We start from the raw sequence: 288,358 nt of genomic DNA, 5'->3' as shown, positions 1-288,358 counted from the left end.
TGGCAGAGAGGGAGGGGCAGGGGCTCCTGGGTTACGGGCCCTGAATGCAACACAATATTTTAACTTATTTGGACTGTTATTTCCCAGCCTTTCCAGCATGCCATGTGCCTACCTTGAGTCACCCTCACTAGGGATGGGAGTAACTCACATGGATGTGTTTACAGAATCTTGTTAAAAATATAGTACAAACTCCGCAACCCTGGCTTTCGAGTCAGCGGCACCTCACTCAGCTATCTGAACCTCTGGCTCCTCCTGGGAATTTTCCATTTTCTCCTGCCATTTTCCAGACCAGACAACTTCTCGGGAGACACAGGCAAGGGCTCTGAGCTTAGATGACAAAGTCGATCAGCTTCTCTCAACGATCAGCCCCATACCACGCGTGCTTCGGTTTTGGCGTTCCTGTTCCGCGGCCTGCGACTCGGGCACTCGCAGCCGCTGCTCTGTGGCCTCCAGCGAGCCGCACGTGCGCATGGCAGGACCCCTCCGCAGAGCACTCCAGAGAGAAGGGAGGTTGTTCCTCTCCCGTCATCCCTTAGCCAGTGGTTCTCAACCTTCCGAATGCCGCGACCCTTTAATACAGTTCCTCATGTTGTGGTGACCCCCAACCATACAATTATTTTCGTTGCTGCTTCATAACTGTAATGTTGCTACTGTTATGAATCGTAATGTAAATATCTGACACGCAGGATGTATTTAGGCGACCCCTGTGAAAGGGTCGTTCGACCCCCAAAGGGGTCGCGACCCACAGGTTGAGAACCACTGCCTTAGACACAAGAAGGGCTGATTTCAATGTTGCCAGTCCTATCATGAGCCTCTTCTGAAAACCCGAATGACCTTGGACCTTATGTTCGCTTCATTTCAGGGACATTCATCCCAGTATCTCCAGCACCCGGAGCAGCGCCTAAACATGTTAAGTGCTCAGTAAATAACTGCTGAATGAATGAACCCGAGGATGCTTTGTTGTCTTTCATTTATATATCGGTCCCCTCGGTCTAGTTCCGTGGTCGGCAAACTGCGGCTCGCGAGCCACATGCGGCTCTTTGGCCCCTTGAGTGTGGCTCTTCCTAAGCCTTAGGAGTACCCTAATTAAGTTAATAACAATGTACCTACCTATATAGTTTAAGTTTAAAAAATTTGGCTCTCAAAAGAAATTTCAATCGTTGTACTGTTGATATTTGGCTCTGTTGACTAATGAGTTTGCAGACCACTGCCAGTTCTTCCATCACCAGCCAGTTGTTTGGAGCAGGCAGCTCTGGTCTCACTTAATTAGAAAGCAGACCGTGGTGACCAGGAAGGACAGAGAGAGGAGAGAGCTGAGGGCTGGTGCCGGTGACCTGCCCCTTCAGAGTAACTAGGGCAGTGATGGCGAACCTATGACACGCGTGTCAGAGGTGACACGCAAACTCATTTTTTTGGTTGATTTTTCTTTGTTAAATGGCATTTAAATATATAAAATAAATATCAAAAATATAAGTCTTCGTTTTACTATGGTTGCAAATATCAAAAAATTTCTACATGTGACACAGCACCAGAGTAAAGTTAGGGTTTTTCAAAATGCTGACACGCTGAGCTCAAAAGGTTTGCCATCACTGGTCTAGGGTGTGTGCTCTGTGAGTGGCCAGAGTCCCTCATGCCTCCTGGGGTGTGAGAAGCATTTGGGAGATGACCTGTGGGCACTCAAGTATTGGCATGTCCAGGTTGATGGGGTCAGTGAGATGGAAGCCTGGGAACTGGGCGGGAGGAGCAGCCAGCATGCCGCTCCGGGCTGGACCTGTGCACACAAGCGCAGGCGGATGTCAGCTCACGCAAGGACGCTCTTCCCACTCTCCAGGCCTGGCCCACTGGGGATTGTTGAACCCTGTGCGCCATTTCCAGGAGACAAGACGGATCTCATGGCACCAACCAAACTCCCACCCACACCGTCATGTGGCCAAAGGAATAATGAGCGTCTACAGAACACCTACTGCGTGCAAGCCCTGGGCGCGGTCACCCCATCGTTCCGTTGTCTCACTTAATGCCCACCACAAACCAGCAAGGCATGCTTGGCCCCATTTTACACAGGATGGGCCTGAGGCTCAGAGAAGTTGAGTGCCCAGCCCAAGGTCACACAGCTCTTTAGCAGAGGCAAGGTTCAAGAGCTACTTCCCCTTTACACTTAGGTGCCTTTTCTTGGACTGAATCCAAGACCTTGTCCCTTGAGGCAACAGGGACTTGGTTTGTGAAATCAGTTTCATTCTGGGACAAACAAGAGGACCTAGGTGACTCATTGCTGCACAGCTGCCTGGAACTCTATTCCTAGGGGGATCCTGAAGCCCCCCACTTGGCCCAGACATCCCCCAGAAGCAGCGGCTCCAAACTCCACATCTAAGACAGGCGTCTGGGAAATCTTGAGCCTTGGGGCCTCTTTCTACCCAGGCTCTGGCCAGGAAGGGGCCTGGAGCCGGGCTGCTTCTCTCAAACTGATTTTAAATAAGACGCAGCCCCCGGAGAGCCATCCATCTGAGGAAGAAGGAGCCTGTGACATTCCTGAGGCGGCCCAGGCAGCTCCGGCAGAACCCAGAGCAGGCCAGAGGCAGCCGGCCCTGCAGCTCCGTGCCCCAAGGGGCTGCCCAGTGGCACCAGCTCTGGCCTTGTATGGGCAAAACTGTCCTACCAAGCCTGGCTTTGCAGGCAGCTTTCTCTCTATTTTAGGCCCAGGGTAGTGTCGATGTCTCCCCTCAGCTCTCATTGGCTCAAGCATTAGCCAGGCCTGCCAGACCCTTGATGCAGCCTGGGGTGTGGGATGGGTTAGCTTGAGTCCCCAGCCTCAGGGAGGAGATCACCAAAAATAATAACAACAATAATAGCAACAACTAGCTATTATTTCTGCCAAGCATCATGCTAACAGCTTTCCATGCAGTGTCTCTTTAAGACCTTAAAGACAGACGTGGGTCACATCGTTATCCCCTCTCTACCAACCACCTTCCTAGAAGTTGGGTAGCTTGCCTAAGGTCACAGTCAGCGAGGGGCTGCGAAGCCAGGCACACTGGCGCAGGATGAGCAGCATTCAGCTGGCACCCAGCACTGCAGGGCCTCCACCTGCCGCATCCAAGCCAACCCTCCACCCCACCAGGGAGCCAGAACCTCCCGTGCTGCTCTTTGGTGGCAGGTTCAGGCCTAGATCACTCAGACTCCAAGGCCCGAGCTCTGCCCCCTCCCCCGAGCACCTGCTCCTAAGGGTCTAGCCACCCCGACTGAGCCTGGTCCAGTTCTGGGATCCAGGAAAGACAGTCTGCACAGGGAAGGGCCTGGTAACCCCGTGGGCAGCCAGGGGCGGGGTGGGGGCCATGGGGCTCACAGACCACCCTCCCCTGCACTTTGGCATTTGCGTAGATAACTTGTACTATGGACTTTGGAACCAGATAGACCGGGTCCAAACCCAACTTCTGCCGCTTAACAGCTGTTGACCCTGGGCAAAACCTTCAACCCATCTGCGCTCTGGTTTCCCCATCTGTCGAATGGGTTAATTCAGCTGTTGAGAGAATTCCACGGACAGTGGTCCAGAGATTGGCCTGGGGGTTCTGGGTACATGCTGAAACTGGGAATGTCCTGTGAGACCCAGTATGCAGAGCACGGAGCACGGAAGAGCACAGCGCCTGGCCCGGCGCAGACGCACGCACGCACGAACAGTGGGTCTGCATGGGGGCCCACTCCTCAGCGGCAGCTCCCTCCCTCGCTGCCTCGGAGATTTGCCTCAGAGCCCCCAGCCCAGGAGCAGAACAAAGCCCGGTGCTGCCCCCAGGAGTCCCCTCCTCAAAGTAAATCCCTTTGTCCTCGGAACCCTCCCCACCCCCACCAGAGGCAGGCTGCGTGCCAGCAGTAATCACAGAACCACTTATTCACAGAGGCCTGCACGTGCAGCCCCATCAGCAGTAATTAGGCAGCAAGGGGGTTTGAAAGCCTGTCAGCCACTGGGGGGACAGGGGGGAGGGTGCTGAATGGGACAATCAGCAGCACCAGGCAGGGGGCCAGGGGACTGGGAAAGATGGGGAGTCTCAAGGAGGCAGGCATTGAGACAGCCACCCCACGCCCTCCAGCTGCCGCAGAATGAAGGGGTGGGGTGCTTGCTGGAGAAGCACAGGGCAGACCGACCGCCACGGCAGAAGACAAGCTCTCCCTCAGCTCTCCCTCATCACCACACTGTGCCCCGTAATGAGACCTGCAATGCCCTGTCCTTCCCTGGGGCTCCGCCCTTTCGCAGTCGGAGAGGGAAAGAACTTCTCTAGAGCCCGCTTCTCCAGATACCTGGCCATGGCTAAAGAGGCTGGGGGGAGGGGGGGCAGGGAAGGCCCTGGCGTTCTGCATTGCCAGCCACCATCCAGATGCTGCCCAGGTCCTCATCTGGGACCACACTTTGAGAACCGAGGTTTTACTGCACTGGGGACGGGGTGGGCAGAAGGCAGGTGAAATCCTTGCTCTGTGACATTGGGCAAGCCCCCCCCCCCCCACACACACACACACTCAATCCTCAGAGCTTCATTATTCTTACACAGAGAAGAGAGGCGTCATGCCTGTGCCACCAGGCTGTACTGAGAATGAAACGGGACATTTGTGACCACACCCTGGTGAGGTGCAGAATGGCTTTATGGGTCGGGAACGGGGCCCATCAAGCTTTCTTGGCTCAGCTGGGCCCAGAAAGTTCCAATGGGGAAAGGGATCAGACCGAGCTCCAATTGTGGAGCCGGTGAAACTGCTTCTCTCACTTCTGGCTCTGCGGGTCTGTGGGTGGTTTGGGGTCCCCACAGGGGGCACATGGTGGGCAGACACTAAGAAGAAGAGCTTGGCCCAGGACCACCCCATCCGTGCCCCTTCCCCAACTTGCAGTCTGATGGCCCTTCTGCTCTGGTTCCCTCAGCTCCACGCCTGTGTGCAGCGGCTCTAACTGCCTGAGACTCCTACCTCCCTTCACCTGACTGACTGCTGGGAGCTGTTTGGCTTCACTTTACCCCTCCAACCTGTAGGCTCAGCCCCACCCCTGGTCCTCAGGACCAATCAGAACTAGAGGTTGCAAGCCCCTAGGAGAGTCTTTGCTCAGGGACCTGATGCCTGTCCTGGTGACCTTGACCCCAGTATCTCCCAGGACAGAGGCCTGGCTTTGGTTGGCCTGCAGCAACCTCTCCCCGGGACCCTCACCTTTCTCCAGCCTGGGTGAGGACCTTGGGTGTGGTTCTTACAGGGTAAGGTACAAACCATCTCCTGGGTAACGGGTGGCCCCTGGCAGAACCCAGACCCATCTGAGGGTGCACGTTCTTCCTAAGAATGAGTCATTCCTCGGGGTCCTGTGGATTCTACTGGGGTGCAACCAGGCCAGCTGGGGGGGCCAGGGGAGGATCTGAAGGGATGAGTCAGGCTCCAACAAAGCCCGGAGCAGTGTGGGGAGGCTCAGTCCTAGCCCCACTCCTGCCTCTACCAGAATGCCCCCTCAGGTGGTCTGGGGCCACACAACACAGGAGGGACGAGGGCCTGTGTCATCTGGCCCAGGAACAGGGACAAAGAGTCAGGGACAAGGCTTCCCTCCTTGCCTGCACGTAAAGAAAACCGACAAAACAAAGGCTATAATTGCAAACCAATTTCCTTCTCTTGGATTGCCTGCCACCAAGGCCCCCTCCCTGAGCCATTAATACTGGGAACAAGCCGTTCTGGCTCTGAGAGGACTGTCACCAGAGTGCAGGGGGGTGAGGAGCTGGGGGAAATGGGACTCTGAGGCCCTTTCAACACTGTGGGGGTCGGCGGGAGGGGCGGGGGGCGGGGAAGCAGGGCTGGCCTCCTTACACACATGCACATGCCCACACTCATGCTCACCCCTTTGCCTCCTCCTGCCCTCCAACTCCAGCCATAATTCTAAGGCAAAGGCTGAGCCTCCTTTTCTATAATCCCCCCGGTCCACTTACAGTTTATCTTTTTAATTCAGCTCTGAAGGTGGATGGGTAGGATCCCTTTCATATTTTCTTGAGTGAATACAGGAAAGCATAAACGAATCTCCATTTAACAGATGGACAAACTGAGGCTAGACTTTGCCCCTGGCAAGTCACCAGCAGAGATGCTGACTCCCATTCCTTTTCCTACATTCTTGACCCAAAATCTTGTACAATTTCTCAATTGTAATAATTTTGATTTTTCTCCTTTTCTATTTTATTTACTTATTTATTTATTTAGAACCGTGGATACCTATTGCTGTTGTCTGCTAGCAAAGGACTGAAGAGAAACAGTCAGAAAAAAACTCGTGGGGACACTTGGGGACAAGCCACCACCCAGAGCCGGGCAGCTTGCTTTGCTCCTGAATGCAAGCACAAGTCCTGGTTGTGGTTGCATTTTGCATACAAATAATGAGTCTTATTCGCCAGTTTCTGCTGGTGACTTGTTCTGGGTTTTCACGTTGTTTAGTATCATGTGTCTGTTTGTTTCTGTCCCCACAAGACCGGGAGCGCTGTGAGAGTAGGGACTATATCTTCTGCATCCCTGTGACTTCCACACCCCAGGCCCAGGACTGGACCGGCACAAAATGGATGCTGAATGTTTGAATAATAGTAATGGCCACCATATCTCAGGGAGGCAGCTAGCGTAAAGTTATAAGGATGAGGTCAGAATCACACCGCCTGGGTTTGAATCCAGGCTCAATTTTCTTAACTTCTCTGTGCCTCAGGCTCCTCATCTGTGAAATGGGCTGACAGTAGTTACTGCAGAGGGTCGATGGGGGATTAAATGACTGTGGCACACCAACTCTACCTTGGCTAAGATTTGTACATGACGGTAAAGATGACTAGGGCACTGCATTTATTAGTTCCTACCATGTGACAGGCCCTGGTTACACCGTTACACGTTACACACCTTATCTCATTCAACCGTCACAACCCCCTGTTCAGTGAGGTCTGCTGCCATCTCTTCCTCACAGATGGGGAATTGAGGCCCAAAGCAGTTAAGAAACTGCAGAGCTGGGATTTGAACCAAGGTTTGCCTAACTCTAAATGTCATAATGTCATGCTTTTAACCATGCAACGCTGGTGGTGATCCGGTGACCTAGAAAGATTATTGGGTGGCTAACCAGCACCCATTCCCCACCCCTTCTCCCTTGCCTGCTCCCCCACAGAAGCTGGAGGAGAGAGACATTCTTCCCAGGAGGCAAAGCCAAGGGGACTGTAGAGTGGCAGCCACCAGCACAACTGAGCCCTGGAACCAAAGTGTCCAGCTGCTAATTCCAGCTCTTGTGTGGGATAAACACGGCACGTTTATTTAGCAGCTGCTCTTTCTACGACATGCAGGTCCCGCGTGCCTCAGGTGTTCACCCGCGTTTCTTGGCTGGATGGAGCTTAAACATGTCCAACTACTTTTGATTCTTCCATAAACCTCACTGAAGCAATAGTTAAGAGATGTCTTTTTAAAGCACAAAACTACAAGGAGAGGGAGAATAGGATGGGAAAACAACACGAGAAAGTTTGTCCCAAACAGGCTGCAGTGGGCTCCTCAGACCCCAGAAAGCTGAATCCTAAGCCAGCACTTGGGAAAAAGGGACTTCCCCTGATTTGCACTAGGGTATTTGACCCTCCCAGGGTATCTGGAAGGGCGGGGGGCGGGGGGGGGCGGAGTAAGGGGTAGGGGGTGCGGTCAAGATGAAAAGTTTTTAGAGAAACAGCTAGAGGCCCAGATCTCCTTTTCTATTCCTTGCACTTGGCAACCCCCTTCACCCCTGCCTGACCTCCCGCCCAAGGAGAAGATGGAAGGAAATTGGGAGAACCTTTCCTGGGACAGAGAAGCCCAAAAGAAGCTGGTTTTCATGAGCCAGTCAGACCACACCAGAGGGAAGCAGCAACTTGGTGCCCTCTGTTTAGCTAAACAAACAAACAAAAACAAAAACCACCCTGATGCCCGGGTTCCACCCCCAAAGATTCCCGTTTAACTGATCTGGGACGCTGGGTCTTTTTAAACTCCCCCATGAGTGTGACGGGAAGCTAAGGTGGAAAACTTCTGTGGAGGAAGATGAGTCCCCCCACCGAGCCTCATCCTAGAGGCCCCCCTGGCCAGGTCCCCAAGGCAGAGGCTCCGGGAACACCTGGGATAAAGGCCCGTACTTGATCTCTAGTCCAAAGTTTGCTGAGGGACAGACCCTGCAGGTCCGCTGGCTGCCTTAAAAGCACCTCAGGTTCAGACACAAACTCATGATCTTCACCATCAAGCCTGGCGTGTCATCCCCACCCCAGGGTCTGGCACTGCCATCCACTCCTTAGCAGAAGCCACCATCCTAGGAGTCATCCTTGATCTGCCCTATAAACTGCCTTCGAAACAGCTCCCAGATCCATCCACTTCTGTCCACCTCCATCTGCCCCAGCCGTGCCTGGCTACCATCCGCTCTCACCAGAGTGTGACAGTCTCCGGACAGGTCTCCCTATAGCGACTTATGTCCCCCTGGTCCATTCCTTTTTTTAAAATATACTTTTATTGATTTCAGAGAGGAAGGGAGAGGGAAAGGGAGAAAACATCAATGATGAGAGAGAATCATTGATCGTCTGCCTCCTGCACGCCCCCTACTGGGGACTGAGCCCACAACCCAGACATGTGCCTGGACCAGAAATTAAACCGTGACCTCCTGGTTCATAGGTCAACGTTCAACCACAGAGCCACACCTGGTCTATTCTTTACACCACATCAAGCCAGACCATCTCAAAACACCAAATCTAGTCATGTTATTCCTCTGCTAAAAGCCATCCTGTTGTAGGGCATCCTGGGGCTGCTATAACAAAGTACCACAAAAAGGGGGGCTGAAACAACACACACGTGTTGTCTCACCAGTCCAGAGGCCATAAGTCTGAGGTCAAGGTTCAGCAGGACTGGCTCCCTGAGGGCCGCGAGGGAGCATCTGTCCCATGCCTCTCCAGGCTTCCGGTGGCCTCAGACACTCCTTGTTTGTAGACGGCACTCCCTGTGTCTTCACACAGTGTTCCCTGTTTGTGTCTGCCTCTGCGTCCACATTTCTGCTTTTTATAAGAATATCAGCATCATTGGGACCCACCCTAATGACCTCATCTTGACTCGATCATCTGCAAAGACCCCATTTCCCAATCAGGTCACAGTCACAGGTACTAGGCGCTAAGACTTAACATCGTTTTTTTGCGAGGGGACACAATTCACCCCAAACGCATGGCTTCTTATTGCTTTTAGGGTAAAGACCAAACTGTTCTCATGACCATCCTGTTCCTGGGGGGTCATGCCCGGCCGCCTCTCCAGCTTTATTCTCTATCTTGCTCTCTGAGCTCCAAACTCACTAGCCACCTTCCTCTTAAATGCACTAGGTTCCTTGCAACTTCCCTACCACTGTCTCCTTGGGCACAGAACTCTCTCCGTCCGTCTCCTCACCCCAGCTCCTCCCTCTCCCCATCCCAGCCGTCCTGCCCTCACTCCCAGGCCAGGTCATATTCTCCAGGACACGCAACTCTTGTCCTCTCCACCTTATTACAACATCTGTGTTGCAATGAACTATTTACGCTCTGTCTTCTCCATCGGAATGTAAGCTCCTTCAAAACAGACAGTAGATCAACTCTGCTGACAGCTGTGCCCTAGGGTCTCATGCGTGTCCTCAATGTGTGCTGACTGGCAGCTGCTTGGTAGGCAGAGCAGTCGCTGAAGATGCCTCCTTCACGGCGGGGGCAGAGCAGGCTTCTCAGTGGCTGCAGATTCCTAACACCTTAACAGCTGTGTCTACTGGGCAGGTCACCCAAACTGCCTGAGCACAGAGTCCTCATAAAAAAAATGGGTCAAATAACACCACTTCCCTCCCCCTCCCCTCCCCCTCCACACACACACAGCCTGCACAGAGCCCAGCATGCAGCAGGCTCTCATGGAGTTCATTCTTCTCTGCCCAGAAAGAGTAGGAAACTAGGAGTCAGGCTGGGGGCGGGGGCTCCCTGGGTCTCTGTGCTCGTCACTCCTGTCTGATGAGGGACTAACTCAGGGGTCTGAACCGTGACAGACGCAATGACCCCTTTGTTATAGTAAACATTTAGTCACACCCTCTTTACCTCCCAAAATGAGATTCTTAGGAACAAGAAACTACCCAACCACTAAAATCTCTCTCTCTCTCTCTCTCTCTCTCTCTCTCTCTCTCTCTCTCTCTCACACACACACACACACACACACACACACACACCCTGCAATGCTCTAACTCTAATATAAGGGAGCAATAACAGGAAAATAATGTAGACTAAAATCCTTCCCACACTATCTGATCTGAATAATGTTATGACTACACTGAAGGCCAGGGAAGTAGTCAGAGACAGGCCAGCATTGGCGAGGTCACCGTGGACGTGGCAACTGCCACTCAGACCCTCCAGGGGCACCACCGGGAAGGACTCTGTTTTCTGAAATGAAAACTCCTGGTAAAGTTCTGAACAGAACAAAAGAGACTGCTCTACACAGTAGGTGCAATTCAGAAAATTAAGTGATTACACACATGCACAAACTACTTAGTAATTAGATGTAAAACAGAATTACAGGCTAGGCTCAGATGCTTCCAAACAGGTTTCTCCCTGAAGTGCGGGTCCTCAAAGTGTGGTCCCAGGGCCATCAGCACCAGCACCACCCAGGAGCTGTCAGGACCCTCATGCTCCTGCCGCTGCAGACCGGATGGCTCAGGGCTCAGTGTGCAGCGCGCCATCTGGGTTTCCAGGCCCTGCATGCTGAGTGAGAGAAGCACCGCCCTGCAGGATCTGAGTGGGGCATGTCAAGGCCATGCAGGATGCAGGACTGTTCTTCCCGTCCCAGGATCTGTAGCAACCTTGGCCAGTGCGCGCCCACCAGGCACTGCTGCACTCCCAGATGCCCCTCTAACGTTCCAAACATCTCCACGGAGGACCACGGGGCATGGTGGTCGATGAGGAGCCTCCCCGCTCGGTTGTCGGAGGTTCTTGGCCTTGATGTAGGACTGGCTGAGAGGGGGCAGGAGGCTGGGGAGCTGGGGTGCCAGGCATTCCGGCTGAGCGATGCAGCTCACCCCAAGCAGGGCTGGTGTCTGCTTCCAGTGGCCGGAAGTGTTGGGGGAAAGAGAGGCTCGGCTTTCAAAGAGCCTTTGAAACTGCAGCTGAGAGCACTTGGCCATGGAAACAGACCTGGCCTCAGCTCACTGGAGGGCGCTGGGCTGCAGATATTTCTCCTTGAAGCAGCTGTGACCATCTGAGAGGCCAGACATTACTCAGGACACAGCCCAGTCACCCTACCCCCCCCACCCCCACCCCTGACAAGGAAAGAAGAGCTGCAGCCTATAGGGGTTTGGGCTCCTCCAGCTGCAAAAGTCTGTCCCAGACCCTGAGGGCCTCAGGCCTCAAGAAGAGTGTTTGACCTAGTGACCCTCCAACCACCAATGGGCTTCCTTGAGCTACCCCATCCTCAATGGTCAGCCTCTCTAGCTCTGTCTGCCCAACAGACCAGGTGGGGCTGGAGCCCATGGATTTCTCAAGTTGTTTCAACCCAGCACGGTGTGGCAAGTGGGGGCACCAGGGCAGCAGCTCAACCCCATCACTGTGACCTGGGGGTCTGCCCTACAGTCTCCATAGACACAAAAGCTAGAAAAACAGTCAGAGAGGTGACCGCATTGGCAGAGATATTCACCAAAGGCCACATTCTCCCCTTGTTCCAGGCACACGGCCAGCCTCCATCTCCCACTACGATGCTCTCAGATGTGGCCGCGTGGCAGAGCTCCGGGCAATGGCACATGCGTAGAAGCAACTTGTACTAATTGTGAGCCAAGGCTTTTAAGAGCAGCTGTACCTCCACATTCGCACTTTCCCTTCCTGCCAGTTGGATGTAGATGACAAAGACCTAAATAATGGCGAGACCTCAAGATGAAAAGCCAGGATCCCCAAACACCGCACAGACGAAAGCCACACGCAGACCAGGAACGTTCATCTTGGATTCATGAGAGTGAGAAATAAACTTCTGTGGTGTCCACACCATTATATACATTCCGTGGCCTACTTGTCACTGCAGCCTACGTTAGCTAACCCATTCCACGACACTAGCATGTAGTGACACTCGGGTCACATCTGCTGCAGCTGGCAGTGGGGATGGCATTTGTCTAAGCCAGTGGTCGGCAAACGGCGGCTCGTGAACCACATGTGGCTCTTTGGCCCCTTGAGTGTGGCTCTTCCACAAAATACCACGTGCGAACCGCACGTACAGTGCAATTGAAACTTCGTGGCCCATGTGCAGAAGTCGGTTTTTGGCCTGGGCGAGTCTATTTTGAAGAAGTGGCGTTAGAAGAACTGGGGGGTGTCGGTCGGTCGGGCGATGGGAGACGCGGTGCAGGCGGGCCGCGGGATATGCAGCTCGGGGTAGGCACGCACGATTCATGCACCAGTTGAGTGAGCCAGTCAGTCAGCAGTCTCATGTGCAGTGGTTAGTGCTAGTCGCGTTCGCAAATCGCGCTCAGGTGACAAAAGTACCTACTCGAAGCATAAAGTTACCTGTATTTTTCTAACCAGCTGCAAATCCTACAGGTATTTTTGTCATCAATTTAAGAATTGTAATTCTTTTGTGTTGGTGGCTTTATCATTATAATATGAAACATTTTTTTAGGTGCCCTGTTTGTCATGGCTACAAAGAAGAAGCAAAGAAAAACGGAAGACGAAAACCGTGAATTTTAAGTCGAATGGACCGAGACTTTCGCGTTTATTCAAAACTTAAATGGCCTTCCGACCTGTCTTATTTGTCAGGAAAAATTGGCGAATAACAAGAAATCAAATTTGGAGAGACACTTTACAACTAAACACGTGTCATTTAGTACTAAATATCCTGTCGGTGATGCAAGGAAGAAAGCAGTTGAGGAACTTCAGAAGAGTCAAGAAAAATCAAGTTCTGTATTTAATTACTGGATGCAATCTTCAAACAATGTTAATATTGCAAGTTTTGTGGTTAGTCAAGAGATTGCTAAGAGAGGAAAACCATATACAGACGACGAATACATAAAAAGTTGTTTTATAAGTGCATCCAAAGAGCTATTTCGGGATTTTAAGAACAAAGCAGATATTCTAAAAAAAATTAAAGAGTTACCATTGTCTGCTAAAACAGTGAAAGATAGAACAGTCAAAATGTCTTCTAATATAACCAACCAGCAAGTCGAAGATCTTAAATTGATTTCAGCTTTATCAATAGCAGTTGATGAGTCTTGTGACATAAATGATATGGCGCAAGTTTCACTTTTTGTACGATTTATTTCATCTACAGGTCCTAAAGAACTTTTAGGATTATGGCCACTCAAAGGTCAAACACGTGGAGAGGATATAGCAAATGCTGTAATTGAGTGCATCTTCAACATCATATTCCACTCAATAAAATTGGCTCAATTTCAACAGATGGGTCGAAAAGTATGACCAGTGTAAGAAACGGGTTTGTTGCTATTTTGAAAGAAAAAATTAATCACGAGATACTTACTTACCATTGCATCATTCATCAAAAGCGCTTTGTGCGCAGACATTTCCAGAAGAAATTTGCAAAGTTATGGAATTGCGATTAAGATTACCAACTCCATTATAGCTAGAGCTCTTAATCATCGCCAATTTAAAGAATTTTAAGTTGAAATGGAGAGTGAGTATGCAGATCTTCTATTGCATAACAAGGTACGTTGGTTATCAAGAGGAAACGTTTTGAAATGTTTCGCTTCCTTATTAACAGTAATTAAAGCATTCCTCCTTGAGAAGGGTGTTCACTATCCAGAACTAATGAACGATCAGTGGATCCAAAAATTTTATTTCATGGTAGACATTATGTCTCATCTAAATCAGCTTAATTGTAAACTACAGGGGAAAGGAAACACAGTTTTTTCGATGTTAGAAGAAGTTATTTCATTTGAAAACAATTTATCTGTTTTTGCTCAAGATTTTGAAAGAGAAACTTTGATACACTTTCCAAGCCTGTTGAAACATCGCCAAGAAAATAATTCTGATATTGACATTTGCTATTTCAAAACAACACTTTTAAATATGAAGGAAGCTTTTCTCAACAGGTTTCAGGAATTCAGAAACAGCAAAGCGACGTTGGCCTTTGTTAAAAAACCTCTCAATGCTACTGTAACAGAATTAAATTTTTCTCCCTTTAATATTGACATTGGCAACTTTGAAATGCAATTGCTGGATTTAAAAAACAAAGAACTGTGGAGCTCAAAATTTGAACGTCTTTGTGCTGATATAGAAATATTGGAGAAAAATAAATGTGAACTTAGTTCACAGCACAAGTGTTCTGCTTTGAAAGACCTGGAGAAGGAAGATATGTTGATTTTTAACACCTGGAATCGTATTCCTGACTCATATAATCAACTGAAACAACTAGTGTTTGCTGTTCTTTCCTTATTCGGGTCTACATATTTATGGGAACAATCATTTTCAAGCATGAACCTTATCAAGAGTAAATTGAGAAGTTGTCTTATTGATGAGAACCTGGAATCGTGCCTAAAATTAAAAACAACAACATACAACGCTGACTTACCCAAACTGTCCAAGGAGATGCAAGGCCCTTGTTCACATTAGTGTTTGTCAGTCATTGTCATGATTTAAATTTATGGATATTGTAAGGTAAATTGTAAGGAATTTAATTTTATCAATAAATAATATCGTTATTATGATACCAAGTTTTATTCAACGTACCTATACTTTAACTAAGACTTAAAACTTTAAGTAAAGTTTGTTAATTTTAGGGAACATTGTGGAGTGAAAGAAGATGTAGTGTCGAGAATTGAGAAAGGTATGTTGAGATGGTTTGGACATATAGAGAGGATGAACGAAAGGAGATAGATGAAACCAGTATACAAGATGAGTGTGGATGGGAGAGTTGGAAGGGGTCGACCTCAGCAAACATACCTCAATCAAATTAAGGATGTTTTTAGCAAAGGCCAGCTTAGGAGTACCCTAATTAAGTTAATAACAATGTACATACCTATATAGTTTAAGTTTAAAAAATTTGGCTCTCAAAAGAAATTTCAATAGTTGTACTGTTGATATTTGGCTCTGTTGACTAATGAGTTTGCCGACCACTGGGCTAGGATGATTGAATGTGGGAAAGACATAAATGCACAGACCCTGTGATGGGAGGTACTATAAACAGTACAAGGAATGGACAGAGGGGGTGTGTGGCTACAGAGAAGCGGTCCATTGAGAGAATAAACCAAACTGATCGCCAAGGTTTGGACTATGTGGGGTTTTCAGCCATGGTCCAGTGAGTCACTCTCTCCCAAGGGAAACAGGTGAATATAGAGAGATTTACACCGGACAATGGCAACAGCTGAACATTTTAATTCTCTAGGGTGCTATCTATCAGAAGAGCATAGGACAGGAATTCTTGTTCCAACCAGAGTCTGGGTCTCACTTCGAGGAAAAGTACCCAATAGCTATGAGAAGAAAGTACACAGGTGACACAGTAACTTAGCTATGTGACTCTGAGCAAGTCATGTCCCCCTTCTGAACCCCGTCTCCTCCTCTAGCCACCAAGAATTTGGGCCCAATACTTCATAAGAATTTGTTGAATGTTTGGAGATAAACAGACTCACTTTACAGCCATGAGCTTTGTCTAGAGTGGAGCTATTATATTTCCCCTTTAAAAGGTCTCCTGAAATACAAGAACATCATTTAAAAGTGAGAGTGAGATCTTGCTGTAGATGGATATGTTCCAGTACTAGATGAGAAGGGGAATTAAACCACATCCATTTAAAATCTGACAGAGGACCAAGGAGAATAAAACCCTCTTGGTTTAATGACAGGACTAAATTGGGTTGTTTCAAGTTGCCACTGAGTTTCTGAGTTCTTTAGAAGGAAGATAAAACAATCTCAAAAAGAATGATGTATATAACGGATTAATTTCCAGAGCATTCACAGATGCCATTTATGTTGCAAGTCTTTCTTCCTGAATTGTTTTCAATTTTCAATTGAGGGGTTATTTTAAAGCAAATAGATGAACCTGGTGAAAGGGAGAAAGAGAGTGAGGAGGGAGTGTGGGAAAGAGAGGCTTTGTAATGACTTCCATGTAAGGACAGCCTGGGACCCCTTTCTCCAGCCTCATCTCCTTCCATCCTTTCTTTCACTTTATGGTTGGAACACATCATTATTCCCCAACTTGTACACTATTTCAAGCCTCTGGGGTCTACTTGGACTGCTCTGTGTCCAAGTAGAGTTGTTTATCCCTCCTTTTGGTATGGATTCCAAACCTTCTGCCTTTCCACTTTCCTTCTTCCAAGGAAAAAGTAGAGGAGAGGAGCACAGATTGGTTTGGCTGAGTGGATAGAGCGTTGGCCTGCAGACTGAAGGGTCTCAGGTTCGGTTGAGAGAGAGAGAGAGAGAGAAGAAGAAGAAGAAGAAGAAGAAGAAGAAGAAGAAGAAGAAGAAGGAGGAGGAGGAGGAGCAGGAGGAGGAGGAGGAGGAGGAGGAGGAGGAGGAGGAGGAGGAGGAGGAGGAGGAGGGGAGGAGGAGGAGGAGGAGGAGGAGGAGGAGGAGGAGGAGGAGGAGGAGGAAGAAGAAGAAGAAGAAGAAGAAGAAGAAGAAGAAGAAGAGGGAGGAGGGGAGGAGGGGAGGAGGAGGAGGAGGAGGAGGAGGAGGAGGAGGAGGAGGAGGAGGAGGAGGAGGGCATTTTCCATCTGCCACTTGGAGAATGCTGTCCGCTCTATGAACAATACCTCACTTCATCCTCACAGCTCGCCCACCAGGCAAGTTCTCTATGAGCCCATTTTGCAGATGACAAAGTTGAAGGTCCGAGAGGTTAGGAACTTTCCCAACACCACCCAGCAGCTGGGCTGGGACTTGAACAAACTGCAAAGAAAGCTTCCTACTCTGTTTATGTTATTCTGTAGCATATAGTAAGCCACTAATTAGACTCTTTATTTAGAAAGATGCCCCTGGCTTTAGCAGGGTGGAGAACAGAGGTGGCGAAGCCAGTGAGAAGGGTTGGGAGGCACTCTGGGAAAGGTTGGACTAGGACACATTAGAGGAAACGAAGTGGCGTAAAAGAAATGGAGTGGGCAGACTTTGTTGACTAATTAGATAATAAGATCTAATACTTATTGAGCAATTACTATGCGCCAGGCACTGTCCTAAGCACTTTACCAGTATTAATGCAATATCTCTTCCCTGCAGGCCCACAAAGCAGGGACTCTCCTTATCTCTGTTTCACAGATGAGTAAACCAAGGCACAGAGAGGTAAAAGGTCACAGACCTAGTAAATGAGGGATGTGGAATTCAAAGCCGGCACCCGGGGTCCAAGCTCTGTGCAGAGAAAAATAAGGGAGAGAGAGGGAGCAAGGGTGGCTCCCAGGTTTCTGGCGTGGTGACTGAGGAATGTAGGGCCTCTGCTTCCCCCACTGGCCTGGAATTCAGATGAGCCAGGCCCCAAGCCAGGGGACTGCCTATCCCCCTGCCCTCCTGCCCTCCTGCCCTCCTGCTGGGCCAGCATTCTGGTGGCCGTGTCTTTCTGCAGGAGCCCGAGGTGGCTGAGAAGGGAGCCGTGTGTGGAATACAGACGACTCCACCCAACCCTCAACCTCAGTGCTCGGAGAGCAAGACGGCAGCAGCGGGGTCTGAGCTGGAAGGGCCGGCTCCAGCGCCCCACTTTCTCAGTATTTCAGACGCATGACCACTCACACCCGAAGGCCCTCTGGGTGCCTGACCTCCTCCCCTGCCTGGTAGAGGCCGGGGTACCTGAGCTGGGAGCAGGATGTGGGGGCTCACAGGGCCCCGGCCAGAAGGAAGGGAGGGCTGGGAGTGAGCAGCAGAGGAAGGAGAGGTCCTGCCCGGAGCCCATCCTGCCAGTGGAGACCCGCAGCCACCACATGGCCCCAGGCAGGAAAGGAAGCAGGAGGCTTCTCAAAATAGACCAGGAGCTGCAGCTCTGCGGCATTTCCCTGCTCCCACCATCTGCCAACCCTCCGGAAGAGAGGCGGGGGAGGGGAGGGCCCAGTGTGGCTGCCAAGCTGGCGCCCACCACTCACCCAGCACCTCTCCCTGCCAAGCTCCCTGTTCTCCTTCTGTGACCCTTACAGGGGCAGGGCAAGGCCAAGATTATTGTCACTGAAATAGGAGGAAACCGAGATTCAGGGAAGTAAAGTGACTTGTCCAAGGCCACACAGCGGGGCCGCCCCACCGCCAGGAGGCTGGACAGCAGGGCCTGCAGCTGAAGGCAGAGGTGGCCCAAGTCCTTCAGGGAACTCAGTGGGAGTAGGGGACGGAAATAGAGGGGAGGGAGAAAGAAGAAATGAGACAAGAAGGAAAAAAGAAGAAAAGAGAGGGAGAAGGAAAGATAAGGGAGGGTCTATGTGTGAGAAAGAGGGAAGTGAGAAGGGGAGAGGCACTGATCTCGAACTGGCAGCTCCATTCTGAACCCTAAAGAAGCCAAGTCTTTTTCCCTATTCTTCTCCCCAGAGCAGGAGAGCGCAGGGTGTGGCTGCCCAGAGCCTTGGAGGAACTGCAGAAGCAATGCCCGTGGGTGGGGCTCACCACGGAGGGCTTCTTGGAGGAGGAGAGCCAGGGCCCAGGTGATGGAGATGGAATGAGGGTGGGAGCCTGTGGCTCACACACCCTATGGCTGTGTCTCTTTCAAGGAGAGGTCCAGGTGACCACCATCCCAGTGATGACTTTCTTCCCAGCTTCTGGGACCCAGAGAGGTTGGAATCAGGAGAGGCAGCTGGGCTCCATGGCCAGCTTCCCAAATTGCTGCCATTTTCTGAAGACCTACTGTGCACCCAGCCCTGTGCCTGTGCCTGTGGACCCTTGGATAAACCAGACAGAGCCTGATCTTGTGGGACACACCGTCCCATGTGGGAGACAGACAAGACATGTGTGAACATCCTGTGCTGAATGATCCCAAGGAAGCTACCGGGCCACGAGGAGGGACAATGGGGGGCCTCCTGAAAATGGGGGCTTAGAGCAAACCCATCCTTCAGCAAAGGCTTGGCTTCCCTGAGCCTTTCCCAGGGCCCAGCGCGCAGCTGGGCATTCTAGGGCCCCTGTATGTTCCAGCAGTCAGCAGGGAGAAGGAGGAAGGGTGGGAAGGAGAACTGGCCTCTTTCTGGCCCTCTCCTGAATCACTGCAAGCATGGTCTGGGGACTTGCTGGAAGAAACCCCCACCCCCACTCATGGAAGCCTATGAACATGCCTAAAATTCCACCACTGGAGACACATTTTTGGGGGGATGAAGTATTCTCTTATAAAAAAAAAAATAACTTTAGAGAGAGCCTAATGAATCTTGGTCTGAGCTTATCCAGCTTGTCGGGTAAGAGGTGGAGGCAGATTGCCTTGTTTTAAGCCCTGGCTGCACCACTGTGAGATTCTGGGTAAGTCACTGAACCCCCATGAGCCTCGGTTTCCTTCTCTGTAAAATCGGAATGAGAATATTACCTCCCTCGTGGGAGAAGGTAACATAAAGCCCTTATCAGAGAGTGTGCCATTTAGAAGACACTGTGGAATGGTTGGCTGTCATCGTTGTTATTATTATTGCTGTCATGATTGTCATCATCATTATTATCCCAGAACACTAACTTTGTACTTGGTCCTGTGCTTGCCACTGAAGCAACAAAGAGGAATAAAACAGGGACCCTGGCTCCAGAATTTTACAGTCAAATGCCTAGAGCAGGGGAAAGCCTGAAGGGCATCGTTCACACCTTAGTATAAATTAGTTTCATAAACTACTGAGCCCTTAAGTAGGGGAGGGCACTTTCTAGTGAGAAGACCAGAGTCCACAGGAGAAAGAGCAGCAGGGGAATTCATCCATCCTGTTTTGACTTGTTGGGATAGGGTGGGGTCACAGATCTGACCCCTGGGACAAAAACCAGGGAAACCAGATTCTTCCAGGGGTGGCTGGTCCTTGGCCCGAGGAAATTCCCTTCAAGAGGTGGGGGAGAAGCATCCGCTTGAAGTGCACGGGAGGAAAAATCTTTTCTGCCTGCCAAAGCACATGATTGTTCCAGCCACCTCCCAGTCTCAGACCACTTCTGCCAGGGCCTCTGCCTTGGCCTTGAACTTCAGAATGCTGGGTTATTTTCCTTCTGTTCACTTGGGAAGAGATTTGGGCCTATTTTGGGAAGTTGGCTGGACCTCCTGCTCTGGCCTCTCCCTTCTCCCCCTCCCCCCCACCCCCACCCCGGGGTGGGACAGTTACTGTGTGAGGCCTGGGTGACCTCCACGGCCTGGAGAAAGCTCGGCTCAGAGGGAGGCAGAGCAAGCCTGGGAACGTGGGTGGTGGAGTGAAGGAGGCTTGGTGGGCCCGTGACCAAGATTTTGCTCCCTGTCCTGCTTCCCTCCATTCCCAGACACTAGCCGGGGCTGGACACGGACTGCAGGCCAGCAGGAAACCAACTATTGTCTCCTTGCTGTGAGTGAGGCCAAGGCTCAAGCTTCACTCTGGCTCTGAGCCGGGCATCCTGCGGCCCACATGGTCCCACTTGGGCCACGTACCCAGCACTTTCTAATGGAGGGCAGGGAGCTAGTCCATCAGATCCAGCCCCCACCTCCTTGACACAGAAACAAATAGCCCACAACAGGGCAGAGACCTGACCAAAGCTACACAACAGATGGTGACCTAGGCCTGGGTTTTCTGAGCAGGCTCTCAAGAAGTTCTGAATGAATGTGTGAATGAATACAGGAATGAATGAAAATTCTGGTGCATGTGCCCCTACATCAGTGATAAGAGAGTCAAGAATCCATTAAACAGCTGTTCTTAAAGACACCAGGGAGAGGGAGCAGGGTCCAGGCCTGCAGTGCCCACACCATGCCAGGGTTGGGTCTGCAGTGCCCACACCATGCCAGAGCCCGGGTCTGCAGTGCCCACACCATGCCAGGGCCCGGGTCTGCAGTGCCCATACCATGCCAGGGCTCAGGTCTGCAGTGCCCACACCATGCCAGAGCCCGGGTCTGCAGTGCCCACTCCATGCCAGGGCCCGGGTCTGCAGTGCCCATACCATGCCAGGGCCCGGGTCTGCAGTGCCCACACCATGCCAGGGTTGGGTCTGCAGGGCCCACACCATGCCAGAGCCAGGGTCTGCAGTGCCCACTCCATGCCAGGGCCCAGGTCTGCAGTGCCCACACCATGCCAGGGCCCGGGTCTGCAGTGCCCACTCCATGCCAGGGTTGGGTCTGCAGGGCCCACTCCATGCCAGGGTTGGGTCTGCAGTGCCTACTCCATGCCAGGGCCCGGGTCTGCAGTGCCCACTCCATGCCAGGGTTGGGTCTGCAGTGCCCACTCCATGCCAGGGCCCGGGTCTGCAGTGCCCACTCCATGCCAGGGTTGGGTCTGCAGTGCCCACACCATGCCAGGGTTGGGTCTGCAGTGCCCACTCCATGCCAGGACCCGGGTCTGCAGCGCCCACACCTTGCCAGGGCCCGGTCTGCTGTGCCCACACCGTGCCAGGGCCCGGGTCTGCAGTGCCCACTCCATGCCAGTACTTGTGTGAAGGCATTGTTAGAACTTCCTCTCCTGAGTTGGGGAACCACACTTTCCCAGGCTTTCTAAGGAGATGTTGCTTTCACCTCTTCTGCGATGGGGGTGGTGAGGGAACACAGTTAGTGAACAAAAGTTTACTGCAGCACATCGCACGCTGACCACGGATTCGCACTGCAAGCCAACCAGACAAGGTGGGGAGACAACCAACCACCGAGCACACCAAGGAAGGCAGGACGACCGCCTGGGACTCCGTGTGACCAATGCGAGCAGTGTTGGGCTGCATCTGGTGGGGAGCAGGGCCAGGTGCGGGTCTACGCTGCCTCTCCGAGGAGGTGGCATCTAGGCTGAGCCCATGGAATGAGAAGGAACCAGCCTGGTGAAGCTCTAGGAAAAGGGTCTGTCCACGCAGAGGACACAGCCAGGGGCCACGGCCCTGAGATGAACAAGTGCTCAGCCTTGTCCCCAATAGAAGGCCCCAAGCGAGGTCTGTGCGGCTGGCCAGGGCCTGGTCACACAGGGCTTTCCCACCAGGCTGTGGCGCTTGGGTCTTCTGATAGCACCAGGCAGCCAGGGAAGACAAGAGGGTTGGTGGGATCACTTGCTATTTTAAGACCATATTTTGCCCTGAATGAAGGGCGGATGAGGATGAGAAAGAGAGGCCGTGGGGAGACTGGCTAGGAAGCTGAATGGTCAGGATGAGAGGTGGTGTCACCTGAATGGGGCACCGTTGGCGGCGAAAGAAGCGAATGTTCGAAGGGAGCTTTAGGTGGTAGAAATGACGCGGCTCGCTGATGGAGTCGGTGACCGTGAAGGAGAAACAAGGAGGGCCCCAGGGTCCTGGCTTTGTAACCCAGTGGATGTAATGAGGCTGGGGAGGGTGGAATGAAATGCTCCGCTTCCGCTGAGCTGAGTCAGAGGTGCCTTTGGACACCCCAGGGGAGATGGTCAGGAGGCAGCTGGACATGAGCGGCAATGGCGATGATGGTGAGGATCATATGCGATTTGTGCTTCTGTTCTCGTGTGTGCCTGGGCCTCCCCCCAGGCTGTGCCTCTTGAGGGCAGAGGCTGAGCTTGGTTTTGTTCCTAACTCTGTTCTCAGCATTGAGTCCAGGGCTGCGCTGGGGCCTGGTGAGTGGGGAGGTGGGGGAGGGCTCAGTAAGTCTTTGTCAAATAAGCAACTGACAAGACAGAGGCTGCCTGGTGTGTGGATGGAGCTGGAAATCCAGGCACCAGCGATGGACCTTTCCTAAGAAAATGGCCAGGCCCTGGCCTGGCTTTCCCAGCTCTCCCTCTGGTCTCCTTCCCTCCTCCCAGCTTCCTGCCAGGAAACACAGCCCCCAGGCAAAGTCATGAACCAGAACCACCTCCTACAGGGGAGCTGCAAAAACACCTCTCCTTCCATTATCTTGGATGATCCTTGAAACCACCTGGGCAGAGGCAGTGCCCGCCCACCAGCCACCCACCAGGAAACAGGAAGGCAGCATTCAGGGGGTGCTGGCATCATCAGGATGGGAATACTGGTCTCCTGTCACCCTGCTTTGACAAGAATTCTCACAGAGTCTGGGAGTGTTCTGTTCCCCAAGGACATGGCGTTTAAAGCAGAAGAGCAGAGATCCCTACGAAGGAGGAATGTTAGGGGTGGCGTTCCGGGGAAAGCCCTGGGCACACTGGGCTGAGCAGGGAACTCACTGAGCTGCTCTGGCCAACTCCTTTCCTCTCCCTGGCCTCAGTTTCCCCATCTGACAAATGGGTCAGCCCTGCAGATCTCTGAGTCTCTGCAGATCTCTGAGTCTCTCTCCGACTGAAAGTCCCTGGACCCCAGCTCTGGAGGATCCAAAGACTGACCTGCAGGCCCTCTTCCCACCCCCACCACACCACCCCTCCGGTGGCCACAGCAGCCCCTGGCCATTTCCCAGCAGCCTCTGCTCAGCCCAGCAGACGCACACCACCTGCTCTGGCGTGGAGCAGTTTTCCTGTTGGGCAAGGCGGTGACAGGAAAGGGACAGAACCTGACCTCTGCTTGGAAAGCCAATTGTGCAACACGGTCTGCGGGGGGAGGCATGTGGCCGACGGGAAAGACGCCTGAAGGAGCCAGGGACTTCTTTGAAATGAATATCTTGGCCAGACCTACAGAGAAATGTCCTTTTGGACACCACTAACTCTGGGTCGGACCAGACTGCAGCCGTGTCCGGCTGTGTCGCTGAATACAGTCTTGCTGGGTCACTGTCCAGGAGGCATAGAGTTGCAGGGCAGTGGATAAGATAACCTAACCTTCTGGTTTCTGCAACCCAAACCTCTGGCTTGTACTTAGAGGCAGCCTAGGTACAGTCATCTGGGCGTCCTCTCCCAAGGCAAGAAAGGAATGTATTTTTAGTAACAAGGAAAAGTCACTTTGCATCAAGTCTAAGAGTAAAGCCGATCATGTTAGGGACTAGTAGGGACAGACGAAGGTGGAGAGATTCAGTGGCTAGAGCTATGCGGATCATTTTTTCTTATAAAGAAGGATGGTTCCGAGGATCATGAAATCTTCACATTGCTGTTTGGAATAAGTGCATCACGATGGCGTGTGTATTGGACACCTACCATGTGCCAAAGACAGGGCTGGGAAATCTGTACATGTGATCGCTCATTCTCAGCTTTTCTGCAAGGTGGATTAAACAAAATTTCTATTGCTTTAAGGCCGTGGTTGGCAAACCGAGGCTCGAGAACCACATGCGGCTCTTTGGCCCCTTGAGTGTGGCTCTTCCACAAAATACCACGTGCGGGCGCGCACGTACAGTGCGATTGAAACTTTGTGGCCCATGCGCAGAAGTCGGTATTTTGTTTAAAGAAGTCGGTATAAAGTTTAAGGCAATTCAAGTTTTCTATCTCTTCTTGAATCCATCTTTTGCAATTTATGTCTTTCAAAGAATTTTTTGTAGCTAAAATTTCACATGTCCTGGCATCAAATGGTTCATTATATTCCCTCCTCATTTCATGTCTGTAGGGTCTCTAGTTATGTCCATGCTTCCATTCCTGATATTGCTAATCTGTGTTCTTATCACAGATGAGGAAACCGAGGCTGCCTCAGGCCTCCAAAGCCACAGACTGACCAAGACGCAACAATAGCCCTCCCCTTCCAGCACCTATGCAGGGAGGAGGTTTTGACGGAGGTGGAAGAAGACCGTGAAGGTGCCCCGGGCAGGGAGAGTGGCTGGCGGAGGAAAGCCAGCCTCACCTCCCTCAATATCGTGCCCCAAACTGACTGCAGGCACAGGCGCCCGGTGACACCCATCCCAGCCCGGCCTCTGTGGAATCTCCCGGGGAGGCTGCTGAGCAAAGGGTCCCAGAGCTTAGCTCAGAAGGCAAGCCTGCCAGAGAGAACAAGATGCATTCCTCCCCATGTAACACTCCTGGGTGGTGGGAATGTGGAGCTGGTTAAAAGCGGGAGGGGTACATATAATGTTGCATTGGAAGAAAGGCGTTTTTCTTTACTGGATAAGCATTGATTAAAAAAAAAAAATGTCCCTATTTAAAAAATAAACTTGGCTACGGTGGCAGATCTCATCCTCTCCTGCCCGTATCCCATACACCCTGGCTTTGGACTTGGGGCTTCCCACGGCAGTCTCTGTGGTTCTCTGTCGGGGTTCCTGTGGCCACAGGAAAGCACTCATCCAGTCTGGGGCAGGTCAGAAGTGCCAGGGAGTTAATGCCCTGGAGAAGCCCACCTCAGTCAGCGATACAGGGAATGGATGCCAAATGCTGGCTTGTCGTCCATCCTGTGGGTTGACATGAAGGCACTGGCCACCCAGTCTCCCAGGAGATGGAAGCCTGCTGCCCATAGGGTGGCCTGCTCGTTCATGCAGCCAGCCCTGTTTCCTTCGGCCCATCTCACTTCCCCACCCGCTTACCCTTTCCTGGGACACATCCCAAATAACTGCACCAAATCCTTGCCTCAGGGTTCACTTTGGGGGAACCTAAAATAACCACGTAAAGGAGGCCATGTCCTGGGGCCTGTCCTATCGAGGTGACGAGGTGACGTCACCTTCCTCCCCTGCCTGATGGGGGTGAGAACAGCACCTCTCTCAGCAGTTCGTTGTAAGGACTGAATGAGACAATTCATGAAAAGCAATTTTCACAGTCCAGTGGGGCCTTGTCTTCCGAGTGTCCCGACTAACGAGTGTTTTGAGATACCAGCTGTCTCTTCACCAATTTTTTGCATTGAGTTGACAGAGTAATTTGAGTTAATGAGCTCCTTAACGAGCTCGGTCTCAGAACGAATTAAACTCATAAGTCAAGGCCCCACTGTACCTGGTACTTGGTAAGTTCTCAAAAACGACTAGCTATAATTAATAGATGGCCTACAGCAGAGCCAAATAGACTTGGGAATAGCAGCATGGGGAGCAATATCAACAAGTGACAAGCGAAGGATTGTTACCCTGAATATACAAAAAAAGACTAGCCCGGCGGGTATAGTTGAGCATCGACCTATGAACCAGGAGGTCATTGTTCAATTCCCGGGTCAGGGCACATGCCTGGGTTGGGGGCTTGATCCTCAGTGGGAGGCGTGCAATGATTCTCTCTCATCATTGATGTTTCTATCCCCCCTCCCTCTCCCTTCCTCTCTGAAATCAATATATACATGGACTACACTACCCTGCAGAACAGCAGCCAAGGACATGCATAGGCGATTCACCAAAGAACAAATAAGGGAACCCAGTAAACATATTAAAAGATGTTCAACCTAACTTCTCAAATAATTAAAAAAATGCTGAGAAAACCATAATAATTCATTCACTCATGCAAAAATTGTGCAACTGGCAACATTTTAAAAAAATTGATAATATTCTATGGTGAAAAGGATGCAGCAAAAACAGATGGCTCATGACAACGGGAACTGTCCAACCTTCCCGCAGGGTAGTTCGGCAGTTCTTAGTTAAATCCCACATTCACAACCCCCTGTGAGACTTCCTCCTATGGAAATCCCACACTCATGCAAAGAGGCTTAGGAGCAAGAACAGTCACTACACCACCGCATGAAGAGAAAGTTGTGAACACCCAAGTGACGGTCGATAGGGGAGTAAATGAACATGGAATATCCAAACAGAGAATGCCAGGCAGCTGTTAGAAAGAATGAGAGGTTTACTCGTACATGTGCCCTGGAGATGAGAGCCAGTATGAGGTGGAAAAAGAAGCCGCACACGTCTACAGAGAGCATGAGTGTGCTCCTGGTTAAATAACACTTGCATATATCCTTGTGCATAAAATGATGCGTGCACCATATAAAACTCTTAGTGTCAAGAAAAACTAGAAGAAAAAGAACAATGTCGTAACAGGAGTGCTAGGTACCTTGGTGGCTTTGTTTTTTTTGTTCTTTCTCATTTTAACAAATGTTGGTATTTCCCACATTTTCTACAATGAGCAAATATTTCTTTTAGAATTAGAAACAAAGCACATGAGTTTGAATAGAGGTGTGATCAAATGGGGTGGCCTCAACTCGCCTGGCAGAGGCTTGCCTTTCAGAGGATACAGCGAGAATGTTCTGGAAGATGACCTCTTTCTACCAAGATATAGAGCAAACAGATTAGGTGGGTCTACAGCTTCTCTGAGCTCCTACAGCTTTTCCCCTGGCGATCGAAGACCAGCACTGCCCCACACAGTCAGGCCGCGTCCCCTGGGAGACAGCACTCGTCTCCTGAAGCTTCTGTCTGGATGGGGCTTGGGTGAAATGGAAACCATGAGCAATTTCTCTTGGGCCAGATGTAAACCACCAGCACCTGTTCACGAGGTGCTGGCCCCTCACCCAGATTTCCGGGAGAACAACTGAAAACATCCCTTCCTCCCAGATAACAATAACAACAATAATTAGTACCAAAGGCTTTCCCCGTTCAACCCCGAGGCCCAGTCTCCTCACTGGGGTTGAAGTTGGGCTGGGTAGCTAGAGGAATAAAACTTCTTACCTGACCAGATCACGCTGGAGAGCAGGAGGCGCACTGAGCCAGGAGGAGAGCAGCCTCCCTTTTATAGGTAAAAACCCCACCCATCTTCTCCATCAGGAAGTTTCATCTACAGCATGTGGGTTTTGAGGCACCAAGTAGATGAGATGGTTCATCAACCCCTGTGACCTTTATCTCATGCAGGGAGAGAAAAACAAGTTTCCCCACCTCAGAAGGAGAGGGTGTTGGAACCTCAGGTGCCTCCTGCTCAGGCGGGAACCAAGCCCACCTGCAGGCACAGGCAGCAGGGCCCTTGGCAGTGGGGAGGCTGAGGAGGGGGCTCTGGGCCCCTTGCTCTCGCCTTTGCCAGGATCTCAGAGGAGCCTCTTACTCATGCAATGACCTGTGTGAACTTGTAGTACATTGGGTTGAGATTTATGTCTTCTCACCACATTTCACGAATGCCTCACAAAACATTAGACAAATGGCTTGAGGTGGAGCTCCCTAGAGGCAAGACTCCCAAGGAGGGAGTCTTCTCACCTGGTGTCACATGTGTTTATGATCTATGGAGCATACCTACATGTCATACCAAACCTGGGTCATTTGTTACGCACAATAACACCAAGAACGTTATCATCTCCATCTTACAGATAAGAAGAATGAGGCACAGAGAGATGAAGTGACTGCTTAAAGTGAGATCAAGATTCCTACCCAGGCCAATCTGACGCTACCACCTGAGACTACCGTTAGATTCGGGGGGAGATATTTCCAAACAGTCCTGCTGGATTCCTCAGGCAGGATGCTCAGTATATTCATCCTATTGGTGGTTACAAATTACCACCAATCTAGTGGCTGGAAAAAAACACAAATGTATTGCTTTAGAGTTCAATAGGAGGTCAGAAATCTGAACCAGACCTCACCAGACTAAAGTCCACATGTTGGCTGAGCTGCATTTTTTTTCTGGAGGCTCTAGAGCAGCGGTTCTCAACCAGTGGGTCGCGACCCCTTTGGGGGTCGAATGACCCTTTCACAGGGGTTGTCTAAGACCATCCTGCATATCAGATATTTACATTATGATTCATAACAGTAGCAACATTACAGTTATGAAGTAGCAACGAAAATAATTTTATGGTTGGGGGTCACAACATGAAGAACTGTATTTAAAGGGCCAGAAGGTTGAGAACCACTGCTCTAGAGGAAATCCATTTCCTTGTACTTTGCAGAGACCCTCCCACCATCTTCAAAGCCGGCAATGGCCAATTGAGTCTCTCAAGGCCATATCTTTGGTCTCACTCTTCTGCCTCCCTCTTCCCCATGTCAGTACCTTCATGATTAAATTGGGGACACCTACATAATCCAGGATAATCTCATTTAAAAAAAAAAAAAATATATATATATATATATATATATATATATATATATATATATATTTTTTTTTTTTTTTTTTGAGAGAGGAAGGGAGAGGGACAGAAAGACAGAACCATCAATGATGAAAGAGAATCATTGATCAGCTGCCTCCTGCATGTCCCACTGGGGATCAAGCCTGCAACCGGGGCATGTGCCCTGACTAGGAATCAACCCATGACCTCCTGGTTCATAGGTCAGTGCTCAACCACTGAGCCATGCTGGCTGGACAGGATAATCTCATGTTAAAGCTAGTTAAATAGCAACCTTAATTCCTTCTGTAACCTTAATTTCCTCTTGCCGTGCAATGTAACGTATTATTCACAGGTTTTGGGGGATTAGGATGTGGACACCGTGGTGGGGGACTATACACTCAGAGAGACAACAAACTCATGTAGTCACCAAACCCATCATCTGGTTTCCCCTTCACATGAGGTTTAAAAACCTGATTCACCCCGAGGCTGACTTCTAGGTTAGGAACATAGGTGACTTATCATAGTGGGAAGCACCCTCATCCTGGTCCTGATGGGGTCAGAAAGACCCAGTATGAGGATTATTTACCCAGTCTTATCTATGTTTACTATTACAAGAGTCATGTCTGCTCATGCAACATATTCAAACGTTGCAGACTGTGCGACTGCAGGACACTATACTGTGTCCATCAGAACCTGCCTCCCACACTCCCAGGGCACACAGCTGGCCCTGTCCTCCCAGCCTTCCCTGCAGCCTGGTGTGGTCTCCGGCATCCTGGTTCTACATCATCCTAGTTCTTTGGTTGAAGGTCAGCAAACCGACTGGAGCTGAAATGACTGGAGGTTGGAGTCTGTATCTTCTGAAGTTAGCTCCTAGAATTCTTATACAAACATACTGTTTATCTACAAGCCACATACGAGTCAGTGTCAGCACATACAGAAACAATGTCAAAAGAATGGTGGGGTGAGCTACAACCTCCACTGTTACAACCCCCTTTAAGAAATAATTATTATATGCCTACTATGTCCCAAACCCTGGCTATTCACTGGGGATACAGAGGAGACTAAGAAAGAGCCATTCCTTCACTCCCTCCTTGCTAAACGAACGTGACTTTGTTCACCCAGCACTGTGCTGGGCCCTTCCCCATCCAACCTGGGGGCAAGTCCTAGTGTGGTCTGAGTATTCAGCATGATCTCATTCCCTAGGCCATGTAACTAGCTGGGACACAGGCAGGGGACATAACTCTGGCCAATGAAATGTCCGGGGATATCTGATAGGAGGTTTCTGAGAAAGTCTTCTTTGTGCCTAAAAAGCGACACAAGGCTAGATTCTGCCTGGCTATTGCAACTGTCCTGGCAGCGAGAGGGGAGCCAGGCAAAAAGGACAAGTGGATTGCCTGAGGATGGTGGAGAGGCAAGATGGAGGCTCCCTGGAGCCGGGGACCACCCCTGAGCCAGGGGGTTCACCATCTGCATGGTGTCCTTTCTGATCAACCCCGGTGTACAGAATCTGCTGTACCTTGAAACTGAAAATATACTTTATACCACTCAGGCCTCACCTAGCGGGGCAAGGGTTCAAAAGCAGATGTAGACTCTGAAGGACGAATAGGTGTCAGCCCTCAGGGTGCTCCAGGCAGACAGAGCTGCCAGCATCTGTACATGATATGCTTTATGACTTAGGAGGAGCTGAATTCAGCTGGTTGAGGAGCGCTAAGAGAGGGGAATGGAGATGGGATGGGGCTGGCATGAAGGATTTTGTGGACCATCATAAAAAGATTGCACTTGAGTCTGAGGGTATTAGGGAGCCGTTGAATTATCTGAAATGGATGGGCATGATCATCTTTGCATTAGCTGCAGTTGGAAGGAGGGACTGGAGGGCTAAGAGTAGAGGCAGTGGGGCAAGTTGAAGAGCTGCTCTCACCCACTTCCTTTGGCGGGGGGCGGGGGGGGGGGGTTGGCCTCTCTCACCTTCCAGGCTCAAGTTTCAAGAGACTGTCTCTGCAACTCTGAAAGACTGATATGACCTACGGTGTGCCAGCCTCTGCCAGGGACCTGACCTCAAAGTCTAATAGGGGCAAACCAAATGTCCCCTGACATGAATGGATAAGCATTATATATACGTGCAATGGGACATTATTTAGCCTTAAAAAGAAAATTTTGACACCTGCTACAACATGGAGAAACCTTGAAGACACGGTGCTAAGTGAAATAAGCCCGTCACAAAGGATAAATATTGTACGATTGCACTTACAGAAGGTTCCTAGAGTAGTCAAGTTCATGGAAACAGAAAGCAGAATGGCGGTCTCCAGGGGCTGTGGTGGGTGGGGGGAAGGGGATGCTGAAAGTTATTGTTTAATGGGTGCTGAGCGTCAGTTTGAGAAGATGAACAAATTCTGGAGGTAGGTGATGCTAATAAGTGCACAGCAGTGTGGATGCACTTAATGCTACTGGACCATACATTTGAAATGGCTAAAATGATAATTTTTATATAATGTATAGTTTACCACAATAAAAAATTTAAGGCTAATAGGACTAAATCTAGTACAGATGGCTACAACATAAAAGATGGCAGAGAAGAAAGTTTCTAATGAGAAAAACACCAACAAGAAAAAGGGAAGAATGAGAGAGGTTAAGCGGTAGGTCAGCAGAAAGTAGGGGAGGTGAACTCATGATTGAACAACTATACACCCCGCATGTCACCCCATGGAATCCTCACCAAGACATTAAAGTTCTATTTCACTCCCATTTTACAGATGGGGAAACAGTGGCTCAGAGACTTGAAGTGGCTCTCCCAAGATCCCACAGTGAATAGACCGTGGGCATGGCACTGGAACGCAGGGGTGCCTGACGCAGAAGGCGCGCCTCAACGCCTGGCCTCTGGGGAGCTGGTGGTCCAGCTAGGTTGGCACAGAGCTGAGGCAGGAGGTAGTGGAAAGAAGGCTGGAAAGGTATGTTGGGAGCCTTGAATGCCAAGGTAGGTGTCCGTCCTGAATTCATTAGGCAACTTAGGAAAGACTGAAGGTTTGGATCTAGAATGCGGCATAAAATTAACCAGGACTCACTCATTCCTTTGTGTTAGCACTGATCTTCCCTGTTAAATGGCCGAAAAGGTTGCCTTTTTAGAAAGTAGCGCCTGCCAACCTGTTGCTCTGAATGCACTTCCTTGCCAGGCCATAGATGAGAGTGGTACCTGAGGGGCATGGCCAGAGGCTGCTTCAAGTTTTACCTGCAGCATGGGTCCCCCTCCTCTCCCAACACCACCACATCCCTCCTCCCTTGTCTTTCTTGGGGAGCACAGTGAAGCATCTGGCGATGGGCCAGGGTGAGTGAGGCTTGGCCCGAGTCGCTCAAGAACCATAGGGCTGTAAGGGAAGGAGGAAGTTGAGAGGTGTAGCATCCAGCTCGGCTTAAGACACTAAGGCCCGGCTTGAGTTAGAACAGGTCAGAACAACCTCTCGGGCCAACAGCCCCTGCCCTCTGCCAACGCCTGCTGAGACAAGTTCGCTTTGAACAAGGGACTTCCAAACATCATCATCTGTAGTTTAGTCAGGACTGAAACACATGAATGGCATTTCAGTGCTGTCCCTGCAATCCATGCTACCTTCTCGCCCAGACACACACCTGGTGTGCCTGACAGTAGCTGGTGGCCTGGGAATGACTCCCTGGAGAGGTAATACCCCTCTTTTGGTGGTAAGAGAGCCAGAGATGACATGTTCAAATTAAAAACAAATGGAGATCCGGCCTTGAGAAGTACCTGAATAGACCGAACCAGTTTAGTCACCCAAGCAAAGCTTAATTTATTTTATTTTGTACATCTCACTTATCTGGGGCATTTCTCACTTACGCCTCTGGAAATCATACCAAAGCAAAACTTGAACTGCTTCCCAAGGCTGATGTGAGATAACCACTGACTAATTCCCTATCATTTAGGAACACTCTAATAGTATAACTAATTACTGTGAAGAATAAAGTCACTGCTCTCTCGCTGTATAAACAGCTTTCTAACAACGTAGCCCAAGCCTCAGTCCGTGTTTTGGTTTGAGGGCTCTCAGTCTGCAAACTGTCTTTTTGGTGCGTGCACAATAAAGCTGGAGTGATGATTCCGAATGTCTCGCTGGCTTTACTGCAGCTATTTCTGAGGCTTTGAGAGACACCAAGTGCCACCTCTGAACTAGAACAGCATCCGGGCGTGTAGGACCTGCCACGCCATTTCCTTCCTTTTAAAAAGTTACTTCTTACTCTTGATTTTGATTCATTTCAAATATGTAGAAAATGTGCAAGCAGCTTCCTCGATAGCCCATCACCTGGATTAACTAGATTTAACATTGTATCTGGTTGGCTTCTCCTTATTTGTTCTTCTTCCGAAGAAAGCAGCATAAATACAGCTGAACTCTCACCTGAACTCACCTCTCCCACCTTCACCAGAGGCAACACAATGACATGCACTCAGTCACGTGTTAATCTTTCACTTCCAGTATACGTGTATATATGCATATTGATAAATAGCATATTCTATGGTTTTGAGTAGCTAAGTTTTATGGTAAGCATCCACGTGTAACTTGCCTGAATCACTCAATATAATGTACTAGGGGCCCAGTGCACAAATTCGTGCACCTTGAAAGGAACTGTGGGTTCCTTTGAGGCTGCAGTGGGCACAGGGGTGGGTTTTGGCCCATCCTCTGCACCCACGCTGAGCCTCTCCCACTGCGGCCCCCAGTCCCCTGTCTGCCGGCAGCCCCACTGCCGCTCCCACGCACTGACAGCACGGAGCAATTGGAGCTAGCGCCATCAGTGGGTGCAAGCGGTGGCTGCTGCCCCAATCGTCCCTCAGGAGCAGGGGGAGGTGGAGAAGCCTTGAGGGGCGATCAGGGCTGGCGCTGGGCGCTGGCAGCAGGTGCAAGTGGTGGCTCTGGCGCTGGCAGCGGGTGCAAGTAGGGCCGGCGCTGGTGCAAGCACTGGGCAGGACCACAGCACACAGGAGCAAAGAATTTTCAGTAACCACCAGAGGCTCGCCCCAATGACAGAGACCAGTGCCCCGCCTTGGTCTGGTGCCCCGGCTCACCTGCACCATCCCACCGCGGCCAACACCTGTCATGTTCCGTGCTCTGCTGCCTACTGCTGACGCCCGCCATGTTCTGTGCGCCCTATGGTGGTCAGCGCATGTCATAGCGACCGGTTGTTCAGCTGTTCCGTTCGGTCTATTTGCATATTAGCCTTTTATTATATAGGATTTGTCATTTATCCATGTTGAAATGTACAGCTCTAGTTCACTCACTTTTTTTACTGATTCTTATTTAATTAATTTATTATTTTTTCACAGATTATTATTAACTAATTAACTAATTAATTAATAATGTTTTTGTTTTTTTAAAATCTTTATTGTTGAAAATATTACATAGGTCCTCCTTTTCCCCCCATTGACCTCTTCCCACTCACTTTTTAACTGTTGTTTAGCTTTTGGTTATATGATTATGTTGACAAAATTATATTTCAGGATCAAATCACAAAAGTTAGATCTATTGAGGAACAGTTGGGCTGACTTCATCTTTGCTGTTGTTGTTTTGTTTTCTTTGCATAGTGTGCAATTCATATCCTTGTCCATAATTCATATCCTTTATGCAAGAATAAGGACGTTTCTTACCTAGAAGTGTAACTGTTGGCCTGAGTGGAATCGTCAACTTTGGTAGGTATTGCAAAAGTCTCTCATTTACACACCCACAGGCAAATATTGTTAGACTTGACCAATTTTCGCTAAACTGATGAAGGTAACATTTTATTGTTGTAATTTGTTTTCATTGTTCTAATTTGTATGTTCGGATTTCTAGTGAGGTTGAGCATTTTTTCAGTAAAGTACCAGGTTAAAACACAGGAGGCCCAGCACATACATATACTAAGCACATGGGAAACACAGGGCATACTTACAGTAGAAAAATTATCTGTTGTTTATATACCTTGTTTTTTTATTTGTTAAATTCTGTGCATTGCCAACTCAAAAGCTTGGCTTGTTTTTCTACTGATTTTTTCTTATTAAGTGGGAGAGGGCCTTTGTATATTCTGGACGTAAGAGGTCAGTTTTATGATTCCAAACATTTCCTCCTTATCTGTGGTGTTTCTTTTTACTTGGTATATGCTGTCTTTTTTTTTTTTTCCCCAGTGTAGTTATAAACACATTTTTCCTATGTTTTCTTCTAAAAAAAAATCTTAAAATCTGTCTGTAATTTATAACTACATGTGCTCTGAGTTAGCAACTTACTTTTATGTTTTTCCATATGCATAGCCATTTTCCCTACAGAATGTAATCAATTGTGCACATTTTCCTCACTGATCTGTAACACTTGCCTGTTTAGTCTACATTCCCTTACTTATGTGTCTGTTTCCAGTTCCCAGTTCTAATCCACAGGCCCTTTTGCCTACCCCTGCCCCTCAAACACAATGCTGAATTGTTATTGCTTTAATGAATCTTATAGGATTTCTCCTTTTTCTCCAAACTTGTCTGCTCTTCTAGGCAAATTGCTCTTCAATATTAACTGCCCCCGCGCCCCCATCCCCACCCCCCGCCAATCTGATAGCAGACAGAGGTGTTTTTTCAGGGAAACACAAAGTAAAGCGGAGATAGACTTAGAGATGAAAATAGTGTCTGAACACCATGAAAGCCTTTCTTCTGTATCACAGTGTTGGGATGAAGGTGAAATGGTCCCATAGCAGAGTGGTCAGCAGGGACTCAGGGACTGGACCGCAGGGTTTGATTCCTGGCTCCCTTCCTTTCTGACCTTGAACTTAACTCATTTATGCCTCAGTTTCAGATCTTAAAATGGGGATGAAAAATAGAATCTACCTCATAGGGTCATTAGGAGGGTCAAAACATAATGTGCCTGAAGAGCTTTACCTAGTATTAGGCAAACACAGAATAAATGTGATTAAGGGCTTACGTTTTAAAGTCAGAATAGAACTGCCCACATCATTCAGTCATTAAGGAAACAAAACCAACTCCTTTGTGAAATATGACACAGAAGAAGACAGAAAGCAAGGTATCAGTACACCCTATATCAATTGTAAAGCAAACACCTTTATAATCACCACCCCACAAAGAACTTGACCACTGGTGGTATTCCTAAGTCCTCCTTGTCCTTGCCTGTGTACAGCCCCTTCCCCAATGTGACTGACTGTAATAAATATGTTGATTCTTCTTAAGGATTCTCTTTATCTCTATTAATATTTTTTCTTCAAACCCTACTTTGCCTAATAGTAATATAACTATACCTATTACCTGTTTAGTATTTACATGGCATATTTTTTTCATTCCTTCATTTTCAATGTATCCTTATGTTTTAGATCCAGCTCTTGTAAACAGCACATAGTTTGATTTTTTTTTAAATCCAGTCTGATATCCTTATTTTTTAACCACTTAGTCTATTAATTTTTAATAAGTTTACCAAGGTAGTTGGGTTTAAATATATCATCTTATCTTGTGCTTTCTATTAACCCCACCTGTTACATTTCTTTTTAATTTTTCTTCTTTTCTGCATTTGGATGAATTGAGCAATGTTATTATTCCATTTTCCTTCCCCACAATTACTATCTGGCCTTATGCACTCTTCATATGCTCTGAGTTGTTATCCTAGAAACTATAACATGCGTCCAAAACTTGCCAGAACACACAGCACAACACAATGCCAGGTCCTCTTTCAGACCAGGTGAGAACCGCGGAGCACTTGAACTCCGTTCACTCAATTACATGCTACTTTTGTGGAGTGCGTCTCACTCCGGAATTTAAGAGTGCACAGGGCATTGTTATTATTGTTTATAGAGCCCATGTTCATCCTGATTTACCTCTTCTCTGCCAGGTTCTTTCTCTTCCATTCCCGGTTGCATTTGTAACCTTCCAGCTATAATCATCTCCCTTCTGCCTGAAATTCCTTTTGAATTTCCTTGACTACAAAGTTCTTTTTTCCTGGAAAAAAAAAAATCTTTCTTTTGACTTTATTCTTTTAACACTTTTTATTATGAAAAACTTAGGCATAAGCAAAACAAAAGAAACTAGTATAATGAGCCCCACCTACCCATCACAGGCTTCAGCAATTACCAACTCACGGACAATCCTGTTTTCCTGGTCTCTCCATCCACATCCCCTCTCCCTAAGTTACTTAGCAGCAAACATCATGCCATTTCACCTGTAAATATTTTAGTATGAATATCTTATAAGAAGGGGGCTCCCTTTTAAACACTTCCACATCATCCACCAAAAATATATCAGTGATGGATGTTAACTAAACTTATTGTGGTGATCATCTTGCAATGTCTACATCTATCAAATCATTATGTTGTACACCTTAAACTAATACAATGTTATATGTCAACTTGAAGCCTGGAGCAGGAAATTTGTGCGCGAGTACAGTCCCTAGGCCTAGCCTGTGATCAGGGCCATCTTCCTGGCTGCCGGCAGCTGGCCCCACCACCCGCTGCCACCCACCCAGGTTCCCAGTTTGCCATCGGACCCTGACAGCCTGGGGGGGAGGGACCGAGAAGTCGGCCATTCCTGCCTGCTTGCTGGCCCCACCCCCGTCATGGGTCGCCCTCTGTGTGTGGGGCAACCGGCAGAGTGGGGGGCTTGGCCTGGTGCTGCCCACATCCCCCACCACCCACCTCCGGGTCCCCGTTTGCCATCGGGCAATGGGAGCCTGCCGGTCTGGGAAAGGGACCGAGAGGTTGTCAGTGCACTTCATAGTGACTGGCCGAGCAGTCATTCTGGTCATTCTGCCGTTATGGGTGCTGGGCTTTTATTATATAGGATTACACCTCAATAAAACCAGAAAAAGAAAACAGTCAGGAGAAAAAAACAGCAATAACTCCTTATACCATCGTATATCTTATTGGTGTTCACATTTCCCCAATTGTCCTATTAATTTTTGTTCTTACAATTTACTTATTTGGACTGGAATGCAAATGAATTCTTTACATTGTTATTGATTACTTTGTCATTTAAATTTCTCCCATTCCTATAGATTTTCCCTCCACCTATTCTCTTTCTTGCATTTTATTGCTGTTATTAATGAAGAAACAGTCTGATTTTTGCTGATTGTATCACTTTATGTCACTTAATACACCACTCGGTTTCCTGTACTTCTTTTAAATTCATAATTGGATTTGGAGACTTCAAGTTCAGGTTCAATTATTTGATAAGACTACTTCATAGGTAAGGTGGCACTCCTCCATCAGGAAGCATACAATGTCTTCATTTCTCTCAGGGGATGTAAATAGAGACTGATAATTAAGGTCTAGATCCACGAATTCATTAGAGGTTGGAAAATGGTGACATTCTAATGCTGGCAGTCTTCATTAATTAGCTGGAAAACTTCTGCGAAGAGAAACTGCCTTCATTGATCATTTGGTAATCCTGAAGCACAGTTTATATAGTAAAGGTAGCATAATTAATTCTTTCCCCATGTTTATCATTTCCAAAGATTTTTGAAATCATTATAGATTTATGCAATTAAACATATTTAATGTGTTTTTAGCTACTGTAGTTATCTTTATTGATGTTCCAATTGTTCCAAATGTGAGCAATGACAGCTTATTCAAGTTGGCGCCTGAGTCCTTCTGACTGAGCCTCGCAGTATTTAAGAGCTTCTTTGCTTTCTGGTGAGAAAAAATAACCCAGGTTCACCCTGTGCATTTCTTCAAAGATCCATGGAAACTTGTAGTGGCAAGTGGTCTATAAAGACCCCAATGTGGGCACCAGAGGAGCTCCTTACTACCGGGTTAGTCATTGTTTCTGGACTCTTCAGTGGACAGAACTAGGAACTTTGTTCTTATTTTTAAGATAAAATATATCACAAGAAGAAAAACATTATGAATTGATGCTGATACTGACAATTCAAATTCAGGAGTACAGGGTTTTCATTTAGTTTCATCAAACACTCTCATGCCAAAAATCATAGTTCTTAGTGATATTAATATGTTTATTTATTTGCTTTATCCTACAGAACCAGGACTAGGGTGAGGCCAGTGAGACACATATTGTGCAAATGTAAGGAGGCATACTCTCAGGGTGGTGCAGGTGCATGAGTACCTCCTTAAATTCTCTGCCTTACGGGTCCCACTCACCTCTCCCATAGTTCTGACCCTAGTCCCACCCTGTACACTCAACAGTATTAGAATAACAATACCAACACTAGCACCAACAATGTGATTACTAAAAGCAGCCTAATGTGGTGGTGTTCTGGCAGTTCTCTATTCCTTGTCTGTAGTCTACTAATGATGTGCAAGAAATTGCTATGTTTTAAATACTTGGAATAATTCCTTTCTATATTATTATGACACCAATTTGATACACAATTGGGCTCATTTGTTTTATTTTACTTTCAATTTTAGGGATTAGTTCTTACATTTAATTCTGTTTTTTATAATTATGTAAGAGATTTACATGATTCCAAAGTCAAATCTATAAAATAAAATTATTCAAAGATGACTAGCTTCCATTCATATCTTTGTTCTCTCCCACTGTGTCCCTCTATGTAATCTTTTTTTCTCCTCTGTGTGGATGTGTCATGGTTCATTCAACCAGCCACCCATCAAGGGATTTGGGTTATTTCCAGTTTTTTTTTTCTATTACAAATAGTATTGCAATGAATAACCTAGTGCTTTTATCTTTTTGTATTTTTTATTTTGCTCAAAGGATATTGCTTCAATGTTCTTGAAGGATATTTTCATTGGGGATGTAATTCTAGGTTGACATTTATTTCCTTTCATCCCACTGAAGAGGTAATTAAAATATCTTCTGGTATTATTACTGTCAACAAGTCAACTCTCAGTCTGACTGAGGCTTCTTTGAAAGTAATCTCTCTTTTCTCCCTTGCTGTTTTTTAATAAACTATTCTCTTTTTCAATGGTTTTCTGTAGTTTCACCATGATATGTCTAGCAGGTATATATTTTTATCTTGCTTGAGATTATTTAGACTTTTGGTATCTGTAGATTAGTATCTTTCACCATTTCTGAAAAAATCCCCAGCCATTCTCTCTTCAAATATTGCCTCTTACTCTTTCTCTCTTTTCTATCCTCTGTGGGTAGATCTTCTAACTACCTTTTATATTTCTTATGACTACTTCTATATTTTTCTTCTTTCCTTGTTAAATTCTGGATATTTATTCTGACTTGAGTTCACAAATGCCCTATTCTGATGTGTCTGATCTATAATTAAACTCCTCATTGAGTTACTCAAGTTTAGTTACTATATTTTTTCTTTCTCAAAATTATATTTGTTTTTATAATAGTCAATAATACTTTTTATAGTTTCTTAATTATTGCAGATAGTTTCAACCCCCTAGTTCATTTCTGTAAACATATTAAGCATCAGTATTTTCTTCTCTGGGCCTAATGATTTTAACATCTTGAGTTTTTGAGGGGTCTGTTTCTGTTGGTTCTCACTTATGGTTTTACAATTCCTTATGCATGCCAAAGATTGTATACGAAAAGTTAGTTGTAGGAGTAATTCAAGACCAGTTTAACAGTAATTTTCTTCATAAAAGATTCTTTTTCAGAAAATATTTTTGTTTACTTCTACTGAGCACCTTGATGTACTAACACTTTGAAACTATATTAATTGTGTTCAAGGCTTGAGATTCCCTGGGTTACCATGTGAAGCAAACTGGAGTTGCAAGTCTGCTCAAAGGCTGACTTGCTTCCTATTTACTTTTATCCTGAAGTTATAGATATTTGAGGTTCCAACTTAAAGGGGAAGAGTTATCAGTTCTGTAACTGATTCTGCTGGATTAGCAAAGGTCCTCATGGCAAAGGTAATTTTGAGTGCTGGGCTTTCTTCTCTGAGTTTTCACCTTCTAGATTTTGGCCCACAATCCCTAACTATCTTGCCTATCTGTTTACTCTTTTTTACTTTTAACAAAATAATATTTCACCCAGCCTTGGAAGGTGTCACTAGTAGGGGGATCTGTCCAAAGGATTTAGCTTTCCATTTAGAGAAAAACAAGCTTATTCGCATCCTCATGAATTTTAGAGTTAGGCGTCAGGAACTCCAAGGCTTGCTGGAAACCACCAGAAGCTAGGAGAGAGGCATGGTATCTGCCTCCAAAAGGAACCAGCCCGTCCAGCACCTGGCTTTATGGCAGCCGGAGGACACTAATACAGCTGGCTACCATAAGGAGTCAGACCATCAGTGTGACCCCTGCTCTAAATGCAAACATGTATATTTTGCGATGGAAGACTCCTCCAGTCTTTGCCTTTGGAGTCTCATAATGGCCATTCCTCAAATACGTATTGAACACCTCCCATTTGCCAGGTACTGTTCTCAGTGCTGAGGACAAAACTTTCTGAGACAAAGAGACAAAACTTTCTGCCTTAGTGGAGCTTTCATTCCGGTGAGTATCAGTTCAATAGTTGGATTCTTCGGCTCCTCTCATACTCCCCATATTATGATCTTATACATGCGCTGGAGGAAAACTAAGATGAAAAGTTATGCGGTGGGAAGTGCCACTTACTAAATGAAGAAACACAACAAGAGAAACATGGGGAGTGAACTATCCTTAAGACCTCATTCTTTAAGTGAGGATTCAAGAGCAGCTCCCTCAACACTCATTAAAACCACCTCAATGCTCCTCCACCATTTCCCTTTCAAAGATGCTGCTCTTTTCTTTCCTGATCTGGGAGCCCCTTCTACATCAAACTGCAATCCAACTGCCCTCTCCTACCCCACCACTGGGGTTGAGGGCAGACCAAAGTAAAATTTTTGGACTATTAATAACATGGGGATGGTATTTAATTAAGCATTATTACCTTGCCAACTTTGGCCACATATACCGAGGTTTCTTTTCCAGCATATATAAAATCAACCAAAGAACAAGGCATCTGCATTTTTTTTAAAGACCACTCCTGGTATTGGCGTGATGTATATGCAGATGGAGTCCGTCTACAGAACACTTGCATATTAAAACTACCATTCAGAATCATTTTGTGCGCAGAGCATACACAACCGTTGCTTAGCTGCCTGGGATAAACAGTGCTGGATTATCTCACAAAATATGTGTCCTCACCTGTATTTTTGCTACTGAACATATCTCACATTCTGCAGTCTTTTTTCTGAGACACGGGATCACTTAAGTCCAGTGCATGTCGGTACCATTTTGGGTGGATGCGTACTTGTAAAAGATAAAAAATTCTCTAAGGTGTGATTTAGCATGATTGAGGGTCCAAGTGTCTGCATTTAACCAGCTTCCAGGAGATGCTGGTGTATGGAAACCCTGGTCCTGGTGTTACCCCCTGGTCTTGGCTCATTGCTTGGGTTACACGTGACCTTTTCCCTTTCATTGAGATCCATCCTTTACTTGGCTCTGTTGGCAAATCTGAAACAGAAACTCCCTTCTTGTGCCTGTCAGTGACAGCTTGTCACCTGTGCCCTAGTGTATATCTCCTAATCTGCTGGGTTTAGCGCTGTCACCAGCTATTACCAGATGGATCCATACTTCCTGGGAGGCATGAGACTGTCTGGTCACCAACAGGACTGCACAGTCAAGCACAGCTATCAGTTTCAGATGGGTTAGAAGGCCACTCCTGGTATTGGCATGAATCACCAAAAACATTTCAAACATATAAAACACAAAATCAAGTATTAGAATATCAATGATTTTATTTTCCTGAGATTTAGTTACTACACAGAGTCCATATGCATGGGTTTCTAGAAGCCCAGAGCTACTTTCATGGGGCTGGGGATCTGAAGACCGATGTGAAGGGCAGGTGGGGACACAACTCATAAAGGTCAAATGAGTCCGGGTTCTAGCTCTGCTCTTTGCCTGGGATGGGATTTTAGACCTAGGCCCTCTCCTTCTTGGAACCATCAGAGTACCCTCATCCTTTACAGCTCAGGACACTCTTGCAGGACTGTGGGGACAAGTCAATGAAAGAGTGGATGAGAAGGTAAAGAATTATAGTCATTCATATAGTCAACAAGTATTTATCAAGTTGGACCAGGAGATACAATGGCAACAACAGCAGATATGATGTCTGAATCTATCAGGGTAGACAGACAGGAATTGAATAATAAAATAAGTAACTATGAGCTTGCAATTTCAGTGCTAAGAAGTAGGGGGTCAATGATCAAAGTCATGGCCCAGAGACAGGGAGCTGCCAACAAGCACTGGTGAGGGCTATTCCCAGAGTTGCTGGCAGAGCAAAGCACGGCCTGGTTGAGGGGACGCAGTGGGAGCAGGATTGGTAGAAGGCAGCACAGAAGTTGGAAGGGTGAGGCCAGAAAAGGACAGTTTGGGTCAATAGCTGATGCCCAGAAAGCTGGGTGTGGAGGACTATTCATGGGTCGGGACTTCCGTGTGTTGCACTTTGTCATCTGCGTGATATCCCTCAGGCTGGTCCCCTGGGTGTCTTTCCATCCTCAATCTACCAAAACCCTTTCCATCGTATACTCATCTATTTATCTGTCTCACTCTCATGACATGTATAAGGCGACAACATGACACAGTGGTCAGAATGCAGGCTCTGGATGTTGCCTGTGTGACCTTGGGCAAGATGTTTCATCTCTCTCAGCCTCCGTTTCCTCTTTCAAGAATAAGGAAAGATTGTTACTTATCTCACAGGATCAGTCTAATGAATTAATACATGTCAAAGTTTTAGAACAGGACCTGGCACATAGTAAGTGGGAAATAAGTATTAGCTATTAATATTACTGGTGTTCTAAACACTTTAACATAATGGCTCATTTACTTCTTGTAGAACCTTATGGCAGTTACTATTATTACTGACACTTTATAGGTAAGAGTTCTATCATCCATTTAAAAATATATTAGGATCTAGGATTGACAATGAGCAAAACAAACCCAGGCCCTGCTCTTAGATGCAGGAAGAACAGTTAATGCTATTGGGTTTCCGGTGACCAAGTTGGGGACAATTCGAGCCTCCATACAAATCATGATAGTAACAATCACAAGGTGTTAAATAAAACAGGAATTCATGACTCCATACTGATATAAATAAATGAATAAATAAATAAATAAATAAGGGAATTCTTTGTTTTATGTTAGAATGCCAACTAAAGAGTCCTGTTCAGGTGGCTCTGTTGGTTGGAGTGTCATCCCTGTACACCAAAAGGTTGCATGTTCAATTCCCAGTCAGGGCATATACCTAGGTTACAGGTTCAATCCCTGGTCAGGCACTTACAGGAGGCGACCAACCAATGTTTCTCTCTCACATAGAACTTTCTCTCTTTTTCTCCTTTCCTCTCTCTCTAAGTAAAATTTTTAAAAAAACATATTCTCAGGTGAGGATTAAAGAAAGAAAAAAGAATTCCAACTAATGAATGTCGAGGAAATGGAGTTTTGTTGTTTTTTTAAATATATTTTATTGATTTTTTACAGAGAGGAAGGGAGAGAGACAGAGAGTTAGAAACATTGATCAGCTGCCTCCTGCACATCTCCCACTGGGGATGTGCCCGCAACCCAGGCACATGCCCTTGACCGGAATCGAACCCGGGACCCTTGAGTCCACAGGCCGACGCTCTATCCACTGAGCCAAACCGGTTTCGGCTGGAGTTTAAAAAAAAAAAAAAATCACCAACTAGCAAATATCACAGTAGTAAATGACTCAGGCAAGAATTTTCAATGGATGCTAAAACCATGGGGTGAAAATCTGATGAAGAATGGTATATTTACATCTTTTCAAAATACTTATTAATTCCAATGAGAAAATCATGTCTTTATAGAAGAGCCTGGTGGATACCGCCTTAACCAAGTGTCTAAAGCAGTGATGGCGAACGTTTTGAGCTCGGCGTGTCAGCATTTTGAAAAACCCTAACTTAACTCTGGTGCCGTGTCACATAAAGAAATTTTTTGATATTTGCAACCATAGCAAAACAAAGACTTATATTTTTGACATTTATTTTATATATTTAAATGCCATTTAACAAAGAAAAATTAACCAAAAAAATGAGTTCGCGTGTCACCTCTGACACGCGTGTCATAGGTTCTCCATCACTGGTCTAAAGTCACCATCTCAGGGATGGGACAAACTGAATCACGTGCCTCCCGAGGCACTGAGGACACAACAGTGCTTCCGTGGCACTCCTGCCACATGTGCAGAGCCTGAATTGAATCACAGAGGAACAGCAGACAGACTCCAAAGTAAGGACATTCTACAAAGTAACTAATGAGTACTCTTCAAAGATGTTAAGATCATAAGAGACAAAAGCAGCCTGAGGGACTCTTCCAGATCAGAAACCTAACAACTAAGTGCAACATGAGATGCTGGACAGAACCCTGGACCAGAAAAAACATGATATATAAAGGTCATCATTGGAACAACTGAAAAAATATGAATGTCTCTAGTTTACATCAAAGTATATTATATTCATATTAATTTCCTGAATTCGATAAGTGCACTATGGATATGAAAGGCAATATCCCTGTTTTTAAGAAAATATTGTGGAGGGGTACTGAGGAGCAAAGGAGCTCCTTATTTGCAAGGATCTCTCATATGGTCCAGACAATAATAATAATGACTTAGTGTGTGTGTGTGTGTGTGTGTGTGTGTGTGTGTGTAGACAGGTAGATAAATCAACAGATAAAATAATAAAGCAAATGATGCAAAACGAAAACACTTGGGGAATCTGGGTTAAGGACATTCAGAAGTTCTTTGTGCTATTTTTGTATCATTGTCCCCTGAAATTAGTTAAAAATTAAAAGCTATCCAAAAAATCAAGAGAAACTTACACCCTCCCTCCAAGCCTGTTTTGGGGGGATGGGATGGGATGGGATGGGAGGAGTGAGGCATTGAGACAGCTGAGGGCGGATCTGTCTGTAGAATCTGCAGACCCACCAGGTGGCTGTGTCTCTCTGCAGACTAGCTGCTTCCGGCTGCTGGGAAAGGGTGCTGACAGCCAGAAACATCATTTCTGGCCCCTTTCCAGCGAAGGAGGAAACAGTGAAAGCTCTGTGAGGCGGAGGAGCTGGTCCCTGAGGACCGGCGCCAGGAAGCGGAGGTGTGGGCTGGAGGTGGGGTCCTGGCAGGGTCTGCCGGTCAGCAGAGCTTGCTGGGGACAGGGATTCACTGCCCCTGGGCTCCCTCCCACCGCAGGGAAAGGGGAAGGAGGGCCTGGAAGGAGACCGAACATTTGCTAGGCGCCTGCTATCTGCCAAACACTCTTTTGAGTGGCTTGCATATGTCACCTCACTAATCCTCACAGAGTTTTGAGATACCCTCTGTTCTTATGCCCATTTTAGAGATGAGGATACAGAGGTTTAGAGAGGCAAGGACAGAGACTCTGTTTGGGCAGAACAGTGGGATGCATGTGCCAACTGACTTTTATGCTAAAAGCAACTTTAAAAGCTGGTTAAGAGAATTTTTTTAAAAATTAGTCAATGATCTGGCAAGAAAATAGGGAATACTCAGAAGTCCCAAAATAAGAGAAATCAGGAACCCAGAGAGGTGGGCAGGGCAGGAGGCAGCCTTTCACCTTGAGGGCATTGCCAAGTCATGGGGACCTTGACCTTGGTACTCGTGGGATGACAGAGATGAGAAGTGTAAGAGTCAACCCAGAGCCCATCCCAAATGGGAGATTAATGGAGCACCCAGCCCTGCACAAAGCTGCGTCTCCAGTCTGCCCCCACCCCTGCCCCACATCAGGTTAGGGAAAAACTAGGAGCGAAAGCCACCACTCACCATCCCCACTAAAACCTACAAGGAAATCCTAGCATTTTCCCTGAGAATCCATAGCCGCAAATGGGCTGTCAGTGGGTTTTGAAGCCTGGCTTCACACTCCCTGGTTAAGCTACAACAGCTCAAGCTGAAGTTCAGATGCATATCTGTGCAGCAGATAACCAGCAGCTCCCTTCAGCAGGACTAGTTACAGCAGCGCAGGAAACAAGAGCATGAGCAGGACACGGAACCTCTCTCCTGAGGGATCTCAGGGACAGAAAAGCAAGGAGGGTGTGCAAGGTAACTTCCCTGCTGCGGCACAAGACCCACCCACAGTCCCCGAAAGAAGAAACAACCGCATTTTTCTTTCCTGTAACAGGCCAGGTCGGCCAATAGCTCTGCTCACTCAGTTGTTCAGGGCCCCAAGTTCCTTCCCACCGCCCCAAGCCGTAGCTTCATCAATCCCTGAGACCATGTCATCATCTGCTTGGTAGAAGCCAAGTTACCATCATTTCCAGGTTGCCCCTGGTCGGAGGGAAGGGAAAGTGTGGAGCTGGCCTACTCCTAATCTCAGGTCTGGGTCCAGGAGAGGCAAACATGACTTGCACTCACATTGGCTGGGAGGAAACTTGGCACTGGATAAGCTTAAATCCAAGGCCTGGGGTGGGCTGGGACTGGTCGGGCTTCCTGCCTAGGAAAATAGATAGAACAGATCCTAGGGAATCACGAACAGTCTCTGACACAGCCCATCCCTCTGGCTGCTAGCTACGTGAGAGACACACCCAAGTCCACCCAGTTACAGCACCCTGATCTCTGAGTGACGCCCAGGCCTCGCTCAGATGTGGTTCAGGTGTGGGCCCTGAGGCCACGGGACTGGTAAGCTAAGGGGCGGTTTGTTCCACCCCCGGACCAGTAGGCTATGATAAAACAGGGAAGTGAGACCAGAGAAACCTGCCCATTCACAGGAGAGCCGGGAGCCAGCATGCAGTAGTCCCGGGGCAGGAACTGAGGACCCCTGCCCTGCCTGGCCCTGGAGGTCCTGACTGCACGGGTCTTGCCCTCTGGAAGATTCTCCCTTGTCGACTGTCCTCATCTGACCTGGATGTCAGAAAATATGTCTTCCTTGAGGGCTATTTTGGGGCTTTTATAGTTTCTTTGGAAAAAACAATTCCTTGGAAGATTCATTAGGGATCAAACTCTATTTGCTTAGTGTCATCTCATGAACAAGTAATGAGGCTTTGCTGTTTTCTCACAGATTCTCAAGCCTGCTTCATGCCTTTGCTCCCTCGCTCTGGCTCCCAAGCCTGTCCCCCGACAGTGCTATACCGGCGACTTTGAGACCTCCTGAAAGAACAGGCTTAAGAGAGAAGCAACCCCCGTGGTCTGACCTTTGCCTTGGCGCTGGCTCCCTTGTATGAATGTTTTGCGTGCTGGATAGTCTCTGAGAAAGGCTCTCAGCCACAACCATCTGATCTCCTATGTTTGGGTGACAGGAGCAGATGGCTGCTCCCTACATTTCCGGATCCTTGCTATTCCCTTTCACCTCTGCTGGAAATCCGGTTAATGTTTGCGGTGCTCACAACTTTTCTTTGAATGTCACTACAACTAACAAGGAGCAGCCGGTGCTCACTAACCTCCTGGCTTTTCCCAACTTCTCTTGAGTTAGAGCCTTCGAAGGCAAAGACCTGCCTTTCAAGCTATCGAGGGAGACAATTTCACCTATTACTTGGCCCAGAGTCCCCACATGCCCAGCCTACAATATCAGTGTTCCTGCTGCCTGCCCACTAGGATCAGCTATGGCAGGGCCCCATTCTCATGCCCATTTTTATATTCACCAGGGTAAGGATTATTGGGTGTGTGTGTGAGTGTGCATGTGTGTGTGTGTGTGTGTGTGTGTGTGTGTGTCTGGGCGCGCATGCCCCACAGTGCACAGGGCATGGCTCAGCAGGTCCTAGCCCTCACACAGACCACTCATTGATGATGCAAAGCAGATTTCGTGTGCCCAGCAGCTTTTTATGGGGTGGCATTGTACAGCAGACCAAAGAACAGCTCATTTTAAAACCTCAGAACAGATATAACAGCCAATACGGTGGGTTTTATGAGGCCTGGATCTGAGGGTCGCAGGCTCAGAAGGTCTGGCCTCTCCGGGAACGTCCTGCACATTCTGGAAAATGTGGGAAGGGGGAGTTCTGTCAGAATCCTCCCCGGAAGACCAGAGGGAAGGTCGGAGGCTACCTGAAGGCCAGCCTGGCGGGTCAGAGAGGCAGAACGGGGCCAAGGGCAATGACACATTGCTGAGGTCTCGAGCCGGCAGCAGGGTGGCACTCATGTGGTTATTTTGGATTTGGAAGGAATTGTTCAGCACAGACAGACCAGCCCAGAGTTGCTGGGACTCTCCTCAGGGCTGGGAAAGGGGGGTGGGATGAAGGCCTCCATCTCCCCATCGTGCATGAAGGAGCTGGGTGCCGAGTCTGTATGAACGCTGCCTCTGCCCGGCCACCAGGGCCAGGACCCTACAGCTGTACGGTGCTGTATGATAGCCCGGGGCCTTTACAAACTTCAGAACATAAAGGTAAGAGAGCCATCAGGGAAAGAGAGGAGAAGTGATTTGCTCAAGGCCACATGCAAGGGAGGAGCAGAGCGGGGCTGGAGTCCGGCACGTCCCGCTTCCCACTAAGCACTCTTACAGAACCACTGCCATCTTCCCCGTCCCCACAGCTGGAACACATCGGGGTGGGAGTCGCATGTCCCCACCCTGGTGCGGGGAACAGGACATGGCCCTGTCATGAGGAAACCTGCTCTGGGTCAGAATGGCCGAGGGAGGACTCTTAGGCTGCTACCAAGAGACCCAGCAGGAATGCAGCAGGTTCGGGAAGGCAGGAGTCCACATTCCACAGCCACCACAGGCAGCTCAGTGTCACCAGACGCCCGGGCACTGCAGTCATGCTCGGTCAATGGCAGCCGCAGGTAGGCCCCTGGTCTGTCTTTAGGGGAAAATAAGAATGACCTGCCCACGTCTTCCGGCCCTGGCCCAGTGTGGCAGGCGCGCTTGCTCGCTCTTCCCTTCGCAGAGAGCTTCAGCGCGTGCCATGCTCTCACAGAAGAGACAGAGATCGGCGACCCTGTGCCCAGGAAGATGCAGAAAACAGACTCCAGGGGAGCATTTGCAGTCTGCACTGTGGGCTGCCCGGCTGGCGGCCAGGTGTCAGGGTCATCTTCCCACAACAGAACACGCTCCGCCCCCTCCGAGGAAGTGGATCCCAAACTCCACCTAGTTACACTTCCAGATTCAAGTGCAGGATGTCTGGGGAAGGACGTCCTCTCCGCCACATAGGGTTCCGCATGGTCTAGTGACATGCAAACTGCAAGGCAAGTCATGCGTACCCCGCAGCTCCGGGCACCTGCTGGGAGGTGGAAGAGGGTGCCAGGCAGGGTTCTCTGAGCGGTGGATTGACGATAGGATTAAGCGTGCAAGGATTTCAGTAGGAGACATGCCTGTGTGGAATGAAACAGAGAGGGAGCCAGCAGGCTACGAGGCAAGAGACCCTGAGAGGAGAGCGGGAGAGGTGTCTATGGACAGCCCTGCAGTCTAAGAAAGCTCCTGCAGAGCCATCGGGAAAGCCTTGAGCCCAAGTCCACCAACAAAGGAATCTCAGGCCTCCCAGGACAGTTCTGCCTTAGTTTCCAAGCCATGCACACAGGCATTGGTGGGGAGCAGCCTGTGGGGAGCATGGGATGGATTTCAAAGCCAGAGCTGCTCTGGAAGAGTCTCCTGTAACAGGAGGCCTGCAAGGCCCATTCTCATGGCTACCACAGGGTGTGACAGTAAGAAGTTGGGGTTCGTATCCTTGAAAGAACACAGGCTTTGAAATTTAAAAAAAATATACTGGGTTGCAACCCAGCTCACCACTAGCTGTGTGGCACTGGGCAAGAAACCTAACCCTAACCCCGTTGTAGGTTTGTCATCTGTACAACGCCTGGGACCGGTTATCGGGAAGTGGAGTACCCCTCTGAGGTGCTCACTCAACGGCAGCCTTTATCTCCTCCTATTTTGCCAGGGCCCAGTGGACCTAGGGTCCACCGCAAATGTGCTCCCTAAGAGAGGATGCCTAAGTCCACGGCGACCCATTCCCTGGAATCACACACAGCCCATCCCTCTCACCCCCACACCAAGCGGGCCCAGAAATGGCACACAGTGAGCTGCAGAGGCCAAGCTGGCCTTCAAAATGGTCCAAGAAACACCCTGATAAATAACTCCCCTGAGCCAAAGAGAAATATTTAGAAGAGGCTGCCAGCTGGAGCTGGGATGGCCACTTGTTACCTCCTCTGGGATCCAGCTTGTTTGAAAACTGGTCACCCAGGCCAGGGCTATGGGCTGAGGCCCAGACGGGGACGGGAAGGAAGGAGGTGTCTCCTTGGACAAGCCTGCAAATCCCAAGGGCTGTAAATCCAGACGGCTGGGCGGGCTCCCACCCACCCCAGCTCCGAAAGCGAAGCAACTCCCTGAGAGGAACCCTCTCTCCTCCGATGCCCATTCTCCAGAGCACTTCTCTCTCTTCTTCCCTCCCTCCTACTCTCTCTGGGTCCCTTTCCCCACCTCCCACCCCCCTCATTTCTGTCCATCTTTTGAAAATTTCTGGCTCCTGACTCTCTCTGTGTTTCCCCCTCTCTCCATATATATCTCCGAGTTTCCCGTCTCTCCGAGGGCCTTCGTCCTCCCCATCTTTCTGGTTCTCATGCTCTCTTGCTCTCTCAGCCCATGTCTCTCCCTCTCTTTCCTCTTCTCCCACCATTTGGCCTCCAGGCCCAGCTTAGCCGCCTCTGTGGAGCTGTGTGCTGCCTTGGAATGCCTTCAAGCTACTGGGAGGAGCCAAGCCCCAGCAGTTCCATAGGGACCTCATAGGAGCCCCTCCCGCCCCCTCCTTTCTCTGCTGTGCAGGGAAGAGATGCCCAGTAGAGAGCATCCTAGACCAGCCTGCTGCCTCTAACACGGGGCATCCCAACCTCCCCCTCCCTTGCCCCTCTGTCCATGTCACTGCCTCTTCCAAACGTCTTTCTATATCCAACCCTGGGAACTAATTGCCAGTTGTAGGCAAAACAAAGAAACTGGGACAAATTGGACTCACTTTTATACCAGAGAGTGGGGAATTAGCTTGATTAAATGCGGAACATTTATTCAGTAGAATAACTTAAAGACAAATCAGGAAGCAGGCAAGATGAGCATCAATCTTCCTCACTGCCTCCTTACTCATCTTAACCCGACAAACACTGCGGAAGCACTGACTGAGTAGCTGAGCAGGAGCTGGTGATGGGACGTGGTCCCCACAACAACCCCCGGATGCTGGCCAGGGTGACCCACGCAGGCCTTCAGCTGGGGAAGGAGGCTTTCCAACAGGAAGAGGGGTATTGTGGTGCCCACAGGGGAGACGCCCAAGCCAGGATCTCTGGCCTACAGGGTGTGACAGCCACTGGGAAGGTTTGGGGCACTAGCCTCTGATGAGTAAAAAGAGGAACTACTGCTGAAGCTATAAGATAAGAGAGGGTGGGGGACAAGTTGAGGGAAGAGAAGGGGCGTAAGGGGATTCAGAGTTCAGCAACCCTCCTCCCTCCCCGAGGTGCTCAAACCAGCCTAGCCATGGCAGCTGCTAGACATCAGGATCAAAGCCTCACTCACAGCTGCCTCCCAGGCTGAGGCGTGTGCAAGGAAGGGCCTTCTGTCAGGAGCCCTGGCCACAGTGGAACTGGCTGCCACTGCGGAATGCCATGGCCAGTGTGTTCCCTGGGGCTAGGACAGCGCCACAGACCCCAGTCCCCTCTGAGCCAGTGAGGGGAACAGTCAGGCCCTGTGGGTCCTATTTTTCTTTCTTCCTTTCTTTCTTTCTTTCTTTCTTTCTTTCTTTCTTTCTTCTTTCTTTCTCTCTCTCTCTCTCTCTCTCTCTCTCTCTCTCTCTCTCCTCTCTCTCTCTCCCTCTCTCTCTCTCTCTCTCTCTCTCTCTCTCTCAAGATCTAATTGGCCTCCCTAGCCTGTTTGGCTCAGTGGATAGAGCGTCGGCCGGTGGACTGAAGGGTCCTGGGTTCAATTCCAGTCAAGGGCACATGCCCAGGTTGCGGGCTCAGTCCCCAGTGCGGGGCGTGCAGGAGGCAGCCAATCAATGATTCCCTCTCATCATTGATGTTTCTATCTCTCTCTCTCCCTCTCCCTTCCTCTCTGAAATCAATGAAAATAAATAATTTTTAAAAAGATCTAATTGGCCTTATTTAACAATTCAGTACATAAAAAGCTGCTCCTATTTTTGTATCTTTGTTTCATTTCCTCTGCTGCCTGGTTTTCTGCAGAGCCTGGGCCCACAAGAGGTGCGGTGTGAAGAGTAAAAGTCGGTTCAGCCCCCACCACCAGAGGGCGCCCAAGCACAGAAGCTGGGAAACCTGGAGAAAGAAGTCGGAAAAGCACCCAAGCTCCCAGCCTGGAATGGTGGGTCAACCCTGAAGTAATCGTGGAGGGGTGGGATGGTAGGGGCTCCACGTGGGGATCCTGCCCTCCTCGACCGAATGTCGTTTATTACCCCATCACCACCGCTGCCAAGTGGCCCTGTTACGCTGCCAACCCCGAGGGCTTAGGGCGGAGACAGGGGTGCGGGGCAGCTGCTGTAAAGCACTGGAAAGACAGGCTCCGGTGATGTTAGGAGCCCTGGACGCGGAGTCGGGGGAGCTGGCTGCGACTCCTAGCTACTCTACACGTGACCTTTCCTTCGCTGCTTGCGAAGGTTTGTTTTCTCATCTGTAAACAAAAGGGGGAGGGGAGACTCGGTGGTACCCAAGCGCCCTTCAGGCTCCGACCTAAGACATGCCCCACCCTCCTCGCGGAACCCTGGAGAGGGCCAGGTGAAGGGCTGCCCGGAGGAAGCGAAGAACTGAAAACACCGCTGTTTGCTCCCGCGGCGCAGGGTCGCGGGCACTCCTCTGCGTCAGGGCGCAGCAGGGGGTGTGGGGGGGGGCACCCACTCTCGCCCACTCGGACGGGCTCCCAGCCCCCCTCGAGCCCCACTACCCACCCAAATGTCCCGCCCGAGTCTTCCACTGCCGGCTCAGGCATCTCCCCACCCGCCACCAGGAAGGGCACGGAGTGGGTGGGTCCTCCGGGGCGGGTGGAGGGCGACGACCCTGACCGCAGCCTCCCGGAGGACTCAGCCGCAGGAGAAGGGCTCCCTCCATCCTCACAGCGCCGACTGCCGCCTCACCAGCAGCTTCAACTCCACCCCGGACGCCGGCGATGGGGAGCAGCCCAGGGAGGCAGGTGTGGATCCACCTGGGAGGCGAGCAATGGACCCGGGCAGGGGACGCGACCTCGTCCCAGTAAGCGAAGCCCGTGGAGTTGCCTCCACTCGGGGATCCTGGCCTCCCATTCCAGCCACACCCAACCCCCCCCCCCCCGCCCCCAACCTCCCAGTCTGGTGAGCCTGGGCCCTGAAGGTTCAGGAGGTCAAGAACCTGGAGAAATGCACTGTGCAAATATATTGACTTTATTTGTCTCCGTTCGGGAGCCTCATAGACATATCCAGGTAAAAAGACCGTTAAATAAACGCCGCCAGCCATCGCAATGCAAAAATAAATACCCCTCCTCCGGCCACAGCAGCGGCTGCGCTGCACCAAGTCCCATCGGCCGCGCCTAACGATTATAAAAGTGTTCAGCGAGCGTATGTTGGCGTGAGTGTGCACTGGGGGCGCTGGGGGGCGCGGCGGTGGAGCGGTGTACAAGATCGGAGTTGCAACCCCTCGGGCAAGGGCGTGGAGCGGCTCTCCGGGGAGCCCTGGCGACCCGGCGCGGGTGCGCTCCCCGCACACACTCACAGCAGAGTTCGTACTGGGCAGAGTTTAAAAATAAACATGTACAAGGGCAGAGAAGCGGCCCCCTTCCTGGCGCCCCCGGCGCGCTCGGACCCAGGACCAGCGCAGCACAAGGCGCACCGACCAGTTCTGTTTGGCGGGAGTCCCAGCGAGCGCGAGGGGCGGTCGTCCCGGGTCCTCGGGGGTCCCCGGGGCGCGGGCCCTACCGGGGTTCGCACGCTAGTCCCCGGCGGGCCCGGGAGGCGTGCGTCCCCGCTGCCGGCGGCGCCCTCACAGGGCCGAGTCGGAGTCGCTGGAGTCCAGGCTGTTCCTCAGTTTGCAGCTGCTGAGCTGCTCCCGCTGCAGCGACAGGCTCTGCGTGCTGCGGCGCAGGCACTCCAGGCTCTGCAGGAAGGACTTCTTGGCCTTCTCCTCCTCCATGGGCGACACCCCCTCCTCCTCCACCTCCTGGATCTCGTCGAAGGTCACCGGCTGCGTCTTGAAGCGGGACTGGCGCGGCCGCCGCAGCCGGCCCTTGCCCTTGGTCAGCTTGGCGGGCCGCACGGGCTGCGGGAACGCGTCGGCCAGGCACACGAAGTGAGGCATCACCGCCTGGTAGCTGGAGCAGATGCCCATCAGCTCGCTGGGCTTGGCGGCCGCCATGGCGCTGCCGGCGTCTTCGGGGCCGGGCGGCGGGGCGGCGGGGCTGTCGGGGAGCGGCCGCTGCGCCGGGGCCCCCCGGGAGGCAGCAGCCTGGGGCTCGCCGGGCGGGGGATCCAAATCTGCTGTGGGGCGGCGGCGGCCCTCGCGGGCCCGGCTCGGCGCTCCTCGGGAGGGCGGGCGAGGGCCCGTCGGGGATACACGGCGCGGGGGGCGCCGCTCCGCTGCGATCCGAGGCGCTGGCCGCTTCCGCGCGTCTGCCCCGCGGCGTCCGCCGCCGCTTATATAGCTGCTCCTACCCACACGGCCGGGCTCGGATGACAGCGAATGCCATTTAAAGCGTGCGCCCCGCGCCCTCCCGCCTGACGTCGCCCGCCGCTCTGGGAAAGTAACGGCCCCTTTCCCGGAGCCCCCCGCCCCCACCGGCCCGCTCCGGAAGGCAGGCCCCGCCCGCGGGGATGCCGGGAGCCTCCCGAGCCGCGGGGCACGCGGCTGGCCCAGGGCGGCAGGGAGCAGGGGTCCTGGGATGGTACTATTGGTGCTGGGACCCCCAAGTCTGTAGGAACCGCGGCGGCCGCGGGACGCAGGTCCCCCTTCCCGGCGCCTAATCTCAGAGGCACACACTCGGCCGGTTGTTCTCCCTCGGGTTCTGCGCGTGGTGGTGGCCGCTCCTGTCCTTACAGTGGGCAGAGCCAGGGCACGGCTCCCCAGAACTGAGTTCGGAGGGAGAGCTGTTTCTTCTCTGGATCCTTGTTCTTCTCCCTAACCCCCCCCCCCCCCCCCACACACACACACACACAGAGGCACGCATGAATACAGTCACAACCTATTATTCCATTCTGGTTCTCCTGTTCCCTATGTCTTCTCCATGTTTATCTCCTCACTACCCCACCCTCTTCAAGTCCCTCAGGCACACACACCCCCCTCCTTCATGCGTAGAAGAATGACACTTGGATATGCCACTAACAACAACAACAACACAACAACTACCATCTGGAGAGTTGTACTGCAAGCCAGCCAGTGAGCTCTGTGTTACGTATTCAATCTTCGTAACAGTGAGGTCATCGGTATTCTCCCAATTTTACATATGAGGTGTCGGAGGCACCGTGGGGCCAACTCCAGAGTCCGCGCTCTGTAGTAGCCAGCTGAGGGTGATGCCCACCAGTGCCCAGGGGTCCCCTGTCAGGTGTCCCAACTCCCAGCGCAAACCAGCGGAGCTGAGGGCCTTTGGGCCAGAGCAGTGCCCCCTACCGGCTCCCAGAAAGGAAACTGTAAACCCGGGGAATCAATGGGATTTGGCCTCTATTCCTTCCATAGCCATTCAAGGAAGATGTACTGAGAACCTACTGAGTACCTGCTCAGGAATGTCCTGCCCTCTGGAAGTTACACTGGGGGCAGGGAGGGTGGTGGAGGGGAGATACAGACAGTAAACAGGAAACAAGAACATGCACTGGGGGTAGGGTGGTGGGGGTGCAGATCCAGCCACGTGCATGGGCAGTGCCTGAGCGGAGGGGTGGCCAGGAAAGGCTTCTCAGAGTGGGTGACAGTTCAGGTGACACCTGAAGGCCTGCAGGACAATAATAACACTACCAAGTCCTTGGTGTGTGCCATGCTCTGGAGCACTTCTGATGCATGAACTCGTCTGACGTGTTAACTCCTGTACTTATCCTCACAGCAACCCTGGGAACAAGTCCTTGTAGTGTCGCCATTTACAGACAGGAAAACCGAGGCATAGAGAGGCTAAGCCACGTGCCCCAGCCCACATAGCTGGTAACCAGCGGAGCTGAGGTTCCAACCCAGGCCCCTTGGCTCCTAAGCTGCTTCGTATCCACTGCACTGAGTCCGTGTGCCCTGTGGAGGGCAAAGAAGAACCCAGCGTGTGCCCACTGTGGGGGGAAGCATTAGGGCAGAGGGGCCCAACCCTAGTGCAAAGGCCCTACGGAAGGATTGAGCTTGGCTTCTTCAGGAACTTCAGGAGAGCTGCGAAGGGCTGAGAGCATTTTATTCTAGGGGCAGTGGTGAGGCACTGAGGTTTTGAGCAGGGGAGCTGCACACTCCAGTGTATGTTTTTAAGAGTTCACTGTGGCTGCCATGTGGAGAGCAGACTGGAAAGGGACAGGGGGCGGGGGAGGGGTGGAGAAGCAGGGAGTGTGCTGAGAAGATCATCCCTCCCTCACTCTACCCCCCTTTCCTTCCTATCATGCTTAACTACGATCTACAAGGCCTTCTCATCTGCTTGTTCCCATCGGTGTTGTCTGCCTTCCCCACAGGATCACAGTAACAGCCACTGCCTTTGCAAGCAGGAGTCAGGGGTCCTGTGGAGTGTACCACCTCCACCCTGCCCCCCGAGCCTGCTCCCACAGCGCCTGGCTCCACCACAGCTTTCTTTCCAACCCATGCAGCTCCTCTGGACCCCAAACTCCCAGGCTGGGGACTGGGGTCCCTAGGCCAGCGGTGGCCCGTGCGGTTCGAAAGGTTGGCGACTGCTGGTTTAAAGAAACCTTTGGAGCAGCGGACCATTGGTGGTCTGTGAGGTCTGAAAGGTTGGCGACCACTGCCCTCAGCCACTCCTGTCGGCTTCCCTGTCCAGATTCTTGGTCCCACTGCTGACCCTTCCCATCCGTGGCTTCTCCCCTTCAGGATGCCTCATGGACCAGCCCCATACTTAGTGGCCTTTCACACTGTTCTGTGCCCTCTGGAAGGGCTGCTATCGGGTTAGAACACAGACCAGATTCTAACCCTGATCTGCCACAGGCTCATTCCATGACTCTGGGCAGGTCGTACTCCCTGAGACTCAGTGGCTGCACCTCAGAGCACAAGTAATGCCCCAGGAGCCAGCGATCACTGTAGGGGAAGCTCCTGGCATAGTGCCCAGCATGTTTTAGGCATGAGGCACACCTTCCTTTTGTTTTCATTGTCTCACACCCCATCCTGCCCAGCCCCCAACGTGGCTGAGAAGATGTCCGGGGAAAGTGCTCCTGAGGGCATCTGGCTCTGGTGGCTTATCCCTCTGCCTGAATCCGTGTAAGGGAGGAAGCCAGACAGAGCAATGTTTCCAGGCATGGAATTCCCGGGGAACCAGTGCCCAGAGGTGGTCCTAGGCAGCTTCAGGGGATATCAGCCTCTTTCAACAGACCGCCCCTCACATGTGTGATGAGGATGGCAGATCTAGGCCCACAGCCTAACCAGGTATCGGGTTCTGTTGACCTCTGGCCTTGCTGATTCGCAGGGTCAGTGTTGGGTTTTCCAGGACAGGCTAAGTGGCCTTTCTTGGCCACCTTGGGGCAGGGGATGGCTATTAAAGGGGATGAAGGACAGTCCCTCTTCTCACCAGGCCCGTGTCCCTGGGACGACCAAGGAGAGACACAGAAATGTCATCTGTTGAGCACCTATGTGCCCGGCACTGTGCCAATGATGCTTGGCACGTGCTTCACCTAATCATCCTCATGGCATCCTTTGAGGGGTAGCATCAGCTCTATTTTAGAAATGAGGACTCTGGGTGCTTTGTAGCTCAGCAAGGCCCCCCTCAGTGCCAGTGCTGACACAGCTGTCTGCCTGACCCCAATCCAACACCCATGCTCTGTGCCCGCACCCGTCACGCCATCCCTCTGAAGTGACGGAAACAGCACGGACTAGATAGAGGTCAGACCCCCAGGTTCCATCACCCGCATATGCTGTGGCCTCGGACCAGATGCTTCCCATCTCTGAGCCAGTTTCTTCATCTGTGAAGTAAGGAGACTATGCTCTGATTTACTGGGGGCCCCTCCAGCTCTGACATTCTAGAATCCTCAGAAGGATGCAGGGATGGGGGGACCCATTCACAGGAAGTTTCAGGCTTGGGCCAGAGAGTGGCAAGCAGCCCCGATGAGGCTGCGGGGGCGGCTCGCCTCTGTGGAGGGGCTGCTGGGGGAGCAGATGGGGCAGGAAGATGGCAGCTGGCCAAGGAGGCCTGTGCCTCCACCTCCTCCACCGTCCCCACCCACACTTTGGCTTTGGGGCAGAGCCAGGGTTTAAAAAAAGCAACTCCAGTTCTTCAGCTATTAGCAGGGCTTTGTTTCCAAGGGAGCCTGCAGTGCCCAGGCCAGGCAGGCAGAGCAGGGATGCCCAGTCTGTCTGGGACGCAGATGGGCGGTGAGCCACAGAGCCAGGTGGGAAGAGCCCGCCGGGCAGTGCTCCCTTGCTTTTCTGGGGTGGTGGTGGGGGGCGCGGGGGAAGCAGGGTAGGCCCCTTCCTGTGGCTGCTCTGCCACCCTGGCACTGACCGACACCTTGGTCAGCTGTCTGTCCCCTCACACTCTCCCAAAAGCTTCTCCAGAGGGCTGCCAGGCCTCTGAGTGCTGAGTGAGGTGGTGGTTACTCTAGACCAGCCATGGGCAAACTACGGCCCGCGGGCCGGATCCGGCCCGTTTGAAATGAATAAAACTAAAAAAAAAAAAGACCGTACCCTTTTATGTAATGATGTTTACTTTGAATTTATATTAGTTCACACAAACACTCCACCCATGCTTTTGTTCCGGCCCTCCGGTCCAGCTTAAGAACCCATGGTGGCCCTCGAGTCAAAAAGTTTGCCCACCCCTGCTCTAGAACTTGCTGTTCTGGTCAGTATGCACATGTGTGCATTCAGGTGTGTGGGGTGAAAGGAGAACGTGAGTGTGGCATCAGGGGCGGGGAACGGTCATTGGCAAACAAGGTCCATGGCAGGCAAGCAACAAGGCCTCTCTGGGCATCCTGCCTGCTGGCTCCACCCTCACCCCCGCGGGAGCCCAGCCCACCCCTCGGCGGGCTTTCCGCACAAAGCCAGTGATTTCAGCGTCCTACCAACTGCTTCTGTCTCACTCAGAATTACCACTTCGTCTGGTATGATTGCGAACAAAAGTGTTTTGATAATTTTGCTGGAGGGTTGCCATGACAATCTCCAGCGAGCTCCAAGAGGGGTGTCAGTGTGTGCATGGGAGGTAGACAGAGGAAGAGAGTCCCAGAGACTCAGGCAGGGAGAGACAGCGGAAGGGAGAGGATCAGGAAGAGCCCCCAGTGACATTTCCAAGTTAGACCTTCAGCCTTTCTGGCCCCCCACCCCGGGGGGCCCCATTCATGCTGCAATGAGCTCATGGTCTAATCTGGGCCTCACTGTAGGCCCTGTAATGGAATACCAGCTGCTAGGGCAAGCTGCCATAGCTGCCATGGCAGGGCTGGCCCCGCAGGGGAGGCTCCTCGGCACCCCCCACTCCCAGGATGAGCCCCAGGAACACCAGACTGGAGTGGGGGCAGGGAGGTTCTTAGGGACTCAGAGGGAGCCAGAGCCCAGGGGAGCCTCCTAAGAATCACCCCAGCCTGTGGGCCTGGCTATGCTGCTGGGAATAATGGGAGCACATTTCCCGCCATGGCTGCTTCCTGGCACAGCTTCCGCAGCCTGGGTCTGTGCTCGGTCTTCCCAGCATGCTTTCTCGCAGGCCGGAGGGTCTCTCTCCTGGGACGACCGGTCTGAGAATCACTAAGGATAAGGCTAAAACCCTGCACAGTCTGTGGCCCCAGAGCTTTGCAAAGCAGTTTCCCTCTCTGTGACTTCAGCAAAGCAGGACTATCTGCTGTCTTTTGAGATGAGGACAGAAAGGCCCGGAGAGAGGTGGGAACTAGACCAAGGTCACACAGCAAGGCAGGGGAGAGTCAGGATGAAACCCCGTCCTGGACTCTCCCCCAGCCTCACCGCCCTCGGGGAGGACAGGTTCTGTGGAATGGCCCATCTGGCACTACCCCCTCACGTGGACAGGGAAGCGGAGGCCCAGAGACATGCCCCAGCTAGTACACAGAAAGCCCGAACTCGCAGCCTCGGGTCCTAAGACGTTTCACTGCCTCTACTGAACCACAGCCCCATGCGTTCCATAAACAAGCCCAGGAAATCTCTTGTTCATGCCCCAGTGTACAGCGTCCGCCTCTGCCTCGGAAGGAGAATCTTCTGGTTATTGGCAAACAGAGCAGAGGGCAGCGGGCTGGCCAGGAACCCAGAGGCCGGGCCAGAGGCTCGCCGAGTTCCAGCTGCAGAAGGCGGCCTGCCAGCGGCCTCTCGGCCTGACCCGCGCTCCTGGAGCTGTGAGGCCCTGGGCCAGTCACGCTGGCTGTCGGAGCCCAGTGTCCTGAGCTGCTGAGAGCCGTGCATAGGAGCCCCCGGGGAAACTGCTTTCCAAGTGCCGGGAGCGCCTGCCAGGAGCAGCAGCCCCTGGTGAGAGAGGGGCGCTCAGCCTGTCTCCAGCTCTGCTCAGATCTACCTTTCAATTATTTACCATCATGGGGGGTGGGGGAGGGAGAACCACAAAGAAAGTGCCGTGGGCTCTGAAGACAGCCGCAAAGATGACTTCCCTGCAGTCTTGGTAATGAGTAACAGCATGAGCATGAGCAAGCAGCGCCCCAAGACTGCCTGCTGGAGTCCCCTGGTTCCAGTGAAAGTTCTCACGAGCTGTGACTGTGGAAGCCTTGTGTCTGCCCCATCCTCCTCCCAGGTGGTGTTTATAAGGCTCAAACCAGATGATTTATAAGAGCACTGTGAGGTAAAGCCCTGTGGGAGGGTGAATTTTAAATGGATTCCAAGGAATCAGGGTTAAAAGATGCCATTCTCTGAGCCCTGCCTCAAGACAAGACACATTGTCAGCCTTGTAAATAGCTACTGGCTCATTTTGGGGGTCCAGAGAGTCTGCTCTCCCCAAGACCTGCCTGTCTTCCTTCTTGGACACTGTCTCAGGCTGCCCAGCAGACAGGCGGTGCCTGCTGTGCCCCAGTCTCTGCACGTTTTGGACATGTTGGGGTGGGGGCTTACTCTCAGGCCCCCAACCTCAGGCAGCCTCTCTCTCATGTTGCTGTGCCTGTCACTGGCCAGGGAGGCATCTCCTCCATCTTTCTCCAGCCGTCCCCTCACAGGGACAACAGGAGGGGACTCAAGGAGAATGAGTTTATCCTGAGCATCTTTGTCACGCCAGTCACCAGCACACAGCACTGTGAGCCTATCTTCGCACCCGTAAGTTCATCCTCTGAGACAGGTGTTATTATCCTCAAGCTTTAGCAGAGGAATAGGCCCAGAGATGTCAGGGAACTTGCCCAAGGCCACCCAGCCAGGCAGAGATGCAGCTGGGAGTTGATCCCAAGCCCACCAGTTGCCAAAGCTCTTCTCACCCATCAGCTGCTCCCACAATGGTGATCCTGGAGCTGCCCAGGCAGGTTCAGTGGGAGGATGGGCACGGCGAAGAGTCTGGAATTCTAACTGGGAGCCAGGTCCCACTTCCCAACAACCTTTGCAGGGAGAAGACTGCTGTCCTCCGGCCCACGCAGCAGTCAGCGCGCCGAGGGGAGGGGAGCGTGGATGACATCCAAACCCAGTCCTTCTCCCAGGGTGGTGGCAGGAGGGGGTGTGGGGGCCGCTCCCCACTCCCAGGCCCCAGCACTTGAGACCCAGACAGGGGCAGCGCCAGGGCCTCACACCTTGAACTGAACTGGGGCTGGGGGGCATCAGAGCACACACGCCAGCAACTCAGCCACAGGCCTCGGGACCACGCCTCCAGCCAAGTCTCAGCATCTGAGATGGGAAACCACTGTCTGCAGGTACAAGAATTAACGTACAAAGGCTCCGCTGGCCGATGGCGTCCGGAGGACCGCCGGCTGTCGGAGCAGGGAGGAACACGCAGGCGAGCCGGGCCAGTGTTTTCACACCAAGAAGTGGGACTCAGTCGGTTAGGACAGAGATGTTCAACCCATGTGCCCCCAGAATTTTTAAAACATGTAACACCTGACCACTTAGTCCAGGGCACTGACCCCTTTCCCCTCAGATGGCCAAATGAAAAATGACAACAGCCAACACAGTAGCCGTCCGGTGTGAATGAATCAAAATTATACCCCTTTTTTGGTCAGATTGGCAAAATATGTTATTTCTTGGTGTGCCACAGAATATAGGTAATTAGTCTATGTGTGCCATGAAATGAAAAAAGTTAAAGGTCGCTGGGTTACGACGCCATGACTGGCATTTTAAAATAATGTGCAACAAAACAAAATATCAGAGTAAATATTGTTTCACAAAGCTTTAGTTGTAGTTTAATGTGTCTCTGTAAAAAAATTTTTTTAAGTCTTGGGCTGTGGTCAATAAAGCTACAAAAGCCATTAAATTGGCTCGACCCCTGTATTTTGCAGGTGGAAAAACTGGGGCCAAGGTCAGGAAAAGGCTTTGCTCAGGGGCCACAGGCAGTGGATGCGGACCAGGCAGTCCCCCGATGCTGGGACACTGCGTGCGCCTCGCCCCAGGCTGCCTTCCAGGGGCCCCACGTCTCACCGTCTCACCGTCTTCTAACCTTAGCCGCCATCAGCCTTGCATCGTATCTGCTGTTCCCAGGCCAGAGTGGGAAGGACCCAGTGCTTCATGGGGCGGGGTGATGGGGGTGCCGCGACAGAACAGACCCAGGCCTCCTTCCTCAGCTGTCCCTTCTCTGCCTCCTTTCCCCCTCCCACGCCCTCTGAGGGAACAGTCCATCATCAGGTCCCTCCACACCCCTCCCACCTGCCTCCACAGTGGCCACTGTGCAGCCGCCTCCCCCTCTCTCTTGGCCATACTGGGCCCTCTCTCCCCCAAGGCCTGTCCTAGGCCTGTCCTAGACCCGTCCACGCACAAGTCACTCCATCTCCATTGCGAGATTTGGCCAAAGCCCCTGTGAGCCCTGCCCTGCCCCCAGGTCGGGGGCCTTTCCTTCACATCTACACACTATTGGATAAGAACAGCTGCCAATACTAAGAAGATAGGCGCACTCACACTCAATTCTTAAACTCTGTTTTAAAGAGAAACTCAGGCTAAGAAATTGGCCTAAGGTCACACAGTGGTAAGTGGAGGGGCCGGATCTAGAACCAGGTCTATATGGCACCAAAACTGAAAGCTGGGCGATCAACACCTCGGCAGTTGACACCTGCCTGCCATTCCTGGCAGCCTCTGCTCCAAAGCAGCGTGGTCCAGGGGCGGACGCCATGTGGGGAGGGGACAGGCATCTCCTACTCTAAGCTGCAATTAGGAAGAGACCACTCCAACCCCCAGGAGGGACAAACATAGGAAAAACAACATCTACCCTTCTCCCAACCCTCCCTGCTCTCTCTCCCAGGAGAGGAGGGCTGACTTCTCCGATAAGGGAGCTTGGGACAGGGGATCCCTCTCCTGCTCACTGTCAGTCCTGCCTCCCCGCAGAGAGTGTGCATGCAGCTCGGCTCCTGAGTCCCCCACCTGGGAAGGGCCAGTGTGCACCTGCTGGAAGCAAGCCTGGAGGTCCGCCTCCTCCGCTCCCCACTTGCACGCAGGCTTGGGGGGCGGTGGCAGGAACCTCCTGGCTGCTGTCAGGGCGGGGCCTGCTGTGCTGCTTCCTTGAACATGCCCCACAGCCTCAACAAGGTGCAGGAATGTCAGGAAGTCTGACTGTGGTCATGGATGTGAGCCAAGGTCTCCCGTCCAGCTTTGTCAGTAATAACACTGGTATTTTTGACTTAATAGCTAAGTCCTGCATTTGTTTTTCTTTTGCTTCAGCACTTGTGGGAAGGAGGGGTGTTACTTGCGCCAGGAAACCCAACATCTTTTCTCTTCACCACTCCCAGGCCTCAGGTATCTCTGCTTGGGCTCCTATCATGGTCTCTTACAGGTCTTCTCACCTCCACCCCATCCCCTCACTCCCACCTACTAAATACATTTTCCTAAAAGTTGCCCTCTCAGCTCTCAGTGGCATCCCACCACCAGAGCCCTCTGCGTGAGAGGCCTCCCAGGCCTGATCGGCGCCTGACTTCCTCTCTCACTATCTTTCCCCCAGCTCAGCACCCCCTACACAAGCCCTGGAAACAAGCCACCCAGGGCCCTCAATGCTCAGGAGTCTTCAGATGTCACTTTGCAAGGTCTCCTCCCCAGTCCCCAAGTGCCTCCTCCACCATGCAGCCTTCCCTGACCACCACCCTAAGTTACATCTCCTGTTCCTCCAACTCCTGTAGCATTCATTGTCGGGACCCCTCATTTTACATTCCCTTTATTGAGGCACATCAAATGTGTGTCTTGTTTTCTCAACAAATGACACAAAATATAACAACAATGCAGCTGCTGGCTAAGATGTGCTTGCTTTGTGCAGGGCACCGGACGGCTTCTCCTTCAAGGGGAAAAGCGTCATAAGATACAGAGCACAGAGCCTGGCCCACCATTGGTGCTCCCGCCACAGCATGAGCTTTGCAGATATGCTCCAACACTTTTGGTAGAAGAATCAGTTGGCACAAACTTTCTGGAAAGCCATTTACATTACGTATTCAAGGCCTTAAATAACATACACAGCCTTTGGAGTCTGGGCCAGCACCCCCCCACCCCCTTTTAGAAATGTGCTTGAAGACACAGCCGTAGAGTGCACGAAGGCCCCGGTACCGGCAGCTGCAGGAGTTGGGGGCTGTGCTCCCTCTCCCTCAGTTGTAAAATGGGATAAAAATAGAACCCAGCCCATGGCCGTTGTGAAGATTAATAAACCGTGAATTAATATATATATAAGGCATTTAACACTGCCTGGCACTGTATTCAGACTCTATAAAAATGTTACCTCTTCCTTTTACTACTTAAATTGAGATCGGAATGAGGCCAAATCCTGGACTCACAGCTATAACACCACCCTGCCTCCCACGTCCACTCCCATGACTTCCGAAATCAACAGAACAGTTAGTTACTGATAACAAAACAACACCAACATCAACACTGGTCCAGAGATCCAACACAAGGGGGCGGGTTACATAAGCGCAGACAACGCTATGCAGCCTCTCAAAAGCCTGTTATGGCACAATAATCGATGCCACGCACCAATGTACAAAGGAAGCGGAGAAAGGCTACAAGAGGTGAGTGCAGTATGAAGTTACTTTCCTCCCAGTTATACAAACGTTTAGAAAAAAAGACACTGCAAAAGGTAAAAACTCATCATCCCAGGGCTGTAAGTTACAGATGACTTTCCGTTTCCTTTCTATCTTCCTGACTTCTTGCGTAGGACACATAACTCCTTTTGTAGCTAGGAATAAAAACTAATTTTGAAAAAGAAAATAGAAGCCACGCTGGTTCACTTCTGTCTGTGAAAGCAGGGGTCGTGTCTTCCTTTCAAATATCCCCACTGCATCTAGCACGCCATCGCTGGACACAAAAGCCCTGGGCTCGGACAGAATCTTGCTTAATCTTCCAGGCCAAGGCGCTCTGTACAGAACTTAGAAATGGCCTGCAAGGACAAGAAAACAATGACTGGCGGGGATGCGTCTCCGCCTGGTTGGTGACCCACTGCTGGGAGACGTCAAGAACTGACCTGAGGGGGAGGGGTGGCATCGGGCCAGGGCGGGTGCATTAGGAGACCAGTTATCTGGGGAGCATGTGGTGGGGCTGCCAAGAGTGCGCTGGGCCTCGACGCGAGGCCACTTTGGCACCTGGGAGCTCTCTTCGGTTGTTTTTAAAAGCTTCCCAGGAGACGCTTAAGTGCAGCTGAATCTTAATATGATCAGCCTCACTGGTGAACCATTTTCATTTTGCCCAAAGCCTCCGGGGGTACCCCTGCTAAATGCAATTGAGGTATGGGCACCGGGGGAGCCTACCAAGGGGAAGGGCAGGGTCACAGGGCCATCGGGCAGCCACAGAGGGATCACCCACCTGACATGACATTAGGGCTGGGGGTGGCAGGGCATGTGCAATGTTCTACTTACAACAATTACATGACTAAGCACATTACCATCAGGCACGTTACATTCATGCTCTCAACCCTCACAAGACCCCGGAGAGGTGGCTGCTTCTTTGTCCATTTCACAGCTGAGGAAACTGAGGCTTGCGGGCTGCCTGACTGGTCCCCGGTGGCTCAGTGAGGAAGGGCAGAGTGGGACTAAGCCAGGTCTGCCTGACTCCAGGTGAGGCTGCTCCCCCAGGGCCCCAGCAGTAATTCTGATAGACATGGAGGCTGGGGCAGGGGTGGGGGTATCGTAGCTGCTCCCTAATTTCAGCCCTACAGGCACCACTGTGACTGTAAGAGGCCCCTACCCGGCCCTGGGCCGGGCTTGCCTGAAGTTGGCACAGAACTCGGCTTGCACTATTTTCGGCAGGAGGATGCTACCTCCAGCTGCAGCAGGGACCTTTGCCATATATCGAGCTGCCCGCTGGTGCGGCAGGAAGACCGTCAATACCGCTCCCTGGAGGGCCGCCCCGGTGGGCACCGTGACCTTCTGGGGCTGTCTGTGCCCGTGTTCCCTCTTGCCACCGGGTTCTGCTTTAGCTGGGGGTCTCAGAGGCCACAGAGCCTCAGAGGGGCAAGAACACTGGCCTAGGCACCCGAGGAAGGTCTTCCTGGTGGTTCTGCCTCATGCCCTGGGTGGCCCTCAGAGGAGCCTTACCTGCTCCGGGCCTGTTTTCTCATCTGTCCAATGGGGAAGGTAGCCCCTAACCTACACCCTGACAGGACTTTGGGGAGACAAAGGGCAAGGTGTGCCCAAGAATTCACTAGCTCTCCTCTCTGCCCACCCTGCCCAACACAGGGAAGACCGGGGAGCCGAGGGCCCTGGGAAGGAAGCCACACATTCAGACTTCCTCTGGACTTTCACCTCCAGGCCAGCGGCCATCCTTCCCTTCACTCTGGGTGAAGAGGCCAAAGGTAATGTCGGGTGGGGAGGAGGATGAAGGGAAGAATTGGGTGGCTAATCACTTGATACATTTTCAGAGGAAACATTGCAGAAAAGTTTTCTCTAATCAGTGGGGCCTCCATTCCTCTTGAACTCTCCTGCCTGAGTGCTCCCTGCAGCCTGAGTACCCCTGGGCCAGAGGTTGGGAAGCCAAGCCCTTCATCCACCCATCCCACCACGATTCTTTAGGTAGAAGGATCTGCCCTCAACCAGAGTCCCTGCTGGAGGGTGTGGATTCCCTTCCTGGTGGGTCTCACCCTTGCCCCTTCCCCAGGATCTGCCCCTCCTTCAGGACCTGCCCCTCCTCCAGGCGCTGCCCCTCCTCCAGGCGCTGCCCCTCCTCCAGGACCTGCCCCTTCCCCAGGACCTGCCCCTTCCCCAGGCCCTGCCCCTTCCCCAGGATCTGCCCCTCCTCCAGGCGCTGCCCCTCCTCCAGGCGCTGCCCCTTCCCCAGGCCCTGCCCCTTCCCCAGGATCTGCCCCTCCTCCAGGCCCTGCCCCTTCCCCAGGCCCTGCCCCTCCTCCAGGCCCTGCCCCTTCCCCAGGACCTGCCCCTTCCCCAGGACCTGCCCCTCCTCCAGGACCTGCCCCTGCTCCAGGCCCTGCCCCTCCTCCAGGCCCTGCCCCTTCCCCAGGCCCTGCCCCTTCCCCAGGCCCTGCCCCTTCCCCAGGACCTGCCCCTTCCCCAGGACCTGCCCCTCCTCCAGGACCTGCCCCTGCTCCAGGCCCTGCCCCTCCTCCAGGCCCTGCCCCTTCCCCAGGACCTGCCCATTCTCTAGGACCTGCCCCTCCTCCAGGACCTGCCCCTTCCCCAGGACCGATAAGGAGGGCAGGGAGGAGAGGCCTGAGGAGCACCTTCCCGGGCAGCCTCTTGAAAGGACCAGGCAGCCCTCCGTCTCCACCACTAACTGCAGCAGGAAAGGTTTTGATCGGATCTGGTGGTGAGGCATCTGGGTCCTCACAGTCCCTGCATGGCAGGTGACTGTCACCAACCCCTCTGGGCACCCTCCATGATCACAGGGCCCTTCCTCCAGACTCCTCCCCATGGGGAGGAGCTCCCAGATAAGGACCAGTCTCCACCTTTGCTTCCCTGATGGAGCCAAGAGAACACTCCCTCCAGCCCCAGGCGACTCCGGCTGCTGCTGCCCCACAGCCTGGGGCTGGGGTTGGAGGAGGCCCAGGGAGCACAGAATGCCTGCTGACAAGTGACCACACAGGGCTCTCCCCGCCCAGCCAGGATCTCAGGATCTGACCAGTCCCCTAGGAACCTCAGTATCATCATCCACTATAAACAAACCCCAACCACCTCCTAGGTTGCTCTTAGGGATGAATCAGACAATAGATGTACCTGCTCCGGGCCTGTTTTCTCACCTGTCCAGTGGGGAAGGTAGCCCCTAACCTACACCCTGACAGGACTTTGGGGAGACAAAGGGCAAGGTGTGCCCAAGAATTCACTAGCTCTTCCTCCTGGCTTTCCTTTATTTTCCTTTCAGAAACACAGAATCTGTGCCCAGAGTTAACAGCTCGCGGGGTTGGAGGCCAGGATTCTGCCTGAGCACGTCCACAGGCTGGAGGCCACAGGAGAGGGACTTTCCCCGGAACCCAGGGGGTGTGACTTCACCATTGCACTGAGGAGAGTGAGAGCACAGAAATAACAGTAGGGACAGCGCATCACACAGACCTCGCCAGCTCCAAGTTGGCTCATTTGAGAAAATAATCTTTTAGGTCATGCTGGCGACAAAGCTACTACCTAATTTTCCTGTTTTCCTACTCTGCTCTTGGCCCCCGTGCCCAGCCCAGCCCAGCCTGGCCCAGCCGGGGCTCTGTGTGTGGCTGGGGAAGCTTCCATAGCTCAGCACTTAGCAGGCGCAGCAGTAAAAGGCTCAGCTGGAAAGGCACCATGAGTCAGGGTGCCACTCTAATACGCAAACATCAAAGCCTCCCCCCCTCACCCCAATAGCTGACCCCAGGCACAGAAATCATATCCAAGAATGGGTTCCACAGCACAAAACTGACAGGGGCCTCCTGTGGCGGTTCCTTCCAGAGAAACCAGGAGGGAGGAGGGGACAGCTGTAGACTAGGTCCCTGCGAGGGGGCATGTGGATGGAACCATGTGTAAGTAAAGATTTAAACAAACAATGCATCGCTATGAAAACATTTGGCTTTTTTGAAGGCATTGTTAAGAATAATAATCAAGAATTTAGATTCAGCCTTAACTGGTGTGGCTCCATGGATAGAGCATCGGCCTGCAGCCCAAAGGGTCCCAGGTTCAATTGTGGTCAAGGGTAGGTACTGAGGTTGCAGGCTCCTCCCCAGCCTGGGCCCTGGTCAAGGCATGTGCAAGAGACAACCTATCAATGCGTGTCTCTTACATGGATATTTCTGTCTTCCCCTCTCTCTAAAAATCAATGGAAAAATATCCTCAGGGGAGGATTTAAAAAAATAATAATTCAGATTCAACACTACGAGTGTTTACTTCCAGAAAGGGCAAAGTGAGTCTCAGATATTTTGCAGCCAAATAGAAGTCGCCAGAACTCAAGGAGACATTCCCCACAGGGCAGGGACCCATCATGTCAGGCTTTCTCTTAATTAAGCCCTCGAACTGGGGCATTCCGCTCATCTCGGCGCCCACTCAACTCTTCTGGGGTTGCCGTGACACAAATCAAGAGAAGGTGCCAGTTGCTGGCAGGGTCCCATCAGCCATGGAGGCAGCAGGAGGGAGTGCCATGAGGACATGGCAGGCTTACGGGCTGTGTCCCACACTTATTAGGAATCTCAGAGGCCGCCTGAGCCAGTGGGCCCTATTTCCACACTGCGGATACACTCTGATGCCAGGCACACGTTCCGACCCGCGCTTCGAGGCAAGCATTTCTCTGGGCTGTCTGCTGGCTGGCACTGTGAAGTGTTGTGAAGAAGCCTGATGCTGAGTTTGGGCATCATTCAGTCTCCAAATGTACTCCCAGGTAAGAATAAAGGGAGGAAGGACCACTCATCTACCTCTGAAAGTTTCTTAGACATGGTCAGGAAACACTACCAGGAGGGCTGGATGAGAACTTGTCTAACTTGCCAGAAACTGGATTCTTTCCCCGCAAATGGGCTTCCCCAGTAAAATGGCCAATGACTAGTCCATTTGGCACATGGTCTCTGCCGAGGAGATGCCAGGTTGAATGGGAGGAGTTACAGATGCTGCCCTTATGCACAGGAAAGCCAGGGGACAAACAAGGTGGCCTCGTCGTCAGCTCTACCACAGCTACGGGGCTGCTGGGCCACCAGCCTTGCCAGAGGTATGGGGAGGCTAGGTTACCAGCTCTGCATGAGCAAGCCCTGAGCTCAGGGCCCAGGGGTGCTGAGCAGACCACTCTGCCTAAATTCAGGAAGGCAGAGGCAAAAGCACGGTTTAGGGACTAGCCTGTGCTTTGAATTCTGGTTCTGCCACTTATAAGTCCTGTTAAATTTCTTAAGCTCTTGGAGACTCAGCTGCTTGCTTGGTCTCTGTCAGGGAAACAGCATCTTTCTCGCAGGGCTATGAAGAATACAAGGGACTCTGCATAAAACGCTCCTAGGACAGTGTGTGGCAGGATATTAAAGCTCAAATAAAGGGCAGCTAAAAAACGAAACCTGTGTTTTCCATCATGCTACAGCCACATATTTGCTTCCTCTGCTTTACCAGGAATGTTAGAATAGCTTCATTCCTAATCCCAGGGAAGATCTACCACCAGCAAAGCCCAGCAGCAGGCGATGCAGTCACTGAGTGGGGCTGCCCCCGCCAGGGTCTGAATTCCTGTCTCGTCCTAAACCCTGTCCTATGACTCTACGGCGAGTCCCTCCTGCAAGGTTCAGGAGGGACACTATTTTCGTGGTGGGGAAATGGCAGTTCTGGCACCGGGCAGCAGAAAACAAAACCTCCGGTGGCGCTCAGCTGAAGAAAGCCAGCACTCGCCTCCCTGGCAGACGGGGCTGCGATGAGTGAAGAGGTCGGATCTGCAGCTGACGCAGGGGAGGTCAGGCCCTACATTAGGAGGGATGCTGTAAGACGTGGGACCATCTGCCAGTCCTTTCATGTCTGGGAATGGAAGAGGAATTTCCCTGTGTCAGGTGTCAAACTCATAACTGAAGCAGACTCTACCACCCTGGCCAGGTTTTTTGTTTGTTTGTTTTAATAGGAGAAAAGCTGGGGATTAAAAAGAGGCTTTGTTTTTATGGTGATTTGTACCTCCCTCGCAGGAAGGCTTAGTATGATGGTCAGGTTTTATGAGGCATTTAGAATTTCTCAGAGAAAGGAGCTGTACTCAGGTAACAGCATTAACAGAAAAGGTGGAGGGACTCCAATGCAAGAAGCCGAGAGCTTGTGGAGAGCCCGTCAGAGCAGAGCCTGGCTAGGCGTGGTGCTACACTGGGGCTAGGAGCTCGGGGCAGACCCCGCCCAGCCTCCGGCACTTCGCCCTCATCATGGGACCCTCAGCCTTACAGCACTGGATGGAAACAAGATCAAAAGCAAGGAGGCTCTGTGAATTTTCCCCACAGGCAGCTAGGGAAACTAACGCTCCTGGCCTATTTTCATCCATTTTCTTTCCCTCTGCTTTTTCTTATCTTGGTTTGGAATTAATCTGGCACACTGCCTAACTCACGAGGTCAAGACCACATGGTTTGATGGTGCAATAGGGGCCGCTACGCTGTTGTGTTTTGGGAACCTCGGTGACATCATGGACTAGGCCCCGAGTCCCGGGAACTTGGGTCTTAAGGGAACAGAGTCAGAAGGCAGCCTTAGTCACGGGCCACTGGAATCTCAGTGGAGAGAACCATTAGGTAACCGAGTCTGCTCTCTGCGGGGCTGCTCCGGCTTCCGTCTGGTTTGGGTTTAAATGACTCAAGTCATTCTCCAGGGGAAACTAATTTATGTGGAACAGCTGCCACGAGCAGAGCATTTGCTGCTCCTGAGCCCAAATTTCTCATGACATCAGGCAAGTATTCCTCCCTCTGAGGGGACAGTTTTCTCTTGTAGTAAGCAGTCTGGGTGGCGGCTTGAAGATGGCGGCCTAGTGAACACTGCCTTCACCTTTATTCCCAGCTGTAACCTGTCTGGGGTGTCCCGGGAGGACTGGCAGTTACATACAGTGCCCCCAGAACGCGCGGCTTTCCATTACAATAGCACACACCGCTAAGGAGTCAAGGCCGACTTCAGCTAGGCTCTGTGAGCCACGTCTGTTTGGGTTTTTGCAGCTGTCTGCCTACGGACGGCTCCAGAGTCCCTGACGCACATTTATATCTCCACTAAATTTAGTCACGAGGAGCAAACACGTGTGCATTTACACCAGCGCAAAGGCCATTCACGTTTTTTCAAATGGAGCAAGGGAGGGCAGCAGAAAAACTGTTTATGGACAGACTCATCCGTGAGCACAGCCGTAGGGGTTTTTAATTTGCCTAAACAAAATATGTGCTTTCAAGATGTGATTAGGGATTACTGTTCCCACAGTAAACATTTTATGGATGTGAACTGCTGGCTGGTAGTTAATAGGGCTCTGAGCTGGGAAGTCAGTCCACCCTTGTCTTCCAAACAGCCATCCGGAGAGATCAGCTGGACCAGCCTCTAGAAGTTTCTTCACGGTGGAAGGGTTGCTCAGTCTCGGCACGGCTTCTCTCTCAAAGATTTCACATCACTGGTGCGCCCCTCTCGGGTCTGGATAGACTGTCCGAAAGGTCAGGTTTATTCTCTGTGCTCTAGAGTGGTACTCTTTGGGCACCCGATGCTAAATGGAAATAGAAATAACTTTGACATAAACACACACACATTTTTATTTCAAAGCCATTTGAAACTTATTTATGAGTATATAGACACATTTCGATTTTATGCGCCCTTAAGTAGGCAGCGTTAGATGTTTAGAGTCTTGTGGAGAATGGTCTCCTCCTCTGAACCCCCCCCCCCCACCCTCTACGAGATGCCAGCACCCTCACAGTGCAACAGTTTTGTCTTTTCTAACACTTGCTCTTCCTCTCAGCCTCCTGCCATGTTTCTGAATCTCATAAGAAAACAAGTAAATGGTTGAAACCAAAGAAAGATGTGGGATTCTGCTCTTACGCTAAGTGTTCTCACATTAATTTGCACAACATAAAGATGCCCTGCCCTGCTGGTGTGCTTAGTGGTTGAGCATTGTCTATGCACCAGGTCTCCAGTTCAATTCCGGGTCAGGGCACATGCCAGAGTTGCAAGCTCAACCCCTAGTAAGGGGTGTGCAGGAGGCAGCAGATAGATGTTTATCTCTCATCAATGTTTCTCTCTCTCCTTCCCTCTCCCTTACTTTCCTTGAAATCAAGACAGACATTTTTTTTTAAAAATGAACTCCCCTTAAGATGGCCTGGCCTAAGCTGTGGACCTACACAGCTCAATATGCTGGTCACTAGATATCTGAAGCTACTTCATTTATTTAAATTAAAGCTTAGTTCTTCTGCATACTAGCCATATTTCAGGAGACCCACAGTCACATGTGTCCAGTGGCCAGAACACTGGGCTGCACAGATATAGGACATTTCCCTCACTGCGGAAGGTTCTATGGACGCCGTCGCTATAGAGGTCCGGTTCGACTATCAGTAGCATCAAAACTCCTGGGCAATTATAAAAGCAACTTGCTCTGCACCATGTTTACAAAAATGGATTATTGTAAGCCAGGCAGACGCTGCCTCCACATGAGCGAATCCACATTACTTGCGCGTTCTCACCTGCCAGTCCGCTTGTGTAGCTCCTTCCATGATTAGCAAGGTCCCGTGATCCAAGGGTATCTTCACTCTTTCCACATATGTGTAGTCTCCATTCTCTTCCTAGAAAACAGCATTCACTGCACTGAAGTTTGTGCTCGTGTGATCAAGATGCAACAGAACACAACTCTGGTCAAAGAAACGGGCGCCTCCCCAGTCAGACTGCAGGGGTCAGTGAATGGCTGTCACTTGGCAGCAGCTTGGCCTTTGGCCAGGCAGTTCACCTCTCTGTACTGTGGGGATGATGACAGCACCTGCCACACTAGTCACAGGACCATCAGGAGCCTCCAGTGATGCAGTGTGTGGCAATCACCTGGAGACCAGCACAAAGTGAGTCATTGTAAAGGCTAGCTATTGTTATTATTATCAGCATCCAAAACGCAGAAGAGCCCATTCTGGCCCATGAAGGAATTACAATTCATCTATCCAAGAACTCTTTACGCCTGCTTTATGCTGTGCGCTGTTTAACATAGCGTGGGAGGATGGCTTTCTAAACAAGACATGGTATGATGAGTTCTGATCATCGTCCACAATTTATGCCAATTCACTGATCAGTACCTATGTTAAAACTAGTCCTTCGATGTTCTGGCGACATATTCCTGTTTCTTCCCAGAACAGTCAACAGTGACATTTGCTCAGAGAAGTGAGCTCTGGCTCGACCAGAAAGCATAGCAAACTGAGATTTGCTGTTTAAGCCTTGGAAAGTGGGCCACGATTCCTGAACACTCGGGACACAGACGCCTGGCATTTTACATTGCCCTGTCTTCCAGAAAGTGCATGCATGGCCGGTATCGCAATGAAGCTCCAGGGCACAGTCTGCGAAGCAGCCGACAGGTGGTGTTGCTCCTCCTGCACAGCTGATGGGGGGCATTGCACAACTTCCCTGCTCGCAGAGTTGAGACTGGGACTGACCCACACTTCCTGATTTCTTCATCTCTGTTCTGAGCTGATCCACCCAATCCTCTGGTGCACGGGACTACCTCTGGGTTAGTGCAGGATTCACTTCGCTGCAATACCGTGTTTATGCTCATTATTGCAGGGGTGCTTCTGAGAACATAACAGTTTACAATGACTTCCCCCAGGAAAATCAAAATCAAAACAATAATGAACTGGAATAAACAGTCTAAGTTCCAGGCCCCAACCGCTGGCGGAGACTGTGCAAGCAAACTCATAATTTTTACAGACAGAATATAAGAAACAATGTTTGAAATAACTTTCAGTGATTGATTTTAATGGTGTCTGCCACCTCTTTTCTTCCAGTAGTATGTATGCACCAAAGCATTTACCTCTGACCCCCTCAGCTAACCAGAGAGCAGTGGGAAGGTGACCTTGTCCTTCTCAGAAAGGCGCCATCTCAGAAGAGCAAAAGGTCTCTCTGAAATAGGTGTTCCAGACGGAGGACATGATGTCCTACTAGAGAGAAGATATCAGGAGGGAGTGCGCTGTCCATGAGATTTGAAGGCTCCAGGCCCTGTGACTTAGGCTGGAGAGTCAGTTACCAGACCAAGGTTTGCACAGTGAGAGGCAGACCTGCTGCCCTCTTCATAATCTGGCAACGCCATGGGTCTTAATCTACCAAGCATAGACACGAGGACAGGAAAGGGAAATGAAGCAGAGAGGAAAGACGCTCAACCACAACATGAAGGCAATCCTGAGATGAAGATCTCGTAGAACATTTAAAACAATATAGGGAGGAGGGGTGCCAGGCCAGTGGAAGAGAAGAGGTGAGCACTGTAATTCTACCTGGAAACATGAAGCAGGAATAAGCCTAGCAAGTGAAAGAGAATTCCAACTGCAAGAGGGAAATACCAGCACTAATGAAAAGTGATGCTCAACTGATCTTCATTTCCCTTAATGCTCCTAAGAGCTGAACTTTTCAAATGAGAGAAGGCCGCAGGTTGGTATGAATAAATTTCATCCAGTGTAACCATTAGTTGGGCCTAAAAGTGGACAGGGGTGAGCCTGCACTTGGGAGGGAGCTACTCTAATCAGTCCCCAAAGGAAACAGCAACACACCTCGCACCCACCATGAAAGGTGACACCAATACCTCAGGGTTTGTTATGTGTTCCTTCCAATACCTCTGGCTTAGAAAATGTGTTCCTGGTTTGCAAGAGATAGAAAAGGGGGCAAAGGATTCTACCAGGGCAACACAGAGCTCACAAATGCTTCCTTCTCCTACGGCCAGAGGCAACAGACCGCCGTGCCACCGCCGAACTTAACCAACACGCACAGAGACTTTCCACTTCGGAAGCAGGTAACAGGCCAGAGGAGCCCATGTGGCTGTGCTGAAGGCTGCGCTGATAAATGGGTAAGAGCCGTAGTGGAAGCACAAGCCAGACTGCTGAGAGGAGCACATTCACAGGCATTAAGCATGGTTACTTTACCAAAACACATCTCTGTAACCGTTTCAATTTAATCAGGTCTTTCTTCAAAACAAAACAAAACACAGCCCTAAAAAAACATGGCTTAGGATAAAATTTTCCATCCCCGATCCCAGTTAAAAGAAGTTTTTAGGGCCACAATCAGTCTACAGGGTAGGTTTTATTGGTCCTGGTCTCGGTTTTCCACGCATGTGAAACCTCACAAGTAGATGGGAAAAGGAAAAATATATATTTTATATTAGTGGAGATCAACATTCTCCCTCCTTCCCAACGACAGTCAGTTCATTTGAATGTTGAACCATAATTTCCAAGGGAAGTAGGGCTTCCCAAAATTCCACAACTCTCATGTCCACCTCACCAAGATATGAGCCTTTTTAGTTTCCTTTAGAACAGTGGTTCTCAACCTTCTGGCTCTTTAAATACAGTTCCTCATGTTGTGAACCAACCATAAAATTATTTTCGTTGCTACTTCATAACTGTAATGTTGCTACTGTTATAAATCGTAATATAAATATCTGATATGCAGGATGGTCTTAGGCGACTCCTGTGAAAGGGTCATTCGACCGCCAAAGGGGTCGCAACCCACAGGTTGAGAACCGCTGCTTTAGAAAAATGCTATTTAGGAAAAAAAATTCTGGATGTATTTATTATGTCATTACTAACCACCCAACAGACAGGAAATCTAAACATTATTCTCTTCATTGGAAAGGTAACTTCACACTGTATGAGCTCTGTGTTGATTTTTTCACATAATTATTCCTTCCTTGTCCTAAAAAAGTGTCTTAGAGATTACAACCATCAATGCCTGAAAAATCACCTGTTGGTATAGATTTTCTTTTTACTATAAAATCAACATAAGCTTGCCAAAGTAAATGATGCACTTGTAATTTGCCTGTTCAATGTCTGCCTTCCTACTCTGATAAACTCCATGAGGGGAGGTCAGTGTTGTCTTGCCTTTCAAAATATGCTCAGTGCCAATCATCACCTACATCAACAAATAAGTGCTGAATGACTGAGGAAAACCACCAAGAAATATAAAAATCACCTTTAATCCTACCATCCAGAACTCATAAAACACATGTACAGGAATAGTCTATAGATTATTCTACATTATTCCACAACCGTGTTCTCTACATTTTAACACTATGTTGTGAGCATCTTCCTATGTCTTAAATATATGTATTTCAAAAATATGGCCATATGATATTCCTTTGTCTGAACATATCCTTCCTTCTTTAATCTCACAAATGTATTTTATCACCTGTTTATGTTAGGCGCTGTGCTTATGGTAAGGATATAGCAGTGAGGTACACATGTTTGGAGATTGAGATTTTCATTTACAAGTACTGCTAAAAAGGAAAGAGAAAGAAAAAACTACTGCAAAACATTTCTGAGTCTATTTCTAGAATATATTCTTAAAATGGAATTGCTGGATCCAAGGGCATGAACTTGAAGCAATTTGAGTTATACCACAAGGCTGCCTTCTTAAGAAGGTTGTGGTAACGAATGATTCCATCAAGAAAGTATGATAGTGTCTGTCTTCTGGCCATATCATTAATACTGAACATTATCAACTATCTACGATAAAAAAAACTTAGAGTTATTCTCAGAGCCCTTTAATTAATAACCCAGATCAACAATTTCTCACAAGCCTATTTGCTGTTTGCACCTCTGCTGTGAACTCTCTGCTCATGTTTTTGTGCATTGTTCCACAAGATGTTAACATTTTTCTTATTGATCTGTAAGCGCAGATAGATATTTTGACTTTGTCTGTCATACTCATTTGCTACTTGCCTTCTGTTTTATCATATTTAACACAGAGTAGCCCCAAAACTTTTAGAGCCAACTCTAATGACCTTTCTTTGGCTCTCCTCCACAGTTTTTGTGCTTAGAAAGTCTTCTCCTATTATGAGGAAAATTAAATATACAACTGCATTTCCTTTTAGCTTAAAAAAAAAAGAGGGTGTTTATATCTTTTAGATTTAATTCTAATCCACTTGGAGTTGAGTTTTTTTCTCTCAGGCTTCTTTTTATAACTATTTCCAGGTATTTAAACCGAGGGACCTGCTGGACTTTTTGGACAGGATTAACCATGGTGTGTGCTGCTCAGGTGCCAGGCATGCTAACATACTATAAATACATTATTTCTAATCCTCACTACAATCCTCTAAGGGAGGTTATATTATCCATTTTTCTTAAGCCAAGGGAGCTGGAGGGAAAGTACGTTTCTAAGGCAGGAGGTGGGCAGGGCTAGAACTCAAGCTTATATTTGCCTAGCTCTAAAGCCTCTATACTTTCCATTATTCTGTGCTCTCCAAAGTGACCTCTGTTCCTTCTGAAATCCTGCAATGTTTCCTGTCCTGTCCTAATTATGTGGCACCCTGACTGCACTGTAAAGATCACAAACACCAGCAAGTAGCATGAACAAGGGGTGTGGGCCGAGCACAAAACAGCAGGGAGTGGGGACCACGGAGAACCAGGGAGCATGGGGCCTGCACAAGGATGGCTGCTCTGCAATGCCAGCTCAATGTCCCCCCATGTTGCCAAATCTGGGAAGCTGATAAGTGAAATTTTTATGTAAAAGCTCTTGAGTTATCAATTTTGGCAACTAATGCAGTTTCTTTAAAAATACTGGGTAGTATAAACAAAACAAGTCTGAGGACCAGATTCAGCTCAAGAGCTGCCCAGCTGTGCTGCCAATGGACCCATCACATGACTCCTCCTTTTAGGCCCATGTCTCCGTCCTCCTGCCTGACTGGTAAGCTCCTAAGCAAAGCCATCATCTGCTGGGCTTCTTGATGGCCCTTTGCTATTCCACATAGTAGCGCCTGATAGGAAGCTCAGGACACACACGCTATTTCATCTTCAAGAGTCCTATTCTTAATCTCAGGTACATCAACTCAAACGGAAAAGGCCGTTGAAAACACACAGGAACGAACACACACACACACACACACACACACACGCACGCACGCACACACACACACACACACAGATTACTAAGTGCTGGGGACATAATAATGAATAGGACAGAAATGGACCTAGGCCATATGGCGTTTGCAATCTATTGCCAGTTTATGATCTCCTAAAAATAATGTAGACAAAGATAGCAGAATCAAAGATAATCTTGAACATCCAAATTTAGGGGGTTGAGGCAAAAGAAGATACCTCAAAGGAGACAGAGAAGTAGCAATGAGAAAAGTATGAGAATAACAAAGGTAATATAGTATCTCAGAAGCCAAAAGGAGAAAGTAAAAGCAGCTAATAGATGGCTGAGTTTCCAGCAGAGAGGTGATGGATACTGGTGACCAACATTACAAGGAAGAAGAGAATAATGACGGAGAAGAGGCAATGTGTTTGCTCTTTCTGTCAATGGCGTCGTATACACCACAGTGGTGGGGATGTATCTAGACAGCAGGTGTTTCCAGAGTGAGGTAGGTTGTGAGGAAAGGGAAACTGCAGATATAGACAACTTATTGCAGAATGTGTGCTTCAATACCAAGAAAAAAAGCAAGATGTTACTGTGAATGTCTGGAGCGTCAAGCAAAGTGTTTCCTCAAGATGGCAACAGATACAATAGGGACTTCCCTGGCTCTATGATCCAGGATCAGACATATGCGGAGCTGCTTGAGAAGTATGGCCCAGGCTTTTGTTGCAGACTGAAATACTTCAAAATCTAAATGTTAGCTTGTGCTACAGCTGCTTAACCTGCTGAGGGCCAACTGTCCCTTGACCTGCCCTGGCTCCCAATTTATGACTATGCCAAAATCATTTTTTTGCCCCCCCCCCCCACCCCTTGCAAATTGTGGTGTTGACTGGCTTTGAGAACCTCGCTGGCTTCTAGGCTGCTTCCTGGATCATCTACTCTGGCAGCTATATTTAGACTGCAGCGTTGTTTCTACAGCACCAACACAAGAGCACAGCTGGACGTCTTGTCCACAGTGGTAATATATTTTTAAAATCTGACAAAAACAAGCATATTAGCTATGAAAATTATGGAAAGACAACAGAGCTAGGGCCCTGCAAAGCCATCTCTACAGTGTTCTGCTGACTCAAGCCACACTTTAATAGTAAATGACATCCTCAGCATCGATCTGAAATACATTAATTTCAAAACAGAAGCAGCTGTTTCTGAAATAAGATCTGCTTAAGTGTGGCTAGCTGAAAAGCATAGATTTGAAGTCCCTGAGGTTATCTGTTCAAAAAGGTTTTAAACTCACTTGCCAAAACAAATCTTTGGGTTTTTACCAAACTCTTTCCTGATTTTTTAAAAATATATATTTTTATTTATTTCAGAAAGGAAGAGAGAGGGAGAGATAGAAACATTGATGATGAAAATCATTGATTGGCTGCCTCCTGCACGCCCCCTTACTGGGGACCCAGCCCGCAACCAGGGCATGTGCCCCTGACCAGACTCAAACCCGGGACCCTAGAGTCTACAAGCCAATGCTCCATCTGCTGAGCCAAATAGCTAGGGCATCCTGATTTTTGGCACTGATCTGGCATGGAGGGTTCTGGTGAGGTAAGTGAGAATAGTAAGCACAAGGACTGGCACATGCACTCAATCATTCTACCCTGGCACACCGTAAACTGTGCCTCACCAATGCCACACTCACTCACTTATGGAAGAGGGCTTGCGAGGTCGGGGCAATCACTCACTGCAGAGGCTCTCTCCGCAGGCATCCAGAACTTAGCACTGCACACAACACTAGTACGGAGATGCCCGTCTTTCCTTCCAGACTGGACAGGTTAAAGGCAAAGGCAGCTGAGTATGACATACTTGCTGATAGTGTTTGCTGTTCAGATTTGTTGTTGATATAGTACTGGGGTAGGACAGGGACAAGAAGTTACTAAATTTAAGCAGAAGCAAACTTCTTTACACTTACTGTCACGGTTATTTCAGCTACACAAATGTGCATTTGAAATTAGAGGAGTTCGTGAGATGAAGATTCCATTCTTGGTAATATAATATTTCCAAGAAATGCACCTTAAAGGAACTGTTATCTCAAAGAGCTTTCACCTCAGACTGTTGCACCAAACACAAATGCTCTCTTTCCTCTAAGGTTTAATGAAAACATGTTCCACCATTCCTGACATCCGGCTGATCCCAGTCCCCAGCAAAAGTGCAAACTTCTCGTCACCTGTCAACAGCAGGGCATTCAGCCACACACCATTCCTGGCACAGCCTGACCAGACAGAATCACACCCCACCCTCTCCTTCCTGCACCTTCCACTGTGTCTTTTGAAATTCCCATTCGGTGATAAGCAAATACCCCGATATCCTCTCAACCTTGTGTGCTCTGAGGAGTCCCTCTACATTTCCTTGTCCCAACTGAAACCTAGCTCTCACCAGAAGACTCCAAATTCCCTGAAACTTCCTCATGTGGAAGGTGACTGTGTCTCTCCCATCCAGTAGAGCTGAGAAACAAGTGGCAGGCCTCCGAACTTTCAGACCATTATTCCCATGCCCCTCTTCAACACCCTGCACCTTGAGTTTCATCCATGTGTCCCTCCTTCTCTGCCTCGATCCCACACATATTCAAGGTCTAACAACCTCCTAACTGGTCTACTGGCTTCTACTCTTGCTCCTTTCTAGTCCAGGCTCTCACAGTAGCAACAGACCCTGTAAAATTGTCAGTCAGAGCATGTTGCTCTTCTGCTTAACATACTTCAATGGCGTCTTGATGTGCTTAAAATAAAATCTACTCCTTCCTGAGGTTCATGAGTCTCTGCGTAGCCTGGTCCTGCCCACTCGCCCCATCCCATTACCCGCTACTCTCATTTGATCACTTCCTCCAGCATGGGGCATCCTTCTTCTTCAAATTCACTAAGCTCCTTCCTGCCTCAGCTATGCAATCATCCACCATGAAAATGTGGCTTGTGAATAAGAAATCACCACAAGGCTTAGGATTAGTTCCTATGAGTAAAGAGAAGGGAAAACCCCTACCATTGGGAAAGGTCTAAAAAAGCTGAGTTTGGAAGCAGACCCCATACCCAATAACAACAAATCTCGTTGGTTGTTCTCCTAAGACTAAATGCACTATTACCGGAAGCACGAAAGTGGAGGGCTCTTTGCAAAAATTAATCATACCCAGTGGCCACCAGAGCCTGGATTCTAGCCTGACATAAAGCCCCAAGGAAGCAAAGGATGATTCCAACTCCCAAAGGATGTCAAGTCTGAAGATAATTCAAGTCCCCCCAGGACTACCTGCTTACACATGCACCCATGCATTTACCCACTCACTCCCTCCCACTCTCCAAACCCCTTATAAATGACCCTAGAGATAGAAGCTCAAAAACTCAATCACCATGCCTGATGCACAGGCCCCTTCATCCTCCCCGAGCCTCCCTCTACTCCTTCAGTGAATGCCATTTCATGGGCCCAGGGGATCTTGGAGTTCAGCTTCACTGCTAGTCATTTCCTTTTTCAATTCCCACATCTACAAAGTCACCACGACATCTAGCATTTATAACAGCTTAAAAAAATTCACTGATTACTGCAACAACTTTCATAGTGCCTTTCCTGGGAAAACTTTCTATTACTCCTATCAAGTGGCTGCCAATTACCATATCCACCTACAAAAAAAAGGAGTAAGTATAAATGAGGCAGATGAGTGCTTTTTACCAACATCATTTCAGAAATAGGAAACAAAACTTGATATTCTAAATTTCATTAGGGTATGTATTAAAAAAACGATGATAATCAAGGATTTCTTTCAAGTATTTCTTATAATTTCTCAGGACAGATGCTGTAAGAAGGGAACAGACTAATAAGTATGGATAACTGGAACAGCATGAGGGGGTGCTAGCTAAGGGGGAGGTTGTTACTACTCTATGAAATACTACACACGGTTTATCTAGTTTTCAAATTGAAGCTAGTCACTATATTATTTTGGATTCCAACATCATCATTTCTTCTAAAGTCCTGGAAAAACGTCAGTATTTATGATCAAACTGACCTTTTTATACTCTGCTCTTAGCAAGGGAGGCACTGGGAACTCCAGTTCATTGGGCACTCTCAGAGCCTCTGCCATTAGAAGTGGTTTTACAACCATCTCTCCTGGTGACACACACAGGGTTCACATCCCTCAGAAGGTGCTAGAGGGAGGAGTGGTAAGAGAAATATCTAATTTGCCTCAACTCAATCACCTTATAGTAGATAAGAAGCCCCTCACCTTTTCAGGATCCAGCTGATGGACAGAACTTATCCAAGAGTAATTTGCTACCAAAAAAAAAAGGCTTTTGGCATCTAAATCTCCAGTGTATCACAAACTTCCTGTTATTACCTAATAACAACCCCCAACTCAGCCATCACTGTTTCCATGGTAACTGACGGAGAAATAGCAGCCTGCCAAATGGCTTTTGTAGTTCCCCATCCAGCTTGTTTTTCAGTATAGAATTAAAGCTAGCTGGGCGAAGGACCAGACTAATCTTTACAACAGGGACACGATGCAGTTTGAAAAGTACAACTGCATTTGGGACAAGGAGTGCAGAAAAGCTTTAACAAACAGCTTGCTAGAATAAAAAAGGTTCTTGGTTTCTAAACAATGTCTACTGAGGTATATTTGGTAAAGTTTACTTTTGTCTTAAGACGGTATATCCTGACATTGGCAAGTAAGTAGATAGATAAAGTGTGCTATTCACTCAATCTTTAACTGAATTAACAAAAGGGATGGGGTGAATGGAAGAGCAAGATCTGGCTAGTTTACTATGCCCCAAGCACCTTATTATCACTAAAGGAAACAATAACCTACTCTACAATCACAATGAATGGGCAGGACAGTGAAAAAGGATGGGCATCTTGGAGGAGAGAAATGTGTAATCCCGGGGATGATGCAAGCATGAAACTGACTGAGCCAACTGCATGAATTAGAGGGGCACTGATGCTTAGGAAACAAAGATCTCCTTACCATCTCAGCACAGGGAGAGATTGTTAGGACTACAATGTGAGGAACTGGAACAGCTTTCAGAAGATCAGCAGCTACAGAGATCTGCTTAAGGTGTCAGACCAAAACAAACAGCTGCTGCAGGGGTGGAGGAGTGTGAATGTAAAAAAGAAAGACTATTTCTCTTTGAAAGTACTCCATAATTTAAATAGATGCCTCTCTGTCTTAACATTGCATATTTGAATGAAGTGCAGGAAATCTCATGATTCTTCTATGTCAGTTTCAAATGAGAAACTGACTCAAGTCAAACAGCTATTAGCTTCCCTTCTGATAGGCTAAAACAAACTGGATTTTGAAAGAGATTCCTCTGACAGCTTCCAGCACACTCTGAATGTCTTGGTGACAGGCAGGAAAATTACAACCTATAGTGCCATACAAAGACAGGTGCCTAAGAGCTACAGAAAGTCAGGCTCCTACAAATTCCAAACAGCAGACTCACCCAATTTATGCTTTTGAATTTATGTTTTACCTGAGGTTGTATGAGTCATGAGTCACGTTCTCAGCACTATCACTGGAGTGTGGAAAGAAAGTAGACAAAGACTTGCAATAACCATTTCCTTTCGATCCTTCAGAAAGCTATCATTTTAATAGGATGAAGACAATGTGCTCTAGATGCATTGCAGGCTGTCAACTAAAGAAAGGCTTTTGCACTTCTAGTTTTGCTGGATTTGCGGAGCCCTAGATTTTTATTTGTTAAAGAAACTGGCAGGAGTTTTTGAAAAAGTTTAAACGTGGGTCCTCTTTACCCAAGAATGGGACCTATAGGTTGGGGGAGGGGGGGGGAAATTCATTTATAAACAGTATACACTTATGCATGATCATAATTTAAATATATTAACATTTAACTTCCCCATCTTAAACAAAAGCCAGAACTGAAGGAATATACAATTGCATCAAGTTCAATCATAGCTAAGACTATGTAGGAGGAAGCCAAACTTATTAGAGTCAATAACCTGAGGTACTGACACACTTAAATTTCTTCCCAAATCTGTTTCCTTTGCCAACATTATTTCAAGATCTCAGGCAAATTTTCTTACTTATTAGATCTGTATTTTTATCAACTCAGCTACCATCGTTACAGTGCAGATTCCCTTGCTACTGGCAAACAACTAAAGGGCCTTCACCGCATAGTGTTTCATGGCCTATACTTTCCCCCATGTTCATCAGATAGACTCCAAATGCCTTGAGGAGAGAGGGCTTCAGTGTGAGCAGCCTCTCTCTTTAACAGGTGTTGTTCCAAGTGGTTGCCCTGAGAAACAGTGCTCTGTGACAGTTACATTCCCCACCCCCGCATTAACCTATAACATAACTGAAGTATGTTACCAAGAAACAGCTCTTGAACACCATGAATGTTTTCTATCAGTAAATGAAGACCTTCAGCTTCCTGGAGGCGAAAAGGAATGGGGATATTCTGGGCACAAGAACATTATTAATGCTTAATAGTAGCTGGAGACTGCTTATACAGTAAAACTAATTATCCAGAAGTAATGCTTTGGGAACTCTAAAACTTCAATCTATAAAGAGGCAAAAACGTTTTTAAAAGAGGATGATGGTAAACGTACGGGTGTAAAGAAACAGTCACTGAATACGTAGATAGTTGGGAACAAAGAAAATAACTGTGAAGAACCAGACACTAGGATTACAGTGAAGGTTATGTTGGACACATTACAGCTTTTTGCCAATTGGAAGGAAGGAGGGATGACCCGGGGGGAAGGCACAGCACGAGTGTGTGCTGGATCATGACCTCCAAGGGGGAGGATCACTTCATCTTTTTCGTAGCGACAGCCCTGCGCCCAGGACCACACTCAGCACATGGCTGGTGTTCCACATGACTGGCCTGAGAAGAGGGTCTGAATTAACAAATGAGACGTGGTGTTTCTCTGCCACTCATGTAACAGGAGTCTTACTAAGGGCAGGATGGATTCTTCACATGTGTGCACCTGGGATGTAGCTGAGTGGAAGCCGCTGTAGAGAAGCATAAGCAGACATAAAAGGAATACGGCAAAGGCCGGGCACTCTGCTTCTCGAATGGTGTTCCCTGGTGCAAGAGAAGGCCGACTGCCAATGAGAGTGTGAAGGCTACTCAAAGTGCTCAGGGAGCAGGTTCACCCAATAACTAACGCAATGGCAACTGACAATCCCCTGCTAACATCGATCGGTTTCTGTGTAAACAAAGTAAAGAAAACCTAAATCAATGGGAATTATACATACAAAAGGTACTTAATGGCATAAATGTAAAATAACACCTTATGCTTCAAAATACTGTGCTGGGAAACCCAAACACATGTCAGGAAACAGTCCAGTCCATTAACTGCATTCTCAGAGAAGATGTCTGATGAAGGACAGACACAAGCACTGCTTGATTAACAGTAACTATGAGGTCTGGATCAAGTCATATTCAGGACAGCCTTCCAGGCCCTTCCACACTGCCTGGGTCTGGTTCAATGTTGTAAAAGGAATGATCGGGAACCTTGCTTAGAAAAAGACACAAACTCTGGAAATAAGATAATTTGGTAGAGATTTGTTTTTTTCTCAGAGTTTCTACTATCTTTCTATCTACCCTAGTCCTAAGCTTCTATACTTAAAAAAAAAAAAAAATTAACAGCCTTGTATTACTCTACGTTATATAATACAAGAGCTGGGATGGAAAAATGAAATTACTGAATAGTCAGTTTAGTCACTGCTTTTCTATCTGAACTTGGACAGACCACCACCACCACCAATATCTGGCTTGAACTTCCTCTCTGAAGGAATGGCAGGTGCATCCATATTACGGGAGAAGGCTAAGGAGGCAATGCGGATGCACGTGATGCTTCCTCACAGGGAAGAGGCAACAGTGCCATGAAGAACACTCCTTCCTTTCCCTTCTCACCCCCTCTAGCTTGGGCCATCTCTTTATAAGTCCTCCTTTACAGCATTCACCATCATTGTAATTATGTGGGTAATTAGTAATATCTGTCTATCCCGTCTCCAGGAGGACAGGGGCTGTGCCTGTCCTTTCCACCAAGGACAAATTTTCTTACTTATTAGATGTGTATTTTTATCAAATTAGTTCCCATAGTTACAGTGCAGATCCCTTTGCTACTGGCAGACAACTAAAGGGACTTTACCAGCACCTGGCACATGGCAGGCAGTGGCGGGTAGAAAAGTAAATGAGCGAATGGGCACTTCAGAAGTCAAAAGTTAACCATGGGGTAAGCAATCAGTTCAAAATGTTTCACCAGCAAATCACACACTTCTATCCTCTAAATCTGAAAACAGGAGCACTCTTTTTTTCACAGAATAACTGGAGGCAGGAAGAACATAAAAGTTAAAAAACAAAAAAGAGCACTCACTGGCGGCGGCTTCTTTCTCATCTCAAAAGTGCGCGTGGCACCGAAACTGAGAGAGGCAATGACCGGGCACCTCCCTAGTGAGGGTTCATCATCGCTGTGCCAGTCCACACTGTCCTTCTCATTGCGGTAAAGGTTGCAGAGCAAGGAGTTGAAGGTGTGGCCCGTGTTCTCCTCAATTTGGTTCTTAAGTGTGCGTAGCACAGGGTGCCACTGCAGTCACCAGGCCAAGGAAAGGAGCAGAGAGCCACATGGAAAAACAGAAAGAAAATGCAAAATCAGTCGCATTTTATACACAGGAGCATGGAATAAGCAAACCACTTGGAATGAAATAGAAGGCGGGAAGAGTAGTTTAATTCCCATCCGTTATTTCTATTTTGAAGCAAGTTAACCTCTGCAATTTTATTAAGGTACTAAACTTAGTATAACAACTCTATGAGGACCAGGCCTATCTACCCATCTCATCCTTTCCATGTTAAATACATGACCCTTGGAAAGAAGAACTGTCCATTCAAGGCAGTCACTTTGGTTGTCAATAAGGTGGGAAGTGGAGCAGTGAGTCTGGTTTGCACCACAGTTGATGGGCTGCCAGGTAGATAGCAAACACAGACTGAAGTGTGAGGAGCGAAACAACTTTCTTGCTGGGTGGCCCTCTGTCCATCCTATTCCTATTTTATTGTGAATGGCAGAATTGCTTTAAAAAATATTTAATATTTCCAGAGTGGCTAGTTTTCTAGAAACTCAACCTAATGGGGGAAAATACTCTTTTCTACAGGATGAAATTATGACATAGCCTTGATAAGTGTATAGTCTGTGAACTAGAGAAGATTTAAGCAGATCCACAGCCCTGCCTGCTGAGCACCAAGTTCATTATGTAGTTTATACTTTAGAAATCACAATCTACACTACAGGAAGCTATGACCCCTGACCTTAGGTTGTACTTTGTAGCTATAAGCAGCATAGCTTGTATTGATTCTTATGTTAAAATCCTATGTCTTCCTCCAAGAAAACGCAATGCTTTACAGAACTTCTTTTAGGACAGTGGTCGCACTATCAAAACCTACTGAGGACCCCATAGACCTTCTGTTTATATGGGTTACGGCTATGAGATTTGCCATGTTAAAAATTACAGCTGAAAATTTTTTTTAGCTATTGGTTAATTCATTTAAAAAATAGCAAACTCTGTTAAAGACACTATAGCCGTAACCGGTTTGGCTCAGTGGATAGAGCGTTGGCCTGCGGACTGAAGGGTCCCAGGTTTGATTCCGGTCAAGGGCATGTACCTTGGTTGTGGGCACATCCCCAGTAGGAGGTGTGCAGGAGGCAGCTGATCAATGTTTCTCTCTCATCGATGTTTCTAACTCTCTATCTCTCTCCCTTCCTCTCTGTAAAAAAATCAATAAAATATTTTTTTAAATAAGAAAAAATAGCAAACTCATTACATGTTAACAAAATAATGTTTTATGAAAAATAACTATATTTTCTAATAAAACAATGGGGGAGAAGAGCAGAACTACTTTGCAAGTCTCTTTAATGTCTGGCTTAACTGAAGCCAGCTGACTGTCAGATCTGCTTCTGTATTCAATCTGTTACAGTATGTTGTTTTTGCTGAAGTACATGAAGAAAATTGCCTTCACACAGATATGGGGTCAGAAAATAGTCTTTTATAGCCTTTTCAAATAATTACAGATAGTCTTTGATATCACACCAAAATTCAACAAGCCCTGATTTCTAAAGGTTAGTTGCAATGTGGAATCTGAAACTGTATGAACAAACTTTTCATATTGTTATATTTAAATCATTGGTCCATGCTGCATTTCGAATGGATCTTTTAATCCTGTATACTTCTGTAACATCTAGGAAATACTGGTTCACTGAGTTACACAGATCTTCTAACTGTTGACACATTTCATTATATAATATCAAAAAAATCACATCCATTAACTTTACCATGGATCTCATCAGAAAAGGCAAAGTAATAAGAAGAGGTCAGGCTCAAGGTGGTGGTTATGAGTTTTTCCAAAATGCTAATTTTTGCTTGAAAATGCAACCTTTATCATTAGTAATAAATCCTGTTGTTTTTCCTGAAGTGACACTTCATTCATTTTTTGAAATATGTCTGCCAAATACTCAAGTGTGAATAACTATAGTTTGTCTGCTAGTTGATATTTCAAAGAAAAAATGGTCCATAAAAAAGTAGCCAGTTCAGCTTATGGCTTACACAATAATCACACACTTGTTTTTTCTTGATAACCACCATCCTGGGCCTGTATCAGGATGCTTTGCACATACTTTCCATTTCCTCAAACTATTAAAAAGATTGAGATTTCATAAAACTAATGTTTACTGCTTCATCCAGGGATGTTCTTAAAGGAAACCAGCATTTTTTTTAAAAACTGGAAGTGCACAAATGTGAATACAATGGTTATTAGTACAGTTTGATGACAATGCCTGGTTCAAACTAAGTTATATCCACCATTACTTTTTTTATTCACCTTCAGTGCAAATTCAACATAGTAAAAATGTCACCCAGTCTTAGTATTACTATAAAAATAGTTAGACCTTGTGGATTTCCAAAGAGGATTTCGTGGCCCTCCTCCAGGGTCCATAGATTGTACTGTAAGAACTGATACGTTACAGAAACCCTTCAAAGTCCATGTTTGAGTTTTGGTAACGAAGGAATGAATGTTCAGCAAAGGAAAGCATAATAATAATGTTATATTATTATTATTATTATTATTATGTATATCCCATGGCTACTGTCAGGTAAAACTGCCAGAGAAGCATATGGGGGAATCATTCAGCTTTGCTGTGATAGGGAAACCATAGCAAAAGCTGGGAATCCTTGTTATGAATGTTAGCATTGCATTCTAACAGAGGATTTTTAAAGATAAACAGCGATAAGAACAAAACTTAGATAAATAAAACAGAAATCTTATTAAATTACCCTATATTCAAGAGAATAATTTTCAAAGTGAAATTCCATAACAATGTTAGCAAGCCATATTTCCTATTTATTTTATAGCTTTAAGCTTAACTTCATGGAGATAAAGATCAGATGCTAGAATTATACTCAACAAGAAAAACCAGAATGTAATGAAGGAAGATAGCTTTTCTGCCATGCGACTGAGATACCAATTAGCACTTCCCTGACTTGCTTCAGGACTGAGCACTGTAATAACACCAGGTTTGCATTATGTTTCTAAGTGGCTATGTATTTTTTCTTGGTTATTTTTGGTGGTGAAGTAAGGAGAAAAGGAGAAAAAGGGGGATAATGAACTAGAGGATTAATTTAGACTCTCCACCCAATACTCTATATACAGATCCCTCAGAGCTGAATGTCTAAATTAAAATTCAGCGTCATCTCACTGTGCAGTGAAGCCATGCTATCCTTAAAAGACATTTGAGGAAAAGAGTCTGAGAAAATATGAATCGCAGAAGTGAAAGGACCCATTCAGTGGATTCCAAACAGTGTTTTGTACAGTCTTAGGTACCTCAGAGGTGCCCCTGGGATTACCACAGGGGAAAGGAGAGGCAAAGTGGTGGGACTCCAGGCAGCTAAGGCACTCTGCTACTTCCATATGTTGGGTTCATATGAGATTTAGTTTGAGCAAAGACTAAAAGAAGTTTAATAACCTATGATTGAATCTGCTCCTGTGTTACACGATATTAAGCTTGAGATAATTATTTTAAAATCAAACAAGTATCCCCAATACACACATATATACACATTAGTGAATCCCCCTTAAAAAATATGAGAAATGCCCTGGTCTAGTGGTTCAGTTGGTTGGAGCACTGTCTCATACACCAAAAGGTTATGGGTTTGATAAGGACACATATGTAATACCTTAATCAATTAAAAAAAAAAGGTTATGGGTTTGATTCCTGGTTGGGACACACACCTAGGTTTTGGGTTTGATCCCCAGTAGGGGTGCGTATAGGAAGCAACCAATGGATGTTTATCTCTTATATCTGTGTTTCTCTCTCTCTCCTTTCCTCTCTCTGAAATCAATAAAAGCATTTTTTTAAAGCAACAATGAATGCATAAATGAGTGGAACAACAAATCGATGTTTCTCTGTCTCTCTCTCTAAAATCAATTTTAAAAAAAAGAATAAAATCTTACCATTTGCAATAGAATGAATGGACCTAGAGGGTATTATGCTGAGTGAAATAAGTCAGTCAGAAAAAGTCAAATACCATATGATTCCACTTACATGTGGAATCTAAAGAACAAACTAAACAATAAAAATAGAAACAGACTCACAGATACAGGGAAAAGACTGATGGATGGTTGCCAGAGGGACAGGGGTTAGAGGACTGAGTAAAAAAGGTGAAGGGATTAAGAACTATAAATTTGTAGTCACAAAACAGTCTCAGGGATGCAAGGTACAACTTAGGGTATATAGTCAAACAGTGTTGTAGTAACTATATATGGTGCCAGGTGGGTACTTGAAATATTGGGGTATAACCTTATAAAGTACATGACTATCTGACCACAATGCTGTGTAGCTGAAAATAATACAAAATAAGTAATACTGAATGTAAACTGTAACTAAAAAACAAAATTTAAATTATAAGAAAGAAATGAAGTATACATAATTTATTGTATTCTTTTCATATATTTGCCTAAAATGAAATAAAGAGACTGGAACTAAAACATCAGGTGGAAGAATTACCCAAAATTTTGGTATTCTTCATGTTTATCTGCAGTTTCTAAATTTTCAATAATACATACTTATTACTTACATTATAATAAAAGGATTGTCATTAAAAGAAATACCTTCAAGAGTTGTCAAAATGTCCTCCAAGCATAAAAGACTACTCTATTCAGCAGATCTTATGTGCCTTATGTTTATTCTAAAGCAGTGGTTCTCAACCAGGGGCAGTTTTGCCCCTCAGCAGATGTTTGGGCAAGTCTGGAGTCATTTTTGGTTGTCATGGCGTGGTGACAGTGCTTCTGGCATTCAGTGAGCAGAAGTCAGATTAACTGCTAAACATCCTACAATGCCCAGCACAGCCCCAACAACGAAGAATTAACCAGCCCCAAAGCAGTAATACTAAGGTTGAGGAATCCTGTTCTAAAGGATTAACTGGAATAAATGAGGAGCTTCTCCTCCACAGCCTGCTGAATCCTCAGCTTCTCTGCTGTGACTGCTGACAAAAAGGTACATTAATTCGGACAGGAACATGCAGCAGTCTATGTTGGGTTGGCCTAGTTCCATTCTCTTGTTTCCAAACCAACCTCAGATATAAGGTCTCAACACCTCCCTGGATCACATTCTAGATGCAGCCCAGAAACAAAGCGCAGAGCTCTCTCCTTACGTAAAAAGCCACGACCCCACACCAATGTTTTACCCACGAACATTTTAGCACAGGGATAGTTTATAATTATAAATTATGGGAAGCTCTGAAGTGTGTCATGTCACATTTCTGTTTATCCCAATGCCGTAAGCAAACTCCACTTTCTTCAAAGTCTCTTTCCATAAAGCATAACATTATCTACCAAAGGCAAGATTCCAGGGACTAAACAAGGAGCTGTTTCTTGGATCTCAACTCCATCCTCTGGACAAGCTTAATTTATATACTAGCATCTCTTTGTCTGTCATGGAAATTTTTAGAAACAAGCCAAAGCAATAAGTTGAGGTCTAAGAAGAAATCCAAAGTCAACAAGAAAAACACCAATGTTTTCCACAAATGACAACACAGCCTGAAAAATGAAGAGATGTTCTGACCTCGTTGGCCAGCCATAAGGACTCTGGGCTCACAGCAAATGTGTCCCAGGGTATGCACAGAGGGCTGCAGCCAGATAGGCTTGGGGAACGGGGAGACAGGAGAAGAAGTGGTTCATTTTCCTGAAATCCAGGAGTCTGATCCCATTTTACTTCAGTTCCACATTTTCTCACCAATGACGGTGCACACACAGACTCAGTGTTTGAACCCAGAGGGTTTTTGAACTAGGAACCATCATGCAGCTCTGTAAGGTGTTTTATTGATCTTTTCTAGTACTCTACAGTTATGTAAAGAAATACAACAGCAATGTTCCAACATACGTGAGGATTTGGTTCCATAGTGATTCTGGAGTAAGTGTAAGGAAGTTCTCCATACCATGCTGTGAGTCTTGGTTGCTGGTAAGTTACATCTGAGAAAGAAAATACAGGGCCTTTGAAATGGTTTAATGCTATTTAAGGTGTACCTACTGAGTGCTAACCACAATGTGCAAAAAGCTATGAGAAATACAAAGGCAGAGCAAGGATGGGCTCTGACCCAGGCTCCACCTTCATAGAGAACATGCGATTTCAAGATGAGAAGAGGTGTTGGCAGAAACAATCTGAGCAAACTATGAGGTGAGAAGGTGTGACTTAGTTGTGTCAGACACAAATAAGAATGAAGAAGTCAACAAGAGATAAGGAGGATCTAAAAAGCAGAACCCAGAGTCTGAAGCCTTGTAGGTAGGAATTTGTGGCACCAAAATCCCTACAAAAAAAAACAGGACAGGCCCTGGCTGGGGTGGCTCAGTTGGTTGAGCATTGTCCTGTGCACCAAAAAAGTCACCAGTTCAATTTCCAGTCAGGGCACAAGCCCAGGTTGTGGATTCAGTCCCCAGTATGGGTGCCTCTAGGAGGCAACCAATTGCTGTTTCTTTCTCCCTCTCCCTTCCTCTCTCTCTCAAATCAATAAAAATATGTATTTTTTAAAAGAAACAAGACAAACCATTTACCTATGTGCCATCACCATACAAGCCCCTTTGATTCTGAACAAAGAAAAATGTACTCCGACCAACTACACAGCATGCAGCTGGTTTTACAAGTTTTTTTTATGTCCAATTTATTTAGAAAGGGAGTTATTCATAGATTTATTTCCCCCTGCAATTGGTATCAACTACTACAACAGTAAGAACAATAATAGTAAAAGCAGCTAACATTCATTGAAGGCTTACTATGTACCAGCCATTCTGGTAAGTACTTACCATGCATTATCTCATTTAATTATCACAACAACCTTATAAGGTAGGTATTATTATTATTAGCTCCATTTCACAGATCTGAAAACTCAGGACTAGAAAATTACTGTATTTTGCTTAAAATTAACAATTACTTTGAATAACAAGTCTGTAATCAAAGGCAAGTCTGTCACCAAAAGCCCTGCTATAGAAACTGCTGGGAGTGAGGAGAAAGAGATGAGTTGTTCTGATGCTTGAGTCAAATGAAGCCAGTATACTTCGCCTTTTTTTTACAGAAAATTTAAATTCACTTGATTTGCCAGAAAGAAATTGTATGAGAGCACAGATGCCCCTCAGTGGCCCACTCTGGTACTACAGGTGCTTTAGTAGCTTGTGGTTGACCACAGAGCAGGCTCCAAGGCAGGTCATCTTGACAAGCTCAGGAGAGAACAGCTGAAGCTACAGGATACGGGACTCTTCCAGTGAAACAAGAGACTAAAACGCCGGTAAGGAGGATTGTGAAAAAACGTATGCCGAGTAGAATCAGAAAAAAATAGAAAGCCCTGGAAGTTTCTATGAAGAAAGAGGGACACTGCACCATGTGATGTAATAAAGGTAGTGAACAAACGCAAAGGGAGGTGAGTGTGTCAGCCACAGTTCGGCCAGCCCAAACGCTCTGGTTCCTTGAACTCCCGCCCACCCCATTCTCCTGCCATGTTCTGAGTACCACTGTTACTCCTCTGTCCCCTCTCTCTGACTGGCTAATTTCTACGCGTCCTTGAGGCCTGGTAGGCTTCGAATCTCTGTTTAAGATAGCTGTGGAGAAAAGAGGCAACGGTGCTGGAAAACACTCCAGAAAGTGAGGCAGGCGGCAACAGCTGCGATCTCAGAGATCCGCTCACCCTCTCTGATGCCTGTTCTCTGTTTCCAGGGAACGTCCCGACAAAGCTGCTCCAATACCCAGTCGGCTTCTCTTAAGTCAACAAAGCCAGGATACAAACGCACCCTTGAAGCAGAAAGAACCATCAGTAAGTAAACAACACAAAAAAGACGGGTTGCAGACTCTGTCAGCAGAGTGAACTAAGCTGGATGATGCCTCCTTTCATGGGGAGATGACATCATCTCACCACACCTCCCATAGCAAGCAGAGCCCAACATCACCCAGGTCACGATGCTCAGATGTAAAATAAACTTGTGTTAAGACAAATAAAAGCAGCATAAAGGATAAAAGGATTCATAAGGGCTCTTATAGACATGGCTCAAATCTTGCTCCAGCACTGCTTAGCTGTGAAACCTTGGGCAAGTTATTTAATCTCTGAACCTTGGTTTTTGTAACCTGTAACGTGAAGTTCATATCCACCTCAGAGGGTTGCTGAAAAGTAAAGCAAGCCTGGCCCTGTGTCATTTTAACAACTGGTATTCTTCTGATACTATGCCAATTGTAGGGGAAACAATAACTTATGATTACATTGAAATTAAAATATCCAAATGATGGTTCTTTCTCTCACGTACATACACTTATTTCAACACTGCTAAGTCAGTTCAAATCATTTTGGAGATCCTTCTTAAGGAGTATTCTGAAAGCCCTTGGGACATTTTCTTGAACTTTTTTACTCTTTGAAGATGCATTTGATATTTTGAAAGAGCCAAAGCTCACCTTAAGCCATACCTGGTTAACAATGAGATGTGACCAAAATAATGCAACTGGTTTCCTTGTGTGACTGTTAAACTTGCTTTAAAAGGGAGGTTCCAGAAAGTGTTATAACAATGGCAGTGCCACTGAGTAATTACAGAGACTTCTAAGCAATTAATTTAGATATGTAAGGTCTGATATATTTTGCTTTAAATGCCTCATTATTTTATAGTGACAATTAGTACACTTATGCATTGATTAATGTCACTTACCGAGATATGCCTGTGGGTGACTGGCTAATTTCATATACACCCTCTTTGCTAAAGAAACAAAGAAACAAAGAAACAAAGAAGACAGACTTGTTAGTATCAAACAAAACAATACCCTCCACCCAGTGGAAGGGCTGTCCTTCGGATTCTCAAAGTCCTGGCTCACCAAAGTCATTTAACAATGAGGGCAAGAACAGCTTCACCTTCTTCTACCACTGAGATAATGGCATTGGGAACAGATCCGGCAAGATCAGACCACGAGATGAAGGGTGTAATAACATAAACTCTGATCCTACCCCTTTCTATTCACCCATAATTTAGGCCGAAATAGTGCCAAATAGAGTGCTCCTTTGGAAACTCTGGAAAAGAGACGCATCTAACAGGTAGCAAGGGCTGTGTGCATCTGTTGCTTTCAGATACATGTCTAATGAGGTTCCTCCTCTGATTAAAGTCCTTCAAGGCTCCCATCCACTTGTCAGCATTGCATTTAACGTCCCTGTGACCTGACTCCACCTCTTGATAGCTCGACCAACTTTATTGCCTGGACTCTCCTGACTACACCACCACGTTTCAGCTCAGCATCACCTTCCTGACCTTTAATCCACCCAAATGTTAACATCTCGTCCTCTGTGCTACTGTAAGACCTTACATACAAATCTACTGTTTCATGATACACAGGATTACCATGTACCTGGTCACATGTGCATTTCATTTACTAGACTGTGGGCTACTGAGAGGCAAGAAATGGGTTATTACTCTGTTTCCCAGCACCTAGCACATAGTAGTTGAGCAATAAAAGCTAATTGAATTTAATCAAGTTTACAACAGTACAAAACTGCTGCATATGTGCAGGGTGGCGAGGTCCACGTAAGAGAAGTGTTCCCGACTGGATAGGTGCCTCTATCCAGATAACTGTGTCAGATCCTTCTCGGAAAGGTACATTACTGAGCATAATGTAAAGGGACAGTTTTCACACACCCCTCTGCCATGCGAGTGAGTAGTTCACAATCTCTGAGCAGGTTCTTAGGTAGATGTGTGAGTTCCTCTGAACCAAAATGTAGCAGAACTATTGTTACATATACAGTATTGATCACATTTCTAAACGCGTTGTGTGTGAATTCCCAGAGGTGACTACACTGTTGCTATGTGATATATTTTGGGCCACATTTAGAAGCTGGCTCACTTTAAATGTGAGCCACACTTCTGGCTATTAAAAAAATCCAGCACAGCGAACTTTAGATAACCAAAATTAACAAGCCCTAGGGTTAAATAGCAAGCAGTTCTGTCACTTTGCTCCTGACTTCCAAACTCACAATTGCCCATTTTGTAACAGGTTTCATGGTTTTATTTATTCTCTTTATCACCAATGGAGACAATATCACACTGGCATTTGTAAAACAATCAAAGACTGTCAGAGCTACTAGACTGGGCCTTACGAGATTAAGTAGTCAAAACACTTAATATTACAGACAAGGAGACTAAAGCCTAGAGAGATGACAATAACTTACCTAAGGACTAGTTACATAGCTAACTAGTGTCAAGCCCACAAAAACATACCCTTTCAGAAAGGGTGATGACATTTGTGTTAGTTTAAAATATTTCTAAGATATATAAGTCAACCTTTAACAGCCAAACAGCTTAACAGACTGCTCATGAGCAATAACATAAGCATAATGCTAAACTGCTAAAATAAAAGGATCCTTTGACTGACAATTTAAGTACATCAGATGGAAATTGAAAAGCAGGAAAAGAGGAGTCAAAGCATCTTTAACAATTTTTTAAAAGAACATTTTAGACACATTAATATAAGAGGAATGGAATGTTTACTATCATTTACTTGCTCTGAAACAATTATGTGGTTTTAAGAAATAGACTGTAGGGTCATCTAGATTTCTAGCAGCTTTCATAAGCATTGCTAGTAAAATGGTACTTAAAGGCTTCTCCAAGAGCCATGTTTCAATGACTCAGGGAAAATACTCCCCCACACCCCGTCTTAACCTAGGAGATATTTTAGCTCACTGTCTGCAGTCATATTAGTGAAGGAGGGTCAGGAAATCTACACCAGTCAGAATTTAACGTAGACTATCTGGTTGCATTTTCCACACCATCAGTAAATCCAGAAAGGCTTCTCAAAAGACCCAGCTTAAAGACATCTGAGATAGGAATATCCCAGCCTAAAATTAAGACACTAACTGAGCTGTTATCTCTTCCAGACGGAAAAACCAGGGTGAGGGAACAATCCTAGGCTCTCCATTTCAGTGCGGCAATAGTTAGAGCAGTGGTTCTCAATCTTCTGGCCCTTTAAATACAGTTCCTCATATTGTGACCCAACCATAAAATTATTTTCGTTGCTACTTCATAACTATAATGTTGCTACTGTTATGAATCATAATGTAAATATCTGATATGAAGGATGGTCTTAGGCAACTCTTGTGAAAGGGTTGTTCGACCCCCAAAGGGGTCGCGACCCACAGGTTGAGAACCGCTGAGCTAGAGGAAGGCAGCAAATTACTTACTCAATCACTCGCGGCTCTAGGGCTGTGCGCACCACCTGCAAGGAAACAGGCAGATCTTACTGTGGCATGGCTCCTCACCTTCAGCGAGGCTGAACTAGCAGGATTACCATATCCTTTCATTCTAGTCAAAATAAATCAGGTTCAAAACTATCCTTTTTTTATTCCAAACTCTTACTAACCCACCAGAAACCCTTGTTTCTGCTCTTCGTAGTTACTAGTGAGCGTTAAAAGGCAATGCAATCACCCTAACCGGTTTGGCTCAGTGGATAGAGCATCTGCCTGCAGACTGAAAGGTCTCAGGTTCGATTCCGGTCAAGGGCATGTACCTTGGTTGTGGGCACATCCCCAGTAGGGGGTATGTAGGAGGCAGCTGATCGATGTTTCTAACTCTCTATACCTCTCCTGTCCTCTCTGTAAAAAATCAATAAAATATATTTTTTTTAAAAAAAAAAAGGCGATGCGATTGGAATTAATCCATTTTCCTAATAGCCAGCATTAGGAAAACCTTTCTAGGAGATTTTTTAAAACAGAAGATATTCTATAAAGTAAGGGGTTTTAATCATTTATAAAATCATTACTAGAACACCGCAATTTTCAATCGATGTGCCACAGAATTTTTAAAACACGCAATACCTGACTCTTTAGTCAGGGGCACTGACCTCTTTTGTCTTAGATTGTCAAATAAGAAAATGACAACAGCCAACACAACAACAGCTGTCCAGTGTGAATGCCCTGTCTGAACCATAAATATATAGGTCATATAACAGGGTTGCATCTTATTGGTTATGTCGCATAATCAGGTTGAGTCTGATTGGTTAATTCTTGGTACCAGAACTCCTATATACAAGTATAGGCAACTGATTCTTTAAAAAGTCACATTGGAGAAAAAAGGATGGATGAAAACTTTCTTTTTGGTAAACCAATCAAAATTATACCTTTCTAAATGTCAGATTGGCAAAAGTTATACTTTTTGGTGTGCTAAAGAATTTTAGTAATTAGTTTACATGTGCCATCAGATATAAAAGGTTGAAAATCACTGCTACAGCATGATGCCTGATATTTAGCTTTCTCCCTTATTATTAAAAACAGTCAATCTTCACTGTTTCATACATTTTTCCTATGGAAAAAAAGCTAAACTATCAAGCATTGTAGTTGCTGAAATTTCAATCCAATTCCAGAGACATTTGCTGCATGAGCACCGAAGACAGCATGGTTTTAGGACTGTTAGAACTTAGATAATCAAAGAAGGCTCTAGCCATGATGCAACCTCTAACCTCTAATCATGTATAGCCTACGTGTCAAAAAAAAGGGACTTATACGTCCCATAATTTGGGGGAAGACGACAAAGAATTCTCAGACATAATAAGAAGTTGATATTCTCCATTTCATTATTATAGTCCTTTAACTCTCCTTTTATTAGTGAATTTATTCAGTCACTACTTATTTGAGTGTCTACCACATGAATATAACTTATAAACAATCTGTTACTGTTGAAGGAGAAACAGGAATTTACCTGCTGGGGTTCTTTGAATACAAACTGTTTGTCTGACAAATGATGCTCCTTGTTCATCCAGGTCTGACCAGGGCTCTGGTGGAGATGGCTCTTAGGAGTGGTAGCTGAAGCAAGAGAGAGAAAAGTCTGCTCTCATCACCTCCTACTAAGCAAGGACCAATGAAATCCACTTAGAGGTGACCTCCGTGACATCTACAAAGTAATTAGTAACATCTACTGAAGACCTCAACACACGCACTGAAAGGTCTGAGTGTAGTGACTAAACGGTAGAAACACTAAAGATCAACCCTTAGCTCACCGTCAACAAATTCAGAGAAAATACCAGCTACATTTCAAATAATTCTTTAACATCGAAATGGGAGTCCATTATAAGCCAGAGGGATATAAAGAAAAGAGGATGACAGCTGTCCACGTTCACACGCAAGGGTCCCCACTGGTTCTTGCCTGGCTGAGCAACGGCCTGGCTCTTGGCTGAGCTGGCCCAGGCTCCCTGCACGCGGGCTCGCCGTCTCTTGTCCTCCATGTTGACCAAAAAGGCTTCTGCTCTTAGCTTTCAGAAGATTTCATTGCTGATATGAACCGCACAATGGTTACCTGTTTAAAAAACACACACACACATGCTTTTAATAGGGGCTGTGAGAACTTACACTGCTAAAGGGTTAACTACAGTCCTTTCAGGCAGAAGAGATTGCTCAGCAGCAATCAGAGCCTCTATATAAAACCAACTTCTGGCATCACAACATCTCAATCAAAGAGCCTCCTAAATCACTTAGGGCTGCTGGTGCCAAGGTCTACCTTTTATAGCGACTTAATCTTATAATAAGATTACCTCTTGCAATCTTATTATAGTGCCTTCCCTTCATTCACAAGTGCACATCAAGAAATTCTAAAACTAGGATTATAAACGACATTACTCTTATCAGTCCCCAGAGCAGAAGTTAAGGAAACTAATACTCCACCTTACCTGGAAACTGAGAAATAGGCTAAGACTCAGTTTCCGAACACATTTCCATATCCTATAACACTGGTTGCATCAGACTTCCCTCGAAGGTCGTTACAAACATCCACGGCCTTGCCCTGGCCAGATGTCTCAGGTGGCTGGAGCGTCATCCCCTCCACCAAAAGGATGCAGGTTTGATTCTCAGTCGGGCACATACCTAGGTTGCAAGTTCAATCCCCAGTCAGGGCACATATGGGTGGCAACTGATTGATGTTTCTCTCTCGCATCGATGTTTCCCTTTCTCTTTCTCCCTTCCTGTCTCTCTAAAAAAAAACATTAAAAAAATTTAAAAAAAAAAACAGTGACCTGTTAGAAGATTTGATGCAGGATGGATACAAGTGTAATAAGCCTTGTAGGAGACATGTAGGAGGACCACAAGGGTAAGTGCCTCACTAACGTCACTCAAGAAGTCAATAGCAGATGTATTACTATTCAAATTGTATTGTTCCAGTCTCCAGCTAATTGAAGACTCCACCTCATAATGGCCAGTAATGTCATATTACTTTGGCATTTTCACCAATAAAGTTTTAGTTCACAGCACATACAGGAGCATGCAGACCTACCAACACCAGGGAGGCTTGGGCGTGTTTTGAAACTATGATCTATTTCTTTATGAGCCTATCTAAAAAGCTTCTCACCGCAGGTTCTCGAAGGTAACAAGCTCATTTCATAGCCTGTTTAGCCTACGGATTACCAGGACCCCCCCCCCCCACCCCCACCCCCATATACACCTTCTGATTCAGGACAGCTGGGCTGGGCGCCCAGAAATCCGAATGTTTAACAAATTCCCCAGGTAACAAATATGTAATTCTTCTCATTTAATACGTGGGGAGATGATAGAGGCTGTCATTTGCCCCAAAATACCAACTCTCCAGTCCCACAAGACGGGTAGAGGAAGCTCTCATTTGACATTTTCTCTCAACTGAGGCCTTAAAAGCTTAACACGACAATTAGCTACAGTTCTTGCTCGGCTCTCGGGGCAGCAATCTGCTATTACGTGTCAGGGGACCGATGCTGAAAATACAGATTCCGGGGCCCCTCGCAGATCTAGCGAATTTGTGATGCTGCAGAAACTGTTACCTCACCCCACCCCCACGCCCACCCCGGGACTCCCACCCCAGGTCAAGCCGGCGGACCCCGCAGCGGGGCGAAGAGCTGCGGCGTCGGCCACGACTCGCTCTGAATCCGGAGCTGCCACTTCGCAGCTGCACAACCTGGGGCAAATGATTTCACCTTTGGGGGCCTGTTTCCTCCTCTGTGAACAGGACGCCAATCTCTCCCTCACGACTAAGATGCAGATTAAACGTCTTGGAGGGTGAACGCCCGGCCCTCTCAACAAGGGTTAGCAACTTTCTCTAACAGACGCTTCTCTTCCAGGAGGCTCGGCGAGGTCCCGGAGGCCGCCGAGGAAAGGGCCTCAGAGGCGGTCCCCGCCCCACCAGCCCGGGAACCCACAGGCCGCACCTGCCGGCGGAGCCGGGCGCACTCCGCCTGGAAGCAACGCTCAGCCCGGAACTGCTCCGCCGCCGGCAGCCCGGGGAACCTTAAGAGTGCAGCACCGACCTCAGCAACTCCCAATCACAGGCCGTGGGTCAGGCACTTCCTCTTACGTCACGCGCCGCCGCCGCTTCCGGCGCCAGCACCCGGCGTCCGGGCTGCTCCGCGTTCCTGGCTCCGGGAGGGCCGCGTATGTGAAGGTGCCGAAGGGAGGGCCGGGTTGGAGGGGAACACGGGGTTGGAGGGTTAGCGGGATCCCCGCGAGGTGCCCGGATGTGGCGAAGGTGGGAATGAGGACGTGTTTCCGAGGCCAAGGCCCCTCTGGAGACCACCCCCCAGCTCCGCCTGTTGGAGGCGTCCAAGCCCCTTTTCCCGCCCAGCTAGAGGAAAGGCGAGGGAGTTGGGGGACAGGTGCTAAGCAAGAGGATTTGAATTTTGCCCAGCCCGCCTTGCGCGGTGCTTGAGCCTCGATCTGTGAACCAGGTTGGGTTCCGGTTAGGGAACATGCCGGGGTTGCGGGCTCCATCTCCAGTGGGGGGCGTGCCGGAGGCAGCCGATCAGTGAATGATTCTCGCACCACCTCCTGTGCGTCCAGACCAGGGATGGAACCGGAAACCTAGGCGTGAGCCCTGACTGGGAATCAACCGATAGCCTTTGGGTTCACGGGAGGACGCTCCAGCCAACGGGGCCACACCGGCCAGGGCAAGTGATCCTTTAAGATCTACCGAAGCGGAGTCACTGTAAGTCTTCAGAATAAGCCTCCCGCTGCTTACCTGCCGGAAGTGCAGTATACCCTATCAATGTACCTGATTTTCACAGCATCCACTATCTGTTATAACTTGTAACACTGAAGGAGAAACAATTTAGCCTGGAGCTGAAAGGAGAGGAAATTTTTAGACCACACCCCCATCAACTAGTAATTTGTCAGTGTCTGCTTCTGGCTCAGGAACCTTGGCTGTATCTTCCAAAGGATGTCATCTCTTTCTTTTTGATGGTTAATAGTTTTGGAACAGAAACAAAGAAGTCTGGATTGAGGAGTCCCTAGAAGTAGTGCTCTCCGAGTAGAACACTTCTCAAAAATGAATGCATAGCCCGCTTGCATCTACAATAACTGCATCTTTAACAGAATCGCTTGTATTTTTACCAAGTGCCCAAGGTGATTCTGATACACAGAACATTTGGAAACCTTTTGGACACATGTAGGGTGACCAATTGTTCTAGTTTATCTGGGACTGGGGTTTTTTTTTTCCAGGATGCAGGGCTTCATAAGTGCTAAAGCCAGGGCAGTCCTGCGCAAAGTGGTGCTCATCCTAGAATCAGATCCATGTGAGTATGTACTCTTAGAAAGATGATCTTGATGCAGTCTGGCATCCTGGGTGGCCTCATTTCTATTTGCAGGATTTGTTTCTCTTAGGGGTGGCCGTGGAGAACGGATGAAAGTGAGCTGCGTCGCCAATTCTTACTGATTCTTCGCTGACCTGCTCGCAGTCCTGGAACATGTCCCCTTTTCCGTCCGGCCTGGTGTTCAGTTTCATCAGTAGAGGGCGCTGGAGGGACATAGAGGAGGAAAGGGCTCTTCCTGATTGCAGAGTGCGGTCTCAGCTGGCTTTGCAATGCCTGGTGGCTAGCCGTGTTTGGCAGCTCTCTGTGGGCCGAATTTCAGTGTCAGTTGAATTTAGAGCCTTGTTAAGTTTCTCTTGTGAGGTTAAGGCATTGACTGGGAAGGAATGGGATCCCAAAACTTGAAGCAGGCACTTCTGCTTGGGCCCAGATGAAAGTGACGACCTTGAACACCCAAGTCACCCTGAGCCTCCCTTGGTGGTGGAAGTAGCTTGCCCTTCTTTATCTGAGGACACTTGGAAACCCTGTGCAGCCCTCACCTGGAGCAGATGACTTGAAAAATACAGTCTTGGTCTGTGCTTCCTGGCAGGTGAGGGTGCTTCCGGCTTTGTGCGTTCCCTGGTATTCTGCCTTGACCTAGAAGTAGACCAACCTAGAGGTACTTTTAAGTGGCTGCTCTCTCTATCTACTATGTCGGTATTTTTGGAGTTTCCCTTTTCCCCTGTAGGTAGTTTCTTATGATGGTAAATAATTCTTTATTTTATTCCTGTTCGAGTTACTATGTAGTTTCTGTCTCTTTGAGTCCTGACGGTTTCAGTATGATCATGACATCAGGGCTAGCAAGTGACTGCCCCCGGGTTGGCCTTAAACTGCAAGTAACTGGTTTGCCTCTGATTTGGGCCCTTTTCCCTAGCGCCACTCTCGGGTTTCCTTCGCTGAGACCTCCCTCCTGAAGTCCCAGTAGGTTTTGCTGGCCCAGTTGCCGTGTTCCTCAGCACATGGTGGGAAGACCATCTGCAGAGCCACTGGGGGAATGCGTATAAAAACGGAAGATTTTAGGCCCCATCAAGATTCTGAGTCAGCAGGTGTGGGGCAGAACCCTGCATTTGGCATTTTTAACAGTGCCTGGTTTCAACTTGCAAGAACCTTCAAGAGTTCTGCCTTTTCCGGCTGCCTGCCTTCTCCAGGTGATCCCTTTTCCACTCAGCAGTTATCTCATCCCCTGGATGGCAAAACTGATCGATATTTTACGTGTCGGAAGCTCTTAGACGTGACTCTGGGCGAGTCACACGCTGCAGCCTACTTTCAGCTGCCTATTTTCACAGCAGCCTCTTGCCCGGTGTTCCCTGTCTGAATCATGTGCCACTGTGGAGCGCCTGCTGCTGAATTCCTGAGAAAACCCAATCCAAGGAAAATAGTGGCACATCAAGCTAATAGCTCTCTGCGAAGGTGTTGCAGAGGGAAGTCCCCAGCCCGCGTCTCGCGGCCCGAGGCTCGGCGGTTCCCAGCTCGAGGAGGGAGGGTGGGACGGGAACCTGCCAACTCCGCGGCGTGTTTGTGTGGAGCCTTTCAAGTCTTTAAAGAACGCAGAGAGGATGCTTCCCAGACTCCACTCAGGAGCTCCTCCTGCTCCCTGCCCAGCACGACTGCAGATGCTGCCAGAGATAAAGTCTTCCAGAAACCGCAGTGTAAACCACGTGAGGCTCAATTAAAGAACAGCCTACTTGGGTGTGGAATTGTGGAGAGCAGACAAAAATCTGGGACGGGAGAGGTCAGAGGTTACAGTCATCAACGAAGGCTTTATGGCGAACAGAGAGCTATGCCAAGGCTCTAGAGTATTTGGCATTCAGAAGGCCCAAAGGTATTCTGATGGTTACATTACCCCTGAAAAAGGGCAGGCAACATTTATCGACTCATTCTTAATGATAAAAAAATGGCAAATAAAACACTACTTAACATTTATTGAAAGTGTCTTGCTTGCCAAATGCTATGCTAATTACTTACATGCTGATCAGATTTTCAGAATGACCTTATGATGTAGGTGTATAAATATTAGCCCTCGGTTTACAAAGGGATAAACTGAACCATGATGCCATCATCCCACTGCAAATGCAAATACATGGCAGAGTGAGAGCTCATTAGGGAAGACAGGACTATTCCTGGAATGATATATGGAGCCATCTCCTGGGACCACATAGCTGGTGTTTGTTTGTTGTTTTTCAATGACTTCAAAAGTGAAGGGTTGGCAGCAATATAATACAGTATGGAATATGGGAATTCTCTGTACTTTCTGCTCAATTTTCCTGTAAATCTAAAACAGAAGTTAAATATACAATCTATTAAGAAAGACAATTAATAGAAAATATCCAAACACAGAGAGAAAAAACGATGGAAAACTTAATGGAGGCTCCTGGCAGTACGGCTGAATATACAACTCAATTCTGGCTAAATTAGAACAAACATAAAGAGTGGCCACAAAGTCCCTGTGAATGCTAGCTTGAAGTTGTGTGTATGGCTCCTCTGCTCTCTGCAGAAATTAAAAATTTTCCCTTTGTTCTATCATATATCGATTAGCTTACATGATACTGAATTCCTACCTAGAAGAAATGTAAAACAAGTACCCAAACTCCCACAAAATGAATCTGTAACTACTCTATAAAATTTAATGCAAGGCTAGAGTCATAAAAAATAATATCTCCAAGGGCAAAACAATAAACCAAACCAAAGGTGTGAAAAAAGTGTAAGAAAATGAAATCAGAGCTAGGAGCAGTTAGCGGTAAGAAAATAAGAAATCAGTGGTTGCTCCTTGGGGGAAATACAGGACCAGCGTTTGGAGCAGGAGAGTGACTCGGAATCATTACAAGGTGTGAGAACTGAGCTGGGACTCCTGCATGGAGTCAGGTACCTCCAGTGGAGTGAGAGTGGTGCCAGGCTGGTAAAGTTCCCAGGCTGCCAACAGACAGAAGCAAAAAATTTATCTCTGAAGAGGAACATCCCATTTTAGCCCTCAGGACTCTCTCCAGATTAAAATCAATCAAATAGGATTTCAAAATAAAAATGCCAACACAATGCCCTGACCAGAACTGGCTCAGTGGATAGAGCATCGGCCTGTGGACTGAAGGGTCCCAGGTTCGGTTCCAGTCAAGGGCATGTACCTTGGTTGTGGGCACATCCTCAGTGGGGAGTGTGCGGGAGGCAGCTGATCGATGTTTCTCTCTAATCGATGTTTCTAACTCTATCCCTCTCCCCTCCTCTCTGTAAAAAATCAATAAAATGTATTTTTTTAAAAAATACCAACACAAAAGAAAATAAACCACTTTGAATGAAAGTCTGGAGAAATACAAGCAATAGATTTAGACTCCTAAGAATTTTAGATTATGAGAATCACCAGACATGGACTATAAAATGCCCACATGTGCAATACCTCCATAAAATTTTAAAACTGAATTTGAAAAATGAGCAAGCATTATGAAACTATCAAGAATGACCAGGCAGATTGAAACAAGAACCCAACTAAAACAGCGGTCGCCAACCTTTCGGACCTCACGCACCACCAGTGGTCCACGGACCACCGGTTGGTGACCGCTGGACTAAAACATGTGAAAATGAAAACAGCAGTGACTTGCTTTAACAGGAGATAAAAATATATGAAGAGAGAATTAAGGAACTAGAATATATATGTAAACAAATTGCACAATATGCAGCTTGGGAAACGAGAGGTGGAAAATGTGAGAAAGGTTATGAGACAGAATGAAGATAGGACATTTATAACTAGAGACTCGAAGGCAATGAGAATTTTTCAGAAAAGACCAAACACATGTATTCTTACGCACAGAAAGCATAGTATAAACCAAGTAGGATAGATTTTTTAAATTCTTAAATTTAAACACTTAAATACACTGTCATGATACCAAGGAACACAAAGCCAAAGAAATCTGAAATGTGGCCAGAGTTATTTCTACCTATAAAAGAATGCCATACTGACACTGACTTCTGAACACCAACAACGGAAGCCAGAAGTCAATGACTGAGGAGGTATTTCATTACCCGTTAGATGCCATCAGTTCTAAATCACACCTTTCTTTACTCATTCAATATAGCACCAACAGAGAAAAAGTAACGGTTTCAATTAAACTGTGACATGCATCAGAAGGAAGATCTGACATGCAAGAGAGGTATATAAACAAATTGGTAAATGTATAATTTATTTTAAACCAACATGATGGTATAAAATAATGAAAACAGGGAATTTATGGGGTTTAAAAACAAAATCCTAGGCCACAAAAACATAGAAATCAGGAAATTAGGCCGGGGGGATTGGGCCTAAAGCCGGCAGGTGGACATCCGGACTGTGAGAGGGCGCAGGCTGGGCTGAGGGGACCCCCCCCCCATTTCAGGAATTTTGTGCACTGGGCCTCTAACAGAAATATTTTCTAAACACGTATGGTACACTTAGAATTTTGTCTATACCTGGCCATAAAGTAAGTCTCATAAAATTTCTAAAACTAAGGAGTAATAAAAAAAACAACAAAAACTTTTTTTCCTCAACCCAAGATCATTATTTACTTTTCAGATTTCTTTAGTTTTCTTTAATTTGAAATGTTTGATAAGTATAGGCTGTTTATTCTGTGAAATATCCCTCAATTTAGTTTTTTCTGACATTTTGTCTTGGTTAGGTTCAGGTTATATATTGTGGCAGGAATACCACATAAATGATGTATCTTCAGTCCATCCCATCAGAATGCACATAGTGTGAAGTTCTTATTAATGGAAATACCAATACAAATTTTGTTTAAAATACATTTGTAAAATTTAAATTCGTGCTTTTAAAAACTTAATTTGTGCTGCTAAAAACCATTTCTAAATAATTCATAGTTCAAGGAAATCATAATGTAAATTTTAATTAGCCCTGAAAAAGAATGTGTGTATGTGCTTTTTTTGTGTGCACACACACAATTGTGGGATATAGCAAAAGATCATCAAATAAATTTAGAGTCTTAGACATCAATGTAAAAATAGGAAAAAAATTGAGCATGAATGAATTACATGCCCAAATTATGAATAAGAAAAATAACAGAAAGCAGGACATAAAAAGAAAAGAGCAGAGGGGATCAACAAAGCCAAAAGTTGGTTCTTTAAACAAACAAACAAACAAACAAACAAACAAACAAAAACACTAATAAGTAGCCCAGCCAGTGTGGTTCAGTGTTTGAGTGTAGACCTATGAACCAGGAGATCATGGTTTGATTTTGGTTAAATTCCCAGTCAGGGCACATGCACAGGTTGTGGGCTCGATCCCCAGTAGGGGGCGTATAGGAGGCAGCCAATAGATGATTCTCTCTCATCATTGATGTTTCTATCTTTCCCTCTCCCTGCCTCTCTGAAATCAATATGTATATTTAAAAAACAACAAGAGACAAACTTCTGACAAAATGGTAAGGAAAAGAAAGTGAGGAGCACAAACAATATTAGAAAAGGAAATATAAGTACATATCCAGCAAAGGCTTAAAAACAATATTTCTTGAGTTACTTTATGCTAATAAATTTGGAAAGAAATAACTAAATGCTTAGAAAAAACTTTTGTTTTCTAAATTGACTGAAAGAATAGAAACCCTGAGTATTCTTATTATCATTAAGACAATCAGTAATTAAAAATTTTCCCATGAATAAATAGTAGGGCCAGATTGTTCTTATTTACTTTCAAGGAAAAGATTGTTCCGCTCTTTTACAGAACCTTCCAGAGAATAGTGAAGTAGGCAACACTTCCCAGCTCATTTAATGAAGTTATAATCTTCCAAATGAAATACCAACAAACTGCATCCCACAGTGTGCAAAGATGGTGAAACATGACCAAGAATGGAAAGGTGATTTAATTCTGGAAAGTCATAATTAAACTAAAGCAAGCTCTCTGAAATCTCCAGGAGACACATCACCGAATATATACTTCAATATGTACATACGCCTAGCCCTTCTTGGAACATACCAGGCACGCTCTCCTTCCTGAAACGCCCTTCCCTCAGGTCCCTGAATGGCTTGCTCAAGACTACTCAGAGGCCACCCCTCACTGAAACCTGCTCCGAGTACGTTATAATCACAAGCCTCTCACCCCAACACATACCGGTTCCCCATCCTCCTAGCCCTGCTTCATGTGGCACTCGGGCTACATTAATATTATTCTTTCTGCTTATCCTCTGTTTCCCTCCTTTGCTCCCTCCCCTTCTCCCAGCTCAAATGTAAGCAGTGTCCAGGCAAGAAGTTTTGTCTGCTGTGCTTGCTGCAGTTTCTCCGGGATCCAGAAGAGTCCATGGCACGTGACTGACACTCCCATCAACACACACATGGTACGCCTGGAAGCTTTTGTAACAAGGAAGACAAGCTTGCTTATATCCTTTCAGGATCACCTTTGGTAGGACCCAGGTTGCTTATTTTTCAATGACACGCATACAAGGAGAGTAGACAACATTGTAATATGTGTTCATGTTAGACACGTGTCCCACTTCTAGATGTCTTCATCCACATCTCAGTAGAAAGAACATCTACGTTTCCACAGGGAATTTAAAGTCTGTCTATATGTATGTGCTTTGCAGCATGAGTGACATAAACATGCCAATCTAGAAATATTAGAATGTCACAAAGTTATGAGTCCTTAAAATTTAGTTTCCAACATATTCAATAAAAAAAGCTTCAATACTTTGTTTTGACCCTGGAAAACTACAGAGCAAAGTAGCAGAATCTAGAATCACCTAAATCTCAGGTAATTTTTTATGTCAACAGACTGAGGGAATTATAGTACCACTTAAGATCATTTCATTCTCATCAGGTATTATCACAATAAATCTTTTCCTCCACATTGAATCAGCACCATATGTATTGGTATCGGGATTAATGTTCACTCTGTATGAAGTTCAGTTCTATTATATTCCAATGCAATAAATATCAAATGAGAAATCAGAATTCATCTCTTTAGGGCAGGACCACATTTGAGGAAAAGGAGACTAATAATATCACCCGAAGCATTTACTTATTTATTCCCAGTGTACGTGGGACTGACACAAGGACAGGTCAGAACGGCACACACCATTATGTGTGCAGGATAATTCCCCCCACGGTATTCCACTGAAAGGGCAACAAGAGAACAATAAATTGAAATTTGCTTCCTATGTTGTAAGGAGAGCGTACTCTACATAAATAACCAATACTGTCTCCTACTCGGTGCATTTTGGGTTCAAAGCTTACCCAGCACATATCAGATAATCAAGTCAATAGAGAATAAGTCTCAAATTTATGCTTTACCATGTTGAAGGTTTTGAGAATATTTGTTTCTCTTTTAGTACAATTTTTCTTTCATGTGTCTGGAAACATAGATTTTCATTTCATCCTCTTCAACCTTGAGTGTCAAATACACGAGGAATTTCGCCAAGTTGAAGAAATCAAAGCCGTAGCTCAGAAGTTTTGAGATTGCTAAGGGATTTCCTAGCCAGAAAATAACAATTTTCCAACTGGGGAAAAAGGAAAAATGTTTTGTATACCTGTAACCCAATCCCTCCCCTCTCTGCCAACTTTCCAGCAATAACTACATGATAACCATCAACCAACCAACCAGCGTGTGAAGGCAAATGAACTATTGTCCAGGTCATTGTGGTGTCAAAAAAAATGAAAGAAAAAGACAATGTTTTTCAAAAAAGCTGCCTTTATTCCATTTAAATGAGTATTCCTTATTCTGAGATTATGTTCTTTCCACTTTTTGTATGCTATTAAATGTCTTTTATATAACGACGGTAATTTGGTTTTCTGTTTTTATATCCTTAGCTGATAAAATTAAAATCTAGAAACACTTAAATACCCCAATTAAAAATTTTTGTGCTAATTTATTGGTGCTTAAAACTCAGCCTTGGAATCACAGCCTAGGAAAAGGTCTACCTTTTTAGATGACATGTCTCACAACATTGAATTATTGCTTAGCAATTTCCCCAAACAAGTTACATAGCAGGATAAAAGTAAGCCTTAATTTATATTAAGCCAGTGTAACAATGGCCTTAATTTCAAGCACCAAAGAAATATACTGTTAATCAACACCACAGTTCTATTACCTTTCATTAAGACTAGTTATATCAGTATTTATAGGGTATTAATCTCAAAGTGCAAGGCCACTTCTCTGATGTCACTGCTGTTCTAGGAACAGCCTCTGTCACATATGTAAGCAGTATTACTGAAGCACAGAAACCAGGCCTCGGGTCCACCAGGCCACTTTCCTGGGCAGGTTTTAGTGGCACCACAGGTGGCTGGCTGGCTCAGTGTACATTTTGGCCCATTTACCTTTGTAAATCATACCATACACCTTGAAGTAGCTACATACATTTAAACTGAGAAGAAATATTAGAGGAAAGCATATTTTTATAGGTTTCACATGTAAAACTCCAAATTATTTTTGTCATTAGCTGCTTGGAAAAAGATAGTTCCATATAACATACAAACGGGGACAGGCCTTTAGAAAAGCTTACAAAGAACTATGCAAACTGCAGTGTGTCCTCCCCGTGGAAATCCATTCATCTCCAGGCCCTCAAACTGTTAAAAACAAGAACGAGGAGCTGGCCATGACTTTTTAAAGTATGTTTCAGAGAAGATACAAGAGTCGTCATTGACACTTTGGGCCAGAAACTGTTGGGCCTTATGCCTGACTCTACCCTGTGATTTGCTGAACTTGTGCTCCTTCACATTAAGTTGTTCTTGTTAATATTAGTTCTACATCCAATTGATAGGAGCATTTATATTAAACTACACAATAACTGCTGCTGGTAGCATCCAGAATATATGTCAGGAGCTCCTGCTTCCTTCCTGATTATGGCCACATTCAGCCTTGTTAGTAACTATTAAAACGCCTGAAGACTTGGGAGCTGGGTGGGTGGCCCGCGAGGAGCGTGTAGAGGCTGGAGCATCTGGCCGAGCTACGCAGAGCAGTTATCAACGCTTAGTTCTTCTTGGCTTTCTTCAGATAGCGAGCCCGCACGGACTTGCCCCTATACATGGTCAGTTTCAAAAATAATGAAGGAGGCAGCATGCAGACAATTGTACCCTAGGAAAAGAAATGGGGAGATATGTAATTACAGCCTACAGTTTGAGCTAAATTAAAACACGTGATCTTATGTTTTACTATAATTTTGTTTTTTAACTTATAGGTAGATTTTAGAGTTCTTGGGTTTTAAAATAAAACACGGATGACTCATTAGTAAGTCTAGCCTATATATATATATATATATATATATATATATATATATATATATGTTAATTTAGCACATTATTTTGGGACTCAATGGAGGGAAAAAAAAAACCGAAGTGCTGATTTGGGACTTAGAAATCTACCTACCATAAGAGAATGGATCGGGTATCCATTGGTTCGGGTTTTCAACCCCACTGTTTTCATCGCCGACTTCACATATGCCTCTGACGTGGGTACGGTCAAAGATGGTTTCCGGATTTTAGACATTTTCGTAGCTACAAAGAAGGGCAGGACACTCTAGAAAGGCACACCCCCCAGAAAAAAACATGCCATTGATTAGGAAGGCCACAAACTCCGAATTCACAGTGATGCTTGACTGCTCTGGGACAGAAACATTCTGATGAAATATAAAGTTAGCACCGTTAGAGAGAGAAAAAGAGAAGCCTCTCTCTAAAGGCAGCTTGACAGACACACAGCAGCACAAAGCAAACGAACAAGTCAATCTCTCAATGAAGCAGAATTTGAGACAGAATTTGAGTCTTAAAAACAGCACAAGTGTACCTTTTTGAACATTAAAAATAAGGCATCACAGAAGCCTAAAGAGCAGAGATTCTGCTCCGATTAAACATTTAGAGAACCACTGAGGAAGAGATTTTTGACATTTTACCCTTATAAAGAGATAACACTTTTCCCTATAATTTATAGTCAGTTGAGCTTGTCCTATCAGCTTTGGTCCCTCTACAATAAACATTTCTCGTTCTCAGCCTTTGGCTACCACCACTTTTCTTCCTTAGTTTTTTACCATTTTGCTTCTGAGTTTTAATTTATTGGGGTAACACTGATTAATAACATAAATTTCAGGTGTACAACTGCTTCTGAGTTCTACAAACTTTGCTATTAATAAGTAGGAGAATGTAAGCAAACCATTCACAGTGCTATGCCTCAGGCTTCCTGGTTACAAAAAGAGTGAGGATTAAAAAACTGTTTGCATATATAGACCACAAGCTTCTAAAGTGTTCAGCTTCTCAAGACAAAGATGATCTTGTATTTCCCAATTACTTAGTTATATTATAACAACCCCACCCCCTTTATATATCAGTACCTGCATAAATTGGACTATTTAGATCAGAATTAAGTCACACTGCCTGGCCAAACCACTTGATGGCGCCACAAGTTAACTCCTCACTCAGCTAACCCATCTGGAGGTGGAGAAGAGGAGACAGAGGCATGCCCAGAAATTCCAAGTCACATTTTCCCAGCTAAGAAGTACACATTCTCTTCTGGAAAGGGCATTCATTTATCTCCACAATGGTTTCAAATCAAGGCGCTTAACATGGCCTGGTAGAGGAAGGAGGGAGTCAGAGATGAAATAACTTTTGAGCTGAGTCTTAAACGAAGTGGAAGAGTTTGCCAGGTAAACAAACAGGGAAGACCATTTTGGGAACAGCAAGGGCACAGGGAAGTGCAATGTCCTCAGAGAAGCGTAAGTAGTTCAGGATGGTCCATATATCAGGTGTGTGTGAAGCAGTGGCAGGAGGAAGGCTGAGCAGCACAGGAGACGAAATCCAATCACCGGACAGTACTGACTGCCAGAGTATAAGCTCTAAGAACACATGGTCTTACTCGCCACTATACTGCCAACACTTAGAATGGTGCCTAGAACAGAGTAGAAACACAAAGAGGAGCTACTAAAGGAATCAGCAGCAGAACACTCCGCTATGCAGCACTGAAGGAGAGCCTGGGCCCTTCCCCTGCTGCAGTCCAGGAAGTCATCTACATCAGAAGGCTGACAATGTAATATGAGAGCTTAAGCCACAATTTTAGATATGCCTGAGCTTAAGCAAGATCACCCATCTAAACGAAGGCACACTGCCTGCCCAGAATTTCAAAAGGAACATTTCAAATTATATAAAAATAAATATCTTACATGTCAAAATGTCATCTAGCTACATCCTTCGGTTAAAAAACCCAATAGACAACAATTAATCCATCTTTCCTGCTTACTCAGGGAAACATTACAGTGACCAGGTCAAGAAGATACTTATACTTTCATAGGAAGTATGTCGGGCAGAGCAAATGTTAAACGTTGCTTAAGCGCAACAATTTGCCATTTTAAATACTGCCAACTGCAACAGCCTAGATCTTGACAGCTACAGATTTGGGCAAGTGCCCTGGTCTTCAAATTCAGAATCCCGAACTGAAAATAATTAACTCAGCCACAAAGCAAAGCTGAAGTGTGATCCTTGCTCATCCCATTTAAAAAAAAAATAAAAAAATCCCTGGAGACAACTTGGTCTTTTTTTCTCACACACTGGAGCAGCTGGCATAGGTATCTGGTTTTATTTTATTTATTTTTATTTTTTTTATTATTAGTTAAGGTATTACAAATGTGCAAAAAGCTACTACAACTCAATATCATGGGGCAGTGGAAGGATGGACGTCCCATGCTGCACGGCGGGCATTCAAGAATTCAACACTGGATCTCATAATTTCACATGGGAGAACAGCTTTCCTGCAGCCATGAGTACTACACACGCCTTCTCGCATTTAAAAGTAACCAGAACAATTCACAACCATGCTTGAAACACACGGACCCAGGCTCATCTATTTGCATGATATGGAATTTAGACATGGTGCTTAATCTGTCTTTTATGAGCATTAAATCCACCAGTCTAGCAGGCACATATTCTTAAGGCAGAGGCTGCAGCTTCTATGAGGCATCTGAGGGAAGTTTTTGTCCTCAACTCTGTGTATTTATTTTCCATTTCAGGATCTGTTCAGTTAAAACAAGCAGAAGGAGTACTATACTCGTCAAAAATACCAATGTCATAAAAGACAAAGGCTGTGGGTGTATTCCAGATTAAAAGACAGTAAAGAGGCAGGACAACTATATAATACTTGGTCCTAGACTGAATTCTTTACTAAGAGGATAAAAGATGCTATAAAAATATTATGGAGATTATAAATTGGAGTGTAAATGGCAAACTAGATACAAATATTATATCCAGTGTTAACTCTAAAGTTGGTAATTGTGGTTATATAAGAGAATCTCCTTATTTTTGGAAATATACACTCAAGCATTCAGAGGTAAAGAACCATGATGTATGCACCTCATTTACCAATGATAAAATAAATGCAGTAAATGTTAACAGTGACTGAATCTGAGGAAAGGGCATTTGGATATTCCTTGTATTATTCTTATTCTTGCAATTTTTCTGTAGATTTGAAATTATTTCCAAATAAAACATTTTTTAAAAAACAAGGCTTGTGAAAGTTTTATGGAATGAATTCAATAAGTAAAGTTTTAGGATGTCATCCTAGTGTCAGCTCTTTCTTACCTGCTCAGCATGAATAACTGGTCAGTGCAGGGCACAGAGAGGCCCAGTACTGGGGCCCACCAACTAGCCAGCCAGGCTATACTTCTGATTGTGCTCTTTCAACGAGTTAAACATAATTTGGACTGTACTTTAATTACAGGGCAATACCGAGAACAGATAGTTCTCACCAACAGAGCACACTTTTGATGAGGTTTATGAAAAGATACTTCTTACCCTCTATTGAAAAATCATTAGACAGGGTTTATCAGGCCCAAACTTCGCTCAAGGGCCTTGATATCATTCGGTCACTATAGTTTATTTGCATTTCCAGGAAATGCTCCCATAATAGCAAATCTGAATTCATGAAGGAAATTTTAAATGCCCTTATGGAATTATAGGAAAGAAGTTGAGGGGAGTTTCAGTTCAATGCAAAACATGTTGGGCAGCCACTGGAAGACCACCAAGGAAAGTAACATTATCTGTGTTGTATTTTAACAAGATCACCAGGAAATAGCACGTGGGATGGAGTGGACAGGAAAGACTCCTAGTCCAAAAAATGTGCCGACAGAAACCACCACCAGAGAAAGCCAATCATGTTTAACTCTGAGTAATACATAGAGAGCAGATTGTTTTGTTCCTCCGGTCAGAACTAACATGAGACTTCAGCGTTCTGATATGTTCACACAGAAATGACACCTGTACTTCCTTCTCCTCACCAACATCTGAATTTTTATATTTTCAACAAATTCATTCCAAGTTTAAACCCTGAATGAATTCATATGAAGGAAGACAAGGATCAATGAAATTACATAATTCATCATTCATTATTAGGGAAAAATAAAAATAAAGTCAGGTGAATAGATAAACATGATGTGGTACATCCATACAATGGAATATTATCCAGCTTTAAAAAGAAAGGAAATTCTGATACCTGCTGCAACACGGATGAACCTGAAAGACACTATGCTAAGTGAAAAAAGCCAGTCCCAAAAGGACAAATACTGTATGATTCTACTCATATGAAGTACGTAGCGTAGTCAAATTCAGAGAGACAGAAAGTAGAATGGTGCCTGGCAAGGGCAGGGGGGAGGAGGGAACGGGGAGTACATGTTTAATGGGTACAGTTTCAGTTTGGGAAGATGAAAAAAATTCTGGAAATGGATGGTGGTGATGCTTACCCAATGATGCAAATGTATTTAATGCCACTAAACTAAATACTTATAAATTGGTAAATGGTGTTTTCTGTTATGTATATTTTACCATCATTTTTAAACTGTTGAAAATCACTACTGTATCTACATCACCCTGGTGTTTGCTGTCATCCTTGCTCTAGTAAAAGTCAATTTTGTTCAGTTCTTGACCCTCTCTGTGGTTAGTACACAGGAGGACTGGAACAGTCACGGCACACCTTATATACCTGGCAGCTAAGAGATATTAATAGTCTAATTCTCTCTAAATAAAATCTTAAGAACTTACAATAATTATGCTTCAACTGTTTACACTACATGTAGTTCTACTCCAGGCATCCTGACTTAAAAATTCTAAGGAATAATTTTTTAAAATCTAGACTTGAAGTACATAAAGAAAAACAAAACAAACACATGTCTTTAATTGTATGCTACCCTCATATTCACTTACTTAGGAATGTGATTTTCTTTCGTTACCAAGACAGCAACAGTTGCTGTGGAAACCACACAAAAACAGGAACACTTAACTGAAACAAACTCTACTCACCTGCACAAAGATGCCCTTGCTCTTATATTCCTCATGGATGCACCGAGAGAAGAAATCTACAAAACCCTGGGAGGGGGTGGGAGTGAGAAGAAAACACACACACACATCACATCAATCTGTCTGATTTGTAGCCACCAACACAAAAATAATAAACTATCCCAGTTAGCACTATAGCTTCTAATCATTCTTTTTATTTCAAAAAGAATGCAGAAGAGACCTCAGACAAACACCTCAAGCCCTCAAGTCATTTTTATCTGCCACTAAATTATTCTCTCACCAAATATCATATCTAGATGAAATTTTGATTTAACTGGAAAAGGCTCTTTTCTTTTTTGAGAAAGAAGAAATGTTTAATTATACAACAAAGGATGCAGTCCTCCTCCGTACTTGCCATTCAAACAGAAACACAATATAAATTCTGTTCAACTCTGTTCTATGGGGATTTTGTCAATAAAGAGAAGAAAAGAACAAGCATCCTCTTGGCCCTGTGGGGTCCAGGAAGTGTAGAGATGAACCTGACAGCCCATCTTCTTGTAACAGCACGACTTCCTATCTGCCTGTGAAATACAATGCACAGGACCGTTTTTTCAAATGTGAACTCAGCCTCAGGCTTAAAATGCAAAGTCTCAGTAATGACTCTTCTAGGACCCCAATAATTAGTCTTGTGTCCATGGAGCAGAACAGGTAAGCAGTTGGAGTTCACCGATCACTTCCAAACACCTGGCGCTCGCCATACACATGCCCACTGTGTGTTTCAGAGCCATAGAAAGCAAGCAGGTTGCACAGAAAACAGTTAGTTGCTGTTTACATTTTCCCAGTGGACACAAAGCCAAGTAAAAAGGAAGGAAGGTGTATTGCTCTTTTCCTTCCCTGATCTATGGCGAGTTCTTATTCTTTTTTTATGGCGAGTTCTTATTATGTATTATATTTTGCTCATTTCCCCCTAAAAGTTTACTTAATTTCAGCACCTCAGCAGGCATTCCCATTTCAGAGATGTATTCTTTTGCCTCAACAATGTATATGCAGATGGTGCTATTGACCTGCAGGCAACAGGAAATGCATTCTAAATTATCTTCCTAGTAGTAACATGAAGAGGTGAATGGTGGAATATAAAATTATGATATCTTACACAGAGTTCTGGAAAATTCTCTCATTCCAGAAGTGACAAGAAATGTCTGTGAATTCTGAATAATGTGTCAAAATACTCACAGTCTATCTTGTGCCTACCATGTGTATTTAAGTGTTGACTGGCTGCAATCCTTCTACTCAGCTCTGCTTACTTGAACTGATGCTGTATGAAAGTGACTTACTCATGAATCAAATCCCCGATCTTAGATTCATTAACATTATGTTCTGATCGACTGAGCTAGGCCAACTTTCTCTGGAAAGTTCAAACTCAATTTTAAGAGCAGTAATTTAGTGGGAGGAAAAATACCATCTGTGGATCTGAGATCTTGGTGTCCTGTTTATAAAGTTTATACCAATCAGTTCTCATTGGCTCTGGCTCCCCTGAAACCAGTGGAGGGTATTTTACTTCTCTTCTCTGAGATTGAACTGAGATTAAAAATAATTCCTCATTCTCATTCCAACAAGATTTACTGAAAAATTGTTCACCTTGGTTGCAGAGTAGATGGTCAGCAGTGGAAATGGGTTCATGCCACTGGCAGAGGAGATGTTCAGAATCACGCCTTTAGATCTAAAAAGGAAAATGTTCCATAAACAGAACGAAATCATTCGCACAACTCTTTGTAAATTACAGATGGAGATCCAGGTTTGAAACAGAATGACCTCGCTGTTTTTCTAACACACGTCTTTCCTTGCCTGTCATCAGCATGTGATATGCTTGGTCAGTGAATGAGGCATAACTCAACCAACTAAAAATAGCTCTTGTTTGCAATTAGCTCATTTCTCAGTCTTTGTAATCTGGGGCATGACCGGATCAGATCTACAGTGTCCTGGAGTTGATCTCCACCCTCTGAGGCCTTCTCTGCCCACAGCACCAAGAATTCTCACTTATAGAAACACTCTTATACTCCTTGCATGATTTTATTTTGGCATCCCATCACATACTACCTTGCTGTAGTATTTAATCATTTTATGTACACACATATTTCTCTCCTTCAACAAAACCATAAGCTCCTAAATATCATAGCCTTTGTCCTCACTTTTCCTCAAAACACTCAGCACAGTCTGAGCATATAACCCAGCCGTGGGCAAACTACGGCCCGCGGGCCGGATCTGGCCCGTTTGAAATGAATAAAACTAAAAAAAAAAAAAGACCGTAACCTTTTATGTAATGATGTTTACTTTGAATTTATATTAGTTCACACAAACACTCCATCCATGCTTTTGTTCCGGCCCTCCGGTCCAGTTTAAGAACCCATTGTGACCCTCGAGTCAAAAAGTTTGCCCACCCCTGAATAACCAGTACTTAATAAAACCTGGAAATGAGTGACAGGTCCTGCCCTCTTACTTCCCTGGATATTCAGGTGCTAAATGAAGAGTTGACTCTAACATGTGATACTATAGCTCCTCAAACCATATTCTTTAGCCAAAGGCAAAGCTTGAGAGCTTCTACTGTAACTTTTGGAGACTACTTAAAGTTAAAAGTCAGAAAGTTATCAGAAGTTACTAATTCTACAAATAAATGAAAAGTAGTTTGAGGAAAGCAATATTGTAAATATATGAGTTGTTAGCAAGCATGTGTGGGTTAGATAAAGTGTGGAATGAAGGTCTGGGGAATTTTAGATTTAACCACCAACTCTTCCCCCCTCAAATCCATTCTTCCTATTGGGGCTGGGTCCCTTCTTTAGCTACGGCAACTTGACCTCACCCACCTTCTGTCCTCTACACCATGTTCCTTTCCTTCAACCCAGTTTCTCATTATTCTTTGTCTGAATTTACTTCCCCCAATGCCTATTTTTTCTTATATTTTTACTGATTTCAGAAAGGATGGGAGAAGGAGAGAAAAAAACATCAATGAAGAGAAAGAGTAATTGATTGGCTGCCTCCTGCATGCCCTCTACTGGGGATCAAGCCCAAAACCCAGGCACGTGCCCTGACTAGAAATCGAACCCTGACCTCCTGGTTCATAGGTCAATGCTCAACCACTGAGCCACACCGGCCAGGCTATTTTTTTTCAATATTAAAAGAAGGGACTAGATAGGCCTTTTTAATGCAAAATAATCAGAGAAACATGATTACATGGCATCTACATTACCTTAGACATAAGTCTGAAAGGAAATAATCCCTAAAGGTCACCCAGTCCATCCGCCAGCCTTTGGGCGAGATGCCATGTCAACCGTCAAACCGAGTCTGGATCCTCAGGTTATGGGTCACTGGAGACAAGTTTGTTTTTGTTTGTTTTTTAACTGAAGTCCTTATCTGTAATCCAAACTTTCCTAAATGGTGAAACCCATTAACATTTTGGTCACAGAAATCAAATCTCAAATTTGAAAATGTCATATTGGGGTTTTGAAGACAGTTGGAATTTAGTCAATGTTTTAATTATATAATTTTTGTATTTTTTAAAAATTCAATATTGTTTTGTATTAGTTTCAGGCGGATAGCATAGTAATAAGATAATCATAAACTTTACAAAGTGTTCCCCTCAATATTTCCAGTACCCACCTGGCACCATACATAGTTCTTACAGTATTATTGACTATATTTACATTTGTGTATTTTTTGCTCGTGTCTCTGACAGCGACAGAAAAGCCTTTTTTTTAAATGTTAATGTAAGAGTCTCTAGCAGGAGTTAGAAGCCAATCACTAAAAGATAAAAACCCATGAATTAGCAATGACTATCCAGTACTTTCATTTTACACCTATACTTATGAGAAATTCCTTTGATCAACACTGACTAAAAACCAGTTCTACTACTGGAGATGTTTAATATAGCATCAATTTATGATGCTTAAAATATCTTTATCTTTTGATGGTATTGAAAATATTCTGAAATTAGGTGGCAGTGATGGCCTCATAGCTTTGTGGATATACTAGAAACCACCAAATTATACCCTTTATAAATGAGTGGATTTTATGGTATGTGAAATGTATCTCAATACATCTGTAAAAAAAAGAGAGAAAATATATATTTATGATATAATGGAAGGTGGCACCTTTAAGCTCAGAGCAGATCCCAAAGAAGTGGAAGCTACAAGAGCGATAAGTTCTCACCAAAATGGCCTCTTAAAACTTCATTCCCCAAAGCAATGATTTCAATATAAGAAAATTCACTTAATGATAACAAAAACTTCTTTCCTGTTTTCAATACAATAGGCCAATAACCAAATAGGTCACAATCATGCACTTATGCTTCTTTAACTGTTTACTCCTTGAGTCAACCAAGATTTTGGTTTCCCAGATATTCCACTCTAATTAAAATTTCCAGGAGGCAGAGTTAGTTTGAATTAGTGAAAAGTCAGAATTTGAAAGTACTTTATTCACAACACAATATTTGCACTCTAAAATACATCAAAACAAGCCTAAGACCAAGCAAACATAAAGCGAGAATGCACTAGACCTAAGTGCATTTATAAAAGGAAAGCATCTATAACCCTACTAAAATGGCAGCAGGAAAACACCCCTTCTACAAAAACTCTGTGCTACCAAGAAGCACACGAATTTGTCTAGCAAGAGCCTTCCTCCCACATCCACACACAAGACAGCACAAAAAAGCCCCTCTCTTTCTCTTCAAGGATAATCATATTCACCTTCGTTTTGTCTGAATCATAAATAACACACTGGTCTAGCTGCCTTAATCCTTGTACTGTATACAGGATCTTTTCTTTATGCAGAGATGGGGGATGAACATTGGGAGTGCAAGGTACAGAGGACTGGTCTTTAAAACCAACTATTTTGTTGAGCTCTAATCCTCTATCTAAGCAGAATTAGTGACGTCAAGCCAGTTTCCATGGCACAGCCAGACTCATGACAACTCTGTTATATCAAGCAGAAGGACAAAATGGGCTGCACTTAACTGCACACAGAAACAAACATAAAACCAAGCCCTGGTTAACCTCTCATTTTCCTGGAACTTGGGGAACAATTCTAAGATTGATCGGAAGGTACATTAAGAATATTTGCTGAAGTTCATAATGAAGACTCACATTGCTTCAGCGCATTTCCAGTTTGTTATGACAAATAATCCAAATAAACAAGTCAGGTAATATTTTCTGATACAATATCCTTAATTCATCTCGCTTCTTACTTGCTAACAGCCACATGATGGTGTCTCAGAGGTGCAAATCACTGAGGCTCTACTGGCACTAATGCACCTCAGAAACAGAGCAGAGAACACCATTGCTAATAAGGTAGTACCTTTTCCCATAAACACATTCTCTTCAATTACTAGCCCTTCTCACAAGTGAAATGTTCAACTCATCCAACCCTATAAAACTCAACATCATGCATTCATAGCTTCCTATGGATAGAATTCACTCAGACCTGTGAAATTCCCTATCACAACACTCTCCTCCATTGTCACCTGGATTTAAAAAAAATGCCAACCCTTTATTCTTCTATACATGCCCCACTATTCCATCAGTTTGTTGTAGTAACCTTGTCCATAGCTCTAGGAAAATACTATTGTCACAGAGGAAGTGATAGGTCTCCTCTGAAGTAAGTCACCAATTTCAGCCTTCCTCAGGAACCTCCTCACTGCCCCACACTGCAGGTGAGGAGGGAGAGTGGGGGTGTAAATGCTGCTGTGGAGAAATGGAGCATGGTCAACCCTAATGTGGACGGCTCACTGTATGTAGAGTTTGATGGCAGTCAAGGGAGACTGTAAAAAAGACTATCACAATTATTCATATTCCCATTTCTAAGTGTGCTCTTGGAGGGTCACTGCTTTCATTTCTAAGCTTGAACATAACATTGAATTTGGTACAAACAGTTCTCTAAACAGACTCTCAAGAAGACCGAGAAACATATCAAAACAGTTCTAGGTCAGAAGAGAATCCTGGAACAAGGGGGTCAGGTAGATAATTAGAACTAGCAATCCAAGAGCATTGTACAAATACTGCTTTGTTGAAGGAAGTTTGCAAACACTTACCACACGAAAGAGAACTGTCTGTCCTAAAACACCATAACATGTCATAATTCCACCTTAAGCAATACAGTATGAAAGAAGCTATTTTTAGCTTTTCCATGGTTGTTATGGCAACCACCTCCTGGCTCCAGCTGTACCCGATGTTTATAATTCCAGGGAAGTGGAAAGAGCAAATTTCCTCTATAATGCAATTATGCACCTTCTACCTCTATGGTAATATAATACCTTAGTTTGATTGCAGATATTTGTTTAGTGATGGTCAGTTGGCCTTTGGCTATAGTTCTAGAGGGTTTGGAAAATCTCATACATCAGAGACAGAATTAGTGCAAGGGGGGAGAAACAACAACAAAGGATCTTTATACAGGACTCTGCTTTTACTCAACGTAGATACGAATCCGATGGTAACCAAGCACAGGAAATATGCCATTTGGGGACAGTGTAAAGTGCAGGCTATAATATAATCACTTGTAATGTATAAGGCTTATCAGATGAGCTGGTAAATTGGAGTTTTTCTTTCTTCTTGGGCACACAGCCTCTGACTGAGTTCTGGACAATGGAATGTGGGCAGAGCCGATTACAGCACTTCCAGGCCTGGACCATGAAACCTCCATAAAACCATTTTTATTCTCTCACCTCATCTGTTAGCTGGATCCAGAGCACTCAGCAGAGAACTGCAAGGCCCAAGGGAAGAAGAGGGGAGGCCTTAGATGGAAGGAGCCTGAGACCCTGAGTAACTAGGTAGAGCAAGCCCTTACCACTGACTCATATTGGCTGTGCTGCAAGGGAAAAATCAACTATTATGGTGTTAAACCACTGAGATTTGGGGGTGGTCTGTTATAATAGTTAGCCTACCTTGACTAATTCAACTAGAAACTCTTTTAACTCTAGTGAATATAGCTGTTACTCCCCCTAACCAAAAGAACTGTCTCATTAAAATCCACTCACATTTCTCATTAGTTCTTAACAAGTGCCACAATCACCCCATGATGTCAGTTTCAGTCTAGCCTATGATGGCTTTCGCCAGATCATTTCTCAACTTCAATTTAAAATCAACTTGATTTCTTGAAGGCAAGGATCCAATGAATCTTCTGTGTAATCCATGATAAAATTTACTTAATGACTGCCTGTTGGATGGATGGATCCTTTTCTTTGCATTCTTTGTATTTATCTAAGGCTCCAACTACAACTGTGATATGACTGTGAGGTCTACAGAGGTAGTGTGAAGTTCCTAGGGCCTAGTGCAGTTACTAAATAGGTAGCTTCATAGCACTCATTTTTAACTTAAAGTACTGAAATTCTATGACTCTTTGAATCTAATATTTTATAATCTGCAAAGATGTCACAATGTTATCTTTTATTATTTAGTTTTTCACCAACACACTAAAAATACCTTTTACGATACCCTCTGTGATTTATAAGTATGTAAGTCTTTCTTTTTTAATGGATGGACTTTCTATTCTGAATTAATATTATCACTTGCAGCTGTCAAAGTAAGACTAAGATGATGGCCCAAATTTCATCCCTCCCAAGTTCTATTTTGTCTGCCCTAATTCTCTGCAGTTTTTTAAGGTTCTCGTCTGGTTTGACCACTGTCCCTTCCACATCTGACCATCAGGAGGACACACTCCCATGGTCAACCACCAATCAGCAGCTTGAAGATTTTAAAGGGAAATTTGACTAAAAACAAGCTATTAAGATATACAAAACTACATATAAAATGGAATTATAAACAAAGAGCCTTAGAAGAAAGAAACTAGAAGCAGTTTCTCAACCAGTCTCTACAGATGCCAAACAAAATGTATTCTTAATCTCAGTTTCCTCATCTGTACAATGGTGGGAGGCTATCAAGGTTAAATGAGTTAACATATATCATGCTCTTGGTACAACACCTGGCACATAATATGTGCTCAATAAACATTAGCTGTAATCCCTGCCTGAAGCTGGTTGCAGAGGTTTCTTCACAGAAGTAGGATCCTAGGTCTTCCCTTTTCAAAGCTGTGATTCCTTTGGAGGGTCTTTTAAACTCAAAGCTATTTTGCAGAGGAAGGATGACTGTGAAGCCCTAAATTTAGCAAATGAGCAAGCAAGCTCAAGATGCAAGCCCAGCTCTTTTCAACGAGTTTTCTTTGAAGGTCTAAGCCATCCTTCAGGCTTTTCCGAAGAGAAAAACAAGGGAAGGACAGAGTTTAATCACAATTTGACACTTCATGCTATTTCAATGTAAGAACTCCACAACACATTTCTCAATAAAAATGAAGACACCCAGCACGTTCTAGTGGAACTCAATATAAAGTGGAACAATCAGGCTAGCAGGCATAGTCTTTCTCCCCCACGGGTGGGGCTGCCATCTTATAATCACCTCATACACCCATGCTCCCCGGAAGACCTGGAAAACCAGAGGTTGGGGCCTTTCGTCATGAAACTCCACTGGTTGGGGCTCTGAGAGCACAGAGCTCTGAGGAGGGATTCCCGGGGACATCCCAGGAACTCTATCCACCCCCTCAGAACAGCAGGCAATTGAGTTAGTGTTGGTGACTCAGGCAGACTTTTTATCCAGATCTAAAGGAACCACTGCAACCCTGGAGAGGGGAATGAAAAGGGAATCGAGTGGAAAAAGCCTCCCCCACCAGATGACTCACACTTCGCCCTGTGACTCATCACTGTCACTAAGACATGGAGGAGAGGTTCATTAGTCACTTTAGTGAATTTTTCAAAGAAAGGATTCTCCCTATAAATAACCATGAGCGCTGTCTCCCCAGTGTTGGTGCGTGAGCTCGTGACTCACCTTTCTACCATGCCAGGCAGCACCAACTGTGTCATCTGCAAAAGAGAAAAACAAAACATTCGTGACAGCTGAGGATGCAGCAGAGAGAAAGTGAAAAGAACCCATCCACAGAAATAAGGGAATTACAAAACCGCTCACCATCTCTACAGATAGCACCTCTATTTTATAGTCTATGTAATATGTGCCAAGAAAAGGAATCAGATGAAATTAGTGGAGAGAATACTTTCAGTGAACTTGGCTAAAATTATTCTTGCCTGTTATGTTAATACTGGCACAGAGATCTTCAAATAATTAAAGATTTACAGTGAAGTCTAAGTATCTCAAAATGCATTCTCAGGAAAGGACAAGGGTTATCACAAGAAATAATGTGCCTACAAGATTGCTTAAGCTTTCTAATCTCAAGGGCTCAAATGATCTTTCCCTATCAAGAAAGCCTTTAGAAGAAGGCCATGGAGTGGCATGTTGGCAAATAATAAGGATATCTTCACATTCATTTCTCTTGTTGCTCTAGTCAGCTGTGATTGAAACTCATCCTTAGAGAAAGTTGAGGTTAATTTGTGATCTCCAGTAACCAATAATGGAAAAACAATACTTGCATTATTAAAGGACTTAATAATTGTTTACTACATACATAGAAGATGAGGACAAAGACCATTTGTAAACTTTGTTTTAAGACATGCTTAACTAAGGAAAGTTAAGATAGTCACTGGCTTAGTCAAGGCTACATAATAAAGTTCTGAGGTTAAAGCATGAGTTCTTGACTCCTAGATACCACCTTTTTACAAGCAAATTATTTTTGTATTATGTAACCTCTAGCACTTGGTCATTTTGGGGGGGAGAGCAGTACAAAGAAAACACTATTTCATAAATCTCAGCAAGACAACCAAAATCCAAATGAAAACATTAAAATTCAAGATAGTTTAGTAAGATAAGAAGACATATATTGTCACCTGTATCATCCTTATATGTAAACTAGAGGCCAAGAGCAAGACATTCATGTATTTGGGGGGGTGGGGGGGGCATTTCAAGCGAGAGGGCGCAGGCCTGGCGAGTGGGCCTAAGCCAGCAGGTGGACATCCCCGGAGGGGTCCTTAGCGTTGCTGTGGAGGTGGGAGAGGATCCCGCCACCCCCACTGTGCTCACCAGCCATGAGCCTGGCTTCTGGCTGAGTGGTGCTTCCCCTGTGGGAGCACATTGACCAAGAGGGGGCAACTCCTGCATTGAACGTCTGCCCCCTGGTGGTCAGTGTGCATCATAATGACCAGTCGTTCCACCATTTGGTCCATTTGCAATTAGACTTTTGTTATATGGGATAAGAAATAGAGTATAACAACTTGTCTTAGAATCCAGGCTATTCACACAATAATTAGGACATGACAAACAGCCACTTTGTTCACTTTTGCCCTGCCCTTTACCCCAGAGTAACCTGCTTGGAGTAAACAGGATCTGAATTCAAGCAACTGAAAAATGAGCCCATACAAATTAGAAGAAAATTAATGCAAATGCCTTAAGCAAGTTCTCAATTGGTATCATTAACAATAATTTAAAAAACCATAGCATAATAGTGAAAAGAATTACATGAAGCAGCAAAAGTGTTGCACAATGCCTGTTTTGGAGAAATTAGATGGTAACTCCATTGGAAATCATACTAGAATAAGATAGCACACATTTTCTTTGGCAAACTATATAATTTGAGCTCTGTGTTACCAAGAATACAACTTAATTAGAAATCCTTACAATTTAACCTGTATGGCTAACTGAATATTTACTGTGCAGGGGATGAAAGCTTAATTAGGTAAAGTTTATAGAGTGCTCTGAGATCTCTACATACTATTTGATTTTCTCCTTTATTAATGTTTAAGTGTTTGTGGAAGGTAAGAGTCTCCTTGCCATTTCCCCCTACCCCACATGACTTAACCTGAAATTCAACCCAACACTATAAAAACCAAACATTTTGTAATAAATTATGGTTTGATATATGCTAAACTAATTTAACAAAAGTAAAAGAGTTTTCCAAAACAGAGTGCTGCATGTCAATTATTAATGACTCTAAAGCCATAACTTATAAACTGTCAAAATTTTAAAATAAAAAGAACACATATATCAACAGACTGTTTTTTCCAAATATTTAGCATACTATAATATGCTAAGAGTTTCCATCACTTAAATTTTCCCCAAATAAGCCGACTTCATAAAAATTGACAGATTTTAGGAGGAGAAAGGAATCCCTAAGTTCTCAAAAGAGATCTTTACATTTTCACCCACATGTAAGAAAATTCTCCTTTACTAGCTTTGCTCTGAGCTAGAAAGAACCTTAGAACCAACCTACAACTACTCCGTTTTTTTTAAAGATGAAAACTATCGAAACAGTGGTTGTCATTCAATTTGGCAAACCCAACATTTTGTACTTATGTTTGGAACAGCCCATTACTGTGAGACCCAAGGGCTAAATGTACCCAATCTTTGAGAAAATTGGAGGAGCATAATGATAGCTGCTTTCAAATGCACTAAAGGACTCCAGGTATTAACTTGTAATGTCTTCATCTAGAAAAGCCCTGGGTGAGGTTCAGTGGTGAAGGCCATACTCACCTTCCTGTAATTTATTAATTTCCTGTAATTTATTAATGTTGTTAACTTGAATTCTTGGGGCAGGGTGGGGATAAATTCTTAGCATAATCCCTAAATTAAATACAATTACACTGCTCAACAGAGATTCTTCTCTAGATTTCCAAATTAATAGAGGGCTCCCCCTACTGGTACCATGTCACAGCCGGAGGCAAATCCTTGTAAGAAAAAGGAAACAAATGCTTTTCATCCATCTGCCCTCCTCCCCGCCCCGCCCCCCCCCCCCCCCCTATCTAAACATTTATCACCAACAGACAGGACATAGCATTGTTACTTCCGGCTGAGTAACATATATACAACAAGTACATAGTGGTACCAGAAGGAAAAAGTTAGCTTTTCAAAAGCATGCAACGGCCTCATTCTCCAAGTGCTTTAATTTCTGATGATCATAGAGATGGAAGAGATTTATTTAGTCAAAGCCATTCTAATCTCTCAGCATCACTAAGCAGATCTGCAGTTTGAATAGACTGAATGTTTGGAATTCCTGAACAGGGGGATGCAAACCCAAAGGCCTGAAAGGGCCAGGTACATAACATACACTAGTACAGCAAATCAGACAATAGAGATGAGTGGGGCCTGTGGAAATCTGGAGATTGCAAGCCTAACTATTTAGCATAATTAGCTGCTACTCAGCTTAATCACTTGTTGCCACTCAGCTCTAATCACTTGTTGCCACTCAGCAGTTCAGCTCGGTGTTACCTGATTTTCAGATTTTTCCCAAGAGAAGCTAGAAGTTTGGGTATGAAATGTCCCAGTTTTGAAAATACTGCTTGAGCCAACTGAAGTATTGGTAGGGCACACTCAGCCCACAGATTATTGGTTTGCAACTTCTGACCTAGAATCAGAAAAGGAATTTACCTTCTGCCCATTCCCCTTCTGGCAGATTCAAAGATTAGGAAGTTCTTACAATTTACTTCAACGTAAATATCAACAATTGACCCAAGTTCACCCTTCTAGGGCCCCATACAGTAAGTGTGATCCTTATTCCCAAAGAACTAGAATTTTCAGTTTTTTAATTAATTCTTTTATTTTAATTCAAAAAGCATTCATTTTATACCCACCACATTTGAGGCTTGGGGCTAGGAAATGGAAAGAAACAAAAAGGAGATGGTACTAGTCCTCACGCTGTTTATAATCTGTAGGGAGACACTCAACCAAAAATGAAAAGCCGAGCAAAGGGAAGACAGGCAGCATGCGCTGAAACTGCCCGAGAGACCTCATCTCTTCTGGAGGGTCAGGAAGGCTCCCTACCCCACCCCCACCTCCAAGTGCATACACTTTAATTGAGAACTAAAGGATGAGTAGAATTAGTGAAGTCTGAGATGAGGGAGCCTTCCATGGAGAGAGACCAGCCTGAGGGAACATTCGGTTCAAAGGACTGAATGAAGGTGCTCTGACCTGAGCACAGTTGGAGGGGGAGAGATCTGAAGGGAAACTGGGGAGGTGAGCAGGGACCAAGTCAGGTGGTCCTTCCCTCCCTGTAGGTCACATTCAAGATTCTGAACTTGAGGAAAGGGGGAAGTTGCTGAAGGATTTAACAGGGGTGCAATACAATCCGATGAGAGAGAGACAGAAAGACAGAGAGAGAGAGAGAAAGAGAGAGAGATGCATGTTTCCTTTCTTCACCCTGAACATCGCTAGTTCTTCCAACCATTCCTAATAAAACATAGTTTCAAGTTTCCACTCTGGTTGAATATCTAATGAAGAACTACATTATGACCCCCTGCTTAAGACTCTTCCTCCTCATCCTCAAATAAAGCAAACCAAACTCAGTGGTACTTCACTTCAAGTGGAGGTTATTAATAAACTTTACCTTGGACCACACCCTCACCTATTTCCTTCTTTGCTCTAAGAAAGGTAAGATAGAAGGTTGGAACATTCCCTTCATGGGTCAGAATGGTAGCCTGGAAATTTCCTAAGGGATTCAGGTCTAGGCAGGGCCATTCCCTGTCATCCACTTATTCACCAAGCCAGTAGCAGCTTCTGGGTCCAGTACCATCAGAAGGAATAATTTCCCCACCCTTGGGGAGCTAGTTTGGGCAGTGTTCATCTGAAAAGGGATAAAGAGTCTATGGTGTCTTGAGATCTTAAAACTTATTAAAGAAATAAAAAGACAAGCCGGAGGAAGAAAGGCAACTCCAATTATGGCAAATGCTAAAACAAGTGATCTCAAATCAGAAACAAGCAACACAAGATCTATTTTAGAACTTGTCCTTGGATTGGTGTGAAGCTCATTATCCTACCTGTTGAAACTGGACTTGTATTTGCCTGCCTCTGGAGTTGTGGCACTTCTTCCTTTTTCACGATTCCTCTAATAATCAATAGCAGCACAACAATTTCATTTGCAAAATCTCTGTGTTTTGAGATGTAAAACCCTCCAGGCATGAAACTGGAAATATTTTAGAAGAGTGTGGTTCAATATCTGGAGGTTTAAGTGTCCAGCCCATCTTGCTCAGTCCCCATCGGCCAGGCCCCAGCAGCAAGCTAACCTACCGGTCACAGCGCCTGCCCCTTCGTGGTCAGTGCACGGCATAGCGAGTGTTTGAGCGACCTTAGCATATCACTAGCATATTATGCTTGGATTGGTTGAACGGCCGACCAGACTGGACACTTAGCATATTAGGCTTTTATTATATAGGATTTTAGTCACAGACCATTTGAAATCACAAGGAAAAATCCCCAGCTAGTAGGGCTCTCTTCCAGGTTAAGGCTAATCTATCTGTCATATTGGCCACCTATATAGAATTTCCATACCCCTGGTTCTTCTTACCTTGACATTTACCTGCTCTGCAGGAAAAAGAACAAGACTAAGTTTAACCCTGAAAGATTTGAAAGCAAAATTGGAAAGCAAGCAACAAGGCTTCTAAACATCCTTTAGGTTGCTTCAACTAACAGTATCATGCCTGATAAAGAGAAAGCCCAGTTAAGTAAGTCATTGAGCGAGAAAAAAAGGAATAAACCTAAACTATTGAGTAAGATGAAAAGTGAACTAAAGGGCTTGGTAGCTGGGGAGAGAGGGCTAAACTGGACTCTATGATTAAACATCAAGGATCTATAGGCAAAAGCATTCGGCTGGTATTTCTCTCCCAGTATTCTTCTGTACCACTCACCACTACTTCAGCTGGTGATGACCTCTAATTCCTTTGGTCAGGATATTTCATTTTTATTATTCTTCTGCTGGAATATGACACTTAAGTGATTTTTACTTTATCTGACCTACTCATATAGGACATGGACCAAGCAATAATCCTAGACCTGAAGGAATGTAAAGCCAGGTCATTCAATGCGAAGGCATAGCACCAAACTTAAAAGATGCTTTGGCCCTACCAGCAAACATCTCCAAATTCCTGGCATGCTTTGCAGCCAGTCAACCCCTATCGTGGTTTGGTGAGGAGATAATACTTTGACCATCACTGATGGTGAGAAGAGGTTGTTCTCTTTCTTATATAAACCTTTTTGATGTTTTATTGTGGCTTTAGGCTGCAGACATCCATGCCCCAGTTCCCCTGATGTCCAGCCACCATAAAATCTTGTAAGATTCTAGAGCCAGACCAATTCTCATCTTGTTTTAAGTTACCCCAGGGCACCAAACAACCATTCCTACTGAAAATGCAGCCCTCGCCCTGGCAACATAACACAGTCAACAAAAGGACAATAGGCACAATTCATCAAAATATACCACAGGACAGATGACAGCAGCATGAAAGAGCACTAAATCCGGGAGGCCACACACAAAGCTTCATCAAGGCCAATGCCCTTTTCTCAGTATAAGCAAGACAAACACATGTACTGTAACATATGTATTGCCATGTCCCTCTGCCACTAGACCTGCCTTTCTGAAACGTAGATCAGATCACACCTATTTCTACTTTTCAGCTTCCAGTGGCTCTCTATTCTTCTGAGTACACCACTCAGCTTTGCTGCACAATCATGTCTTAACTTACTTTTCTGGCCTTCAGGTTAGCTGCCCCACACCACTCACCTCCTGCTGTGAGCCAAACCTTTCATACCTGAACTACCTGACTGTACTGCAGAGATGGTAACTGCATGGACCCCACCAATAGTACAATAAAGGGGGGCTGTACTCCAGATGTCGTTAACTCCATGAAAACTAAATCAAGAGTTTTAAATGGTTTTTCCAATAAAATGTGCATCACTAAGGTACAGGAAAATTCATACTTACACTAAAGATAAAGAATGATTATTTGGCTTAATGAAGAAGGGTTTTAAATAGCAAATGCCCTGAGTGTCGTGAGATTTGACTTGCAAAAAAACAAGTTTACATACAAAAATGTTAAGCATTTATCCAGTTCTGCTTGTGATCCTTCCCATCTATGTATATATATATAAGGGTAATATGCAAAGTGTCCCCTCGGGAATTCGACAGAGAGGCCAGGAGTTCAATCGCTCACTATGACATGTGCTGACCAACAGGGGGTGGCACGGAATGAAGGAAGGCCTGGGCCAGCAGCTGGAAGGCCCATGATCAGCCCTGATCCCAGGCCAGGCCTAGGGACCCTACCCATGCACGAATTTCGTGCACTGAGCCTCTAGTCAACAACATAATAGGATATGGTATGTTTAATAATTTAGCATTGGCTCCACTAACTCATTTCATGGGAAGAAGCATATTTGCCAGTGTAAAAAGAGAAAATGGAAGAGGAAGAATGAAGAGGCAGGAGAAGCATTTTATAATTTGTCAAGATATTAGGACTGGTGGTTCGTTTTTATGTCATCATTATTTTGAACAAACTGAAAGGTGCTCTACAGTGCTGTTGGATTTGAGCTGCTTTCTCCACATTTCCCCCATGCACTGCTCATCTTTAAGCAGAGACATGAGGTGGCCACCACCACACAAGCTGATCTGTGCTCAGATGCTCCTTGAAGGATGCAGTGTGTGGCCAAGGAGCACAGCAAGCTGACTGGTTCTCAGAGATCAAGGTCAGGACCTAAGCCTTTTATCATTAGTGTTCTGTATACTGCCAGCCAAAAACACATGTTTTGGGAGACCGAGAAGGCCAGGGTTTTATACTATAAGTGTATACACCAGTTCAGTTCAGTTCTGACAAGCAGGAGAAAATACTAATGTGTCTAGTATAAAGTTTTGTATCGTTTATTTGACAGAGGGATTAAAATTATCAGGAGATTAATTTGTAGCTAGTATCAATTCTATAAAATAAAATTTAAACATTCGAACATATTTTTCGTCATTAACTCATTACACTATATTATGAAACATACACATAATTTTAACACTTATTTTTTTTAAATATGTTTTCCTTTTTATTTGATTTTAGATTTGATAGCTGGTCTTCCCTTTAGCATATATTAGCTATGGTGACTTTGGTCAGCATATACAAGTGACAAGGCTATAACGCATGCCTAGCAACTAGAAACTAGAGTTGTTTTTACATGTGGCTAGGAAAAATCATTCTTTATAGTGCCATACTTCCCTGCCGGAAGCCGGTCCATCCTTGCTGCTTACACAGTCGCTGCAGGAAAGAAACTTGTGTACTGTGTAAGCAGCAAGGATGGACCGGCTTCCGGCACTTCCCGTACAATACTTTACCACAATATTTAACTCATCAACTTACCTGTATCACAGAAAATACAAAAGGGAAACAATTTACCAGTGATGGCTTGCATCTAGATGAAAACTTTGTAAAAATCAATCTTCAGACTAAGTTAGATTGTGTGGTCCCTGGGCCTACCATAGGGTTGCATATAATGGAGGCATTTAATTAATGTCTCATTGTTAAAGAGCAAAACTATACAGATACCTGTTTGGTATTCAGTTCTTTCTACTTCCTGAAGACATAAGAAATATACCACTTTCATCTGGAAAACATACTTACATCAAAAGGAGAGTTGACTGAAATGAACAAGCTGGTTATGTCAGTGTTCTTAAACAAAAAAGACCAAAACGGGTGAGAAGCTGCTTACCTTACAAACAGAAAGAATGTTAATATTTAACATTTTCTTGATGGTCTGCAAAAAAACATATTGGTTATTTTATATAGATCATGGACATGACCACATAATACACATGTGATATGAATGATCTGGAGATGCACTGAAAGTTTCCCCGGGTATAGTAGAGGTCTCGGGAAATGACAGGAGTTGGGATGGAGAGATAGATTTTATTTTACTCTCAGTGTTATAGTACTTTTCTACCAAAAGTACCAATTCATGCTAATCTGCAAAATCCCAGGTATCTGTGCAAGGGAAAAACTGAAAGCAAAAAGATAAACTTAATCTAAAGTAAATATGAACCATTTGTAATTTCCTCTCTGCTAATACAAAAAGGAGAAATGATTGAAACTAAGGTTTTCAACAATTTTTTTTTAAATTTCACATGTTCCTTCAATGATACCCTCTTTCAGTCTTTATTAAAGAATTATGCATGTATCAAGGACACAGCTTTCATTTTGGTAGAGCTAGTCTACCTGAATCACTAGAATATTGTTGTCTATTAACAACTTTATGATTTATAATTGGTGTTCAGAATCCTAATACTTAAAACAAAGCTATATAATAAAAATTATAATAATATAATAGATATTATATTATTAATAATATTATATAATATAATGATATAATGAAACTAGAGCTATTATTGCCCCTGGTACTGTACAAACGGGGTTATAAATATTTTCTCATTCAATCCTTCTAACATCTTTATGAAGTCTATTGTATGGCGAGGGACCGGACACTAAGTATGGTGGAGATCACCCTCAGAGTAACTCAGGTAACAAATAGAAGCGCCAAGGATTGAACCTCAGGCAGCTGGACTAGAGGGCTCACAGTCTGAGCCCTTTTACCACATTGCCTTCCCAACACCTGCATGCATTCCTTTTGTTATCATAATATACAAAGAAAGACTTACATTGTCCAAGTCAGGAATTTCCAAAAAGTATTCAGGATACTCATATGATATTCCCACGTTGTTCACTGAAATAAGACAAGATTGTTAGCCTGCTAACATATATATTTTATAGATTTTTTAAAAATATTGGGATTAAAAGTTTCAATAATACTATTTATGGTTGGAGTGACCTTTTCCACAACTTTCTATCCAAAAATGTATCCATGTGTGTACAGTTCAAGAGTCTCCTCTGTCATTAAGCCTTTTTGTACCTATCACCCAGCTCCCGACAAAAGAACTTATGTTCACCTTCCAATTTCCATAACCCCGTGGAGTATGTCTATTCTGCCTCTGTAACAGTTATTTGTAGATATTGTTCAACCCCTTTCTAGAGCTCAAATTTTCATAATACAGTAGAAAGAGCAGAGAGTACTGTAATAAGGGAGACTGGAAACTTGAGTTCTACCTATAACTATTTCAGAAAATGTGTGACTTGGGATAAGTCACATATGATAGGCATCTGTTTCTTCAACTCTGAAATGAGAGCTCACTTAATGATGCAACAAAACCGGAAGGAAACGTCAGTTTCTGGCATCATGGAACATACAATCGAGCAGGAAGAGAAAGGCACTACACAAAAAGAATTAAAACAATTATTTCATTACAGAGTACAGTGTTATAGGAGCCTATACCTGGAGTGTCTGAGCTTATCTGGGAAGGCTTCTCTGTGGAGGCCAAGAGAGTGGGTCAAATGTCTCCAGCAAACCATCCTTGCCTACTAGCCCATAGGCCTTGAAGTTATGCCTCAGTCTTCCTGTATTCCTACTCCTCAACCACCTACCTAAGATTGGAGCTATAAGACAACTGAGAAGCTATGAATAAGTGTAAATAATTAGGTACATGATTAACACTCAGATATCCTTTAGTTTCCTTAGCCCTGGAAAGACAAAGACAAACCCAGAATAAGGAGTATTTACAGGAATCATACAAATATCTTAGAATTTATTTTAACCAAATAAATAGTGAAATGGATTATCTATCTATCTGTATTTAATCATCACAACAACTACATTACCTCCCTTGTACATATTAGAAAACTGAAGTTCACAGCAGTTAAATTACTCACCCAAGATCAAAGAGAAGGAATTCAAACTCAGGAAATTTAACTTCAGAGGCTAGGGCTAGGCCCTTAACCACTACATTAAAACCATCATATGCCTTCATCCAGTCTCAGTTCAGAAAAAAAATCAGTAATAATTGGAGAATAAACAAATCTGATAGCGATGTTTAAGAAAACTGTGAAGTATTAAAAGAAATGTTTCAGTAGCAAAATAGATAATGAAGTTATGATTGGTCTGCTAAAGCTCATAAGGAATTGTGCCTGATAAACCCGATAATAGTAATAGTAACTTTTTCAATAGACTAACAAAATTAGTAGCTCAAAGGAACTCAATAAGGGTTCTATATTTAGCAGTAAGCCAGTCACTTGAGGCTGTGAGTCTCAAGATTTTACTTGCACAATTTGGTCAGCATGGCCTGAATAAGCTCGCTGAAACCTGTCTGAAAATCTGAAAGCAAAGGATAATGACAATGTAAACTGTATTTAATTAGGATTCTTGCCCATCTGAATAGGCATAGTACCTACACATAATTAATAACAGCAAGTCTAAATCCATTTTTATTTTATTCAATAGGTTCTCTACCCACCAGGGGTTCTGGGATTCAATTCTATAAAAGAGCTGTTAAAATTAAGCCCAAACTAGTTGAAGGTGAGACTTTATACTCACTGGACTTTGCTTTAACCATCTTCGGAATTAGAAAGGATGAATAACTTATTTACAGCATGACTAAGAGAAACAGCAACACCCAAAATATCTCTTAAAATGCTCCACATAAAATAGTCTTTACAAAGTCAGTTTAAGACAACAGAATCCTGGCCCTAGCCCATGGGAACATTAATGCTCTACTTCAGAATACTGAAGAAAAGTGAGTAGTATAATTATAAATCATTTAAGACCCAGATTGGGGTTTTTTTAAAAGTCTAGGATTTTGCAAGCAGCACAGTTGACTTTGCAATCTTTGCGACATGTACTACAAGTACGGAGTCCAGCTAAGGAAGCGCACAAATAAATAACTAAGCCAGTGGGAAGTGTTATTCTGGTTAAGGTTACACTAATGATAGAAAGTCTTCAGATACATCTCTGCTAACTGAGCAAAGGAAAGCTATCAAAACTTTCTACTCAAACAATGAAAACCTGAACATCTACTTAACACAGCTCTAAAAGAAAACCCAGTCAACATGGAGAACTTCTGCCCAAATAAATAAACAGTATCATGCATAAGGGCTACACTTTCACAACTAAAAATACACACAGAAAAAAAAAGATAAAGTGGGAACAGATCTTTCAGAACACTGAGCCATATTTTATGAGGGGACGAACCTGCCAATGTCAGATTGGCAACAGGTCCCTAGCAGCAATTTTCAACTGGTGTGCTGAAAGAATTTTTAAAACATGCAATACCTGACTATTTAGTAAGTGGCACTGGCCTCTTTTCCCTTAAATTGTCAAAAAAAGAAAAAAAAAACCAAAAACATAAAAAATGGCCCTGGTCAGTTCTTCCCATGGACCAGACCAAAGCATCAAGGGTTCAATTTCTGGTCAAGGGCACGCACTTGCATTGCAGGCTCCAGTCAGGACACCTGCACAAAGCAACCAATCAATTCTCTCACGTTGGTATTTCTTTCTCTCTCTCTCTCTCTCTCTCTCTCTCTCTCTCTCTCTCTCTCTCCACCACCCCTTCCACTATCTCTAAAAATCAGTGGGGAATGGAGGGGGGTAAAATATCCTCGGTGAGGATTAACAACAACAACAACAAAGTGATAACAGCCAGCACAACAATAGATGTCTGGTGTGAATGAATAAAAATTATACCTATTTTTGTTCGGTCAGCAAAAAATATATTCTTGGTGTGCCGCAGAATTTTAGTTAATTTGTGTGCCATGGGGTGAAAAGGTTGAAAATCGCTGTTCCATACTAGAGATTAGGGCTCTTAAATCCCTTTATGCTTTATTGGTTGCACTCTTTGCTGGTGAGATATATGCCTCCCACCTTCTCTCCAAAGAGGCTGTAACCACTTCAGAGTGCTATTATTTAAGAGTATAGAGGAAAACCATCTGTTGCTCTCAAATAGTTATTTCCATAAACCGCACAATTGTGCAAATCTCTTGGAAAAGGCAAACCAATAGCAATTTTATTTTGTGACATTAGGTGGCAGCAATAACCCAATGGCAGGAGGAAAGCTTTCAGGGAACTGGAAAAGAAAGAAAACAGGCTTAGGGTAGGAGTCAGTGATGGAAATATTTCCATGATAATTTAATTTGATTAAGAATGGGTGCATGCGATGTCATTTTAAATACTACAGGATTCATTAGAGGATTCACCAAACTAAACAATGCCAAGTTATTCCTACATTATTCAGATAGTTGAAAACCTTTCTAAAGGAAGCATTTTATGTCTTTTTTTCTTAATCCTCACCCAAGTATATTTTTTCCATTGATTTCTAGAGACAGTGGAAGGGAGGGAGGAGGGGGAGAGAGAAACATCGGCATGAGAGAGATACATGGATTGGATGCCTCCCCTACATGCCCCTTTGGGGGCTGGGGAATCTGAAACCAAGGAAAGTGCCCTTGACCTGGAATCAAACCTGAGACCCTTCAGTCCACAGACCAACACTCTAACCACAGAGAAAACCAGCCAGGGCAATGGAAGCATTTTAAATTGGCATTAAATAGCTGTTCATTAGTGAGGTGTTTTGTGTGTTTTTTAATCCTACAAGTGAAGCATCAGAGAGAGATTTTTTAAAAATTGTAAGCGACCCACAAAACCCTTTTACTAGTGTAACACGTCATGTCTTTCAGAAAACAAAGGATGTCTGTACTCTGAGAATTCCAACCACTACTCCAACGATCATCACAGGACCATGAGCAGATACAGCATCTATCACATCGGTTTCTCACTGGAGTTGCAATACTGAGAAGAGCTCAGTAGAACAGAGGAGACAGAGAACAGAGGTGAAGACAGGCCACGAACAAGGACGAGGTGAGTGGTCAGAGGAGGTGGCAGGTTCTCCACGACCCCCTCCACAACTCTCAAAAACACCACTAGATAAGAACTGTATTTTAAAGACGCAGAAAATCCACAGAGTAACTCTGAATGTTGTATAAATACCCTAAATCAGTGGTCCTCAACCTTGGCTGCACATTAGAATCACCTGGGAATCTTTTTAAAATCCTGATTTCTGGGCCCCATCCTCCGGAAATTCTGTTTCTTTGTTATGGGGTGGGGCCACAACATGAGTAATAAAGAAACAGAATTTCCGGAGGATGGGGCCCGGAAATCAGGATTTTAAAAAGATTCCCAGGAGATTCTAATGTGCAGCCAAGGTTGGGAACCACTGCTCTAAATGCTATCATGATGCGGTTTAAAAATTACTTCCACATCTCATACCTAAAAAGAAAAGAAAGCATACACAAGATTTCTGTTTCTTCTAAATTCATTTGCTGCTGCTTCTGACCTACTGGATGTTAGAATCCTTTATCAACACCGGCTGCTACAGAGATAATGACGTCATTAGAAAATTAGATTTTCAGTAACTGGGTTGGGTATGAGGGAGGAGCAAACAATATAAACTAGACAATAAAAATCCATTTGAACAAACACAATAATAACAGATATGAATATATACACACATCACTTTCAAGCTGCTGCTTTTTCTACATTAATCAGAGAAATAAATTAAGGTGATTTAGAAACATTGCCTAATGGTTGGGCTTTCCAATATATATCAAATAAAGCAAAGTACTCTATTTCCTTCTCATCATATCAAAGTGGAAAACATTTAGTCTACATTTCAGTTATATTTGTAGTTATATATACTCATTCAGCTCAAATGAAAGATTAGAGAAATGAAAAACCTATTAGAGTTCATTAATGAAAATGGATTAGAAAAAGGTGCCGCCACTTCATTATATTTCAAAATTAACCAAAAATTTAAAATGTAGGCACCAGTAATAGTGTATGTACCCAACGTGGGGGGAACCTCTCCTGTCTTAAGCTTTTGAACTAAAAAGGTATGGATCTCGGAGTCCAATACACCCAGGTTTTAGTCCTGATTTTACTACTAACAGCTCCTAACAAGAGGCAAGTGATTTTACCCCAATAAACCTGTTTCCTCATTCTCTCTCTCTCTCTCCTCTCTCTCTCTCTCTCTGTCTCTCTCTCTCTCTCTCTCTCTCTCTGTAGAGAATTCAACAATAACATGCAAAAATACTGAAGCCAATCCTGAAACATATTAGTATGTTAGTAAACAGAGGAAGAGTTGCTGTTATTTTGCATGGCCATGTAGTTGTACAAGTGTTACTGAACTCCTATTTCATGCCCTATTCCAGGTGCTGGGGAGGCAGCAGGACGGCCAAGGTCGCTGCTTTGACTATAGCACCTGCATCCTTCTGAAAGAGTTCTGGGCAATGGTTCATCAGAAGAAATGTTTACACTGATTATATTTGTCCTAATTGCTTCTCTGCCATCTTTCACTCAAAGAGAACTAGTCTTCCAGTCTACAGAGTGTGGAAAGTGATGCAAAGAAAATTCCTTTTTTGCCTTATTTAACATATTGCGGGAGCTAGCACATGTTCATACTCTGGCAGATGATATTTGAAACACCATGTAAAACATTTTGCAAACTTCACAGTTTTCATACACTTGTGAGTAGCAATTTCTAAATAAAAGAGTTTACAAGGCTTTAAATTTGCAGTTCCTTTAATCAGAAATTGGAAAATTAAGATTGAGTCAGAAGCAACATGACAGAATGTTTCATTTCCACTGTTTAATTATAAATCGCTATGTGATCCTCATGACAACACTCAGTAAGATTTGCCATCCATAAACTTAGAAGACAGGATGAGGAAAGGATAACATGAGGTTGGTAGTTAAAAGAGAAGCACCTATCAATTTCATGAATGAGGGTTCTATTTACATTTCTGAAATCACAGCTAATTATCCAGTTTTAAGTTAAAGATTCTGCTCTAATTGATACCATTAGTGGGTTTCTAGTAAGAGGAAATACATTTGAATTCTAAGTCTTATTCTCCCTTTAGAAATCCAATCTCATTCAATACATCCAATGGAACTATACTTAGTCTGATAATGTTGCTGATGACTCTCCTAGTATTAAAATTAAAAATTCCATGTACCTCTTCTGTTTGCCATGATTGGCTATACCAGGTTGCTGCCTCATTCAATAAATACAAAGGAGGGCATTTAGGCCAGTGATTCAGTCATCTACTTGAATCTCCCACTTGGATTTCTCAAAGCCCTCTTAAGTTTAGTGTATCCCACAGTGAAATCATTATTTTTCTCTAAAGAATTTGCTCCTGATCCAGGGTTTTCTGTTGTAGAGAAATAGCACCCAGTTGCTTAAGTCAGAACCTGGAAGTTGCTAATTACTAATTGTATAATCCCAGATAATGCATTTAAATTCTGTAAGTCTATTTCTTGTCCGTAAAAATGGCCACAGAAATATTAATACCTACCTCATAGGATTGTTGAGGACTAAATGAGATTCATTAGCATGGTATCTGGCATATTTTAGAAAAAGCTTAATGAATGTTGGTAATAATAAGTAACTATTATTGCTATTCTTCACTCCTGTCAGACAAGACCTCTGAAGAATACCTTCATCAGATCCTGGTTCTGTTTCTGTTTCTTTTTTTTTAAGATAATTAAATTTTGATTTAATAAGGGAGAGCACTTTACACACTATTGATACTTAGACTGAAACAGTAATACCTTATTTTTCATAATAATTTAAGTTCAAATATCTTGTACATTTTGTTTTAAATTTTTTATTAAGGTATTACATATGTGGCCTTATCCCCCCATTGTATCCTCCCCGCCCCCCTTCCTCTCCCCTGCTCAAGCCCTCACCCCCTGGTGCCTGTGTCCATTGATTATGCTTATATGCATGCATACAAGTCCTTTGGTTGATCTCTCCCCCTTGCCCCCACCCTCCCTCTACCTTCCCTCTGAGGTTTGAGCATCTGATCAATGCTTCTCAGTCTCTGGATCTGTTTTTGTTCATCAGTTTATGTTCATTGTAATCCACAAATGACTGATATCATGTGATATTTATCTTTCTCTGACTGGCTTACTTCGCTTAGCATAATGCTCTCTAGCTCCATCCATGCTGTTGCAAATGTAAGAGCTCCTTCTTTTTTACAGCAGCGTAGTATTACATTGTGTAGATGTACCACAGTTTTTTAATCCACCCATCTGCTGATGGGCACTTAGGCTGTTTCCAAATCTTAGCTATTGTAAATTGTGCTGCTATGAACATACAGGTGCATATATCCTTTCTGATTGGTGTTTCTGATTTCTTGGGATATAGTCCTAGAAGTGGGATTACTGGATCAAATGGGAGTTCCATTTTTAATTTTTGAGGAAACTCCATACTGTTCTCCACAGTGGCTGCACCAGTCTGCATTCCCACCAGCAGTGTATGAGAGTTCCTTTCTCCACATCCTCGCCAGCACTTGTCGTTTGTTGATTTGTTGATGATAGCCATTCTGACAGATGTGAGATGGTATCTCATTGCTGTTTTTTGATTTGTATCTCTCAGATGATTAGTGACTTTGAGCATGTTTTCAAATGTCTCTTGGCCTTCCTTATGTCCTCTTTCGAAATGTATCTATTTAGGTCCGTTGCCCATTTTTGATTGGGTTGTTTATCTTCCTTTTGTTAAGTTGTATGAGTTCCCTGTAAATGTTGGAGATTAAACCCTTATCGGAGATATCATTGGCAAATATGTTCTCCCATGCAGTGGGCTTTCTTGTTGTTTTCTGGTTCTGTTTCTACTTCCTAAACATCTCTCCAGTCATCCGACTCCCATTGCCATCATCCTAATATGAAACCATCATTATATTATGTTTCACTGCTGAAATAGACATACTGGTCTCCTTTTATCAATTCTTGTCTGCTTCAACTTGGGAGTCAGAATGATCTCTCTAAAATTCTATTATGATGTCAATTTACTGCTTAAAGCTCTACAGTGTCTACACTGTCCTTCCAATAAAGTCCAAAAGCTAATAAACCTGGTTTTCTAAGCCTATTTGTGATCTGGTCCTGCTTCATCTCCAGACTCAAGCCACTTCCTCTGCAATCTATGCTCTAGATCTATAGGTCCTCTACCAGTTCCCCCAACTTCCCAAGCACATTTTCCTTAGGGCTCTGTACTTTCTGTTTTCTACCCAGAAACCCTTCCCACAGCTCTCCTTCCAGGGTTAATCAGCCTTCAGGTCTCAACTTAAACATTACTTTCTCAGAGAGAACATCTTAAACACCCTTAGCTTTCTCAGTAACATACTCTTTCATGACATGCAACACACTCCCAATTACTTGTTCAACGGCTGACTTCTATGAAAGCAGGAACAATATCAGTTTTATTTACTGCTCTATCTCTGAAATTTTACTTGTTGATACTCTGGTTTCTCTACAAATCTGTCACCTTTTACTTGTTGAATGAATCAGTATATGATTGAATGAATCAATCAACAAATAGGAAAGGAGAGCTGCTGTATCACAATTTTTTTGGTCTTTGTCAGATCCCTAGGTTAGATGTTCTAAACCTTTGGAATTTCCAGGGTAACAGGATTGTCTTTGTTATTCCTGGTGGGCCTGTGGATCACAACAGAGTTTATACTACCAAGATGATTCAGAATGAGGAATGGTCACGGTGAAGAACAACTGTGTAACTAGAGGGTTGGTTGGGGCTCTGAGCCAGCCCAATCTCTGGAAAAGGGAGCAGGGCTGCAAAATGAGTTCAGTCACTGGAGAAATGAGTCATGCCTACAGAATGAAAGCCAACAGAGACTCTGGACACTGAAGCTCAGAGAGCTGTCTGGTTGGTGAACAATCAGTGTGAGGGGAGTGTGATGAGTCCTCACTCTACAAGGAGAGGACCAGTAGCTCTGTGTTCCAAACCCTCTCAGACCTTGCCCCATGTGACTCTTCATTGGACTGGTCTTGATTTGCATCCTTCATATGAAAGCTGTTTTCTTAAGCTCTGTAAGAAGTTCCAGTAAATATTAAACCTGAATTTGTAATCAGTTGGTCAGAAGTGCAGTGTTTGGCCTGGGGAGCTCCAAATTTGTAGGTAGTATCAGAAGTAAGGGCAGTATTGTTGGGAATTGTGCCCCTGAACTTACGGAGTCTACACTAACTCTGGGTGGTCAGGGTCAGAATTTGATTACATTACAAAAGCGAAGTTTTAGAAGTGTCCCAAACCTCTAGAAAGCACAAAAAATCATATCCCAGTATAATAGAGATACTCCACGGTCTCAGGAAACGAGCATCCTATCATGCTCCTGTAATCCTTTCCTCTGTAACTAGGCTAATAGCCTCTGCCCTTCTGGGGCCTGAGCCATTTTATGCCTGGGGTACAGGGAAGGAAAAAAGAAAAAGAGAGTGGATGGAGGAGATTACTTCCAAAAGTATGAAGTTTATCTTTGCTGTTCTCTTAACTAATTATTTTTTCCCCTTCTATTTTCCTCCCCTCAAGGATCTCACTGATCACTAACCTACCCCTATAATCTTCTCCTTAAGCCTCTTCTTTTCTATTTCAAAATAATTTTTCCATGTATTTCACTTACTAAGATAGTCATTTCCTCAAGGTGACTGATCCAGCAAGTAGACAGGTAATAAACTGAATGTACTAATCCCAATCTACATATAGAAAAGCCTAAGCGACCGTTATGACAGGACGACTAGCCGGTAGCTATGATATGCACTGACCACCAGGGGGCACATGCTCAACACAGGAGCAGCCCCCTGATAGTCAGTGCGCTTCCACAGCCAGCCAACCTCCCGCGGTCCCTCCCCCCAGCCGGCTGGCCCGATCGGCCCTGATCACCGGCCAGGCCAAGGGACCCACCCGTGCACGAATCTGTGCACCAGGCCTCTAGTAAGATATAAATGAAGATGACATTGGTTCTTTCAGAGCTACTTACATTTCAAAAGGCAATTTAAAACTAATTTCTCATTAGTAAAGTTCTGAGAATGGCAAGAAGATAACCTGCAGCTCTGCATAGTTCTAAACCCTCTGTAACTTCCCTCATCAATCGAGGCTGGGAAGCTGCAAACTTCCTGGTATGCACATATCCTTCCTTGGGGGAACGTAGAGACAGTTTCCTCAACCTGTGTCTCCCTCTCCTTGGCCTACATCGATTTCTTCTCCCTTTGATACTTTAGGGACTGAACTCTAAGAAAGCCATCCCAATTAATTACCTGGGAATTTGCCATTTGTAAGCTAACTGGTCCTTTCCCCCAAGTAGCTAATAATACCCTTGGGTCTTTTGTTAAGAAGCTTTGGAAACTTAAGTATAAACAGATACATAATCCTTTCTTTCCTTTTGTTAATAGCTCCCTTGCCCCACACTTCCTCCTATAAAAACCTTCCATTTTGTACAACACTCAGAATGCCCTTCTAGTTGCTAGATGGGATGCTGCCCAAATCATGAATCCCTTAATAGGGCCAATTAGAGCTTCACATTTACTTGGTTTAATTTTGTTTTTTAACATTAATAAATAGGCCTAAATACACTCAGCCAGCACCAGCATGGCATCACAAGTCCCGCTGTCTGCACCATGGACTCTCTGGTTTCTATAACTTATATAAACAATGGCAGTATGGGATGCAGAAGACCTTCACAGCATTTGGTGTGGAAATTCTTGGTCTAGGTAGGATGCATTAAAAGTTGGAATAAAAGCTATGATTGATTTACTTATTAAATGAATCACAAACTAAGTAACTATATTTTTCCAGGAAGACCCTTCTATTTTTAATTCTAAAATAAAGAATGCCACTTTTTTAAAAGTTAAAAACTCATAGCAGTGTAATTTGAAATAAGTATTATCTGTGGCATACTTGAAATCCAAGGCTACTCCGTTGGCCTTGGTAAATTATGCCTCCCACGATACATTGTGCAAAGTCCTCCAAACCAATTTGGAGCACACATGAGAGTCTCTTGAGGAATCAAGTAAGCATTAGAGCAGTCCCATTTTGTTAACCAATTGTTTGCTTACTCAAAGCAATATTGATGTCATTTTCTCTGAATAGTTGAAATTTTTTAATCTTTCTCAACTCTGTGTTTCCTGGCATTTGCCCGAGAGAAGACAGCAGATGCTTACTTATTTTACATAACAGCGTTAAGAATCCAACTCCTCAACCTTATGCATTTAGAGTCTTATCAAGTTACTGTGACCTTTCAGTATGAATTCACACAATTTGTGGCTGTTTTCCTTCCACTTATCTTATTGAAAACTTAATGTTTCTCTCATGACAAAGGGCTTTAGCATTTTCCTTGGTAGTTCAGGAAATATTAATTTTCTTTATTAAGCACTGACTATACTTTGGTAGTTAATGTTATTCAAACAAATGGAGTGTACTGTGGTGATTTATTTTTCTTTTTATCATTACTGGTTTTGTTAATAATCAGTAGGAAAAAATTCCTTCCTGTAACTTAATATGAATTGCTAGATCTTACCAGAAATCAATTCCCTAAAATAAGGGAATATTAGACAGGGGAGATTGACATTAAGCAGATGAAGTAGGAAAATAAGATTATTTCCCCCTCACTGGACAGAGGTGGGGGCATGTATGATCTGGATGGGGATGAGAGAGGGAAGAAAGAAGGTGAAGGAACTACAGACCCGGTAATCACAAGAAAAAGAAAACATAAACACTGTACCGCCCCTAAGTTCTGTACCCACGCTATAAGAGTTGAAATATGACCTAGCAATAAGATAAAATTAGCTCATAAAGGTGTCTTTATAATTCTCTCAAAAATCTTGACAAACTAAAATTATAATGCAATGTACATAAGTATAAGGTCTCTGCTAACAACTGTCAATAATAATTATGCAAAGCTTATGATTAAGGAGACAGGTGTGGTAGAGGAGGAAGAAAATTAAATGGATAGCCAGTTAATAAGATAATGTATTCAAAAGTGCTGCTATAAACTTTAAAGGATTATGTAAATATTACCTATAATTATTTTTATTATTAATCTGTAACCAAGTAGAAGTCAAAAATAATGTTGTATGTCTCAATAAGTATTCAATCAGAATTATTTAATTATAGTGTAACTTTAAAGTGTTATCTTTCCCATTAGAACATTATACTACAATAATATCAGGCACTTTCTTGTTCACTGTTGGGTCTCTAGTTCATTGATGAATGAATGAATGAATGAATGAATGAATGAAGGTATAATATGAACTGCTATTGCAATTTACTAAGGAGCTGGACTACAGAAACAATGGTTCCATTAGCATATGTGGCCTAGAAAAACATCAGTCCATATGTCTACATATCAATGTTTATGTACTGACACAAGTCCTAGGATTCTAGAAGTGGGGAAAACATGCTTCAGAATCACATGCCCTGTATTCCCATCCTTAACAGATCTGTCTGTTGTGCCTAAACTCATACTGTAGACTTTCTATATATCGAGTCAGGAAAGAACAGATGAAGAACGCCTTTTTTGACCCTGCAGTCCGACAGCAACCAGATGCCCAACTTTTACATCTTCAAGGGCATCGGCTCTAAGTATTTTTTTAAAATATATTTTAGTGATTTTTTACAGCGAGGAAGGGAGAGGGATAGAGAGTTAGAAACATCGATGAGAGAGGAACATCAATCAGCTGCCTCCTGCACACCCCCCACTGGGAATATGCCCACAACCAAGGTACATGCAATTGACTGGAATTGAACCCAGGACCCTTTGGTCCACAGGCCGACGCTCTATCCACTGAGCCAAACTGGTCAGGGCGGCTCTAAGTATTTATAGTTCAAAATTACCCAGTGAAAAGCAGCTAAAATGTATGTAAAGCTAAGAACAATTGTGATTAACAAAACTACTTCTGAAAGAAATTTTTTTTCTCCAAGAACACAAGTTGAAGGTGTGTCTCCGCTCATTAGAGCTCCTCAATCCATGTCTCTGCCTAAGCCAGCCTTCATTCTTCAGAGCATGCCTAGTTTGAAATGGATTATGATGGACTATGGCAGTATCTATCCTAATTAATAAGTCATAGCTGCTACTGATTTGGAAGTTTAAAAAAGTGAAGAATTTTACAGATGTTAGTGGTGCTGCAGGTGTTCCAGATCTAAGCTGAGAAAAGAAGAATTATGAAAGACTCCAGGCAACATTATAAGTATTGACACAAGAAGAACGTTTAGACAGAAGGCAAAAACTAGACCTGTGTCTTCACTCATATTTTGCTACTGGCTCTCCTATAAGTGAGGCAGTAGCAGTGTGGGTAGGTGTGATATGGACCATGCAGGAGCTGAAAAAGATGGCATGGCTAAGCCAGGGTTAAGGCACTGTGTAGGGTTATATATGTTTAACTTGTTTTTAAATTGCATTACCAAGAAATTATATGAAGAACCATTCTTTTATAGTATGAGGAAAGGTGAGGTTGTGAATAAAGAAATGTTAGAAAACTTTTTTAAAGCTTTCTCTTTGTTTCTTCTCCTTTTATAGTCCAACTAGAGGCCTGGTGCATGAAAATTCATGCACTGGAGTGGGGTCCCTCAGCCCGGCCTGCCCCTCTCACAGTCTGGGAGCCCTCAGGGGTGGGAGGCGACCCGGCGATCAGGGGAAGGCGATGCCCCCATCACACCTCTGCTGCTGCCACTGCAGACAGTTCAAGCCTCAGCCAGCCCTGGACAGCTGGAGGGCTAAAAGGACTGGGGGACTCTGGAGGCAGGCGCCCTGGCGGGGCTGAGGGGATTGGGCGCCGCCATCTTGTGGCTGTAGGTGCTGCCGTCTTTGAGGGCGGGGCAGTAATTAGCATATTCCCTCCTTATTGGCTATGGGTGCTGCCATCTTTGAGGACGTGGCAGTCAATTAGCATATTCCCTCCTAATTGGCTGTGGGTGCTGATATCTCTGAGGGCGGGGCAGTCAATTAGCATATTCCCTTCTTATTGGCTGTGGGCGCTGCCATCTTTGTGATGGTGTGAGGGTCAATTAGCATATTCCCACTTTATTAGATAGGATAAAGAAGACGATGGCAATTCCCAGGTTCACACCAATTTAGGCAGGGAGATAAGAAGGTTCAGCAGAGGAAAGTTTTTCTGAACTACATACCCTGTTTCTTCACAGAAATGGCTCAAAGAATTTTGGATAACTTTTCAAAGCCCGTTTTCTTTCCTTAAAAGCTGGCGAATATTTTTCATAATAAAGTACAATACTTCCATATCTCAAAAAATCATGTTTTTTGTTAATAAGAGCAAGATGTGACAAAAGAGAGCAGCAGACTTAGATTTAAAAAAAAAAAAAAAAAGAGGGGGCTAAATGCCAGTTGTGTCACTCAGTCTTTATGTGGCCTTAGGCAAGACCCTAAGCACTCTTAGCCACATCTTCAACAGGGGTGATGTCTCCCCCAAGGGGACAAAAATTGGTTGGGGCCCAGCCAGCATGGCAATGTGGTTAAGCACTGACCTATGAACCAGGGGGTCATGGTTTGATTACCAGTCGGGGCACATACCTGGGTTGCAGGCTTGATCCCTACCTAGTAGGGGGTGTTCAGGAGGCAGGAGATCAATAATTCTCTTTCATCATTGATGTGTTTTTCTCTCTCTCCCACTCTCCCTTCCTCTCTAAATAAAAATATTTTAAAAAATTGGTTTGGGGCTAAAGAGCATAAGATCTTATTCTTTATATGTGTAAAACAAAAATATACATACATAAATGAGAAATGCTTTTCTAAGCCTTCATTTCTCAACTATAAAAATGGGTAAGCATCCTTCACCTTACAGGATTACTATGATACAAATATAAATATATACAGAGAATGAGAGACTGGAAATAAAGCAAGCAGAGAAAACAACCAAATGAAGAATAGTCATTAAAATATAACTAAAAATACAAAGATTCAAGTAAATATAGATTGATATAATCTAATAATCAATTGTATTAATAAGATAATTTTTGACTCACTAGTTTTATCAACTGAGCACCTAACCTCCAAAAAGAAAACATATAATCATAGTAAAAATCAAACAATAAATGCAAAAACAATATATAAATGTGGCAAAGATACAAACCTAAAACACCAATTTTAAGGCCTGCCAAGCTTGTTTTAATTTTATCATATATATCTTCGGATGCAAAGTCAGCAGCAATCGTCTTTGTTTCCACTTTGAATTTTTCTCCTGGGGAGAAAACACAAATGGGGAGAGAATTAATATATGGCAATTAAGCACTTATGCCATTGTCCTTCCAAACTCTTTTTACCCCCTAATTTGATATAAAATTTAGACCAGGATAATTTTAGGCAACCATGAGACAATCTAAGACATGATATAAAGACAACACAATAATTCCACAATAAAATTCTAGTGTTGTCACAGAGTTGGAGGGATGTTCCTTAATCAGTTCTCTTTCCAAAAATCAATGACTACTTTTTAAACCCTTAGGTACAAATAATAAAACATGATTCACATCATAATGTTATATACTCTTTAAATATCACTGGCTTTGTGATTTTAATTGCAAACTGATGCTTCATTATCTCAGGAAGAAGTCTTTCTGCTGTAATGTATTTTAAAGTGTGATATGTTAAAACAAAAGTTCATCTTATTAAAATGAAAATAAAAGTAATAGGATTCTATTGGCATTTAAAAGCTTGGTTAATAGTTAATAGTCACTACATTTAAAAATCCACACAAAACAGTAACAGAGCTACAAAGTGACACAAGGAAGACTTCACAAGACCATGAAGTTCCAAACAGAGCTCATGGAAATAACAGATTGCGAAATAAGACCCTGGGAAAACAGGACTCATCTGATGTAACCATAATGTTTACACCTGCCTGCACTAGTGAGTCCTCTTGAAAAGATAGCATAGACTGTGAGGTCACCCAGACATGGGTACCAATTTCATTTCCACACTTACTTGCTAAATGACTTTGACATCCCTTGTCTCTGTGTGAGGCTCAAGTGTTATCTACTGGCATACAGGAGGCAATCCATAAAAGTTGGTCTCCCCTTTCTCTCCTCAAGTAATCCCACACACATATCACTCAGTGAAGTTCAGTGGACTAAGAAAGCTTATCTTTGGAAACTGATGAGAATTCATTTAAAAATCCAGTTTCTAAACGAAATGATTCTCCATTCGCACACAGGCAAATTAGCGCATCACAGAGTATGCAGCACTAACCCAGGAAGCTTCCACTCCTGACCTAAAGGATTTATGTCTAAAACTAAAGAGCCTGTTCACAAGAGATGTGGTTCTTGGTTAGACTCAGTGAAAAGTATTGACCCCAGGTAGGAATCCATGAATAAACCGGAGGGTATTAACTGTATGGCAAATATCTTGTCTGCTGTGAAAGGCATACTTACTATTCCACATAAGTGAGTTACTATATGTGCTCATGTAATGGAGAGCCAGATAGACACAGAGCTGTCATTTCATATAGCTGATCCAACATGTCTCACTATAAATGGTTCGCAGAATTTACCACAAGTAAATAAAAGATCTTTTATTAGAGGCACCAATTCATAAGGGAGGGTGGGGAGGAGGACAAAATCAGGAAGCTGAAGAATACCTTTTATTAACTATAAAATAGGAGAAATTTATCTCTTTATTTTGAGAAAACCAAAGTATGTTGCCATACTAGCACCATATACTGACATTTAGGAAAATTTCTCTCTAGTAATAAAAGCCACTTCACAACCCCTTAATCAAATTTATTTTTTCCAAGTCTCATAGGATGTACTTATGTTGCAGCCTGGTATAGATATGCTGCTAAAAAAAAAAAAAAAAAAAATCAGAGACACTTTTGGAAAAAAACGTTATTTAATAAGAACCCTAAAGTAAACTCTTTCTTTGTGTTCACATTAGAATAAGCAAAATGGCTTCTGATGCAAGTTCTTCAAGATAAATAACATTTTGAACTTATACCTGGATTACTGTGAATCATATTCTAGTTAACAGTGCTGCTTTTCTCTTAACTTACCTTCACTGCCTCAGGCTTTCTCGTTTTTTAACGTAGGTCAGCTCATGACTCTTCTCTCCTCACAAACCTCCCAGAGTTCCATCTCACTCACAGTAAGGGCCAACGTCTTGGGCAACAACCTAATTCTCTCTGAACTTATCTCCACCTACTTCTCCCCCAGCTGCTCCCAGTTCCAGCACAGAGGCCCCGAGGAGTTCCTTAAACACACAGTGATCTCCAAATACACTCAATGCTTTTGCTCTTGCTGCTCCCTCTGCCTGGAATGTCTAGAAGTCGGACATCCCTCTCACTATCCGAGACCACTGGCTCCTAACCACTCGCCTGCCTGCCTGCCTCATCGCCCCTGCTTGCCAGTCTGCCTGATTGCCCCTAATTGCCTCTGCCTGCCTGCCTGATCGCCCCTAACCACTCTGCCTGCCTGCCTGATGCCCCTAACTGCTCATCTGCCTGTCTGATTGACCCTAGCCATCTCTGCCTTGGCCCCTGCCACTTTGGCTTCATCCAGAAGGACATCCGGAATGACATCTGGAAGGTCGTTTGCCGGTCTGGTCTAATTAGCATATTATACTTTTATTATTATAGACTTTTCTGTTCTTTCATAATACCCTAGCTTTAATTATTCTAGCTTTAAGATAAGTTTTAATATTTCTGACAATGCAAGTCTCTGTTATTATTACTCTTTTTCAAAAGTTTATTCGTTATCCTTACTTTTTTAGTCTCAGTTTTTATTGGGACTGCATGAAACATTTCAATTAAATTTATGGAGAACGACAATGTGGCATTCCTCCAGGCTCTCCATTTACTCAATGTCTCACAGAAATCATGTGGTTATAAATTCTTCAATAAATTAAAGAACTAAAGAATTCCACTATTAGAATACTACACATCATTATGCAAAGATACTCAATGCTGCTAATTATTCCTACTGATTTGAACCATTCAGTATTTGAAATTGGATGGGCTGGCATCCTGCTACTTACAGTTGTGGCCAAATACAATCATGCCCCCCTCCCATTCTGAGATGGTCTTGGCCCACTGTCTCTCAGCCTAGTGGCTGAAACCAAAAACTAAGAAGCAAAAACCCCCACAACTCTGATGATTGATATGAGATGTTCAAGGCAATCAACTTACTAGAAATGGAGGCAAAAATCAACTCTGGCTTAAATGGTAGAGAATGAAGCTAAGAAATAGCTGGGCTGATGATACCATTCATTCCCTTTTTATCTACTAGACCACTGAAAACCACATAACCACAATTGTGGAATTACAGAAAGCAAACATTATTCATTACTATAGAGCTATATGACAATGAAGGCCCTCACTCTCTCAAGCCACTCCATCACCTGCAAGAATGGGTGCCCCCCTCCTATAGACATATTGCTGATTTTTACTCAGAGGACCTGAATTAGGTCCAAGTCAAGCCTGGAATTGACAGAAAGGAACTGCACCCATACGTAGTCTCAAGATGCTGATAAAACACTTCTCAGTATTCAAACTAAGATATTTTTAGGTTCAAATCTAAAAAAGTCAGGAACACATTCCAAATAGCTTTATGTTTAACATATTTCTGGTCTGGTCATCATTATTTTCATTTTTCTCAACAAACTGCTATCGCTTAAATCTAAGCCTTTCTCTAAAAGACTGGAACAGAAGTGAGGACCATATACTGCCTTTCTCTAAGAATAATTTTATAGGCCTTAGAAAGACTTTCTTCATTTTCCCTTTTGATGTCTAGGGATATTAGGTCTGAGAATGCTAGAAAAGAGGTCTAATCTACATAAACCCATGCATTATTTACAATTTTTCTATTAATAAAAACCAACGATAATATATTAATTCATTTGTCCCTACATCTGCTCCAAATAAACTATTTGTTTTTCCCCCTAAATTTTAGGTACTATCCATTATGAAAGTTTGTCACATTTACCCTTCCCCATCTTTTCCGTATTAAAACTTTCATCATTTAAGATTCACATTGTGCCACCACCTCTGTGGACTGATTTTTTACAATTCCCATTTTCTCCAAGGTTAAGCTATTTACTCTGTTGGCTGTGTTCCTAGAGACAAAGCTTCCATATAACCTTATTAAATGCTTACCATACTCTATTATTCAAAGAGCCCTTATTTCCTAACAAGCATAGATCATTTTTTGTCATCTCTGTGTTCCCAGCACCTAGCACAATGCTTGGCATATATAACAGAGGTCGCTCAATGTTTGTTGATTGAGTAAATGCATCTAGGCCAAGACGACTGACTTATTAACATCATCTTCTCAATACTTCTTGAACTCTTCCCTATAGAAATAAAATTACATTGCTGGTAAGAGATGTCTATGTGAGATACAATATAACGTAAAGTACTTGCTATAAGCATGTTTAAGCATTAAGATAAATTGAGAACAACTCAGTTCTTCCATCTGTCCTACAAGGACACTATCATTCTCATAAAAATAGAAACATTTTATAATTATAAGAAACCTCAGAAACCATCCAGGAGCTTAACTCAGGGGCATGGAGATGTTGGTTAAAGGTATTTAAAGTATGGGTCCCTCTCTCTTTACCCTGTCCTGAAAAAAGATAATTAGGGAGAAAGGAGAGACTCTTGGAGAAATAGTCCTATATTCAATGCCTATCGATTGTATCTTCTTAAATCCAAATTCATTCAAATCAATTTATAACTATAAAAACATATTGCATGCTTTTAAAAACTCCATTTTTGTAGAAAATGTTTTCCAATAGTCAGAGATGTAAAAAGTACGAGTCTTTTGTACTTTCTCTAACTTTAAGGAGAAAACAAACAAAAATTCTCTTCACTTCCCTCTTTTTCTTATTTTCTTTATTTCAAAGAGGCTTTACCATCTCCCTCCACTCCCTACTCCTTGGGGTGAACGCCTCCCTTATGTAGCTCTGGAGGAAAGGTGACAGTGTTCTAGGAGGTAATAATTTATCTGACTCCATTTTTAAAGGTATATTTAATTATAAAGATCAGATACGCTAAACAAATAATGTTCCATTTCTTTTCTACATTGTCCTTGAAAATATATTAATAATTTTAATCTCAGGAAGAGACCCACTTTCAGTCAAATAAAAAAATTGATCATAGCATTATCAGGATTCCATCTCAAACCAAGGAGCTCTTTCTTTTAAGCCAGTGGTTCTCAACCTTCCTAATGCCTCGACCCTTTAATACAGTTCCTCATGTTGTGGTGACCCCCAATTTCATTGTTACAAACTGAACATAATTAAAGCATAGTGGTCAATCACAAAAACAATATGTAATTATATATGTGTTTTCCGATGGTCTTAGGCGACCCCTGTGAAAGGGTCATTCGACCCCCAAAGGGGTCGCGACCCACAGGTTGAGAACCGCTGTTTAAGCCAAGGTTATTATATTTTATTCATTACAACCTATTTAACTAGAACAACCATCTGTAATAAATAAAAACCTTATACCATGTGAATCTGTTCTACTGATAGGGCATGAATAGGAGCCACTTTTTGAAAGCCTCGAGTTCTACCCTTGGTTCAGACACTGTAGACCCTTGGACAAGGCACCTTTGAAGAAATTTTCAAGTAAGGATGTATATTTTCTACACTTTGGGGGGGGGGGGGGAGGCCTGCCAATGGAAACATCTGAATTTTATTTTTTGAGGTGAGAAAAATGCAGAAAACATTCCTCACATTACTATAGTTAAGATCCAATATGATTTTGCTAATACTATAGAAGCAGAGTGTTATGGACTGAACGTGTGTGTCTCCCTAAAATGTGTATGTTGAAGGCCTAACCCTCAATGTGATGGTATTTGGAGGTGCAGCCTTTGGGAGGTAATTAGGCTTAGATGAAGTCATGAAGGTGAAGCCCTCATGATGGAATTAGTGCCCTTATAATAAGAGGGAGTCAGAGAGAGCTCTCTGCCCACTCACATGCACCAAGGAAAGACCATGTGAGCAAATAGTGAGAAGGCAGCCATCTACAATCCAGAAAGTGGGCCTTCACCAGAAACGGAAACTGCCAGGACTTCCCAGTCTCCAAAAACATCTATAATCATAAAAGCATAATATGCTAATTAGACTAGATGTCCTCCCGGACGACCTTCTGGACAAAGCTTCAGTGGCGGGGGCTGAGGCAGAGGCAGCACAGATTTCATGCATCGGGCCTCTAGTGAGATGTCTGCTGGTGAGGATGCCCAGACTATGATATTTTGTTACTGCAGCTCAAGTTGACTAAGACGCAAAGCTTGTTTGAAAAACCATGGCATGAAGTTTGAAGCCCTGGACTTGAGTGCCAGCTCAATCACTTGTTGGTTGAGGGCTCTTCCTTCAAGTCTTTTAACCTTCAGGAATACTATTACTATAAGAAATAACACCCACCCTTCAGAGCTCTTATGAGGATTACATGTTATAGAACATGAGAATGTACTTTAAGAAACTGTAGAGTCGTATACAGACAGATGTTTTCTTATATCTGCCAATGTCTACAAAGATGAGTACATCACATATAGTTGCTTTTTCCCCTAAATAGCTCAGGCTATGGTAGGCATTATTTGTATCACTAAGTCTTTCCTCTTTGCATCAGATGCATATCTTTTTTCAAATAAAGATATGTACATCCAACTCTGCCTTTAAAAAAGTGATGTATTTATTTATTTATTTATTACGGCATCATCCATGGAATCAATGGTCATGATATACTACTTTTAGCCACACCTTTTGGTGAAGGAGTTATGTGTGAACCCAACTGTTGCTCTTAACAAATATGAACAAAGCATGCAAAGAGAAAGCAGCTCATTCCTGCAGAGTGGGATTTTAAATAAGAGGTGACATTTGCATTGAGTCCTTGAGGAACAATCAGCCTTGCAGAGAATGGGGAGTCTGGCAAAGGCAGAAAGTGGAGGAAAGGCGCAACATGTTGAAAGAATCCCTGTGGATAGAGTATGTGGTACACAGGGAGAAATAAGAAGAAAAAACTGTAGAAGCAAGCCGGTGGAGGTTGTGTGTGCCGAGATAACAAGCAGGGCCAGCTACATAATTGTGGGGCCTAGTGCAAAATAAAAAGGCAAGCCCCCTCTCCAAAAAGTATTAAGAATTTCAAGATGCTGACAGCAGAGCATTTAATCAAGTCCGGGCCCTTCTAAGCACAGGGCCCTGTAAATAAGCTTATACTTCATCCTGTGCGTTATAAGTACTTAGCAGAGGCGATTAAGCTAGGAAGTGACAAGGTCACACTTGCGAAATGCTAGTGGCAGAGGAGAGGGCACATGGCCTGTTATAAAAAGTGATGCGGGGCAGGGAGAGGGTATAACAGCTGCTGCATGAGCCCCACTAGAGAAGAGGCCCTAAGGGAGAGAGGCAACAGCAGGAGTGGGAGGCAGGCAGCTCAGAGACACTTCTCTGTTAGAGGCTGATGGATTTTCCCACTGATTAGATACACGGCTTTAGGGAGAGAAAAGATACAATGGTTTATCCATTTGCTTTAGAAATCTGGTTAATAAACCATCGTATCTCAGAGCTAAAACAGTCTTCATAGTTTCATGTATGAGGCAATATTCCTATGATTATGGCTTATATATTTTTATCATGTAAAATATGTCCCTGTTATTTTTTAGTAAAGCAAGTTTGTTTGTTTTTTCTTGAGGTAGCTTACTTCTTCTCTTTGTTGGTTGAAAAATGAAATTACTACCAATAAGACTTGGGCCAGAGTTGACCAATTTTCCATGCAGGATAACCATGAACTGAAATCAATTTGGAAAGCAAAAGAGATATTTTTGTAACCCTCCATAACATTCCTCCCTTCTTCTTTCAAAGAGAAAGATAGCTAAAATTAATTAGAAGTCAAATATCACACAGTACATTTCTTCTAAAAATGCTGATAGAGCTCCTTTTTAAAAATAACCTCCTTTAATTTTAACCTGTCACTTTGTTCTTATATGATTCTGTTCTGGTTTTGTGAAGAAAAGTATTCTTTTCAAGATCTTTGGTATTTAGAAAAAGGAAGCTTAATAGTTGCTTTTGTTTCTTTAAAAAACAAAACCCAACCAGAAACTTTTGAAAAAATTACCATAAAATTTTAAATATCAACTATTGAAATGAGTATTTACTTTACAGCAATTAACACTTTGAAGGTCAACATAGTTAAACAAAAAAAAAACCACCCCCTTTCATTTAAATTGTTCAAAGAGCATAGTTTTCACACATTAAACCAAAATAAAAGCAAAAATGCTTTATTTGGAGTCTCCTCCTGCTCTCTAAGAACTAAGGATAAGAACCTGACCCAAATTGTCACAATCTGGCCTGTCCTAAAGGACCCTGCTAAAATTTCACCAGTTGTCCCAACAATGTCCTTTACAGCAAAAAGGATCTAACTCAGAATCACCAGTCATAGTAGCTGCCATCTCTATTTAGCCTCTTCCAATCTGGAACAGTTTTTCAGACTTTTCTTCACCTGTATGACTTTGACACCTTGAAGATTACAGGCCAATTACTTTGTAGAATGTCCTCATGATTAGATTCAGGTTATGTATCCTTGGAGGGAATTGCACGGAAGTGAAGTGGTGTTTCTCATTGCATCCTATCAGATGGTACACAATTTCAAATGTCCCATTACTGATGATAACTTTGATTTCTTATTAAGGTGGTGTCTCCCAGGCTCCTCCACTGTGAAGTTACTATTTTTCCCTTTGTGATTAACAAGTATTTTGGAAGGCAGCTATACTCACCATTACACCAACACTGCACAGTTAACAAATATTTTAGTATTTTGTGGGGAGATATTTTAAGACTACATAAAATCCTCATCAAAATTTCTATTTATTATGCATGTATTTATCATTATTAGTATGAACTCATAGTTTCCTATTTTATTCAATAGATTATAATTTGTTTCTCTCCTTTCAATTTTAATGTTAAATTTGTCCAGATATGGTTCATGGGACAGAGTCCCTTGAAGCTGGCTTCTGTATCTTTTTGACATGCCTGCATTTTTCTTTGACTATTTTCTTGCATTCTGGCACAAGATATTCCAGGTTCATCTTCTAATCTATCTGCCCCAGCCCTGAAACTAGCCATTTCTTCAAGGAGCTCTGGATCCTTTATTAGAAAACAGAATCTAGAAAACAAGATCTGGGTGCTGAGTTTGCTCTCTGCTCCCAGGAAAGACCATAAGCTTTAGCAAACCAACTGTTGCAGAGCACAGGCACAGTGCAAGAACCTATAGGGGAATGTCCCGCAGAGGAATTCGTTGCCATTATCTGAGAAGCTTTGACAGCAGAGCCAAAGATGCAGTAGGTAGGCCTTGGGGTTCTCTTCCAGAGCTCAGATCATTGCAAATCATTTTTTAAATTAAGCACACAATTGTCTTTGATACAAATTGCATAATAAAGGCTGATGAAATGCTGTAACTTAAGCCTTAGTTTAAGAAGGGATGGCTTTATTTGTAGTCTTCATTTGGTAGATACAAGTCTAAATAAATAAAATATTTGAAGCTTTTTAGGGGCAAAACAAGCTCTTGGTTACTTATTGAGTTTCATGTTAAAGATATATAAGCAACTCCATTCTTTGCCCAAAGCATTTCCAGAAAGTGTACCCAACAGATATTGAAAAGTAGATTTCCACAGAAACAATTTTATAATTGGAATTTCTATTACTAATATCAATCATAGCTAAGCACAATAACATAATATAAATACACAAACATATATCATTAGCCTCTATAATAATTTAAAATAGTAAAATTATGCTCCTAGTACTGATTGTCTTGAGGACCCAGCTTACTATAAAATATATATAGCATATAAAAAATGTAACTATCATATCACAAATTTGGCCTTAAACCATGTTTGTTAGTCTGACAATACATAATAAAACTGCCTTCTTAGAATTTAGGAGAGCTATTTGGACAATATGGCCCTTTAAATAAAAAGTTCAAAGAAGCATAAGCTAAACCTTTTATATTAACAAATTTCTCTGTAGCAGACAGTGTCGTTTCCATTGCCCTTACAAGTTGCCTCAAAGTAATGTTGTAGAAATTCCATAGATATTATTAGAATGTAGGTAGCATGAAGGCAAAAATTAGTACTTAAAAATAGCCAAAATAAGACTGGCTATTAGGCCATAATATTAATACACATTCATTGGATCCAAACCAGTTATTAGAGTAGCCCCTGAACTCCCTAAAACTGTAGGCAAAATATTCTGTATACATAAATCCTCAATGTCATCAATAGGTTCTGAGACTTAGTTAAATGAAACGATGTTTAATGAAACCAGTTTTATCATAGGCTAACTGATATAAACAAGAGTTAAATTCCTAAGGCATATCTCATCAATGTTATAATGAGACAACATTGAACCTATTTGAGGTCCTGCTGTATATACATATTTCTAATAGGGTTAATTTTTTATCACTGGGATTCACAAAAAGATCCATGACACTCAAAAGAGGAAATATTTTTGGTTTTGTGAAGGGTCTGGGCTGTAATCTTACTGACCTTTCATGATGCACAGCTACATATTATATACACAGAGTTGGTTCATGAGTTTACTATTTGTGGTATGGGGAAGGTTCTTTTTTTTTTTTTAACATAAAAACAGACTTTTTCTAAATATGCTATGCTGCAACTTGCTTTTTTTCACTAGAGATTGCCCTCCATATCAGTACATACAGACAGACATTTTAAATTACATAGAACAGCTGGGCCATAATTTATTTAATCAGTCATTCAAGACATGAGTAGGAACATATCAAAAGAAGAATTCATTGTATTGGAGAAGGGGAATATATCATAGCACGTTAGAAAGAAACAGAATGTCAATGAATTCAGAGGAACTTTTACAGGTCATCAAGACTTTTTTTTTTTTTTTTTTTTAAGACATAGGAAGGCTGGGGAAACTGCAGCATGTGTATATTTGTTACCTCCAAAGCAAAAGCTGTTTGATCAGAAGTAATGGATGCAACTAAGGTTGCCCCCCTGCTTCCAGGATCCCTCTCCAACCAAAGACATTATAATAAAAGAGAAAAAAGCATACAAATAAAGTATGTAAAATAAGTCATAACCCACATGTAGTCTAGTGAAGCCCGTCTTAGGGGAAGGTCTGGGGAAGAATATAGGGAAGGCTATACCACAGGCAACAAAGGCAAGAACTCGTAAGGAAGAGCATCTGAATAACGTACTAAAGAGCCACACTGAGCCAAAGCACTCAGTGCTTTGTGGACCCTGGACACCTATTTCACCCCATAATTACGGTCCTGACAGATGATAGACCATGTGGCTGCAGTTTTAATCATTCATTTTAAGGGTTGGAAGAAAGCACTGATTAAGGAGAGGTGACACTTCCATTCCCACCGTCTTGTATACAAGCTGGTCCAATAACACAGCATCTGTGAGGGCTGAGCCCTGTCTCTAACTAAAGAGAAGAGTGGACTAGGGAGCAAACAAATTAGTCAGTTTCTCATTTTTCGCTGCTATAAACAATTTTATGCTGCCTGAGTTTCCCTGTAGGAAAAATTTCTAGAAGTAGAATAGTCAGATCAAAGGGTACATGTGTTTATAGACTGGGTAGAGGAGGAAAGGGAATCACATTTTTACAGTTTGTACAAATGAATTAATTAGTTGGCTAATTTCAGAAAACAAGTCGCACCTTTGTCATTTTAAGAGGAAAAAAAATACTCCCTTTGGTCAAGATGGGCTCCCAGGCCTACAAGAACTATAAAGAGAGCCAGGCTGCAAGTCGTAAAATATACAAAGAAACAAAGTGTGGATCAGAAGACAGAGGAGTGCTGGAGTAGGGAACAAATGAGTCACTGGAGGAGGTCTTGGAATGTTCATCCAAGCACAGGCTGGGGAAAACGGCCAGAGGCATCAAACAGTTGATATTCGGGCAAGGTTGCTCCTGTCATGGAAATGGAGATGCCAGTCTCTCTTCGCTTCATGCCCTTAAACATATAAACTCTCTGGGCAAGAGATGGCATGCTCATGAAGGAAGCCTCTGGCTTTATTTTGGCTTCCTCTGTACAGCTGCCTCCAGGGAGGAGTTATACTGTCAGTATACTGATTAGCTATCCTGTAGGTATACTGATAAGCAGGCACCACAGTCATTCAAACTAAGCTTTCGATTTTGTTTATCAGCCCATTAAATGTGGTTTCATGCAAGTTTCCTCTCGAAAGGCATGCTCACTGAGTATCCTGACAAAAGTAGGTCTCAGGACCTATAAAGTTATCTGCCAGCTCCTCAATCTTGGTCAGTTCTCAGGAGTCTGTTTTCGAGCCTAACAGGTGGAACTGAAGCTTTCTGTCTTGGAGGCACATGGACCGTCTGTGCCCCGCCCAGATCAGCGGACTCTGGCTGCAATCCTTGGTGCATCACTGCAGAAATTGCAGGTGCACAGCCTTGGACCATGGCACTACCAACAGGCCAGGCTCCACCCTGGGACTGGGGTTGAACACTTTCCTCTTGCAATTTAGAGCTCTGTTGTTCTATTTTGGACTTAAATTCTGTCATCTCACAGTGGTGCTCTTTTAAAAAAATCACAGTAGCAGCTTCTGAGTGCCGGACACTACACTAAGTGGTTTATGTGAATTATCTCAGCTAATTCCAATAACGATCCCAGAATACAGTAGGAGAACTGTCTCCATTTCAGATGAGGAAATTGAAGTGAAATAGCTTGTCCAACGCCAGAAAGCTCTGTTAGAGGCCAGATGGGAAGCCAGGTATCCAGCACCTGAGAAGGCATCTTACTTCCAGCTACACAAATCTCTTAATGTCAAATGCTGTTTCCTTGTCAATTGAGGCTATAGCCTTACATTTAGATTCAAATTTTTGTAAGATACAAAATAAGAAAATTTTCAGTAACTGTAATTACTCTTGTTCTTCTGAATACTGTCACTACATTTAACCTATAAATCTAGTTTTGAAACTCTCAGTATATGATTATCTGGAAACATGGCCCTGGACACTCTGGGACTGACTAATCTTCTGTTAATAAAATTAATTCAAATCTGGATAGTCTCATGATGGTAAAAAGCATATCCTCCAAAGTCTCTTTATAAAGCAACTGATGCTATGGACATTCATCCACTCATTCAATAAGTATTTATTGATGCCTACTATGGGTCACTCAGGCACTGTTATGGGGACTGGGTCAGCTGTGACCCAAATCAAGCTGCTTACCTTGGAGCTCAGAATCCACTGAGTCAGTCAGAGAAAGAAAAATATCACATGATCTCACTCATTTGTGGAATATAATGAACAAAAATAGATCCAGAGATATAGAAGCATCAAACAGATCTTCAAACCTCAGAGGAAAGGCAGGGGAGGGTTGGAAGGGGTGGGGAATAAGAAATCAGCCAAAGGACTTGTACGCATGCATATAAGCTTAACCAATGGACACAGACAGTAGGGAGGTGAGGGCTGGTGCTGGGGGGCGGGAGCGGGCTGGGAGAGGTCAATGGGAGAAAAAGGAGACATATGTAATACTTTCAACACTAAAGAATTTACTTTCAACAATAAAGAATTTTTTAAAAAAAGAATCCATTGAGGGGCAAACAGGAAAGAAATAGTTGAAAATATAATGTATCAGATTTGGTAATAAATGCCATCAAGAAAAAATAAAGCAAGGTGAGAGGTATAGAGAGAGAACATTTCTTTGAAAATGAGAATATTTTTTGAAGCTACAAAACTGCCTATTTCCGATTTGTTAAACGGGTACAATATTCTGTTTAAATTCCTATGTCAAATCCTAGTGTGCAACAAATTTGTACTGTCACAGGTAATGAATGGATCCAATTATATAACTGATTGAATGCTGAATCCTTAAAAAGTGAATTTCCTTACTTGTTTTTTTTTATACCTTTTAATTATTTCTAACCAAAATAAAGGTTTGCTTGGAGGTATTTATTTTATAAATGTCAACCAATTTTATGTAAAGCACAATGTGTCTATCATTAATAAACTCCATGTCTCTACATATGTGTTTCAGTCAAATTTTTAGGAAGTCTAATTGGTAGCTTTGAGGAAATCAATTCACAAATCCTAAAGATAATCAATAAACCCAGTCAACTTCTTGGTAGTCACTGAACTGGTCTGCATCTTACTGGTATCATCCCTTAAATAGGGCTAATAAAAGTGCCAATCTCAGAGAGCTATACAATGATTCAATGAGCTGATTTCTATAAAGCTCTTAGAACAGTCCCCAGCACATTTAATCACTAATGAAATAATGGCTTGATAAAAATACATAAATGAAAATAGTGGCCCATAGATTGCTGGACCCTCAGTTTTGCTTGGCCCCAATTGGGGCGAAATTGGTATAAAATTGTATAGTTTTTATATAAGACATCGTGATTTCCTCTTTAAATTCTCTTCAAATCACTAGAAAATGTAGCACCAGAGGCTTGCACTGTCACATAGTAACTACTGGCTAGAGCTCCTATCTTTATGTGGGGTAAGAGCTCTGGTTCTCCAGGCTTCCCCACTCTCTCTTGCCTCACCCTAATTCACTTGATCCATTTCCACTGAATGAATGGTCTCCATGAGCATATGCATTTCTGACTTGGATCTCAACTGAACCCTTTCCGTATATGCCCAGTGTATAACAGAGAAACAGAAAAAACAGGTAGATAGTAAAATATATATTTTTAAAACATTCAATGTTTAACTTAAAAAAGGACGAGAAGCAAAAAATACACTTTGCATGCTATTTTTTAAAAGTCTAAGGAAGAATTAAATGCAGACATTGAAAAGAAACATTTTGTAGGCAGAATAAGGACAAAATTTGAGATTTAAATGTATTTACTTTCAGGAACATGAAAACCTTACATTGCACTATAGATTAGGGGTGATAATGATTCATCAACATAGGTTCATCAATTGTAGCAAACATACCATTCAGGTATAGGATTTTGAGAATAGAGAGTATACATATGGTAAATTTCTGTACCATCCACTCAATTTTGTTATACACCTAAAACTGCTTTAAAAAGTAAAGTCTACTTTAAAAAGTAAACTGTAAAATAATTTTAAAACTAGAAAGATGACACTTTCTCCATAAAATATTCTTTACTTTTAAAAAAATCTTCAAAATGTCTTGGAAGTATTTTCTTTCCTTCAAAACCATTCATAAAAACCTGACAACTTAAAACACATTCACAAAAAATGATCAAAAACCGCTTACATTCCCTTGATGCTCCACTTTATTCAAGAGAAAGTACGGACTTATTCTCCATTCATACATGATCACAAGCTAGTGTGATCATAAGATATTTTACTTGCTTCTAAAAATATATTAATATTCCTAAAAGTCTGTGCAGTATACTCAATTTTCTTCATCTGCCATAAACAGCTGCAATGTATAAAACTCCCAGGAGCAATGTGCTATGTAAAATGATGATTTAAGTAACATTAAGCCCTTCTTGCAGAAATCATCTTGTAGTTGTGCCAGGAGAGAATTCAATTAATAACACTTTAGGTATTGCATGTGAAAAGGTGATGGAAAGAAAGCAAAGCCAAAAAAATAACAAAAATATTTTAATTTCATGATTCGATTAAGATGATACATGTTAGCCCTAACCGGTTTGGCTCAGTGGATTGAGCATCGGCCTGCGGACTCAAGGGTCCCAGGTTTGATTCTGGTCAAGGGCATGTACCTTGGTTGCGGGCACATCCCCAGTAGGGAGTGTGCAGGAGGCAGCTGATCGATGTTTTTCTCTCATCAATGTTTCTAACTCTCTATCCCTCTCCTTTCCTGTCTGTAAAAAATCAATAAAATATATATTTTTTAAAAAAAGATGATACATGTTAGCATATGAATGCACATATCTGTTCTATAACATTTTCAAGAGTAAATTTTTAAGGGAAAACAAGAATGGAGAGTGAGGAAGGAGGCTTACGCCTGCTTACTTTATATTTAAAGCAGTAATTTACAGCATATTTAGTCCCAACTATCTTTAACGTGATCTTTAAAATGATAGTTAAATCACCTCACCACTGGAACCATGCCAAATGAAGGCAAACAGCCAGGTGAACCAACTTATAAAATTTTTGTAGGCTAAAAACTTTTAAAGCAGTTAAATGAAAAGGTTAGATGTTCAGCCTTCAAAACATGTTCAGGTTTTTTGGGTTTTGTTTGTTTAGGTTTAAAAGTTAAGACATAAAAATAGTTACTCTGCAATCTCATTAAATAGCTTTTGTTTCATTTTTGTTTTCCATGCAGTGCACAGAAGGAATAAGGTATAGGTGCTGATTCTGAGTCTGTTACTATATTTGCAACATGATCTTAAGAAATGTTTTGGAGCCCAGTCAGTGTGGCTCAGTGGTTGAATGTTGACCTATGGACCAGGAGGTCATGGTTTGATTCCTGGTCAGGGCACATGCCTGAGTTGCAGGCTCCATCCCCAATGTGGGGCATGCAGGAGACAGACCATGAATGATTCTCTCTCATCACTGATGTTTCTCTCTCTCTCCCCCCCTCTCCCTTCCTCACTGAAATCAATATATATATATATATATATATATATATATATATATATATGTATATATATATATATATATATATGCCTAATATGCAAAGTGTCCCCTCAGGAGTTCAATCAGGAGACCGGGAGTTCGACTGGGAGACCAGGCATTCGCTCGCTCGCTATGATGTGTGCTGACCACCAGGGGGCGGCACTGAACGAAGGAAGGCCCCAGCTGGCAGCCAGACGGCCTGATCGGCCCTGATCACCGGCCAGGCCTAGGGACCCTTCCCATGCATGAATTTTGTGCAACAGGCCTCTTGTAAAATATATTTTTTAAAAAAGCAAGAAATGGCCCTGACCGGTTTGGCTCAGCGGATAGAGTGTCAGCCTGCGGACTCAAGGGTCCCAGTTTCGATTCCAGTCAAGGACATGTACCTTGGTTGCAGGCACATCCCCAGTGGGGAGTGTGCAGGAGGCAGATGATCAATGTTCCTCTCTCATCGATGTTTCTAACTCTCTATCCCTCTCCCTTCCTCTCTGTAAAAAATCAATAAAGTATATATTTTTTTTAAAAATCAAAAAAAAAAAGCAAGAAATGTATTGGATAACTCTCTACTAAAGACCCTGAAACAGCAATGCCTTATGTATGACAAAAATCCTACAAGTACGTCTCAAGATGAGTTCACTTATAGGTATAGATCCAACAGAAATGCACACACATGTCCTCCAAAAGACATGCGCAGGACAATTCATAGTAACAGTACTGGTAATAACCAAGAATGCAACAACTAAACTCATCACACACTCATCAAAGGATGAAAAGAAATGTACTAAAGCTACATGTAAAAATACAGATGAAGCTCACAAATGTAATAAGTCAAAATTCAAAGGACTGCATACTGTGCTATGCAATGTATATATAAAGCCCAAAGAAGTATCAATTAAGTGACAATGTTAGAAATTGAGACCATGATTACTTCTAGGCAGGAAGGTAGTAGTAAATGGGAGGGAGCATATGATTCTCTCAAATTTGTGATCACTTATTAAGTATTTGAGTAATTTATAGTTTTCCTACATCTTACATTTATATTGTTTTTAATATCAGCACTTATACATGTGTTTCTGTTATGAGACAAAAGCAAAATTAATAAAGAATATGTTATAAAGTATAAACATACCACACTAGAAGAAATGTATTTCATTGATAATAAGGCATATCCAAGTGATAAAAGGTTCTACAGTCCCTGCAAATGAAACAGAATTTCTTTCCAGATGTGTTTCTTAGAAAGGCTGTAAAGGATAATAGTGGATGCAAACTCAGCGGTCCTCAGGGGCCAAGCACGTTACTCAAGTGAGTGAAGAGAGCCTAATAGAAGTATATGCACACGCACAGTGTGAGTGGGGAGGGCTGTGCCACCCTGGACAGGGCAAGGCCATTTAAAGGGCAACTGGCCCACAATTCCAGCTGATTGCTGCCCTACAGGAAGGTTGGGCCCAGAGTTAAGAGATCATTTGGATTTTCAAAAGAAGACATAAATTAAAATTTATGTGAATAACTGACATGTGCTGGTTTTTAAAACAAAAAATGGGACAAGCAAAACTTGTCTAAAAGGTACCTGTTTGATATATCAGAAGAGAAGATTGCTATGGCAACAAGTCTCTAAGGAATCAGGAAAAACCCGAGGAATCAAGATACCAGCAAGAGATGCCATTTCTTCCTCTGAGGAAGATAAAAGACTAGGCATCTGGAGACACATGCTGAGTAAAACAGGCCCTTTGTTAGGAGGAAAACAATAAGAAATGGCAGAGAAAGTGTGGAGAGATCTCTACAGCAGTGGTTTTCAAACTTCATTGCAATCCGTCCTTTTATCAAGATAATGCAAAGCTCAAGTTATTAAACTGATCAAAGCACAGTGACCAACACTGAAGCAGTAGGAAAGCTGGAGTCCCACCCATGAGGACAACCCCTATCTGGCTTGTGGTCCAACATCTAGCCACACAAATCACTACTTAAAAAACACACAAAGGATGAATAAAGGCTTTTTAGAGTTGGGTAGTGATAGCAGCACACTCCATACAATTCAGATCTGGGAGTTAAAAAGACAGGTTCTAAGCAATTCGAGATTAGCAAACAAGGTACACATTCAAGGCACCTTGGGACCCTGGATTAATACCATAAAGGATAAACTGAGGGGGGTGGATAATTAGAAATATCAACCAGGAGTAGAAGGAAAACTAGACCTACAGTTAGATGGCCTGCAACTGAAAATCAGCTTCTCAGTCTTCCGTGTGATCTTGGGTTACCTTGCCAGGCTGTCCACATAATGGTTCATAAGATCAACTATGAATATTCATTCCACTGCTTATTCAAAAAATCTCAAATATGACTGTTAATCAAAGCTTATTTTAATGTCAATACACAGCTTTATTCAGTATTCAAAGTCATCCTTAAATACATGGCTATGTCTTAAACAATGAAGAGAAACAAATACATCTATTTTAATTAAAATTTTCATATATCCTTTAAATGATCCAAAGATAATAACTGTAATTCAAACACCATCACAATGTAAATTTAGCTTAGTTTGTTTTCTTATTCTTTTGATGCTGTATTATTCTCACGTTATGTTTTGGGGATATACCTCCAAAGTTACCATTCAGTGGCCCAGCAATAATGTTTAAAGTATATTTAAGAGAATGGGTATAATGGAGCACACAGTTATGGAGAAGCTGAGGTCTGAACTCTATTCAACTCTTATTAATTAGGTATGACTTGATTTCTCAGACTTAGTTTCCATATTTACAAAGTGAGGGTTTTAATCCATCAGTAGTTTCTAAACAGGGATGCCCTTTAAAATCATGTGGAGTATGTTTTCCTAAACATGCCTAAACATGATTCTATGGATTCCACAAAAGTGAATATATTTACATTTGTGGCTTAATATTTTTTAACATATTTTTTGTTGACTTCAGAGAGGAAGGGAGAGGGAAAGAGAGACAGAAACATCCATGATGAGAGAGAATCACTTATCGGCTGCCTCCTGCACACCCCACACTGGGGATTGAACCTGCAACCCGGACATGTGACCTGACCGGGAATCGAACCGTGACCTCCTGGTTCAAGGTCCACACTCAATCACTGAGCCATGCCGGCAGGGCTGTGGCTTAATATTTTTATCCTATTGAAGAGTGACTCCATTTTAGATATTATACATCTCTACAACATTAAACCAAATAGAAGCACAATAAAGGCTGATTCTATATCAACATTTTTTCTATTTCTAGTAGCTTGTTGTCATTAAATATTAATCCTATTTGTGTGTTTTTTTAAACAAAGGAATAAAGTAATTCAAAATATATGAAGTTTATAGCTGATTTTAATGGACTCCTCTTTGGTTCTAGTATTAGATATAGCACTAGATCATTTAAGTTAGTTGATTTATAGTTATTTTCAAGACTAGCATGAAACAAATTATGCATTTAATAAGTAATGGTATAATGACATGACATTATCAAAACAATGGATAATTAACAAGAAACTATATAACTTCACTTGATGGAAAAGTCCAATTAAAGTGACCCTTTTCGCCCTAGCTGATTTGGCTTGGTGGATAGCGCATTGGCCTGCGGACTGAAGGGTCCCAGGTTCGGTTCTGGTCAAGGGCACATGCCTGGGTTGCGGGCTTGATTCCCAGCAGGAGGCAGCCGATCGATGATTCTCTCTCATCATTGATGTTTCTCTCGCTCTCTCTCCTTCTCCCTTCCTCTCTAAAATCAATAAAAATATATTTAAAAATAAATAAATAAAGTGACCCTTTTCCATAAAACTTTCAAAGTACTTTCTCTCTACCATGAAAAAGGAAGAAATCCTATATAAAACTAAGCTTTATAACTGTTTCAAAGAATATGCCTTTTTATGTATTCTTTCATAGCTGAAGGCTGTACCCCAAATTACAATTATCCACTTATAACAACAACTAAAAATTCAATAGTGGGAGGAAAAACACTAATCATCTACTTAACTGGGACCCATTTCAGAACACCTTGGTCCCACATTCCCCCAATCAAAAAAAGGTTTTTTACACAAAAATCCCTGAACCATCAATAATCCAAGGTAAGACCACTTACTGTTTTAAAGAAACCATACAAACATAAGCAAACATTTTAATTAAGAGGTATAGCCAGTGTCTGGCCATGGAGCAGCACACACCCACATGCCAGCTGTAGAACAGCCACGTTCAAGCAGCTGCCTTGATTGGAGATGCAGACCAACACATGCTAATTAGCCTGGGACAACTAATTAGTAGGTATGCTACATTTTTAACAAAATATCCACCCATATTACAGATGTTGTTCTCTATCTCAGTCAACAATTTGTAACAAACAGTAGTAACCAAGGTGAACTAAGGTACACTCCATGAAATTGCTTAGTTGAACAGCTTTACAACAGGATCCCACATTAGCTTAGAAAACCACTTGTGATAAAATTGGAACATAAACTAAATTTCCATATAAGATTAAGAATAAGACGAGGTTTCCAAATGGCTCTTCAGTCACCAAAAGAATACTTGTTAAGTAGGCACACCCCTTTAAACCATGTCAGGCTGCGTGCAAACATTTTCAGAAGGATTGTGTCCTTTTCTCTTTAAAGTCTAATGCAGACAAATGTTTTTAGGCATGTGTGGAGATAATTATATTTACCAGGAAATCTATAATAAAAAAAAAAAAAAATGGGGGGAGAGGACGTAAAAAGGGGCCTTCTGCTCCCAGTCATGATGTTATAACGGAGGTCAGACTTATTCTATTGCCTTAAACTAAGAAAAGTGGACTAAATATATGAAACAATGGTTCTCAGATCTTGAACAATAGAAGGTTCAGGCCAGCAATAGCCAAGAGAAGGTAAACAAATGAGGGTGGTTGTCCTAGGTTATTGTCCTGAGATATTTTCTAGGCCAGTATGAAGGGGAACTCAAGTAGAGACCAGCATTCCCCCCTGAACTGAGGAAACCAATGAGCATTTGAGGAAGACAGAGGCCCTAGAATTAACAGGCAGAGCACAGAGAAAGAAAAGAGAGTGAGAGGGAGAATGAGAGCAAAAAAGACAGGCAGAGGTGGAAAGGCCATACTCTATTATTTATGTTCATGAAAGGAGAGGAGAACATTTTAAGAAGAGATAAGAAAGATATAAAAATGACCTAAATTTTCAAATGGAGAAAAAAAAATACAATGTCTACATTAAAAAATAAATTCACTAACAAAATTAACAGATTAGTCACTGCAGAAATAAAGTTAATGAACATTAAGACACGCCATGGCCACTATCTAAAATAAAACCGACAGGAAAAAAAAGGAACGCAACATCAGTGAGTTGAGGGACATCCTCACTCTGTTTAAATATATGTATAAACGCAATACCATATTTGTATGGGGGAATAGAAAAAATAAATGATAAATAGCCATGTTTTTTCAAATATACTGAAACCTAAAACAAATAAATTTAAGATAAACTCCTCCAACTAGGAGAAACATGAAGAAAACTACACAAAGGGACAAAATATTCAAAGCATTGGTTAATGATAAAGAGAAAATCTTAAAAATAACGAGAGGATATTTTTCTTATTGTCACAAGGAAAAAACTGAAACACACACAAAGACATGGAGGCTAAATAATTGGTTACTAAACAATGAATGGGTTAACAATGAGATCAAGAAGGAAGTAAAAAGATACCTTGAAACAAATGAAAATGAGAACACAACAACCCAAAAATCTATGCAACATAGCAAAAGCAGTCCTAAGAGGGAAATTCATAGCATTATACGCCTACCTCAAGAAACAAGAAAAATCTCAAATTAACCTTCTAACTTTACACTTAAAGGATCTAGAAAAAGAATAACAAAGCCCAAAGTGCAAAGAAGAAAGGAAATAATTAAGATCAGAGCTGAAATAAACAAAATAGAGTCTAAAAAGAACAATGCAAAAGATTGATGAAATGAAGAGCTGGCTTTTTTAAAAAGTAAGCAAGATTGACAAACCTTTAACCAGACTCATGAAGAAAAAGAGAGAGGCCGAAACCGGTTTGGCTCAGTGGATAGAGCGTCGGCCTGCGGACTGAGGGGTCCCGGGTTCGATTCCGGTCAAGGGCATGTGCCTGGGTTGCGGGCATACCCCCAGTGGGAGATGTGCAGGAGGCAGCTGATCGATGTTTCTCTCTCGTCGGTGTTTCTGACTCTCTGTCTCTCTCCCTTCCTCTCTGTGAAAAATCAATAAAAAAGGAACTCTTGCCTTTTGCAACAGCATGGATGGAACTGGAGAGCATTATGCTAAGTGAAATAAGCCAGTCAGAGAAAGATAAATACCACATGATCTCACTCATTTGTGGATTATAGAGAACAACATAGACTGATGAAAAAGGACAGAACCAAAGACTGAGAAACAGCGATCAGGCTATCAATCCCCAGAAGGAAAGTAGGGGAGGGCGGGGGTAAGGGGAAGAGATCAACAGAAGGACTTGTATACATGTATATAAGCCAAACCAATGGACATGGACAACGGGGGGATGGGAGCATGAGTTTGTGTGTGGGAGGGAGGTTGGGGGTTAAAGGGGGGGATGAGGACACATTTGTAATACCTTAACTAATAATAAAAAAAAAAAAAAGAAAAAGAAAAAGAGAGAGGACCCAATAAATAAAATCAGAAATGAAAAAGAAGTAACAACTGACACCAAATAAATACAAAGGATTACAAGAATACTAGGGACCCAGTGCATGAATTTATGCACCTTAAAAGGAACTGGGGGCTGTGAGGCTACCGTAGGCACAGGGGCGACACTCCCGGCCCCTCCTGTCATGGCCCCGGTCCCCTGTCTGCAAGCAACCCCACTCCCGCTGCCGCCACTCCCACACACTGACAGTGTTGGCCCTGCTCACACCCACTGACGCACCCGCTGACAGTGCAGAGCGATTGGGGCCGGTGCCAGCAGTGGGTGCAAGTGGGGCCAGCGCTGTCAGCAGGTGGTGAGCCACAGCTGCTGCCTGATCGCCCCTCAGGTGCAGGGGGAAGTGGAGAAGCCCTCAGGGGCAATTGGGGCCAGCAGCCGCTGCTTGCACCTGCTGATGGCACCAAGTGATCAGGACTGGTGCCAGGCACTGGCTGCAGGTGCAAGCAGGGCTGGCGCTGGCAGTGGGTGAGAGCGATGGCTCCAGCGCCAGCAGCGGGTGCAAGCACCAGGCGGGACCACGGCATGCGGGAGCAAAGAATTTTCAGTAACCACCAGAGGCTCACTCTGATGACAGCGATCAGTGCTCTGCCTTGGTGTAGCACCACCCCTCCCCCCATCACCTGCTCCACCATCCCGCCGTGGCCAATGCCCGCCATGTTCCACACACACACACCCTGGTGGTCAGCGCACGTCATAGTGACTGGTTGTTCGGTTATTCCGGTTGTTCCACCATTCAGCCTATTTGCCTTTTATTATATTGAAGAAGGAGGATATTACAAACAACTATATGCCAACAAATTGGACCGTCTAAATGAAGTGGAGAAATTCCTAGAAATATACAATCTTCTAAAACTGAGTCAGGAAGAATCCAAGAATCTTGATAGAGCAAATATAACTAATGAAATCAAAGCAGTAATAACAAAAACTCCCAGCAAACAAAAGTCCTGGACCAGATGGCTTCACAGGTGAATTTACCAAACATTCAAAGAACTAACACTTACCCTTCTCAAACTATTCCAAAAAATTCAAGAGAAGGGAAGACTCCCAAGCTCATTTTACAAGGCCAGCATTATCCTCATCAAAACCAGATAAAGACAGTACAAAGAAAGAAATTATAGGCCAATATCCCTGATGAACATAGATGATAAAACCCTCAACAAAATATTAACAAACTGATCCAGCAATACATTAAAAAGATCATACACCATGATCAAGTGGGATTTATCCTGGAGATACAATGTTGGCACGATATCTGCAAATCAATTAATGTGATATACCACATAAACAAAATGAAGAATAAAAATTACAAGATCATATCAATAGATGCAGAAAAAGCCAGCATCCATTTATGATAAAAACTCTCAGCAAAGTGGGAACAGAGGGAACATACCTCAACGTAATAAAGGCCATATATGACAAACCCACAGCCAACATCATACTCAATGGGCAAAAACTGAAAGTGTTTCCCTTAAGATCAGGAACAAGACAGGATGTCTAATTTCACCATTCTTATTCAACAGAGTACTGGAAGTCCTAGCCACAATAATCAGACAAGAAGAGGAATTAAAAGGCACCAAACTGGAAAGGAAGAAATAAAACCGTCATTATTTATAGATGACATCATACTGTATATAGAGAATTCTAAAGATTCCACCAGAAAACTACTGGAACTGATAAAATGAATTAAATAAAGTAGCAGAATACCAAATAAATATCCAGAAATCAACTGCATGTTAGAAATGAACTATCAGAAAGGGAAACTAAGAAAACCATTCCATTTATAATTGCATCAAAATAATAAAATACCCAGGAATAAATTTAACAAAGAATGTAAAAGATCTGTACTTGGAAAAATATAAGACACTGAAAAAAAGAAATTGAAGAAGAAATATATAAGTGGAAGCATATAGTGTGTTCATGAATGGGAAGAATTAATTTTATTAAAAGGTCCATACTACCCACAGCAATCTATTAAATCTATAGATTTAATAAATCTAGGCAATTCCCTTAAATCTAGGCAATTCCCATCAAGATATCAATAACGTATTTCACAGAACTAGAACAAATATTCCAAATAATTATATGGATCCACAAAAGACCCTGACTAGCCTAAGTAATCTTGAGAATAAATAACGAAGTCAGAGGAATCACACTGCCAATCAAACTATACTACAAGGCCATAATAATCAAAACAACATGATACTAGCATAAAAATAGACATATAAAGGGTGTCCCAAAAATGTATAGACACACTTTGAATAATTACAAAGGCAGTGTTTATTAAAATACATTCCATTTTCAAAATTGAGCTATCAGCTGTTAAAAATGTGTATGTATATTTTTGGGACACCCTATAGATCAATGGAACAGAATAGAGAACCTAGAAATAAACTCAAGCCTTTATGATCAATTAACATTTGACAAAGGAGGCAAGAACGTACAATTGGATAAAAATAGTTTATTCAAAAAATGGTGCTGGAAAAATCAGACAGATACGTGCAAAAGAAAAGAAAAGAAAAGAAAAGAAAAGAAAAGAAAAGAAAAGAAAGGAAAAGAAAAGAAAAGAAACTAGACCACCTTCTTACACTATACACAAGAATAAACTCATAATGGGTCAAAGACTTAAATGTTAGACTCGAAACCATAGGCAGTAAAATCTTGGACATTTCTCGTAGCAATCCTTTTTCTGATGTATCTCCTCAGACAAGGGAAACAAAAAATAATAATAAACGGGACTACTTCAAACTAAAAAGTCATTTTACAGCAAAGGAAACCGTCAACAAAATGAAAAGACAACCTCCTGAATGGGAGAACATATTTACCAATGATACAAAGGGGTTAATATCCAAAATTTATAAAGAACTCATAAAACTTAACAATAAAACAAACAGTCCAATTTAAAAAATGGGCAAAGGGCCTGAATAGACACTTCTCCAAAGAGCACATACAGACGGCCAATAGATGTATGCTCAAGGTCACTAATCATTGGAGAAATGCAAATTAAAACCACAATGAGGTATCACCTCAGAATGGCTATCAATAAAATTTAAAAAAACAAACAAACACAGCAAATATTGGCGAGGATGTGGAGACAAGAGAACCCTGTGCACTGCTGGGGGAAATGCAGATTGGTGCAGTCACCGTGGAAAGCAGTATGGAGTTACCTCAAAAATTAAAAATGAGCCCTGACTGGTTTGGCTCAGTGGATTGAGCATCGGCCTGCAGACTGAAGGGTCCCAGGTTCAATTCCAGTCAAAGGCATGTATGTACCTGGTTGCAAGCACATCCCCAGGAGGGGTTGTGTAGGAGGCAGCTGATCGATGTTTCTCTCTAGTCGATGTTTCTGACTATTCCTTTCCCTTCCTCTCTCTGTAAAAACTCAATAAAATATATATTTTAAAAAAAAATGAAACTGCCTTCTGACCCAGAGATTCAACTTCTTGGAATATACCCAAAGAAACCTGAAACACAAATTCTAAACAATATATGCACCCTTATCTTTATTGTAGCATTATTTACAATAGCCAAGGTTTGGAAGTAGCCCAAATGCACATCAGTATATGAGGGGATAAAAAAAATGGGGGTACATTTACACAATGGAATACTACTTGTCAAAAAAAAAAAAAAAGAAGGAAATCTTACCCTTTGCAACAGCATGGATGACCTGGAGACTACTATGCTTAGTGAAATAAGCCACTCAAAGAAAAACAAGTACCACATGGTTTCACTTAGATATGAAATATAATGAACAAAATAAGCTAACAAACATAGAAACAGACTCATAGGTACAGAGAATAGACTGACAGCTGTCAAAGGTAAGGGGGCTGGATGAAAAAGGTGAGAGGATTAAGCAAAGAAAAAAAACACAACAACAACTCATAGATATAGACAACAGTATGGTGATTTCCAGAAGGAAATGGGGTGGAGGGAAGTAGAAGATAGAAAAGGGGGGATAAATGGTGATGGAAGGAGACTGAGTGGTGAACACACAATACAATATACAGATGATGTATTATAGAACTGTACACCTGAAACCTATAATTTTATTAACCAATGTCACCCCAATAAATTAAATAAACTTTTTAAAGAAAAAAAAATGCACTAATATAAACTTTTAAAATATTTAAATACTTGGTAAATGAACCAGGATTATATAAGAATCCAAGTTGTACAGAAACCAATTAAGGTAAATCTTTGGGTTAATAAGATTTGTTTTGATCATTTAAATTTAAAAATAGGTATATGTCTTCTTCCTGTATAAAATATAATGCCACTGTTACATTTTATTCTCTGAACTTTTAAATTTTCTACACAGGTTTTACCAGTTAGATATATTAGTACTGCTTCCACAAATGATTTAAACTTTTAAAAATTGATGTCTTTATAAAAAGATTAGCTCTTCTAAACTTCAGACAAAGCTACATATCATTTCATCTTCATTACTCTTCCCATCTGCTGTGTAAAACTTTCAAATGTCCTGACAAACCTGCTATCAATAAAGATTGCAGTGCTCTGCCATGTCAATCCTATATAATAAAAGCCCAATATGCGAATCAACTGAACGGTGGAATGACCAGTTGCTATGATGCACACTGACCACCAGGGGGCAGGTGCTCAATGCAGGAGCTGCCCCCAGCCCTCAGACCCAGGCCAAGGTGGGTGCCAGCAGGGGCCCCCACATTGCCCCACATAGCGGCCCTGATCGCTGGCCAGGCCTAGGGACCCTACCTGTGCACGAATTTCATACACTGGGCCTCCAGTGTAAATATAATTCTGATGATTCTTTTTTTTTTTTTTTAAATATATTTTATTGATTTTTTACAGAGAGGAAGGGAGAGAGACAGAGAGCTAGAAACATCGATGAGAGAGAAACATCGATCAGCTGCCTCCTGCACATCTCCCACTGGGGATATGCCTGCAACCCAGGCACATGCCCTTGACCGGAATCGAACCCGGGACCCCCCAGTCCACAGGCTGACGCTCTATCCACTGAGCCAAACCGGTTTCGGCTGATGATTCTTAATTGACTTAAGATACTATACCAGTATCAGAGTGAGTTAAACAATGAGGAATCTTTGGTTACCTGAATAATTTCTGAACTCCAATTAGCATGGCAAATTCAATTTAGTATATACATTATTTTATAACATAATAACAGAAAACAAAGTTAATACATTTTGAGCTCCAGGTAAAAGTGTTAACTTGTCATCTGGTATGACATATATTAAAATCAACAAAGAAAGCTTAGGACCAGCTTGAACCCAGTTGTTCAGTTGAAAACTGATCTTTGATAATATAATCTTAATGAGAACATTATAAAAAATTATCCTGTGCCTTTAGTACCTAGCCTAGCCAGCAATGGTTCCTTATCTCCCCAGAACACTCTCACTTCCTAATAGCCTGTTAACTTTTTGAGCTTTTGTGTTGACTTTTGTCATGCCCTTGAGTCATTTTTAGTAAAAGTTTCTTATTTCTGCAAAGGCTTGATTTCCTAATAATTATTGTTTCATGTAGCTTTGTTTTATTTTAATTACTGTCACTCTAAACCAAGACTGTAATCATTTCTTGCCTTGGGCATCTATGACTTATATTTTTCTGTAATCACTAGTCTCCTGGCAACTCTTTGTAATACAGCTTTCACAAATTGGGGCCCCAAATTAAGAATAATAAAATTGTTAAGATATATTTTTATACCCAAACTATTTCTAGAATTTCTCAGATAGCCACTAGATAGCACTACTGAGCAAGGAAGAGATAAGGAAGAACTAGATTTGTAGTGTACTCTCCTTATCTTTAATTAGCCCAACTCTCTTATGAGAGTTGCCCTAATATAAGAAAAGCCAAGCCCTAGCCGGTTTGGCTCAATGGATAGAGCGTTGGCCTATGGACTAAAGGATCCCAGGTTCAATTCCAGTCAAGGGCACATGCCCAGGTTGCGAGCTTTAACTCCCCCAGTAGGGGGCAAGCGGGAGTCAGCCAAGCAATGATTATCTCTCATCACTGATGTTTTTATCTCTCTATCTCTCTCCCTTCTTCTCTGAAATCAATAATATATATTAATCTATATAATAAAGAGCCAGGGTCGTAACGACCGAAAGCTCAACCAGACCGGAAGTCAGTGCTGGGTTGCTGTGGAGACCCAGCACTGACTGGGGCAGCTGCAGGCTCCCAGACCCAGCACTGACTGCCTAGGGGGCTGTGGATCAGGCCCGGAGACAGGCCTGCAGAGAGAGAGGCAGGGTCTGATCCCTAGCTTCTGTGGCAGCCGTTGATCAGAACTTGCCTCTCTTTCTCTCCTGGCCTGGCCAACAGCTGCACTTCCACTTCACTTCTCTCCAGGCCTCCACCAGGTCTACTGATCAGCCGCACCTGTCTGATCAGGTCCCGTTGATAGGCACAGAGATGCTGACTGGCATAGAAACTGACCAATCAGAACCAAATTGGCTGGCAGAGGAGGGTAGTTGGGGGGCAAATCAGGCCTGCAGGGGAGGGCAGTTGGGGGTGAGATCAGGATGGCAAGGGAGGGCAGTTAGGGACGATCAGGCAGGCAAGCAGAGAGGTTAGGGGCGATCAGGCAGGCAGGCAGGTGAGTGGTTAGGAGCCAGCGGTCCCAGATTGTGAGAGGGGTGTCCAACCACCAGTTTAGGCCCGATCCCTGTGGGATTGGACATGCAGTGGTCGGACATCCCCCGAGGGGTCCCCGATTGGAGTGGGTGCAGGCTGGGCTGAGGGAACCCTACCCCCCCCCCCCCGTGCATGAATTTCATGCACCAGGGCTCTAGTATATATATGAAAAGCCAAGGTATAACTATTAATAAATATGATTCAACATCTGTATATTTTTCAGGGTAAAAGAAACATTCATTAATAAAAAAAAAAAAAGAAAAAAAAAAGAAACATTCATGATTCATGTTATCATGAACAAAGACTGGCAGAAGTGAACAAAATTATTTCTAAGGTTATGTTTCTAAGTATAAGATACTATTGTTAATTGATGGCAATTTAAAAACATACTCTATAGAAGTCCCTGAAGATTTATCAATGTCTTTAGTGTCCATCACAAGGCTCATGCCCTCAGGATAATCACTGACTAAATTATTAATTACCTCTATATTATATCCCAACAGGGGATTCCATTCTGACACTGTTAATTACTGTAATAAAGTAACCAGAGACCATCAGTCTTATTAACAGGTGGTTCCTACTTTTCCTTCAAGCTTGCCAAAAATCTTAAATCAGAAAGTTGAGTCTTTAGGAAGAAACATCCAATGACTAATAGCCTGAGTGTAAGCCTATATCAGTACACTTGGCTATTATTGATGCTGCAGAGAATCAACTCAGGTCAGGCTTCCTTCCCAGTGTAACCCAACACAGCCACCAAAAGCAGACCATCAGACAAATGCAACAGAAAACAGTGAATTTACAGGCCTTTTTATTTGAAAATCAGACACTGTAAAAGCATGCAGCTGATCCAAGTTCCAACGGAATGAGAATTAATTTTGCAAGACTAAATGGACCAATGAGGAAAATTTAATAGTGGTTTGGAGAAAATATATTTTCTTCCTTCTTAATTTTTTATTAACTCCCATTGTGTCTGGCTATATTTGAGCAAATCAGAATGATAGACTCTGAATGAATGTATGTTTTCTGGGAAGTCTTAATATGGCAGATTGTATTTCCCAAATCCAGATTTTATTTTCAAAAAATATCTCCCTTCCCACATGTTCTCCACAGCTACCAAGTCACTCCCCCATCAAGAGGTGGAGCCTTTTCCTCCCCACTTGAATCTGGGCAGGTTCAGGGCTGCTTTGACCAACATAGAGTATGGCAAAAGTAACACCATATGAATTCTGAGAGTAGGTCACAAAAACAAATCAGCTTCTGCCTGGTTATCTTGGAACATTCCCTCTGAAGGAAGATAGTTACCACTGAGGAAATCCAACTACCCTGAGATGGCCATGCTAGAGAGGCTACCCGTGGGCACTTGAGTCACCAGTTCCAGCTCTCCAGTCATTCCCCATGGCACCAGCCTGTGAGAGAAGCCATCTTGGGTCTTCCAGACAAGACCACCCATCAGCTGAGTATCAGTAAAGGACCCTGGTAATGCCATAAGGAGCAAAAGAGTTTTCCCACAGACCCGGCAAATTTCCTGACAAGCAGAATGTGTGAGCATTTAAAATCATTGTTTTTTTACATTGATAAGTTTGGAGTGTTATGCAGCAAAAGTAACTGAAACATAAACTAGTAAATCATTGGGTGAATTTAAAGAGGGTAATTGTGTAGAAAACACAACACATTGATTGGCCTTGTCTGCAAAACTAATCAGAACAATCTACACTAATAAAAGAGAAAGATGCAAATTAACCCAACAAAGATGGAGGGTTAATTTGCATATGCAGGCACCAAGTGGCCAGGTGCAGGGCTGGGAAGGGTGGGATGCAGGCATTCTGCACCGCCCCAGCCGCTCTGGGCCTCTGGGCAGGGTGGGAAGGCGGAATGTTGGCTCCAGCCAGAGCAAAGGCGGTGCCGGCAGCCAGGGGAAGGAAGGCCCATTCTTGCACAAATCTTCCTCTAGTCCTATAAAAGCCTAATATGCTAAGTGTCCAGTCATCTGTTCAACCAATCAAAGCGTAATATGCTAATGATATGCTAAGACCACTCAACCACTTGCTTGACATGCACTGTCCACCAGGGGGCAGACGCTCCAACCGGTAGGTTAGCTTGTTGCTAGGGTCCGGCCGATTAGGACTGAGCAAGATGGGCTTGGATACACCCTGGAGCACTCCCACAGTCCCTCCCTGACTAGCCAACCTCCTGCATCCCTCCCCAGCCCCGATCGTGCACCAGTAGGATCCCTCGGCCTGGCCTGCACCCACTCACAATCCAGGCTAAGGGACCACCACCACCACCCCCACCCCCCTCCCCCCACCCCCACCCCCCCGCCACAGGTGCACAAATTTCATGCACCAGGCCTCTAGTGGTTAAATATTATACATGTCTTTACTGAGTTTTTTTATGTTACATGACAATGTAATTATTTGCATAAGCTCAATAAGAATCTATCCTTCTCCCTATCAGAAAATAATTATAGGAAACAAATTTGTAACCATGACCATACCACAAATGTTTCATTTAATTAATTTCATTTAATTAGGCATAACAAGCCCACTAGGAAGGAAAAGGGTTGCTCTCCATTTTGTGGAATCTGCTGCAAAAGCCTCCCTGGTACCTCCATGGCTTGTGGAGTCCCTGTTTTATAAGTAGTAAAGAATGTCACTTTCTGGAAGGCCAGGAACACCGATAAATTTGGGGATCTTGGACAAAACCAGGAAAGGCAAACTGGATAGTTCCTGGTTCCTTACCTTGGACTATGTGAATGAACTCAAAGGTCAAAAGAAATATTTCTGCTGCTACAGAAGTGATAGAAAAATATATGTGACTCTACAGGCTGTATTAGATTAACTCTCTAACATCATGTGGCTCTAATTTTAAAATATAAAACACAAACGTCTTTATGTGATCACTAATGCTTCATTGACCTTATGCAAATAAAACATGCTAAATATAAAAAGCATTATACTAATTATACTGATGGTGCATCAGAAAATTGAGCCACAAACTTATTTGGTCAAATCCACATCAGACCTGTGCAGATTTGATAATAGGTAAAAATTTAAAAAATGAAACTGATATTTCTTCTAAAAGCTTTGCATTTCAAGAGAGAAAGTCGTGGAATTACAGGGCCATACTAAAGCCTGAAACCTGAGATAAATTACAAAGAAGAGAAACATCTTTAAAAAAAAAAAAAAAAATCAAAGACAGAAATGTTTGCTTTCTTAAATCGAAGCTGTCTGAACTGTATGCAATCAGATTTACCACATAATATAACTGTAAATATCACCATCTCTATACATACTCTGTAATAAGTTGTTCTGAAAGCTAGTTCCTTCATTGCAAGTAACAACTCAGGTCAGAGTTCAAATCAAAATTGACTAAAATAATAAATTACGAATCCTAGATAACAATGATAATACAATAAGCTTATTATATGTGATGACTTTCAGTTTGTCTTAATTCCATAGGTGACAGATACCATAGCCTTACAAAGAACTATACTTTTATCAAAGCAGTCAATCCTGAGAAAGTACTTATCCACTGTTGGCAAAACATTTAGCTCCTTACTAAATTATATATAATCCTTTAAAATTTTTTCTGAAGAACTTCGACTTAGGAGTAGGTTGTCCTCCGCACTCTTAAGGAATTGCTTCTAAAGGAAATGCCCAAGTCTGCATAAAAACAGTGGAGAATTAGGTGAGGAGCCAAAAAGTCCCCTATTTTCAACTGGCACCTGGTTTTTTCTTTTTTTTTTTTCTTTTTTGTTTAAATTGATTTCAAAGAGGAAGGGATAGAGAGAGGAGATAGAAACATCAATGATGAGAAAGAATCACTGGTTGGCTGCTCCTGCATACCCCCCATTGGAGATCGAGCCTAAAACCCAGGCAATGTGCCCTGACCAGGAATCAAACCGTTATCTCCTGGTTCATAGGTTGATGCTCAAACACTGAGTCACACTGACCAGGTGTGGTTTCTTTTTCAATCTACTCCTTTCCTTTTTTCTTCTTTCAGTCAGATAGGGGAAAAGAGAGATTGAGTTTAATCCACTGGAGTGAATTTAAGTGCTGTGCTGGGCCAGAGGAGACAAGTTAGCCTAGTTAAACTAACTTGCTAGACTTGTTACATGACTGAACTCTGACTGGTACAGTAAATGGCATCAGGAGTGGGGTCCCACATAAACTTCAAAGAACTTTTTTTTTTTTTCATTTACAAAAGGGTTTATTTCTGCAAAAGAATCAGACTGTCCACTTTATATTTAGGGAACAAACATTAATAAACAATTATCTGAGCGTACGAAAGTACGTATTCAGTATTATATTGATTGAGGAATTTTTTTTTTAATTGAATTTATGGGGGTGATATTGGTTGATAAAATTATATAGGTTTCAGGTGAAAATTCTATAATACATCATCTGTATATTGTATTGTGTGTTCACCACCCCAAGTCAAGTCTCCTTCCATCACCATTTATCCTCTTTCCCCTATCCCCCCACACTCACACCCGTTCCCTCTGGTAATCACCATACTGGTGTGCGCGTCTATGAGTTGTTATTTTTTTTATATATATATATTTCATTGATTTTTTTACAGAGAGGAAGGGAGAGAGATAGAGAGTTAGAAACATCGATGAGAGAGAAACATCGATCAGCTGCCTCCTGCACATCTCCTGCTGGGGATATGCCCGCAACCCAGGTACATGCCCTTGACCGGAATCGAACCTGGGACCTTTCAGTCCGCAGGCCAACGCTCTATCCACTGAGCCAAACCGGTTTCGGCTGAGTTGTTATTTTTTGCTTAATCCCTTCACCTTTTCACCCCCCACCAACTCCCCTCCCCTCTGACAGCTGTCAGTCTATTCTCTGTATCTATGTGTCTGTTTCTATTTTGTTTGTTACCTTATTTTGTTCCTTAGATTCCACACATATGGTACTCGTCTTTCTCTGACTGGCTTATTTCACTTATACCCTCCAGGTCCATCCATGCTGTAGGATTTCCATTTTTATGGCTAGGCAATATTCCACTGTATACTACAGCAATATTCCAGATATACCACAGCTTTCTTATCCACTCTCCTACTGATGGGCACTTAGGCTGCTTCCAAATCTTGGCTATTGTAAATAATGCTGCAATGAACATAGAGGTGCATATATTCTTTGAATGAGTGTTTCAGGTGTCTTTGGATATATTCCCAGAAGTGGAATCTCTGGGTCATAAGGTAGTTCTATTTTTAATTTACGAGGAACCTCCATACTGTTTTCAATAGAGGCCGCACCAATCTGCATTCCCACCAACAGTGCATGAGGGTTTCCTTTTCTCAGAAGACTTCTGTATTGGTTTGATTTGATCCATCATGTAATAGCATCACCATTCATCAAATAAACACTGGTTGCTGGTTATAATGAAGTATTTACTGAAGAATTGCTTTATGAAACCAAATGACCACTACATTTGAGTTTGGCAAAAATAAGTACAAAGATTGGGACATGGTAGGGCTGCTTCTGAATGCACTGGAGCACTTCCCGAAAGAAAACAGCAAGCTTGGATCTTTAAACTGTCAGCTCAGATTTATGATCAGAAGAAGAGAGAATTACTATGGCAGCCCTAATAAAAACTTTTATGTTTTATATAGCCACTGAGCTCACCTTGCTAACATCAGACTTAACTGTGCCAGTTGCAGAATTACAATGTAAGTTGAATTCCACATAGACTCACCATGTTTCCTGTAAAAGTGAAAGCACAGAATGAGAAAGAGTGAGATCCTGAGACAGGATAGGATATCTAGGTGGACTCAGCTGAAGCCGAGAATCCTGAACCCCCAAAGTTACTCTGAGCCTCCCCAGCCAGTGGAAATAAAAATAGCCTGCTCTCCTGTATCTGAAGAGACTAGCTCTCCCTGGCTTCAAGAACCTGTAATAACCTCACCATAACTCTAAGGGTGGTTTTCTTGCAAGAGAATTCCTCTTCTCAAGACCCAACTGGCCCATGCCTTACTGCCACCCATAATAGGGTTCCAGCAAACATTCTCTGGGAAAGAAGTACCAAGTCTGATCACAAAGTAGTTAACTTACACACACAAATAATTGCAAGATTTTGCTTTTTTGTATTGGTAGAAACCTGGGACATCTGTGTGAGAATGAATTCTAAGACTGTTAGACTGAAGAAAAGAGAATATAACACCAGATTGGGCCTTTTTTTTTTTTTTTTAATATGAGTCACTTACCAGAGATTTATAATTTAATGGTTAGCTTATACAATTGGAAAGGATTCTTAAGAGTTATCGTGGTCCCCATAATAGCCTACAATTAATACGATTGGGAGGTCACAACTTGCCTGGCATAATGTAGAGGCAGGGATCCGAGAGTTTATGGAAACAGGAATGTTGGCGTGGATTTATCACATGTAACTTGCAAACACAACCCCTACCACCTCTATATCAAGAGGGCCCAGTGAATACTCCCTTCACCAAGGCTCCAGCTTCATAACAAGAGTACAATTATATGGGCAAGAGGTTATTAACCTGGCACTTTAATGCCCTGCCAGTTAATAAAACTCGCCATGTTGCTACTAAATAAGAATCTCTCCATTTTCTCTCTCTAGCTCCTTTTTTGTTTCTTACTGGTTCTTACTACAAATGGCAATTATTTACTTGTCCGGTTTTCTGTTTTGCTTGTTGTTGTTTTTTGACCTTTATGTTTCTCTGTCTCTTCCACTAGCATATAAATTCCATGAGGGCAAGGACTGTATCTACCTCACTCACGCTGTGTTCTGACTGCCTGGCACAGAACCTGGGACACAGGCATTTGATGAAGATGTGTTGAAAGTATAAGCAGAGTTAGTCTGTCTTTGCCAACATTAAATTTTGGTCCTTTCTACTCCTGCAATAGATCTGTTCATGAAAACATTATCCTCCCAAAGAGATGATCTACAATGAGTTGAAAACTTGAACAAATGTATAAATCTCCTCCATGTACTTCAGCTTAGAACGAATGGACTGGTCTGCTGATATCACGTCTTCCATTAAATTTTTATTATTCCCAGAAAAAAATGTTTTTCAAATTTTTCAACAAGGAAAAAAAACAAAACATTTCCTTATAATAAAAGTCAATTCAGTACCAGCACCATCTGTTCCATCATGAATGTTTGAACAGGATCTAGTCTTACTCCAATCATATTTCTGTCCACAGTCACATGTCACCTCAGATCATAAGTTAACCAAATTCTCAAATATCATTAAAGTAGATCTTCTGACTCGTTAAGCAATTTTTGTACAGGCTGTAGCACTTTCTTGAAAGAGTGTCATGAGGTGGCTTTTCTTGTTCCTGTATCAATCATTCATATCAGAGCATTTAAAAATATAACATTCCATTTAATCAAAAGTTTCTCTTTTCTGCATATGAACTTTTACTTTTTGGCAATTAAGAAAGAAACAGTGCTAAGCCCTGGCTGAGTCGCTCAGTTGGTTGGAGCATTGTCCTTACACCAAAATGTTGCAGGTTTGATTCTCGATCAGGGCACATACCTAGGTTGTGAGTTCGATCCCCTGTCGGGTTGTGTAAAGGACTGACCAATATCTCTCTCTCTTTCTCTCTCTCTTTCTCTCTCTCTCTCTCTCTCTCTCTCTCTCTCTCTCTCTCTCTCTCTCATCAATAAGCATACATCCTCGAGTTAGGATTAAAAAAAAAAAACAGTACTAAGATCCAGGCAGTATGCAAAGATCAGCTACTATTTAAGTAACTACACCTCAGGCTCATTAGTGTCACAGCTTCATTCAAATTCACACCTCAGCAAAATTACAAAATACTCTGTGTCTTGGACTTTCAGGGTGGCATTTACATAGTTGAAACCTTGAAAGTTAAAATCCTTAAATGCCAAGGACTTCTCGTGTATCTATATACCACATGCTTACCTTTGTAAAGATCTGTGCTCTCAGGGGTCAAAAAAAATTTAACACCCGTAATATTAGAAATCTATAAAGATCATTTTTCACCTAAAAAATTAAATGCATCTATGTGTAACTTGTCCAGTAGAACGAGATATGGTCTGGAAAGAAATAACAAAAATATATACCTCACAAGGATGCATGAAGGATCAAAGGGGATAATACATGTGAGGTAAAATAATAAAGCACTATATAAATGTTAGTAGTAGGTGGTAATGTTAATAAAAACACAATACATTGTAGACCTTAAATTTAGTACATAACTTTATATGTCAATTATGTCTCAATAAAAGGTGCGAAAAAATAATAATAAAATACAGTAACAATCCCCTCTTCTCAAAGAATTGGGGCAGTTTGTTAGTTGGCTACTTAGATAAGTCAGTTAAAGCAAGGAATCCTATACAATGATAAATACACATTGTAACCATTTTATTTTAATTTAAACCATGTATAAGTAGAATCATTCACCAATCCTCTATGTGGGGCCAAGGCCTTTATCTTTGAGTTTAGATCTGCTGACTGGAATTCCAGTCTTTCTTGCATAAACCACACCCATAATGCAGCATTCATATATGGCAGTTCCAGTTGTTTTAAAATGCAACAAAAGCTTCAACACAATGAAATAATCAGAGAGTAAATTTCTTCTTTCTTTTTATAATTTTTCCAATATTTCACACTTGTCTTATTAGCCCCTAATTTCTGAAAAAACTCCCTTTTCTCACTTTTTTCGGAGCATTCAACTTAGTTTTTATAGAAATAACTTCCCTTTTTACACCAAGATTGCATCAGTTTACAGAATATTTATAACAAATGCATAAATGAGTTTGGGAACCAACACAACTGACTCTTAATAAGTAAATAATGTGACTTGTGGGCATAAAAGGTGTAAAAGTGCACAAGCATCTCCCCCGGAGGGGTAGCTCAGTTAGTCAGAGCATCGTCCCGCTACACCAAGGTTTCGGGTTCAGTACCCAGTCAGGGTGCATACAATAATCAGCCAGTGAACGCATGGATAGGTGGAACAAAGTATGAATGTTCTCTCTGTCTGTCTCTCTGTCTCTCACCCCCCCCCCACCCCCCCGCCGCCCTCTAATCAATAAAGAAAGAAAAAAGTGCACAAGCATCATACTGATAAGTCTACCAGCCATAGGCCCCATACTGGGAACATCAGTAACTTTTACCAAGGATATGGACAGCACTGATTTATCCATCTAGCTGGTTAATTAGATATCAGTTTAAAAAGTCTTTGCATATGTAGCTCGAGTGTCAAGCACAGCTGACAAAGAAGAAAGTTCAAAAGTTTCCCCATCACACACACACACACACACACGCTATACTTTGTATTTTTCTTCAATCATATAAAATACATATTTTAGAGACAATAAAGTCAATAAGTAAAAAAACACACAAGTATACTAAAATGAAGCAACAAAAAATATATAAGTGGAACATGATAAAATAATCAGAGAATTTGACTCCTGACAAACTAAATGAGTCAGCAAAAGACATTTTAAGCAAATTATAGTGGCCCTATATTAATTTGAAAAAATTGATGATCCACCTTAAAAACAGCCTGGTAACAGAATGAGAAAGAAGCTTTTGTACTTATTTTCTAATCATGAGGGCGGGGAGGATGATGTGAGAACTTACTTATTTCACGGGAAACCTCATTCAGTTTATCCTGGGACCTGCTGATAAGGACAACCTTCATTCCACACCTTGCCAACTGAAATAGCAAAAGAGACACCAAACAGTTGAGTCATACCTGTGCATTTTATTGAAAACAGACATTAGATATATTCTCATTTTAAGAAAACCTGACCATATGATAATCCAAGTTAAAAAACAAGCAAACAGCCCTAGCTGGTTTGGCTCAATGGACAGAGTGTCAGACTGCGGACTGAAGGTCCCAGGTTCAATTACAGTCAAGGGCACATGCCCGGGTTGTAGGCTCGATCCCCAGTTGGGGGCATGCAGGAGGCAGCTGATCCTTCTCTCGTCCTCTCTCAAGTCAATAAAAATGCTAGTACATTAAAAACAACAACATACAAGCAAACAAATAAATTCCAGTGTAATAAATGGGCAATCCAAAATAAAGACTTTACAGGACTCCCCAAAGGATTATCTTTCTAAATCAAGCTAGTATACAAATGTAAAAAGGTTTTAGAAGGAAGACTGTTACTTTTCATTTTGCACCCAGCTATACTGTTTGAATTCTTGAAATCATAATATACACAAAACTTTTTAGTGAACTATTCCACACAGCATATAAATGAGTCATAAATTAGCTGCTATGCACTATTAGTGATTTACTAAACTAATATTCCAGTCTTAAATTCTAAAGTTGGTTTTTATTAAATAATAAGCGATATTGGAAATGAGGAGATATAGAACATTTTTTAATAAAAATAACAAAGGTTGGTAATAATTTATTAAATTATTCTGCTGTAAAACCACTAAAGAAACCATGAGTCCAAACTGGTATGTCGTTTTCTCTTTTTCAATTAACAGGGGAGGGAGGATAAGGAAAAGCTTTTATTTATAGAAAAATAGCATCTACTAAATATAGAAGAAAAGATATCATTAGAAAAGTCACAATTTTTAAACCACCATGGTAATAACTAATTTAGGCAAAATTTTTCAATGGATGTTAAAATCTCTAGGTGAAAATCATTGCTGGGAAATGGGATATTCACACAGTCTCGAAGTACCACCCCACATACTACTTATTAATTACAAAGGGGAAAGGCACCTTTATAATGGAGAATTATGGTGGGCAGCATTTTCATAAATGACATCTCTTTTTTATAATTTTTATTTATTGACTTTAGAGAGGGAGAGGAAGAGAGAAAGAGAAAGTGAAAGATAAATTTTTGTTGTTCCACTTATTTATGCATTCATTGGTTGATTCTTGTATGTGCCCTGACTGGGGATCAAACCCCATAACTTTGGCATAGAGGACCGATGTTCAAACCAACTGAGCTACCTGGTCAGGGCCAAATGATTTGTCTTAAGGTAATCAATAATAAAACAAGTAGACTTCTTGTGTTTCCTGATAAGATAAAGTCAGGATACAATAGCACCTTGTGTAGCAATCATGCTAAAAAATGTTTAATTAGAATCGAATCACAGGAAAACAATCAGACAAATTCAAACTGAGAAACTTTTATAAACTGGTCTGAATATTTCAAAAATGCCAGTTACAAAAAAAAGGGGGGGCGGGAGTGGGGGCCTAGGAAACTCTTCCAATCAAGAGACATGACACCTAAATGCAATGCATAGTTTTTAACTAGATGTGAAACCACAAATAAATGAGCTACAAGGAAAGTTTCTGGGGCAATTGGGAAATCTGCATGTAGGCTATATGTTATATAGAAATACTAGAGGCCTGGTGCACGACATTCGTGCACTGGGGGTTAGGGGGAGGGTCCCTCATTCCAGCCTGCACCCTCTCGCGTTCCGGGACCCCTCGCTCCTTACTGCCTGCCCGTTCGATGTTCCTTAGCACTGCCGCGGAGGCGGGAGAGGCTCCTCCCACCACCATTGCGCTCGCCAGCCGTGAACCCGGCTTCTGGTTAGTGGCGCTCCCCCTGTGGGAGCGCATTGACCATAAGGGGGCATCTCCTGTATTGAGCATCTACTCCCTGGTGGTCAGTGTGCATCATAGCAACCAGTCATTCTGCTGTTCAGTCAATTTGCATATTAGGCTTTTATTATATAGGATTATATCAAGTTAAACTTTGACCACTGTATTGTTGGTTATAAGGGTGAACATTTTAAGATTCAGGGTGAAATACCTAAGGGTGAATTACTGTGATGCCTATAACTCACAAACGGTCCATCTAAATTATAATTATAATAAAATTAAATGTGGCAAATGTTAATAATTGGGGAATCCCAGTGAAGGGTATATGGGTGTTCATTATATTCTTCTTGGAACTTTTCTGTAGTTTTGCTATTCAAAATAAACTAGAAAAACAAAAGAGCCCTGGCTGGTTTTGCTCAGTGAATAGAGCGTCGGCCTGCGAACTGAAGGGTCCCAGGTTCAATTCCCATCAAGGGCACATACCCGGGTTGTGGGCTCAATCCCCAGTGGGGGACTTGCAGGAGGCAGCCGATCCATGATTCTCTCTCACCATGGATGTTTCTATCTCTCTCTCCCTCTTCCCTCCTCTCTGAAATCAATAAAAATATATTTAAAAAAAGAAAGAAAAGAAAAACAAAAGAGGATTTTTTAAACAAGGAAGAAGAACCTTTAGGAGTGACAAATGAGAGATTCAGTGGATCCACCAGGATCTTCATCTCAACTGGGCAGTGTCATAGGCTGTGGGTGCCTTCTCGGAACTGGAAGGCAGGGAAGCTTCCCTGAAGAGTACTGCCAAGGTTCCTGCTTTGTATGATGGCCTTCAAACTAATGGTTTCCTATCCTTTCATTACATTCCAGAGAATCTGAACGTTTTGCCTGTGTCTGCCAATATCTTTCTATCCATCAAAGTCTTTCTCATGAAAATGATACCATAAACTAGCACGGAAATATAACCTATATAATAATATATCCACATTTTGGAAAATAATTCAAAACTGAGGACTATCCAATTACTCAAAAAAAAGGCACCTTCTTACATAATATATTCCATATAGCATACAAACCATAAATTCCAAATGAATTAAAGACTTAAATTTAAGACTCGAAACCATAACACTCCTAAAAGACATAGGCAGTAAATTCTCTGATAATTCTCTTAGTAACATTTTTTCTGAAATATCTCCTCAGACAAGAGAAACAAAAGAAAAAAATAAACAAATGGGGCTACATCAAACTAAAAAGCTTTTGCACAACAAAGAAAAACACAACAAAGGAAATCATCAATAAAACGAAAAGACAACATACTGAATGAAAGAACATATTCCCAATGGTGCATCTGCTAAGGGGTTAATATCCAAAATTTGTACAGAACTCATATAACTCAATACCAAAATAAACATTCTAATTAAAAAATGGACAGAGGACCTGAATAGACACTTCTCCAAAGAGGACATACAAATGGCCTATTGACACAAAAAGATGCTCAATATTACTAATCATCAGAGAAATGCAAATTAAAACCACAATGAGATATCATCTCACACCTGTCAGAATGGCTATCATCATTAAATTAACAACCAACAAGTGTTGGCAAGATGTGAGAAAAAAGAACTCTGGTGCACTGTTGGTAGTATTGTAGATTGGTGCAGTCACTATGGAAAACAGAATGGATATTCCTCAAATAATCCTATATAATAAAAGCACAGTATGCACACAGTATGTCTCCTCGACCGGGAGTTGTCCAGAGTTCGACCAGGGGGGAGGGGCCGGCTGGGGGAAGGGAGTGAGTACCCAGCCAGCGGCTGGCAGTTGCTAGGGACCCTACCAGTGCATGAATTTCGTGCACTGGGCCTCTAGTTAAAAACAGAACTATAACCAGTAATTCCACTTCTGGGTATATATCTGAGGAAATCTAAAACACTAATTCAAAAAGATATATGTATCCCATGTTCATTATGGTGTAATATTTACAACTAGGGGCCCGGTGCACAAAAATTTGTGCACTCGGGGTAGGGGGGTCCCCTCAGCCCGGCCTGTGCCCTCTCACAGTCTGGGACCCCTCGGGGGATGTCCACATGCCAGCGGGGAGCAGGCCTAAGCTGCAGTCGGACATCCTTAGCGCTGCTGAGGAGGCAGGAGAGGCTCCCACCACCACCACTGTACTGGCAGCCATCAGCCTGGCTTGTGGCTGAGCAGAGCTCCTCCCATGTGAGAGCGCCCTGACCACCAGAGGGGAGCTCCTGCATTGAGAGTCTGCCCCCTGGTGGTCAGTGTGTGTCAGTGATCAGTCATTCCCAGTCGTTCTGCTGTTAGGGTCATTTTGCATATTACCCTTTTACTATATAGGATAGAGGCCTGGTGCACGGCTGGTTTGCCCTGAAGGGTGTCCCAGATCAGGGTGGGGGTCCCACTTGGGTGCCTGGCCAGCCTGGATGAGGGGATGATGCCTGCAGCTGGTCACACCCCCTTCAGGGTGGGGGTCCCCACTGGGGTGCCTGGCCAGTCTGGGTGAGGGGCTGAGGGCCGTTTTCAGGCTGGCAGGTGACTGAAGCTCCCAACCTCGCCTTTTTTCTTTTTTTTTTTATTCTGGGATTTATTTACCTTCTATGGCTGTTACTGGAGATGAGAGCCGGCTTTAGCTCTGAGGCAGGCTCTAGCTCTGAGACCTCGGCTGCTGAAAGCAGGTATCTGGGTTTGTTTGGCTTCTATAATTGAAACACTGTTGTGGTCCTGCTGGCTGAGGCCCGGCTGGCTGAAAGCAGGTATCTAGGTTTGTTTAGCTTCTATAATTGCAACATTGTTTCTTAGAGTGCAGCTCAGAGCCCAGCAGCGGCAGGCGGGGAACCTTGGCTTCCTCCATCACAGGAGCAAGCAAGCCTCCTGTTCACTTCAGCTGCCTGGCTGCCGGCCGCCATCTTGGTTGGCAGTTAATTTGCATATAGCCCTGATTAGCCGATGGGAAGCGTGTCAGAGGTACGGTTAATTACCATGTTTGTCTATTATTAGATAGGATAGCCAAGATATGGAAGCAATCCAAGTGCCCATCAATACACAAGTGGATAAAAAAAGATGTGGGAATATATACAATGGAATATTACTCAGGCATAAAAAAAGAACAAAATCTTATCATTTGTGACAACATGGATGGACCTAGAGGGCGTTATACTAAATGAAATAAGTTAGACAGAGAAAAGCAAATACCATATGATTTCACTTATAGGTAAAATCTAAAAAACAAAAGAAACAAACAAAACAGAAACAAACTCATAGATACAGAGAACAAACTGAGGGTTGCCAGATGGGAGGGGGCTCGGGGACCTGGGTGAAAAAGGTAAAAGGATTAAGAAGTACAAATAGGTAATTACAAAATAGTCACTAGGATGTAAAATATGGCATAGGAAATATAGTTAATAATATTGTAGTAACTATGTATGGTGCCAGGTAGGTACTGAAATTATCAGAGGAGTAACTTCGTGAATTGTATAATTGTGTAACCATTATGTTGCACACCTAAAACTAATATAAAATAGCTTTAAATGTCAACTGTAATTACAAAAATAAAATTTAAGTAAATAAATATAAACCAAAAACTGTTCATATTTACACAATATAAAATAAAATTACACTAACTTTTTCACAATTCCAACTTATTATGATAAAAAGTTTTATATGAATTTTGTTTTTGTATTTTTTAATACCAAAAAGAAAGGTCTTGAAAATTACCTACCTCTTTTGCATATGATTTTCCAATTCCATCAGTACCACCTGTGACAACTGAGAAAAGAGAAACAGTAACAGTTTAGTTTAAGAATTATAATTAAGAACTGATCATACATAGCGAGGAGCCACCAATTAGACAAAAGATGACCTGTGTGGTATACTTTGATATAAATTTGAACGACCTGGAGCAATACCAGCAGTTCAAATTTAGCTCTGAAAACCCACCATAATGACTAATATTAAAAAGACTGCAGCCCTAGCTTGTTTGGCTCAGTGGATAGAGTGTCGACCTGTGGACTGAAGGGTCCCGGGTTCGTTTCATTTTTTTTTTTACTACTGACCACAGATAATCAGACATATAAAAATTCTAGTCTTCTTTAAACTGGTTGAAAAATAAACTTCCATATTGTTAAAGTCACTATTATAGGTCCAGAAAAGCAAGAGTAAGCTGTCAGTAAAGTAAGTTATTAAAACAAAATATTTAGTATTCACATCATTACAGGAATATTTACTCAAGGTAATTCACTGATATCCAATTAATTCTCACAACAGCTATCATCCCAATCTAAGCTATTACCCCAATGCACAAGGACTTGTGCAGTGAGCCCTTCAGTGCTTTCTCACTCAATTCATGCTATACAGTTAAGAATTCACTTTCTGAAACACCACTTTTATGATCTCGTTCTCCTATCAAGAAGTGACATGCCAAAACCGGTTTGGCTCAGTGGATAGAGCATCGGCCTGGGGACTGGAAGGTCCCAGGTTCGATTCCGGTCAAGGGCATGTACCTGGGTTGCGGGCACATCCCCAGTAGGAGATGTGCAGGAGGCAGCTGATCGATGTTTCTCTCTCATCGATGTTTCTAACTCTCTATCTCTCTCCCTTCCTCTCTGTAAAAAATCAATGAAATATGTTTTTTAAAAAAAAAAGAAAAAAAAAGAAGTGACAATGTTTCCCTATTGCCAATTATTAAAACTTCTTGCCATTCACTTCTCTCCACAACTACTACATGCGGCTACCATCATTCATCTCCCACAAAAACTACTGCAGCCACTTTCTAACTATTTCACCTGCTCCCATTCTCCAACTCATTCTCCACATTGCAACCAAAGTGGTCACTCCAAAGGGCAAATCTGATCACTTCCCTGCCTAAAACCTGTCAATGGCTTCCCACTGCCCTAATTCTTTACAAGGTCTTCCAAACACCATCATTTTCCTCTTACCACTGACTGCCTGTCATACTGAAATTTTTTCAGTTCCTCCAAGATAATATGCTCTTTCTTTACAAATGCTGTTCCTGCTACTCCCAATTTCACTCCAACCAGTATCTCCCTCCCATCCTTGAGGTTTTTGGTTGAATTTTCCTCTCCCACCATTCTTTCCTTAACCTCTAGACCAGGGGTCCTCAAACTACGGCCCGCGGGCCACATGCAAATACAAATATTGTATTTGTTCCCGTTTTGTTTTTTTACTTCAAAATAAGATATGTGCAGTGTGCATAGGAATTTGTTCTTAGTTTTTTTTTAAACTATAGTCCGGCCCTCCAACGGTCTGAGGGACAGTGAAACTGGCCCCCTGTTTAAAAAGTTTGAGGACCCCTGTTCTAGACTAACAGGATCTCAAAACTCTCTGTCCCAATTGTACTCTGTATTCTCTCTTACTAGCATTCATCATATAGGTTGCCATAAGGGTCTGAGTGACCACTGTTGACCTTACAAATAAAAAAATTGCTACAGGTATCACCCATAACCAATAGCCTCAGGTATTACCCACAATCCTATGGGGTGTGGGAGTACATATGATGGCCAGGGGCAGACCTGAGGTAGGGGTAAAAAAAAAGAAGGGGAGAGAGGAAATAAAAAAGGCTATGTCTCCTATATAAATATAACACCAGAACCAAAATTTGCAAGCCTTTGAGAAGATGGAAACTGACAAATATAAAGAATATCCCAACTAGGCATCCGAAAGTATCTAGCTTGTTACAGATTATATAAAATACTGGCAACTGACCAGGGCTCAGCTTCCAGATTTTATACAGTCAACAACAATACTTTAGTTTGTGTAGGTTACAATTATTCTACTTTTTGTCCTCAATTTGCTAGGAACAGATATTTTTAGTAAGTACCAAATCAACTTATCAAAATTAAACATCAAAAATAGACTAGAATAGAGGAGCACTGGAAGCAAACATGCTATTTTTAGCTCTTCTGTCTATTCGCTGCCACGGCCTACCAAATTCTGACTGCAGAGCCCATGCATAAGAGCTTAGTTATTCCAGGCAGGTTCCTCCTCGTGATCCTTTTTTTTCTCCCTGAACACCTGGATGCAGAAAACACTCGATTGATTAAAGATTAATACTGCCGCAAACCATGACAGCTGCCTTTCCTCTGAGTGTTTTTGGGGGTGGGGAGAATAGAAAATGACAGAGAGCTTGCATCAGTATTCCACTTGGGGATCTATTACATGGAAAGAAAATTGCTATTTCAATTCCCTTTTGTTGCTAAAAATAGCAGTCTCGATTGATTCAAGCAAAGGGGGAACCGGCTGAGCAGTGCTGAATTTAGAAACCACTGAAGTCCCAAGAGCAAATGCTAACGTAGTCTAACACATGCCAGCTCATATCTAACAAAGAACAAAGAGAAGCATGCAGGCTGCAAGTTAATAAAACAGCAGCAACTTCCTGCATTTTTATTAAAGGTAATCAGTGAAAGTGATGCAAAATAAGAAAAGACTATTGTAACTTGTTCTTCTAATAATATTTTAATTGTAAAAAATTTACAGGAAAAAAAATAGATTATGCATAAAACCAGATATTGTAGGCATTTCCCACAACATCATGGTTTGGGAAAGTTACACATTTTTTTCAAGCACAGTATGTTACTAAAGAAAGAAAATGCCCAGTGTACATATATGCTGTCCCAGGAGAGAGGCTCCTCCCACACAGTCCTCTCTAGTTCCCTAATGACCACCCTCTTCAGCCTTCCCTCCTCCTCTCTTGACCCAACCAAATACTGCAGATAGTTATAGCATGCCACTTAAAAACCTAACAAACCAAGAAGCAAAACAAAACACATTCAAAAACAACCCATCGGTTCAGAAGAGGGAGAAGAAAGAAGCTCTGAAAAGCAGGATCTGCTGTAGGCAGCTGATCCCCTGGGCTGACTTCCAGGCAAGGACTTGTAATGCCTTCTGGTGGCACTAAAACCCCAAAATACCTTCTGCCTGAATTTTTCACTTTACTTGGTTAACTGACAACCTTTCCAGATAATGATTCATTTCACTTAATTCCACATCCTCTTTAAAAATGCAAACGCCTGTGTAAGAATTAAAAAGCTATCAATCCTGTGCCTCGATATGATTTAGAGAGGATTCAAATGCTCTGTGGCTTTTTCTGGGGACACCCAAAATGTGACATGGAAGGGGCTTCATGAGAGTAGGGATTCTGGCTGGGGGGGGGGAGAAGTTACTACTTCTGGACCACAAGCCTAGTAAAACCATAATGGAAAGATGTTAGGCTTCTGCTAATTTAATACAAAGAGAATATATGAAGTGGTTAAGAATATGGGCCCTAAAATGAGACGGGCAAGGTTCAAGTCTAGATTCAAATGCTAATTCTACCATCTATCATAAGCTGGTTAACCTCATTTGTCTGTTTCTTTATTTGTAAAATGAAGACAATATTATCTGTCCCATAGAGTCATTGAAAAGATTCAATTAAAAATGTTAATAATGGTACCTGCCTACAGGATTGTTTGAGAATTACATGGTACAATGTATATAATGTACTTAACATGGGACTTGGCACATAGTAAATGCTCAATAAATTTTAGCACTAGCCAAAGTAGAAAGGAAAATTTTAAAGTAACTAAGGTTAGATATGATACCAAAACTACAAGCAACAAAAGAAAAAGTAAGTTGGACTTCATTAAAACTAAATGTTGGGGTGTTTTTTTATTTTTTACATCAAAGGACAATATCAAGAAAGTAAAAATAAATCCCAAAGAATGGGAGAAAATATTTGAAAACCACCTATCTAATAAGGGTCTGGTATCCAGAATATATAAAGAACTCCTACAACTCATCAACAAAAAGATAACCCAAGATTAAAATGGGCAAAGGATTTGCATAAATATTCATCTAATGAAGATATACAAATGGCGAACAGGCACATGATAAAATGTTCAACATCACTTAAGAAAATGAAAACCAAAACTACAATGGCAAACTAGTTTGGCCATAATTTTTTAAAATGACAATGGAAAATAAAGTGTTAGTGAAAATGTGGAGAAATTGGAGCCCTCATATATTGCTGGTGGGAATTTAAACTGGTGCAGCCATGGGACATTTTCAAAAATAGACTACATATTGGGTCACAAGCAAAGCCTCCCCAAATTCAAAAAGACTGAAATCATACCAAGCATCTTCTCAGACCACAATGGCATAATATTAGAAATAAACTACAATAAAAACAATCCAAAAAACTCAAACACTTGGAAGCTGAATAACATGTTACTAAATAATGATTGGGTTACCAGTGAGATCAAAGAAGAAATTAAAAACACCCTGGAAACTAATGACAATGAAAACACAACAATCCAAAATCTATGGGACACAATGAAAGCAGTCCTGAGAGGGAAGTTTATAGCACTACAGGCCTACCTCAAAAAAACAAGAAAAAATGATAGTAAATCATTAAACTCTACAACTCAAAGAATTAGAAAGAGAACAACAAGAAAAGCCCAGAGTGAGCAGAAGGAAGGAGATAATAAAGATCAGAGCAGAAATAAATGACATAGAGACCAAAAAAACATTACAAAAGCTCAATGAAACCAAGAGCTGGTTCTTTGAAAAGATAAACAAGATTGATGAGACTCTAGCAAGGCTCACCAAGAAGCAAAGAGAGAGGACTCAAATAAACAAAATCAGAAATGAAAGAGGCGAAATAACAACAGATGCCTCAGAAATTCAAAGAATTGTTAAAAAATACTATGAACAACTCTACTCTAACAAACTAGACAACCTGGAGGAAATGGACATATTCCCAGAAAAATACAATCTTCCAAAACTCAGTCCGGAAAATTCTTAAAATCTCAATAGGCCAATAACTATGGAAGAAATTGAAGCAGTCATCAAAAGCTCCCAGCAAACAAAAGCCTGGGGCCAGACGGCTTCACAGGGGAGTTTTACCAAACATTCAAGGAAGAGCTAAAACATATCCTCCTGAGACTATTCCAAAAAATTCAAGCGGAAGGAAGACTTCCCAGCTCATTCTATGAAGCCAGCATCACCCTAATACCAAAACCAGATAGAGACAACACAATGAAAGAGAATTATAGGACAATATCCCTCATGAACATAGATACCAAAATACTCAACAAAATTCTAGCAAATCGGATCCAGCAATACATCAGAAAGATCATACACCATGACCAAGTAGGATTTATCCCGGGGATGCAAGGATGGTACAATATCCACAAATCAATAAACGTGATACATCACATAAACAAATTGAGAGATAAAAATCACATAGTCATATCAATTGATGCAGAAAAAGCATTTGACAAAATTCAACACCTTTTCTTGATAAAAACTCTCAGCAAGGTAGGAATAGAAGGATCATACCTCAACATAATAAAAGCCATATATGACAAACCCACAGCCAACATCATACTCAATGGGCAAAAACTAAAACCATTTCCCCTAAGAACAGGAACAAGACAGGGATGCCCACTCTCACCACTCCTGTTCAACATAGTACTGGAAGTACTAGCCATTGCGATCAGACAAGAAGAAGAAATAAAAGGCATCCAAATTGGAAAGAAGAAGTAAAACTGTCCTTATTTGCAGATGACATGATACTGTACATAGAAAACCCTAAAGACTCCATACAAAAATTAGTAGACTTAATAAATGAATTCGGCAATGTAGCAGGATACAAAATTAATGCCAAGAAATCTAAGGCATTTCTTTACACCAATAGTGAACTTACAGAAAGGGAAACTAAAAAAGCAATCCCATTTACCATCGCACCAAAAAAATTAAGATACCTAGGAATAAACTTAACTAAGGAAGTAAAAGACTTACATGGAAAAACTACAGGACACTGAAAAAAGAGATAGAGGAAGACATAAACAGATAGAAGAACATACCGTGTTCATGGATTGGTAGAATCAACATCATCAAAGTGTCCATACTATCCAAAGCAATCTATAGATTCAATGCAATCCCCATTAAATTACCAACAGCATATTTCACAGATCTAGAACAAACATTTCAAAAATTCATCTGGAATAAAAAAAGACCTCGAATAGCTGCAGCAATCCTGAGAAAGAAGAACAAAGTAGGTGGGATCTCAAGACTAGATATCAAGCTGTATTACAAAGTCACTGTTCTTAAAACAGCTTGGTACTGGCACAAGAACAGATATATAGATCAATGGAATAGAACAAAGAACCCAGAAATCGACCCAAACCACTATGCCCAATAAATATTCAGCAAAGGAGGCAAGAGCATACAATGGAATCAAGACAGTCTCTTCAATAAATGGTGTTGGGAAAATTGGACAGATACATGCAAAAAGATAAAACTAGACCACCAACTCACACCATACACAAAAATAAACTCAAAATGGATAAAGAACTTAAATGTAAGACGGGAAACGATAAAAATATTAGAGGAATCCACAGGCAGCGAAATCGCAAACATATGCCGAAGGAATTTCTTCTCTGATACTGCTCCTAGGGCAATGGAAACTAAAGAGAAAATAAACAAATGTGACTACATCAAAATAAAAAGCTTTTGCCCTAGCCGGTTTGGCTCAGTGGATAGAGCGTTGGCCTGTAGACTGAAGGGTCCTGGGTTCGGTTCCGGCTAAGGGCATGTACCTTGGCTGCGGGCACATCCCCAGTGGGAGGTGGGCAGGAGGCGGCTGACTGATATTTCTCTCTCATTGATGTTTCTAACTCTCTGTCCCTCTCCCATCCTCTCTGTAAAAAATCAATAAAATATATTTAAAAAAAAAAAAAAAAAAGCTTTTGCACAGCAAAGGGAACCATCAGCAAAACAACAAGAAAGCCCACTGCATGGGAGAACATATTTGCCAATGATATCACCGATAAGGGTTTAATCACCAACATTTACAGGGAACTCATGCAACTTAACAAAAGGAAGATAAACAATCCAATCAAAAAATGGGCAATGGACCTAAATAGACACTTTTCAAAAGAGGACATACAGAAGGCCGAAAGACATATGAAAACATGCTCAAAGTCACTAATTATACAAGAGATGCAAATCAAAACGACAATGCGGTATCATCTCACACCTGTCAGAATGGCTATCATCAACAAATTAACAAACAAGTGTTAGAGAGGATGTGGAGAAAAAGGAACCCTTCTGCCCTGCTGGTGGGAATGCAGACTGGTGGAGCCACTGTAGAGAACAGTATGGAGTTTCCTCAAAAAACTAAAAATGGAATTCCCATTTGACCCAGTGATCCCACTTCTAGGAATATATCCCAAGAAGCCAGAAACACCAATCAGAAAGGATATATGCACCCCTATGTTCATAGCAGCACAATTCACCATAGCTAAGATCTGGAAACAGCCTAAGTACCCATCAGCAGATGAGTGGATTAGAAAACTGTGGTACTCTACACAATGGAATACTATGCTGCGGTAAAAAAGAAGGAATTCTTGCCATTTGCAACAGCATGGATGGAACTGGAGAGCATTATGCTAAGTGAAATAAGCCAGTCAGAGAAAGATAAATACCACATGATCTCACTCATTAGTGGAATATAGAGAACAACATAGACTGATGAACAGGGACAGACCCAAAGACAGAGAAACAGCAATAAGACTATCAATCCCCAGAGGGAAAGTAGGGGAGGGTGGGGGTAAGGGGAAGAGATCAACCAAAGGACTTGTACACATGCATATAAGCCTAACCAATGGACAAGGACAACAGGGGCATGAGAGTATGAGTGCGGGGCGGGGTGGGGTGGGGGAGAGGTTGGGGTTAATGGGGGGATGAGTACACATTTGTAATACCTTAAACAATAAAGAAAAAAAAATTTTTAAATATAAAAGCTCAATCAAAATTACAAACAGAATAAAACTTTCATTAGACCTAACTGGTGTATAACTATGGTGTAAGCACCAGTGTCTTCACAAATACTGTTTCCAAACTGTCCCAAATCCCAGGAGTTCAATAAACAGTCAACTTAAAAAATAAATAAATAAACTGGTGCAGCACTGAAGAAAAAACAGTTTGGTGATTCCTCAAAAAGATAGATAGAATTACCATATGACCTACTAATTCTATATACATAAAAGAATTAAAAACAGATATTCAACCAGAAACCTGTATAGGAATGTTTGTAACAGCACTACTCATAATAGCCTAAAGGTGAAAATAATTGAAATGCCCATCAACTGATTAACAGATTTTTTTAAATGTGGTATATCCATAAAATGGAACATTATTCGGACATAAACAAGAATCAAGTACCTACACATGCTACAATGTGGATGAACCTTATGTATGAACATTATGCTAAGTGAAAGCCAGATACAAAGGATTACAGATTATACAGGAAACATCTAGAATAGAGATGTTTAGTGGTTGCCAGGAGCTAGGGAATGAGGGATGAGGAGTGGCTGCTTAATGGTATGGTGTTTCCTATGGTGATAAAAATGTCTTGGAACTAGACAGAAGTGATAGTTGTACAGCACTGAGAATGCATTGGATCCCACAGAATTATACAATTTAAAATGATTAATGGTTAATTTCATGTTAAGACTTTTACTTCTATTTTTTTTAAATCTCTTTAAAAAACAATAAATACTTTTTACCAAGAGCTATCTCAAGAAAGAAAAGGAAATTGCTATTTCTCTTGCTATGTCACCCCTTGAATTCAGGACGTAAAATCCCAATCCATAACATCATTCAATTTACACAACAGGAGCCACCCAGCCAGTGCACCTCAATGATTGAGCATCGATCTATGAACTAGGAGGTCACGGTTCGATTCCCAGTCAGGGCACATGCCCAGGTTGTAGGCTCAATCCCCAGTGAGGGGCATGCAGGAGGCAGCCAATCAATGATTCTCTCTCATCATTGATGTTTCTCTCTCTTTCTCCCCTCACCCTTCCCTTCTGAAATCAATAAAAATATGTACTTTCTAAATAATACAGAAAAACCTAAGTTTGGATTGTTCTTATTGGTAGAGCATCACTTTTCCATGTATCTAACTTTAATGTATACCTACACAGTATCAAACAGACACTTTTCATTTTCCCAATAATATATTAAATATAATTAGTAACTGCCCCAATCCTATATAATAAAAGGGTAATATGCAAATAGACCGAACAGCAGAACAACCAAACAAATAATCAAAGTGTAATTTGCTAATAATATGCTAAGGCTGCTCAACCGCTCACTATGACGTGTACTGACCATCAGGGGGCAGATGCTACAACTGGTAGGTTAGCTTTCGCTGGGGTCTGGCCGATCAAGACAGAGCGATATGGGCCAGACATGCCCTGCAGTCATCCCGTGGTCCCTCCCCGACCCAATCATGTACTGGTAGGGTCCCTCAGCCTGGCCTGCACCCTCTCGCAATCCAGGACCCCTCAAGGAATGTCAGAAAGCTGGTTTCAGCCCGATCCCGCAGGCCACTCTCCTTAGGAGGGCACCAGACGCAGGATTCATGGCTGGTGAGTGCTGCTGTGGCACTGATTGGGTATGAGCCTGCAGCAGGCACAGTGGGGTGGGGATAAGCAGGAGCGGTAGGTAGGAGCTACAGGCAGCATTGGACTGCAGGTTTCGGCCTGATCTCTGCAGGCCACCCAGAGAGACCCCACCCATACACGAATTCGTGCACCAGGCCTCTAGTAACTATATAAGTGAGGATTATACATAATAAGAACTTATTATAGTATCTAATTTTATAAATAAAGAAGCCATCTCAGAGAGGTTAAGTGACTTGCCAATGGTCTAATAATCTTAATCTAATCACCAGAACATGAGCCCACCACACAACAAAATACTGACTTACAAACTTGGAACTACCTTTAATAGCCACGTTTAGAGATAATGTATCGATGGTACACACACATACTGCAAAGAGTTCCTTGCTCATTAATCTGATAATGCCGAATCCAACTTTATTTTTCACTATTCTTTAACCAGCCTCTCAACCCCAGCCAGTCTGTCTGGTACTTCCCAAATATAACATGCAAGGGAATCAGCTCCATGTTGTGCCCAAGTCACTCCTCATATCGAGAATGACATTTTTCCTTACGCCTCACCCCATCAGACATCTTTCAGTAACTGGAACTTCTAGGCTTCACAGAACACAATAATTATTAAATCGATTTACTATGTGGCCTCTAAGATGTCAAAACCCCCCTATTAGAAGAGGCTAAATAATGTACACAAGTTCAAAATAACTGGAAGCAAAGAAATAGAACCAAAGTTCCCTGACTTGTTATCTGGTTCTTAATCCTAATGATTAATTAGATCTCGACATACAGCAAGGAAAAAGAGTGGTGGAATAGTTATGAGAGTCTTACCTCTGATATGCAATGTAATCCTGGTTTTATTTTCTTGTTAATGTGCAGTAGTTAACATTCAAATGAGACTTGTCCAGCCTATGCAATTGTTTTATGTTCAACATAAACCATAGCATTGCCTCTACTCCTATGTAAGAAATTTACATATCGTAAATGCCTATAGGTTTGAAGTTACTTCAAAAAGTCCAAATTGGAACAGTCCTATAGCTCGAAATAAAAAATGTTAGCTTTGACATACCTTATGACTTTACACATTTTAACTGGTAGAGTAATAACGAAATCAATATTTCCTTAGCTTATAAACAGTATGCAAATGCACTATAGTAGAACAACAGTACCTACTATCTGAGTGTCCTTGAAATATATAACACCAGCCTGGTAAAGTGAAAGAGCTGTAACGAACCTAATTGCTAATTCCAATAATTAACTTCTTTTGAATGGTCCAAATTTATAAACACCAAGGTAGATATATAGGGAGGGTATAGTGTAGGTTATTTGGCTTGTTTCAACCTACTTCATCCCATTTAAGCTTTGAACCAATATTCTTTAGGTAAGAAGTGGGTAAATTCCTCTAAACAAAGACATTTTAGATATTAGTCAACTCTGATAAGTCCCTCCCTACTAAGACACTATTCTGCTGTTAAGCCACTGGGTATCTTACAGTAACACTACAATAAAGTCCTATTTTGAGCCAGAGTTTCTTAGTGAAAATTGCTTTTTCTTCAAAGATTAAACAGTTCCCTAAAGGGCTAAATGTTGATACGTCAGCCAAAGCAAATAGGCCTCACTACATCCCTAGGTACTTTACCCCTAGGAGAAATCAAGTTCGTCTACTTGTCATCCCTGATGCTGGCCTGGTCAAGAACTTTAAAACAGCTTCCTCAAAAGACAATTTGATAAACAATTTACAATATATATCTTGATGACTAACTAATATCAACAACAAATTTAAGGAAGGAAATAAAAAATGCTAATCTATTCTCTCTACTAGTTTTTGTTTTTGTTTTAAACTCATCCCTGAAGAGCCAAAACCATGGAAGCACAATTCCCTCCTGTCAGATAACATCTGGCTGGAAACTCTATTTTTTAGGAAAACTCAAGACTGCCAATGAAATTATGCTGAGCAACTCAACAATTATCACACTTTTCAAAATGAGCATTCAACGAAATCCATTTCTAACTGAATCTTTTTAAAAGGAGCCTCATGTAATAATACACTATTTTTCTCAATTAAAGAGATTATATTACACATAAAATAGTGGTGAGTTGACTAGCAGTCAGGAAACCTATGTTCTAGTCCTAGTTCTGCTAGCTAAATGAACCTGGACTAGTAATTAACATTTCTGAGCCTGAGTGGCAACATCTTCTAAGTGTAGTCATACATTAAGTGTATGGCCAAAACCCTATGATTCCATGGCTATGATGGATATAAAGTCATAGCAATGGCTTCTCTCTCATCTTTAATGTCTAAAAACACACACATCCACAAGTTTTAGAAAGAGTATTAAGTCAACTCAGAACTGTGATTTGCCGAAGCCGGTTTGGCTCAGTGGATAGAGCGTCGGCCTGCGGACTGAAGGGTCCCAGGTTCGATTCCGGTCAAGGGCATGTACCTGGGTTGCGGGCACATCCCCAGTGGGAGATGTGCAGGAGGCAGCTGATCGATGTTTCTCTCTCATCGATGTTTCTGACTCTCTATCTCTCTCCCTTCCTCTCTGTAAAAAATCAATAAAATATATTTAAAAAAAAAAAAAAAAAAAAAAGAACTGTGATTTAAAACAATAGAAGAGCCCTGGATGGTTTGGCTCAGTGGATAGAGCACCAGCCTGTGAGGTTCTGGGTTCAATTCCAGTCAGGGGCACATGCCTGGGTTTCGGGCTCCATCCCCAGAGTGGGGCATGCAGAAGGCAGCCGATCAGTGATTCTCTCTCATCACTGGTGTTTCTGTCTCTCTCTCTCCCTTTCCCTTCCTCGCTGAGGTCAACAGAAATATATTTTTAAAAAAATAAAAGAGCCCAGCCGAGTGGCTCAGTTGGTTGAATGTAGTCCTGTGCACTAACCTTGGTCTTCCCTGGAGCCTTCTACTCAGATTTAAACACAACAGGGCTGCCCAGCCAGTGTGGCCTAGTGGTTGAGTGTCCTGTCCACCTATGAACCAGGAGGTCACAATTAGGTTCCTGGTGAGGGCACATGCCTGGGTTGCGGGCTTGATCCTCAATGTGGGAATGCAGGAAGCAGCCTGTCAATGACTCTCTCACATCGTTGATGATGTTTCTCTCTCTCTCCCCCTCTACTCCTCTCTGAAATCAATAAAAATATCTTTCAAAAAAGAAAACAAAAAAATGTTTTAAATACAACAGGGCTACTTTGGGGATACGATATAGAATAAGAATAATTAAGGACATATCTACTGAAAATAATGAGGACCGCTGTAACATTTTACATTAAATTTGTCTGATGGAATCTACTTATTCCTTCTGACAAGGGCTGCTGGATCTAACAGGACCAGTAAGACTCCACAGCCCTTTTGGCCTTTAACGGGCCACAGTCCTCTCTGTCATATGCTTATCTGACTACACAAGTTTTCCCATCAATGAGAATGAGCATGACATTGCATCATGACTGAATACTCCACATAAAGTACATTTAAGTAACTTTACCCTATAAATAACAACTATGGCTTCACATTTATATACTGCATACATAAAATCTGCTAATTCATTGTGTAAAGCAAACTCCCCCAGTTAACTTAATAGAAACCTTAAAAATATTTTTAAAATGCAAACACACATTAGCTATTTTTATAAATTTCTATTTTTTTACACTAAGTTTCTAAAGAGTGGACTACACCTATATTCTGACAAACTGGCAGTTTCTAATTAGGGACAGAATGTGTATCAGAAACAATACGGAAATTTTAATAGACAGGCCATGTCATAACATTTCTTCTAGAAGAGTTTTCAGATACTACCTCAATGTGCTTAATCTTGGAGGCTCAGTCCATTAGAAGGCCAGTGCTGAAGCTGGGAAATTCCTCTTTCATATAATTCAAGAGATAACCAAGTGAAAAAACAAAGACACTCTCTAAGAGCAAAGGATTCTAATGGTACCTGTTGAGCAAAGTACTGGTATATGCTTGGGGCATAGCAACAGAAAGAGTATCTCTGAAATATGATAGAGCTCTGGGCCAAATGACATCTAATGGTAAGGCTTAGTTGCAGAAATCAGGAGAAACTATTTATACAGCCATCTAAGGCCCAATTCATGCCCTCAATTTCTCCTTGTTCATTTGCTCAGGCTTTGGGGATTCAACCCCCTTAGCGGTCTTCTCACCTACTCTAACCACTGGACTATGGAATGAGATGCTATCTCTCTGGTTGTCTTTTTCCTTTGTTGTCCTTAAAGATAAATACCTCGATCCAATTAACTACCTCAATTCACTCATCTATAAAATGGCAATAGTGATGGTACTTAATTCAGAGTTTAGTATACTAGTATGAATATGATATCATATCCTTACAAAAGTTTATGGCACATAATTACATTATATAAGCATCAGCCATATTTTATTATTATTGTTGTTTAGTGCACTGTTTAGAACTATATATTAGTATCATTATTGTTAGTTCTTTTAAGTATCTGATTGCTAACTGTTATAAGTGAGAAAAATAACAGTAACACGGGAAGTTTTTTAAATTTAGAAATCTTACAAAAACTATATTCGAGGTTCGTGGCTACTTGATAACTAACACAGCACTCTCACCAAGAGTCCATTTTGAGGACACACCACCATCCTTTCTTAATCTGTTCCTCTCTTGTGCCTTTCTCTTACTTAGCCTTCACTTACTAAAATTACATTGTTCTCTTATAACCTAATTTACATAGGCCCTTCTTTATGAAACGTTTTCTGAGACCCACCTTCTAATATACTAATAACTTACATTTTGGGGTTTTTTTTTCACCTCTCTCCCCAATTAGAATGTAAGCTTCACAAGGATAGGAATTATTATATTTTATTATGGATGAATCTAGGTAACTATAGAATCTGGCATATAGATTTTCAATAGATATTATTGGATGATGAATATTCAATCTGGCCTTCAGCTCAATAGCAGTTTCCCATAATAGACAAGTAGAGATGCGGAAGCAGCTGCAGATAGGTGAATGAACTATGTGATACTGAAAATCTGTGAATTGAAGTATCTAATTCATGAAATAAAAACATCCTCCTCCTCCAAACAGCTGTATAAACAAATCAAAGGGAAAAGAAGAGTTGGAGGGAAAGTGAGACAAAGAACAAAATCTGGCCTGTGTGACACATTTATAAAACCGATGGCCTGTCAGCACGACACTGATGAATATTTTTGCAGGATAAAAATGGCAACCCAGTATCTAAAAATAAACCACTGTGCTGCAGACCTGTCTGGTTCAGCTACACCACTGGAATACAAACACACTCACTCACTAGCACATTTTGACTCAAGGTTTCACAAAGACAGAAAAACTGAATGTTTTGTTGGCAAGAGAAGATATTTTACATGGTTTTAAATCACTTATAGTCTCTATATAATATATCTATATCTGAATTTGAATTTAATTTTAAGTGATTTTCACTTACTAAAAAATGATAAATGGTAATAGTAATAAGCCATTAACTCACCTTATGTAAAAGATTAATTTCTCTCAGCCCAATTATAGTAAAACAGAATGCCATTATGACCATCTTGGGATAATATCCTAAAATCACAATTTAAAAATAAAATTGCAAATGATTTCTAAGCCATGCTGACTTAAATGGCAGATCTTGTCAAAATGTTATCTGCAAATGACTTTGGAGATGAGGTGAAAAGCCTGATCTCATTCTGCATCTGAAATCTACAATACAAAGTTGTTAGCTAAAATGCAAAAGTGAATATACAGTCCTTCACAAGCAGCGCTTTAATTCATCAAATCCAGTCACCTTACTCAATCCTGCCTTATGTGGTTATGATTCTGCTCTTAGCTAAATTATGATTTCAATTCTAAGAGCTACAAACCTCTGGAAGGCTCTAGAACAGCGGTTCTCAACCTGTGGGTCGCGACCCCTTTGGGGGTTGAACGACCCTTTCACAGGGGTTGCCTAAGATCATCAGAAAACACATATATAATTACATATTGTTTATGTGATTAATCACTATGCTTTAATTATGTTCAATTTGTAACAATGAAAATACATCCCGCATATCAGATATTTACATTATGATTCATAAGAGTAGCAAAATTACAGTTATGAAGTAGCAACGAAAATAATTTGATGGTTGGGGGTCACCACAACATGAGGAACTGTATTAAAGGGTTGCGGCATTAGGAAGGTTGAGAACCACTGTTCTAGAACATTCTGAATACTGTCATACCAGCATTTTTAATAGTAAAAATGAATTAACTCTCCATAACAATAAAATGTGAATGATAAATTACACTTGATCCTTTATGACCACCCCATTTGTAATAAATAGAAAAAAACACCCAGATCAACACTTCAGGAACCAATGAAGTTTTCACAACACAGTACAACAAAAACTGCCTGATTCTTGGTAGTATTCAGCTGTGCCAATCACTGCACAGTAACTAACTATGCAGTTTTCCTGGTGGGTGTGGGCAGGGGAGGTGGTAGGGGTAGACATCTTGTCTTCTTAGTTCACAGACCTCTAGATCATAAGCTGCACTGAAGCAGATGTGCCTGAGAAACTTCATGTGCATCATGACTTTAATAAGATCCTGGACTTCAAATTGATGCCGTAATGGGGTAAGACTTCTGGGAGATGGGCAAGTGTATTTTGAATGCACAAAAAATGTGAATTGTTACACTCAGAGGGCTGACCATAGCAGATCCTTTCCCAAGATGGTTGTAACAATACCTCCCCCTCTTATGCCACTTTGCTATGGGAGTTTGCCATTCTTCAATCAAAAGGTGGCATCTTTCCCCTTCCGCTTGATTTGACTCCCTTGAGTCAACAGAATATGGCAAAAGAGGCACTGTCTGACTTCCAGGTCGAGGCTTTAAGATACCTTGCAACTTCTATTTTTACTTTCTTGGAACAATTTCAGTGCGATGTAAGGAAGCTCAACCTAGTAGGGTGAATGATTACAGACCAGCCGTGGGCAAACTACGGCCCGCAGGCCGGATCCGGCCCGTTTGAAATAAATAAAACTAAAAAAAAAAAAAAAAAAAGACCGTACCCTTTTTTTAAAAAATATATATATATATATTTTATTGATTTTTTACAGAGAGGAAGGGCGAGAGATAGTTAGAAACATCGATGAGAGAGAAACATCGATCAGCTGCCTCCTGCACATCTCCTGCTGGGGATAGGCCTGCAACCCAGGTACATGCCCTTGACCGGAATCGAACCCGGGACCCTTCAGTCCGCAGGCCGACGCTCCATCCACTGAGCCAAACCGGTTTCGGCCGTACCCTTTTATGTAATGATGTTTACTTTGAATTTATATTAGTTCACACAAACATCCATGCTTTTGTTCCGGCCCTCTGGGCCAGTTTAAGAACCCATTGTGGCCCTCGAGTCAAAAAGTTTGCCCACCCCTGTTACAGACCATCCGGAGAGGCCACATGGAGGAGATCTGAGGCTCCCTCTTCCTCAGTAGAGATGCCCCAGCCAACCATGTGGAATAGAGCAAAGCTGTCTCCACTGAACCATGCTCAAATGCTCGATCCACAAATCATTAACAATATGTTTGGCTGTTTGCTTAAGCCACTGAGTTTTGGGACAGTTTATTATACAGCAATTGGTAATTGAAACACTGAGGAAAAGGTCAATTTTGAAAAAACACATTTTTAATACTTTTAAACATTCACAATGATTTTTAGAATAATAACCTGGGAAAATATCAGTGAATTAAAGCCCTGTGGAGTTTATATTATAGTGAGGGGAACAAGAAGGGGCCCTTAGGAATCTGCTTTAATAAAGAAAATGATTTCTAATTAGTACACCAGTATTCTAAGTTAGTGTTTGCTAAATACTGTAACTAAATCTAGTTTTAACTTTCTCCTTGAAATTGTTACTTGGATGCTTTATTTATCATTGTACCAGGAGCTATTTTTAGCCAGCCCTTCTTCAGACTGAGCCAGAAGAAAAACAAGGTCAAGATGATATAAGACCAAATTTTGTGCACCTGAGTTTTCAGGTATCTTCACTGTACTGAATTAGAACATCAATACTGTCACACCTTTGCCCCTGCTGACTGCACTTCCTGGAGTGCCCTTCTCCCGCTTCTGTGCCTGGTGGACTCCTGATGCCTCATCAATCACCCGCTCCACGTGCTTCTCCTGCTCTTCCACTGCACCCTATGCATACATATAGCATAACAGTGGGCATACCATATTATAACTTCTTATTTGTTTAATTGTCCCCACTAAATTGTTAGTTCTTCCAGGAAAGGAATTGTTCTTCCATTCCTAACATAGAAATCTACATATAATAGTAAATGAATAATAGATTTTTTATTAAATCATGGTTCCCTCTCTGAAGAAAAGGTAGCTAATAATCCAAAAAGATGGAACTGCAACTGCCTGGGAAACTATAAGGCATTATTCAAACTTTTTTATCATTATTTATCAGATAGGAGCAAAAATTTCCTCTTTCCAATACTCAAGTTTACTCTCAAAGTAGGAAGACTTGTTATACTTCAGGTCATTCAGAAAAGCATACCAATTCCCAAATTGAAGTATGGTAGCAATCATCTCAGGTAGAAACTATAGTTTAACTTTAACCCTGCTGTTTGGCTTCTGTACTTAGTTGCTTTAACAATAGAAAAGTTATTTTGATTTTCTGAATTATATAAAGTATCCCATTCGATTAAATGCCCTATAGATTGTAATGTGAATATCCCATGGGTTGTGGTCATACCGGTCTTAGAAAGCACATTTTCCTTTACCTGGGAAGGACAGCACAGTTATCCCAAGGTCAGAGGGCTCCAGTTAACGTGTCCCTGTTGAACCAGTGACCCGCAGACCCAAAACTATAATTTAGATAACATGCTTAAGTAAAACTGCTTCTGCTTCTGTAAACTGCTTTTTTTGTAAACCAGGTTCCTCATTCCAAACCTTGGGATGTAATCAATACCTTTGTGATCTTTGCCTATATAAATCTGGTGTTGGGGCTGGGGCGGGCACTATGAGATCTGGGAGAGCGAAATGCCCCCTCATAGTCCCGGATTTGCAATAAATAAACTCTTTAATTCGACTTCTTGAGGAGTCCTTGTGTAATTTGCGGGCTACATTACAGCAGGTACCTGTGAGTTCTGGTTTGCTGTTTCTTTGGTGTTGTTTTCATCAGCATTTCGTTTTGCAGTCACTGTCATATCCTGTGTATCTGTATTTTTATCTCAAAAGCACAAAAGAAAACCTTCATGGTTTGAGACACACCCAAAGGGCAAACACAATTTAATTTGTGGGTTTTAAAAGTCACAGGATTCCAGACCTAAACAGATTTTAAACCTTACCAACTTTCTTTTCAGGACACAATTCCCCTCCTTTTCACATAAATTTGATTATTATACAGTATCGCAAGCAAGATTATAAAAATGTGGAGGAATGAATGAAGCATACAGACTAGCAACGTCATAATTCAATCCCTGATATGAAGCATACAGACTAGCAGTCATAATTCAATCCTTGATACAGCTATCACCTAGCAGAGGCACTGTAAATCTATGCTGCCCAACACAGTGGCCACTAGCCACAGGTGGCTGTGAATTTAACTTTAAATTAAAATTAGATAAAATTAAAAATTCAGTTCCTTAGTCTCACTAGCCAAATTTTAAGTGCTCAATACCCACATGTTGCCGATGGCAACCAAACTATGCAGAGTAGGTATAGTGTTCTATGATCAACACTTCCTTAAAAGAAATGAAACACAATTTCATATCAAATTACTAAAGAATTCTTCCATTATGGCTCCTACCTGCAGTAATGAAAACAGTGTGATATTTCAGAAGAAATGTTAAATAGAGGGGTAGTCAGGGAAAAAAGAAATACATCATTTTTTTTCATAGTCTGATAGGATGCAAAGGTTTATGTTAAAATTCATTTTTTGAAGTGACTTATATTCCAATTAATGACAATTCACTTTGTTTAATAAGCTTTTCTTCCAGTAACATAAACCTTTTTCTTAATGTATATGTTCAACATCACCATCTTCTGAGTTTGGGTAAAAGGACAATTTTTGAAAAGCCTTCTCATCTTAAAACTCCAATCATTTTCTTAAAATTATCACACTATAGCCGAAACTGGTTTGGCTCAGTGGATAGAGCGTCGGCCTGCGGACTGAAGGGTCCCAGGTTCGATTCGGGTCAAGGGCATGTACCTGGGTTGCAGGCACATCCCCAGTGGGGGGGTGTGCAGGAGGCAGCTGATCGATGTTTCTCTCTCATCGATGTTTCTAACTCTCTATCTCTCGCCCTTCCTCTCTGTAAAAAATCAATAAAAATATTAAAAAAAATTATCACACTATAGTTTTAAAGTATTTTACCTGCTAGAATATATAAGGCATATGTTATTTGGAACTCTAATAGCTAGATGTTAATTCTATAAAATCTAACTTTGGAATACACTTTTTAAACAGCTTCTTTCTAAAGATAAAATAAATATCTCTGCAAACTTATCTAAATTTAAAAGATGAAAAATGTATCCAGTGCTAGGATTTATCTTGTATATCCGTAAAATAGTTTTTTTTCTTCTGAAATATTAAACAAGCTTTCAAAAGTGGGATTCAAAAGTGGCTTATAGAAATTGCACAAATTCAATGAAATTTTCAAAGTACAATGGTAAATTACTTGCCCAATTAAAAAAATATCCTAAGTACCTTTGTTTTGAGCTCTGTTAGGCAAAATATGTATTTATATTCAAGTACTAGAGTAAAATGCAAAGGAAACATCATTGTAATAAAAATCATTTTCAATATAAATTTTTAGAAAGTGTCTGGTGCTCCTTAGCACCCTCTAGAGTCAGTTATTATAGTCCAAATGAACCTGATCTTCAAACATAGCAATTCATTATTTAAAATAAAAGTGACAAAAGCTAAAGAATTTTTAAGAAACTAAATCACATTGGTATTATAATTTTCCGTCATAAATTTCAAAATGTCATTTAAAAGTCCACATGTACTTTTTTAAAATGAGTTCATTTTGACAGTGTCTCTTTAAGAAATGTATGTTGTTCTATAAAAGATGGTTCAAGTGAAAGACATTATGCCTTTTAAAGCTTACTATGCAAGATTCTTGCTCAAAAACCTGTGTTGTTAAGGTTTTTTTAAGTCACATGTTTTTATTTCTAATTGTCCTCCAGATGCCTAAATTTTAAGATTCACTCTAAATGTAAAAAAATTTACATAACTCATACGCCATTAAAATAAGATATGGAAGGAAGCTTGTATTTCTTGAATATGAAGAAAATTTCAAATGGCAATTCACTGTAAGGACAGTAGGGCCGAGTTTTAGAGTTAAAAAAAAAAAAGGAAGCCTGTGTGTACCATTTCTCTGATATCAACCACTAAATTCCTTTAGTGAAACTTATCTCTACATTTCCACCAACACAAAAACTACCATCAAATCTCCTTTTATGTTTCCCCTTCAACAGGGTAATTTAGTTCTCCCTCCCTGGAAGGCAGACACAGAGAACACCGGCAGACACAATGTGCACATCATCATGGTACAGAATTCAGCACCCCGGACCCCTGGCTCCATTCCCCAGCTCAGTGCTGCCACATGCACCAGCCCACACCCTGAGCATGTGCCTCTGCTGTGCTCACAGGGGCTCAGGCACATGCAGTCACTGTGCCCCCAGATGAAGCCCCGTGTTCACCAGACCACAGTCAGGCCTGCAGTCACAATACAAGACAGCAGCCCTTTCCACCCAAAAGAGAAGGGAGAAGTGGTCAACCACAGTTTTCTGAGTGTTTTAAATATACACAGATATTGCAGCAAAATGTTTCTTGTTTACATCCACTAAATTATTTTGGTGTTTTCTTTTGTCTCTTCAAAAATTAAAAAAGATAAAGTCATCATCTGAGTTCACTCTAGGGGAAAAAATCCAATTACTCCCTATTCTCTTCTTACTAGATTTGCCTAATGTTTCATAACTGAATACGTCATTAAAAAGGGGACAAAACGCAGCAAAGCATTGCAACAACTACTTTGTTAAAGGCAATTAAGTCAAAACACTGCTAATAATCCCTCTTCAGCTCTTCAACAAACTCACAAAGAGGAGGACTTATGCCTAACATTCTTGCTTATGAGGGGTGAAAACAAGCTCTTTCTTTTATGGAGAAAATAGTTACGCAGCTTGGCCCTAACCTGGATCTGTTACATCCTCTCCTCTCTGCTGCTTGTTACCTGGGCTATTTCACTGCCCTGTGTTTTCTCCACTGGAGGGCACAGTTCGCTAAAAGAAAATTTGGTGAAACCATTTGTTCTGTTCTACAGTTCCAGAAAAAGGCTGGGTGAGAAAGGAGGGGAAGCTGCTATCATAAAGGATACTTCAGTAATATTTCTCAATTTCAGCTATCTCTGTTATCATGAAAATCATTATTAAAGATAATCACTAATTGGCTAAGAGTTAAGACAAAAAATAAAAATGTGTTCCAAACACCACGATCTATAAAGTATAAATAAAAGATGAGGTGGAAAGCAAAGAATAATTTTTTTAATGGTAGACACCTTAGGCATCCAATAACCTAAAGTGTGAGTCCAAACAGAAACTCTCCTTTAGTACAGTACCCACAAAACATTTTCACGAGAATGTGCTATTGAATTACTCGGTTCTTTTGCAATGATATAAATCCTGCCCAGCAAAAATAGCTCATTTTTATTTTCTATTTTTTGCATTATCATTTTAGAGATAATCCAACAGGGGATGCTATTCAGCAATTCATTCATAGCTGCCTTTTCTTTATAAACCTAATCAATCTTAAGGGTTTAGTGCAAAATGTTTTCAATATGGTTAGGAAAAAAAATTAGTAAAGAGACACATAAATACTGCATTTCTAGATAAATTAAATAAATGCAGTTTTCAGGGTAGCTTATAAAACAATAGCCTCCTGTTTTAAGACTTGGTTTTGAATAAAACTATTAGGCTTCCACTTACCAGTAAGCTTTCTAAGCTTTTACTGTGTTGAAAGTAATGTGATGGAGGGCACCTCTCTATGGATATTACACAGGGCATTGTGTTTTATTAAGTCAACTGACAAGTTATTATAACTTAGTTTTTTGTTATAGATAGGCCCAGTTAATTTTTTTTTAAGTAGAAAATGGGGCAAAATAACTTAAGTGGGATTACACCTTCAAAAAGATCATCTAAACATGTATCTTTAAACAAATTATTCATGTCATATTAAGTGATTTACCAAAGAAACCCGAAAGTCCCAGCTAGGGCTTCAGAATTCAATGGCCTCCGGACCATCCCCTGCAGTCCTGAGAGAAGAAATAATTCCATTTGCCTGACGACACAATTGGTTGCTCCCAATTCTTTCCCTATTTATTTACATCATGGCTATCCATACGAAGAGTCTTCCAGGCAGAAGGGTAAGCTAGTACAAAGTGTGTGCTGTAGATGCATAAGGGACAGCAAGGAGGTCAGGTCAGTAGGGCTGGAACAGAGAGAGGAAATTCCACTCAGGTCTGAGCTTAAAAGTCACCCGAGGAGAAAGTCTTGCCTAACCACCCTATGCAAAACAGCAGAAGTAAAACTTCCTTTCCTGTTTCCTCTGTTATTCTCTAGTATCTACCTTGCTTTATTTTTCTTCTTAGTACATCTCACCACCAGACTTCCCAAGTATGAGTTTGCTTATTGTCCATCTTTTCCTATTAAAATGAAAGCTCCATGAGAGCCAAGGCTGCCCACTGAATTAACTGCTACATTACAAAGAATCCGGAACACCAGAGGCAATCAAATGTTTGCTGAATAAAATAAATAAAAGAAAAATTAAGGGAGTCTGGAGAGAGCTCAAGAAGAAACGACACAACTTCCGTGATATTATACCTTACCCTTGAGCTACCCAAGATCTATGTCATATGCCTGACATGAGGTATAAATACCAATAAAGGGGCAAAATGGCAATGGTATAAATAGCTCCCACTCAGTAGATTAGAATTAAATTATGGAGAGGAAGAGATTAACTTATACTTTTAATACAAACTAAACTTATAAGGTCCATTCTCTAATCACTTGTAGTTTTTAAAAAATGTTAAAATATTTAGAATTAGGCCAATCCACCTTAAGAAGTGGCAAAACATCTACCCACAATGAAAGATAACATACACCAAATAATGCCTCAATTCTATTTCTTTGATTATCTCCAGAAATTAACTCCTTTTCTACCTTTTCCTTGGTCTTATTTTGTTGCTTTGTTTAAAGAAAATGAAACCAAGGGCAAATATTGTGATGGGAATTAAGCTAAGCCGGTGGTGCCCCATCCATATCCACTCTGGCCACACCATTGGTGGAGAGTCCAAATGCATCTCTTGGCACAAGGATTTTCTCTGTAGCTGAAACCAGAAACACCCAAGCACACAGTGGACAGAAGTGCTATCATAATGCTTCTCTCCACCAACAACCCTCACCGAGTAACTAATGGCTGTAGGTATATAAATTCTGAGTATTCTGACCCCACGGGTGAAGTAACTCTGAAACTTAAATTCTGCATAGCGCCAGAGTTCTGCTGTGGGATTAGAATACAGTTGACCACAGCACTTGATAATGGCCCCTTCCCTGTCTCCCTCCCTATGTCAAGCTTGAAAGTCTTCCAAATTATATCACAGTTGAAATGGCACTTCACTACCAATAATTCAACTATATCCTTACCATTTCACCTAGCCATGGTTTTTGTATATGTTAAAAATAAAGTTGAAGTTTAAGGTATTTCTTTAAAAAGAACACAATTAGTGCTTAAACTAGTTTAACTTTTAATTCAGAAACCAGCTTACAATAATAAAGTAGTAAAAAAAATCTGTTTTAGACACATTCTAAAATTGACATAATAAATAATCACATCAAAAGAGACTTAGGTGTTGATCACGACAAAGTTGCAACAGATCCCAAAATAAATCTCTGAAGCAATTTGAACTTCGCACAAAGGGTTTGATCAACTCATAGGGCAATTCTATTTCTAGGCTTCTGACTGAGAACGGAAGGGGGGAAAGCAATGTCTCATTTGTGTATAATGCTTTGTACTTCCTATAATGCTTCCAAAGACTGTTCAGAGACTCTTAACATTTCTGAAGACAGAAAAAGTAAGTATTTTTAGACATATGTGATAGATCAAATAAACAGAATGGCTGACCAAAGATTCCGCAGCTAATAAATGTCAAAGGTAGGAAGGTGGAATATGAACTCAGGTCTTCTAATGGTCCAATACACTTCCTTGCTTTTCTGCCTAAAAAGGAAATAGCAAACATTTACCGAACTAAGGCACAAAGTGCTACACGGAATACACTCAAACCATTCAAAAATAATGTTCTCCCTTTCCTAAAATAGTACATGCTGAGGCTCCCAACTTTTCTATAGACCTGTATAATGTAGCATATAATTTATGACTACTATAAATGGTAGCTGAACCAAAGGACTCTGGTAAGGAACTTAGAACATTAGCTCAGCCTAATACTAATCTATAAGATTGCCTGACATTCACACAGAACCTGTCAAAAATGAACCTCATTATTTTCCTCCCAAAGCCTATTCCTTCTCTTTTTGTTTTTCCAATGTCAGTGACTAGTGCCAGCACCTACCCAGACCTCACAGTCCTTGACTTTGCGACTCAACTCCATCACCCCACAACCCAGGACTTCCACCTCCTATCTCTCTCATCAACTCCCTGGATTACATCCACACCCCCCCACCCCCTTAATTAGCCACCACTGCTCAATCCCTGGCTTATCACCACCGCAGGTCTCTGTTGATCTCCCTGTCTCCTGGGTTGCCCTCTCCACATCCATTCTCCAAAATGCCAGAGTAAACTGTCCAAAATCTAAACGTAATCCTGACATATACCGCTTAAAATCTTTCAGTGATTTCCCCCTGCCCTTAGGATAAACAAAACCCCCAATAGCCTCAAGGTCCTTTGTGACTGCGCCCCTGCCCATCTCCCTATCTGGTCTTATCTCTTGCCTCTCTCCTCCCAAAGAATCTCAGCCCAAAGTTCCTGAATGTTTTCACTTGCCTCCAGAGCTCCACCTAAAGTGTTCCCTCTGCAGGAAATATTCTCCTGCCCTCCAACCCCTCGCCTGTCCATCCCTAATTCATCAATGCAGTTTGCATAGTGGTTAACAGGATTTCAAATTTCAGATGCTCCTCCATTTACTAATATGAGAGTTTGGGCAAATAGCTTTCTTTCAGCAAAAATGAGGCTATTAATAGGACCTACCTTATTGGATTATGGGAGGAGTAAATGATTTTATTCAGGCAATTAGAGAAGTATCTGGTACATGGTAACCTTTTTAATAAACATTGTATCTCATTACTATTATGAACATCATCATCTTCTTCTCCCCCACATGTTGGATTAAGTGTTACTTCTTTCAGAAAACCTACTCTAAACCCTTGGACTAGGTTAATGCTCCCATAGCTGGCTCATATTACATGTTTTGGAGCTGCTTATATAATGATCTATCTTCTCTGCTATACCAGTGGAGGAAAAGATCATGGCTTTTTTGCTCACCACTATATTCCAAACTCAGTACTATATCTGGAACACAGTCAGCATATCATGAACATTCACCCGCTAAATGGATGAGTGATCCCATTCCACTGTTTAATCACTACAAAGATCACTGAGCTGGTCAACTGAAATCTAAATTTCTTCTGGTTAAACTTAATCCCATTTCCTCCTTCCTCATCATTTGGGAGGACTTTTAAAAACACTTAAGGAAAAAACTAATTGGAACATCCTCTTTTAAGTCTATTGGCTCTTTAAGAATCATCATCAATAAATCACATTAATTTCACAATAAAGATAAATTATTTAGATCCACCTATAAAAAGCAGATTTAACACTTCCAGGTCAGGGCTTGTGCCGTTTCAGGCTCAATACTCAGTGTGGAGCATGCAGGAAGCAGCCTGTCTCTCTCTGTCTCTCTCTTCCTCTCCTTTCTTCTCTCTCTAGTACAATGAAAGTCTTTACAAAAAAAAAAAAAAAGCAGACTTAAAACTTTCTTTTCTCTAAGTGTAAAAAAATAAAATAAAATCTTCAGCTATCCTTTTATGGTCCTACTTAAACATAAAGCAAATAAAAATTTCTGTTATTTGCAGCTACCAAAAACCATTCTTATTCACCCTCAATCTTCAATTAGTAAAGACTAGAAATCCTGGATGTGCTGTTTGTGGTTCTCATTGCATAGAAACACGTTGAAGTTCCAAGTTTTCTTTTTTTTCCCTAATCTATTTAAAATGCACAAACACAGAACTAGTCTAAAATAAAATCTCTATGTAATTGTCAAAATTATAAGTAAATATTTAATACAGAAATCATTGGAGGTTTTAACACTATTATAAACTAAGCTCTGGTACCGAGAATAGATATCCAGTTAAAAAGCCTGCATGTAAAACCCACTGACTTCTTCTAGGACTAGCTTGACCTTAATACAGTGTTTCCCAAAATGCATGATCTTGAGAATTATCTTATTTGTTAAAAATACTTTCCCATGTTCTTTTCTTAGAGATTTTTATTCACTAGGTCTGTAGTGAAGCTATCTACACTAATAAAAGAGAAACATGCAAATTGGTGTCACTCCACTACGCCCACCAGCCAATCAGAGTGACTATGCAAATTATCCCAACAAAGATGGCAGTTAATTTGCATACCCAGGCATGGAGTGAAGACTGAAGACTGAAGGCTGAAGACAGAAGAGGCTTCCACAGCAGCCACAGCAGAGAAGCCAAGCCTCACTGCAGCTGCAGTGGAGAAGCCTCGACGCTTGTCTTCTCCACTGCAGCAGGACCCAAGGCCTGGGTCCCAGGTGCCAGAGGAAAACCGGTGCCAGTAGCCAGGGGAAGGAAAGCCTATTGTGCAAATCTTTGTGCAATGGGCTTTTGAGATATATATATATATATATCTATATATATATAGATATATATATATATAGATAGATATAGATATATATATATGTTTTTATTGATTTTTAGAGAAGAAGGGAGACAAATAGAGAGATAGAAACACTAATGAGAAACATCAATTGGCTGCCTCCTGCAAGCCCCCTACTGGGGATCAAGCCTGCAACCTGGGCATGTGCCCTGACCAGGAATTGAATCAGTGTCCTCTTGGTTCATAGGCTGATGAGCCACACCGGCAGGGCAACCTAAATTTATATTTGTAACAAGCCCATCCAATTGTTTCTCATGATCCACCTAGTTTGGATATTGCCAAAGCATTAAACAGACCTTTTTCACTTTCAGACGTTTGAGGAACTCTCCAATTTATAAGCTCTGGCGCAGGTATTCCAAATTGCCTCAGAATCATCCTTATCAGGAACTTTGGCAGGAAATTGGAAAGAACATGGAGCCTGGAGTTAGAAAACCTAGATTCAGTTTCTTCTGCCATTTACTAGCTGTGCAACCTTTATACTGGTCCCTGCACATTATGTGGAAATAACAAAACCAACCCTAACCTGCTTCACCAGCTTGTGGAAATCATTTGAGAATACTTGCAAAAGCACTTTGTAAATTAAGATGTCATCATCACAGTAAAATGTCATTAATTCAGCCTCTTCTAATTCATAATGTGTGAACATCGCTGTCTAACCTGCTGTGTTTTTTTCCACATTATCTATAAAGAGATCCTCACCTCCTTTCACATGACAGGCACTGATAGGTATTGGAACACACAGATAAGCAGCACCTTCCTGTTTCATAGCAAAATTATGAGGCTGAATGGGCAAGATTAGGGGAGCTTATTTACTGTATTAGTTCTGTTTATGTGACAAGACTGGAGTTTCGGCTATCATTAAAGTAAGCTTGGCAATATTTCTACTGGAAGTTAGCTTGGTGGTGAGCCGTAAATGCCAGTCATTACAGTAAAGCCAATCTGGAGAATGAGTTTTCTACACGTAAGGAATGTTAAGGGAACTTTAAAACTGGCATCTACTGACTAAAAGATACCGTCTTTTCCTGGCCTCCTTGAGAAGCGTATACTAAAGCAATACAGTATTACCGCCTTGGCAATTCAGTGTCATCAGCATAATCTGTAGTTTGGGGTACAGGTAAGGCTGAGACTATAGGTAAGAGATACTGAATCAACCCACTTAACTTGTAGCACTATATTCAGTGAAAACGTTCCCCAGTCTTAATGTCCATGTAGGAGAATACCAAGAGCATAGCATAATGGCACCCTCAGGGGCTACAGAGGTACATTTCTTCAAACGTTCAGGTCTGTACCAAGAGGACTGTTTTTGCCCCATCCCAGTTGCAGGAATGTGTGACCAAGTCTAGTTCTGCCAGCATCTTCATTGTTACCACAGATCACCTCTGCTTGTCCTCCTCACCAGTTTCCCATTCTTCATTCATCCCTGATGAGTCTCTTCCACTCTGCTGTCAGCACATGCTGCTCATCACTCCTCCCACTGCTGTTAAGCAGTCTACCACAGATGCACCCCGGTGACCTGCCTTGTCTAGCTGTTCTCTAGCTGAATGCATGAACTTGAGCAAGCCATTGCCTCTTCAAGCATACTTCCCTTAAAATAGTTCACCTGAAGAGGTCAGCCACAGCCCTCCCGGTTTTGTTAACCTATCATTATTCTCTTCTGCTTTCTAATGATTTTGCAATTTTCCTACTGACTATACTTTTGTAAAGATTGTCAACCAATTGTAGTATTCATTTTTTTTCCATGAAGCAATTAAACTATATGTTCAATGCTCTATGGTTAACTTTCTAGCACTTACTAATTATATACATTTACCTTTCAATGCCTTTACTACCAAAGAGATTTTCCAAGGAATTTGGTTCGATGTCTCTCTCCAACAATTCAAAAAAGTCTAAAGATTTTGCAAGGCTTGGGTTCATTTTATCATGTCTTCAAAACAAGAAAACTACATTTTGGTCAACATATCCTAGACTTTAACTTTTCTACTAATTCATCTCAGCCTTACCAATTAGCAGTATTTTACTGAAACTTTAAATTGGAAATCTTTCTTACAAAATGAAAATCTATTTGCAACAATTGTGTAAAGATCTGGGGATGAATAATAATATAGTACCCATATTCTTTTAATATTAAGATGAGTTGGTTTCCTATAACAATTTCCTAAACCTTAGATGAAGAAAGGTAGCTTATTACCAATGCTACTCAAGGACCTCTTTTTTATCTCATTGCATTCCAATCTTCCAAAACTGTTGTCTCAACCCTGTTGCAGTAATTTTATAACCAGTTTTTATCTAACCAGCTTTGGTTTAATTTCCATCTAGCTTTTTACGTGTTTTACCTGAGGTTTTAAAACAAAGAGGAAAAAGGTATACAACTTATTTTACAGCACAAAACCAAAAATTATAAAACACCCCACCTCCAACTGAACCTCAAGGGAAAAAATATTCATTCACTATTTATTATTTATTGTGAAGTTCTGAGGGGCTCTTAGTTTAGAACAAGATAATGCATGCCAACACATGGATGCATATGCATGCTTACACATACATACACACACACATACACACACACACACACACACAGCAACGACTAGAAAGGGAAAATGAAGAAAAGTCCACAAGAAAGAACAAAACAAGTACTATCAGAGTTCCAACAGCACATGATCACTTCCATGTGGACAGCTGCAAGGAAAAATTCCAAAGCTGGACTCTGGGAGAGGGTAAGACTTCAAAAAGAGAAAGAGTGAGGAAGAATGTGCAATATAAGGAAGAGCACTCCCGGCAGAGTGAAATAAATGTTCAACAACCACTGAAACTACTAAATGCTTCTGCACAAGCCAAACCACAGAGAAATGGGAAGGAACTGGAAAGTACGGGCATGGCTGGGACACAGTATGTCACTCAGAAATGCATCCAAGAGAGGATGCATAAAGGGCCACATTAGAAAATGAGACCAGAAATAAACAAAAGATCCCAGGAGAGTGATATTTGCACAGGCATTAGGAAACTGAAGTTTTTGTGTAAGATATAAGAGGTAATTCAATTGGGGATTTTTTTCCGGAAGATGAAACTTGCACCAAGGTGTAAGATTTAGTAGGGAGGTGTTATATGAGGGGAATCTGGAAAAAGGTATGGATGGGAGAAAGAATGTAATGATAGATTCAGTACGACATGGCAATTCCCTATCTAGATATGGAAAGAAAAGCATAAGACTTGGAGACAAGAGAGCAAACTGGCCACTTGCTGTATTTGGTTCACTGGCATAATTTATTTGGCCCATAGAGTTAACGTGGGAAATGTGCACCAACCTTAAAAAATTAAGAAACTTTTCACAATGGGGCCCACGTTACTGAAGGCAACAACTGGCTGAGTAGTGGCCATGCTAAGTCAACCACACTGGTCACCTGGACAGTTCCCAGACATGTGTTTACACCTGATCCACTTCACTCATTTACTTTATCTTCTGGAGACATTTGAAATTTGCCAACCTGATTTAGAGGCTAGGTGATTCTAAAATTAGCAAAATAAGGAAGTCCAAAACAGGTTGAGGAGAATAGAAAAGATGACTTTTAGACATGCTAGGAGTGAGATCTTGGATAACCATCCAGAAGGGAATAGACAGCAAGTTATTAGGAAATTTGAGAAAAAGTCTGGAAAAGAGAAGATGGATATTGATAGAAATAAGAATCATCCCCAGAAATAAATATGATAGCAAATACAACAACAGCAATATCAGATAGCATTTACTATTTAAATGCCACATACTTAGAACAGTATCTGGCATCTTACACCCATTCACTCATTTAATTATTACTTTAGCCCTAACCGGTTTGGCTCAGTCGGCCTGTGGACTGAAGGGTCCCAGGTTCAATTCGGGTCAAGGGCATGTACCTTGGTTGCGGGCACATCCCCAGTAGGGGGCATGCAGGAGGCAGCTGATCGATGTTTCTCTCTCATCGATGTTTCTAACTCTCTATCCCTCTCCCTTCCTCTCAGTAAAAAAATCAATAAAATATATATTTTTAAAAAAATTATTACTTTAAATGTATTGTTATCCCAATGTGACAGATGAGGAAACTGAGGCACACAGAAGTTAAGGTGATATTGCTTATAAACTGGCAGACCTGGGATTCAAAAGCAAGTAGTCTAGTTTCATAGTTTATACTATGAGAATTCCTTCCTGAAGTTATAGCCTGTATTTTGTTTCTAAGATTCATAATAACTTCAGAAAATATCGAGAAGATAATTCCCCCAAATTACATTATCCTTTAATCTCAAAAATAGTGGAACACCTTACTTAATAGATATTTTCATTCATTCAACAAATATGTATTAAGACTATGTGCAGGCACTATTCTAGGTGCTTAACATACTTAAGTGAATAAAAAAATAAATTTTAAAAAAAACAGACCTTGCCTTTATGGGCTTCCATTCTAGTGGGTAGACAAATAAGAAACACCTAAATGAGGGAAGTGTACAGTATGGGAGATGGTGACAAAAGCTATGACAAAAGGACAAACAGAAAGGACAAAGAGATCACAAGTGGGATGCAAAAGAGAGGGTTGTGAATTTGAAGGTAGTAGGGAAGGTCTCAATGAGAAAGTGATATTTGAGCAAAGTTTGAAGAAAGTAAGAGGAGTGAGCCACATGGATATGTGGGGAAAGAGCATTCAGGAAGAGAGAACAGCCAAAGGCCCCAAGGCAGCAATGCCATACCAAGTTTGTTCAAGGGACTGAGTTCAAAGAAATGTGTTCAAGCAAGAAATGCTTGTGTTGAAAGGGAGAGTGAGAGGGAAAGCGGGCAGAGGTGAGGTGAGACGTAAAAGAAGGCAGGAAGCAGGTGGTTGAAAGCCTTGTCAACCACATGAAGAATTTTGGTTTTAATCTCAACAGGATAAGAAGCCACTGGAGGGATCTGGGCAGGGGGATCACATAATCTAATGAGATTTTCAGGATCACTCTCGCTACTGTGTCAGAATCCACTGTAGGGGAGCCATGGTGGAATCAGAGAACAGGAGGCCTTTATTATATAGAGGCAAGAGATTTCAGTGGCTTATCCCAGAGTGGTAGAAGGAATTGTACTCTCGATATGTTGAAGTTATAGTCAATGGGATTTCCTAATAGACTATACTTGGGGCAAGAGAAGACTAAAAAAATCACTGGAAGGTTTTTATAAATGTAATTGAAAAGTTGCACATAACAAAATTTTTCTAAGTTTATCATATCTTAGGTTCACTAGGGAGAACCATACTTCAAGGAACCACTTAGTAAATCTTTCACAAAGCAAGGAATTCTCCCTGTAGTAGCACTAATCACCTCCTAAATAATCTGTTAATAACTTCAGATTTCCAATAGTATGTATGCTGAGTAAACTACATTATTTCTTGGTTTCAACAATTCCTTTTCATCAAATAAGACTAATTTGTACCAATAAAAGATGTTCTTAACTATGTTACTTGGTATCCATAAAAACACTGAGGACTGCCCTAGAACCTCATTTACATCTCATTTCCTTGTCATCATAATCCTGAAAAAGAATCAGCTCCATTTAATAGATGAAGGACGTTATGCTCAAAGACTAATGATCTTTGGCCAAAGTCAAACAGCTTGGTAAACAGCAAAGTTGACTCTTGCTGCACTGACTCCAAAGCCAATCTTCCTGTTGCCACTACTGTTCCCCAGTATAATATTATTGAGAAGCAGTAATTGTTCAAAATCTTGTTTCCTAACCTCCCCTCCCGTTCCCCACTGACTAGGTCATTTAAATGGAAATAATGACACTTAATGGTGGTAAAGATAATTCTTCAGAAACTTGATCATCTCCCTGGAATTGTCAGTAGAAAGAGGACAAATGTGCTGTTTCACTAAACAAAATGAATACATAAAACAAAGCATTTCCTCTGATATGGATTTGTGACAGGCTTCTCCACTATCACACCAGTGACCTTGAGAAAGCAATCACCCAGTTTCAGGGTTCATTTAACTGCCCTAAATCCCCAGTAAGACTGGAACTTTCCCACATCACAGAGGTTAGATTTTTCCCCCAGGGAGAAAGAGTTTCTGAGAGATGATATAACCAGGAAGTGCACAAAAGTGGCATCCCTTACTATAAAGTGTGAACTTATTTTTTAAAGGCAATTTTAACTGAGATTATCTGAATAACTTGTACTGGTCTATCTTTGTGGCAGTGCAACTTCAAGAAGATCACAGAAACAAGGAATTCTGTTTAAAGTTGCACTTCGACATTACCCTCAATTGTTTCCCATGTTCTTAGGGGTCATTAAGCAGCCTGTGTGCTGGCCCCTTCTCCCCTCTCCACACCCATCTGCCGGAAGCCGGTCCATCCTTGCTGCTTGAAACAGTCGCTGCAGAGAAGAAATATCTGCACAGTATATGTTTCAAAGGACCTGGCGTATATGGCATACCGTTCTTAACATGTTTGCTCCCCTTAGTACTATGTGTTTTAACCAAGGTCACCTCTCCGAGAAAGGTTATTTCCCCAGGTAGGGATTTTTCCCTGAAGTTAGGGAGGGAATAAAACCCCTTAACTAAATGCCTGGCGGGTAGTTAACCACTTTACCTACGAACAATCACCCTTAAACTACATAATCTTTACTCCCTGGAATGGAGATAAGAAACGCCCTAACCTTTGGAATAGAAATTGACAGGATTAAAATCAACTGGTATAAATACAGATGTAACAAGACAATAAAAGACAAACAGAACTTGGCTGGAGATCCTGGCTAGGCTGCTGATCAACTGAACGCTGTCTCCGTATCATTCCTTCTTCGCCGACTCCATCCACACCTTGGGGAACCCCTGGACCTGCTGGGGCTGACCCCCAACACCCATCTTACTCATGTCCACCCTTTCTCAGCTTTAGTCACTATGCCTTGTTTTACCATGGCCTGCACTATTTCTGCGATGTGAGCCAAACATTTGAAAGGAATTCCTGGTATCATTATTTCAACTAATAAGACTGAGACTTTCCCAGTCCAATCCAATCAGACCTGCACACCTATATCTCCATTAGCATTTTCACCAACCAATCAGGACAATGCTTTTTAGACCAAACTGTGAAGATTTGGTGTCCTCATTTGCATAAGGACAGACCAATCAGGGACCAAGATTGGGGATTTTTCTCTATATAGGTCAGCTCCACTCTGGCTCATAGAGCACACTTGCCCTTTCCACCAAAGACTGAAGACTGTGTTTTCCCAGCTGGAGCTGAAACTCCAAAGACATCTCACAGATTTCAGCAGAACTGTCTAGCAGGAGGGAGGCCTCGCCCTAGGGCCACCTCCCCACAGCCATGTGTTCAGTAGCTCAGTAACACAGTTGAGATGTTTCCACTAAATAGTTTCCTTCTTCATTAATACCCCAAATTGGGGATTCCTGCTGGCATTGAATTGGCACCAATGACCTATGGTTGACAATATAAATATATGTTATAATATATAATAATATATATAATAATGACAAGTTATTACGCAGTTAATGTGCCAGGCACTGCACTATCTATTTTACATAAAATAAGTGTTCTCTTCTCATTTACCCTTCACAATAATCCTATGAAACAGGCACTAGTATTATTCTCATTTTGGGAGATATTTACTACCTGACTCAATGTTAATAAGTACAGGACCTAGAATTCAAGTCTAGGCTTGAGTCTCCAAGGCCTCAAGTTTGACCTCCAAATAGGAAAACTGGACATTGCACAGAAAGGAAGGAGAAGAACAGAAAAAGTGGGGATGGGGGGAGACAATGGGGACTGGTGGAAGGGTGTGTGGGTGAAGGAGATATTCTGGTACAGAGGACAGAGGCTGAATTTCTAATTCCAGGAAACCTTCCTCCTCAGTTTTTCCTCCAAGTAAGATCATGCTTTTATTTATTTATTTATTCCTCACCCAAGGACATGCTTAGAGGAAGGGAGGGAGGGAGAGAGAAAGAAACATCAATCGATTGCCTTCTGCACATGCCCCAATGGAGGACCAAACCCGCAACCCAGGTATGTACCCTGATCGGGAATCAAACCGACAACCTTTCAGTGCACAGGACAACACTCAACCAACCGAGTCATTCAGCCAGGCAAGGCATGCTTTCAGGTTTGATTCTCTAGCTGCATCTGCTGCTTCTTACGCGGTTCTAGCACTAGTGCTCTAAGGGCACCCTGCTAACTCCCATCTGGAGATCTTGTTCCATTTAGACCCATGGACTCTGTTTTCAGAGATAAAGTACAAATGAATAAATATCTTTCAGAATTTTTATAACTAAATTCATTTGTTTCTGTGCCCTCCTACAGCTGTCTACTTTTTGAAAACAAAACAAAAAACAACAGTTTTAAAAAACAGACAAACAATAAAAAAAAAAAACCCTCTACTATGATCAACATTAGCTCACCAGCAAGAACAGGTACCCTAGAGTTTCCCGAATGTCAACAGGGAACACATTACATTTACCAAGATGGACCTCCAGAGAGTCACTAAATCTATTTGAGAATGCCAGAGTGATAAACAGAAAACAGCATCAAGGTCAGGTCCAGCCATATACTGAGCACCTGAGTGCCTTTCCAAGTTTTCTCAGGCAGCAACAAGATTCATGGTTGCACATCTGAAGAAAATCCTGACCTACTTGATTTCAAAATCAAGTAGCTATTTTGCAATACTTCCAGAAACACCAAACATGTGCAAACTTGAAAGTGTGCCTTCAATCAAAAAGCAATAAAGTTTCTAGGTATAAAGGAATCCACCTCCACATACTATGCAATCTGTAAGCTAATCACCAATACACACAGCATGTAGATGTTGCAGAGGAGACAACTTGATTTCAAATCCTGATTCTGTAACCCACTAGCTATGAAACTGAAGACAAGGGATGTCATTAACCTAAGTCTCCATTTCCTCCTCTGGGAATAATGCATTACAGTTCAAAGAGAGAGTAAAGATAATCTATGTTTTCAAGCCTCAACCAGAGCACCAATATACTCAATGGTGAAAAAATGAAATCTTTACCTGTAAGATCAGGAGCAAGATAAGTAAGCCCACTCTTGCCACTGTTATTCAATATAGAGGCCCGGTGCATGAAATTCACGAGGAGCAGGCCTAAGCCAGCAGGCAGAATCCCTCTCGCAGTCCAGGACCCCTCACTCCTTGCACCCCAACTGCTCACTGATCCTTACCCACTAGGCTCACTGCTCCTTAGCGCTGCCACAGAGGTGGGAGAGGATCCTGCCACTGCCCACTGCACTCACCAGCCGTGAGCCTGGCTACTGGCTGAGTAGCGTTCCCCCTGTGGGAGCACACTGACTACCAGGAGGCAGCTCCTGTGTTGAGCATCTGCCCCCTGGTGGTCAGTGCACATCATAGTGACCGGTCATTCTGGTCATTCCACCACAACTAATTAGGCTCTTATTGTACAGATTTTATAGATAATACTGGAAGTCTTATCCAGAGCAATTAGGGAAGAAAAAAGAATAAAAGATATCTAAGTTACAGGGTTGTACAATCATGAAGAAGTAAAATGAAGAAGTAAAACTGCCACTTTTTGCAGATGGCATGATTCTTTATATAGAAAACCCTAAAGACTCTAACAAAAAATTTTAGAAAAACAATAAAAAAATACCATAAAGTTGCAAGATATAAAATCAATGTACAAAATCCAATGTGTTCCTTTATACCAGTGGTTCTCAACCTTCCTAATGCCGCGACCCTTTAATACAGTTCCTCATGTTGTGGTGACCCCCAATTTCATTGTTACAAATTGAACATAATTAAAGCATAGTGATGAATCACAAAAACAATATGTAATTATATATGTGTTTTCCAATGGTCTTAGGCGACCCCTGTGAAAGGGTCGTTCGACCCCCAAAGGGGTCGCGACCCACAGGTTGAGAACCGCTGCTTTATACTAACAATGAAATCTCAGAAAAAGAAAGAAAAAAAAACATTTCCTTTTGCAATTACAACAAAAAGAATAAAACACCTAGAAATAAACTTAACAAAGGATGTGAAGGACCTATATACTGACTACTACAAGACATTATTAAAAGAAACTGAAAAAGACACAAAGAAATGGAAAGATACTCCATGTTCATGAATTAGAAGAATCAACATGGTTAAAATGGTCATATTACCCAAAGCAACACACAGATCTAATGCAATCGCCATCAAAAATTACAATGGCATTTTTTTAAAGAAAAGAAAAAAAAGTCATCAGATAAGTATGGAAACACAAGACTCCAAATAGTCAAAGCAATTCTGAGAAAAAGCACTTAAAATGAACCTTGAAATGTGTACTAAAGAAACCAGTCACAAAAGGACAAATATTGTATGATTCCATGTATATGAAATATCCAGAATAGATAAATGTATACAGAAAGTAAATTAGTGGTTGACTAGGACTCAAGGGGTTTGGGGTTCGGGGCTGACAGCTAATGGGTACAGGGTTTCTTTTAAGGAGGATGGAAATGTTCTAAAATTAGACTGTAATGATGATTGTACAACCCTGTAACTATGATAAAAATCTTGATTTGTACTTTAAATGGGTTAAAGTGTATGGTATATGAATTATATCTCAATAAAGATATTTTAAAATCTAACCCATTAACTGATTAGTGGATCCTTTTTCTTTCCTTCCTAGAGAAATATCCTCTCCATTAAAAACTAAAAAGAAGAGCTCAGAGTGCTTTCTTGGGTTTGAAGCTATAAAATATCTTGGCTTTGGAAATATGCTTACATCTCTTTGCATCCATCTTCTCCACTTGATTTCAAATATCAATCATTTTTTTTAATTTTTTTTTGTTTTATTGATTTTTTACAGAGAGGAAGGGAGAGAGATAGAGAGTTAGAAACATCGATGAGAGAGGAACATCGATCAGCTGCCTCCTACACATCTCCCACTGGGGATGTGCCCGCAACCCAGGTACATGCCCTTGACCGAATCGAACCCGGGACCCTTCAGTCCGCAAGCCGACGCTCTATCCACCGAGCCAAACCGGTTTCGGCAATATCAATCATTTTTTATGAACTCCAATGAATGCAAAATATTTATGCCAGGATAGATAAATGCAAAATGTATCTACGCTCAAACTAAATCCTACAGATTACATTCTCTATTGCTCCCCAACAATAACTGTTCTCTGTTTTAGTACGAACTGACCACCTTTGTTAACAATCTTCTTTTGAGTACTTGCTACAGTGACTTTCAAACAACTAAAGCTCCACTTTCACAGGATCTCTTTGTTCTCCTAAGAAATACAGGGAGTATGGCATCAAATGACAGCCCAAACAATCTTTCCCTGTTAAAACTGGCTAAACCCATCTGCTAAGGGCCTAAGGACATCAGCATTATTCACTTGAGTGGGAATGTTACAGGAGCAACCTAGAGAAGAGATAATCTTGCTCTTGGTTAGGAGATAAAGGAGACAAATTAGAATATGGGCCAACTAATGGATAACGGTCTTAAAAACCTAATTAGACTAAGGAAAATGTTGTCTGGAATATTTTTACTGATTGCAAAGGGAATCTGTATTTCGGGAGTTTTCCAAACTTTTTTTAAAATATATTTTTATTGATTCCAAGAGAGGATGGGAGAGGAAGAGAGAGATAGAACCATCAATGATGAGAGAGAATCATTGACAGGCTGCCTCCTGCACGGCCCACACTGGGGATTAAGCTGGCAACCCTGGCATAGGCCCTGACTGGGAATAGAGCCATGACCTCCTAGTTCATAGATCAATGCTCAACTACTGAGACACCCCAGCTGGGCCAAGCTTTTGTTTTTAAGTTTAGAAGAGCTTATATCTGATCAACATGCCAGTTACTGTGGGAAAATACAGAAAAATGCCTCTCAGAATCTAAAATACGAGGAGAAATTAAACATAGTCACTGAAGAGACTTAAGAATAACAAGGATAAAAATATACTATCAACTCAATGCGCATTCTATATAATAAAAGCCTAATATGCTGCCGAAACCGGTTTGGCTCAGTGGATAGAGCGTTGGCCTGTGGACTGAAAGGTCCCAGGTTCGATTCCGGTCAAGGGCATGTACCTGGGTTGCGGGCACATCCCCACTGGGAGGTGTGCAGGAGGCAGATGATCGATGTTTCTCTCTCATCGATGTTTCTGACTATCTCTCTCCCTTCCTCTCTGTGAAAAATCAATAAAATATATTTTTTTAAAAAAAAAGCCTAATATGCTAAGTGTCTGGTTGTCTGTTCAACCAATCAAAGCGTAATATGTTGATGATATGTGAAGGTCGCTCAACCGCTCACTATGATATGCACTGACCACCAGGGGGCAGACAGTCAACCGGTCAACCAGTGACTATGACATGCACTGTCCACCAGGGGGGAGACACTCTGACTGATAGGTTAGCTTGCTGCTAGGGTCCAGTCGATCCGGACTGAGCGAGATGGGCTGGATCCGCCCTGGAACCCTCCCTGATCGTGCACCAGTGGGGTCCCTCTGCCTGGCCTGCACCCTCTTGCAACCCGGGACCCCTGGGGGATGTCGGAGAGCCAGTTTCGGCCCAATCCTGCAGGCCAGGCCAGGCCGAAGGTCCCCACTGGTGCACAAATTCGTGCACTGGGCCTCTAGTTACTATATAATACTTAAAATATTGACTTGATTATGGAGAGGAAGATGTTAAATGAACACTAGTTCTAGAAAGTAGGTGATGCCTCCTTAATACTGCCTGCTAATTGCTTTTATTTAAAGAAGGGTGCACAGGTCCAAGTAATCAATTCTGTAAGGGAGAAAACTTATTTGTACTATTCACCAATTAATTCTAAACTCCTAATCTTGGTCGAACAAATTACCTGTTTTTTTTGTTGTTTTTTTTTTTTTTTTAATATATTTTATTGATTTTTTAAAGAGAGGAAGGGATAGAGATAGAGAGTTAGAAACATCGATGAGAGAGAAACATCGATCAGCTGCCTCCTGCACATCCCCTACTGGGGATATGCCCGCAACCCAGGTACATGCCCTTGACCGGAATCAAACCTTGGACCTTTCAGTCCGCAGGCCGACGCTCTATCCACTGAGCCAAACCGGTTTCGGCAAATTACCTGTTTTTTAAGCACAATTTAACTCTATTTCTTCAAGTGTCATCTCTGCTGGTTTTGTTCTTCAAATTATTTAAGTTCACCCCTCCAACTGATACAAAGAACTGGTTTCTACTCTTAATAATGTTGTTTCTTAAGATTCCCTGAATTTGGAGTGATAAAGGAAGTACTTTAGGATCCAGACCACAACTTATAAGTAATGTTACAAATAATTTGGTCATTTCTTCTGCTTAAGTATTTTAAAAAGAGAGATTTTCCAACAATTCAGGGTAAACTCAACAATATTTCACTTTATCACACTATGATCCACTCCGCTATATTCCAGTTCAAATTTCATTTCTAAATCTTTTAGACATTTCCCTTAATTTATCAAAAATCCTTCCTCTGGGATGAAATCTTTTCAATACAAATATTACTCATCAAATGACAATGTCACATCACTTGACTTCTACTGTGGACTCATATAGATGACTTAGGCCATTTGAGTTCTCAGCCACAATGGTCAATTATAGATATTTTTTTAAAGCTATTAACATTAATCTTTGCTTACAAATTACAGAACTTCATCTTGATAAATGATTTCATAAGACACTGGAATCTTGTGTAACTATTTCAAAAGTCCACAATCAAGTTCTCTGAACCTCATAATCAAGAACTTGGGCAAGCTAATTGTGAAATTATAATCTTGATTATAAACAAGTTGAGCACTTCACTTGTACTTTCAATGATTATTTTTTTTTAAGTGATTTTTAAAAATTAGTCCCATGTTAATAGCTACTTCACATAGTGGACCGAGCTCTCACAAATATATTCCTATTTGAGATGTTTTCTTTATGTTGCCACCCCAAAAGGTTATTTAAATGTATTTGAATGAGAGAATATGGAGTAACATTATTTGTGTACCTTACTTGAACCTAGTCTGATAGCAACTTCTAAACACTCCAGAATTCAATAAAATTCTTGGTGAAGTGAACATTCAATTATAAAACAGCAGAATAATCACATCAGAGAATGACTACAACATATCACTTGGTTTAAAAAAAACACGCTAAAAGAAACGAAAAGATAAGAAACAAAAAAAGTAGAATAAGAAAAAAAAAGCAAGCACAAGCCTTTCCTGAAGGCGATATTCTCAGCTTCTCCAATCTGACTTTCCGCTTCCATTTTCAAAATCCTCCGACTGGATGGAACAAGGTCCATTTGTTTAGCTCACTCTTTGTGAGAATACTTTTTTCTGCACAATATATTTCTGATTTCTACATGAAGAGTCACCGTTTTTGCAGAAGCAATAGTTCTTACTACTTTTTAGATTCCACAACAGTTTAGCGAGGATTTTTTTTTTGTAAATTACATGAAATTGGCCGAATCCAAGTGATTCCAAGGAGCAGAAAGACTTTGTAAATTCTATGTCCTCTTCCTCCAGCCCTCAACCCTACCCCTCCGCCCCACTCCTACCTCCCCCCCTCCCCCCCAAAAGTCAACAGAATGGTTTTGCATCCTTAGCAGAGGGCCAGTGTTCAAATCAAACTTAAAACTTTTATCTTTAAAACACGACTAAAAGGCGAACCAAGGTGGGCAGAGTGTAACTGAAAAGGCTGCAAGGAGTCTGACTGACCACGTGCCCTGAACCCGGAACGGCTTAAATGACACGAGCCCCTGAGAGTTCGGTCCAGAGTTCTTCAGCACCTACCAAGTAGCACTGTGGGGTCGCTGAGTTACGCCACGAGTGTGTTTAGCTAGCACTTAGAAACTCTGCAAGTCTAGGCGAGCCCGACATGGCTAAGGCGGCGGCCCGGGACGCAGGAGTTTCGGGAAGGAGGAGAGGAGAGTTGGAGAAGGGAGGCCACGCGCTGGGCCCGGAACTGGTCGGCGCCGGCCAGGCCGGGGCCCCGGTGGCGCGAGCCGCTGCAAGAGCGAGGATGCGGGCGTCGCTGGATCCGACTCACCTGCCCATTCACCGAGCTCTGGTCCAACCCCAGGCCCGTGACCCAACCCCCAGACTCGAAAGGCCGTGAAGAGCGAGTAGGAGATGCGCAGGGCCAGGTAGGCCACGGTGCCCGCGCCCACCCAGTACAGGAAGCCGGCCGCAGGGAGAGCGCTCTCCATGGCTATTAACCAGGCCTTACTACCCTCGTGAATGAAAAAAACAAGAAAAACTAATGAATGAATCCTGGAAGTGGCGCCCGTCGTGACGCAGCGGACGACCCTGATAGGCGCCGCTCCGACACAGTATCGGCCTAAACCCCGCCCACAACGCCATATCCGTGCCACCATTGGTGATCTATTGTTTCCTTTGCGTGTATGCGCCAGCTATTGGCTAACTTCAGTTTCACTTCCCCGCCCATATCCCCTCCCTTGCGCTCACCGGGGCGGGTTTCCGTTCTAGAGAGGCTGATCCCCAGCCAATCAAGATTCAGCCCCGCCCTACACGTCACCACGCCCCCGGGAACTCGACGGAGGGCGCCGGTCTCACCCCACCAAATAACCCAGGTCTTTCATTGGCTGCAGCTGTCCTCGCGATTGCGGAAGACTGCACTCCGATTGGCCACTCAGACCCAGCGTGGTTTGAAGAGGGAACAGGTTGAGAAGCCACTAGTGAACAGCAGATTGTAGTAAGAAGCAGGCGTGGAGCCCGGGTGTTATTTTCAGCTCTTTATTTTATTTATTTTTTTTTTTAATATATTTTATTGATTTTTTACAGAGAGGAAGGGAGAGAGATAGAGAGTTAGAAACATCGATGAGCGAGAAACATCGATCAGCTGCCTCCTGCACATCTCCCACTGGGGATGTGCCCGCAACCCAGGTACATGCCCCTGACCGGAATCGAACCTGGGACCTTTCAGTCCGCAGGCCGACGCTCTATCCACTGAGCCAAACCGGTTTCGGCTATTTTCAGCTCTTTAGAAAGGATTTTATCATTGTTAACTGTGCTGTGATGGCTCCCATTGTTGTAAGGATGCCTCAAGAAGTCGAATTAAAGAGTCACACTTATTGCAAATCCAGGACTATGAGGGGGCATTTCGCTCTCCCAGATCTCACAGTGATAAGATGGCCACAACACCAGATTTATATAGGCAAAGATCACAAAGGTATTGATTACATCCCAAGGTTTGGAATGAGGAACCTGGTTTGCAAAAAAAGCAGTTTATAGGAGCAGAAGCAGCATGTTATCTAAATTACAGTTTTTGGGTCTCTGGAACACTGAATTGACAGAAACACATTATCTAGAGCCCTCGGGTCTGGAATGAGGAGTCTGGTCAGACTTAAGCATGTTATCTAAATTACAGTTTTTGGGTCTCCGGGTCACTGGGTCAACAGGGACACGTTAACTGGAGCCCTCTGACCTTGGGATAACTGTGCTGTCCTTCCCAGGTAAAGGAAAATGTGCTTTCTAAGACCAGTATGGCCACAACCCATGGGATATTCACATTACAATCAATAGGGTATTTAATCGAATGGGATAATTCATATAATTCAGAAAATCAAAATAACTTTTCTATTATTTTAGCAAACAAATATGTACAGAAACCAAACAGCAGGGTTAAAGTTAAACTATAGTTTCTACCTGAGATGATTGCTACCATACTTCACCATAAACCTTTCCAGATAAAGTCTTGCATCTGCTGCTCCTGTGCCTTCCCCACAGCACCTCTTCGCTCTGGTGACACTCACTCATTGAGGGCCTTTTGAATGCCCGGCCTCCCTCCCCGGACGGATCACTAAACTACAAACATAGTTCCCAGAGCCTTGGAGATCAAAGCAAATGGCTTCATGGAGACAAATTACTAATACACTATGACACAGAGCTGTAAGATGAATGAAAAATATAGGAACACAGCTTGGTGTACAATTAGTTTGGGGAAGGAACTCCATGTTTTAACTGGGCATTAAAGGATGATGTTTTTCTTTTACTTTCTTTTTTTATTTCCTTTGTTGTTGTTGTTGTTGTTGTTGGAGGGAAGTGAGTTGTGAGGGGGCACAAAAGTGTGCAATATGGGAACTACCTCAGCAAAATTCCAGAGGAGTGAGTCCATAAAATACATTTAAGAAATTGTGTAATGCAATAACATGCTTACCCTGTTATCCTCCTCTCAAGTATTTTTGTTTCCTTTTCTGGTATGGATTTGGGCTCATAAGGCACCTATTTTTTTCCTCTTTATCTCTTTCTGCCTAACTCCCACTCTCTTTTGAAGAATAGAGTGAAGAAATAAAATGGAGTTGCTATAGTCAAGATGCCAAATTACTAAAATCAAGTAGGTTGAGGCATGTGAAAACAATTCTGTTCCCATTTTAACTAGACTGAAAACTTAAACTTTCGAACTTTCTAATTGAAGTATGGTAGCAATCATCTCAGGTAGAAACTATAGTTTAACTCTAACCCTGCTGTTTGGCTTCTGTACTTATTTGCTTTGTTTAACAATAGAAAAGTTATTTTGATTTTCTGAATTATATAAATCACCCCATTCGATTAAATGCCCTATAGATTGTAATGTGACTATCCCATGGGTTGTGGTCATACTGGTCTTAGAAAGCACATTTTCCTTTACCTGGGAAGGGCAGCACAGTTATCCCAAGGTCAGAGGGCTCCAGTTAAGGGGTCCCTGTTGACTCAGTGACCCGGAGACCCAAAAACTGTCATTTAGATCACATGCTTAAGTCTGACCAGACTCCTCATTCCAGACCCGAGGGCTCTATCTAGATAATGTGTTTCTGTCAATTCAGTGATCCGGAGACCCAAAACTGTAATTTAGATAACATGCTTCTTCTGCTTCTGTAAACTGCTTTTTTTCGAACCAGGTTCCTCATTCCAAACCCTGGGATGTAATCAATACCTTTGTGATCTTTGCCCGTATAAATCTGGTGTTGTGGCCATCTTATCACTGTGAGATCTGGGAGAGCCAAAATGCCCCCTCATAGTCCCGGATTTGCAATAAATGTGACTCTTTAATTCGACTTCTTGAGGCGTCTTTGTGTGATTCGCAGGGTACATTAGTCTTGTATCAATGTGTGGATATACATCAAACCTCCAGAAAACCCTCTACCCCATGAAGGACTAAGGAAAGAATGTTGCTGTATCCCGATTGCCTGACATCCATTTTCCAGATCACCAGTTATCTAGACGATTGTCACATTGGACTAATCCATAGGCTAAGAATACAGAACTGATTCTTTTTAAGAATGTATTTTTTGCCCTGGCCGGTTTTGCTCAGTGGATAGAGCGCTGGCCTGTGGACTGTAGGGTCCCAGGTTCGACTCCTGATCAGGGCACATGCTTGGGTTGTGGGCTTGATCCTCAGTAGGGGGTGTGCAGGAGGCAGTCAATCGATGATTCTCTCTCATCACTGATGTTTCTATCCCTCTCCCCCTCTCCCTTCCTTTCTGAAATCAATAAAAATATTTTTAAAAATGTACTTTTTATTGTAAGAACTCTTAGCTTTTCTTTCTTCTTCAGAACACTCTGGGTATTGCCCAGTCATGTTTTCAGTTTGCAAACTCTAAGATCCTTAAATAAATATTTGTAATTTATTTCTAGCCAAAGCCTCTGGGCTCCTTTTGAGTTCATTCAACATTTATTAAATTCATTAAGTATAACCCTAAAGCTGTACTGTTCTTCATAAACTGTCAATTGTCGAGCAGAATTCAGTCATATGAGTTGAGCTGGCACATTTTGTTTTAATTGAATTTGATCCCTTTGTCTGGGGCTGTCTCTCCAATTGAACTGAAGTCCCACCATTCCTCTCCCCCGGCCTCTCCCTCTTGCTCCCCGCTCTGACTACAGTATAGTCCCAAATTTATATATCCCAGCTTATTATTGCTCACCATCAAAGGCACTCCAGATAGTCACTCCCCTTCTCCTTAGAATAGGGTGGGAGGAGGGGAGATCTTATAAATTAAAAATACCTATTTTTGTTGCATTTGTATGTATGTTGATGGCCACATTAGAATTTATGATTATTGGGAACCATATGCTATGAATCCACAGGACGTAGAACAGTTCCTGGAACTTAGGGACCTCAATAAATGTCTGACAAATAAATAGAAGTGTAGATCCGTTCATTCAACAAATATTATTGTGCTCTAATCATGTACCAGTAACTGGACGAGGTACTGGGTATACAATAGTGAGCAAATGGTCAATTCTTAGTCCTCATCCTACTCTACCATACCACAGTCGGGGGCCACTGGTTTCCTCAACAGCTGCTTCTTCCCAACGTCCTTTGCTGGCCCTTCCGCATGCTGGCCTCTAGTTGATGCAATACCCTTGGGCTCAGACCCCAGCTCTCTTTACTTCTCTACACTGTCTTCTTACATGGTTTTAACCTCTCCCTTGTTAATATCAACTGTAAATTGATGATTTCCAAATGTCTCTGGCCAACCTCAATTTCTGCTCAGGTGTGTGTGTGTGTGTATCCACATGTCTATCAATATCTCCACTGAGGCATAAAATAGAAATAAATATCTCAAACTTAACATGTCCAAAACAGAACTCTGCCCCCACCACACATACACATTTTTTCTTCCCATCTTTGTTAAAGGCACCACTATTTACCCTCTTTTAAAGATCTAAAACCCAGAGATCAACCTTGAATCTCTTCTTTCCATTACATTCCCATGTCCAATTCTTCAGCAAATCTTGTTCACTCTACCTCTAAAATATATCTTTTTTTTTTTTAAATGCAGGTGCTGGTTCTGCAGGTCTAGAGTAGAGCCTGAGAGTCCACATTCCTTTTTTTAACTATATTTTTTATTTATTTCACAGAGGAAGGGAGAGGGAGAGATAGAAACATCAATGATGAGAGAGAATCATTGATCCACTGCCTCCTGCACGCCCCCTACTGGGAATAGAGCCCGCAACCCAAGCATGTGCCCTTGACCGCAATCGAACCTGGGACCCTTCAGTCCGCAGGCTGACCCTCTATCCACTGAACCAAACCAGCTAGGGCTAAAATATATCTTAACTGACCACGCTTCCCAACTCCCGCTACTACACAATCCAAATCATAAGCACTTCTTGCCTGGAGTATGGCAATGGCATCCTAATTGGTTTCCCTGAAGCCTGGCTTGAGGTTTGTTCTCCATGAAGCAACTAGAGTATTTATATTTTTAAAGTAAATTAGATATTTTTTCTTTTGCTTAAATACCTCAAGAGCTTTATGTCACATTAGGAACAAAGTCCTCAAAGACTAGTTTATCTGCCCTGACTTCTCCAGCAGCAACCACCCTCTCCAATGCTTACTTGATTCCAGCCATACTTCCTGCAGTTTCTCGAGTAAGACAAGTTCATTCCAGTCTCAAAGCAGTTCTACTTTCTGTTCCCTCTCCCTGGAACCCCTTGCCCTCTATTTCTCAAGGCTCACCTCTTTATATTATTTAGGCTTTTGCTCATACATCCTCTTCCTTGGAGTGGTTTTCTCTGACTGCCCTACATAAATATCCAAGTAGCTTCTTTTCCTTTGCCCAGTTGCTATTTATTTTTTAGCTTAATTTGTTTCTCTCAAAGCACTTAATGCTTTCAAATCTTTTATTTGGTTTTGTCCTTCTTCCCAATAGACTGTAAGATCCTGAAAACAATGACTTCTTGTTCACATTGTATCTTCACTTAAGACGTGCACTGAAGAGTATCTGACACTTTATAGAAGTATCTGACACTTTATAGAAGTATCTGACACCTATAATGATGCCCTACTCCTACAGTATTTTGTGCTACAATTTAACATATAGACCAGGGTTGCTAGAAATTGACAGAGCCATACTAACCAAACATGAAACCATTAAGCTTTCCAAAGAGAAAGCAGTATCATAACATTTTTTTGGTCTCAGGTAAATCTAGGACCAAACCCTAATTCTAATTTTTTAAAAATATGTTTTATTGATTTTTTACAGAGAGAAAGGGAGAGGGATAGAGAGTTAGAAACATCAATGACAGGGAAAAATCAATTCAGCTGCCTCTTGCACACTCCCTACTGGGGATGTGCCCAGAACAGAGGTATATACCCTTGACCAGAATTGAACCTGAGACCCTTCAGTCCACACGCTGACGCTCTATCCACTGAGCCAAACCAGTTAGGGCCCTAATTCTAACTTTTATTAGCTGTATGATTTTATGAGGATTTAACTACTAAACATTCAATTCTACATCTGTAAGATGGGACATTATTGCTTAAGTGTTCCCCAGTGATTGGCAGATAAAAACTAATATTTAGTGAGGTAAGTATTACTCCTATCCCCATTTTAAAGATGAAGACACTGAAGCTTAAACCATTAGACAGTAGATGGAAGAATTGGGATTTCAACTAAAAAGTGTGGTTATGAAATCATATCTCAGGAACTAGTTCAAGAAGGCAACATACAAGCATGGTTAAGGCAGAGAAAAGTTTCTAGAAATATTTGGTCGTTACACAAATAACATACTCAGATACATCCACATGGGATTTCAGTCTCATTTATTTAAAAGATTTAAAGTTCAGAGTAGTCTTTAAAATGGAAAAAATGAGAATAAACAATATTGTATCATATTAGTATACAAATGTTCCCATTTAACTTTAAATTCGTTTTTAGTACTTCTGTAAATTTACTTTCAGATCAGATTTTCATGAGGAAATCAGGGGTTGTTCAATGTATTGAAAGAAAATTCCACAGTGAGGGAATTTCACAGAATTGAGACATTTTTGAGAATACCAGTACAACAGAGCGGAATCCTTTATTTGGGTGCACAATAAAACTTGCATATTTTAACAGTTCAGTCTTCTATCTCATCTTTGTTTAAATATAGCTAAACATACTGTACTTGCTCTCTCCTTTAAGTTGAGAGGGTGTTCAATCCTGGGTTAAGCAATAGTGCCATGAGAAACAAAACAATATAAATAAATTTTTAACGTTAGAAATTGTTAATATTTAACTTCCTTAACAAATAATATTACCATAGGAATGAACATGTTTATTATGCTTCAATTTGCATTATCATTTTCAAAGTGACCTCACATACACTACCCTATACAAATATCACAATAGCACCCACATTTTTCCAACAAGGAAACAGACTCTTTAAGATGAACTTCTTGCTTAACACATTGTGGACCAGTAGTTTTATTGCTAGCTTACCCAGTAGCCAGATAAGTTTCTACTGAACGAGTACAAAAAACATTTTACATAAATGTTAAAGGCACGCTTTAACATTAAATGCCCATTGCATTTTGAAGTTATTTATTACATGTTCTTACAAGCTAATATCTTTTTAAAGTATGATACTTTGTAAAACACTGTGTAATGTGAAGCGAAAGTTCTCGTGATCTGTCCGCAATGTGTTACGAATCACTCTGGGTGCAAAGGCCTGGTTTTAAACCAAGGTGTCTGCACTAAAAATCCAGGGCTTGCCCTAACCGGTTTGGCTCAGTGGATGGAGCATCGGCCTGTGGACTCAAGGGTCCCGGGTTCGATTCTGGTCAAGGGTATGTACCTTGGTTGCGGGCACATCCCCAGTAGGGAGTGTGCAGGAGGCAGCTGATCAATGTTTCTCTCTCATTGACGTTTCTAACTCTCTATCCCTCTCCCTTCCTCTCTGTAAAAAAATCAATAAAATACATTAAAAAAAATTAAAACCCAGGGCTCTTCCTACTCTATCACCTACCTTATAAGAGAAGTTAAGATCATGTTTCATAGATCCTCCTGTAAACGTATAAAACGAAACCCGTTCATTTTGAAACAAATGTTTAAAAATATAATTTTAATATTTTATTTTTTATTTTCAAAAGCTCATAGAAGCATATAAAATGAAACAGTATCCACCCTATTTCCTGTGCCTGTACATTGCAGCTGGCAATTTGGTGTGCATTCTTCCATTTCTTTTTCTCCGTGGGTATAAAACTATATGATACACACAACATATACTCTATACATACACACTTGTTTTAAAAGTAAAAATTTTGATCAAACAGACATAATCTGACAACTTTCTCATCACTATACCATTAAAAATACCACAGTGAAATCATGACATATTAATATTGTATATCAACTGGATTTCTTTATTGCACCAGCCTATCTAATATTCATCTCAACAACCTGACCCGAAATGCTCTTTCACTTTAAAAAAAGGTATCATTGTCAGCAAACCAGTTTAAAGCTGGGTGAAAGGGAAAGTAAACTGATAGTTGGGCAATATCACACACCAAAAATAACAAAACTTGGTGAATGTTACCCAAGCAAACTTAAAATAAATAACATAGGGGAATTTCAGAAATGTTCCTTCACTTAAATGCTTACTTTAGCAGTGGACTCAGAATTTGCTATCCTTACTCATATTTTTCCTAAAATTTGTAGCTTATTCAATTTCTATTATTTTTGCCTAGTTCTTTTCTTCTTTCCCTTTATTATTTCTGTACTAGAGGCCCAATGCACAAAAATTCGTGCAAGAGTAGGCCTTCCTTCCCCTGGCTGCTGGCATCGGCTTCCCTCTGGCACTTGGGACTTGGGCTTCTCTCCAGCTGCCGGCTGGCACCCAGGACCCGGGCTGCTTCCCTCTGGCTGCTGGCAGGCACCTGGAACCTGGGCTTCTCTACAGCCGCCGGCAGGCACCCAGGACCCGGCTGCTTCCCTCTAGCTGCTGGCAGGCACCTGGGACCTGGGCTTCGCTCTGGCCCTGGCTTCATGTGGAAGGACGTCCAGAAGGACATCTGGTCTAATTAGCATATTACCCTTTTATTATTATAGATATATTTCAGCATGTATCTAAAATTATACTTGCTCTTACCCCATCTGAAAATTTAATAGTAGTTCCTGTATACCATCAAATATTCCCAAATTTTTAATTGTCTTATCTTAAAATATGGTTCATTTGCAATTATTGACATGATTAAAGTGCTTTCATTTGAAGCACTTCTAAATCAAGCACCTGGAAGTCACATACCACATACCTTTTTCTCTTTCAAAGTTTCAAGGATACATACATGGAAGATTCATCAAATTGAGAAAATTTTAATGAACTGGAAAACTGAACAAGAAAGTAGGGTTACATTAAAAAAATGTTTGCTTTGATTAAGTCAGCTGCAAAAATAGCTAGCTAGCTAACAATACAAAGAACTACTGAAACTGAGTTGCTAAAAACAGATGTGAAAACAATAAACTAGATTCACTACAAATAAAGAAACCATCAGAAACATGTACAAACCAAGTCTATTTAGGGTGCAACTATTTAGGGTACCCACTTTCTGAATACCACAGGGAAAAGGAAAAGAATATGTGCATATCCTAAAGGTATAATACATAACTTCCTTCTTGGAGCTCAAAGCAAGTCGTCTTGATTTACAGTTGGACACAATGGAAGAAACTGCTCGTGGGTCCGAATACCTGTAGTAGATGAAATTCAGAGAGAAAGAAAAAACATGGTACAAATATCAACAGCTCATTGACACCAATCATCTGGAAATAAAATTTTGAAACTCTAATTTGGGAGAAATGACCTATATGCAAGACATGAGTAGTTTTAGGGTTCTGTTTTCTATTCCCAATCCATACCGTCTCTTACACACTCCTCCTTTACAGTTCTTATTTCTAAATGCATTCTACATTTTATTATATGTGTACATTTGTGGGCTTAATGAGGATATGAATGAACCTCTGTAAGTCCCTTAATATCGGTCTCTTTTTGGTCTGGTTTGTAGAGACCAAAAAGCCCAATTTTATTATTTCCACAAATTCCTCATAAATGAGCTTCTCACTCATCATTTCATGAATGTGATATTTTAATCATTTGTAAGGGAATGTCAAAAAGACTTCCTACTAAAACTGAGAATATTTATTATTCATACAAAATGTTTAATAACCTTGGCTTAACATAAAAGACCCTGTTTATAGAAATACAGTTAATTGCAAATTTGTAGAGAAAACAACAAAAAACAATTTGTGGATAAGATCATTTTTTAGTACAGGTTTCCAAGTGTATAGAAAACATGATTTTAAATATTTGAATGCTCCCACGAACAATATTTTTCTACTTTACTTTAAAAAATGTAACTGATACTGGAAAATATATCCACTTATATTTAATAGCTCTTTTTCCTGTTTAGATACTTATTGCTGTTCCAGGGTCTGCCAAAGTTTGCCGGGGTCCAACCCCAGCAGGTCCAGGGGTTCCCAAAGGCGTAGACGGAGTCGGCGAAGAAGGAAGGACACGGAGACAGTGTTCAGTTGATCAGCAGCCTAGCCAGGATCTCCAGCCAGGATCTCCAGCCAAGTTCTGGTCTGGATCTCCAGAGAGGTTCTGCTGTTTATTGTCTTGTTACATCCGTATTTATACCAGTTGATTTTAATCCTATCAATCTCTATTACAAAGGTTAGGGCATTTCTTATCTCCATTCCAGGGAGTAAAGATTATGTAGCTTAAGCGTGGTTGTTTGTAGTTAAAGTGATTAACTACCCGCCTGGCACTTAGTTAAGGAGTTTCATCCCCTCCCTGACTTCAGGGAAAAATCCCTACCTGCGGAAACAAGCTTTCTCGGAGAGGTGACCTTGGTTAAAACACACAGCGCTAAGGGGAGCAAACATATTAAGAACAGTATGCTATATACACCAGGTCCCTTGAAACATATGCTGTGCAGATGTTTCTATCCTGCAGCGACTGTGTCAAGCAGCAAGGATGGACCGGCTTCCGGCAAAAGTTGGCACCTCAATTCTTATAAGAAGACCTTTAACCTTCCCACTCTCACGGAATACTTGGATGTACTGGATTCTTGGCCCCAGATCCTGCCACTGCCTATGTTTTTTTCCAAGAGTTTTATGGTTCCAGATCTTACATTTAAGTCTTTAATCCATTGAGTTTGTTTTATATATGGTGTAAGAAAGTGGTTCAATATAATTTTTTTGCATGTATCTGTCCATTTTCCCCAACATCTTTACTGCATTATACATCGTTGCCTCCTTTGTCATAGATTGACCATACAAGTGAGGTTTTATTTCTGGGCTCTTTATTCTATTCCATTGATCTATTATGTTTTAACACCATACTGATACTACTTTAGTGTTGTTGTTGTTTTTTAATTTCAACTTATAATTGTTTGTTGCTAGAACATGAGCATTTTTAAGGCTCTTGGTATACTGTCCTTTTAAAAAAAAATCTTTTTCTTTTAATCGATTTCAGAGAGAGCAAGGGAGAGAGGTAGAAATGTCAACGATGAGAATCATTGATAGGCTGTCTCCTGCATGCCTCCCACTGGGGATCACGCATGCAACCAGGGCATGTGACCTGATGGGAAATCGAATCATGACCTCCTCGTGGTTCATGGGTTGATGATCAACCAGAGTCATACCAGCAGGGCAATACTGTCCTTTTTTTAAAGGTCATACCAATTTACATATCCAACAACATATGAGTGCCTGTTTGACACTTTAAGCACTGACCTTATTTAAACACTAGAGGCCCAGTGCACAAAATCTTGCATGGGTGCGGTCGGGAGGAGGAGGTGGCGGGAGGTTGGCCAGTTGGCCCACCCAGATTGGGCCCTATCAGGGCTGGATCGGCTGGGGGAAGGGGCCACAATCGATTGGCTGGCTGGCCCCGCCCTCAAATGGGGTGGGTTGGGGGTGCCAATCAGGGTCCAGCAGCCTGGGGGAGGGGCCATGGGTGGTTGGCCGGCCAGCCCCACCCCCTACTGAGGTGGGGTGGTGATCAGGGGCGGTGCTGGCCAGGGGAAGGAGCTATAGGCGGATCAGGTGGTGGAGGCTCATAGAGGGCATGGCCTGCCAGGGGAAGGGGCTGCAGAAAGTTGGCTGGACAGCCCCGCCCCCTACTGGGGTAGGGGGTGTGATCAGGAGTGGGGTGGCCAGGGGGTCTGCAGGAGGTTGGCTGCCCAGCCCCGCCTCCTATTGGGGTGAAGGGGTGCGATCAGGGGTGAGCTGGCCGGGGGGAGGGGCTGTGGGCCTGTCGTGGTGGGGCAGGCTGATCCGGGGCGCGGCTGGCCGGTGGGGAAGAGAGGGGGCGTTTGGCCAGCAGGCCCTGCTCTTGATCAGGGTGGGAGAGTCCGATCAGGGGCAGGCCGGCAGCGGGGAGTGGCCGCAAGGTTGGCTGCTGGCCCCACCCCCTTATCGGGCCAGTTCGCTGGCCACAGTGGGCGTCATAGTGACTGGTTGTTAGGTCGTTATGGCCATTACAGTACGTGCCTTTTTATATATATAGATTCCTGCCCCCCCAAGTTTGGAAGATTTTAAAAATAGTTTGTCTTTTAATTTACTTTCTTTGATTATGGAGAACTATAATGTTCTCTTCTTGGGTCTGGGGAGGAGTAGTGTTTGACCTCAGGCACAGAAAGTTTGATAATAAACCTTGGTTTACAGGACACCATCATTACTGACCTTTTAATTTAGTTTCTTTTACCTCTTTCCCCACTCCTATTCGCTCTCCTTTTCCCTCTGTGGGTAACTTTTCTCTTGTCCTAAGGAGATTGTTCCAATGTGTTTGACGTTTTTGAAATTTTCTTGCAAGGCATTTGTACCTATGTGTTTTCAGTTTATAAAAATGGTATTGTTGCCAAAACCGGTTTGGCTCAGTGGATAGAGCGTCGGCCTGCGGACTGAAAGGTCCCAGGTTCGATTCCGGTCAAGGGCATGTACCTGGGTTGCGGGCATATCCCCAGTAGGAGATGTGCGGGAGGCAGATGATCGATGTTTCTCTCTCATTGATGTTTCTAACTCTCTATCTCTCTCCCTTCCTCTCTGTAAAAAATCAATAAAATATATTTTAAAAAAAAATGGTATTGTTATAGCTTTCATTACTACTCTCACTAAACACTGTATTTTTAAAATACATACATATGTGGTGGATATATGTAGTCCTTCGCTTCTATTTAATGTATAGCACTATATGTATACCTCTACCATATTTTACCCACCCCTCTCCCCAATGATTAAGAACCCCAGGTTGGTCCTAAGGTTCTGTCACCAAAACATGTGATCAATATCCTCATAGTTGCTCCTTTAGAGACCTGTGTAAGACTTCTTGAGGACAAACACTGAGAAACAATTTCATATCTATATTCATTTAACTAAATTCTGCCAGATTGCTCTGCAGAATGGCTCCTACACTTCACATGTTCAGCAATGGTGTGAGGGTTCTTACCCCGTCCCCTTTTCATCAATACTTGACATTATCCATATTCCTAATTTTTGTTAGTCTACTGGGTATCTATACTAATAATAGAGGAATATGCAAATTTTCTGGGACACCGTCACAGTAACGACCAAACAGCAGGCTGCATGGGGTGACAAGGCCAGCAAGGGAGTTAGTGAGGGACAACCTAACAACTTAACAGCAGGCTCCGTGGGGCGACCAGGCTGGCAGGGGGGCAGTTAGGGACGACCAGGCAGGCAGGTGAGCAGTTAGTAGCCAGCAGTACCAGATTGTGAGAGGGATGTCCGACTGCCAGGGATCAGGCCTAAACCGGAAGTCAGACATCCCCCAAGGGGTCCTGGATTGGAGAGGGTGCAGGTTGGGCTGAGGGGACCCCCCACCTCTGTGCACAAATTTCGTGCACCAGGCCTCTAGTAAGGGTATATTTAATCTGAATCTCTCTGAATACTGAACCTGAAGCATATCTATGTTGTCAGCCCGTTCATAACCTTGGTGTATTTTTCTACTGCAGCTCTTGTTTTTTGTTTGATGCAGTGGGCATTCCTTGTTGTACTATAGAAAACAATTCCTTGTCAGATTTAAACATGCAAATATACTCTTCTATACTGCCACCTATTATAAATTATGAAGCAATTTTCCCAGTTATTACTGCATTACAAAGTACCCCAAACCTCAGAAGCTTAGAACCACGTTATTTTGCTTATAATTTTATGGGTCAAAAATTGAGAAGGGAGCCAATGGGCAGTTAATCTTATTTACATAGCCCAACCAGGGCAGTTGGTGCTGGAGGATCCATTTGCAAAATAGCTCCTTTCCTTACATGTCTGGTTCCTTGGTGCTCCTAGCCCTCTCTACTTGATGTCTCCAGGGCCTCTTTACATGACTTTGGGTTTCTCCCAATATAGTGATTTCACGGTGATTGCATGTCTTACATAGTAGCTGGTGTTCAAGAAGCAAGAAAAGCCCTATCCGGTTTGGCTCAATCGATAGAGCATCAGCCTGTGGACTGAAGGATCCCAGGTCTCATTCTGGTCAAAGGCACATGCCTGGGTTGCAGGCTCAATCCCTGGCTCAGGGCTTCTGGCTGAGCGCACTGACCACCAGTAGGGGGTGTGCAGGAGGCAGCTAATCTATGCTGGGGTCCAACCCCAGCAGGTCCAGGGGTCCCCAAGGGTGTGGACGGAGTCGGCGAAGAATGAATGACATGGAGGCAGTGTTCAGTTGATCAGCAGCCTAGCCTGGATCTCCAGCCAGGATCTCCAGCCAGGATCTCCAGCCAAGTTCTGGTCTGGATCTCCAGCGAAGTTCTGGTTAGGATCTCCAGAGAGGTTCTGCTTCAGATCTCCAGCCAGGTTCTGTGTCCATGTTCTCTTGCTAGGTTCTCCAGCCAGGATCTCTCGAAGTTCTGCTTAGGATCTCCAGCCAGGTTCTGTCCAGGTTCTCCAGCCAGGTTCAGTCACCAGGTTCTTGTCAGGTTCTCTTGCCAATTTCTGTAGTCAGGTTCAGTCCAGGATCTTTTGCCATGTTCTCTCGCTAGGTTCTGTCTCTAGGTTCTGAGGCCAGTTTCTGTCCAGGATCTTTTGCCATGTTCTCTCCAGCGAAGTTCTTCTGTCTCTAGAGAACGTTCTGTGTAGGTTCTGTGCCTAGGTTCTGTCTCTCTCTCTCTGTCTTAAGTTCTGTCTGCTGTTGTCTTGTTTCAACCGTATTTATACCAGTTGATTCCAATCCTATCAATCTCTATTTCAAAGGTTAGGGCGTTTCTTATCTCCATTCCAGGGAGTAAAGATTATGTAGCTTAAGCATGATTGTTCGTAGTTAAAGTGATTAATTACCCACCTGGCACTTAGTTAAGAGGTTTTATTCCCTCCTTAACTTCAGGGGAAAATCCCTACCTGGGGAAACAACCTTTCTCAGAGAGGTGACCTTGGTTAAAACACATAGTGCCAAGAAGGTGAGCAAACATTTTAAGAACAATATGCCATATATGCCAGGTCCTTTGAGACAGCAAGGATGGACCGGCTCCCGGCAGGAGATTATATATATATATATATATATGTATATATATATATACACACACATATATATATATATATATATAAAACTAGGGGCCCGGTGCACGAAATTCGTGCACTGGGTGTGTGTGGGGGGGGGGGGGGGGAGAGTGTCCCTCAGCCCAGCCTGCCCCCTCTCACATACTGGGAGCCCTCAGGCGTTGACCCCCATCACCCTCCGATCGCAGGATCGGCCCCTTGCCCAGGCCTGACGCCTCCGCCAGAGGTGTCAGGCTTGGACAGGGGACCCCCATCTCCCCCCGATCACTGGCTCTGGCCCCCGCCCAGGCCTGAGGCCTCTGGCCCAGGAATCATGCCTGGGCAGGGGACCCCCATCTCCCTCTGATCGCTTGCTCCACCCCCCGCCCAAGCCTGACGCCTCTGACCCAGGCTTCAGGCCTGGGCAAGGGGACCATCATATCCCCCCAATCCCCGGCTCCGCCCCCCACCCAGGCCTGATGCCTCAGCCAGAGGAGTTGACCCTCATCACCCTCCGATCACCAATCACCGGATCGGCCCCTTGACCAGGCCTGAGGCCTCCGGCAGAGGTGTCAGGCCTGGGCAGGGGACCCCCAGCTCCCCGCGGTTGCAGGCCCCGCCCCTGACCAGGCCTGACACCTCTGGCCTAGGCGTCCAGCCCAGGCAGCGGGGACCTGCAGTGGCAGCGGGGGGCGCCGCGATCGTGGGCTTCGCTTTAGGCCCAGGCAAGGGACCCCTAGCTCCTGGGACTGCCAGCTTCGACCATGCCCAGCTCCCATTGCTGGCTCCACTCCTACTTCCTGCTATCACTGGCCAGGGCGGCAAAGGCGCCTGATTCTCCGATCATGGCTGGGGGCAGGGCAAAGGCGGCCGCCATTGCCCTGCCCCCCAGCTCTTAGCTCCCCCCTGGGTTTTCGATCACTGTCAGTGGCAGGGGGCTTTTCCTGCTTTCCCTTTCGCCTCCCTGCATTGTGCCTACATATGCAAATTAGCCGCCATCTTGTTGGCAGTTAACTGCCAATCTTAGTTGGCAGTTAATTTGCATATAGCCCTGATTAGCCAATGAAAAAGGTATCGCCGTACGCCAATTACCATTTTTCTCTTTTATTAGTGAAGATATAGGAGATTATATATATATATATAATTTTTTTTTTAAAGAGGCAAGAAAAAGCTGTCAGGTCAGGTAAGAGCAACACTGGGACATCACCATATCTACCACATTCTCTTGGTCTAAGCCAGGGGTGGGGAACCTTTTTTCTGCCAAAAGCCATTTGGATACTTGTGAGCTATTCAAAATTATCAACTTAAACATTAGCCTGCTATATTTGGTCAAACATTTCATTAACTCACCCCTAATGCCTCAGACCAAAAGATTTCATAGTCCTTGTATGTTTACCACACCTGGCCTAAGCAGTCAAAGGGTCTAACAAAACTTAAAGAAGTGTAAAGATGCCACCTGCTGATAACAGTGACATCATCACATGCAGAAGAGCATGGGAACTGGGAGATGTTGTGGCCATCTTTGGAAAATATAATCTACCACATTATTTACTGGCATTTTTCTTTTTCTTTTGAGAATTATCAAACCATGGTTTAGCAATTTTCCTAATGATTTATAAAAAGTCTTTATATTACATATCTCAAACCTTTTATATTTATAAAAATCATGTTTCTTCCAAGTTTTCCTCCTCAGGTAGAAGATATAATAGATGTCTGTTCCATTTACCTTACTGCTATGTTTCTTTAAAAATAATTTATTAGGACAAAAAAATTATGTCTATGCACCTCAAGAAAAGTAATGAGCCCTAGCTGGTTTGACTCAGTGGATAGAGCATCGTCCTGCGGACCAAACGGTCCCAGGTTTGATTCCGGTCAAGGGCACGTACCTTGGTTGCAGGCTCCTCAGGCCCTGGCCCTGGTCGGGGCTCGTGCAGGAGGCAACCAATAAATGTGTTTCTCTCACATTGATGCTTCTGTCTTTTCTACTCTCCCTAAAAATCAATGGAAAAATATCCTCCAGTGAGGATTAACACCCCCCCCCCCCAAAGTAATGATGTTATAGGATCTTATTAAGGAACTAGAAGCCCGGTGCACGAAATTCATGCACGAGGGGAAGGGGGAGGTCCCTCAGCCCGGCCTGCACCCTCTCGCAATCCAGGACCCCTCCGGGGATGTCCAACTGCCAATTTAGGCTGATCCTGAAACCAACAGAGATCCCTTTGGCAATCCAGAACCACTGGCTCCTAACTGCTGGCCTGCCTGCCTGATCACCCATAACTGCTCACCTGCCTGCCTGATGGCCCCTAACCACTTGCCTGCCTGCCTGCCTGATGGCCCCTAACCACTTGCCTGCCTGCCTGATGGCCCCTAACCGCCTCTGCCTCAGCCCCTGCACCCAGAATCCTGGGTTCCCTCCTCCGGCCGGCCGCAGGCAATCGGGACCTGGACTTCCCTCCCTCTGGCCGGTCACAGGCACGCGGGACCCTGGAAGGCTTCGCCTGGGCCCCCGCTTTGTCAGGAAGGATGTCTGGAATGACATCTGGAAGACATCCGGTCTCATTAGCATATTACCCTTTTATTAGTATAGGTAAGTCATTTCACAATTATCTTAAAATTTAATTCATTATATTATAAATTCAAATTTGACAAAACAACTGTAACAAGTGGTACAGAAAAATTTAAAATCACTGATGTCTTCATTTTTAACTCTAATGCAATGGGCCTTCTGCCTCCTATACACTGCATATTCTATACCAGTGATTTTTCTTTGTTAAATGGCATTTAAATATATAAAATAAATATCAAAAATATAAGTCTTTGTTTTACTATGGTTGCAAATATAAAAAAATTTCTATATGTGACACGGCACCAGTGTTAAGTTAGGGTTTTTCAAAATGCTGACACGCCGAGCTCAAAAGGTTTGCCATCACTGTTCTATACCTTTGGTTAATACTAAAATAAAAAGAAACAAGTGGGTCATTCTTTTTTAAAAATATATATTGATTTCAGAGAGGAGGAGAGAGGGAGAGAGAGATAAACATCAATGATGAGAATCATTGACCAGCTGCCTCCTGCACGCCCACACTGGGGATGGGGCCCGCAACCCGGGCATATGCCCCAACAGGGATTTGAACCATGACCTCCTGGTTCACATGTCGACGCTCAACCACTGAGCCATGCCAGCTGGGCTGGTCATTCTTTTAATAGAACTTCAATGACAATATGGTTCCTGCCCCCTTAAAGAAACTTCTTTAAAAACAATTTAAAATCCAGAAATATGTTTATTTCAGAGTTTAAAAAAACAAATTGTAAAGCAGTTTACAGATAATTTTTTAGATTAGTATACACAGAACTGCTTTCTGCTTTTATGTGAATTCAAGGCTTCCTTCTTATATTTTCTTAAAACTTTCGCAAATATGTATTTCATGAGCATGTCAGGCAAAAAGTAATACTGTCTTCAAGGTAAACTTGTCTAAAAATGACAAGTCATGCATCTTTATTAACTAAAGACTGTTAATGTTAATAACAGAAAAAGAATCTAAAGCTCTATGTCTTGGATTTTTTTTTTCCATCCAAATTGGGGCACTTTGTGTTGAGGTTTAAAGAAGTCATTAACTCATTTCCCACCCCACCCCCACCTGGAATATAGAAATATAATATCTACATCATTTTAATTATAAAAATGTAATGACAAGAATGGTTTATTAAAATAGCATCCATATTAAGAATATTTTAGATGAAAATCTTTTTAAAAATGGGAGCAAATAATTTAAGAAATGTCATTTAAGTTCTAGAGCTCCATAAGCACACTGAGAAAGTTGAACCAAAAAAAAAAAGCAAATAAAAATAAGGAAGGTGGAGGACAAAGCAAAATTATCTATTAAGATCTTGCGAAGCTTTAAGATATAGAATCCTGTGACAGGATATATGCATACGATCTTCTTTTCTTTCCAATGGAAATTAATATCCTTTCATCTGACACAGTATTTTGGAGTAACTGTTGGTTTACTGTCTCTTGCCCCAAATATCGTATGATTAACACTCTGACTTCAAAAACTAGGGCCCAGCAGAGCAGAGATAATGTATTCTGTCCTGTAAATATATGTATGAAGAATCAGAAAATAAAATTCATCATTGACAGGTGTGGAAAAATTTTAAATACTTGTTCTTTCACTCAGAAACCTTCTTAAATTCCAAGAAGGTGAGGTGAGGGGGTGGAGATACACTTGTTGTGTAAGAGTACTGCAATCTAAAAAATGTATTAAAATTAAAAAAAAAAAACACACAAAGTACAAACTACAACTCTTCCTCTTCAAAGAATGTAAATGAAAGATAAGAGCCAAATTTCGAATGGGTGATTTGTTATCTTGCATATGCAATGTTACCACTCACAATGCGTTAATAAGAAATGCTTACTTTCAGCCATGTGAATAGTTATGTAAAGGAAAACAAAATTAGAAAGGAATTAAGTAAATGCCTCATTCAGACATGCCCACCCAATCCCACCACCCCTAGTGTTTCTAAATTTTTGCTACAATCTAAAATCAAAACTTTAATTTTTCATTATCTTCCAAATTACATTATTTGGAAGTACATTTGCGTTTCTTTTTTGAGTGAACACCAGCACCGAAGGCTTTCATTTATAACACCAAGGTCAGCAAAGTTACCCTTTAGTGTTGTTTCATCAAAAGGAGTTTCATCAAAACCACGCAAAGCCGAAGTTTCAAAAAACTTTTGGCATAACTATCAAATATGTATACACAACCTTAGGGGTAATCTTCTCCAAAAGGTAGTGGACCTACCATACTTTTCTGAAACTACAGTTGATGTTATGTATTACAAAAGGCATTTCACACCAGAAACAGAACTGAAGTGATGGAGGTGGAAAGCAGAGTACAAAATAAAGGCCTAAAAGAGTAAATGTTAGAACTCTTGGGTGTAAAACCTCACCATATCCTAGAGCAGCGGTTCTCAACCTGTGGGTCGCGACCCCTTTGGCGGTCGAACGGCCCTTTCACAGGGGTCTCCTAAGACCATCCTGCATATCAGATACTTACATTACGATTCATAACAGTAGCAACATTACAGTTATGAAGTAGCAACAAAAATAATTTTATGGTTGGGTCACAACATGAGGAACTGTATTTAAAGGGCCAGAAGTTTGAGAACCACTGTCCTAGAGAGACGTTGCCACAACCTTTTGCAGCGGGAGTTCAGGATCTGAAGGAGGGGCTGACAAACAAATGAAAGCACGAGACAAGAAATATGAATTTGGAAGGCATGGGGGATCACGTGGAGACCTCTCTCTTGGAGAGGCACACTGAAACTTGGCCGTATCCGCTTTTAATTCAGTTTTATATACACATCTTGCCCTCAGTAAGCACAGCAAACAGGTAGCAGACAGACCATCTCTTAAGGTCAACAAAGAACAGTGAAGATCAGAAGGTTTAGGAAACATTAACTTGGAGGCTATTAGGTCAGGAAATTGCTTCCAGCCACCACTAATCTCAACACAGCCCTGCTAACGCCCAAGGTCCACCAGCCTATCAGCCTTCCGTGTTCCTTGGTGCACTCTTATGACAGTATTGGGAAAACGTGGCTTCCCGCAAGACATGTTTACTCATAAATGCCCAGAGAGTTATTGGCAAACGGAAAGTTTATCTCTAAACTTACCAAATAAGTACTCATCCACTCTCAAAGCACCTTCTAATGAAGTCAGAGGTAACTTGGTAATTACAAATTTATGTATCTTCTTTCAAAGCAAACTGTGGTTGTGGTTGGTTTTAAATAGTTCTGGTCCTAGCTAGTTTGGCTCAGTGGATAGAGCATCAGCCTGCAGACCATAGGGTCCCAGGTTCAATTCCAGTCAAGGGCACATGCCCAGGTTGTGGGCTCGATCCCCAGTAGGGGACGTGCAGAAGGCAGCTGATCAATGATTCTCTCTCATCATTGATGTTTCTTTCACTCTCTCTCCCTCTCCCTTCCTCTCTGAAATCAATAAAAAAAAATTTAAAAAATAAAATAAATAATTCGGGATGACTCTACAAATCTACAAATTCTGGCCATCCAGTTTTCCTAAAATACAAAACCAACTTACCAATATTTTATTCACCACCAAACAGTAACAGATATGGACACTATTGGTCTTTTTAAGATAAATTTCCCAAATTTTTTTTCAATTGGCAAGTTAGTTAATATTCCAAGACACACTGGGGTCAGGTCAGAGAGAAGGAAATACTTTTCTGAGACGTGACTGGCATGCCAACAATATCAGTCTAGCAATCTATACTCGAAATAACATTCAGGAGACACACACACACACATCCATCCAGCTCTGCTCCTTTCTCTACCATTACTATATATTCTCAAGTAGTCAAGTACTCAGCAAACCCAGACAAGAAGGGAATTATGAAAAACCAGCTCATTACAAAACATCAAAAGGCAGTTTAATGATACATGAGAGAGATCCAACGCAATGACCCAGAAACAGGTTTTCTATGCTCTAACATGCCAAGAAAAACAATGCAACACATCCCCCCCCCCACACACACACACACTCTCTCTCTCTCTCTCTTTAAATCAATTCTACCATGTGGCCTAGCCCCAAATTAAAAAACTGATCGCTGATTCCCAAAATCACTCTTGTACCTTCTTTCAAATCCCCTACTTCACCAAACAAGTGAAAAAACTTTCTGGACACTAGTTTTACCTGTTGGGGGGGGGAAAAAAACAACTTTTAGGTAACATTATGAAATGGCTTCTCATGACCTGTTAAGCCTCCAGTTACGCATGAAACAAGCAGACTGTCGAAATAAGGCAAAATCTGTACAGCAGTGCCGGGCGGCAGAAAGAGTGAGGTCCAAGTCTGCACAGGCAGGTGAGCGCTGCCCTGCCTGGCAACCGATGTCACCCCGAGATCCTGACACGGGCAGCTGCATGTCGGCGGTGTCCCGCTTGGCCTCAGGCTGACAGAGGACCCCAGGGCAAAGGAGATCGAAGTGCCCCCGACCTGCAGGGCACCCCGTGAACCAGGATCCGGGCGGCGGAGCTCAGAGCAAACCAGATCCCCACGGAGCACCGGACCGCTTCACAGCACTGCAGAAGCCCAGGCCCTGGCGCCCTAGGACGAAAGGCACCTGCCATGCCAGCCTTTGTGTCCCACTCATTTCTGCACACCACAGCTTTCTACACATAACTGCAAAAACAAAAGCAAAAGCAAAACAAAAAACAGTGTTCTGGGGACCCCACAGCTTTAAGAACACACCCAAGCCAACAGAAAAACATTTCACACCGGCCGGACGCTGCCGGGCGGCATGAGCCCACAAGCTCAAGGTCCAGCACGTGCAGCCAACGCCAACCTCACGTCCAGGGACACGCTCACAGCTCAGCGCAACCTCTTAACCCTGACACGGGGCAGACGACACCCCGAATATTGTTGTCCACACCTCCCAACATCCCCGCCTCGTGCATAAACCCCACCGGACCCTAGAAAGCGAGCCCACCCAACCCCAAATAGTGTCGTGAACATCACTGGCGACACAGACAGAGCCGACTTCTGTTAAGAAAAGGGGGGGGGGGGCCGCAGGGCAGAAACGACAACGAAAGGAAGCACAGCCCAGGACCCTGAGACGCTGGTCGCCCCGATATTTCCTAGCGGAAGGCCCTTCGACGGCCAGGGTCCTCCAGGACGGGACCCCTCGTGGAGCCTGTCGCCTCCAGAGGCCCCCTGGCCCATCCGGCGGCCCCTAGGCCCCTCCACCCGCTCGCCGGGCCGCTCGCCCGGGTCCCGGGCTCACGATGAAAAGGCCCTCGGCCACCCGGGGGCTGCTGGCGGCCTCCAGACGGTACAGAGAGCCCCCCAGACGCTCGGAAACACAGACACCCTCAACTCCTGCCTCGGCGGCGGCCATCACAACAGGAAAGCGAACTTTTGCGACAACTCCCACAATGCCCGCGGCCTACAACTCCCAGAGTGCACCGGGCTCGCCGCGGTTAACCCCGTCGTGGCCGGGAGCTGGCCACCGGCTCCCCCTTCCCTCCCCCCGCACCCAGTGGTTGCACTGACTTTCACCCGCTCAATCCGAGACGAACTTTGCAAATGTTGCCCAGCAGTTACCATGGTGCGACCTCGCCGCGCTCCTTTATCACACAGACCCCCGCAGCTCCCCAGAAAAGTGCCGTTTGTTTATCTTTGGAGCACTCCTCCCAGTGCCCAATGTATATCCTTTAAAGGGAACGTTCAACTTCAACCAGTGTTCCCTCTCGCCTTTATACTTTTCGGGCATGTTTCTATCTAAATGATTATGGCCCAGAGGTTTTGGGACTCGACATGGTTAGTTTAAAATCTGTGTTCCAAGTTCTGGGACTCCACAAGAGAGCGCAAGACTGTCCTATAGCTGACTACCATGTGCTACATCTCTCCATGTCATAAGACACATGTCCTCAAATATATGGATTCAGGAAATGCATGCGACTCCAAGTCAGTCCTAATTAGAACAATTAGGTTTGGGCAGCATATCTTTTCAATTTCAAGTTTGTTTGTTTCTAAGGGAAAACACTATTGTGCCAACATAAGTTGCTTTCCCTTTCTCCCTCTCCAGGGATAGAAAGAATGATCAGAAATAACGTATAATGCTGCTTTGTTCCTTTCTGGCTTTAAAATATCAGCAAACGACAAGTACATAAACATTTCAATATAATTTGAAAATAAAACTAAGAGTTCATTCTTTCAGAAAGCTGCACAATTCCCTATTTTACTCACGAAAGAACCCCTTCAAAATCTTTCTCATTTTAATGAAAAATAAGTGTTAAAATGCATCTCTTTGCCATACATTGCCCATAATTTCAGTAACGAGGACAATCACATTTGGAGATCACTGTGTCATCAATGAAAGTTAACTATCTAAGATTTCTTACACCAACTGTAACTTGCTTAGACATGGAACTGACCGACAGACGAAATAATTGTTTGGTAGTTGATGCATGCACTAAAATAACAACTAGAATTCACCCAAAGTACCTGCTGTGTTTCTCATACCCAAATATAAAACAAAATGTACGCAATGCCTGATTTTTTTCCACAGAAACATTTTGCCATTTGAAAGGGCACTCAAAATATATCATGAATTTCAGATCACAAAACTCAGAAATCCTAATGCACACACAAAACCCAAAGCCTTGTTGGAAAGATACATCCACAGCAAAATTTTATTTTAAACGTGTCCCTTAATATTACATTTAACTTATTAGCAATTTTTTAATCTAGTAACCTACAGTGAGAAAATACTTCTCCATCATTTATTTTTTCACTTATGTTGCAGTTAATGTAGTTATATTAGCATTCAATAAATGCTATATACCAAGACATAAAAAATTGTGTATAAATATAGATTTTGAATTTTAGTTAATGATACTATTTTAGCTTCTGTATTTTTCTAATTTTCACTTAACACCTTAGTTAGGATTTAGCTAGGCAAAGTTGCATTTTCTCCTCTCTATTTTTAACAGACCATAGAATTAAATGCATATTTTGTACATTATTCTCCTGATGTTAAAATATATGATTCATAAGACAGGCTTAAAAATAAGGCAGAAGTGAAACTGATCTCCTCATGTATTACATGCTTACAGCTCTCTTCTCAGTATTATGAGATTATATTTTCCGTTAGGATGTTAGTCATGTTTCCTTTTACTTTATCCTTCAAAATATAAGATTTTAAAATTGATACAGCATGTTAAAGGGCTTTATTTAAAGATTACATTAGACATAATTTTATATACTCTTTTCAGGTTATCATAATTCTCTTTTATAAAGTAACTTAGAAGTTTAGTATATCCTAATGAAGTTTTAACCGATATGCTCAATATTAACATGATTGTCTTTTTAAGAAGAAAACAAATTTATTCTAGAAATAAATTCTTCAAATTCATACAAAAAAATTTAGTATATTTCTGTCAAAATTTTTAGATTCTATTTAACCACATGCATTTTTACCTGTATTTCTTAAAAACCTAAAACTCTGACCTCTGATTTTCAAAAGTACTCATATGTACCTTTATTAATGTATTTAAAATTAGAAGGAATCTTGTTTACTCTTGAGAATATATGTTAATAGAAGACAAATATAGTAATCTATTTTTTTTTCCAAATGTGGTATTGGTAACAAAGCTAGAATATACAAATTTTTATATCTTATAACAGATTCTATATATAATTTCCATAATAACATCTTTCATCCTTTTAACTTCATAAAATACTTCAAAGCATCCCTAAATGTTTGTTTAGACATTTTAATTGCATTTTTTAGTTTATTTGCTTTAAAACATCTGCTTTTCATATATGTCATTTATACTGTTCATTGAAGTAAAATGCATTAATAGAATTACTTCAAAAATTAAATTAGTTGCTAATATTCTAATATGCTCAAAAAGTTAGTCTTTTTCTTTTCTTATGTTACCACTATGACACAAACCAAAACTGAAAAACAAAGGACAGGTTCTTGCCTGATTAAACAAATTGTTTATTTACATTATGATCCTAAGAAGCAATATTTTCCTAGCATGGGAATATATCCCAGAGTTTATGCTTCTCTGTTATTGCCCAAATCCTAATTAACTTTCATTCACTGGCCTGCTTATAAAGCAATGACCAGTCATTCACATTTTCACAATAGTCCATTTTTTTTAATATCACACATGTTTACATTTATGTTTAGGAATATTCTAAGTGTTTGAAAAATCTCTAGTTCCTGATTTTGCTAAATGTGATTTTAACTTTGTTTTCTCTTAAATACTCAGACAAGACAGATGGTGGGACTCCTATTATCATGTCAGTCTATTAGAAAGTGCAAAAAAGGGTCTCCTCCCCCTCCCTCCCCCCCGCAAAAAATGATCTTTCTAAGTGAAATATTTCCAACTAATTTGTTTTATTTAACTTAAAAATCTGGCTTTCTATCACCTTCATAATGTTTTATATCAATTAAGATGAGCAAAGCTTAAGTATATGTTACTTTTTTCTTCTAATTGAAATATTCTCTTTTCAACAGGTAGATAAATAATAGAAAATGTTTCCTTACCTAAAGATGAAAAGTTTCACCTTTAAAAGAGTCTCCCCAATTCTTCAGGAGATAAAACTTCTTATTTTTCCTTCTAGTCTGTGAAAAATAATAACATAGGATAATGAATATTTAAAATTTTTATCCTAATTTTAGACAACAAGGCTTAAATATAATTAAATCAAAGCTGTCAATTAAAATATCATCCTGTTTTAAACTTTATTACAGAACCATTGTAAGAAGGTGGTTTCTGCCATTGACATGTCTTGTGGGTCTTATTTATGACTGAATAGTTTTAGTACTCTTTCAATATATTTAAGTTATTAACTATTCTTATATGTTTTAAGATCCTTTTTTAATACATAATAATGCCTGGTTTATACATAGATTCTATAGTCTAAATTTCTAATAAATAGTGAAAGAAAAAAATCTAAACCCTAAACTTTCTAACTTTTAAAAGGCTTTTAAATCAATTTCTCCAAAAAGAGATCATTAAAACACGACGTACTCTACGATGGAAACATTAAATACTTTAAGACAGAGTAAGATTTAGGCTGAATTTATTAAAACAATTATCCTCCTTGTCCTTCTCCCTCTTTCTGCTCATAATATTCTCTCCATTTTAACGCAGATTTACATTCATTAACTCACATGCCTTCTCTCCAAAGAAAAATCATCTTCTGCTTAGAAAATGTTCAGATTCCTTACATTTCCCCTAATTTTACACAAGGATCTATTATTTCAAATTCTAGAAGGGGAAAGTGAGAATTAATGCTTCTTCTTCCTAGATCTGTTTTCCAGTTCTTCCCTAGGATTGTACCATACCCCACATAGCTTTTTTTTTTTTTTTAAACAAGATTTGCCTATCATACCTCTCCCCAACATTTGAGGGTGTATTCTGATTTTGTTTCTGTGTTTTGATGCATATATCACAGTGTGGCTAATGCTACCTCCCCATACTCCAAACATAAATATTTGCAGGCCCCTCCATTCATCAGACCCTAGCTACTTCCTGTTCTTCACCAGAATGCCCCGTTTGGGATCTGAATATAGAGGAGACCTTAGGTAAGTTAGGACCATAAAGAAGAAGCCGACCACAGATATCACCATTCACATCTTTGAAAGTATCTTGCTCAAAACTAACCTTGATACTTCAGCGCAATATAGAACCTATGAAATCCACATGCATGAGCACAAAAAAATTCCTCTCCCTTACGTCACTGTTGCCTACGTTGTTCCACTTCCAAAGCCGTATTTTCAAAGGATGTGACCTTTATGGTACAAATGATCTTTGCAAGTGCAAAGTGGAAGTTTTTTGATGAGGGTAGGAGAGTTGGCCACTCGCAGGCCCAATCAGTTTCTAGGGCAGATGCAACATGGCCCACCAGGTCTCCCCCCAGACTCAAAGCCTGAGCCCTGCCTTCCTTTCACCTTGCCATAGCTCCTGAAGGACTGAAGGGAAGCACATACCTGCACACCTCTAACTTGAGTCCATCACCCAACAACAAGCAGATGCTGAAGTCAGAGCAGGCAGAGGAGTCAGGATCAAAGAGAGAGAATAAAAAGACCCTCCCACCCCCCCGAAAAAAGACTTGAATTAACATGACATCTATTCCTCAGCTCTACCCGTTTTCCTGCAACCTTTCTCCCCGCCGTGGAGGAGGCCTGTGATATTGGGCAAGGTGGAGGGGTGCAGTACAGAGAGCCTCCAATGTCCTCAAACCCCACAACAGCACAGACAATAATATGGGCAGAAATAACAGCAATGTTTTTCTTTTTTAATAAAAAAAAAATGACAAACTAAAAGCCTCTTTATAAAATTACTGACATGGCAGGTAGATGTTTTTTTGGTTGTTTTTTTTTTAATCGAGAATAATACACAAGTGGGTTCAGAGACATAAACATCTTATCTTGGCTTTGGCCTCCGTGCTGTAGGCTTCTTTTTCTCCGTGTAAACAGACAATCTAGTCCTCATTCAGTAACCCAATGCTATTGTAACTGGGGAGCAAGCACAGTGGGGAGCCTTTAAGCCCCTCAGAGCAACTCCCTGGCTTGGAGAGTTGTAAAGGAAACTCCACAAAGCATTTTTAGTGTCCCCAAAAAGGATACCTGCCCCCTCCCCAGCTCAGAATTCCACGCCAAAATTCCACGCCAAATTAATCGGACTCAGCAGTTCCTATTGAGACACTCAGTTACTTAAAAGAAAGCACCAAACATAAACTTAGTGGAAAGTGGTTTTTTTAAAAAGCCAAGCTATAGTCATCCTAAACAGTAACAGCGTCATAGATGAACATTAACTGCTTACTAGTTTCAACACCAGCTGCAAATGGGTTGATTCTTCACTTGCTGGAACCGTCTGGGGTGCCAAACTCTTCCCCCAAACTTCCTTTCCATTTTAGAAAACCAAGTTCCTAGAAATAATAATAATAATAATAATAAAAGAATTTTCTTTATCATGGGCTTTTTAAACATTAACTGCAAATCCAGTCTAACACTGTTGAGCATTAGATTAGCTCTCCTTCTTCCCTCTCCCTCTTTTAACTTGGGAAAATTCACTGTCTTCTCTACTCTGCTTTCCTGCTCTAAAAGTGAAGGAACTTGCGCCTTCTTTCCTTTCATCCTTACTTGAAATCCCTCTTTTAGCACATCACACATTTCCCTGGCTTCACTGTACTGTGATACTGGCCAAATTTCACCAAATGCTATCCTCATAGAAAGAGTAAAATGTGAAATGAGGGGGTGTCACAGGATCATTTCCAAGGTCCCATTTAGCTCTCACATTCTATATGTGTCTAGGATGATCCAGAAAAACTGGAATAACTCCATATAAGACTCCAAATTTGGGTCTCATTTCTATGTTTTACTGCTGTCACCGCATTCCTATAAACTTTTTGCTCAATGACAATATAACACAGATTTTCCTGCCTTTTTAGGACAGCAATCCCCTCTGCTCTGCTTCTTCAACCTACTTCCTTTCCTCTCTAAGAAACCATTCTGTATCACGAATAACTCCATCCTTTCCATCAAGACCACCACCAGCAGCAGCAGCCTTTTTCTGACCTAATCTCTTAATGTCACACATTCTCCTCAGTAAAACAATAGTGTCTACTTACCCAGCCCCTGCTATCATCCTCATCGGTAACATTTACTGAGAACTTCCTAGCTGACAGACACTGTTCTAAGCAATGCACATTTAATCCTAATCACCTTATAATGCAGGTCTATTATCAGCCCCATTTTACAGATGAGGAAATTAAGGCAAACAAAGGTTAAGTCAGTTGCCCAAGGGGTATTCTTACTGAGGGAGGGATCCACGTCTGCAAGCCACACATTTTGGGTATAGCGTTTGCGCCCTTAATCATTTTGATGCACTGCCTCTCGGTTTAAATTATTTTCCTGGACCCTCCCACTTCTAAAATTCATTGATCACCCTGCACTTGATTATCTCAGAATGTCTAGTCTCCTCATTGATGAATGAGGCATAATCAGAATAATCTACTTTATGGAGTTGTGAGAATTTTAAAAATTTAATGTAAGGCACTCACCACCGTGCCGGGCAGAGAGTGAATAGTTTGAAGAAATGTTAGCAATTATTTAATAAGCGCTTGCAGTTTGCAGATGAAGACCCTGAGGTCAGTAGTTAGTAGAAAAACTAGAACTGGAAAAAACTGGAAATAATGCACCCTGCTCTTTAAAAAATACCGCTTATTAATATCGCGCTAACTTCAAAGACACACTTAAATTTTAAGACTTTAAAATAACCCTCATCTTGTGTTTCTTAGTTCAGGGTTTTTCCTATTGAACCATACTCCTTCTCTGGCTGAAAAGCAAATTTCTGAAATCAGGGACTCTGGATTTGCCTGCCCGCTCCTCCTGTCACACAGCTGGACTGTGTACCAGTACATCACCAGCATCAAGTTTACCAGAGGCTTTATGTCTATTGAAAATCACCTCCATGTTGAGTGTAGGTTTGAAGTCATTTCAAATGGTGATACTGATTTGATGAAACATGAACCCCATATTTCAAAACATTATATTTATTAATTGAAAAAGAAACTGGTTTTTAAAAAGAAATATTCTCGCCCCTGTATAAACCAAACTGGGGCTCAAAAGGGTTGTACAGGTCACCCTTGTATTTTGAAGTCAATGTGATGTGTTAAAGGCGATGGTAACAGTAGATGAGGGCATGCATTTGTGAGGAGCAAAGAATCAAAGACCCTGAAGTCAACCCAATGGAAGCTGGGCTCTACCAGAATTTTGCCATCTAAATGATCCTCTCACTAGTAGAGGTTTATTTTCTTTCTGTGGCCTCATGGCAATAAGTAAATAAACGCACGTCTAAGTAGATACCATGCTAACATAGCAAACAAGTATCACGTCACTTGGGTAGACGCAGCTACTGTTCAAAAGCCAAAAGAAGCCTGATTAAGAAGCTCATTAACCTGGTAATTCCAAAGACTAAAATAAAATCATCTCGCTACGGTTTATATTTTCATAATTTATGTCATTAACTTCAGATGTTCGATTCGCTTATACCAGTGATGGCGAACCTATGACACACGTACTCATTTTTTTGGTTGATTTTTCTTTGTTAAATGGCATTTAAATATATAAAATAAATATCAAAAATATAAGTCTATGGTTGCAAATATCAAAAAATTTCTATATGTGACACGGCACCAGAGTTAAGTTAGGTTTTTCAAAATGCTGACACGCCAAGCTCAAAAGGTTCGCCATCACTGGCTTATACCATGATTCTGGCTACACTTACTTCCTCCCAAGTTCTTACCTGAGAATCTAAGTTTCCCAAACCTTTGTATTACTGTGACCTTCCTCAAGGAACATCCCACTCACCCTGAGGTCAGAACCCAAACTTTTCAGCATTTAGTTCAGGTAAATAAAAATGAGGATGTCTTCATTTTGAAATGCCCACCATGCTTTTATTATAGTTTCAACTCTAGAATTTTAAATGCAATTTAAAAAATAGTAATTTTGCACAGGATTTTCATTTTACGCTGGTTTATGAGTTACCGACCATATTCCAAGAACTAAAGCCCTACTTCAGAACATCAGTTCCGAGAAATTTTAAATCCCTGCTCCCCTCTTGTGCATATACAAAAATACTATCTCAATTAGGTAGGGTTTCTTTTTTTACAAAGAAAATGGAAAAAGTGTAGTAAACACCCATGCATACATCATCTCTATTCAGTAGTTATTAACATTTAGTTATACTTGATAATATCTCTTTTTTGTTTTGCTAAAGTACTCTAAAAAATACAGATATGCATTTCTCTCCCAAATACTTCACTGCGAATGACATTTTCCTACATCAGCAGAATGCCATTATCACTCCTACAAAATGAACAATAATTTCTTAATACTCGGGCCATACTCTAATGTCTCCACTTGTAATCCAATTTTCTTGATAATATCCTTAAGTCTCTATTCTGTCATCAGTGACAGTACACATGTGTTCTTAGACAAAAGCTACCTCTAAAGTGGCTAATTCCAACCAGTTCTGCTAAGAAAGCAATGCCCTCTCTGAACTGCTCCAAGCTCATTATCTGATGGATCATCAGGCATCTTCTAATCTTGCCCTTATGCCTATTGGGGATGTCACGTTAAATCAAACCCTGATGAGAACTAGATAAAAGAACCGGAGGGAAAATAGATATTTTCCCTCAGTAATCAGTGTGCATTGGAGAGCAAAGAAAGTGAGACAAGGGACCACAAAACCCTAAATACAGTCACAGTTTTAAATGAGATTGTTTTGCCTAATCATCCGGTATAGGCATGTATAGCTCAATCTATACAAGATACAAAAGTTGTAATTTTCTATGGAGCAAATTCACTGAAACTCAGAAAAAAAATTATATTCACATTTTCTTCAATCATTTAGTTAATTCAGTAAAAGTGAAACTATAATAATCCATGGAATAACTGAATTGTTTAGATTTTCTAGTTGTAAGAGATGAAGAGGTAGAGCAATCAGACAAGAAGAAGAAATAAAAGGCATCCAAGGTGTAAAGGAAGAAGTAAAACTGTCATTATTTGCAGATGATGTGATATTGTCAACTCTGAAGATTCCACCAAAAATGGCGGCTAGAACTGATAAATGAATTCAGTAAACTAGCAATATAAAAAAACCAATATCCAGAAATCGGTTGCATTTTTATACACCAAAAATGAGCTCTCAGAAAGAGAAACTAAGAAAACAATTCCATTTACAATCTCATAAAAAAAATAACATACCGAGAAGTAAATTTCACCATAAATGTAAAAGACCTGTATTCAGAAAATTATAAGACACTGAAGAAAGAAAATGAAGAATATATAAATAAGTGGAAACATGTACTGTGTTTATGGATAGGAAGAATTAACATCATTGTAATGTCCATACTACCCAAAGCAATCTGTAGGATTAATGCAATTCCTATCAAGATACCAATGGCATATTTCACAGAACTAGAATAAATCAGATATGGAACCACAAAAACCCCCAAATAGCCATAGTAATCGTGAGACAGAAAAATAAATCATACTATCTGATATCAAACTATACTACAAGGCCACAATAATCGAAACAGCACGCTGCTGATGTAAAAGCAGACATATAGATCAACGGAGCAGAATGGAGAGCCTAGAAATAAGCCCATGCCCAGTTAATAGTTGACAAAAGAGGCAAAAACATACAATGGGGTAAAGATAGTCTATTCAATAAATGATGCTGGGAAAATTGGACAGATACATGCAAAAAAATGAAACTAGACCACCTTTCACACCATACATAAGACCAAACTCAAAATGGATTAAAGACTTAAATGTTAACCTCAAAACCATAAAATTCCTAGAAGAAAACATAGGCAGTAAAAGTTCAGACATTTCTCGTAGCAGTATTTTTTCTGATATATCTCCTTGGGTAAGAGAAACAAAAGAAAAAATAAACAAGTTGGACTACATCAAACTTAAAAGTGTTTGCACAGCAAAGAAACCATCAACAAAATTAAAAGAAAATCCACTGATGGGGAGAACATGTTGCCAATGATAAGAGGTTAATATTCAAAATGTATAAAGATCTTATACAACTCAACACCAAAAAAAAAAAAAAAAAATTCAAATAAAAAATGGGCAAAGCACCTGAATAGACAATTCTCCAAAGAGGACATACATATTGAAACAAAAGACATTGAAACATGCTCAATGTCACTAATCATCAGAGAAATACAAATTAAAACCACAATGAGATAGCACATCACGCCTCTTGGAATTTCTATCATCAATAAATCAACAAACAAGTGTTGGTGAGGATGTGGAGAAAAGAGAACCCTCATGCACTGTTAGTGGGAATGCAGATTGGTGCAGCCATTGTGGAAAACGGTATGGAGTTACCTCAAAAATTAAAAATGGAACTGCATTATGACACAGCAATCCCACTTCTTAGAATATAGCCAAAGAAATCCCAAACACTAATTCGAAATAATATATGCACCACTATGTTCATGGCAGCATTATTAACAATAGCCAAGTAGTCCAAGTGTCCACCAGTAGATGAGTGCATAAAAAATAATGAGTGATACATTCACAGGATGGAATAATACTCAGCCGTAAAAAAGAAAAATCTTACCTTTTGGGACAGCAGGGATGGACTTAGAGAGCATCTTGCTAAGTAAAATAAGCCAGTCAGAGAAAGAAAAGTACCATATGATTTCACTTATATGTGGAATCTGGTGAACAAATAAGCTAACAAAATAGAAACAGACTTTATAGATACAGAGAACCGACTGACATCAGTTAGAGGGGAGGAGATTTGGGGGGGTTGGGTGAAAAAGGGAAGGATGAAGCAAACAACCTCATAGACACAGACAACAGTATGGTGATTACCAGAGGAAAAGGGATGTGAAGTAGGTAAATAAGGTGAAAGGGGGGATAAATGGTGATGGAAGGAGACTTGACTTTGGGTGGTCAACACATAGTACAATATACAAGTGATGCACTGTAGAACTGCACACCTGAAAACTTATATAATTTTATTAACCAATGTCACCCCAATAAATTCAATAAACATTTAAATAAAGAAGGAAAGAGGTATTTTGGGGGTGTGGAAAGAGACAGGAAGTTGCCCTGACATAAATTTTAAGTCATGCTCAGTCATAAAGACCAGGGTGAAAGGTCTCTCCTGTCGTTTCATATGAAATAATCAGAAGAACAGAGAAAATAGATAACCTAACTAAGGTCTTATTTTCAGTTTCATCTGTAAGCTACGTGTTTTTCTGGAGATGACCAAATCTCCTATATATGAGTCTCTCAAAAACTGATGCGAATAAGGGAAGGTGGTCAAGGATTTGCAAACTCTAACACTTGAAGCTGTCCCTAAGGCTTTTTAATTTCATGCCATTTATGGTGGGACAGCTCAACAACATCATTTCCTAATCTTTACCTTTCATATCTTCTCCTCCTCCCTGAATCCACAAAGCAACCTTAAAAATATGTGCTATGTTATTATTTTTAAATTTTTATTTTTATTGGTTTACACATGACTGAACTAGTTAAAGAAATACAAATTTTTGTTTTTCAAAAGATAGAGATACCTCCTCTTTCCATTGCAATCGAAGCATATCATATTATGCTTTTTATGTTGCTTTTTTCTTTCTTAATAAGGATACGATAACAAAAGTATGAAGTAGATAATATTTACAGATATTATCAGAATTCAATGAGGCATGCCCCATCAACACTCAGCTATATGCCACCCCCTTAAGATCCTCATTCTAAAAGACACGCCAACATGTGCACATGTACATTCACAAAAACATATGTGTAGAAATGTTTACGTTTGATACGATTACTTATGTAGGGAGGACAGCTTGGGAAAGCAGAAACCAAGCAACTTCAAAATAAACACACACACACACACACACACACACACACTATAGAACTTTAAATGCCCCCCAGGAAAAAGTTGTTTTTCCTCTAAGAGTTTTTTTTTTCACTAAGTTAAGTTTACAGTACAAGCAGTTCTGCCTTATGCCATCCTTTACAGGCATTCAACTGTGCACAAAGCAGAATGCCAGCATCACTTACCTGATAAATGCATGCTGGTTACCCCTACATGCCTGGTAATAGAAACACTGGCCTTTCAAGTCGGAAAGGTTCTCGGAGATCATCTAATTGAATGTATTCGCCCTACAGATGAAGACAAGAGAGGTAAAATGACTCACCAAGGCCACACGGCTTGCTGAACTGCTTACCTTCTTAAATAGATGGCAAGGAGCTCCAAAAAAAAGAAAGAAAAAAAAAAAGAAACTCCCAAATAAAAAGCTATGGACATGATAGGGAACAGCTACCAAAAACTAGAAGAATAAGAATTGTACTTTCTGACAACTTTTCAGAAGAAGAAAAATGTTGTTCCCTGTAGCATCCCATTGAATAAGGGCAGGAAGGCATCCGTGGCGATGCTCACATGGGCAAGGAGCCTGTCTGTCCATCAGCACCTGGCTGAGTGGCTCTGCAGCCCATGTCATGGCAGTGATGGGCTTCTGCTTTTTTGGATCACCATAGCTGCTTGGCACTCTTTACTGCTTATATTTGCCATTTTTTTCTTGCTTTAAAGGCTTTTTTTTTTTTTTTTCAGGAGAGTGGTGAGGGGAGGGAAACTAAGTTATTTATTGATTTTTCTGGAAAGTTTTGGTGACTAAAGGAAAAGACTGAGGAGTGTCTTTGGAGGATGCCAAAAGGCGATCAATTCAATACAGAAAAAGAAGCTGCAGTCCCTAGAAATGCACTAAATGAAACTGGTTCTAAAGCCTATCAAGCCCACGGCTGAGGCGGTAGGTCCTTCCACGCAGACCTGGAGAGAAGTGGTACCTGAGGAGGAAACATCACCAGCAGGCTCGATACACTCAAGGAATGGGACCACCACGGGGTTTGAACCATCTACCTACCATTGATCTCTTCTAGACTAAAGACACAGTATCTCTGTTGGTTAGGATCGCCCAATGTATTTAAAGCTTAGGAACAGAGAAAACTGAACAGATACTATAAATTGAACAAACAAAAATATAGTAGTAACTTTCTCAAGTTATATTTAGAAATAATGAACCAGACTTACTCATTAACGAACAAAAATACCACAGGTGACCACAACTTAAATACCAAGAGGTTACAAGACCCCATTGGAATCACTTGACACAGCTTATTTGGAAAATTGTAATATTATAAAAACTATTATATTTTGTCAAGAAGTCTGGATAATTCGTTCAATGCAAAGGGATTACAAATAGGCTTGGTCAGACATGGCAGTTAGCTAATTTTTCCAGGTTTGTGGACAGAGAGGAATAAAAATGCTTCTTTTTTCCCCCCCCTCTGCATCCCACTCCCATCCACATTTCCTTAGAAAAAGAACCCTGGCTAAAACAACATCCAAATCCATCAACATAGAAAACAAATAGGTTAGGGATGGGTACACGTTTGGCCAAGTATCAATTATAAACATAGGCTCAGACCCTGGGTGAAATGTGGGGTGAGATTAATGGTATGGGTTATCAATAAAGCTGAGTGACATTCTTAAATGCTCACATTAAATACCCATAATACTTCTGGTTAAGCCAGTCAAATAATGTTGCAAAAGCCAACACTACTTGTTTGAAAATTATTTAGAGGCTATATAAAGCCAAAAGAATATATGTGTATGTATGCTTCCATACAGTCATTCATTTCTCTGGCCATGGCTATAATGCCGGTTAAGAAAACAAAATTTAGCCCTAGCCGGCTTGGCTCAGTGAGCGTCAGCCTGCGGACTGAAGGGTCCCAGGTTCGATTCCAGCCAAGGGCACATGCCTGGGTTGCGGGCTCGATCCCCAGTAGGGGGTGTGCAGGAGGCAACGGATCAATGATTCTCTCTCATCATTGATATTTCTATCTCTCTCTCCCTCTCCCTCTCCCTTCCTCTCTGAAATCAATAAATAAATATATTTTTTAAAAAGAAAACAAAATTTAGAAAGTTGACACAGCTCTGAAAACTAGCTCTAACCCACCCAAATTTGTTTTTAAGTCAGAGCAACCTGAAAATTTGCTTAGGGGCGAAGTGGTCTTCTTGTCCACTTTTATTGGCACTTCTACAGGTGTGGCAAAAGTAGGTTTACAGCCGTTCATATGGAAAAGAATACAATAATTAATAAAGAATAACGAGAATAAAATCTGTGTTCTGCGGACTCACAACTGCAAGCCTACTTCTGCTCCACCCTGTATTTGAGCAACGTGTTTCCGGGAGCTGATTTCTATCTGTAGGTTGTGAGCTACTGCTCATCTGAATGCCTAACAAATCTTGAGGATTAAAAATGCTTTTAAAATTCTAGTCAATAGTGACAGTGAAAAGTGATCAAGGCCACAAGGTTTGCTTTGTTGCTGTTGTGGGGAGCGTGTTTTTTGGTACCATTTGGATAGCAAAAGGGACGTAGTTGGTAGTTTCTAAGCACTAACCAACAACGATGTCATTGAGAATGCTTAAATCTTTTTTATTTGGGGTAAGTTTCAAACAGAAAGTACTTCAACAAAATGGGATATCACTGTAAAAACGAGACCTGGGAAGCTGACAAAAAAGGGGAAAGGAAAATTTTTGTTTACAAGAGAAAAGCAAGTTTCATTTGAGATGGGGTCTAATTTCCCTAGTCATTTTTTTAAATCATTACTTTGTGATATTTATTCTATGTGGCATGTTGCAAACATTTTAAATTATCATTATATTTTTATATGGCATTTTGTAAAAAAAAAAATAATAATGCCCTGAAGATAAAAAACTCCTGGACCAATATTGAGTTATAAAACATTATTACTATTTACATTAAATTAGCAAAAGGAAAATTTTGCCAGTGCTTTTCAACTTTTTCTAATACTTTAAAAATATAGATAATATTTTTAAATTAGGCAAGATCAAAACTTCAAGATTTATTACTTATCATGATACATATTTTAAAGGTTAGTATTACAACAGAATTTTTCAATCAAAATCTAAAGAAAAGAATAGCATTTAGAATACCTGAAAATATATTTTAGAAATAAACACAATTTACTTGTTAGGTTTTTAGTAATTTCGGCAACTACTTGAAGAGATCAGAATGTAAATTTTTTTTTTTTGAATGTAGATTTTTTTAATACTATGAAATTTTAAAAAGTTAATGAAAAATTACATTCTAACAAATATAATATCACAATTTTTAAATGTTGAAAAATATTTAGAAAATGCATAATATGTAAATAGTAATAAAATAGTAACATGCCACTTTAGTTTTTATTTGTGGCTCTTATTTAATATTACTGTGAATATTTTGTTAAATTATATCATTTTATTTTAACTCAGAAATTTTTTTCTTAAATGCAGCTTATTATAGTCAAGTTAAATTTTTTTTAAATTAAGGACTAATACTTATACATTTAGATAGCAAATTCAGGAGATAATAGGGTTTATCCTTAAATTTCTCTTACTGTTGGTATAGATCTATATAATCTCTATAAAAACAATTACTGTGCTTTTATAATGACAGTCTATCTATATGAAAACCAGAAATCTGCAGAGGGCTCTGCTGCCTGGGGAGCTGACAACTGAATGTTTGTAAATATCACGTAGCTAGAACTGAGTCATATTCACATTTTGTACCCTCTAAAACCAAGCCATCCCTCCTTAACTTTCAAAGCTGTGAAATTCATTAATTCCTAAACTAAAGTACTGTAAAGTAAATGTAACTGATTAGCCATGGATTGGAAGATTCTAAAACTGTATTAAAATTTCCCTCTGTATTGATTCTTTCTATGGTAGTTTCTATGTAATAGCCTTTATTAATATTATTATTATGTGTATCACATAGAACATAGAACATTTATTCCTATATCAATGCAAATAATTAGTTTAGTAAGCTATAATTATAAACCATGTTTTGAGTTACGTTTTACATCAAAATTGTAATCTGCTGTAGGTCTTTCTTTTAAGTCTAAAAGTTGGCAAAATGGAAAATTTTAAAAAGATTGTTTTCCTTTGAAAACGTTACTTATACGTCTCAGATAAAACTAAGAGAATATTTTTTCTGAAATTATTTTTAGCAACTTTAAAAAATAAAATGCAAGAAAATTTCAATATGCCATATAGTTTCTGTTTCTTGTTACTAGTTTATGTATTTGCATGTAAAACAAAAGTACATGATTTTATATGAATTTAAAAACCAATAAAAAAATATGTGACTAGTTCTAGAATGTATACTCTATCTTTAAAATTTATTAAAACATTGAAGTAAATGGAAGGTTTATCCTCCAACTAAAAGGTACAAAAAATCAGAGTAATAAAATGTCAACTTATTTAAATACTTGCCATTCAAACTAAAATTTTGTTATTCTGCTTTGCAAATCTGGAAAGAGTTTAACTAAAGTAATTTTTAAATTTTTATATTTTGTTAAAATTGCTTTTAGTTTTTTAGCAAATGTTTTTAAATAGATTTCTATCCAGAATGTATATATTTCCATTGTTTTACAAATAGATATAATAGTTTTTTCAATTAACTTTTTCAAATATTTAAATTTTCTAAATCTTAAGCAATTAATATTTTCTTAATAATTCCTTGCTTTTCCTGGAAATTAAACTTTTAACTAATGAAATAAGCTCATTTTTATTTTAGCCTTTCAAGTATCAGTATTGCAAATACCAAGAATTTAAGCTGTCCTAAAAAGCATAAGAAGAGTTTTAAATATTTACAATAATTTTATTCTTAAGTAAAACTATTTATAAATTAGAAATAATTCATACTAAAATTTAGAAATTGCCAATGATTCCTTATGGGAGAAAATAAAGAATTACTTTTTAAAAATTTCCTTCTGTAATAAGTATTAGTCTCCCCATTTCACAAAAGAATTATATTGGTTTTTAAAATGTTAATTCTTACTCAAAAGTTGTTTATTTTGGTCTTTTTAATGCTTTTTGAATTATTAAGGACAGATTTTAGGACTAAATTGACAATGAACTTCTATAGTTATCAATTTGCCTTCGTCAAAATGTTCCTGCTTGGAAAAATTTAAACAAAATAATTTGTAGAGATAACATCCCCTTTTTCTAATTTTGTTGTTTCTTTTAAAATAAGGTTCACATAAATATGTGGTAAAGTTTCTTGCATGCTTACAACATATTTATAAGATGTGATTCCTAAAAAAAAAAATATTTTATTCATATCTTCTTTTTTTCTGAACTACAAATCAATTGCCAAATTGATTCTTTGGTAATAAAATTTAGTTTTTCAGGTTGTTTTAGAATTATCTATTTTTACTTTAATTCTGAAAATATATTAAGTCAAAAAAGGTATAATTACATCATTTTAAACAGCAACCATCAGCTTAGTATGTAAGGATTAAAAGCAGTATTTTGTCACAGGCTTTATAAAAGCTTTATGTTAAGAGTTTAAAATATTGAATTATGCCATCTTGAAAAAATCTTTAAATATTATCAAGCTGTAATGAAAGATCCTAAAGGTTAATTTAGAAAAATTTTAAATTTTGGTTTTGTTTTCTCTTTATACTTCTGCTATCTAGCTCCACAGAGTTTAGGTTTTTTTGTAAACTGATACCAGCCATTTCATTTCTGATATTTGGAAACATTGTTTGGATAATATTTTTGTTTGTAAAGCTGTCTTTTAAATTGTGTGTGTACCTGAACCTTTTTAAAAAAGCAATAATAAAATTAATGTGATTCTGTTTAATATATTCCACAAGTCTATATTTGAAGAACAAGTAAGATAAATAATAAGCTTCTTTTTTATATTCATTTAACTAATCCCGGTTTAAATATTGTGCTTCTAATTTTCTAATGGGACATATTGCAGACTGTGGCAGTAGTAATTTCTGGCATGAATGATTTTCAAATTTTGTTTTAATTTGAATATATGATATAATTCATTGGCTATTAATGTACCCCATTTTTATCTAGAAATTTGCAGTTCAATGTGAATATTTACTTTAAAATTATAAAAATATATTCATCATTGGTTTTAAAAAATATTTTTTAAAGATCATGTATTTTTAGCTGACTGGATCGATGTAATTACTTTAGAAATTTTGAACCTTTATAATTTCATAGCTTGGCTGTTATTTTAGCATCTGTCAATTACCTTCATGTGTTCTAGACACACTGGTAGCAATTCCTTTATTTAAATTGTGTAACTCACAAGAATATACAAATACCATGTGAACAGAACTATAGGGCATCATATCCAGCTGACAGCTTAGTGAATTTCTTTTATCTTCTGTTAAATTTGTCATCTCATCTGAAAAAAGAAAGGTACTTAGAAAGTTAGTCTTGAGAAAACTTTTTTGGGGGAGAGGGGATTCATTACTACATTTGTCTATCCCTCAGAAAAATAACTAGATTTTCTTGAAAGAGGATTTTCCAAGAGTTACTTTCTCTTCCTTTAATTTATATGCATTTCATTGAGGTTGAGTGCATAGGAAGAAAAAGAAAAAAAGAAATGTCCGTGAAATTTGTTCCTGACTCAAATCCTATAGTTCTCTTCAAACTCTCAGGGTGAAGTTCAATTACCTGGTGACTTGATCAGAGAGGATAAACAACGCACGTAGTTCAGGCTTCTCCAATCTTCTTTCTTCAGTGAGGAAATTTTTTTTTCCCTTTGAATTATCTGAATAACTGCTTCAACTCTTCAGTTCAATTTGCATGTCTAGACAGGAAACTAGACTGAATACGGCTTGGGAGGACTGTGATTTCTAAAACTACTTAAAAAACACACACACACAACACTGCATTTTGAATTGTAATTGTTACTATCTTCCATGTGTAACCTCACCGACTGCTTGCATCTGAGGCCTTCCAGAAATCTTGTGTCATTTTAAGCAATCATTGTCCAGAAATATATATACGTTTTAAAAATTGCCAGGGCCTGTTTTATTTTTTTCTCTTTTAAAAGCCCACCACAGATCTTAATTTGGCACTTATATACAGGAAAATACGACTTATCTCCCCCCAAAGCCAGTTTTTATGAACTAGTAAAAGGGTTTTACCTCTTTATACAAAAAGAAAAGGTATCTGGGATTTTTAAAACACATTGCTGTTTAAAGATAACTCTTTAAAGGCAGCTACTTAAACGCAACACTTTTTAGAGAAGAAAAGGAATGCAGGAATAGTTTCACTTGTTAAATGTAAGATTTGTTTAATTACATGTTGCTGAAACCCTTTTTTAAAAAGTTATTGATTATTTCATAAGACAATAAAATAACAGGCTATTTAAAAAATCATGTGGCCGAAACCGGTTTGGCTCGGTGGATAGAGTGTCGGCTTGCGGACTGAAGGGTCCCGTGTTCGATTCCGGTCAAGGGCATGTACCTGGGTTGCGGGCACATCCCCAGTAGGAGATGTGTAGGAGGCAGCTGATCGATGTTCCTCTCTCATCGATGTTTCTAACTCTCTATCTCTCTCCCTTCCTCTCTGTAAAAAATCAATAAAATAAAAAAAATAATAAAAAATAAAAAATAAATAAAAAATCATGTGGTTTGAAGAATATGCTTTCTTCCTTATTCTTTCCAATGGCTAAATGGCAGACTGGAAAGAGTTAAAAATATGGTCTAAGGTGGGCAGAAGGTACAAATTTCCAGTTATAAGAGAAATAATTACTGGGGATGGAATGTGTAATATGATGACTACAGTTAACATTGCTGTACGGTATGTTTGATAGTTGCTCAGAGTAAATTCTAGAAGTACTTATCACAAGGAAGAACATTTTATTTTATAAGCACATAAGGTAATGGATGTTAACTAAACCTACTGTGGTGATCATTTGTAATATATGTACATCAAGTCATCACGCTGTACACGCTCACTTACATATGGTACTGTGTGTCAATTATATCTCGATAAAACTGGAAAATAAACAAAAAAAAAGGAGAAAAAATACATGATTGAATCAGAAACTCGAATAAGCGCCAACTTATTGTTCCAACCATTGCTATTGGTTTATGGATGAAGCTAGACCTTGTATGGAATACTTCATTTTCGACCATTTTTAATAAACTACACTCCCTCCAGATTAAAACCTGGAGAGCAAAGCTTTAGTCACAAGGTCCCCAAAACTGAATACCTCCTTGAATTTTGTTGATCAACTGGGCTTAAAACATTACTGAGCAACACTGTTTTTCCTTGTTGTAGTTCTTGTCCAGACCCACAAAGTGGAGGCTGAAAAACACGCTCTTTGGCCTCATGAATGGGGTTGTTCAATATTAATCAAGTTGAGCTGGCCAAAAGAAAACAAAAGGCAAAACAAAAAAGGTTTTGATAGCAAGCCTTGTAGAATTGTTAAACCCCAACCCATTAAACTTCATGAGATTGTCTTTTGAAAATGGTCCTTTCTTAAGCCATTTTGGTTTGGGCGCACCTACATAAATTCTTTCTTTTTTAAAAAAATATATATTTGTATTGGTTTCAGAGAAAAAGGAAAAGGGAGAGAAAGATAGAAACATCAATGATGAGAGAGAATCATTGAAAGGCTGCTTCCTGCACACCCCACACTGGGTATGTACCCTGGCCGGGAATGGAACCCTGACCTCCTGGTTCATAGGTCAACACTCAACCACTGAGCTACACCGGTTGGGCCTTACATAACTTCTTGCAGGCCTCTCCTCCCCTCCTCAGAAAAAATTTTCCAGTAGAAATCAATTTTCCAATAGACTTCAAAACAGTAACTGAATGAAATGTCTTGTTCCCCAAAAGTCGTGCAGTGCATTCAGTTGGCTATCTCATCCTGTCTCCCTTCCTAAAACAATCCACCTCTCTCCAAGACAGGAGCCCATGCAACTTTATAAAAACCACATCAAATCGTTTAGGTGCAAACCCTTTCCTGTTTGGGAGAAAAGTGCGAAAGACTGGAGCACCCGCTGTATAACTGGTTCTATGACTCAACTCAACCTTTAGTCAGAGACGGCTTTTGTTTTCCAGAAGAGAAGCCTTTACAGCTCAGCAGATGGAGATTAGCTAATATTACCCATAGATGTGGAGACCATTTCAGTGTGGATTTTCTAGTGCAGCCCCAATTCTAAAAATATATATATATTATTCTTGCCCAGCCAACGTAGCTCAGTGGTTGAGTGAAGCACCTATGAACCAGGACGTCATGGTTCAATTCCTGGTCGGGGCACATGTCTGGGTTACAGGTTCAATCCCTAGGGTGGGGTATGCAAGAGGCAGCCAATCAATGATTCTCTCTCATCCCTCTCCCTTCCGCTCTGAAATTAAAAAAATATATATATGTTAATTTTATTTATTTATTTATTTTTGGGGAGAGAGGGAGGAAGAGAGAGAGGGAGAAACATTGATTTGCCGTCTCATTTACGTATGCATTCATTGGTTGATTCTTGTATGAGCCTTGACTGGAGATGGAACCCAAAACCTTGGTGTATCAGGATGATACTCCAATTAACTGAACTACCTGGCCAGGGCCAAAATTGTATGTTTAAACGTTATTCTTTAAAAAAAACCCACACAAATTATTAAACATGCACTAACTGTGATGCAAATTTATAGCTCTGAAAGACTTTTCCTATCAACAGAAAAATAATTCAGGAAAATAGAAAGACATTCATCAGATTTAAAAATCCTCATTTCTAGTTGGCGATCTAGTTGCCACCATCAAACCTAAGAATTTAGAAAATATTTCTTTATAAGGGATAGAAGCATGAGTTTTAAATTTTCAGTCCTCAGGCTCCTTAAAGGATACAATATTTGGTAACCAGGGTTCATTTTTACATTTTCATTTTGAGACATACTGATGACCGCAGTCCCTTTACTCTTGATCTACCTATCACATATTCCTATTTTTCTACGTAAGCTTAAAATAAGCAATCATGCCCAAACCGGTTTGGCTCAGTGCATAGAGCGTCGGCCTGCGGACTGAAAGGTCCCAGGTTCGATTCCGGTCAAGGGCATGTACCTGGGTTGCGGGCACATCCCCAGTGGGAGATGTGCAGGAGGCGGCTGATTGATGTTTCTCATCGATGTTTCTAACTCTCTATCTCTCTCCCTTCTTCTCTGTAAAAAATCAATAAAATATATTTTTAAAAATAATAATAAATAAAATAAAATAAGCAATCAGTTTAATCAACTCCATCAGTACTATGACGACTGGAACAGGGCAAGACAGCTGTTTGCACAAGCGATTCCATCTGATTGGTCCATGTAGCCATGGCGCTCCTGCTGATGACTGAAGTGTTCTTGTTGACTCTCTGGTGCAGCCAATAGAAGGAAGGACCTCAGCCTTCTCCTCTAGCTCATGCACCACCTGTCCACAGATTTCTGACTATAGCAGACCGGCCCAGACAGCAAAAGCAGAGTGCTCACCATGGACTTTGCAGATCTGAGGAACCTACAGATCCAATAGAGGAGGGAAAGTATACTTTGGCTTTGGGGCCCAAACCTTTGGGTCATATACATTTCAGAGAAACAGCATATGGAACTGGAATAAAATGTTTTAAAAATCCTTGTAGGTGAATTTTTTTTGTGGGGGGGGGGGTGTTGTTTGGGTTGTTTTTAACTATAAATCTACAAAGCATTTCAATCACTGTGTTTCTAAATTTATTGTTTGTAAGTGTCCATTTAAATTTCTACTTGAAAATAAGAATGACTTGGAATTGTGTATATTTTATTGTGGTGGTGATTTAAGGAACATTATGTCTCTGTTTCATAGACTCTGATCCTCTTATGACCTACAAGCAAACAAATAACACTTTCTAGATTATTGGTAACCTACATTATGGTTCCTGGGGTTTTTGAGCTGAATTTCTGTGCAAATGTCTTCAGAGCTTAAACAAATAAGCAAACCAGTGCAGCTTGACTCAAAGGTAACGAGTGGACCAGAGTTGCTTCTCTTTGTCTTTTAGGTTGCCCAGCCTTCTAAAAACCGAAACAATCTATAGTGGAATGGTTATCCATCATACCTGATTTATGTAACATATCCTACTTAATAATTTGATTGGGTGCTGTCAAGGAAAATAATGTATTCAGGAAATACTAGTTGATTCACATAGAATAAGTAAGCTCTGGTGTGTCAGCATTTGAGAGTACTTCTGCCATGACCATGTCATGTAACTACTAATTTTCCCTTTTCTTAAATGACCTCATTATAACAATTACAATTCCTTACATGTGTCTATGACTCTGGTGCTTTTACAGACATTATCTCTCTCTCTCTCTCCCTCTTTTTAAAATATATTTTATTGAATTATTTTACAGAGAGGAAGGGAGAGGGATAGAGAGTTAGAAACATCGATCAGTTGCTTCCTGCACACCCTCCACTGGGGATGTGCCCACAACCAAGGTACATGCCCTTGACTGGAATCGAACCCGGGACCCTTCAGTCCACAGGCCGATGCTCTATCCACTGAGCCAAACTGGTCAGGGCAGACATTATCTCTTTTGATATATGTCAGTGATGATGTTATTATTGCCCCCATTTCAGGGAGATTAAAAGCTCAGACTCTGAAATGAAACTGATGAGAATTTGTATCTTGGTCTCCTTAATTTTCAAGATATAATCTTAAGCATGCTTCATTGCCTTTCTGAGCCCCAGTTTACCTATCTGTAAAGTGGGAATGTAATATGATGGTTGTGAGGTTTAAATGAATAAAAGTGCTGAGCCTGGCTGGCGTGGCTCACTGGTTGAGCGTCAACCTATGAACCAGGGGTCACAGTTTGATTCTCGGTCAGGGCACATGCCAGGGTTGCAGGCTCGATCCCCAGTGTGAGTATGCAGGAGGCATCCAATCAGTGATTCTCTCTCATAGTTGATGTTTCTATCTCTCTCTCCCTCTTCCTTTTTCTCTAAAAACAATTTTTTAAAAGTGCTGATAATAGTGGCTGGTACATAGTAAGTAGTCAAGAAATGTTGGTATTTAAATAGAAGGTAAATGAAGCTTGGAGACATTGAGACGTGTGCCCTTGATGTAACAAAAACCAGGACCCAGGTTAGCTGACTTCAGAGCCAACGATGAAGCCCTCTCCCTCTGTTTGCAATGCAGCTCTTTAAAGTGTGACTCAGCATTGTTTCTAACTACCTTCTGCCTACATACTGATCAAACACAAAAGCGCTTTTTCCTCTTAACCAGTGGACTTCAAAAACCTTCCATAGGTGCCTTCGTGAAAGTCAGTGGATGCCTGGGCCTTGTCCTGGTACAGGAAAATGCAACAAGAATAACTCATAAAAGTGTATCAGTGAGAAAAAATATGCCACAAAATGAGCTTCAGTAGTAGCTCAGTGCCCCAGCAGGAAGCTCTTCCAAGAAGCAAGCTTATGATAAGTGAGACTGAGGAAAGTCTCAACATCTTTACATCAATGTATTTTTGTCTCTCTTTTTAAACAGACATTCTAGTACACATGATCTGGCTATTCTGCTGGTTTAAGAGGGAAAACGTGAGCCCTGGATGGTGCGGCTCGATTGGTTGAGCGGCATTGTCCTGTGCACCGAAAGGTTGCTGGTTCAATTCCTGGTCAGGGCACATGCTGGGGTTGCAGATCCATCCCCAGTAGGGGACATGCAGAAGGCAGCTTTCACATTGATGTTGCTCTCTCTTTCCCCCTTCCTTCCTCTCTCAAAAAATCAAATATTTTAAAAATATAAAATAAAGCCCAAACCGGTTTGGCTCAGTGGATAGAGCGTCAGCCTGTGGACTCAAGGGTCCCGGGTTCGATTCCGGTCAAGGGCATGTACCCTGGTTGCGGGCACATCCCCAGTGGGGAGTGTGCAGGAGGCAGCTGATTGATGTTTCTCTCTCACCGATGTTTCTAACTCTCTATCCCTCTCTCTTCCTCTCTGTAAAAAATCAATAAAATGTATTTAAAAAAATATATATATATAAAATAAAAAGGGAAATACTTGGGTTTAATGTACGGTAAATGTCCAGAACTTCCAAATATAGATACCAGTCCCCTTATATCATCATACATATTCTTTTCCATCTCTATTGAGAAAGCTTATAAGTGAAACTCATTGGGTAGTATGATTCTTT

General features: G+C 42.4%; 3 protein-coding genes and 1 long non-coding RNA gene across 7 annotated transcripts; all 4 read right to left on the bottom strand.

Annotated features, from left to right (window-relative positions):
- Positions 1-53,876: 53,876 nt before the first annotated feature.
- Positions 53,877-55,195, bottom strand: LOC308523980 (uncharacterized protein C11orf96 homolog; the record flags this gene model as incomplete). The annotated part of the gene is given in 4 exon segments (XM_081098095.1): positions 53,877-55,045; positions 55,047-55,152; positions 55,155-55,168; positions 55,170-55,195. Coding segments are annotated over 4 exon segments (699 nt in total). The 3' UTR covers positions 53,877-54,492.
- A 17,731-nt stretch (positions 55,196-72,926) lies between these two features.
- ALKBH3 (alkB homolog 3, alpha-ketoglutarate dependent dioxygenase) lies at positions 72,927-103,402 on the bottom strand. 4 transcript variants are annotated; one of them, XM_081098848.1, is made up of 10 exons: positions 103,278-103,402; positions 101,258-101,407; positions 100,814-100,917; positions 99,301-99,335; positions 96,788-96,835; positions 95,785-95,888; positions 93,993-94,081; positions 87,945-88,154; positions 74,246-74,344; positions 72,927-73,278 (listed from the first exon to the last, which is right to left on the bottom strand). In XM_081098848.1, the coding sequence occupies exons 2-10, from the start codon at positions 101,334-101,336 to the stop codon at positions 73,186-73,188; spliced, it is 861 nt and encodes a 286-aa protein (XP_080954974.1). In that variant the 5' UTR covers positions 101,337-101,407; positions 103,278-103,402; the 3' UTR covers positions 72,927-73,185. The 4 variants fall into 4 exon arrangements, with proteins under 4 accessions (XP_080954974.1, XP_080954973.1, XP_080954976.1 ...); XM_081098847.1 differs by having other exon boundaries at positions 103,047-103,335; XM_081098850.1 differs by lacking the exon at positions 96,788-96,835 and having other exon boundaries at positions 103,278-103,344.
- Positions 103,403-112,328: 8,926 nt separating this feature from the next.
- HSD17B12 (hydroxysteroid 17-beta dehydrogenase 12) lies at positions 112,329-240,337 on the bottom strand. The gene is made up of 11 exons (XM_081098846.1): positions 240,067-240,337; positions 197,360-197,406; positions 191,697-191,772; positions 152,411-152,518; positions 137,268-137,332; positions 136,325-136,369; positions 127,757-127,791; positions 120,534-120,615; positions 118,920-118,985; positions 114,016-114,165; positions 112,329-113,724 (listed from the first exon to the last, which is right to left on the bottom strand). The coding sequence occupies exons 1-11, from the start codon at positions 240,224-240,226 to the stop codon at positions 113,620-113,622; spliced, it is 939 nt and encodes a 312-aa protein (XP_080954972.1). The 5' UTR covers positions 240,227-240,337; the 3' UTR covers positions 112,329-113,619.
- A 7,529-nt stretch (positions 240,338-247,866) lies between these two features.
- LOC308524646 lies at positions 247,867-269,417 on the bottom strand. Its single transcript, XR_013996420.1, has 3 exons — positions 268,631-269,417; positions 266,347-266,424; positions 247,867-249,466 (listed from the first exon to the last, which is right to left on the bottom strand). It is a non-coding gene; the product is annotated as an uncharacterized lncRNA (long non-coding RNA).
- Positions 269,418-288,358: the final 18,941 nt, after the last annotated feature.

The sequence above is a fragment of the Myotis nattereri genome (genome assembly GCF_964212035.1).
Source record: "Myotis nattereri genome assembly, chromosome: 9".
Lineage (NCBI taxonomy): Eukaryota > Metazoa > Chordata > Mammalia > Chiroptera > Vespertilionidae > Myotis > Myotis nattereri.
The sequence above is the reverse complement of the archived record's forward strand: the minus strand, read 5'-3'. Positions and strand labels throughout refer to the sequence as shown.

Bases quoted from the DNA above. Each gene is read 5' to 3' on its own strand.
- HSD17B12 (XM_081098846.1), bottom strand. From the start codon at position 240,226: ATGGAGAGCGCTCTCCCTGCGGCCGGCTTCCTGTACTGGGTGGGCGCG. The intron at 137,333-152,410 runs GTTTGTATCTTT...GTCTTATTTCAG, and splicing joins CCTTAAAATTGGTGTTTTAG to TGAACAACGTGGGAATATCA. The intron at 136,370-137,267 runs GTAAGTCTTTCT...GTTTTTTTGCAG, and splicing joins AAATTCCTGACTTGGACAAT to ACCATCAAGAAAATGTTAAA.
- ALKBH3 (XM_081098848.1), bottom strand. From the start codon at position 101,336: ATGGAGGACAAGAGACGGCGAGCCCGCGTGCAGGGAGCCTGGGCCAGC. The intron at 99,336-100,813 runs GTAAATTCCTGT...GTTTCCTTGCAG, and splicing joins TATTCAAAGAACCCCAGCAG to GTGGTGCGCACAGCCCTAGA. The intron at 74,345-87,944 runs GTGAGTGCTCTT...GCTGTTTTCTAG, and splicing joins TGAGAAAGAAGCCGCCGCCA to GAAGAGAATGGAGACTACAC.